Source organism: Danaus plexippus, chromosome 2 (assembly GCF_018135715.1).
Source record: "Danaus plexippus chromosome 2, MEX_DaPlex, whole genome shotgun sequence".
Classification (NCBI taxonomy): Eukaryota; Metazoa; Arthropoda; class Insecta; order Lepidoptera; family Nymphalidae; genus Danaus; species Danaus plexippus.
This window is the reverse complement of record NC_083537.1, coordinates 4,726,703-5,015,060: the sequence shown is the minus strand read 5'-3', so window position 1 is coordinate 5,015,060 and position 288,358 is coordinate 4,726,703. Positions and strand designations below refer to the sequence as shown.

The 288,358-nt window shown below is 32.2% G+C and overlaps 14 protein-coding genes, 1 long non-coding RNA gene and 1 other non-coding gene across 43 annotated transcripts; 8 read left to right on the top strand and 8 right to left on the bottom strand.

Moving 5' to 3' along the window:
* The first annotated feature begins 62,144 nt into the window (after positions 1 to 62,144).
* On the top strand, positions 62,145 to 76,864 carry LOC116779849 (uncharacterized). 3 transcript variants are annotated; one of them, XM_032674350.2, is made up of 6 exons: positions 62,145 to 62,320; positions 73,676 to 73,868; positions 74,028 to 74,266; positions 74,376 to 74,636; positions 74,761 to 74,919; positions 75,167 to 76,864. In XM_032674350.2, the coding sequence occupies exons 2-6, from the start codon at positions 73,703 to 73,705 to the stop codon at positions 75,314 to 75,316; spliced, it is 975 nt and encodes a 324-aa protein (XP_032530241.2). In that variant the 5' UTR covers positions 62,145 to 62,320; positions 73,676 to 73,702; the 3' UTR covers positions 75,317 to 76,864. The 3 variants fall into 3 exon arrangements, with proteins under 3 accessions (XP_032530241.2, XP_032530243.2, XP_032530240.2); XM_032674352.2 differs by lacking the exon at positions 62,145 to 62,320 and adding an exon at positions 62,398 to 62,448; XM_032674349.2 differs by lacking the exon at positions 62,145 to 62,320 and adding an exon at positions 62,398 to 62,480.
* A 1,662-nt stretch (positions 76,865 to 78,526) lies between these two features.
* LOC116765346 (cullin-3) lies at positions 78,527 to 88,321 on the top strand. 7 transcript variants are annotated; one of them, XM_061522823.1, is made up of 16 exons: positions 78,527 to 78,682; positions 78,983 to 79,147; positions 80,554 to 80,751; positions 81,117 to 81,302; positions 81,736 to 81,939; positions 82,122 to 82,301; positions 82,659 to 82,853; positions 83,210 to 83,386; positions 83,695 to 83,865; positions 84,639 to 84,746; positions 84,878 to 85,002; positions 85,545 to 85,770; positions 85,900 to 86,069; positions 86,862 to 87,000; positions 87,080 to 87,232; positions 87,539 to 88,321. In XM_061522823.1, the coding sequence occupies exons 2-15, from the start codon at positions 79,088 to 79,090 to the stop codon at positions 87,230 to 87,232; spliced, it is 2,292 nt and encodes a 763-aa protein (XP_061378807.1). In that variant the 5' UTR covers positions 78,527 to 78,682; positions 78,983 to 79,087; the 3' UTR covers positions 87,539 to 88,321. The 7 variants fall into 7 exon arrangements, 5 of the variants coding, with proteins under 5 accessions (XP_061378807.1, XP_061378813.1, XP_032510692.2 ...); XM_061522829.1 differs by lacking the exon at positions 78,527 to 78,682 and adding an exon at positions 78,775 to 78,913; XR_004353170.2 differs by lacking the exons at positions 78,527 to 78,682; positions 78,983 to 79,147 and adding an exon at positions 80,238 to 80,424 and having other exon boundaries at positions 87,876 to 87,933; positions 88,216 to 88,321.
* On the bottom strand, positions 88,302 to 90,716 carry LOC116765348 (tectonic-1-like). The gene is made up of 5 exons (XM_032654805.2): positions 90,205 to 90,716; positions 89,916 to 90,137; positions 89,702 to 89,840; positions 89,435 to 89,616; positions 88,302 to 89,356 (listed from the first exon to the last, which is right to left on the bottom strand). The coding sequence occupies exons 1-5, from the start codon at positions 90,688 to 90,690 to the stop codon at positions 88,328 to 88,330; spliced, it is 2,058 nt and encodes a 685-aa protein (XP_032510696.2). The 5' UTR covers positions 90,691 to 90,716; the 3' UTR covers positions 88,302 to 88,327.
* On the bottom strand, positions 90,694 to 91,667 carry LOC116765349 (B9 domain-containing protein 2). The gene is made up of 4 exons (XM_032654806.2): positions 91,437 to 91,667; positions 91,203 to 91,328; positions 90,862 to 91,087; positions 90,694 to 90,787 (listed from the first exon to the last, which is right to left on the bottom strand). The coding sequence occupies exons 1-4, from the start codon at positions 91,525 to 91,527 to the stop codon at positions 90,694 to 90,696; spliced, it is 537 nt and encodes a 178-aa protein (XP_032510697.2). The 5' UTR covers positions 91,528 to 91,667.
* Positions 91,668 to 93,433: 1,766 nt separating this feature from the next.
* LOC116779504 (serine-protein kinase ATM) lies at positions 93,434 to 112,641 on the bottom strand. Of its 2 annotated transcripts, XM_061522804.1 has the most exons (36): positions 112,284 to 112,637; positions 110,142 to 110,392; positions 109,804 to 109,900; positions 109,382 to 109,546; positions 109,062 to 109,291; positions 108,886 to 108,984; positions 106,960 to 107,196; positions 106,416 to 106,552; positions 105,885 to 106,109; positions 104,700 to 105,781; positions 104,141 to 104,565; positions 103,625 to 104,074; positions 103,233 to 103,547; positions 102,574 to 103,145; positions 101,750 to 101,921; positions 101,409 to 101,649; positions 101,101 to 101,339; positions 100,521 to 100,789; positions 100,090 to 100,300; positions 99,559 to 99,847; positions 99,026 to 99,490; positions 98,644 to 98,845; positions 98,398 to 98,563; positions 98,185 to 98,291; positions 98,009 to 98,116; positions 97,652 to 97,875; positions 97,117 to 97,329; positions 96,883 to 97,044; positions 96,691 to 96,797; positions 96,499 to 96,615; positions 95,765 to 95,866; positions 95,317 to 95,504; positions 94,918 to 95,024; positions 94,726 to 94,840; positions 94,495 to 94,631; positions 93,434 to 93,878 (listed from the first exon to the last, which is right to left on the bottom strand). In XM_061522804.1, exons 2-36 carry the CDS (start codon positions 110,340 to 110,342, stop codon positions 93,694 to 93,696), a joined length of 8,361 nt encoding a protein of 2,786 aa, XP_061378788.1. In that variant the 5' UTR covers positions 110,343 to 110,392; positions 112,284 to 112,637; the 3' UTR covers positions 93,434 to 93,693. The 2 variants fall into 2 exon arrangements, 1 of the variants encoding a protein (XP_061378788.1); XR_009752901.1 differs by lacking the exons at positions 93,434 to 93,878; positions 94,495 to 94,631; positions 94,726 to 94,840; ... (1 more) ...; positions 95,317 to 95,504; positions 95,765 to 95,866 and having other exon boundaries at positions 96,917 to 97,044; positions 112,284 to 112,641.
* LOC133319221 (uncharacterized) lies at positions 105,416 to 106,844 on the top strand. 2 transcript variants are annotated; one of them, XR_009752906.1, is made up of 3 exons: positions 105,416 to 105,463; positions 105,827 to 105,906; positions 106,501 to 106,844. It is a non-coding gene; the product is annotated as an uncharacterized LOC133319221 (long non-coding RNA). The 2 variants fall into 2 exon arrangements; XR_009752908.1 differs by lacking the exon at positions 105,416 to 105,463 and adding an exon at positions 105,638 to 105,755 and having other exon boundaries at positions 106,501 to 106,657.
* A 369-nt stretch (positions 112,642 to 113,010) lies between the features above and the next one.
* LOC116779728 (pyruvate kinase-like) lies at positions 113,011 to 114,881 on the bottom strand. Its single transcript, XM_032674134.2, has one exon. It carries the CDS (start codon positions 114,768 to 114,770, stop codon positions 113,070 to 113,072), a length of 1,701 nt encoding a protein of 566 aa, XP_032530025.1. The 5' UTR covers positions 114,771 to 114,881; the 3' UTR covers positions 113,011 to 113,069.
* A 386-nt stretch (positions 114,882 to 115,267) lies between these two features.
* LOC116779506 (uncharacterized) lies at positions 115,268 to 152,002 on the top strand. 12 transcript variants are annotated; one of them, XM_061521968.1, is made up of 21 exons: positions 115,268 to 115,636; positions 115,785 to 115,798; positions 120,159 to 120,268; positions 134,659 to 134,781; positions 136,158 to 136,452; positions 136,531 to 136,817; positions 137,490 to 137,650; positions 138,320 to 139,179; positions 139,253 to 139,501; positions 139,680 to 140,008; positions 140,177 to 140,395; positions 140,520 to 140,685; positions 140,769 to 140,891; positions 140,959 to 141,126; positions 141,894 to 142,008; positions 142,101 to 142,174; positions 142,247 to 142,331; positions 143,259 to 143,447; positions 143,919 to 144,116; positions 145,140 to 145,210; positions 146,386 to 152,002. In XM_061521968.1, exons 3-21 carry the CDS (start codon positions 120,240 to 120,242, stop codon positions 146,515 to 146,517), a joined length of 3,873 nt encoding a protein of 1,290 aa, XP_061377952.1. In that variant the 5' UTR covers positions 115,268 to 115,636; positions 115,785 to 115,798; positions 120,159 to 120,239; the 3' UTR covers positions 146,518 to 152,002. The 12 variants fall into 12 exon arrangements, with proteins under 12 accessions (XP_061377952.1, XP_061377948.1, XP_032529709.2 ...); XM_061521964.1 differs by having other exon boundaries at positions 115,785 to 115,964; XM_032673818.2 differs by lacking the exon at positions 115,785 to 115,798.
* Positions 152,003 to 153,387: 1,385 nt separating this feature from the next.
* LOC116779392 (tensin-1) lies at positions 153,388 to 213,416 on the top strand. 7 transcript variants are annotated; one of them, XM_061522908.1, is made up of 23 exons: positions 153,388 to 153,573; positions 170,186 to 170,294; positions 170,837 to 170,874; positions 182,647 to 182,715; positions 189,525 to 189,698; positions 197,356 to 197,412; positions 198,193 to 198,360; positions 198,672 to 198,859; positions 199,183 to 199,332; positions 199,592 to 199,755; positions 200,311 to 200,520; positions 200,890 to 201,069; positions 205,789 to 206,395; positions 209,554 to 209,850; positions 209,930 to 210,055; positions 210,204 to 210,330; positions 210,518 to 210,660; positions 210,938 to 211,113; positions 211,192 to 211,441; positions 211,631 to 211,784; positions 211,960 to 212,132; positions 212,381 to 212,495; positions 212,655 to 213,416. In XM_061522908.1, the coding sequence occupies exons 1-23, from the start codon at positions 153,433 to 153,435 to the stop codon at positions 212,691 to 212,693; spliced, it is 3,855 nt and encodes a 1,284-aa protein (XP_061378892.1). In that variant the 5' UTR covers positions 153,388 to 153,432; the 3' UTR covers positions 212,694 to 213,416. The 7 variants fall into 7 exon arrangements, with proteins under 7 accessions (XP_061378892.1, XP_061378905.1, XP_061378898.1 ...); XM_061522921.1 differs by having other exon boundaries at positions 153,389 to 153,573; positions 200,311 to 200,445; XM_061522914.1 differs by lacking the exon at positions 153,388 to 153,573 and adding an exon at positions 154,825 to 155,095.
* On the bottom strand, positions 165,780 to 165,851 carry Trnam-cau (transfer RNA methionine (anticodon CAU)). Its single transcript has one exon. It is a non-coding gene; the product is annotated as a tRNA-Met (tRNA).
* A 1,596-nt stretch (positions 213,417 to 215,012) lies between the features above and the next one.
* Positions 215,013 to 217,433, top strand: LOC133319348 (uncharacterized). Its single transcript, XM_061523394.1, has 5 exons — positions 215,013 to 215,090; positions 215,376 to 215,582; positions 215,866 to 216,038; positions 216,504 to 216,663; positions 217,079 to 217,433. Exons 1-5 carry the CDS (start codon positions 215,013 to 215,015, stop codon positions 217,430 to 217,432), a joined length of 972 nt encoding a protein of 323 aa, XP_061379378.1. The 3' UTR covers position 217,433.
* A 986-nt stretch (positions 217,434 to 218,419) lies between these two features.
* LOC116779541 (thioester-containing protein 1 allele S3-like) lies at positions 218,420 to 231,192 on the top strand. Its single transcript, XM_061521993.1, is given in 27 exon segments — positions 218,420 to 218,569; positions 219,826 to 219,894; positions 220,602 to 220,785; positions 221,104 to 221,282; positions 221,430 to 221,586; positions 221,848 to 221,984; positions 222,372 to 222,699; positions 222,772 to 222,948; positions 223,042 to 223,087; positions 223,090 to 223,247; positions 223,662 to 223,814; positions 224,016 to 224,189; positions 224,381 to 224,497; positions 224,585 to 224,639; positions 224,722 to 224,872; positions 225,038 to 225,342; positions 225,576 to 225,736; positions 226,676 to 226,918; positions 227,008 to 227,150; positions 227,366 to 227,573; positions 228,076 to 228,256; positions 228,456 to 228,652; positions 229,002 to 229,139; positions 229,229 to 229,401; positions 229,620 to 229,722; positions 230,040 to 230,208; positions 230,494 to 231,192. Coding segments are annotated over 26 exon segments (4,314 nt in total). The 5' UTR covers positions 218,420 to 218,569; positions 219,826 to 219,829; the 3' UTR covers positions 230,706 to 231,192.
* A 4-nt stretch (positions 231,193 to 231,196) lies between these two features.
* Positions 231,197 to 232,528, bottom strand: LOC116779625 (peptidyl-prolyl cis-trans isomerase, rhodopsin-specific isozyme-like). Its single transcript, XM_032674008.2, has 6 exons — positions 232,448 to 232,528; positions 232,155 to 232,359; positions 231,914 to 232,033; positions 231,745 to 231,827; positions 231,527 to 231,666; positions 231,197 to 231,326 (listed from the first exon to the last, which is right to left on the bottom strand). Exons 1-6 carry the CDS (start codon positions 232,496 to 232,498, stop codon positions 231,230 to 231,232), a joined length of 696 nt encoding a protein of 231 aa, XP_032529899.1. The 5' UTR covers positions 232,499 to 232,528; the 3' UTR covers positions 231,197 to 231,229.
* A 724-nt stretch (positions 232,529 to 233,252) lies between these two features.
* On the top strand, positions 233,253 to 234,075 carry LOC116765282 (enhancer of yellow 2 transcription factor-like). The gene is made up of 2 exons (XM_032654720.2): positions 233,253 to 233,422; positions 233,752 to 234,075. The coding sequence occupies exons 1-2, from the start codon at positions 233,364 to 233,366 to the stop codon at positions 233,972 to 233,974; spliced, it is 282 nt and encodes a 93-aa protein (XP_032510611.1). The 5' UTR covers positions 233,253 to 233,363; the 3' UTR covers positions 233,975 to 234,075.
* On the bottom strand, positions 234,064 to 252,325 carry LOC116765243 (multiple epidermal growth factor-like domains protein 8). Its single transcript, XM_061521982.1, is given in 23 exon segments — positions 234,064 to 237,719; positions 238,094 to 238,242; positions 238,725 to 239,380; positions 239,884 to 240,125; positions 240,385 to 240,674; positions 240,801 to 241,049; positions 241,245 to 241,849; positions 242,151 to 242,315; positions 242,559 to 242,993; positions 243,063 to 245,787; positions 245,860 to 246,395; positions 246,479 to 246,701; positions 246,957 to 247,093; positions 248,541 to 248,774; positions 249,109 to 249,245; positions 249,326 to 249,490; positions 249,625 to 249,646; positions 249,649 to 250,069; positions 250,224 to 250,323; positions 250,790 to 250,981; positions 251,331 to 251,557; positions 251,627 to 251,818; positions 251,889 to 252,325. Coding segments are annotated over 23 exon segments (8,382 nt in total). The 5' UTR covers positions 252,060 to 252,325; the 3' UTR covers positions 234,064 to 237,610.
* A 30,264-nt stretch (positions 252,326 to 282,589) lies between these two features.
* LOC116779620 (neural retina-specific leucine zipper protein-like) lies at positions 282,590 to 283,885 on the bottom strand. The gene has a single exon (XM_032674002.2). The coding sequence runs from the start codon at positions 283,853 to 283,855 to the stop codon at positions 282,944 to 282,946; it is 912 nt and encodes a 303-aa protein (XP_032529893.1). The 5' UTR covers positions 283,856 to 283,885; the 3' UTR covers positions 282,590 to 282,943.
* Positions 283,886 to 288,358: the final 4,473 nt, after the last annotated feature.

Here is a 288,358-nt window from a genome sequence, read left to right as displayed (position 1 = left end):
ATCATAACTTACTACGGAGGAGGCATATTGAAAATCTTTTTGGAGGAAAATAAAAAAATGATAGGCTGCATCTTTCAAAAACTGATGTAAAAAGTGTGACATGGTAGTGATTTTCAAAATATATTAACAATAAACTTGCTTTATAATGGTTTTATTTTTTGTATTCTCTGTTAACATAATTTATTTGTAATTTATACAGTCCATGTTAAAAAAAGGTAAAACTTTTTTGGCAAAATATTTCAATATTGTGCGATAATACGTTATTATATAAACTATATCTTTCCCATTAAATAAATAAATAAATAAATTAACGAACGAATGAATGAATGAATGAATGAATAAATAATATTTACCCTGAGTGTAAAATATCGAAATGGTTTCTTACCCTCTCTCTTTTTTTAATTATATTATGTCATTATAGGGGGTGTCCAGCTTTATCCAGAGGGTGTCCTACTAAGTATTTTTCCGATATTTAGCCTTGGGCATACGGGTACGCGACCCCGGATCCTCGAGCCACCACTTTTATACCTCTATCCTCAGTCCATGAAGGTGGTGTCCTGTACCTCCCCTCATTCCCCTTCCTAACCTCTTTTCCCCCTTCTCTCTCTTTTCCTTTCCTGGTTTTACCCGTAAAACGGGGTTTTGGAGGTCAGACGGCAGTCGCTCCGTTAAAACCACTCCCGCCACTCTTATGGTTGCAAAAGATTATGGACTGGGTACGGCTAGGGCGTCGCCGATAAACGACGCGCAGGCACATCGCCCTACACCTGCGATAAGTGTGCAAGGGCTACCGTGTCAAGTACGGGCACGGCTAAAGACGTTAGTACCCCAAAGGAAACTCCGCTTTGCAACGTGGAATATTGGCTCTCTAACCGGACGATGCAGAGAACTCGCAGATGTACTCATGAGACGTCGGGTCCAGTGCGCGTTCCTCCAGGAAACTCGCTGGAAGGGCAATAAGTCTCGGAACATCGGACAGGGTTACCGGCTGATATACACTGGGTCGCCTTCAGGTAAAGCTGGTGTAGCGGTAGTGCTATCTGAAGAGCTTCGGAATGGTCTTCTTGAAGTTGATCGTCGCTGCGACCGCCTGATGCGGGTGCGGGTACTGATCGAGGGAGTGATTACTAACTTGATCAGTGCTTATACTCCTCAGGCTGGATGTAGCGGGTCCGAAAAAGAGTCATTCTGGGAGCAATTTGAAGAGGTTCTACGTGCTATACCAGCTGCTGAAGTAATCATAGTTGGGGGGACTTAAATGGCCACGTAGGTAGGGCTGCGGAAACGTTTGATCGTGTACACGGTGGTTTTGGTTATGGTCGCCGCAATGCAGAGGGAGAAAATATTCTCAGAACCTGTATTGCGTCTGACTTAGCCGTCGTGAACACGTTCTTCCAAAAGACTCCACAGCACCTTATCACGTATAAGAGCGGGTCCCACTCAACCCAAATAGATTATCTGCTGACCAGACGGTGTCATATGGGCAAGGTTACTAACTGTAAAGTCATTCCTGGTGAAAGCCTGACGGCCCAACATCGACTTCTTGTCATGGACTATGTCGTTACCCCGAAAAAGAAAGTGGCCGAGAAACGTAAGCCTCGTATCAGGTGGTGGTTGCTGAATGGAACGATGCAGACCAGCTTTCGGGCAGAGGTTGAGAGTCAAAATCTGTCGACTAATACCGAAACTGCTCAGGAAGTTTGGGATCGAGCCCAGTCAGCAATTATCACAGCAGGTAAACGAGTTCTAGGCCTTTCTAAGGGAGGACGGGTCATTGACAAGGAGACATGGTGGTGGAATGTCGAAGTGCAGGAGGTGATTCGTGAAAAGAAGACTGCCTTTAAGAAGTGGCAGCAATCAAACTCTCCTGAAGACAGACTAGAGTACATAGCAGCAAAACGTGCCAGTAAAAGGGCTGTTGCCAGAGCCCGCAGTGATAGGTTATCACCATTATATGATACACTTGAAACTGCGGAGGGGCAGAAGCTCATTTACAAATTGGCACGAGCTCGGGATAAGGCGACGCAAGATATCGCAAAATGTCTTAGCGTCAGAGATTCCCAAGGCACGTTGCTGTGTAATCATGCCTCTGTGAAGGAGAGATGGAGATGCTACTTCAAGGAGTTGCTAAATACTCAGCACCCGTGCAGTCTTCCAACCGAAATACCTCCTAATCTTGGACTTATTGCCCCGATAACACCTGACGAAACTCGGAATTGTCTTCGACGCATGAAGAATCGGAAAGCGGTGGGACCTGACGATATTCCGATCGAGGCGTGGAAATCATTGGGCTCTCTTGGTGTGCTCATACTGACGGACCTTTTTAACCGCGTCTTGAACACTGGGACTATGCCACATCAGTGGCGTTATAGTTACATTACCCCTATATACAAAGGCAGGGGCAGTGTTCAAGATTGTGGTAGTTATAGGGGCGTTAAGATCATGAGTCACACCATGAAGCTCTTTGAGCGTATGATCGACCTCAGGCTCCGCCGAGAGTGTACTGTCTCGGAATGTCAATATGGATTTCAGCCAGGATCGGGCACCTTGGACGCCATCTTTGCCATCAGAACTCTGATGGAGGCATACAGGGAAAAAAGGAGAGCTCTGCATGTCGCATTCCTAGATCTGCAGAAGGCCTTTGACTGCGTGCCTCGTCAATGTATCTGGTGGGCATTGCGATTCAAAGGGATCCCTGAGGCCTATATTGATATCATCAGAGACATGTACCGCGATTCCGTTTCAATGGTTAGGACTGCTGTTGGCGATACAAAACCCTTTCCGATCTCAGTAGGGGTTCACCAAGGCTCGGCTCTTAGCCCCTTCTTGTTCAATATAGTGCTGGACACTGTCTCGGCTAACATCCAGGACCAGCCTCCATGGCTGATGATGTATGCCGATGACATAGCGCTCATTGATGAGAGCAGGTTGACGCTAGAGCGAAGAGTGAACCTCTGGAAGGGTACGCTTGAGAACGGTGGTCTTAAACTAAATGTGATGAAGACCGAGTACATGGCTTGCGGAAGCCCGGACTCTTGCACTATCCATATAGGTCCTGAACCAGCCGTTAAGTCGGAAAAGTTCAGGTACCTTGGATCTATTCTGCATGAGTCCGGAGGCATCGATCACGATGTCCAAGCCCGTATCAGCGCTGCTTGGGCGAAATGGCGTGAGGTCACAGGTGTGGTCTGCGATCGCAGAATACCTACCAAGCTCAAGGGAATAATATACAAGAGCATAATCCGACCGGTTCTCTTATATGGAAGCGAATGTTGGCCAACACTGTCCAGGCACACTCAAGAGCTTCACGTCACGGAGATGAAGATGCTGAGGTGGATGTGTGGCGTAACGCGGGCTGACCGTATACGTAACACATTTATCCGAGGTAGTCTTGGAGTCCGTGACGTAGCGGATAAGCTTCAAGAGAGTCGCCTGAGATGGTATGGCCACGTTGCACGCCGGCCTGAGAATTACGTCGGAAAAATTTGCCTTGATATGTCGGTCCCTGGAGCAAGACCCCCAGGACGCCCAAGAAAGCGATGGCTGGACACCGTGAAGCAGGATATGAGAGCCAATGGACTTACCACCGCGGATGCTAAAGACCGTGCAAAGTGGAGGAGTTTGAGCAGGAAGGCAGACCCTGGCTAATGCTGGGATAATTGCCAGGAAGAAGAAGAAGAAGAGAATAAGCCGATACTTATCTATTGTAGTGCGATACTATTATAAGTTGCCTTTCGGAAGGAAATTGTATCAGAAGGTTTGGATTCAAATACTTCATACAAATGTCGGTTTCATTTCCTTACTTTTTTGACAAACAGTCACAAAGAGTCATTTTAATTCTATCATAATATTTTTTTCAACATCCATACCATGTAAATATACGAAGATACCGAGAAAAATATGTAAATTTTTATTGGAAAACAATAAAAATATAAAGAGATTTTATATAAAAAAATCGCTTAGTTATTATCCTCTTTATTTAATAAAATTTGAATATTAAGAATAATTAAATAGAAAATATCAAAATATAGCACCGTTCCGCTGCAGCTCAGTGCTAGTAAGATGTCGGAGCTGTATTTTACGCGTCTTGTTCTTGGCTTTTGAAATTAAAAACAACAACATACTTGGATGTCGTGGGAATAAATAAGATCTTATTTTAAATTCCATAATGTAGATGTTGGTGAAAATATCGATTTCTTTTCCTTTAAACTATAATGAAGTAAATGCTATTTATTTATGCATAACTTTAAATTGAAGTAAGTATGTATAAAATTATTCAAAAAAAATCTAATTATGGTAAAAACAGTTTGTTATCTTTAACACGTGAATTAGTTTTGAGAAAGAACCACATACAATTTCCTATTACTATCAAATGTTAAAACATATCGGTTTTTCAGTGTACACAATATTTGAATCGTATAAGTGTACAGAGGTATCTCTATGTTTGTATCTGTATACAGATGTCTGCTTCTGAAGAAAATCTCATAGCTGTCTTTCATACATTATAAATCTCGAATTGCTCAGCATACGACGCGGAGTATCAGAAATATACATCTAGTATTTCTTAATTCTCTTATGTAGGTGAAACAAGTTAATATAAAATATTCCTTTACAAAAAAATCATAAAATATTTCATTAAAGGATAGACGCATAGTTTCTATCTTATTAACATTAATGTTGCCGGCTCTGTTCCCAAAAACTTTTTGACTTAATTTTCTTAATATAAAACTGGGGAAACATTAACACATAAGATGAAATTACATGGTGTAAAAAAGTTTTTTTTAAGGAATATATAAATTTGTATTTCTTACAATAATATCAAATAAATGATTTATTTCATTAAAATAACTTTATAGTCGTATTACAACTCGTCTCATATATCTCGAATTGAACGTCATAAAATTAATAATCATGCAATGTTTATTTATGAAAGGCTTTAATTTCGCCTTGAAAATAAGTATTTTTGAAGTAAAATTAATAAATTAAAATGAACATACTACCCTACTAAAGCACAAATCGACTGATTAAATCGCCTCCATCAAATCCGGTGAACAATATAGTCGAACTGAAATACGCCTCACAAACTAAACTTATAAATCGTTAAAATATTTCTTTATTACCTCTCGTCTTCAACCAGATTAAGTCGAGAAAAAAAATCAAAAGTATTTAATTAAAAAAACTAGAACAGTTTAAGCTAAAGGCCTTAAAAACCTAGTTTGTGCCTAAAATTTAAATTTCAATTCACAAATTTAAACGTTATTATAGTACCTCAGAACTGTAAACAAAGTTACCATTAATGAGAAAATTAATCAAGCTATGTTTAATCACCAAACATATAGTAATAAAATATTAAAGGCTCAATCAATAAACATATTAATTGATATTATAATTTTCTACAACGAAGTATATAATAATATGACATCAGAAGAAGCAATAGTTTCTTTAAACCAGTATAAGTATAAGTATGAATAAGAAAAAAACGGGAAAATTTTTCTTGATATCGGTCTCAGTCTGAAATCGGCCTTTTTGAAGACTTCAAAGATGCAGAACCGAACCAATTTCACATAAGAAAAAAAAAATTATCAAAAGTATCGTCCATAACTCTTAATTTTAAATGTCTGCAATTGTTTTGTTTTTTTTGATACAGTTAGATACAATTATATTTCATCTTATGAGGAGAAAGCATGTTATATGAGAAAAAGTAAACGGAAAACAAATTCTTCAGAAAAGCTGGCTTTCGACAAATCTTGGCCCTGTCTCCAATACTTTATGTGAATGATTTATTATCTATTGGTACATTCATTGTTACGATTATTCACCTTTATTTACCACTAAGGAAATCCTATTCACTGCAATTCCACAGTTTAAAGATACTGGCTTAATCATCTCTAAGAGTTTTTTAAATAAAACTTCTAACTTCAAACTCGGTGGAAAGGAAAAAATATATCCATAGAGACACAAAGATATAAATGTATAGGATTCAGCCGGCGAGAGAATGAGATAGAACACATTAGACGTTCTCGGTCACCTCTTTGCGCGACCCTTCGTAGCATCCTCACTATAGTCTTCTAAAAATTGTTTATATGTATGCTCCTGTGTAGTGGGATAGTCAGTATATCTATATTTATATCTTGCTCTAGGTCCGAGTCTTCTACGTTTATGTTAAAGCTAAAAAGAATCGTGAATACTTGTTGAATAATTATTTCCATTAAAATATTGAATAATTTTTAAGATCGATGAAAAATAAAAAACCTTATATTTATCCTATAACTCCTGATTCTCTATTTTATTAATTGACTATATCTGTCTCAGTCTCTCATAGCCTACCGCTGATTAAAAACACTTATTGAAGAGTATTGAAAATGATAACATTTGAATTGTTTTCAGTAATTCTAATTCTTTTTTATGTACTTATATATATACAGCTTGTTGGGAAGTAGTTACTGTCGCCCATGGACTTCTGCAACATAAAAGGAGTTTAAGATGCGTTGCCAGCCTTGGTTGTTGAAGAAGGAGGAAAAGGTGAGAAAAATGAGATGGCAAGAAAGCGTGGCAACAGAGAGAAGGCTCTCACTTGTCGGACTAAAAGTACCATTAAAGATTACTTCACGCCGAACTTCTATGAGAGGGTAGTACCTCCCCGGTCGTCCTAGCCATTGTTTGGTCTGTAGTAACAGGATCACAGATAGGTTCTACCACATTATGTAGCATTGATTTCCTTCGTATAGAAACCTCCAGCGACATTAAATTCCGGAATGACTTAGCTGACAAAAACAAGTTCTCCTCATTGAATCTTGGAGTGCTGAATACTGCAAGACTGTAGTGCTTCACATGGAGCAAAACATATATAAAAGGCCCATGTCTAGGTGGAATACTGCTCTCACCCTTGGTCTTTTGTATTTGCATGCCATTTTGGACCTGTACCTCAACTGGTATAAAAAATATTATTTGGATTAATTTTATAACCTTCAAACAAACAAAACCTTTTTAAAGCAACACTTCAATAGAAATATAATTTAGCACACATTAAAGTTATAATATTTCAAAAGGAGTAACTCAAGCTCAACTAAAAGTTTTATTTACGAAGTTACTGCATCGAAAAATAACAATAATAAATACATTTAACCAAACTTGTTAACTGTATGGTAATTCTTATGTCATTACCAATATTTCTGTTCTTTTGGCAATTTATAGACCAACCCTTCTAAAAGAAATTCAATTTATATGGCTGTAAATTATTTATATCTTTATTTATTAACAAAAAACCCGAATGGTACATGTTTATATAAGAAAACTTTTGTTAATATTGATCTTTGACGTTGTGATAAGACTAAACCAACATAGCATATAAACAATGCTTACACAACATAACAATACAATATCCGTTAATATGATATGTCAACAACGATTAATTATTCATATCTTTAACCTCCGACTTATATTTTTTTTTCTCAAACAACGACATAAGAAAGGTTTTTTTATCATCTGTTCATTTATTCAACGAAATGCGAAAGTCACGTTTTTATAAACACATTTTCATTACAGGCTTAACGTCGCACACAAAACCTGGACACTTTTCCCTTTTAAGCAATCCATATTAACAGACACATTCAGGTTAAGAGGTTTTTTAAATAGCCATTGCCGGACATGAATCCACAATTCCTTTTAACAAAATTTCTCTTATGTAAGTCGGACCGACCATTCTTTTATCTAATAACAAACCTTTAATAGTATATCATATAATGAAACAAAAACATTTACTGTATGACTTCTTTAATCCCATATGGTTAGAAAATAATAGCATTATATATTACTATATATATATAAATATACTTATTTAACTAAGGCTGTTATCTTATCTCATTTTATCCTTTTTAGTTAAACTAAAATAAGAAATTGGATACCTTACACAAATGAATGTCGATTTATAACCAGGGAGGATTTACGTTCACCAAGTTACTTAATCATCTTATTATTTGCTAACCTTTTCGTCACGTCCGACACATTTATTACTACGTGACAAAAGAAAACTTGTAAACATATTTTATTTCTGTAAATGAATATTTATTCTATATATAATACATATATTTAAAATCTACACATCATATTTTTTTCTCTATTTTTGAAAAAAATATAAATAGACTTTATTAAAAGAAGTCCAAATTTATTTTAATATTATAAAAAGCTAACAATTAAACACCGCGTTACATACAAAAAACAAACAAACAAGAATCTTTCATCAAATATAATATTAGCTATATTTTATCAAAGCTATATAATATATTGGTTAAAAAAACATTCTCATATTTATGAAAAACGCTAAATAATTATATCTTGTTCAACACGGATCTAAGAAAAGGTAAATGACTATTACCCCAAAGTTTCTGATATCCCTAAAAGGTAGGTTAATGGGGTTAGTCCGACGACATGCCTGGAATAACTTTAAGCCCAGGAATATCTTTACTTGTTAAATTCAGTAAATCAATGAAAATATATCAAAAAGCTGTTTAATTTCTCTAAATACTTATTAATTTAACTTCCTTCCTTGAAAATGTAAATCAAATCTCTAAATATTTATGACTTTTGAAGATGTAAGCCAAGAAATTGTTTTCATGAAAGATAATAATTTTACCGTAAACTAAAAGGCCGAGAAATGTTTTCAAAGGCAAGTTTCTGACGCGGTGCAATAAATTAAGCCATGTAAGCTTCATATTTATTTATATATGTAAGCGTTTATTACATAAAATATACATGTTGAAGATCCATATTTCATAATAAGATTTTTTTTTATTTGCACAGTCTTTCAGAACGTCTTTGGAAAAAAAAAACAAAAAGTCTTTAATCAACATAATTTTTATAATAAGGTTATAAAAATTTCGATATAGTGTTTATTAACTACCTACATATAATATCGTTTGAACACGATTATTATAGCACGGAGAAGTTTGGCAGTGTATATCCTATTGATTTGTGTTCCCCAATGCACGACTTAATCAAAAGTTATCCTAAATTTGGAGCTTGAACATTACTGAGATTACAGACAACCTAACTGAATGTTACTCTATAACTATAAATCCACCATCAAAAATATTCAAAAACTATTCAAATAAAATCATTGCTAAGAACGCTTGTGTTGCTAGAATATGTGCTGCTGTGAACTACAGCACCGTTCTCACAATATGAGGTGATTAAAATTTGTTTTATTAATAATAGATCCTAAAAACTTTTTTTAGTAACTCAAATAAGTATATTTCAATTCATATAAAAATACTTTAATGTTTGTAGAAATAATGAAGCGTTTTATACAATATAAGTTTGTATGATATTGAGAATTGATTTTAGAATAAATAAATTTAATATGTCCTTATGTTGGTTTGTAATTGCAGGCAGCTCTAGTAAAACTACAGATCTGATTATTTTATATATATTTTAATTGCTGCAAACGGAGACTTTACGAGTAGGTTACGACATCCGTTTTCAGCTTATATGTGGCTAAGTGAGGCAAATAGTATTGGTAGCCTTACTGTAGTAGCTAACAGTTTTTTTTTAACCTTATAGCTCTAAGAAACCTATTTTCAGTCCCAAAAAGAAAAGTACCAAGACACAACCAGGTAGGTGTCATGAATAATTCTCTATATATTTGTATAATACTAGTTTAAAATATAAATAATAGTAGAATATCATTAAGACAACAAAATACAAATTAACAAAAAGTTATGCAAGCAATCGTCCTCAAAACAGTTAAGTATATCGTATAACGTAATATGGACGTTTCTTCTATTAATTACTATTAATTAAGGAACCTTTGTTACAGGATAGATTTACAAGTTAAAGGAAGCATTAAGATTTAAGAAAGAAGCAGACACTGATGTTATATTTTATACATTAATGGATTTAGGAAAGATAACTAAATAGTAGGTAAGTTGTTCTTTTTAGGATTTGTCATAAATTTGTTATAATATTACCACTATATTATTATGTTTTATTTATTATTTGGATAATTTTCTTTTTATAGTCACAATTCCTTTACTCTCTCTTGCTACATCTTTACTTACTATCAAATGGAATATAGCCAAGGACAATTCAGGTCTTATTAAAAACAAACAACGATACAAAAAAAATAACAAAGGTAAATTAAATTAGTTTAGTAATAAGTAGGTATTAGATTTTTATACGTCTTTAAGTAAATTTAAGTTCTTACTATTTATTTGTGAAAGGAAGATTTTTTGGGTTATAAATAAAAAAGATAATAATGTGAAACTGTAAACAATATCAATATTTAAAAATAAGGAAATTACTCGTTAGTTATCTGAGAAATCTAAAATTAAAATAATTTTATTGCTTCTTGCTAACTCTCCAAACAATTTTTGGCATCGAGATCTAAGATTTTCGCGAGTTTTATTCATTTAAATGAAACTAATATTTTTCGGATAAACTACGCGTGATTTATTTTTGTAAAAAACTACAGATTCCCGACGTTTTGGTTACTTTTCAGCAACCGTGATCACGGGCGGGACATCTCGTCTGCCGCGTAGTTTATTCGAAAAATATTAGTTTCATATAAATGAATTTTTAGTATCATTTTCATTCAGATTTATCTCGTCAAATAGATCTGAAGTCCTAGGACTCTATTTAAAAACCTCTGAATATGATAGCATCAACTATAACAATATGCTTTTGAATTTGGTTAGAAGAAACCGAAATTTTAATTAGTTACAGTTTACATATCCTTTTATTACTTAAGTATTTAGAAATGTCTAACTAATCACGAGAACCAAAACTAAATACTTTATTGCTGGTTAACATAAATATGTAAATGGTTGTTTAAATTTTTTTATATATCCCAAAGTAGACTACGAAAACATTATAGAACTTTACTCCGTAATCTTCACAATTTTATAAAATAATTTTAGTTTTTTAGTTCTGTCAATTTATTATACAGGTTTACTACCTTTGATATATATTTATACATATACATTAAAACTTAAATACTTGCTCATTACTAATATTATACCTATATCTTTCCATGAGAAACTCGAAACTCGAGCCTTAATTCTGGTTAGCAATTTCAGCATAAGAATGTCAATAATACTCGTTTATTACTATCTCATTTATTACTTAAGGTTAAATTCAATCGTTTTTGAAATCTACGTTCTCAAATTATGTACAATAATAAAAATCATTAAATTAACTTATAATTAATAGTTTTAATAGATTAAAAATTACTATTTAAGATCTTAGAAAGAATTTCGTAATAAATTAAAGACAAATGTCATCTTGAAAATCAATTTACAATGTTGATACAACAGCGAAGATTACCTTTTATTTAATTTTCATTAATATTGGAGTACAGCATAACTGACTTAATTTTATTATAGTGGTGTATTTATTTTAAAAAACTATTCCATTTTGAATGAACAAACTCTATGTTTTATAAAAGCAATATTACACATTCCAAACTTAATAATCTGTGTGTTATATCTGTTTAACAATCACATAACTAGTAGATAACAATAAAAATAAAAGTTTTTTTAGCTTAAAAGCAAAGGAAATAAACTGATTGATTATATTCACCATTTATCTCATAATACTTATGAATAAAAAATCTTTTGATTTGTGGGTGGACGACAAGATTAAATGGAATAATATATGAGACAAGATCGTTTATTTTTTACATGTTTTATTTATGTTTGAATAGAACTTAACCATAAGAATGTTATATTTTCGATCTCATTCCGAACCTTTGAAATAAAATGTTTGAGTCAGGACAAACAAAATTAAAAATTTTGATGACAGAAACATTTTATACGTTTGAAAATAAACTGTTTGTTCCAAATCCCTTAGACAAATATTGCCTCCAGGTATATTTTACCACTACCGAACATAAAAGTAATTTATTTAATTACAAGATTATTGTATTAGTCTTACTGTGTGTTTTTGACCTCCTCGTGTTAAAGTGAAATGTGAAAGTAGCAGAACTAAGTAATAAATATAAGGTGGGAGAGCCTAGCTGTATCAAGTTACTATATCTCAAACATGGACCACCGGAGAAGTACCACCCTCTCACAGAACATCGGCATGAAGTAGTCCTTATTCGTAAGATGAGTGCGCGAGCCGGTTGCCCTTTCCTTCTCTCACTTTCCTCTCCCTCTTCTGCATCCGAACTCGGCTATGCATCCGCAACATCTCTTGCAGTGCAAATCTCCATGGGCGACGTTCACTACCTTCTGTCAAATAGGCCGTCTGCTTGTTTGCAACCTTTGATATAAAAAAAATAGGACCCACAGACTAAGCAGCTTCATGTATATAATTACAATATTTCATTATGTATTAAAAATCCCGCGTATAAACAAACCATACAGGACAAAAGTAATTTGCATTTGTAAAGCTTAACATAAGCCACAATATTTTACAATGTCACTTGGATGACAACCTTGTGAGAAGGTTAGTAATAGTATGTATACGTAATCCGTTGGGGCAACTTTATTATAATGTATAACTTAAATCTAGGACAAGTTTATTCTTTGTTTATTACTTATGAGAGTAAAACTATTGTTTATTAAAGATACTTATACAGAATATTATTTTAATATTTTTAATAAACTTTAAAATAATTTAATTAAGCCTTAAGAAATTACGTTATTGCCATTTAACTATCACAAGTCTCTGTGATAATGTGTCAGGCTATTAACTAATATTCTAAAAGTACATTTAGAAATATCTGACTAATTAAAAGTCATATAAATTGAAATATAATATTTACATAAGAATAAAACTGAAATGAACCATTATAACGAAACGTTTTTTATTAAAAGAAATATGATAACTATTCGATATTAATACGTACATTTTTAATGAATACAACCTGAGAAGATAAAGAATATTTAGCGGTAAAAAGTTATTATTTCCATCTGCCTTTATAATTTTTTATATATTTCAATAACCTTACAATATTTTTTTACTAATTCTTTTTTTGTAAATTATCACTTTTTTATATTAAATTAGGCAGTTTGATAATAAAAATTTGTCCTTTTCCATGACATCACATAAAATTGAAAAAAGATATTTCTGTACTCGACTTCAATAAAAAGTTTGATAGTCGAATTACGGCTGGAAGGAATGCTAGGTTTACTTAAAAGGTTAAGTTTGATTGTTTGATGAAAGAAGATTTTTAAAAACGTACTTATGTAGGTTTACGTACAGAATATATTAAAGATTTCCATTTCTATTGCCATTTTACCGTTAGATTGTCATTTTCTTATATAATATTCGCGATTATACGTGGGTAACACTGAAAATGCTTAGAACGGGCCAGTTAGAAACTTTGATTATGAAAATTTTTTTTGGATTTCAATTTTAGAACTCTTTGGTAACCTAATGTAGTAAATTGCATTCGTTTGTAATTTATTTCTGTGGATTGGCGGCAAGTTGAAAACTTTCGTTACAAGTGAAAATGTACCTAACGCGAGAAAGTTTTCGATCAATGATTTATTATGACTTTCATTGAGGCGTTACTCAACAACAAAGCTATGATAGGCTGAAATTAGCATTTCTTAATGAAGCCCCACCTTGTGCCACTATTTACAATAGGTTTAACGAGTTTAAGCGTGGACGTAGCAATCTCAATGATGATCCGCGTGGGGGATGTCCTTTAACAGCGACTACTGAAGATAGCATCAGGAAGCTCTGTACCAGATGGATTCCCCATACTTTAACCGACTACCAGAAACACTTTCGCTTGAAAACGTTAGATAAGGCGGTGACTCAAATGCTGTATTTGAAATCGTCACGGGTGTTGAAAGCTGGATATATTGCTGCAAACCCGAAACCAAAAGACAATGAATAAGGTTTCTATTTATTCCGAATAATTAAAGATAAAATTCAAGGTATTCGCTTTACGAGCCCTGAACATGCGGAGAAAGCGTATGAAAATACCTTAGAAGAGATCTCTAAGAAAGAATGGGTCAACTGCTTTTCACAGTGGTTCCATCGAATGCGACAATATGTTGAGAGAAACGGAAATTACTTACAAAAACAATAAAAGCATTGGCAACTTTCTACATGAAGCCATTTTTCATTATCTCAATATTTTCAGTGTTACCTAGGAATTAAGCAATTAATGTTAATTAACTATTTCTGTTTTTATTTTACTGAATCAAAGAATCTTAAAGATTTTTGTACCACGTTTTTTATAATTAAATGATATGAACAAATAAAATGACCCTATTTTTTTCTTCAAGCGATGGCTTTAATTCTTTAAGGCTTACTTACTTATTAAAAATATTTAGCTGAAGGCATCATATAATATAAAATTTAGCACAATCAACTATACTAATTTCTCACAGGTTCCTGATCCTTAAATATGATTTAATTCCTCGTCTAATGATCTTTAAAACATTTATGTAATGTACGATTTCTTCAACGATATATTTAATTGTTTGAAAATATTAATTTAAAATCACTTAAATGTAAAGTAGGAAAAATAAATATATATTTATTTTATTTTATTTTTTTTACAACCATATTATGAAATTTCGATAACAGTGAGTCTATAAAGCCAGACATGGTTTTCTATACAAAAAATGTTGTTAACTATAAGTATATTCGCAACAAATATGAACAAAAATTTAAAAAAAATGTGAAAAATAACATTTTAAAATCATAAAGAACAAAGTTTTCACTGTAACACAGATTGAAACATTGTTCGTAACTTGTACAAGCCATAAATGTCAAAACGTGTTCTAGATGAACTGTCGGGCTTGCAATAGAAAAATCTATAATTTTTTTTTATTTTCGTTTTCTTTATGATTTATTCTTTCAAGAGTAATTGAAAACTTGGACTAATTTTAACAAATGGACACTTTAAATGCACTTTTAAAATCTTATCAAAGAATTGCTTTAAAATATTCCATCTATTTATATTTTTTATATATTATGCTATAACAATAAAAAAATAGTAGAAAATTATTCAATATAATATGTTAAACTTGTTTGAAAAGAACTCATTAATACAGAGATTTGACAAGAGTTAGATCATTCATAATCGTGATACGAAATTCATTAAAAATAATAAGTAAAAAATATTTGTGCCACCGAATTTTTTTTTTCGGTAAACACCCGCTAACAGACAAGAATTCGCATCGAAACTATAGTACTTGTATAGTATTATTTCGAGCAGTAACTTTGATACAGAAATGAAGGGTGTTTGAAGAGAATTGTGAACCGTAAAACTTATATAGTGACGTATTGTAGTGTATAATTTTTAAATGACTGGTCAATAAATAAAGTTAGAGTTTGGAGTGTCCTAAAGATACAAAAAGCAATCTTCTTATATATTTATCTTTATCAAAACCTGGAATATCAAAACTTTAGTACACGACTCTCCAAAATTTGTAATAACTAACATACGTTGTAGGTCTTTGAAGACTCAAAACCCGGGTTATTACCTTACCCCTCATCGAATCTCAACATGAAATTTGAATATTGTTGATAAAACTTTGATGAATCCGCGCCAGTTAACATAAAAAAAAAATATTATCATAAATAACCACTTACATTTGGCCACTTATAAGTAACAAAATATGCATCATTAGAGTTTTTCATAGAATAATAGGATTATAGTGGTCAAATCTTTATTAAATCTAAGTATCTAATTTTAAGCTAAGTTTAGAATCTTATGTTTCTAATCAAAGAGAAGAAATAAAATAATTATTATTATATATATATTTTTTTTATATATTATAGTATAATATAGCAACAACATTGACATTTGGGTTTATATACCGGTATAGTTAAAAGATTCGTTGCGTAATGTGCTGTTTTATTTTAATGGACCATCGTTTTTGGTGCGTAAGGGCCTTCATGCAAAAATAATTACTGAATAGGAAATGAGATACTGAATAAACATTCCCATAATAACTGAATGTAAGACATATCTTAGTGTAATAGCTTCTAAAAACATTTTAAATATTGCGACCGCAATTTTTTCCTGCTAGAGTTTTGATAAGATATAAATTTAAATTTTATTGCCCTCAGGATATTCGTCAAATATACCAATATTAACTGCAAATGCATTCAATAAATCCTTTCCCTTATAAATCTTTTTATTTATAAGGGAAAGGATTTAAATACATTAAAACATATATGTAGGTATTGCAAGTCGTCACTGTTTGTTGAGTTTTTTAGCAAAATATTTTATTAACGAAAATCCAATTGTTTTGTACAGTATTCTTAATATTGAACACTTTTTCTTTGTATTTATAACATTTAAGGTATCCTGTTTTGAAAGTATATTTTACTCTTGACATTTTGATACCCGTTATAACTTAAATTCACAAAAATATCCTTGAATTATTTGGATAGTTATACCTTTATGTCAAATATAGATTCCAAAATACAAAATCTGCTACTATGAATCAACTACGACACTGAAATAGTCCTGTACTATTTTGAACGCCCTAATAAAAGTAAAAAGAAAAGTTATAAATCCAAAGTAAATTTAATTAATTTTGTTCTATCATAAAAAAATGGTATCACACGACATAGGTCGTTTTCCAAACTGAGACTTCATTCCCAAAAATAAAATAAAAACAACAATATAAAAATCAACAATATTTTTTGTTTATTTAGGGTCGAGATAGGCTTTAATTCAAACATGCTTCCTTTGTTTTTTCGGTAAAAATATACGATTATAAACTAATCACGATATTTAAAAAAAAACGAACTACTCGGGTTTTATTAACAAGTTTTGAGGATTACTTTAAGCCTTATTTGATTTACAAAAATCTTGAAGCGTTCCATAGGACGTATGAATGATGTGCAAACACATTTTCTATGTCATATCAAGATAAATATCTTAACGGATAACATACATCTTTCCTTACTTAAGGAATCTTGTAATATTTGATATAAATATTAATCTTCATGTATTAAACCTTTTCACATTAACCCTAAGAAAATCTAATGCATTATGAGTATAACTGAAATATTTTTAACATCTCTATGTATGAATATTCATAAATCTTAAATTTTTACTGTATGTACATAGCGTACCATATTTTAACTTTTTAATAGTTGAAATTTTTTTATGAGACATGTTTCCCATAGGCCAAAAACTTTATACGCAAGTTCTATTTTGAATTTAACCCAAATCTTTTCAATTTAATGAAGTACCTGATTTAACGATGCTTAACTAAATCAAAATGATTCATCTTTTCTAATAATACTTAAAACTGAAATAATAATTTCTCGGAAATGTTTAAAGAAAGGTCAAGAGCTATAAGGACTTACTACGTAAAATTTATTTTGCTTAAGCAAAAGTCAGAATTGCTTAAAAAATAATAAAAAACTATTTAATTTCAATATCACATTAGAGGTCCATCTCGAGAACATTTCAAGGAAGATCTAGTTCATTAAACCAACGAACCATCAGTTAAATTGAAATATAAAAGTAAGCAATATTTACATCATACAGGATGTTATGCAATGAGGCGATAACGAAACTCCAAGCCCCTTTTTAAATATTGGTTTAGTAGCATATGTTTTCCATGTTCATCCTTGTTGTGCAGAATATGAAATTGCTTTTATTATTGATCAGCATCTTATGGCCCAAAAGATATTTTTTTTAAACATTGAATTATGTATTTGTTTATTTCACGAAAGGGCAAGCGAACAGCCAGCCAACCTGATGAGAAGTAGTCACAGTCGCTCATGGTAGTCTCTGGAAAAACCTTGGATGGAAGATCGTCCTACATTCTGCATGTGCGTGGAAAAAATTACCTCGACGCATGGTCAGTGTTCCAACTGAATACATCTAGGTAATGTGGATGAAATCCTACCCTACACGATGTACTACGATACACATAATAGGCCACATTATTATAATTGTATTTGTAAATTTCTTAAAGTTGTGTTATTCTACGGTTATGATATGTTTAACTTTATTTTTTTAATACGTAATACACACATACATATATATATATATATTTGGTAATGCAAATAATTAAAATATTATTCCATTCAAAATTATCGAAGACTTTAGGTAATCTGGATAGAATCCTTGCCAGGTTGCGGGATCTTTAATGACAAACAGGTTAAAATCAGTCCTAATCAACAGACTGTTGGAAACTTTTCACGACATATGGGCAGTGTGAATATATATTTTATATCAAAACATTTTTAAGACACACAAACACACGTATTCAAACTTAATTATGTATGAAGAATGAGACATAACACAACAGCTATCCTTAGAAACTGAGCATAATTTGATCCAAAAATATAACAGTAAAGCAAGCTTAATAAATTCTAGTAATATTTTATGCAACCCCCGAATTTCTTTGGCCCAGGTAACAACTGTTAACAATAAATAACAATATTAAGTAAAATATTTAGTAACCTTTTTATTAATATAAATATCAATATTAATTTAATAAATAAACCATAAAAGGAAATAAAAAAAAGCTTTCGTAACTCTATCATCATTTCGCACAGGATGTTTTAATATTTTGAGTTTTTCCAAATTAAACTTTGTACATATTTTTTTTATTGTTCATTTTGTTGTTGTAATTATAAATATTATAGTTTTACTTCATTGACTAATGAAAGTGTTCTTTAAACGATTTATATATACATGTTTATATATTATTTTAATACATTGCATCGTCATTGTATTTAATTACAGAAACTTTATTATTTATATGATATATAAGGTCCTGACTACATGAAGAGAATGAGTAATTAATATATGCCATTAACGTTTCCTTTTAGTGTGAACAAGCATTTTCTTCGTTTGAAGAGGGTTGTTATAATTTTCTGTGATAATTTTATTAATTTACGTAAGTATAATGCGTCTGTGCAATATAAAGCAGTTTATATCTCAATATGTACTAAGTATAAAACTATGTCATTTCAACTTTGATATTGAATTCAGAACTGATATTGTTTATCTTTGTAGAGTGGGGTCCGTCAAGAGATTCAGATGTTTGTTACATATAGGCCGAGGATAATACATACACGTGCAACTAGCATTGAATAAGGACATATGTATATGTCACATCCGTAGCGCCTTTAAGATTTCTCTGGCAAATTGTGCAAAAACATGATTGCTATCCACCGTTTCAAGGACTTTTTGGTCGCTCCTACAGACAGCAAAATCGTGAAAATAATATCACTTCACAAGCTGACGTCTCTCTATAACGCGTATCACCTTCAATATATTAAATTTGTATTTCCTTTTGGTGTTAAACTGAAATCATGATTAAAAGTAAAATATTATGCTTATATAAATATTTCTATTTTGTGGTGCTTTAATTAGTATTTATATATTCTTAAAAACAAGGTAAGAATTGACTTTTTAAAAAATAACATTCGATACAATTCCACCGCTAATTTATTAAATTTACACAAAAATAAAAACAATTCTAAATGAATAACTTTCAACTATCTTGATTTAAACTAATCGTTAAATGAAATCCGAATATAACACTATCGAAAGATTTAAACACACTTCTAAAATCTACTAACGACTAAACTATCACACCAACGCGCGTTACGAACGAAAAAGAGCCCTGATGTCCTCTGACAACTGCTTATCTGTCGTTTGAGTCTCTCCTACCCTCTTATATTCCTACACGGCCTTTCCTGACATGAGCACGTCCCCGGGCTCCTTTGTGTTTAACTTTCTTGACGTCCAAAACGTAGTATTAGCACCAAGGGCAGGAAATTCTTTTCATTCGCACTAGACGTATTCAGTTTTGAATGTCTTGACATTCCAGACGGGCTTGGTTGCGGCTCAGTCCCCTCCACAGGCAGGTCAACCTCCGGAGGCAAGTTGGCGTCATGACACAACTCTTCTCCCTCATTGTCTACATCTGAAATTGAGAAATATAACGGCAGAAATCTTTTCGATTTTTGATTTAACTCAACAGTAACATCATGGTTAACGTCAATGTAAAGTGAGCTAAACAAACATAGCCCACACAAAGTGGTTGTAAAACATCCCAATAACCAACCACTTGGGGCGGGACTTGTCGGAAGATCGCCCCCTCACACCTCGTCAGAGACCCACAAGGAATTGCTTGAGGCATGACTTGGTGTGTGTGTGAAGGTTATTATAAAAACATGTTCCAAAACATACCATCTGATACAGGCAATGTTGGCCGACCAACATCCCATAAATAAACTCATGATCTTTTACAACCACAGCTCGATAAACAACTCACTATCAAAGTCAAGCTTCCGAACATACTAAATTAATTCCTAACCAAGAGACTAGATTCTCGGGATAACGTATCCGATGCACTCCAAGATAAACAATTATCCCAACCTAAGCGTCCCCTCCGGGATAACCGGCCCGATGCACTCCAAGGCAATCGGTTATCCCAGACACAACACCACTTCTAGAACAACCGGGCCCGATGCACTCCAAGGCAAACGGTTGTCCCAGGCACAGCGCCACTTCTGGCATAGCCTGTCCGATGCACTCCAAGACAGCTATCCCAGACCCAGAGATCTAACCTCTAATACAGCGTGTCCGATACACTCCAAGACAAACGCTCACATCGTAACAAGTAACTCATGTCTTCTCGCTTTAACCCCAATACATTTAGAGATTTGTGTCAAAACAAAATTAAAATAAAAAACACAATGGGATTAAGTTTCAATAAAATCTCAAAATGAGTTTTAGTCAAAATTTCAGGCAGAATAAGGCAAATACCTCACCATCAAAGAAAGCAGAACACACATCGGGAGTCCATTCTCCCTTCCACGGGACCATATATTCCGCAGCTGCTCGAGTCGATTTGCCGTATGAGCCAGCTAACATCTGCAGCTCATATCGGCAGTGTAATAGTGTCTTCATAACCCGGTGTGGTCCCCGCATACATGAGTCCAGCTTCCTTGTTGACTGAGCCACCTTGCTAACAAAAACTAAGGAATGTAGTTCAAAAAAGTGAGCCGGTTTACGTCTCTAGTTAGCATAGGCATCTTGACGAGCTTAGTTGGCACGAAGGAGTTTAGATGCCCTCTGACGACTCATCTGACGAAGGACTTCTCGATTACCACTTGAGCCTTCAACAGTAACGTCTCGTATCAAACTACGTATGAGCGGTGTGGCAGCTTCAGTACCTATAAGCAGGTTTAAGGCAGAATATTGAGTTGTCTTGCGTTTTGTTATGTTTAGGATCAGCTGTAACCTCAACAAAACAGCTGGCCAAGTCCTTGACCCAATTAAGGAAATCAGTGCTTTGAAACATGCGTCCCCGATCAGTGACAATTAATTTTGGAGTTCCAAAGAGAGACACCATGGTAGTGAAGTGTTGCTTTAGTTCGTCAGTGTCTTGTCGGAACATGGGATACAATAAACAAAATTTTGAAAACGCGTATATAATAATAAGTACATGACGGTGACCGTCAGTTTCTGGTAGGGGGCCCAAGGTGTCCATATGGACTGCCTCAAATGCTACGTCTGGTTTTCTCCCATGAATGAATGAGCCGTGAAAGAGCACGAGCTACCTTTTTATGAGAAAGGCAAACCAAACAGTGGGAAATGTATTTTTTTTTTGCAAATGTTCTCAACCCTGGGAACTAAAAGTGTTTTGTTATCAAGTCTACAGTTTTATCAACCCCTTGATGATCATCTTCGTCGTGAAAAATACACATAAGATAGTCTATGGCCTTTTGGAATATAACAACAAAAATTATGATTTTCACCAATAGGTGAGAGCTTGACTTAAAGGATGTCATAACGACTGGGGTTTAACTGCCCATCCACCAGTTTTTGTTTTAGAGAGTGAGTTTTCTCGTCAGAAGCCTGAGCAACTTGCGCCCAATTTATCGGTCTCTTAATGGTACATAAGTTAACCGGATTGCGGCTAAGATAATCTGCATGGGACAAAAAACAACCTTTTCTATATTCCAGGTTAGAATCGAATTCTTGGAGGTATACCCACCACCGAGCCACCCTTGGCAACAAGTCTTTCTTACGTTGGGTAAGTTTTAACGCGTTACAGTCAGTAACCACGATGAAGTGTGCAACCACAAGATAATGCCTGAAATACTCTAATGCCTTAATCACTGCCAGCGTCTTCAGTTCGTACGAGTGCTACTTCCTCTCAGCCCCCTGAGTGAGTCTACTACAATAAGACAGTACTCGTTTACGATTTCCCTTATGCACTCGCATCATGACGACTCCGTAACCAATCGAGCTCGCACCTGTGTAGTATTTCTATTGGCAGCGTAGGATCCTAAATGGCGAGTACTGGCTCACTTGTAAGACAATCTATAATGTACTCACGAGCGGCTTGTTGTTCAGCTCCCCAATGAAAATTAACTCCCTTTTTAGTAAGTGCCGCTATGCAAGGAACCCTTTGGGCAAACCCAACTATATACCGCCTAAAATAGCTAGCTAACCCCAGAAATTGCCTTACTTGCTTAAGATTTTTTTTGTTTGGCTGAATCAATTAAGGCCCGCACTTTCTGACGACTTGGCCTATCCTGACCTTTACTAATCGTACGACCCAGGTATTCAATAGTGGTAGCTAAAAAAGAGCATTCCTTTATTATTTGCTTTTCAAGCAAATCTGTTATTATGTCACGACCACGGATCGTTTCAGCGTGTGAGAGTTGATATGACCGATTATACACAGGAATGCTGGATTTAAGTTTAATTGACATGCTACCTATGTTTACGGTTGATGTAGCAGTTCCCGTAATCAAGTACCGAGAGAATTCATTAATTATCCTCTTAGTAACCCTCTCTAAATAGTTACCTACCAGAGGTGTATCAATTGTCATCGAAACATCAGACTGAATAATCATCACCATTAATTCATAAAATATGTGCATGATTCGAGCCTAGATAACTTAACGCCCTCACTATTTGATAAACTCCCTGATAACCGTTCGATTTTGGGTCTCTTACTACACAAAGCTTCTTTTTGCCCCAACTGCCCACAGAAAAAGCACCTGATATCACTCAGATTACGTTTACGTGAATACTCCAGAGATCGTCTATCTGTCGTAACGTTTCACAATTCCGAACGCGAGTATAGTTGTCTCGAAACACTAATTGTATTTGGTTTAACATAGATTGAAAAGAATTCGACTAAATCATTCGGAAATAGTTTAGCATTTGTCGCCGTAGCCCTAATATTTGGATCAATGACACTGCGAATAATTATAACCGAAATAAGCTCCTCATCGAGTCCTTGCACTATACGTAAGCAAAGTATCGACCGGCGTACATATTACGCGTACGTTGGATAGTGATCGGAATTCTTAGGCATAACTTCAAACAATATTCCAGCAAAATCTGGTACTTCAGGACATAAAGGTTTGAATTCTTTCTTAGAATTGGTCCAACTACGGTAGCTAGACACCCATTTATTGAGCCAAGATTTCGCATCCCCTAACAAACAATTTCCTATTCGTGAAAGGCATTCTAAATCATTCCAATTGTTTAAAACTTTCGCGCAATCAATTTGTATGCACTAATCGTCAAAATTGTGTAGATTTGGGTCAAAGTTCGAAATATAGTAATACCGAGATTTTTCAGCCGTACTAATTGATCTGATGGCACTAGCAATGCAATCGGTAACACTCGCCTGTACTAATTCCAACGGTATACCCGCGTCGCCTACTTGTCGTGATCGAGCGAGGTCTCGGATCCTGATGATGATAACATTCTGAATGGTAGCTTCACGTCAAGTCACATGCGTCGGAGAAACCAGATGCCCTATCGACGATAATTCACGCATTCTATAGGGTACACGACGATCGGAAACGCAAGATATATCGCGGACGCGCGTTGGTGTCTGCAACTGTCGTGATGACTGCCTATTACAAACGCTACCGGGCGTGAAACCTTTGTAACACAATTCCTCATAGTCGTGTGAATTCACCGACGCGCGGCGCGGCATGGACGAAGCCCTTGATTTCGCCTCTAACGTTTTAAGACGAGACATCATTGCCTCCATATCAAGTCTCAACATGTTATTCTCATCAAAGGATTGCTCACGGGAACTATTACCCTGACTCTAGCTACGATCACGACGAGGATTACTATCAAGACCACTGCGGCTACAATTGCGTTCACGTTCAGACATTTTAGTAACAAAATAAAATAATTAAATAAGTATGATCGCTAGAAATTAACGTATCAACAAACAAACGCAATAAAGGCTTACTCACCGCTTAATCAAAGTAATTAACACAAATTAATATTCTCGATAATAACGTAACACGATATTTAAAATAACTCAGTGTCTAAAAAAAAGTTATAATGAAATATTTAATAAAACACAAAAAAATAATAATGTGTGGGTAAATTGAAATAACAAGGCCTTACCAAACGGGGTTCTCAAGGTACGTATACCACTTCTGATCTTAAAAACAAGGTAAGAATTGACTTTTTAAAAAATAACATTCGATACAATTCCACCGCTAATTTATTAAATTTACACAAAAATAAAAACAATTCTAAATGAATAACTTTCAACTATCTTGATTTAAACTAATCGTTAAATGAAATCCGAATATAACACTATCGAAAGATTTAAACACACTTCTAAAATCTACTAACGACTAAACTATCACACCAACGCGCGTTACGAACGAAAAAGAACCCTGATGTCCTCTGACAACTGCTTATCTGTCGTTTGAGTCTCTCCTACCCTCTTATATTCTTACAATATATATATTAAATTCATATGTTAACTATTATTATTTAAGGCTTGGTTTTACGATTTTGCTGTTTGTTGGAATACTATTAACCTGTTACTTGGTAAATTTATACCATTCATCTTGACATTAAATATAATGTATTGCATATTTTATATATCATGTTTAAATTGCAAATAATAGTGACTTTTATTAAGATACTAGAACTATTCATGTTATGAATATACGAAATTTAAAGATATCTCACAAAAATTTTGATAATTATTAACTTAATGAAATTGCAAATTTAACAGGTTTCTAAAGGTAGGGAGTATATAGTTTTTTTTTTTTAATAATAAAATACGCATAGTAATCCGAAAATATTAGTTTCATCTAACAAAATTATGTTACCAAACCTACTATCACTTTTATGTACCATATTTTTCTAAAGAGATAAGATATACTTAAAAATCAATAATTCACACAGGTCATTACCAACTCTGGACTGGTCATTTGGTGACCCAAACTATGTTTCAGGCTTGAAGAGTAACAAATGTGAATGACAGTTATAAGGTTCTTGATAAACTTCAAAAGTTATACATGAGTACGTTAGCATTAACTTACGAAATACTAAAATCTTCATATCCATCGTACTTAAGAGAACGCTTTAGATTTGATCCGCCCAATTCACATCACTTAAATTTATACTTATTTATTCATAAGCCACATTTTAACAAAAAATTCTGAACACTTCTGAATTCATGGAATTCTCTTTCATTTATGACCTTTATAGACAATACCAGTTTAAAAACTATTAGGTTTAGGCTAAAAACTTATTTACTCTCTAACCATCGTCAATAAACTGAAGAAAATTCTACTTATATGTTAAAAATAGTATGGGAATATGTATGTACATAATTGTATATATGGTCTTTAACAAATTCAACGTCCATTAGTGGCGAAATAATTGTTCCCCGAAAGAGATTTTGATTCCGAAACTGCAGAAAAAAGCAGGAGAAAAATACAAAATTAAAACCTTAAGATAACCTTCTATGCCTACGTTACTCGACATTATGTGAAGTTTTTTTTACATTGACATTTATGGGTTTTTGCTGATCACTTTTCAACACAAGCTATTAATTTCGTCATAATATTAACATATTTGTTTTAAGACAGCCTCGTAGCAGTTAGTTTTGTTATAATAGTAAAAAAAATTAACATGTTCTGTGTTAAAACCACGTCAATATTGAAAACTGTTCGGCTTTTAACGGTTTCATAGGAATACTGGGTCAAATAAATTTAGTTTTCATGCAAAAAGTTACTTTGAACAATAACCTTGTTTAAAGCTTGCAGAAATTATATTAACTGACTGGTATGATGAAAGTGTCATGCAATAAAAACGTCGGGTTTAAATTCCGATGTAAAAAAATACATACGAAAACATAAGTTTAATATGGAATTATATATTTTTCACAAGAACATTATATTATTATTAGTTTTTTTATGTTAATTTAATATTATTTTGTAGTTGCAGCTTTGCCCTTGCGCTTATATATCCAAAAAGGTACATTGAAAAATATATTTTTTTGTTATATTTTGTTGAAACTTATTTATATAACCTTATTGGCTACGTGTTGAATTTTTAATATGCTATTATTTAATTGTAACATATGTAATATTTTTGGCCAGCGAATTCTAATCTTTGGACATCGGAGTTAAGCTTTGACAGAAATGTTCAAACTGTGTAAAAACAAAAGACATGGTAACCCCTGTCCGCGATACCTATATACCTGTAATCTGTGTCACTTGATACATAATACAAATCTTACGATTTGATGACTCAGGAACTACACAGAATTCCGAGTTAAATTCTATTGTATAAGCTATATTATTGTGAAGTTTTGTCAAAATCAATTCAGTGGTTTTTGCGTGAAAGAGCAACAAACATACTTACATACATCGTCACAGACTTACGCATTTATAAAATGAGTGGCATTTTATACTATCAATGTATAAATATCCATAGCATTGTGAGGTATATAACTCGCTATTACTTTATGTATATAAAACCTGAAAATGGACTGTTTGCTGATTAATTTTTGTGCAGACATAAAACCCCTCGGAGGTCCTCCATAAAATATAAATCTCAATTTCAATAGTCTACTCATAAAGATATACATATATAATGTTTTATTAATTCAATTATTTGGTGCAGAAAGTAATTGAATTTTTGTTTCATCTGCTGTTCAATCGAGAAAATACAAAGTGCAAAATTTATATTCTAGACCGAAGCTGACAATCTTTTACATTAAAACATAAGCTGGAACGTAACATGATTTCTACCTTATTAACATTAATGTTGTAGCACTTTACAAAGAAAGTTTTTGATTTAATATTCCCAATATCAGCGCGAGAAATATTAACACGTAGAATATTATTATAATATGAAGGTTATTTTAAAGTACGATAAAATATTTATTCACATATTCACTTATATTACATTTTTTATTTTAATTGTTATTGTAAAGAAACAATAAAAAGCCGGTTAATTATGTGCCATTTAAAGAATTTAAATGAAGCTTGTTAGAATTTTAAATAAATCTTAATAGTTCATTTACTAAGACTTGCTTTAATAAAACACAAGAAAAGACATAAGACAAATTTTAAATAAATATATAATTTATATGGCCCCCAAATATAAGTTTCATTTAATTTCCAGGATTTCTGCTCTATCCCTGTTTATAATTTGATCATTGACTAGATACATATTTCTTTTATTAATTAAGCAAAATTAAAGAGGTGCTAAAAATATTAATGATATACGATTTTGACGTCTTATAATGTTAATGAAAATAGGAACTTCATTACAACAAAGTCCGACATATGTATACTACATCTCTATTTAACAGTCAAAGACAACGAATTGGACGCTTTATTATTATGAAGCTCAAATATTGTAGAACATAGAATACCGTGTATTAGATCAGAATAAGGAAAAATAATGTTTTAATTAAACCGGAGGTTCCAGGAAAACTACGAAACTTACTTATATGTATATTATAATAAAAAATTACATATTAAAACTTATAACCTATACCTAAGACTACATGATTGCCCCGATGTTAGGATAGTAATCCCATTCCATAGCTTGTGTGGTATCAGGAATCTTCTGGTTCACACGGCTTGGTGTTCGTTCTGCGGAGTCAGCGGCGTCACTTGTTATATGATATCTTATCCATACAACGATGTTGCCCTGGCGATGTTCATTTATTTTATAATATGTAGCGCGTACGTAACATGTTTTTAAATATTTATTATAAATTGTATAAAAATAAACAAAGATACGTGTAAAATATTTATTTTCCATTTTTACATGTAATGTCGTATTTGTTACATTGTAGTGTGAGAAAAAAAAAATAAAATCTTATCATTTTTGTTTACAAATCCATGATGGATGAAGTTGATTTGATTGATTTTCTGTAGTTCTCAAGATTTTTTTTTTAGAAAAGGAACAGTACTTATAATTACTACTAGTTATATTAATAACACAATTTTCATTAGTCACGTGTACCATTTCATAGTCAGATTAGTCCTCAAGATTTCAGGTTTATATCATGTTTAAGTTCCTAAGAACAGTAGTAAAGTAAACAACATAGGCTTTAATCGCTTCGAGTTTAATCACAACAACGTTATATATTATAAATCAATAGAGACAAAATCGATAACAGGTTAAATTCTTGCAACAATTTTAAGAATCTGACAATAATAACAAATCGTGGTGAAAGAAAGCAGTCATTCATTCTTCTTTGCATTTATTTATTTACAATTCAAACAAAGTTTTATCAGAATTAGCTGTTTTATGAAATCAAATACAGGAATAATTTATTTTAAAATGGGGAGAAAATGTATATCGTAGAAGTATCGGCTTTTATTTTCTAGCAATATCACTTTCCCCAAATCATTTGTAAGCAACAACAATGTAAAAAAATACAAATAATGCAACATGTAACCAACAAACTATATGGACCATTATTAATTTATATTTTCAGCTTGAAAAAGCAAATAAACTTTAATTTTCGAAGTATTCTTCTACTCACCTAAATCTTCTTACACTTTAATACTTAATCTTTCAATCCAAAAAGTTTTCGTTGCGTCCGATATATTTATTTTATGTTTTTTCGATGCCAAAGCCAGAAAGATAGACTTATGTTGCCAACTTATACCAAACTGAACCTGAAAGGTATATATTTAAAAACATATAAAACATGTCTATACATATTATGTAACAATACATGGTAGTCAAGCGGGTCAATCATCTTTAGTCCTTAACACAAGGCTTGTCTTTGTCTTGAGAACCGAAAATTAAAGAAAGTCTATAACTTGAAAGGCCAAAGTTCAGCTAAAATTTTCATAGCAAATATTATTACTTACAATATTAATACAAAGTTTCTACCTTTACACTTATTAGATCCACATCACAAGTGAAAATATGCCAAAGTCAGTGAAAATATATTTACATAAGAGTAATTTCGTAATGTAACCAAATCTCTAAATATATCACAGGCTAAGTTGAGAAATAGTTGTAATAAAATAGAATAATAACACAGTCTAGTAAGAGACCGAGAAATATAGTCTAAGTTGAATTTCAGGTACACTAGAATAAATCTAGCCACATGAACATAATAACTGTAAATATTGGGTTCAGTTTTGACAATTATTAAAGATAAAATGATTAATTTTGCAAAATAAATTAAATAACGCAACCTATTATTACAAATTTATACCTACAAACACAATAACATAATACATTTATAACTTTTAATCATTTGAGAAACTCATTTCAGAAAACTATTGGATAACGCCTAATTTTATTTTCAAAATTTGAATTTTAAAATTCATAGTAATCTTTTAATAAAACTTCCGATATTAATTTTTTATTTTTAATACATCATATCCAACATACGAGATCATCAATCCTTAGCCCCTATATTTGACATGGTCTGTCTTGTTGACTTGTATTCTCCCATATTCAACTTAATCAAAGCTTATCCTAAATTCGGAGCTTGAACATTACTGAAATTACACTCAACCTTACTGAATACTAAGCTATAGCTGTAAGACCACCAATAGCAATAAACCAAAGTTATTCGACTGAAATAATTGTCTGTAACATTTGCCTGACTAAGTACAGACTGTGCTGTCTATTGAATTAAAAGGATTCCAATACACATTGTTTTTACAAAGAACTAAATACGCCAATCACATTAAACGATGAGATTTATAAATATTTATTGACTTTTAGAAAGTTTTGTCTATAGGTACAATATACCTGTTGAATGTGCTAATTAACTAAACGCCTTCCATACAAAACAGTCTTATTAAGTTGAATGGATTAATAGGAGACGAAATAAATATGTAGTAGAAAAGGAAAATAAATAATACTATTTCCAGTAAAAGAAACAAAAAATAAAGCTGATGAACTATATTCATGATAAATCTTCTAAGACTTATGAATGAAACATCGTATTATGCTTGAGTTTTAGGTTGATAACAAGAGACACTTTCATCTCGTCTGTCTGTGATCACGGCTGCTGTAGAGGAACCGAAACGTTGGGATTATTTTTAGTTTAGTTTCATTTAAATGAGTATACGCGAAAATTTTTGCTGTCATTAAATACATGACGATTTTTTCATTTAATTTTTGGATAATTAATTTAAAATTAAAGTTTTATTTAAATAACAATAAAACCTTTATGCTGTGTATTAAATATCAAGTGTCGGTTGCAGAAAAGTATTTTAGTTATTGCAATATATTAATAAAAACAATATTTTATGTACAATATCCTCAGGATCACACTATATTTTAAACTCCCGATGACAATACAGAAAGTTTAATAAACAATAATATTATTGTATCTAACTATTTAACTGCATGGCATCGTTGTGATAAAGTAAAGGTAAAGTAAATATAATAAAATATTAATGATAAAACTTAACATTTTTACGATCCCAAATTTAAAGTTAAACCGGATATAAAAATATAAAATAAGACAGAAATAACACGAAGGGACAGACGACTAAGAAACCACTTCATAGGATGTATCCTTCTCACTTTATGAACTGTATGCAACAGTTTTATTACAACACAACACTGAAGATTACAATATATTTAGTAATACATATTATGTAGGTATACGTATCCAATTATAACATTGTCAATACCAATCATAACTTAACCAGCTAAAGTTATACCAAAGAGTTACATAGACAGATCATTGTTATTTTGTTTCTTTAGGTACATTTGAAATAGTAAGGATTACAGTGATAACCTGTGTTTTTGTAATTCTTCCGGACACAACCTCTTAGAATGATGCCAACAATGTATGAGTAGTTACACAATTGTTAAGATTAAAAAAATGGTTTGTTTCAATTGTATATAAGAGGCGAATGATATTTGTTAAAGTTAAACTTATGATTAATTTTTCATGTATAAGTTAAAAGTTACAAGTTACTTGTTAAAAGTTTGACGTTCATGTCTGTGTGAGTATGTGTTGTGTGCATGTCTCTATTACTTGATTAAGTGCCTCTCGTTTACCAGTAAACTCATTAAACGGCAATTGCGGTTCATTTAAATTTTAATAAAATTTTGTTTATAATAATTTGATCACCCCATCTATATATTGCATTTTAATATTTTATAGAAATAGTGATTGTTTAAAATTGGCTACAAATAGAGAACTTTTTAAAAAAATATATAAAATAACGTATCAGCACAGATTACAAAGAGAAAAGAAACCTTTTAGGATTCAATAGATTTACCGTGCGGTTGCCGGGTCCATCGCATTGCAAGGAGAGGAGCTACAGCAGTGCCTGGGACTTGCGACCCAGGTGTAGCTTTCTAACCTATCTAAACCGCGTTAAACGCTCACCTCCACCGTCCAAGCCAATTTGAAAAGAACTTACTAGGGCTGCCTTGGAAGTACGTTCCAAGAATGAATTGATATTAGTTCTGGACAGGCCCAGGTCTTTTAGTAGGTTGTAGAGAGATTTATTCGTTATACCTCTCGCTCCCACCTCTACCGCATACAAATCCAAGAAGAATCTTTTTCTAGCGATTTCGTTAGTCAGTTCCTAATATTTATCGACCTTAATGGTATGGTCTTTGGGAATGTTGAAGGAAGGAACAAGGAAGGGTAAGCTCTATTATCACAACGCGCTTTAAAATTCGCAAATACATAAATATGTGTGGTTTGGAGGCCGACGCACAAAAATTCTTTGGGATTTTGTATTGTTTCTCATACGTATACATCATTATAGATCGCTCGTTTGTGGTTATTTCCCTTTGCCCTCTGACTACCGAAAGAATAACCGCTTCACGTATGATCTCCAGAACCCTATTGTGACGATGCAAGTATTAACCAAATCCAGGAATACCTTATATCCCACCAGCAAACGCTTAGCAGTTCCAACGGCCTTCCCACAGTATAGCAAGTTTTTTCGGCACCTTTACCCATCTAACTAAATTAGTATGATCTGGTAGAGTCATTTGGAACGCATTGATATAAAATTTTAATAGTGCTGAAGACCAATCATAATTAAGGTGCGCCATTTTAGTACTAACGGGATGCAAATATCTCCCATGTCTAACCACTCGTTCTGCATCTCGAAACTCTTTGCGTGGTTCTTATATTTAGCATTCTCGTCTTGCCAAATAAAGGACTTTGTGCTCCTATTATAAATAACACATCCTCAAAAACCAAATACTTAACAAATTACTATCCCCTGTTAACTCTGCTATGAATGCTATTGCTCTGAGATATATAATTTTCTGTGTCTGTATATCTAATATAATTATGTCTATTTATTTTGTTACTTCATGACCCCGCTTTACTTAAGTTATTAGTTTGGTTTTTCCCATATTTTAAATTTACTAAAAACAGTTCCCTGCATCTTGATGAAACACCCTTCCTGGTGTTTCAATAAATAATTGGAACAGTTCCAGCCTCCGCGCTTGTTTACATATACAATTGTGAATTTATATATCCAGGAAACGAAAGTGAGAGAGAGAGAGAGAGATCTTCACTGGGATACTGTCTTTACCACCTAAGACTAAATTTCTACGTACCACGACGCGATTTTAAAGTCAAGCACTAACCAGTTACTAAGAAATTATCATTGAGTTGTTTTAATAAATATAGTAAGAAAATTGTTAAATCCTACATAATTATCGCCATCTCCGTAAATACCTCATTCTATTTAAATGAAACCAAAGATCCGAAGCAATAGGTCTTAAAACTGAAAAAAGGTTTTAATTTATATATAATTCACATTAAAAAATTAAGACATTTAAAAAGTATTAGTAATACTGTAAGATGAAAATTAAATGTATAAGATTTCAAAGTACAACTCGATGTCATTTTACTGCCTGATTAACAAACAAAGTACTCGTATTTATGGACGATTATGAAATTATATATCATTGGATATTATCATTCAATCTCCACCTGAATTTACAAATACTTTCATTACAGTATGTAAACATTTATGAATCCATTTTAAAAGTATTTTTGTAAGAAGGGATATAGTAATTTAAACAATATAACCAATACAAACCCACAAAATATTTGTAACATAATTCACTGAAATATTTTTTTAATTCATTTACTTCAACTCTTTAATTTTTTTCTACTTTTTTTTTGGACATATTTAATTTACTGTAACTTATATATAAATTTGTAGGAGTTAATATGCCGTCAAGCGTTTTATGTATAAGGGTAGACGTACTTCATTATCCTTGTTTGTCATAACTCCCAGATAAATAAATATTAATCATGGTTTACACTCTTTAAATCCCCTGACAAAATTCTCATTCCCTGACAAAAAGTATCATATACATTTATTTATTTGGTCAGTATGGCTTCTTTCCTTCAATCCTTTGGGCTTTGTAACATCTTTGGCAATATGTATAATTAACCGATTTTTTAAATAACAAAAATAAAAAAAAAAATTACAACTTAAATTTAAACTAAGAAACAATAGTGATCGAGGTTTTAACATGTATTTAATGTCTCTGAACGATTAGACCTTAATATATATTGTCTACAGCGCTGATATTAATTGAGTATTAATTGGGGTTGCTCGTGCAGCGACGATCTAACAACCTGATGGCTCAGCAAAATCAACGATTGCCCAATGATTAGAGATATAATATTTTAAAACCCTAAAAATTAAAAAACAAAACGGTACCATAACACTTTTAAACATTTTTCTTAACCGGCTGCTGAAACTAAACCTAAACTTTACGACACCTGTCGGGACGGTGCTAGTTTTAAGAAAATTTGGTCTAAATTTTTATTAATAAAAATGAATTTTTATGTTCCAACCTTAACTTAAAAATTAAACTAATCATAAACTTTATAAATTTCGAAAACTTAAAAAAACTATACATAGGAGTCTCTTAAATATTTTATTTGTATGTTATATTTTAATCCAATAGAAAAAAATTCTGCAAAGACTAAATTAATAATAAGTTATAAATGCTTCAGTATAAATTTAACTTTGTATAAATCTCTCAGAACTTTGCTCAGAAACTGTATAGGAGAACAGCACCAAGTAATAAGTAACGGTTGGTTACGTTGATAGGCTCAAACTGGCGTAGGGCCAATATTATCGCTGAACAATGTTCTCTAGATGGTTGGCGTATCGGAGGAGAACAGCTCAACATAGTGCTCTTACACATTACGTTTTCTTTGCAAATATTGTTTTATTTTAAAATTATAGGAAAATATCATTTACATACAGAAATGGGTTATTATAATTCATACGTTGATGACATAAAAACTTTCTAACATAACTGTGAAAAAATTTAAAGCTGCTACGTAAAAAATAATGCCAATGAACGTGAAAAAGGTATATAACACGTGAGTCGAATGATTAATATAAATGAGTCTTAGAAATACCTCAGAAATTCTCTCCCCTTTTGTTTTTATGATACATGAAGTTATTAAATAGTATAATAATATGTATTATAATTCAACGCATGTATGCTAAATAAGCGAACACAAAAGTTGAAATTTGAATTAATATAATAAGCAATCGAAATAATATTTTGTTCGCCTTTTATTTTACTTATTTACATTTGTCTTGTTTCTCGTTTCAACTTTACATTGTAAACCACGTGACAAAGTACATGTTATATGTAATAACATTTTATATAATTGATAAGTTTATGTTAAAAATCTTTTGATTATTTCTTGCATTAACACATGGGAATCGGCAGTAGTTTTTCAGCTTTCAAGTCTGTTTCAGTTTATATTCGTTTACGTTTAATATTAATTTTATGTTTATTTTTTTATCTGGGATGACAACTTCACAATATCAACGGCTGATTTTCAAAGGAACATCCCGGAAGGTTATCTAATGGCATTGTACGTTAAAAACGACCAAGCATGTTTCACTTTTATTACAATTACAATTTTCATGTATTGTTATATTTTTGGTGGACGGATTGATTGCCTTTTAGGTGTATGAAATATACGACATAAAAAAGCGTAACCATTAACAGTGACGCCATTTTACTAACTTTTGAAAATTTTAACCAATTAAAATATAACAAAGACAGAATCATTTTATACATCAACTGAATCCTCATCATCAATATTAAGTATCAATGATTACACAAAAACAGTAACTATTAATATATGGATTAAACTATTAATTTTATATTAGTGGTCATTCATGCAATGATGACAATGATAGACAAATAAATATTAATCTTCTTATTAAAGCTGTAAAAATAATCTTATAATATATAATATATCGTTATGGCTATAGGAAAAAGCTGGATACAGACCAAGAGCTCAGGTGCACATGTATGTGAAAAACCCTATAGAAATAAGATAGTTCTACAGATCATGCCAGAGATAACCTTCGTTTCAAATCGCTCATGCAAAATGTCAATTGTGGCGTCCACGGTGTGGCACCGTCCTGCTGGAACCATAAGTCGTTCAGGTCCATATAGTTTAATTTGAATTTGGTGAACCTCATGTGGGTTTGTTTCGTCCCATATGCGACAATTTTGTTTGTTAACTAAGCCATTCATCCAAAAATGAACCTCGTCGCTAAAGATGATTTTCCGGCCTATATCTGGACCTTCTCCCAAATAATTTAAAGCCCAGTAAGCGAACAAATGGTTTGTCTGTGGTCTTGAACTTAGAGTGCTTGAGTCAGCTGAACTTATACCAGTGTAACTCTAAGTTTCGCCGCAAAATTTGCCAAGTTGGAGGTTGCGAAAGACTAAGTTTTTTTACATGTCGAGGAATTGACTGTCTCGGGTTCTGCTGTACACTTTGACGGACCGCGGCGATATCCCGTGCTGATCTTGCGTTTTTTGAACGTACGGTTGTGGGTAGATCGCTTATCAAACCGGTCCTTTCAAATATGGCTACCAAACGTTGAAGAGTCGACTGTGAAGTGCCACCGCGTCTACTGTAAAAAAAATGCAATGCACGCAACGTTTGCACTAACGAACACTCATTTTGATAATAGTTTTATCATTTGTAAACGCTGTTCAATCGTGTAACCTGCCATGATGATTTCTCATAGGTAACTGAATAATAAACAAAAGATTTAACAAATGTCATCAAGACTAAATGGCCGCTACGGGCCGCCAAAATCTAACCGCCCTTATTGGAAAACACTTTACAAAAAATATAAAAATGCTCGCTTTCCTAAATTTCCACGTCGGAAAATATTGTGTTTTTGTGTTGAAGGGTAGATATATATGTACTTATTAAATTAATTGAAAAAATATGGCTAGCAAATTTTTGTGAAGGGGCGATATTTATTTTAATTAAAATATTTTGATGTTATAAAAAATTAATATAATATTCGGCCTAGTTAATTTAAAAACTTAATAACATTAGAAAGAAGTTATAAAACAGTCAAAATTAGTAAACCAACTCGAGACCGAGAGTGCTTTATGATTAATTTTTAATAAATAAAAAACTTGACTGCTTTGTTGAAAATGTGTATCTTAAATATTTTTTAACTAAATGTATAATATAATAGTTTTTTAACCTGTACGAATGTGAGAATATTGTTAAATTTTGATCGATTAATTAGTTTACGTATATTTATGAATTAAATACAAATTATTTTTCTCTTAACAATATACAATAACAAAAAAAAAAAAATAAAAATTAATAAAAATCTAAGAGAAAAAGGTGATGTAACTGTTCAAATTTTAACAACAGCAGTTCAAAATAATTTTTAAAAATAAGTACAATTAGTGCTTGCTTTTAATATATTTATGACGAAAGTTTTTAAGTCCTCGGTTCATTATTGTAGCTTACAATTGATATGTTTACTTGTTATTACTTCTTTTTGTGACTTAAGCATTTGATTAAAAAAGTAAGGTAAGTAAAGGTATAATGTACTTCAAAATTCTTATACCTACATATACAGCACCCAGGTCCTCGTAGTTTTAGGTTGTTTGTCCTACAACTTGAGTGTAGAGTTAGAAACTTTTTTAGGATTTCATCGAATAATTCCACAAATAATAAACTTAGTTCAACTTATAAGCTTGGTTCTTATACTACATTTTTTCAAAAATTATATGTAATATTTATTAGTAGCACAATAAATGGGAACCATAGAGAACTTCTCTATACGTTAGTTTGATACTTTCCATCTTATAATATATCAACTGAACATCGGACAAAATTTCCTATCAAGATTACTATCTAAAGTAGGGCTTAAGAAACAAAAGACAGCCTTCAAGTATACGATTAAAGTATACGATTAAATCGACTAAGAAAAACTTCAAATAGCAGAAACCTGACAAGTTAATTACTTTTCAATGGAATTCGAAAGAGAAAATATAAGCTTCTATTAATATAAGTCCCTATTCACTGAACAGCTCTATAGATTATCGTAAGGACGTACAAATTTCATTGTGACCTGTATAAAATAAAAGATCCAATTTAAATCGAATTTTTAAATGTTGAAATATACTGATTATTTTTAAATTTTAAAATGGATTTAAGAATCAATTACGAAATAATTTGAAGAAAAAAAAACCTATTTTTAAAAGTAAGAAAGTAGTATTCATTTTAACTTTAAATAAAAAATTTACAAAGAGAGAATATTTAATTATAAAAAAAAATAAAAAAAAATCCAACGTTTAACGTTAACTCAGCAAATTTTAGTATAAATTTAAGAATATACAAATATAAATTGAATTAAAAAGAGATGTTTTACTCCTTCCACAATATCAAAAATGAGAAAAAACTTAATATATAGTTATTGTAAAGTAAATTAAAAACAATTTTTAATTAAATATCCAATAATAATATAGTAACCTAAATACTATCCTTTTCAAAGCTTTGATATACCATTCATAATCGCAACTAAACATTTCTAAGTATTCTCATTACTGATCAAATTCTATCGATTAAAACAAACAGAGAAGAATTTACTATTCAGCCTATTCAAGGTTTATTACTTTCCTTTCTTGTTATCGAAATTAAATTTAATTACAAATTGTCCCTCCATATATTCCAAAAAGTAAATTGAAACGCGATATTCAAATAGTTATTTTATTTTATTAAGTTAACACAAACATTTTTGGAAAACATTATGTAAATTTGAATCTCTAAAAGAGTCAGAAGAAATAAAATTCAATATCCTATTTTAATGTTTATTAAAATCGATATCTCGCAGCTGCCCTTAGAGAAAAAGAGTTTTACACGATAATTGAATTTACCATCGCCATCATTTTTATAATAATCAGATATAAATGGTTTTAAATAATTATTAATGTTCTAAATTTGGAAATTACCAGACAATACTTGACTACCTATCTATAAACATGAGTCTGTGGATCCCGGAAAATACTAAAATAGGATAAATATTACTTTAATAGATGTTTTGAGCTATTTTTAAAAATACGACACTGGAACTCACATTAGGTGTTACAGCCATGATGAGAGAAATCGAACAATTACTTTAAGAAATATATTATTTTTATTATTCATACATTCCATACATTTATGTAAAGAATAAATTTAACATATTTTTACAAATATCTTTCATATCACTGAAGAAGGCTGAAACTACTCTGAAGTGAATTAGTTTTCTCTTAAACGGAAAAGTAATTGATCGCCCAGATCTAATTTATTTTTGGGATAAGATAGAAGCAAAAAAAGATGTACCTGTACCAATTTAATATTTTCCGCCATCGATCTATTTTTGTTGACATAAAAATAATACCTACTACTACTACTGAACAAAATAAAATTTGGTAAAATATCTTATCTGAGCTTCACTTCTTCATTTAAATCCCTAAACATCGAAAATCGGATTTAAATATCAGTTCAAAATTATTAAAACTTTTCAACAAATTTTTATTAAATTATGTAAGGAATAAATTGAGACCATAAAATTATCGTACTATTCCTTTTTATTTTTTCATCAATTTCTTGTTTACTTGCGCTATAGATATATGTTTACTATAAAGAAAAACAATTAGGTACCTTTAAGTGAAATTTAGATCTCAGGAAATTACTTACTTTCGTTACTAAACTTTATATTACTTTAGCAGATTTTAATTTTTATAAATAATTCTAAAGCATTTACTCATACTTAACTTTATATTTTGTATATAAGAAGGAAAAAGTGTTTATAAAAAGTAAACTAGTTTTGGAACATGTTGAAGAAAGAGTCACGCTCGCGAAACATATCCGTATTTTAAAATTTTTTACAAACATCGCCCGGTCATCACCGTTGTATTGATTAAACAAAATATAACGAATAACGCTGCTAATTTCACGCATCACAAACTTAGACGCTTTGAGCAGAAGTTTCCTAATATGACACAAGGGAAGTGATGGCATTTCTGTCCTAAAATCGGAGGACTCATGTAATTTTGGGTGTAAAAACTTTATTATAATATTTGTCCACGTAGTTTTGTAGTTTTCGAGGCTTTCCATACTTTCCAGACTTTTCTGACTGGTAATTGTTAGAGTTTGAATAAAAAAATTATAAACAAAACTTTTTCAAACAAAACAAAAACAAAATGTAAGTACTTAATATCTCGATTATTCTTTTCAGGTCCTAAATCCTAATAATTTCGAGAACAGTGGCTTCATCATTTAAGAAATTTGAAATTCACAGTATGTTAAGCATTTTATTGATATTTAACTTCATATACGTGTTGTGTTTAATAATGAAACAGGATTTCTTGCTTTTTTATAAAATATTTGGATAATTAGGTCAATTTTACTGGAAAAAACATTTAGACAGTATTATCAGTATTAATAGGATTTTATTAATGTCATTTATTTGACAAAGCTATCTCAATGAAAATATGTATAATAAATTTTTATTAAATGCCTTTAATTTATAAGCTCTGGATATTAAGAGTCCTTATCTTTACTTTCAAAGTTGTTCGTGAGCTTCGGCAGTCTTTGTAATATTTGAGAGCGCTGAAAATTATTTTATTAATAGGATTACTAGTTCCAATAACTTATCTTAAGCCTGCAAAAGGGCACAAAGAGGAACTGACAAATAGGAATATAATGTTTTATAGCGATATTTTACATGTAAATCAAAATTTGTTTGTCTTTTCTATATTTACTTGAGTCTTAAATATCTTGTCTTAAAAGAAATAGATAAACACAATATTAAAATAAAACTAGAAAACTCCTTACTTATTCTAAAAAAAAAACATACGACATTTAAATTTTTTCTCATCCTGCTTTCTTTCTTATGCTGAATATTCTGCATCCATAGTTTAATATAAATACGTTGCTTAAAATAGAATTCAAATAGTGAATAGAAATAGAAGTGTTTAGATCAACATTGCTTAAATGTCAAAAACATCCCGCAACTCCTTCCTATCTTCGGACAATCAGACGCACGGTGGGCCTCTATCCTTTCGTTATATGCCTCCTTCTAATCGGAAAGAAGTGATACGTTCCTACTTTGTCCTGCGTACAGCAAAGGATTTGAATAATTTGTCTGTATCTGATTTCTATTCGAATTGGAATTTGAGTATCAACAAGAAAAAGATGAATTGGCTATTATTGAGATACTGTGATCACCAATTAGGGCTTTATTTCAGCCAACCCGCTTGTGGAATGACAGTCAAGCACTATCCAGACAAAATAAAAAATATATAAAATAACTAGAGATAGCATTGCTTGATGTATAGTTATTTTAATTGGATTCATTTAAACTCATTTTATTTTCATTTTTCATCATTATTGAGTGGTTCTTTATTAGTAAAAACAAAAAAACAAATCATGGATTTATCGTAATTATCTAAGAAGAAAACAAAAGATCACCACAATTATATTTTCAATAAAAATATCCTAATGAAGTTAGGGTTAATGTATAAAATACAAGCTTTAAATCGCCCTTTACGTACTATGAGGAAAGCTTAATTGAAACACTGTGATTTTTATATTCATTGCTTGAGTAATCCATAAAACGTTTGTTTTTATTTTCCTATTGAAATATAATTATTTTACTTTATAAGATTACATTATTTTTCTAAGATTATTATTCTCATATATTTAAAGATTTTATCATAGACATTAAAGCAATGAAATCTGCCTAATAAAGGCTAATTTAATTTGGCAAATATTTGTTCCTTTATGTAATAAATTTTATTCAGATTTTTATTGTCTTCATTCAATCTTCAAATTTATCTGAAGATACGAAATTTTGGATATTTTTTAGTCAAAATGAAATAATTTTGAAGAGGCAGTCTCAAAAACTGTTAATCTAGACAGAAATCATATTCGACATATTTATGTTTCACTCCACAATTCACTTTATACTTAGTTAAAGGTAATTCTGTAATCTTTTCCTCTCTTTGAGTCACTCTTGGACACATTATTATATTATAAATAGCTTATAAGCTTCATGTTAACAAACAACTCCTCAATAACTTCCATTGACGGATAGTAAGCATGACGATTTGGTTTAAAAGATAAATTGATTTGGTTCATTGGTTCTTTGGTACGTTAATATAATAAAAAATATTGCTGTCCTGATTTATTGTTATTAACAAAAATTCCATTTCAATCATGGTTTAAAATGGGTACGCTCACATAGATGTAAACAAATCTACTTGGTAAATAAAACCAACAATATTAATCTAAAATCCAATCTTTTTAATTGATTTCGATCTTGTCGATAATTCAAAGCAATCTCTTAGATGTTTTTCTCACAGTTTCGATCGAAATCTTTTCGACTAAATACATCTTACAAATAGGTGCACTTATGAATTTCAATTCAGATTCAAAACTTCCTACGATTTATTTTCAGGCCCATTAATATATAACGCTTTCTCCTTTTGTTCGAGATACTGAAAACCTCTCCATAATTACAATATCCATTCCTTATTTTAAATAAGAAATAGATATTATACGTACTTGTAGTATATCTATGACAGTCTACAGTAATATTATGAATATTATAATCCAAATATAAAAATGTTTTCTAAACACATTTTTCAAATAAGTGGATGTAACTGGTAAGTAAAATTCTTTTATACAAAATCTGTTTTTATCTTAAGAGATAGATGAATTACTTCTACTAGCTTCATAAAAGGTCACCTAAAAATTGTATATTTGACGTCCTTAAATAATATTAATAACTAGGACCAGCCCCGGCTTCGCACGGACTCTTTACAAAAAATATAAAATAGCCTATTTAATTTCGAGAATTATTAAACTTATATTATGATAACTTACAAATGGTACTCTTGATTTAAATGATTTAAAAAGTAATTTACAGATACGCATGTAGGTTATGTAGGCTTGAAAAGGAAGTAATTTATTTTGATAAGACTCAATACCGCATTTATGTAAATAATTTTCCAATAAAAGTGCAGTAGTTTTTCCGTTTATCGCGAACACAGAAACAGACAAACGATGCGGGGCACTTTGTTTTATAATATGTATATTGATAACAACTTGAATTTAAATGATAAGAATTACAATATTAGCACATTAGTTATAATATCAATGAAACAAATTAAAATAATTATAATTATAGCGAAAATCGACACCAACAAATTATACAAGTTGAAATAAAATAATATCCCGAGCATTCAAAATACCGTAAACAAAAGTATAGCGTAATTAATATGTGAAAATTTTATAACAAAAATTAATTAATTTATAATTTTCTATCACAAATTTTTAAGATACTCAAGTGGTTGTAACTGGTAAGTACAATAATTTATTTTTTCCATCAGTTTTGAATGTAAATGTATTCTAATCTTGAGACTACCATGTTCACAACAGAATTTTAAATTACAAAAATGTTACTCGCCTACATTCGTATTACCAAAGACCAATCTGCGAGAGAAAAGAAAACTTCGGAGTTCAAATTACAGACAAAAAAACATTAAGCACACTTTATCAAATATCCATAACTTAAAAATACCCACAAGAAAATCCAAGACTACATACATTTTATTTAAGTCTTTGTATAAAAATTTAGCTACATAAATTAAAAAAAAAAAATTGATAATAATTTTTAAATTGTTATCAAAATTTATATTTCTATTATATGCTCTTCAGTATTCAATAAGGCAGCTCATCTTCTAAATTAACCTCTTCAAATCTTGTTAAAAGTAATTTATTTTCCTGAAATGTTTTGTAAAAGGACGGGGGATGTCAAATTCTATTTAAGGTCGAATTTATAGTCACTTTGTTTTACTTACGGAGACTCGAGTACTCTTTGGTGAGAGTAACAAAAAAAGATGACTTATACAAAGTACGTAAATAATATATTATAGAGCTGTTATACCTATAAATGATTTGTTACACCAAATACGTTTACTTCTATTTTAGAAAACAATAGTATAATTTTCCTTTGTGGCAACATTTAAATAACGCAAAATCGTTATTTAATTGGCGTTATTGTAAACAACCTACTCGAATTCTATAATATGATTTGGGTCAAACTTTTGTCTGAAAATTATATTTCTGTTCCTGCATACACCTAGTATTTATCGTCATATTTTATCAAAACTCTAGTGATACATTTCATATCTGGTTTAATTAATCGTATTTTTTTCGTTTTATTAATACTGTTGTATAAACAAACAGCAATATAATAACAGACACTGATTTAATTTTTATATTGATAAGGTGTTGTAACGTTCTTAGTATAACTTTATATTTCAAACTAAAAAACTATTTAGTTAACAACTTTCTTTAAACTGTTAATTATAAGTGATCAAGAAAAACAGATTCTTGGAATAAAAATCAAAGTCGGATATAACATATTAAAAAAAAAAACAAGCTTAAGTAATAAAATAAATATACTTATTTAACACACAAAAAATAGAAGTTCCCGATGTTTGTCTATGTTGTTTTAAGTTTGTGTTCGTTTGATGTTATTCAAGGCGAATTTTATTACAAATATATAAACATATGTTTATAGACAAATAAATAAACATATGTTTCTCCTACTTTGACTAAAACTTTATATATATATTGTGATTTTTTAAGTCAAAACATTGTACTTATCATTCTTTATCTTCGAAAGAAAATTCCAAGAAGATCTAACAAAGTATAAACCTTAAATGTACTTAAAAAGAAAGGCTGAAACTACTTACATATGTAACGTTAAAATACAATTCTATATTTATTAATAAATTGAGTTTAACTCAATACATATACCTTTTTAGTTACTTATCAATTTTTATTTTTATTTTTTAAAACTTATTTCATTAAAATAAATACCAATACTAACATAGTTGTAAATCACGGATAAAATGTAATCTGCCAGTGAAATAATACACTTATTGATTTACTTTATAAACTAATCAACGTTTAAGATACTTAATACAACAGCCTTCAGCCAAGTGTCTAAGGGTCTTAAAATAGGTATTGTGTTTTTTATGTTGATTCTCATCTTTTTATAATTGTTTGTTTCTGTTTTTTTTTATTTACAAAGCGTTTAATTAAATTTAAAAATATATTAAAAATACAGATTTAAACTAACTGTTTCAATCCGTATCCTGTGACCCATAATTCTGTGATATAGAGCCACTGTTGTGCTTTCTAAACTCACTGAAAATTCCCCTAATCGGCTAAGTCATTGATCCATATAGTAAGATCACTTACTACGCTATTTACTACTTACCTACGCTATTCTCAGTACTACGTGATAACTTTAAGTATCGAGATGCAACGACCTTCGAGCTACGTGAAAACCTCTTATATTTGACCAATATCCTTACCTCCTTCGACTTATAAACCTTTTAAACTCCATGAGATGGACATCAAATATAAATAAAATGCTTCAAAATATCTGTCAATTATTTATGTTAAATACTATCCTACTTGACATATTGTTCATATGCTCTCGATACCCATGTCTTAAAAAATAATAAAAATAATAATAATAATATTACGCAAGCAAACGACTCACTGGATTAATATTCTGGTATAATATCTATATAACTGAAAACTGCTATAAAACGTAGACATGAGGAAATAAATTATTAATTTAACCATTTTTCTAAATATAACTTTGAAAAATATAATGCTTTCTAAAGCACATGTCGACTGATATTTAGATTACTATTGTAACATACGTATATATCAGTTATTTTCATATATTATATTGTGTTATCTTTTATGGGATGGAATAAAAGTTACCTAAGGAAGAGGGCAACTTTACAGTCATCGTCTACTGACAATAATTAGCTCCCCCTCGCTTTGAACAATAAAAATATTTGTAAAATAAATTCACCTTGATTACTTCAGGATAAGTCTAGTTTGATTTTAAATTCAATTAATTATATTTCTTTAGAGTTATTAAACTGATGTGTTGTCAGTAAAATATTAGATGAAGAATTGGAATATAATTCTGAAATATAACAAGCTGATAATTGCTCTTGAAATTCCGACGGTTATTTATCTTTACTAATTGGATTTGCGAACCTCACTCGAAAATTTTATTATTAAAAATATTTTTGACGATTGGATATAATTATATAGATTTTTTTACACGATAAATATATATTTAAACAAATGACTTGAAAGATAACAAAAGAAAAGCAGTTAATTATTTGCCATGTCGTAAATAAAGACGCTTCACGTTTTGTTTCCTTACTCCCTGTTTTATTTCGTTATCTGAAAATTGGAAATAGTGACTGCAAAATTGGTTACCAAATTCAAACTTGCAAAATGACTTGCCAAAATTATCTACACTGTTATAACACTTCCAAACCTAAATCTTTCTGAAATTTAGTGTCCATTATACTTTTTTTTATATTTATTTTTAAGCAGGAGGAAATTTGTAAATAGAGATTAAAAAAATTACATGTTAAAACCTAATATTTTTTTTAAAAAAATGTAATTAATTACATTGTCGAAGTTGTAGCACAGACAAGGTACTTTACACAAAAATATTATCGATTCTACCACCACTGGGCAACAAATTAATGAGTTTCCCTAAAGATTTTGTCTAAAGTGACACACTTCTTTTTTCCTCATGTACACAGCAAAGTTGGAATATTTTGTGGAATTTTTGTCGAGCACTATACATTCAGAAAAAACACTAGTTAATTAGTCAGGTCACTTACAAATAATATATATATATATGATTACAATAAATCACATCATTGAAATCGTTAGAAATATTTCCGTTTATATACAAAATATATATTATGTGGGTTTTCTAACTCTTTTTTAATTATCTACGCTCTGTTGCGAAACGAATTGCTGATAAATATCCACTTTTTATGTTCGCTGAACATCGAAGGAGCATTAGAGCGCTAAGTTCTGGACTTCAGCCAGTTTACAGTTTTAAACCATTATTAATTACTTTTTTCTCCTCACTGTTGCTTAAAAGAAATCACTGGATTTTAAAGAAGTTATAAAATTAAGCTTTTAAAATAACACTTGTAGGAAAATAATTTTGGCAAGGAAATGACGTTGACCAATATTGTAGGTGTTTTAACAAAATAAGACCATCATGACATTTTATTAGCTAATTTGCATTGATAAAGAAAAAGTCGTAAATATTTTTGGAATAACAGCAATTTGTTATTTCGTTTCCAAGACAAAAAAAAAATGTTTTATTCATATTTAGGGATATTAAACAGTTATAACTCAAAATCAGTAACAACTACAATATAATCCAAAATTAATTATTCATAGTATCAAGTATTTTACTAAATGCTAAAGAATAGATTGCAACCATATTGAACAGGCTAGAGAATCGTATGTTATGTTGATTTTTATAAATAAGTGTGCATTACAACGAACCATGATCCATGTGACAGTTTAAGAAATATTTTTTTGCGAGCACGAAGTTGCATACAGAACAAGTCTATTATAAAGAAAGAATTTTTCCAGACCTGCCAATCAAACAGTCCATTTATTGATTCTTAAATTGAGGAAAGAATCCATCTCTTATATTATTATATTTGTATAATATAGATCGGGTATCGGGTAAACGGGTACTTATTCCATCCTAAAATTCCCCTCTTAATAAGTTTCCAAACTGTCAGTCACTGAATAAAAATAAATATAGACATTTCTTCTGTGAAGAAGCTCGCTTAGTCGAATCAACGCATAAAATTGCAATAAAGTAATTACAACTAGGTTCCACGTTTAGATTTTTGATACACGGCCATATGCGGTCCTGAAGACCATGTTAAATATAGTATTGTTAACCAAAAACTAAGTAACAAATTTAATTTCATTTCATAATCTAAACAGCCAGAAAGCTGTCAATGACAATCAGACTCCAAAACAGTCAGGCAGTACGTATATAAGCTACTTTAATATTCCTTTTAAAAGCAGCTGCGAATGAGTTCGAAGTTTCATAATCGTTTTATTTATTACATTCTTATAATCTAAATGATTGAAACAAATTGTTTTTAAACACATTTTTTGTCCGCTTTAGAAAATTTTTTCATAAGTCTAGGTTACTTATATTAAGGTACATTATCTAAAAACGAGTATCCTAATTTATTTTTATGTGAAATAAGTATTTGTCAACTGAGTGATTAAGAAAACCATTCTGACATAATGTTGTAGGATTTCTTGAATAACAATTTGGTAAAAATTTTATCATTAATTATGTTAAACGTGAACAAAATAAATGTTCTCAAGAAATTATATTTATGAATAGAACAACCCTTTAATTTTGTGATAACATATTCATCATCATATTGTATTAGATATATATGAATTATTTTTATATTACTGGATAAATGAAAACTTTTTTTAGATGATAAACTAACAGAAAACTGCATTTAATTTCCTAGTGGAAATTCCAACCTAGTGAAAACCACGACTCCTATCAACCCTCCTCCAACTATCCCAGAAACTTTAAGGATAAAACGAAGCCTTTGTTCGGAGGTCTTACATATGAGAATCCTAAGTTACAGTATTGTATATGACTATATAAATTCTAGGATCAGTGCTCTTAGAACACAACGACTGCAGACAGGAATTTCAAGCTTGAGTACCTCCCCGAAGAAGCGAAATACAATTCGTCAAGCTATTATATTAAGTCAATCAAATTTAGTTTCCCGTTTCTATTCACCATAAGTATACTCTAAGAACATATACAATGCGTATTGAGGTATGTGACTTTATCGTTCCCTGTTTTACTTATTGGTTACGAAATATGTTATTACGGTGAAGCGAAAGTAGATTAAAACATTGATAACATATAACCTTTGATAAACATTGTTACGAAAAATACAAAGAAACTTCGAGAATCCCTTTAGGAAATGTTTCCAGTAATTCAAGTTTAAAACATATTACCTTACTAATACGATCTAAAAATTTGTGGCTACCCTATTGTTTACCTTAAATTCTACGTAGACTAAATTTATTCATGAAACATTATAAACAAATAAAATAGATATGATTTAGGTTGAAGATAACACTGATTAAAAAGTTATAGCAAAATACAAAACTTTTTTTTTCACAAATAAAGAAGCGGCGGCAATATTTCAATATAATTTTCTATAATATATCAAACAAAGATTTGTTTTTAATTTTAATGTAGATATTACACAGATCGCTTGTTTCTTGTACAACAAAAATATTTATAATATAAAAACATTACAAACTCGCCTAATCTTTGATTTGGACTTTCTATTAAGACATTATCTTATCAAATGTGTACGTCTTACAAATATCAGTATCAGCATCACTTATCTTAATTAAGCTTTTGAATACAGCTCCATGGCAATGTTTGTCCCAATAAGGATATACAAAAGAACAAGGATGGTTCAACCATCAAGAACCCCTACAATTTAATTAAATCTTCTAAAAATATAATACCAAATACAAAATTGTAAAGTAAATAATATTTAACAACTGCTTGTAACTAAATTTTATCTATTTTTTAAAATTTAATAATCCGTTTTGCAAGCACGGCTCGCTTTATTCGTAGAATTATTGATATGGTTAAAAAATATTGAAGGACATAATTAATTTCATTTAAAGCAAAAATCTGACAGGACTACAAAAATTAAATGAAAAACGGCAAAGTCCAATTTTTATGTCAAAATTCATTCTGATCCATTTGGGCCAAATGGATCAGAATCACATCCAAACTGTACAAACATTTATTATATTTACTTTTTCTCCTACTCCAGTACTCTTTTCGACACGTGGCTAAAACCTTTGCGCATTCGGTTATCATCAAATCATTACGTTCCCATTACCGTCTCATCTCAATCTAACTACCTATGCCTTTTAAACTGGTCGCCAAAACATTACTAAAATATCTTAATTAATTTCCACAGTTCATAGAGATCTTTGATAACTAAGTGCTGAATTCTGGGACAAAGGTATATTTGGACAAAAGATTTCGATATTAATTGACGGCCTGGGTCATAAATTTATTTCTTTTTCAGTTAAAAATACCGAGTAATTGATGTAAGTACTTAGAAAATTTGTATTTACCTATGTTGTTAAATAATATTATAATATTTTAATCCACAATATTAAATCTAGACCTAATATTTTTTGAACATATTGCGCATACCTTAATATAACGTTGAGGGTATAAACACGTACAGGTGAATTTGGTATAGGTATAATATAAACTTAACCGTAACACATATTAAGTAACCGGTATTATCGGCAAAAATGAGTTATGAAGGAAAAAGCCGTTAAAGCTTAAAAGCTTATTCCGTTCCGAGTATCCTCATAAGTCCTTCATAAGCACGGGCTTTAGGTTTCTATTTCGCAACATTTATCTTTTATTACCAAATGATCAAAATTTCAAATCAATAATTTTCTTCTCAATTTTTTTGTCAATATAAGTATTACGGCATCCGAAACATTTTTAGTTTAACCCTGATGTAGATATTAAGAAGACTTGAGAAATGAAAGTTGTGATTCACTTGTAGACATTCTTGTCTCTTAGTATTGAACAAGGATTTTTAAGTTCCTATATGGAGTTTGAACTTTAAGTAACGAGCTACTTATTGAAAAGACCATGCCTTTTAAACAATTTTATTGATAAAAAGACGAGTTCTTTTTTGTAGGTAGTAGAGCCATGTACCGGGTGGCATAGTAGCATAGTACCGGGTGGTACCACCCTCCCATCGAAAATCGGCCTTGAGTAATAATATCTTGTTCGAGATGCCATTGTGTTTCGTACTGATTGTACATGGGTACCTCCTCGAGTGTTCATGGGTGGCTATGACCAATTACCATCAGGTGGCTAGCCTGCTCGTTTGCGCCCTATAATAAAAAAAAACTTTGTTCCTCCGGGCCGTAGTCGATTAACGGTATTTCTAAATCAAGATAAAATGATCTGAAATAGTCATAGTGACAGGGTAGATACACTCTCCCTTCAACTTCGTCTTTACACATTCAACGTTAGATTAATATTAATAGTGGAACATTGATGTATGTGGATAGCAATATAAGAGATCAAATCATAGTCAGAATTAGTATATTGAAGACCTGTGCTTAAAACTAGCCAGATTCATAGACAGTAGTAATAGTATCCTTGATGTCTCCGAGAGCTGGTTGGTTCAATTATTGAATTATTAGAAAAATTTAAACGTAGGTTCGCTGTCTATCTTTTCTTCTTTTCGCTTCATATTCTCCTCTAAAACTGGCCCATTTACGTATGTTAGCATATATCAAAATTGGTTTTTAATTTTTTATCAGTGACAATGGCACTGAAATTATGAGTAAAATAGGGAAACAATCTATTAAAAATTGAAGTTTTCACGTCTAATAGAATAGTCAAATGATAGGACTACATAGTTCTTCGGCTTATACTCGCAAGGTTAAGTATATGAGCTGTATATTTTAAGATTTAGTCGATGGCTAAGTTATACTAATCACATAAAATATTGCATATGTAGTGTTGCCTGGTTAAAATTTATTATTATCTTCATATAACCAACCCAATTTTAGTATAGATATTTTTATTATTTTATGATTTTTACAGTTTTTGGTGAATATTAGTTTTTTTTTTTGCTTTTCGTTTTAATATAAAAACTTTAAACATTGTAGATAATTTTTTAAACTTGTGCTGATATTTGCGGACTTAGCATATAATACAATCACGTACGTTAAGAATAAACGGGCCGGAACAATTTAAACCTGTAACCAACACGGTGGTTTACTTATGACTGTAATATCTTACTTTTGTCTATTTTCGCGAATACGATAATCGATTTGGTTTTTATAACAATCGAGAATAGATCCATCTAGTTACAAATTCTTGATATTTCATTTAATAATTCTTTATTATTGAATCATTCTGTTTAATATAGGTTGTATTTATTTACTGTAAATGATTTCTGGTAAACATATTTTTATAATAGAAGAATCGCTCACAGAAAAACAGTTATTGTCGAGTAAATGTAGATGATCTTTTAATCGATTCTCAATGTAATAAGGTTTACGTTCAATGCGACTCCATTAACGACGCTGAATGGCAGTCTGTATTTGAATTTGAGCTGAAATTGAGCTAACCGACACGAAATAATCGGTGATGTAATGGAGTGACGTTTTAAATTATTTAACGCCAAATAATATAAGATTCCTCAATTAATGTTGTTTATTGCTATAATGACTTATATAATATGGGCTTTGTGTATAATTATAAGTAATTGTCAATTAAAATTCCAACAGAAAATACTTATACAAAGAAAAATTCATACAAATGAGCTGGATTCGAACTTGCGTCCTCGGGAATGTCGTCGATTTTAATTTATTTTGTCCTAATTTGAGCAGATGATATTTTTTATATCTTACATTAGAATTTTATTTCATGTCAACTTTTCATTTCCTTTATATCACGTTGAAATGATTATAAGGATGGTCCGACCTTGATAGCTTTCACCGTAGATATTACCGCAGGATATCTATCAACTTTTCAATTATCTTCCAAATATTACAGATGAATGAGACAGGCTGCCTGTTTGTTAATACATTTCAATAATTATCTTTATACAACAATTTGACATTTATACAACAAACCCTTTGAAATGTGTTTATATATTATACAGTAAAATATACCATGCATCTCCTTTTCATTAATACAAGATATAAATAAATAAGGAAAATAGAACCTTCTGAACATAGTATTAAAAAATCCTTAATAAAGACAACAAGGTAAATTTACTCGAAATAAATCAGTACGGATGATGATAACGTAGTCTTTTTTATACATTAAATAACTTTCTTCAATGTTTAGTTTAAAATAATATATTAATTTTCTACTGTTTTAAAAAAATCTGTACAAAATCTGTAGGCTTGAAATTATATTATCACTTTTAACCGAGTAATCTATGTTTTAAAAATCTTACAGATTGTTATATATTTTTTACTTGATATTATTGCTTCTTTATGTAAAATATTGTAACGTATTGTTGAATAGTATTTTTAAGGGTATTTAATACTATTGCTTCTTCGCTTAGGTATATAAGGTTAAATACGTCATTACACATTAACTACGTCATGAACCACTCAGACAATCAGCTCTCGGATTATATCGGGGATACTATTACTACTGTCTATCAACATGGCTAGTTTTAAACACAGGCCAACAATATAGTATTTCTGAATATAACTTGATCTCTTTTAATGCTATATCTACATACATTAATGTTGTACTATTAATATTTATCTAACGTGGAACGTGCAAAGTCGAAGAGGGCTTGTATCTACCCTGTCACTATGACTGTGTTAGATCATTTTATCTTGATTTAGAAATTCCGCTAATCTACTACTAGTTTCTCAGGGTCGTGGCCCTGAGGAACTAAGTTCATAGAACTCGTCTTTTTAACATTAAAATTCTTTTAAAGACGCTGTCTTTTAAATCAGTAGCTCGTTACGTAAAGTATATATTACATATAGGGTTGTTAAAAACTAAGATATAAGAATCTCTACAAGTGAATCATCACTTTAATTTCTCAAGTCTTCTTAATATACACGATTTAACCAAAGATGTTTAATATGCTCCAATATTTATATTTACAAGTAGAAATTAAATTTTAAATTAATTATTTGAATTTCCGATCAGGAGACGAAACCTTTCAGCATTCCAAGGATTTACCGTGCGAGTGCCGGGTCCATCGTGTTACAGAGAGAAGAGCTTCAACAGTGTCTGGTACTTGCGACCCAGGTGTAGATTTAAGGGGCCCCTATCTAAGGCACGATAAAAGATCACCACTACTGTCCAAGCTCCTCTCTCTACCTAGCCAAATTTGAAACGAAACTACTAGGGCGTTCCAAGAATGAACTGATGTTAGTTCTTGGCAGGCCCAAGTCTTTTAGCAGGTTGTAAAGAGATTTGACTGTTATACCTCTCACTCCTACTTCTACCGCGTATAAATTCACAACGAACCTAATCTTAGTGATTTCGTTAGTGAGCTCGTAATACTTGTTGACCTTGATGGCATGGTCTTTGGGGATATTAGTTACCGCAAATATTACCGAAAGACTAACCGTGACTATCGTGACGACGCGAGTATTGACCGCTATCCAGGAGCACCCTACATCCCACCAGCAAATGCTTAGCAGTTCCAACTGCCTCCCCGCAGATGTAGCAAGTTTTTTCGGTACCTTTGCCCCATCTTAGTAAATTACTCTGATCTGGGAGAGTCATCTGGAACGCATTAAGGTAAAATTTTAGCAGCGCTGTCGACCAATCATGAATTAAAGTGCGCCATTTTAGTGCTAATGGGATGCAAAAATCTCCTATGTGTAGCCACTCATTCTGCATTTCTAAACCCATTGCATGGATCTTATATTTAGAATTCCCGTCCTGCCGAATAAAGGTCTTTAATATGTCCATAAGGCCTTCCTACTTGATCCCAACCCTACTGTTACTTTGTGCCCCTATCATAAACGGTTTTTGGAATTGAAGTCTTCATTCTAACTCTATGGCATCTTTGTCTTTTGAAAGTGATGTGACGACGTCATCATGGGATTTCCCCAGAATATGTCTCTTGGAAACTCTTAGGAGTTTATAGAGCTCCGATGGCCTTTTTAGATTCATGCCAAAATTATTGCGATCCCTGAATAACGCTGACGAATCAGCGGATATCGCGAGCCCGAGCCACAACTTCGACACCTTTATGATGATTGCATGTCACTTTGACAAATAATTTTTATTAAAATTATAATAAAATTTTAATTTTCTTCTTTTATTAGATTTTCATATTAAAAGATAAAATTTTCATAATTAATTTTAAAAGAATTTGAGGTACTTATTTTTAATTAATTCGAATAACTTTAAAATATTATGTAACAAGTAACTCATTACTTCAATAGAGATAAACTTTAAATTTAATATTAAGAAATGTGTTTATCATCAATTTACTCGTGTGTGTAATCCCCAATAATCCGAACCCTCTCATCTCACGTCCCACAAACAACAGGAAATTATTAACACAAGCATGAAAACTATAAAACATTTGAGAGTTTGAATAGTTAACATTTTAAAGATAAACCTTTTTATAACATTTTAGGTCTAAGAATCCTTAAAAGATAAGAAAAAACAATAATAAATTACGTAGGATAATGAACACGTACACTTTTAGAGAACTCAAGGCCCAGCTTGTGCTTGAAATCCTGAACAAAGCTTTACAGGAAGTGATTAACCTTAAAAAATTAAGCAAATTTTTATTCAAAATACAGAAACTTATATCCCTCCTTTTTAAATATTCGTTAAATGAAGTTAACAGAATATTTACGAGAAAATATTCATTATATTTGAAATGGTGTTTTTTTTTGTTTGGTACAATTTGTGGACGTTAACCTGTATACAGTTAATAGCAAAAAACTTCTAACAAATTCCTATATTATTAAAATATTAAAGCAATGTTGAGTTAAACACCAAAATTCTCACACGAGAATATCACTTAGCTGTGCTAATGTATGTACCGAAATATTATTTTCCACAGGCGAGATTAGGGAAACGTACCAGGTTTAATGGTACCTCTGAACTAAATTAATAATTAGTTAATGGACTTATACTGTAGTAGATCAACTGTAAGTAATTGTGATTGCTTTTGAAAATTATGGTTGTTATGTGTGGCTCAGTTTAACTAGATGGCAGCACTAAACCATTTTAGTTCATCTTACTAAGATTGTCTTTGCTTCTGTATGTGTAATAAAGTATTTATCCAATTAATGAATTTGCTTATATTAATTAATTGCGAACACAATACAAGTTATATATGCCAATGGTGATATTATTTATTATTTTAGTTTATGAATACATGTTATTTAATTATATCTGAAACGGGAAGTAAGTCATATAAATTCTTATGTTATTGTGTTGGTTCAAGCTAAGAAGTTATAAGTAATTAAAAACTAATTTTAGAAACAAACCATTGATGTAAATGAATTATGTTTTGACGTTATTATAAATAATTGATAGTTTTTATGACTGCTTAATATAAAAAATCTATTTATAAAATTACTAAATAGTAAGTGAACTGATCAGATGGTAGGGGCAGAGTAGACGTATTTATACGGGGGAAGGAATTACAACAAAAATAATTAGAAGCCCCCTACGAATATTTATCCCTAGTGATGCATCACAGCTTCAAGCACTCAAAACATTAGCAGCCAAGTCTATTAAGGTAACGCTTAATTAAGTTTGTCACTTACGAAATACTGAGAATGCGGCTGTTTTTGAGTAACATGCTGAGCCGTAAAAATCTTTTAAGAATATCGCAGCTTCCAATGAAACGTTATTCTTAATCGAATACAAATAACCAGAGTAAACAAACATCCTCAATGGATTTTTTTAGTTTACTTATGAAAGACATTAAAATCATGTAAATGTTTAGTAAAAGTTTTGGATCTGAGTATGAGTTTTATCATAAATAAAAGAAGTACCTTAATAATTTCGCAAACAATTTTAATATATATTTCTTTAATAATAAGATTGTTTGCTTGTCCGTTTTTTTAATCAACATAATTACTCGTTAATACAGAATACAATAGAACGTAAAATATAAAATTTTAATGTAAAGAAACTAATTACTTAACTCCAATTTTTCATATAGATTTCCGTCTTTCCCCACCGCATTCAATACAAGAATCCGCTTTTACTAATAATAACATTATTGTATCTCATAAAAGCAGTCGTAGTTTCCTATACCATTTTTTTACCTCAAGTAACTTTATTACATATTCTTATCTTTGACAATTATTTTTACCACAGATAAAAAAAATACACCGCTCATTCAAACCACTCTTGCTGACAAATCCCACATAACACCCTCCATCTATCTATAGACTTAGGGAAAGGTATGAAGCCCTTCCCACTGAGAAAAAACTCGTCAAAGTAAGAAAGACTACAACATTCTTTCATAAATATTCACAAATAGAATAGTAAGTTATTATATTAAGTTTATGAATTAATATGACATTTTTGTTTGAGAAGTAATTGGACATTTGTCTTTATTGAGTTCGTCGTTGTACTCTAATGGTGGGGGTCAGATTCTTGTAACAAAAAAGTTTTAGTAATAAACAAATTTTTCTCTAATATCTTTTTATTAATTATCTATAATACGAACTTATTGCTTAGTTTGAGTACGCGACAACATATTAATGCTCTTATTATTATTTCGGAAGATGTTTAAATATAAGGCAAGATCTATGACACCTTAATGTCATAAAAAAACTGCAAATCAAATTTAAAATTCATCAAACATGTAGAATTTATTCAACTTTATTAACACTTTAAAACTCATTTACTTTAATAGCATTGTAAGCTTTTAAATAAGCCGCACATTAATGTTTCCAAACAGACAATTGTAGAAAAGCAAGCTCTCGTTAATTAAACGTAGAAAGTTTGTTTAGTTTGGGTAATTGAAATATCATTACTAACCTAATTTCGCAAATGTTTGCAAACTTCACCGTACTTGGAGCACGTTGTATAAAATACAGACACATTCCATATTGTCTTTTATTCATTCTTTACTTAAAATTAATTTAAATAAAATATGTCCAATACATAAGAATGAGCTGTCATTTTCTTTTTAGTGAAAGGTGCAAACGAGAAGACGGCTTACTTGGTGGGGAGTAGTTACCGTCGCCCATGGACATTCGGACATTTCTGTGGCGCTTGTTGATACGTTGCCAGCCTTAGTTGTTTAGGAAGAGAGATGGGTGGGAATAAGGAGTTGCCAGAAGAGGGTGAGAACAGGGAAACGGCAACCGGCTCTCACACTCATCGGACGAAACGCAGCCCTTTAAGACTACTTCACGCCGATATTCTGTGAAAAGGTGGTACTTCCCCGGTCGAGCCAGCCCATGTTCGATCTGTAGTTAATTGACGACAGCTAGACTCTACCACCTATAATTGGTGAATTGCTACAGCAGGTCCTAAATCACCCTAAATACGGGCAGGAAGGGAAGCCGGGGAGTTTTAGTGGGTATTCCCAGTGCCAATACCATCAGGCGCTGGGCGACCCCCACACAAAACTCACTGTCCAGCCAGGGCAGTGAGCAGTCTGTAAGAGGATTTCTCCCCGAAAAAAAAAAAAAAAGGCTCTACCACCTATAACATTTATTCAACAGTATTGTCTTATTCGCCGTAGGCTGACCTTCTAACCAATTTTTTCTTCACTCTATTGAAAAATAAATTGAAATTACAAATTTATACATTGCCCAAATACAAAAAAAAACAACAGAAAATCATTTTATAAGATAGAGATCTCTTAATTTTAATTTATAATGTTAAGCTTATACTTATAATAAGTGTTCAAATGACCTTCATAATTAAAAATATACTTGACGAAAAATCTTTACAAAAATTTAATTTCTATTTCTTTTAAAAATATAATAATGTTTAAGTTTTTATGAGAACAGTAAATAAATATTAAATATGATATAATGCACTTATCATCCTAATATTAATATTTCATTTGAATTTATATCTTCCAATATCATCTTATACATATGAATCCTTTAAATTCGCCAGGAATGTACACTTATACATTTACAATAATGTTACGAGCTAGGGTTTGATTAGCAAAATAAACACAGTATTTAACAGAAAACACAAACATTTATTTTATTATGATCGCAGGTAATATAGCTTGTATGTCGCTTCTAAAGTCCAAACCGACCTGGCGGCCCCTTTAGAGACAATAATCCAATTACAAGAACATTCTAAAACATTCTCTTTATATTTCTACTTGTTTATAAACATTAACAATAGGAATGTTTTAGTAAACGCATAGCTAATAGTTTCGTTCACTCGTCACAAGATGGCGTTGCCATTCAATGTTGAGGACAATCTACGTTATGTAAGCGAAAACTACAATAGAAATATCATTATTGTATCTTGGACATCTTTCATATTTCTTATTTGTCTTTTATATTTTATGTTCTTAAACATTTTAATTTCAAAATTAATCATCCTCCAAGAAATTTTTATAATTTAAATAATAAACTCCACCCAGTCTACAATCTACTTCAAATGAAATTGACATTGAAAGACTTTTTATATAAAGTACTTTTGTAATTATGTAATAGTGACGCGCAACATTAACATGCAACCAATCGTTTTAAAAAAGAAGGCAATATTTTTTATTTTAACGCGTTCTTTAGTTTGGAGGGAAGCTTATATGATCTATGAGTTCTCTTGCTGTTAGAGCCGTTTGTCTAAGAGGGTCATTCAATAAAATTAAGTAGTCTTAATTATTTAATAAGTATAGTCAAATTATGTAAACGTTATTATTCCTTGAATATGTTTTTCAATGTTTTTTTTATTTTATATTCGCATAATTTTTTAAATTGTATAGTTTATTTACTTTACAATAAAAATTTGTTGCAAGTCCCAGGCAGTGTTGAAGCTCCTCTCCCTGCAACGCGATGGACCCGGTACCCGCACGGTGAATCCATTGAATGCTAAGAGGTTTCGTCTCATAATAATTCTGATCTAGATATCAGCTCTAGACACATCACGCTTCTTACAAGCCCACCTTTAAGAGATAGCTTTTAAATAGATACTAAGAATACCAGGAAGAGAAATGGCTATCGTAAAATATGACTTCTGCATCTGGCAACATACAACGCTTCCACATTGTGGGCTGACTTAATGGATTTTCTATTAGAAGAAGGAAAGCTCGCTAACCATCAAGTCTTACAACTTTTTTTTCTACAGGGCAGGTGACTAACCGTCCACGGTAAATATTAAATTCAGAGAACATTGATTTTATCTAGTTGCTATTCGTTGAAGGTTGTTCAGGCATAAGACTAAGCTTATATTTTTCTAATCAGTCTTTGTCTAAATATAGACTGACGACGACAACGAGGAAGAGAGTAGGAAGATAAAACACAAGCTCTTCCTTTTAGATTTTGGGAGGTCCCAAACTCAGTTCACTGTTTTTACTGATAATGAGATGAAGTTATGATCAGTTGATGGTGGGAAAATTTGGTATTGGGAAATGGAACCGTAATGGTCACTTACTGTCTGGTTTCATGAAGAAAAAATACTTTTTCTTCCAGAAGCACGAGAACAGAAAATGGACCTGGTTGTTTCCCTAGTAAAATGTTTCTCTCAAATGTTAACCATAAAAACATATATATTGTCAAAACCAATGTCAAGTCACCCAAACTCAGGCGTTTGTACAAATTTAAAAAGACAAATAAAGCAAGAATTGTTCACCTGAAAAAAATTAGACAGTAAAATTAAATCTCATAAATATTGCAATATATGTGATGTCATTTTTAAAGATGATGTGAAAAGCCCTCGGACCACATTTAATTTATAGCTATAGTGTTCTTCGTCTCCCTCTCGAACGTATGGGAAGAAACAAGTAACAATTGAATAGTTACTTGTTCAAATACTATGAAGAATTGAATCAAATGCTTGAAAAGGCGAATTTCAATCTATACATCCTTTAAAAAATTAAAATTTTTAAAGAACGACGTTCTTACTTTATCATAAATTCATCCTTGCATTCAAAATGAGTCTCTTCATCCCCCGAGTAATGTAAAAATATGTGGTTGATTTGTAAATAAAACAAATAAATATGAAAGAAATCTTATTTGACATATTATATAATAATACCTAATACATATTGTACCTGATGCAAAACAAAGAGTCAAGAGTATTTTTCTAAAATTGATGTAGACTTGTAACAATTTCAAACTAATCCGAAAATCATAGAAGACATTTATTCAGTTTCCCAAGATATCAAAAAAAAAGTTATGAAATACCATCAAATTAATAAAGTTCATCTTAAATTCGAAACATTCCTTTGGTTTATAATATAAAGTTAATGGGTATATAAAAAAAATTAACAACGTCGATGGAAACGTAAAATTGGAACTTTAAAATATAACGTTATAATATATAAAATAATTAGCAAAATCTAGTGTCAAATAGTATTTCCAATATTCCATATTTTATTCAAAACATTTAATCTTGCTTAAACTAAATATATATATTAAAATACAGTCATAATTTTATACTAACACTTGAAAAAACACATACACGAAAAATAAACATTTGTATGTACTGAATGATACAGCAATTCTATTATTTTAGTAATATATATATAAAACTGCAAGCTAACATAGATGATTTGCCATTCAAGCATCAGTTTTATATTCAAAATTATTTTTAAGGTCATAGTAGACAAAAAAGTATATTTCCGTTCAAGTTAAAATACACTCGTGGACATAGATAATACAAGTCGACTGTTGCAAGTCTCTAGAGAAGAGCTTGTCAAGAGTGAACAAACAACAGTTGAAAGTTTACTACATTTAATTTAATGAAGAACTGGATTCGTCGCAATTCAATCAATGCTTTGCAATTTCTTTTCAAGGGAAGTAATGATTTCGACTCGATGCTTCATGTTGATATTCTACCCAGTTTTTTTTTTATTTGTGATGTTTACGCGGCTTTTGACGGCTATTTGATGTATACTTGATCAAAACAGTTGTACTGTAAGGATATATTTTGAGAAAAACTTTAAACAGGTACGTAATTAAGTAAAAATAAATGAACAAAATATCGAGATGTAGATAGTTAAAAAAATATATTACATTAAATTTTATTACCTTTTAAATCTCTTAATTAGGAGAAGGGCTCTTCTTTATATATTTTTTTAGTTTAATACATTCATTGGGAAATTATATTTCTTCATTTACATCACATAAAAAAAAACTATAAACTTGCCTTTTAAAAAAATGTTGTAAATAAAGATTTTCCAAAATTTACGCCCGAGCACGTTCAAATGAAACAAAGAGGTTATAAATCCTTCTATTATAAAATTTAACAGAGGAACTCAACAATAGACGACCAGACAACGGAATAATCACATAAACGTATCATTTTGACCACAACGGATCGCTCCCAAATCGGACCATTGAAATCGTTTGACGCAAGCAAAAAATAGATAAAGTAAAAGGTTGTTTTATTATATCATAACAATTTTTTTGTGAGTTTAATGTCTATAGTCTCAGTGCAATAAGTATCAAAGCAAGTATAAAATTAGTGTTTTCGACCCTAACATTTTTCTATTAAATTAATAAAATATATGAAAAATTGGTTTACAATTCGCTTACCTTTTCTTCTAGCATCTTATAAAACAGGACGACAAAATGACAGTTCATTTCTATACATAAGAATACTTTACATGGTCGATTTAGATAGATTGTGTTCTATCACATAAGAGATACTTTATGAGAATATACAAACCAAGAAATTACACAATCAATGATGTTTATGCACATACTCATATTACAATATAGATAATAAAAATAAAATAATTTCAAAGTTCATAATGACTGGAAAATGAATTTAAAATGTAAGTATATAACAGCGTATACCTAATATTATAATTAAAAATCAATATAAATAAATATATTGAAACAATATTTAAATTGATTAGCTAAAAAAACAAGTGAACAGCAATATTGGATCGTATGAAGTAAAATTTAACGTTACAGTAAGAAAAGCAAGTCCATGGCAATCGGCGTTTTTAATGTGTTTAGTTGATAACGGTGTGCGGAGCGTGCCGCTCGTGTCTCCATTCGAAACCCATGTCTTTTTGATCCCGTGACCATCTTTACCGTGTAAATTATCGAAACGATTAAATACCCGCAATTGAATTGAAACCTCTACCTCATACCCGGTCGTATATTTACCGTTCAAGGTATATTTTGTTTTTCTCATTTATTATTAAACTAGTGACAGTTTTATGAAACTATCCTTTTCTGTTCTTGACGCTGTTGTTAGCTCGCCACTTCACAAAACTACCTCTTCAATAAGAAACCAATATAGGTATGCGGATAATAAAAACGAACTTCTTAACTGTGAGTAATCTTAAAATATATACAGACGAAGTTATCAACTCAAATCAGAACGCGCATGCTCTTGCGCATAAACGTCCTTAAATATTATAAAAATGTTCCACATAACAGAAGTTGCTTGTTGTATTCTTTAAAACGTATGTTAAGCTGTCACAATAACTGAAAATTACTAATAATATCATCTAACAACACATTAACTTTTTTGACAGCGTATGTAGCATTGTATGTAACATTTTTTTTTTTAACAAAATCAACATATATTTAATATATAAGCACCAAAGGATTGATCTCCTCGTGTTATTCATAATGTTCAATAAAGAAAATAAGTCAATGAGAAACATTAAACACTTATTAAAGATACCCGTTGTGATAAAATCCTAGTTTTGAATTTTATAGTGAAATTCACTAAGTGATTAAAAATAAAGGGGTTATTTATCGTAAATGTATGATTTATTTCTTTTGCACAGAACTAAAAAATGGTAAATTTGTATATATGAACTATATATACACTGTTCAATGTACGTTTTTGAAAACTTAATAAAGAAGTTTTACCTATATATCTATCAAAAATGAAGTGCAGCTAGAAATTAATACATCATCATTTAAAGAGTAAATCCTTGTTGTACATTTGACGCATTTTTAACACGAAATACCTAATATCTAATAGAAGACTTATATACAAGAATGTGAGTTATTCTTGACCTAAAAAAAATGTTATGGAGCGTGTGAATGGGAGACCACTTAGAGTTAAATAATGTCCGGGACACATATAACATTAAAGGTCAATTGTATTCCACAGTCAATAAACACACTTATATTAAAAGGCTCGCACATCTTACAAGCGCTCTTTAAAATAAACACCATAACAAAATTATTTCTAAATTAGTTAGCATACTCAATTTAATAAAAAATATAAGAATAAGACTAATATAGAAATCAAAATTCATTGAAATATATTTTGTTAAAGTTTTTTATCATTTACTGCAATCTTTTGTCTTATTTGAGAGAAGGTTACCAAAAATGAAACAATGGAACTGCTGATAAGAGTTTTCATAAAAATAATAAGCATATCTTGCAAAGAACACCGTATGGCGTTAAGGTCTAGCTAACTTTTAATTAGTTCGACTGTTTTTCAAATTGCAATTTAGTTAATTGCAAAAAAAAAATGCAATTTATTTCGCAAATATTTTTTTTGTCTCTTCATAATATACATTTAGTTTATAGTAAAGTTATTTTATAAGTAAATGAAAGGTTTGAATGCGATGTGATTTTCGTGTCCTTCGGAATTCGGCCCAAACTCTGAGAAAGATAAATGATTGGGAGTGAATGAACACGACATTTAATCTTAGTCTTAGCGGGAATCGTTTATTAATGTACTATAAATTATGCCAATCTTAATAACAATTTAAAGCAAAGTAAACAATGACTTACAAAACATCAATTACACAATAATTGAACTTTAATAACTAAGTTTCTGTCTTGATAGTTTTGAAACATAATTGGACAAAATAAATGACCACAAATAAGACATTTTCAAAATTAAATTTAACATAGTTAAATTTTTTTTTTATTGCACGTTTCATGAATGCATGTATTTTATTTCCCTATCATGTGAAACAAGGTTCATTAGTGGTCGATCGATCTGCGGTTGTGACGCTGAAATACCTTTTCGCGCTTTTAATTTCTGATTGCACTAAATTCAATAAATAGTTTTATTCGTATATTATTTTCTTCAATATCTAAATTATATATAAATTTAAGGGTTCTAGAAGAATCTTTTAAAAGTTTTTTTTTCAAACAATGTGTTTTTTACTTTTAAATAGCATGTCAAGCTAAATGAAAAGAAAATCTGTTAAATAAAATGGCACATTCCACCACAGAAAACCAATTTCATACTAAATTAACCACAAACGCTTCTGTAAAACTAATCTTTCTCAATGAGTATTTGTTCTTTAATCATTCCATTTATTTATACCGACATTACCGGAACAACTTTTAATAGATGAGCCACAATTATCTGTAATGGCCCAATAACAATTATTTCAGTCATTGCTGCTTTTATTTCTGCATACTTAAGATAAAACTACAGCATATTTATATACATTAAATATACATACTTTTTAATAGACGCATTCACAAAAAAAAAACTGTTTCTTTTTATTCTCACATTGTTAATACATATTATACGTAAATTAGTAACATCGAATTTTTTTTTTAAATACACTACCTTACCTTCAGGCTTAAACGCGTTCGTCTAATGTTACTTGACCCGTATGTAATATATCAAAATAATGATCGCTATGTGACATAACATTTTAATAACTTGTTTTGAATATTCTAAAATTACATGAATAATTTTATAATCATTGTACAAAACAACTTCTGTCTCTATTTTACAATACTGTAAACACAGTGTAATTCATTTCTCACCTTTGAAAACTACGAGATATGTTGTGACCTCGTTTTATAACGACATAAGCAGAGCAATAAAATTTTCTATTTAAACTGAAGAATAAAATTTTAAATAAACATTACAATAAGATGATACAAAACGATTTCATGTAACAAACGTTACAAAACGAGATCAATGCAAATAAAATAAGGGCTTAAATAAATATCATTAAATTTATGAATCAGTTTAATGCAAAGAAGTTATAGTCCGTGCCTTATGCCCTATTGCTTATGATAGGATTATGATCTTTTTGAACCGTTGATCTTCATATACTATGAATTTTATTATTAACAACAATATTCGGTTCTTAAAGGAACATCACCAGCAGAAGCGAAATTCTCTTTAATCGCATTTGAAAATTTCCTGCTTATTTTCTCCTTGGATACAAAAACGTTATATTCGTTCTTCCGGACGCTTAAAGAAGTCTGATTCATAATAATTCGAAAGTATAACTGACGTCGCTTTACTACGAGAAATACTTAAGGATGACAAAATATTTTTCTTCAGCACGACTAAATATATAAGGTTAAGTAACGAGACCATAACGATTTTTTAACACGTATATATAAATAGACGTTATAATCGAAAAAGACTATTTTTTAAATTATAAATTAAAAAACAAAAAAACTTTGAATAAAAATTGTAACTATTCATAAAAAACCATTCAGTAAGAGAATTGCATTAACGTAGTTCAGTGAAAAATATAAAGAGAAATATTATTTTTGTAATGAATATTTGCAAGAAAAAGAAAAAAAATATCATCAAAAACTATAAAAAAAAACGTAAAATCTCCTACTAAATAAGATTTAGCATTACTGAAAACATATTACAGTACATAAAACCTAACATATTTTTGTTACTTTAACAATAGGTTGTTAATATGGCGAGGCTGTAATTAAATTAGAATACATTGTAAATTTCCTTAAAAAAAATATTAATGGAGCAATATAGAGGATAATTGTATTATAATATTTGAATAACATATTTAAATGATCTGGCTCTAATATTATAACAATGCCGGTACTATATTTCTACATATTTTAAACCATACTAATTTGCATTAAGTAATGATAAATCATTAAAATAATTATAAGGGTAGACGGCTTCAAATATAAAAATCATATAGGTAACCGTATAGAAGTGATAAATTCAAATAATATATTCATACATCTTTATCTTTAAAAGAAATATCTCTATCTATAAAAGAAAATCCATTCTTAGAATATTAATCAAATGGGTTTTACACTCTTGATACTTAACAAATCCTTGTCTCCTCGTAATGAAATGTTTGCAAAGCTTTTAACTGATGTACTCGGATCGTTCTAGACATTATCATGCGAGCTGATAAATGTGTATGCACAGCCGATATAAAAAGTTAATATGGCGTAAAATATGTATATATTTTATTTCATATAAGTTTTCCCAAAACATCCTCTAAATGTACTTCTATTGGAATTTTATATTATTTCACCATATACCCTTTTCCTAATTTCATATTATTGGTTCAAAATTTCATTAAGAAATAAACACAAACACACAAATGTTTACATTTAATAAATTTTCATTAAAACATAAATTTTTTTAAGACCAAGTGAAACAAACTTTTAAAGTTGTAGCATATTTTTATGTAATACTTATTGCAAAAAAGTAAGATAATATTGTTATTTAATCGTTAAGCGATATTTAACAACGTCAACAGGTTTCTCATTTAATATTTTATTAATAATGGAAAATCCTAATAACAAATTATTTTACACACTACACAGGCATTGTTTACATAGTATGCTTGTAAAATATTCAATAAACCCGCCTTTATAATAATAACTAAACGGGAAGTATATATTGCTACACTTTAATACGAAATTATGAAGACATTTTTGTTCACAGAAACTTATTGACTAGTTATAAATTTAAACAGGGTTTCTCTTATTTTAATGATTTATCTTTGGGATCATCTTATAAGAGTTAGTGTATCAAAGATGCAAGGTAAATTAGCGACATCACCATTGTAAACTCTCACGTAATTAATTTGTTAACATTTAAACGTTAGCTTAAAACGGTTTTCGTGTGTTGAGATAGGAGTTCCGTTTGTAAACTTCGTTATCTTTGTCCAGATACCGCCGCATCAGTATCCGTTAGCGAGCGACTACTGCTCGCGGAATAAACAATTATCACTATAAACCGAGAACAAAGGAACTCATGTTTTCAATTACGATATTTTAGAATGCAAACGTTAATTTATTTGGATGTGTTTTTTACGTTCATTTTAATGGACTGAACAACGTGAGATCTGAATATTTAGGTTTTTTTTTATCTACTGTTTCGTCATAAAACCTCCATTCATATAGTTAACGAAATAATAATATACGAACTTAATGCCTAAGAACGTTCAGGAGACGGTTATTCTCACAAGTAAATGCAAAAATATTATGGAGGGTCAGGTAGTTGAGGGCATACTAGTTTACATAGATGAGACCTTCGCCAACTGCTGTCAGAATAAATGCATTATCAAGACAGATGCGACCTCAATAAATGAATTTGAATTAATAGAATTTACCGGATTGGGAATATAAATACAAAAGAGCAGCGAATGCAGTTTATACATATATACATATATTTTTATTGATTTTAAAAACCTACGATATTGAATCTTTCTTTTAGATATTTACGATAGGTACCTTTTTCAAATTTACACAACAAGAAAAACTTCTGAGACTATTAAAAATAAATCAATGTATGTTTAATTTTATACTAAGAGCTATCGTTACACGTAAATGCTTCATTAAGGATTCAGTGCATTTTAGAAAATGTTCAAATAAAAACATATCCAGTCAATTTACTGACAGTATCACGACTGTATTGTGCTATAATAAACGTTTACTGAGTTTCACTTAGTACTCGAGAGATTGTTATGCTAAAGTCTAAAGCACTTACAAAACAACATAATTGAACAATAGAGAACGTCTTTGCTCCCGTGAACAATCCGTGTATAAGGCGTTATGGGTGAATATATGAACTTAGAAGATTCTGTTCCAAGTCGCTACTAAGATAATACTTATCTCCAGACGTTAAAGATACATGTAGAAATAGTTCCTGTATGCATTGTCCTGTTAATCTCAAACATCTTCGCTATTGTGTTATTGTTATGTATATTATAAAGATTATTCTCAATTTTATACAATCCCGCTAACTCGTTTGCTTCGAGAGCTTACAGCTTATTTTGGCACACCGATTGCATTTTAGGAATAAGCCAGAAAACCAGAACAATGGCAATGATAAATAATCAAAGATAACAAACGATCCGAATATGCAGATTTCGTTTGAAGGCTACGATAGGTGCACTCCGAATCGCATTGCTGCACACTGACATATACATAGACCGCGTATAGGTCCAACATTCAACGTGTATAATAATGAATAAGTTAATGTGTTTTAACATAAAAAACTTATGGTTTAGATAACCGTTCGGTACAGTCATTAGGAAATAGTCTGTTATCGTGTTAAGACGACAGCGACATCACATAACGGGGCAAACACCGTAAACCATTAATAGTACGAGAGCACCACATTCCATAAGCAGTTCGTGATGTTTATGTTCACCGATCTCAAGGAAATTGGATGTCTAATACAGATAAAATATAATTAGCTCATTTCCATCCGTAGGAATATTGTTGTACAATAATTTGTGTATTATAATCGTATTCTTCTTCTTAGTTTTAATATTTTTTTTATAATTAAAGCAAATCTCATCTTTATTATTTGTAAAGAAACCTAATTGTGTTATTAATTTTAACGAAATGTGAATGACTCTTATTTATTTACATCCCTCCGTTTAGAAATATAAAGTGCCTTTATTCTTAAAATGTTTTTGATTTCTTAACTATTATTTTTATATGAACAGTAATTTTATGCTTTGTATTTATTTGTCTGAAGGTTTGTAATACGAGCACCAGTATTTCAACTCCACTCCACTTTAATATTGTACTTATATACCTTTTCTGGAAATGATTGACATTTGGCAATAACACCGCCCTTATGTGGGTCACTCGCCTATATTGTTTTCGCTACTTCACGACTGTTAATATTACGGCGTTTAGTAAAATTTAAAATAAAATAAATAAATAAATTATTCCACTGATTATTAAATTATCATATGCATCTTATAAATTAAAAGGTAAGAAAATTTAAATTGTTCGGGTTTTTCACAACCTTCACATTCAATTATTCGCATTTAGAAGCTATACGTTTTTGTATACTTCAACCCTAATAATAAATAAAATCATCACACATTTATTATCATATTATAAAATTGTATATATTTTACATAATAAAAATACATTCGATTTAAACTTTTCTTATTAAAATGACCGAATACGATTTTCTTAACCAGACCTATAGCGAAACTTGCACTTTATCCCACGTAGTTTTTTCTACAATTACCTAGTAACTTTTCCAACTCCGTAGTCGACTGTGCCTTGTATATATAACTTGTATTTTCTCAAGTAGTTTCGACCAGTTCTAATCAGAAGTTTCCTTTGATATTATGCAATAAGTGTCACGTTTAATACGCCAATAATATGAAGGAAACAAACACAACGACAACGACACGTTAAAGTAATATAAAAAAATTCGCAATTCTCAAATCTATGTAAATTCAGTTCCTTAATTTATGGCCTTCATAATTTTAACATAATATTTGAACTTTAGGTTTATCTTTTCAAAATAACTTAGAATAAACTGTCTGAGATGTTTAAATACATATATGAATTTATTTTGAACATCAAGATCCAGAACGGACTAATCTTTAATAGGGACATAGGATTATGAAGTGTGACTAAGTACTTATATTTTGTTAAAAAGTAACAGAGCAGTATTGAATTGATAAAAAGCTTTCTTTCTAACTTTGTTTTACATACGTATGTAAGTCGGTGAACAATCGAGATTGAGTACATTAATTATAATAATTAATCGGTTTCGACAAATCGATTTACATTTGATTTAATTTCGTCGCATAAAACGTCATGGGTGATGTTAACATTAATGGAAAATCGATTGAATCGATCGATTTTTTTGAAATAAACAAAATCCATGGAATATTAAAATAAAAAATATTTTAAGTTAAATGAAAAAAAGAATTCATAACTAAACATCATAGTTAAGGCAAATTAAAAGTAACAACACAAATTTCTTATAAGACATAAGATAGCTATTTACTTTTTGTAAAGTCTACTGGACTTGACTTCGTATAGCGCTGAGTTTTGGTGTGATAAATGACTTTTGACCTGATGAGGTTCTGAAATTAGGAATCATACGAAGACATACAAACAAAAAATGTTAAAACACTTCCCATTGTGTTGTATAATAAACTATAATTATATTGCATGATACGTATAAAATTTTTGAGCTAAAAAGTTTAATTCACCTTTATTATGTTAATGCTAAAATTTATGCAAATACTTAATTAAAGAGCACAATATATATTTGATTATTTTTATTAAAAAAAAACTTCATAATAAATCATTATAATTGAACGATATAATTTAATAATTTAAAGATAGCAGACAAACATACACATATTTACATACAATACAACATTCCCGTATGGGTGTTGCTAGAAGAAATTAGTTTGTTACCTATTACACCTTTAGCCACCGTTTTGTTCACATTATATTTTAATCCAGCCCTTTCAAGTCAATATTTCATCATTTTATTTTTTATTATTATTAAAAATTTATTTAATTCTCCGGCTTCTGCCTATTATTTAAGAAATTTTTATGTAATTTTATATTTGTAAATTAAGTTCATACAGCTTTCCAAAAAATATCTCATACGAATAGCAATACAGATATACAAAAAAAGTAGTGCTGTATTTATTTTACTACGATATCAACAAAAAACATTTGTTTTTAATTAACAATATTTGTATATTCAAACCTATTTTATTTATATAAATGACGTCAAATGGTTGGCGAAAAGCAAACAATTCGACTGTAGTACGAGAACGCAATCATTCAAAATAATGCCGTGACAAATCTCGTCTCGCATAGCAATAAATGCAAAGCGAATAACGTGACGTGTGATCTCAGATAACAATAAAGCCAACTCACTCGTAGCTCGCTTATTATTCAAAGCCACAAAAGATGTATTTATCAAACCGTCACTCATAGCCGTTCTCTCATAGAACATCTCAGAATAACGTCTGCATTAACACTCTCAGATTACAATCTAATGGGATTGCTTTCGTCTTTTAATCAAAGTTAATTACGTCAATCAAATGTAACAATAAAGGTTACAAAATTGTTGTAATGTAAGAATAATGTGTATCTTTCGTTGGCACCGCTTGTCCATAAAAAAAAAGAAATATTAGTTTTTTATTTACGTTCCAAAAATAATTCTTTTAAATTTTAGAAAATTTTGTTCAACGTCCGCAAAGGTTTATGGCTCAGATAGTAACTACCGTGCCACAGTAAATTTCTCCCGAAAACTATCAACAAAAACTCGGAAGTTCCTCTCTTATTATTGAACCGAAAACTTTGTTAACGAAGTTATGAACAATAAATTCTAGAATAATAAAAATATTGATTTTTTTATCAATTTAATTATACGACGTTGTCCTCTACAATAATTGTGCGTTATCAGAAGGCCATATCATAGATAGGCTAACAAAAAAGTAAATATGAGAAAAACAAACCAAAAAAATATTGATACGAGGAGGTTCGTTTTGAAATGGTTTTCAAATTGATTTAACGGCTTAAGTTAGCTTTTCTTCTTTAATGCTCTTGAGTTGAGTTGAAAAACGACCCAAAGCCTACTTGAACTTTTCCCCTTACTTAATGCCTAACCACTTCAATACTTTTTATTCATTCGCAATCTCGCTCGAGAAATACTATGATTAATTTCTAAAATCATTATTACGTCTATCACCATTAATAAATTTAGGAACATTACAAATTAGTTATGGGAATAATGTCATTCTTCTAAAATGTAAAAAATCAAAAAAGTTTCATTATTTTTAAACGTAGTTCCAACTTCCGGAAGAAGTTAAGGGATGTGTTGTGAAATGGCTTAAAAAAGCATTAGCATGCTTTTTGCTGTTTATTGCGTTCTTTAAAATAAATATAGCAATAGAAATGAACAATGAAATATATACTCTATATTATATATTATGATTCTGTTAACTTAAATAACTTAGTTGGGGCTTTTAGCGTAGTTAATGAATTTAATATATATTATTCCTATAATTAAAATACGCGACTAACTGACAAGCTTCAAAAATGCATCTCTTTTTAAGAAATAATTTTCGCCTTTAAAACTTAAAAAACTATAATTTAATTATAATGTATCATCTTCATCAACCGTGCTCAACACTCAGTTGGACTTAGTTGCTATCATTCAAATATAATGCTAAGTGAATTTAGAATAACTAGCATTAATTTAACATTACTGCATGTGCTAAACGAAGTTCAAGTGTCTATCAAGCAAATTAAATGTTATATTTTTGGAAAAAACAATAATTCCACTCAAAGATTATCTATTTTCCATTGTTGTCATATTTAATATGATTCACGTGTTATAAAATGCATGTTCTTTTAGTTACTTCCTAATAAACTTTCCTTGTATCGAATGTGATTACGTATTCAGATGGCGTGAACGATATCGGTAACATTGAAATGTTAAATTAACAGTGCAGACGCGAACATCCACGGTCATCATCGACTATCGAGTCAGAGGGTCCTGGATAGCATCGCTAATGTATCGTATCTCTCGATTGACCTAATTTTAAATCAAACCTATCATCCGTATTCACTACACGTGCTAGTATTTATTAAATTTATATATATTTATAAACAGCCTTTAATAAAATACGTTATTATGTCAGACAGATTTAAGTTATTTCCATTCTTATTTTTTTGTATGGTAATTAATATATGCACAAACAAGATTATATTAATTATAATAAATAATTTTGAAGAATGCTCATAATTAATTCAATGTTTTTAAGGATTCTATTTTTGTTATTAATTATTAAAAATTAAAAAAAATATACTAAAAATAATAATATAATTAAAAGGAGTGAGTAGAAAATATTTTGAAACATACGCACTTAACCTTCCCGATTTCAGGTTCGTCATAATCTTTACGACGTTAATTTATAATTGAGCAATTAGTGACCTAATTATTTTGTTTAGTTAATCCTGCCACTGAAAGGATAATAACAGCATTTATTAATTAAAACGGGAAAGCTAAAGTAAGTGTCTGTTAATCTGAGTTTTAGATTACGACAGACAAATTTCAACATTCATTGTTAAGAAAATTGTTTGGAAGAAAAGAAAACGTTGAGAGAAAGATCAGCCGCGTAAAAAAACTAGTTCAAGCAGAAATAATAAACTCACAAATATGTTAAAATTATTAGGAAAATCATAAAATTACTTACATTTTAGATCTCAGGGACTAGTCATTCTTAACTTGGTCGGCAAAATAATTATCAACTGTAATTAAAAAGATTTTTTGTAACCTTTTAAGTCTGTTTAATTCATTTTACGTAACCCTAAAATATACTATTTTTAACTTTTTTAATATATAAGAAACACTACGTTACTATTATAGGCCAAGGAAGTTAGAGGCAACATGGCACAAAATTTATCACCTATGTTATTAGGCATTTATATTGGTTATTACTCCATTTACATGACATCTCTTTTAATAATAGTACTAAAAAGCAAAAATACACTAAACCTTGTTTCAGATAGGGCCAATAACAGAAACAAAATGGATGTCAGATGGAAAGTTAGTTCAAGAGAACAACAACATTTCCATCCATGTGACTCCACCGGATGGAGAAGAAGATGATGAATTTGTACCGCCGCTACGAATGCGGCGGAAACTCAGCACACCGCTAAGTGCTTTACCAGGATCAATAGAAAGACTTAATGCTACAGGTAACGGAAACATTCCTTAAAATATATTAAATTCAACTTATTTTTAATTAAATCTTAAATTAATTTTTCAATCTATCAAAACTTCAATGGAATTTCAAGCATAATTTTTGTATTTATTAGCAGACTTTTAGTAGTTAAAATAAATAAATATCTTTGTAGAACTATTAAGACTATCACCAGTAAGATGTTTATCTCCGTTGGATCGCACAAAGCGTCGCTTCAGCACGATGGTATCAAGCGCTGCGGCAGCTGCAGTGTCACGACGTCTCTCTGCAACTATCGGATGGTGCCTCGCCACTCCCACGCAAGTCAAACCTCAAATAGTCCGCCAGGGTCGTGCACTCTGCCTTCAATACATTAAAACACAAATAAGGCGATCGTCGTCATGCCCAAATAAAGTAAATTTTGTATTGTTTTTAGTATATTTTTACTTGTCTATTGTCTTAAAAGTCAAAGAATACTAAATAATGAAAACATCTAACTAATAATTTTAATTTCCATTTAAAGCAAATAGTATTAAAACGTCTGCAAAGAATGCTGGAAACTGAATGTGGTGAGGAAGCTACGAATAATATAGAAAGCGGTGTTCTGGCCGCATTACGGGCTTTATGTGCTGCTTTAGAGAGAAAAAGACCAGAAGCGTTTAGACATGTAGCGCGGCAGGCTACAAGAGCGCCTTCGGCTATGCTGCGATCGGATACAGCCCTTGCTGAGTTGACGCTTGCATTAGCTCGTCGTATTACCAGAGAAAACATAACATGGTCCAAAGTAACCAAATTCTTTTATAATTTCAAATTAAACTTCTTTTTATTAGAAGAGTTATTTAATGTTGCACCGTAGAGAGATGCAAACCCCTAAAGAATGTATATTTATATATATGTTTTATTTTCAGATCGCTGCTGTGTATTGTATATGTGGAGCTCTGGCAAGGGAGGCGGCAGAGGCAGGAGATGGGGAACCCCCGCTTGAACTAGTGTCGTCACCAGCCGCAGCCATAGCAGACCTTCTCCACGAAGATGCTGGGTCCTGGATAGCATCTCATGGTGGCTGGGTGGGTCATATTAGAACGTTAGCTAATAATTGTGTATCAAAATAAATGTTATGATATATTGCGACACTAATTACAATGAAAAGTAACGAAATTTATTTATTTGATTAACCACTTTTCCTAAAATATTACATAAGTACATTTAAAACATGATAGCCAACGAGATCGAAATTCTGTTCAAAGGCAATGACCTTATTAGGATAATTCAATCATATTTTATATGTATATCATATTATATATATATTTTCAGAACGGACTTATCGAAAGACTACGCATCAGTGAACGCGACCAACGATCCGAGAAAACACTTCGAGTTATGGTGTCTTTCTTTGCATTGGCATGCTGCTTTCTGTTACTACTAAGATGGGTCATCCATACAAATCCAGCCTATGATGAATAATTACATAAGAATACCTAATTTAAAACTAAAGTACCTTTTTTTATCTTAGTCATTTACTCCACGAATTGTTATAATGGAAGGATTATTGAGTCATTAAACCAATCTTTCACTTAATATTATAAACCGATTTATTTTCATTCATTCATTCATTCGTTCAGTTTATTTATATGGAATACGAAAATATTTATTTAATTTAATTTTACTGTAAAAAAGGTCGATTGCTACAAATAGAATATTCTTACAAATCCTCAGTATATGGTAGTCATTTAATTCCATAACAAAGATTTATATTTATACTAATTTATTTAGTAATAATGACTTTACTTGTTATTTTTAATATGCTAAGTTCTACTGTAGCCGCAATTGCAGTTAGTATGGTAATTATAAATAGAGAGAGAGAGAGAGAAATACTTTGGCAGTAATAACTAAATCTTACATAATGTTTATGGAGATAAAACCAAAATTTTTTCCTTCGCGTTACACTTTATAACAAACAATTTTTATGTCCTACGAAAACACACTAAAATGTCTTAACCGTGAAGTATATATGCCTCTATAAATATCCATATTGCAATGATTAATCGAATCCATTAACTTATACTGATATAAAATTTAAGCAAAGCAAAAAATTAATCACAGAAAAGACCTCTGTGGAAGCAACAAGGCAAATAAAACATTATAAAAAATAGATGCTGTTAGGAACTATTTGTAATAAAAAAGACTCATCACCGATCAAATATTGGTCTTTCTTATTGTACTTTTTTACAAATTTATTCATATATTGTGAACAAAATCTATAAGTACGTGATGAAATTTTAAAAATAAAGACTTTATCTTATATATATGAGCAAGAGCATTGAAGTACAAAGCCTTAATGGTTGTGAAGATTGTATTCGTCAAAAAGTAAGTTCGTTATAAAATTAAATATATTTGACAAGTTGCAAATTAAAAATATGTATAGAGATCAAGAATCCTACGTACCTACATATTTTGTTATTTTTAGTTCACTTGAAAATGGTAACTAATACCTAAGCCTTGTTTGAATTCCTACGTAAACATTTTTGTATTTTTTTATTCATAAAAGGAACTTTTTACAATCATAAAAACCGATATGATAGACGTATGAATATTATTAACATTGAACAGTTATCATAAATCATCAAGTGGAAACATCTTTATGTAATTAACCCCATATCACTCTCATTGAATATGTATAGTAACAGTTAAATTACAACGAAAAATACATGATTATCCTTCTTTCACTTAATGTTTTGAATATGTTATTAACATCTAGGTTCGAACCTCTCTAAACCGCTACAAACCTCTTTAGATTTTTCATCAGAATCAAGGTCGACTATTTCTTGCCACAAAAAAAATCTTACTTTTCACATTAGATAGCACTTTTCAGTTTTAATGTCATCTTAAAGCCTTAACGAATAAACATACAGGCTTATCAATTATGTTATTTATGTTATAGAAATTTTGCCTAATAAAGTATTAGAAACATCAAGGCTGAAATTGTTAGTATAATAAAAAAATATATATTAATCTATTCTTTTATTACTTTTCACATCCTCGACTTCAATTACCTCTTCGCTAAAGCAAATTTAGTGTGAGTATTCAAAGGTACTGAAGTTTAAAATTGATATCATTATAAGCGATGCAAGACGTTTTAATATTTTCTGAGATTTACAAGAAAATTTACATAATTTTCATAAGAACGATGTTATACATGTATGTGTTAGAAAATATAACGACAGGGACAAATAGAATATGAAAAGCCAATTTAGGAACACCTTTTCTAACAGTACCTATAAATATTTTAATATAAAAGTTAAGGGGTAGTTTAATGCCTACAAAATATGCAGAAGCGCCATAACATTATGCTTAAATATCTTAGTGTTTGAATATATTTATTTTGAATGGATATCGCAGCAATGATTTTCCCAGTACCACTTTTTCGTTGATACATACTTACCCGGACGGCCTCGAAATACGCGCCGCTACTAATACACAAATATAAACTATATTAAATGACCCATTCCCAGTATTACCTTTAATTAAAAGAAGGGCCATTTTAAATCTTCAATATTAAGAAGATATAAAGTAAGTAAACACAAAGGAAAAATGTTATATTTAATGAGTTACAAAATATTTTATCTACGAAGATTAGAATGTAAAATGTACCGTAGGCTTGGCACAAGCGTACATAGTCAACAGCAAGGTTGGAAAAATGATTATTCCTAAACCATCAGCAGTAACAATATTGGCGAAAATAAAAGAATAATGAACTTAGAGAAGTTCATTTTAAGGTTGGCTCTAAATAAAGGCTTATTATATACTTATTATCTTTTTTCAAAAAAAAATATTTTTATACGTAATGTTTCGTATGATAATAATTAACATATATTAGTAGCTAATTATAAATGCTATTTATATTTGGACTTTGGGCTATTGAGCTTTGGCAAAAACATAACGAGGCAATAAGTATAACCCAAGCTTAAAAGAAAGTGCGCCCTAAAAATTTACACTAAGAAGCGCCTATTGGCCAATAAGAGACTACCAATTCTTTATTTTTTAAACAATTGAGGTATGTTATTCCATCGTAACATTGTGATATTTCATCTCAGTATGAAGTATTCTTCATACCTACTTCAGACTATGAATTGCCTTAAAGAGTTTTTGTTAGACTCCAAGAAACTTAACTGGAATCGACGTTAGCTCGCACAATAAAAGTATTTCCAGGGGTTCACTAAAGATCAAAAATATATATGGTATGTGCAACAAAATAAAAATATGTTGGGTGTTCTTTTATTATCTACAATGTAAATAAAAAATTATAATCTTGAAAAAGGTGGACAAGTCACTTACATTATAGTAAATGTCAAGCTTAAAATTATACTATTACGAAATTTAAAGATTCTAATAAAAAGATTAATCCATTTTTGTTGTGTTTGTTTTTGTAACAAATAGGTTAAAAAATAATATTTTGTCTATAAATAGTGACATCTATTATCTACTTACAACAAAATGGTTTTCCTTAGTTATCACTTTTACCCCTTAAAAATATTTGTTTCTTAAAAATAATTTTATATTAATTTAAACATAAATTGATTAATTATATAAAGAATTAAAATGGTATTTTTTTAAATTATGTTTTATGTAGTTGGAGAAAAATAAATTGTCTTTGGATTTGCTGTTAATAATCTATATATGCTCGACATCTGTGGTTTTAAGAAAGAATAAAAATTAAATAAAACAATCGAGATTCGAGAATTATACTCAAGTAAAAAATACATGTTCTTTAAATGTTAATGTATTGCGAATAATTCTAAAGTTAATAGTGGTAATAAGATACATTTATACGTAAGTTCTAAATCTTTTTAAAATTTGTATGATAATAACAAGTGGCGCTGAGGTAGATTGAAATAAACTTCACAACAGAGAAAGAGACATCTTCATATTTTGTCATAACTATTTAATTTCTATGTATATTTTTTGCATCATTTTAAATACGTTACTAGCTATAATAAATATAAGATTCTTAAAAAGTATCAAATTGATATTTCCTTTATACGTTATAATGGTCAACTAGATGTGAGTGCTGTATTTAATCATGAATGACGTTTGCGTTTGCAAGAAGTAAAACAACATTTTTGATTTCAGATGTGAATGTAAAAGTAACAATGAAGTATTATTGCGACTGCAAATGAAATAACATAGAAGTTCAGAGTTTTATTTAGTGCATTAGTTAACAGATACGTTGCCGCAATGATGAAGAGTACTTTACCTAAAGATAAACCTGGCAAAATGAGGATCCGAGCTTTCCCCGTAAGTGTTTGTTACACGTGAAAATATAATTATTATTACGATATAAACATACGATACCAATATCGTTACAATCAGTAATGTCTATGTATCATTTGTTATTGTAAAACAAATATGACATTGTTGGTACAACCTCTGTATTGAAACAAATTTATGTATATATGTATTACAGATTATCATACAACAATTTACCACACAAATTGTTGAACTAGGAATAGTATTAATTTTATATTTTTCCATAATAAAAAAAATATAGAATATCATTATATTTTATTATTATTAAGTTTTAAAAATGTTCATTGCTATATATGTTTTATCACTAACATTTTATAAATTTTTTGGTCAAACTGAGTCAGATTGCTATGAAAATGTTTTAAATAAACATAAATATGACATTATGTATTCATATTGTAATACACTAAATATTAAGACCGCCTCTAACATAATAGTGGAATGTTAGTTTAGTCTCTTTTAATATTCTTGCCTTTTCATTTGGTGGATTCTTAGTATTACTTAAAAATACATATATTTTTGAGTGAAATCTATGTATGTATATAAATTGTATAGTTAAGCATCTTTTTTCCTTAAAACCTGGCTTAATATTATAAATGAACATACTTTGTGGTATATCTTCATGACATATTTCTTTTACTCAAATATTGTTATACCGTATATATAGTATACTGTATACCTAGCATTAAAAATATCTAGCTACCCCGTAACCGTAGACAGGATTTCGTATTAATTTTTTAAGTTTTATATTAAACTTATGCATAAAAAAAGAAGCCTCTGAAAATATTCCTTATCTGTTCAAATAAAAAACTTGTTACTATATATGATCCTAAATTTAATATAAAATGTCAATATAGTCTTTTTTTCAAATTTTGTATGATATTTATAGATTATATTAAACAAACACAGCTGCCAACTTTTTATTCATGTATTTAGTATATTCCTTCAGATTAGATTTTAATTGTAATAGATATGGCAAGTTTACATTAACCGACACTTGTTTGAAATTAGAAACATTGTTATTTCAGTTTAGAACAAAATTTCAGTTTTCAATATGTCAATATTATTTAATTTGACAAGAATAAAAATTAATTTAAAATAATCATTTGTAACAACTTTGTACAGTATATATATATATTTTTTATTTTTGTTATTGTTTGCTACAATGTTTATTCAATAATTTGCTAGTTTAAATATTAACCATGACACGGAAATTTCAAGTATGGAATTATTCAGAGCCATATTACCAAATGTACCCAGACACATGGGTTCGTATTTATTGTGTTTATTAAAAATAGAACTAATAACTTATAATGATACAATTGTTTTCATACAAAGAGATAGATTTTAATTACTATTGCTTAAATGTGTGTGACATACTGAAATTACTTTTGTAGATGACTATGGATGAGAAATATGTGGAGCGCATATGGAGTTTACTTAAGAATGCAATACAAGAAATACAAAAGAAAAATAACTCGGGGCTTTCATTTGAGGAGCTTTATAGAAATGCATACACCATGGTTCTTCACAAACATGGAGAAAGACTTTATACAGGATTAAAAGAAGTTGTTACACATCACCTTGAGACAAAGGTAGTTATTATTATTTAATCTTTGTTCTAACTTTCTTAATTCATATGTGTACTTATATAAAACTGTTGTCACAATCATTTCTATTACAATTATTGTTTCCATTACATTAAACATTGTGATTAGCAACCTATTATTATGATTATATATTTTGGTGTCAACAAAAAAATAAAATAAAGCAGTTTAAAAAAAAAATACAAAAGAAAAGGTGGACTTATTGGACAACTTTATAAATTATTTGACAAAATGGTGTTTTTTATTAGGCAACCTTATGGTTGGAGGATTTTGTTTGTTGATACAATCTTACATATACATTAAAATTATGTTTATATAGATTGTTGTAAATAAATGGATGTTTTGTTGTAAAGGTTCGTGAAGATGTCCTTCAGGCGCTCCACAATGGGTTTCTCCAGACATTAAACAATGCTTGGACCGATCACCAAACCAGTATGGTCATGATACGCGACATACTCATGTACATGGATAGAGTTTACGTACAGCAGAATGATGTAGATAATGTTTATAACTTGGGACTCATTATATTCAGGGACCAGGTGAGAAATATATTGATACACTCCACTACAACAAATATTAATTTATATAATGTAATTTTAGACATTTCAACTTAATTTCTTCAATTTTTATGAAATATAAGATTAGATGACAAGTACCCTCACCATAAGTATACATAATTAGCTATTGCTATTATTTTATATTTTCTATGTCTTAACATGTAAGTCGTTTGTTTAATTATTTTGAAAATAGAATTTAGTTATAAAAGGAGCCCAATTCAATGTGTATGTTTTTTTCATATACTGCTTTAATGCCACACTTACTTCTGTTCATGCAACATAACTGATAAATGTAATTGAGTGAGAATTCAAACATTTTCAGTCTAATGCATCAGAACTGTTTTTTAAACCAATTTTGGATACAATTCTATATGCTTTTAATATTTGGGTTCATGGTGTGTGTTATGTATGTCAGGTTGCCCGCTACGGTTGCATCCGTGACCACCTGCGCCAGACCCTTCTAGAGCTGGTTGCTCGTGAGCGTCGCGGTGAGGTCGTGGACCGTCTCGCCATAAGGAACGCCTGCCAAATGCTCATGGTGGTCGGCATCAACTCGCGCACCGTCTACGAAGAGGACTTTGAGAAGCCCTTCCTGCATCAGTCCTCTGAATTTTATAGGGTACTCTTTTGACTATTACATCTGAAAGTCAAATAAGGATGTAAACACAATTGTTTAAATTAATATCAATATATTTGCGTTAATGATATCATTAGCACGTATATTTGTTTGCGATTACTCAAAAACTATAATTTGATTTAGTATCATTATATCCTTTTAAATAACTTCATTTCATATCACAGATGGAATCTCAAAAGTTCCTAGCTGAGAACAGCGCGGCGGTGTACATAGCCCGTGTGGAGGCCCGCATCAGTGAGGAGGCGGAGCGTGCGCGGCACTACCTGGACGAGAGCACTGAGCCGCGGATAGTGGCCGTCCTCGAACACGAGCTCATAGAGAGACATATAAAGACCATTGTTGAGGTATAAGGAAACCGTAACCAAAAGCTTCGGATGTGGCTGACGTCATGGTAATGAGTATCTACTTCTCAGAGGAAAAACGTTTAAGGAAAGCTGGTCGCGTATCAAATCACTAGATAGATGTCTATTATAATTGAAAACTTTCTTGTACACTTCTGTTATTTAAAAAAATAAAAGCAAAATTCAGTTTCGTATAAAGTGATTCTAAAGAGTCGCATTTTATGGGCTACCTATTTGAAGAGCTAATCATGTAGGAAAACTACATTAATATAATAAACAAAGCGGTCGGAGTCGCGAATTGCAGCTAGTTTATGATTGTCAATAACAATAATTTAATTTACGCTATGATTGTAACCGCAGATGGAGAACTCTGGTGTTGTTCATATGTTGATGCACACTCGCACAGTGGAGTTGGCCTGTATGTACAAGTTATTGTCCCGTGTGGACGAGGGCCTGCGCACTGTAGCGGACGCCGTGTCAGCACACCTCAGGGAGCAAGGCCGCGCCCTCGTCACTGACACGCATAGCAACACTAATGCCATAGCATACGTGCAGGTAATACGTACGCCATTGAAGTTGAAGCCTTTGAAGTCTGTCTCATATGAGATTATTTATATGATCAGAATAACCAACGCCCTCTATTGATACTGGCAATGAATATTTTAAAGCAAACACTGCTTCAAGGTCTCTATCGATTATTTCGACCGTAAAATCCGACCTTTGCTGTAAAACAGATTTTAATCTGAACATTAAAATAATTATATTTTAAATATTATGATATTATTTGTTATAAGGCTTAGCCTTAAAGGGCTTGTAAGAATATGTTGTCTAAATGGCACGATGGTTTTAACATCACAACATAGGCTTCTATTTCTCAACCCAATACTCAAGTACTTTTTCTCTTGTTCCAGAACCTACTCGACCTTAAAGATAGATTCGACCACTTCCTCCACAACTCGTTTAACAATGATAAGATATTTAAACACATGATTGCTTCAGACTTTGAATACTTCCTCAACCTGAACAACAAATCCCCGGAGTTCCTATCATTATTCATTGATGGTAAACTCAAGAAAGGCGAAAAAGGCGTAAGTACTTTATAATTTTATAATGGACCTTGTAATGTCAAGCAATTTTTCCATTATATATCCCATTGAACATGAAGAGTTTCTATTGAATAAGCAAATAGGTTTTAAGGTAATAATCAAAAGTCGTGACATTTTTAGCTTACATGCATCAAATATTATAACAGTATATGCTTGATAATTTTGAATATCAATAAAAAATCTATAATTTTATCACAGTCTTAAGCTCTTTTAAGCAAAATTTTGTTAATTAATAAAAATACTGCTCTATAAAAGGTTATTAATACTATTTAAAAAAAATGACCACATAGATGAGTGAACAAGAAATAGAGGCAGTCCTGGACAAAACGATGGTGCTTTTCCGTTTCCTTCAAGAGAAAGACGTGTTTGAGCGTTACTACAAACAGCATCTGGCCAAACGTTTGTTGCTCAATAAATCTGTCTCAGATGACAGCGAGAAAAACATGATCTCTAAACTGAAGGTATGCTATTAAAAAAATAAAAATCTACCACGGAGATATAAATATATTATTCTATTTAAAGTACTTAAAATTCTTCAGAATTTTGATCCTTATGGACATGTCACTAAGGATCACAATATTGTAAATTAATATATATTATTTTATAAATAAAAAAATATATTTGTATGTTTATCTTATGTCCAAGTATTTCCAATATTTCATGCTACTTGATTGCCAACATGCTACAAAAAATATCACTGCCGTTGCTGGCACTGAATTAGTTAATAATTTAAAAATAAATTTAAAAAAAAACGACATTGAGTATATTCTGATCTGATACCATTCCCAGAATGAAGGCTTAATTAAAGACGTGGAGCCAAGAGATTTTCACTGTATAATAGGTGATGTCTCACAAATAGATAATCCAATGAGCGATCAGTGAATTCCATACAACCGACCATCCAAACAATCCTGCAAAATTCTTTACCAATTTTCTGGGACATTTTTTGTAAGTGTCCAAAGTTTTACTTTGCAGATTATCATTTTGAAATCTTGCTTAAAGTCGGGATATTTTTTTTTTTTTTTGTTGATACGCCATAAATGTGTAAAGAATTTTGCAGACCGGACTTTAAGCAGGATTTTATAGAATCCCATAGACCCTGCATCGCCACCAGCGTTAGCCGTAACTAATGTAGTCACCTAGAATAATTTACTTCGTCTTCATCTTTTTTGTAACAAATTCTACGTTTTGGTATCCAAATTATTGCTCAAAATATGTGCTATTTGCATTTCAGACTGAGTGCGGATGTCAATTCACATCAAAGCTGGAAGGAATGTTCAAAGACATGACAGTCTCCAATACTATTATGGAAGAGTTCAAAGAGCATGTGCTTCAATCAGGGGTGAATGTGTTTTATTACTTTACAAATTTGTATGTGCCTTGTTCCGCGGCGAAGATGTGACACAAGACTAGTCCGTTAATATCTATGATGATTGTAATAATATACTTGATACTTACTTCCATTCGTCACAGAACAACTTGCACGGCGTGGATCTGTCCGTGCGTGTGTTAACGACTGGTTTCTGGCCGACGCAGAGCGCGACGCCCAAGTGTAACATACCCACGGCGCCGAGGAGTGCATTCGACGTGTTCAGATCGTGAGTTATCGTTATAATATATACTCCATTAGAATATATGAATTAGTGTACTAAATCATTCTATAAGTAAATATTAGGATATTTACTTATAGAGGTACTTTGTAGTCATGATTAAGAAACGAAAAATAGATTGATTTAATTTTTTATCACTTCTTGATGCAATTTATAATGTCATGATAGTTCTCATCTCGTCTGCTCTCGATGACGATTGCTGCAAAGGAACCAAAACGTCGGGATTATGTGTATACGAAAATCTTAATTTTATGTCATGATAATGTTGTCTATAACGAAGCTTCTTAATTATTTTCTTTAATTAAGACAATTTTATAAATTACATTTCCATGTACATGATTTAAATCCATATTTAATGAACTAAGTAGATATCAACATGTGCGAAGATCAATGAAAGAAATAATCTATAGACACTTTGTATTCAGATTGCCACGCAAATTTTTTTATTTTAATAAAGTATATTCTGGCGTGTTGTAGTATAAACTAGTATGTACATATATGAATTACCACTTCGTTATATATTATCGCAGGTTCTATCTCGCAAAGCACTCCGGTCGTCAGTTGTCCCTACAGCCTCAGCTGGGTAGTGCGGACCTCCACGCGACGTTCCGCGCGCCCTCTACCGGCAGTCCGCCCCGCTCCCCGCCCTCCGCCCCCGCCGCCCCCGCCGCCGTCCGCAGGCACATCATACAAGTGTCCACCTTCCAGATGTGCGTGCTGCTACTGTTCAATAAACGCGAACGACTCACCTACGAGGTAATATACTACCATATATTAACATACAGATATGCCAAGTGTATATATTTATAATCTTCGGAGATGTCTCTTTAGGTTGAACTGTGAAATAATTCGCATCTCAAAGTATATAATGCACTTTATTCGCAGGAAATCCTGAACGAGACTGACATCCCTGAAAAAGATTTGGTAAGAGCATTACAGTCACTAGCGATGGGGAAACCGACACAGCGCGTTCTGATCAAACATCCCAAGACCAAGGAGATCGAACCGTCGCACCAGTTCTACGTAAACGATGCCTTCACCTCCAAGTTACATAGGTGAGTAAAATAACGTCATATATATATATTATACGGTTCATCAGAGAAATGCACCTTATGTAAGTTGTAAGGGAAATTGCACTGTCACATTATTACACAAATCTGTATGGCTTGCTTTAATGGATGTCTCGTTAATATTGTTCAGTCCAGTATTCATTTTGGTTATTGAATAATCATATATTGAGAAAGCCTTAATGTTCAAGCAACAAATTGTGGCTGTGCGTTTTCAGTATACACTTTTGGTTTCTTTTTCACGATTAAACTACAGGTCCGAAAGAAAAGATCTGGATAAATAGTAGTCTGACGGCACGAGGTCCGGACTAAATGTCCGTACTGGTCCATGTTTGTGATTTTTAGAAAATACAAATTTATCGAAAGTAACAACGCTGTGTCGTCCATTTAGTGAACGTCTCTTCCACTTCAATTTCCCATATTTTCCTTGCCGCCGCGGCTAAACAATAAACTAGTTTCATAATGATACACTCTGTACTATTTATTATAAAAACGTAATGCGTCCTTAAAAAACAAAGTGAGAACGATTAGAAGAAAGTAAAACAATTGTACTTTTCATAGAATTAGAGACATGAAAATCGACATCACTTATGAAACAAACCAAACCTCTGTATTTTGATAATCGAACAATCTGGGGTTTTTGGAACTAAAAGTAGGAATTGTGGCAAAAAGCCATTTCTATTACGTATATAAAAAAATCTACGTCCTAAATCTACGTCGTCAAGTTTGTAGGACACGTGTCCTAGAAACTTGAGTATTACTGGTATTATATGTCCACAGAGTTAAGATTCAGACAGTAGCAGCGAAAGGTGAATCGGAGCCGGAGCGTCGCGAGACACGCAACAAGGTGGACGAGGACCGGAAACACGAAATAGAGGCAGCCATTGTGAGGATCATGAAGGCCAGGAAGAAAATGGCGGTATGTGTTATACAGGGTGTTACAAATTTTTAATGGACCATAATTATTATACTAAATTTGTTGTTCATGAATTTTCCAGCACACATTACTTGTGGCGGAGGTCACGGAACAGCTCCGCGTGCGGTTCCTCCCGTCTCCCGTCGTGATCAAGAAACGTATTGAGGGTCTCATAGAACGGGAATACCTCGCGCGCACTCCCGACGACCGCAAGGTCTACACATACGTCGCATAGGTATAACATACACACACATTCATAATTATATATAATAACTCGTCTTATAATATTGTCTGCTCAACAATCTCTGTGATAGTTTCTTGTGACCAAAACTTAATGCGTGTGGTGAGGGACGTGACGTAACATTTTTTAACTTGCAGAGGTTAAAAAAGTAATCAGTTGATTATTTTGAAAAAGCCAATGGTAATGACTGATTTTCATATTTTGTATTATCACTGGTGAACTTCCTCTCAGTGCATCACATTTTCGTGTCAGTAATCATTGTATTTACCACAGAATAAGTAGATTCCTTCTATTTTTCAGAGTCTTCTGAGATATTTCACTTCTACCGGCTACTCTCTAGCGACTTCTGTTCCTCCTAATATATATATTTACGTTTGTTCGTCCCTCTTGATGTAACTGTTCGCTTATACGTTCCGACCGTGAATGTGCACCGTTCTAATTTTATCAAAGAAAAGAATGTTACAGATGTTGATGACAGAAAATAGATATCTTACAATGAAAGGAACAGAGTGTAAATTGTTATTAATAATTGGAATATAAATACATTAAATATTACAAATTCTTTTGATAGTCTTATAATGTTTTAAATATAAACAGGCTTCAACAATCATTTGCTGTTTAAATCTTTGTTTTGCAGAACATCTGTAACATACTTGCTTGATGTGGCTGACCCTCAATTATCGAAGTATATAAATGTAAACAAACTTTAATTTGTTGTTTTACTATAGTTAGAACAAATTATTCCTTAAAGATCGAGTACATACAGATTGAATTGTTATCAATGTAAAAATATTGTATATACAAATATTGTGGCTTGAGTTAGATCTGGTTGATGTGTACTATAAGCGATCCTCATAATTCCTTAGAACAGCTATGTTTAAATTAAATTCTCTTTTATATAAACTAGTTTCATTAAACCGCACCTCAATAACTCGGTCTTTGACTTGGTGTAAACATAAAATGGGATTTATTTTCAGGCCACCACAGGTCCAACTCAGAAGGGTGAAAGCCAAGATAAAGTGATAGAAGTAATAAAAGTGTTTAAATTATTGCAAAATAAAAATTATTAGTTATAAAATGAAAGTTATTTTATTTGATTAAACATAACATGAAATTCATACATATTAAAAAGTAATAGCTTTGAAAGTAATTGCTCTTATTTGAAGGAAAATTTATTAAGTCCTTTGGAAAACGAATGTTTAAATGGGAAGCTTCTGGAAAATCCGCCATTGGTGGTACACTTACATCAACGAAGTAGGTGTCTATGCTTAAAACCAATGATAAGTCTTCTACATCAAATGTCACATTCTCAGCACTACCTTCTATTCTAGCATTTAAAATTTGGTTTTCTTGCTTTGTTTGTCCTGTATCAGCAAATGCAAACACAAAAGAAATGCTCTTCACTATATTGAAACAAAGCAACTTTGAACTTTTTGCTCGGTACTCGCCATAAATGACGTCGTTATTAAGAACATCCATACCGAGCCACTTCTCATCACCGATTCCATGAGGATTGCCATAAGGTGAGATAAAAAACTTTTTACTTGCTCCTAAAAATGTATTTATTTGATGCTGGATTCTGAGACATTCATCAGTTCCATTAAATATTTTCGTGCTTCGTTTCAAAAATAGTCTGCATTTCAGTCTTTTATTTTGTCCGAATATTAATATATTTTTAGTTATGTTTGTCAGTAAACAAACACCATTTCTATTAATAGGAACTGTAATGTCTCTTTTCTTTGGAACTGTATTGTTAAAGAAATCTTTTGTATGGTTGTTTATTGAATATGAAGCTATTATGGGCAACCCTTTTATGTAGCCAATGTTACCACTTAATTGAACCACATTATCTATAGAGTCGTTGGTCATGTAGAAGTTAATTTTTATCTCTTGATTCACCACTTGCTGACTCATTGATACTCGAGTAACATGTAATTTGATCACTGCTTTCGTTATTACGGACTCGTTGCAATAAAATAAATAATCCACTTTAACAGCAATATTGGTGCAGTAACTTTCCGAACATGTTGGTTCATGCAAACTCTTATTATATGGTAAGCAGTCGCTGTCATCACAAATTAAAAGTGTCCATTTAACACATTCAAATGAACTACAGTTCTAAAAACGGAGAGTAATTAAAGAAGAGAGTAGTTCTGTTTCATATGCTATATAAAAGAATCAAAGTTAGTGTGTTACCAGAACCGTGCTGTTAATTGCTGTAACTGTAGGACTGATAATATTGGTATCCTCTGAGCTTTTGATGACATTCAACATATGGAGATCTTGTAATTTTACTAAGCATTTAATTTCCTCATTTCTCAAAAATTTTATTGCTTTGGTGCCACCACAATAGTTATTACATTGCATTATAGGAATTTCTGGAATCAAATATTAAGTATATTACCAAAATAAGTTCTAGAAATGTGTTTGTCTGTACAAACTTGATAATTAAAAACCATTTACCTAAAATATTCAACTTTTTATTTGTTATGGTCCAGATCATTTGTCCAGCCACATACAATTGCTTTGAAAAAGTAGGCATCTCTATGTTTTTATCTTTTTTGGGCCACGTGTAAAAATTTCCTGTATCTGTTGAATAAACCTAAAATACAAATAAATTTTTTAGATTATTAATTCAACATAAATAAATTAAAATTTATTGTGTAATCATACATACCACATTTTTATTTTTTGTGGCTTTTTCGGGCAAATTTATTTTGTCAATACAAAATAGACTTTGATATAAGCCACTTGTTTCTTCATCTTTACACATGTAAGTCTGATATTTATCGCAATGAACGCATCTTTCTATATTTCTGTTATTACAATTCTCAAATACTACTTTCTCTTTTTTTGTGCAGTCATCATCACAACAACAGCCTACATCACACACATCATGCTACAAAACCTCAAAATGCTAAAACTTCATTTTAAAATAAAACAAATTTCAACTATAATGTTCTTACCAATAAGTTACAGTCACACTTGTTAGTCTTCATACTTTTCTTTGGTACTTCAGCTGGTTTTGCCGTAGAGGTTTTCTTATCAAACAAAGTAATTTCAGTAACATTATCAAATTCAGTTGAAGAAACAGGAGTTTCACTTGTGAAGTGATCGTCTATTGACGAAACATTATCATCATAGAGCAAATCAAATACTGTGGTACCAATTTCTGTTGAGCTCAGAAATGAAGGCTCAGTAAGAGTAACATTACTATATTTGAAGGGAAAAATTAAATTGGATTTTTCTTGCAATCTAATTTTATCAGTTTGATAATAAAGTGCATGTGGAGTTTGCTTTATTTTGTCAAATATTTCCTCATTTTTTTTATAGGCTAATTTTAAATTATCAAGGGAAATATCATCTTCATCATTTGTAGTTATAAAATCCAAAAGAGAAAATTGGATAAGTATAGATAGTAAAGTGAAGCACAGGTACGCTATAGGCTGCATTTTTCATTTATATTCAACACCAAATTTTGCAAAATTTCTTAAAAGTACATAAATATCTAAGTTTACAGTTCCTTTTGACTGAGTATTCAGTTTAGACCTTAAACAAATATTCATATTAGTAAATTTATTATCATAATTATATATTTTTTTAAATCTGTTTGAAATGCTCACCTATCACTTCCTAAGTAAATAATATCTGTGTCTGTCAACTGATTAGAGCCCCCAATAAAATCCTGTCTCAACTTATCAGTGATAGTAGTAGCAGCAGGAACCCAACATGGAATTTCTATACTATGGAATCCAGGAACAGCTGGGATACTAGAAGAACCATAACCAACTACCCAGGAACGTCCTATTTCATCAAGACAACTCACTTGCACAATTAACTTAGGCCAACCTGTAATTTTTTTATATGCTGAATCTATCTTTGCCTCTCAATATAACTAAAATAATTTTGTAATTTGTAGGAGGTAAAATATTTTTATGGTATATATATATATATATATAATTACCTTGCATTCCTCTGCTTACATAATGTAAATCAATATGTTGGGCCCAAATTACACGTTTTTTGTAATCGGCTTTCCCGCAAGCAGTTTGCCCCTCGGAAAATCCAGATACAAGAGTCCAGTTTGGCCCTGTAGAGTTACGTATGAAATATATTTTTAGCACTTAAGCAAAATAAATTTGTAAATAGTAGTATCCTTTGTGTTTGTAACACATCCAAGAAAATATTCACGATATACCGGCTTGTAACGAATAACGACAAAACAAAGAATGGGTTTCACTAAAATTACTAGCACTTGTAATCTGGCCAAAAAAATGAAATTCTGCCATTAGACCGTATAATATTCTCAGGTAAATTCAATACTATTTCCCTTAAACAATTATTAATAGCCATTTTACATTATACAACACTGTTTGTGGTTTGGTAACCATGGCAACGATTTTGACAGATAGACAAGTCTTATGGTTTTGTCTCGGTATAACTAGTCACTTACTATTTTATAAGTGAATAACAGTTAACTGATTAATTTTATTTGAGTTTACATAATGCTTGTTATAATATTCAAAATTTTAAAAATTTCGACAGAGCTCAGTCAAGTTAGTCTATCGGTACAAATATTCAGAAAACAGTTACAAATAAAGGTATATATAGCTATATTACAAATACAAGGGTAGGTTACAAGGGGCCTTAAATTTTTTTTTTGTTTTCCATGTGAATATAAATTTGTATCTTAAATATAAAAAAAAAACTTGTATCATTGTGTATTTTACCTTTTTTTTTTCGAAAAAATTGATTTTAAATAAAGAAATTTCATCACCACCGTAGCATATACGTATACATAATATATATATAGTAAAAGCGGAATTTGCATTCTTCTTTACATTTACGAAAAACTAAATGTCATTCAGGTATAAGTATTTTTAGAGAAAATTCTTCATAAAAAAAATGTATTAAGGTATCTTCCTCCCATTTTGTGCTTACTGACATCATGGTGATTATAAATATTACCTTGACTATTGATAATAATATAACCAGGACTCCAATGACACGTTTGAAAGTTAAACGGCAAAACATCGAAATCACTCTAATTCATCAGTATTTCATCAATTATAGCCATACCCGACAATCGTTAATTTTGAAAAATTATGCAATATGTAGTATAAAATAATAAAATGCTCATAGTAGTTGCAATATGTTGGACACCTAAAGACCATGATAAAGATGGCCATCTTTGTTGTCGTGAGATAACTGGATACATTTCTAAAATTAAAAGGGACATAAACTTTCTAAACGTGTCATCAGTTACGACTGCAATTTTCTGAGATTCAAAAATGGTTCAGCCCCGTTTCGCATAAAGAGGAGAAAGATTTCATTAAGATTTGAAAGAACTTGAAGTCCGGTATACACATAAGACGGGATACTACCATGATGGCGGACTATTGTTGGTTATTGAAACGCGTCGATTCCTACCAAAAACTTAAGCGGAAGTCGCACAAACGACGCTTCCAAGAAAAAGGACCAGGTTCCACAAACAAAATTTACTTTTAATTTAAACTTCTAATAACTTATTATATTTTAGTAGAGATTTAAGTTAAAAGTAATGTACTTTTTAAATACATATTGTTTGTGACAACTTTTTTTTTAATTTTTCCCTATTAACCTTTTTTGTAAAATCTAGAGGTGATGAAGAACAACTAAGATCATATTCGTAATCGGTAACGCAACAAAACAGACTAGAATCAATAATCTAATTTCCGAGAGGAAGTCGTGACCTTAATTTTACAGGCCTGTGTTATTCTTAAATTATTATTTTTACATGGTTGTAACCATTATTTCAAGTTCCAAAATGACTAAAAAAGAGATAAATTTTTTTGCTTTGATTCTGTTTCTAGTTCTGTCGATTGTTTTTTCTAAAGAAGATTTATGAAAACAATCACAAAGCTCAATGTTAAAGTGCCAACAGTTAGTTAGTTCTCCCTTAGCTTGTTTTAATATTTACTCCTAATTGATAAACGCATTAGCCTTGACAAAACTAAAAAGCATATCCTAATTAACTCACTTCTATTTAAATCTAAATAGCAATTTATATATAAGATCCAATTTTATTTCGACAAAAGCACAAACCCATCTAGCGAAGGACTTTAAAGAACATAATATGTATAACATGGAATTAGCAACCGAAAGTATATATTAACAGTGTAAGTAAAGGGTGGAGTTAGCGATCACAGACCAAAATAACCATAAAACGTATTTATAAATGTTTATATGTAATTAAATTCAATCATTTTACATATAAAGCTTAACATAGAAAATCACAATGAACAATTAGAACATACGAAATTATTACTGACATTACGAACAAAGCAATCCGTTTGGGTTAACTATTACAGCTAGTACATTATCACAGTGTTGTGATGAATCGTTTTGGATTAAAAAGTTTTTAATTTTATTATATATCTTAAACATTATAAAGTTTTTATTTGTTCGTCGCATGTTTATAAGTAGGCTTGCCAGCCGTGGAACATTCGGCATAAGTTGGCGGGGTCGCTGGCATCGCTGATGAGTCTGGCCACGTGACCGGTGACGGACACGCCCCCAGCGCCCCCCACACCCTCCGCCCCGCTCAACTTACTGCGGACGGCCAGCAGAGCCCTGGACGCCAAACCACTGCTCGAAGAACCTTACAGATTACACCTTATTATTAACATTTAATTCATACAGATTATATATATAATACTACCATACTCAAAGGACTAAGCCTTTTTTGACGATTGAAGGTTAATAGTCATTGAGACACTATTTTAATGTGGCAAGCTGTATTGTTATTGTTTTTTTTTTCGTCTCAAGAACTTTGGCACCTTTTATTTCTGGTTCTGATAAATATTTTATAGGTCCAATAACTTCAGTTCAGAAAAACCATAATGCTTTTGAAATTTATTTTCATACAATTTTTTCACTTAAAAAGTCATGTGACTTTAACGTTTTCACTCACTATGTGTAATAATAACCGTACATTTTTGTCAGCAACTGTAAAGATGTATGATCAATTTTCCTGATTTTATAAAAAAAACTACCTTAAGTAATGTGTGTCAGCATACTAATTTGCCCTATACATTACTTCTATTTAGTGAGGTAGAGTCATATAAATCTACAAAGCAGTTTGAACCAAAAATACCACAGAAGTATATGAGTAAAAACTGTCACAATTTTTTTTTGCATTTAAATGTTTACAGCTTCTGGATTACCTCAAACATATCACATTGATTTTTATTATAAATAATATACCAAAATCTTACTTTCCGAATTTGATTCCTCTAATTTAGTATTCTTAGATACTATCCAAAAATACAACGGATCGCACAGAAGCACCTCCAATATAGTTAGCAATGTCTCTTGATGATCCCGGAGCAATTGTAAGGTTTTCTCGCAACACCTGCACAAAACAAAATATATATTATTTGTACCAATTCTGTCACCCCCTACAAAACTGTCTTACTTTTAATTGTTATACAAATTTATAGCAATACCGTCTGAAAATTCCTTCCACTCCGCTACAGCCAAAACCTGCTATGATGTCTTGAGTCAAGCGGAATGGCACGGTTTCTGGAGTATTTAATGCTTTTCCTTGGTCAAATGCTATACCTACGGCATAAAGTCTTAGCATTATATATATACATATATATGATCGATGATTACATCACTTTTAATCTATGATTTACCAAAGTCAATATGTATTAATTCAGCAGTCGTCCCATCGATCAGAATGTTCTGTACGTGTCGATCGCCCAAACCCATAATGTACCCCACCATGGAAGAAGTCGCAACGCTGAAAATAAAATGTTTATATTAATTCAAACACAAATTTCCAATTACGACTAACTCCAAACGTTGAAAACTTTTAATTTTCTATACATTTCCTTATTTATAGTAAAACAACTTGATTGAAAACTGATTGTTCTGATTTAGCTATTATTAGTCGATATTGTCTTTATTCCATTAACAAGAGAAATCACTCTCTCCCTAAAGGCAACTCGCCTTTCTTGTTTTCTTTAACTGTTCAAATCCGTTTTTTAATATATTGGAGGGAGAGAGGGGAGGTTTAATAAATATTTTGTTACCTTCTGGTATATGCATCTCTTCTTTCATACCACGTGACTGGATCGAGATAGTTTTCAGTGAAGAAATAATGAAACACCGGCCTAAACGCCCTCAATATGTCCTTAAAGAGTTCTAATTTGCGTTTATTGGACGCCCGGTTTTCTTGGTAAGTTTTTATCTTACCCCTGGCGGTAGATGGCGGTATATCCTAAAATTTTATTACAATATCTTTTTAAATTAAATAATTTATCTTGCGAATCACAATATCACTGTTATAAATTTAACTGCCGTTAGCAAAATTAGTTATCAAAAAATGTGCTATATTTTTAAGGTTATATACATAAAAAGTTACGAATTAGTTGATGATAATGTGGGAGATTATTGTTCCTGAATGTCAAATAATAATTTAGAATAGAAATGTAAAAAAATATGTACATGAAAAGTCGTATGAAATAATAGTAGTATGACCTGTGGCCTATATCGTTTGTGTGCGTCTAGAAGGTAGGTACCCAAGGTCGAGGTCCCTACACACCACTCCAGAGCACCAGACCGTCGAGACATCGGAGAAACCTGCACACGTACACACATATGTGTACTATTATTCACACACACATATATTATATCATTATATTATTACATTATTATCTCATAAATTTATGTCTTTTTGTAATTTTTAATCAAGGAACCATGTTAGTGAAATCAATAGACCAGTTACGAGGTGTGCCTATAATGAGACATTTTGACTATACATCTATATATAGATTTAATATATCTATGATGTTTCCATTTTTAAGCTCGATTTAAAAACTCACAAGTTTTTCAACGGAAGAATAAAGAACCGTTATTAAAAATTCTTAAACACTGTTTTATAATAAAATAAACATTACAACAAACAGATATGACAGTATCAACAATTTTAATAGACATTATTATTATTTCGATGTAGGAGTTTAGTGATTGATCATTTTCATATATCAGGAGTAAACTAACTGCCATATAAAAATATAAAAAGAGGAAAATAGGGCTCCCAAACCCCAAAAAAGTCCAAAATGTTCTTAAATCAATACCCAAACCGAACGTAATTAAATGCAGAACCTCACACCAAACAGGGTTCGCGGATGCCTCATCGCTAATCTCATCATCACAGATAGTACAGTCCTGCACAAAAGTAATCAAGTGTATATTAAAATCTTTATGTATACCTTATAAGTACGTATTAGGAGTTTACTCCTGTTAGTAATTGGATTCTTTTCAAGGAGCGTGTTAACGATGGTGAAGACCTGTTGCATCACAGCATCTTGGCGGAGATCATCTTCCCCCTGTTAAAGATTCTACATTATTTACCTATATTATTACAGTACCAAGAAAATGGGATTTATTTTAAGTAATTTTACCTTAATTAGCATAATCCTCTTCTTCCCATCGGATCCCAAGCACGATATTTTCTTCGGATAGTTGATACCTCCAACTAGTTCAAAGCTGCTTTCAAATGAAGACAAGGCTGAAATTAAATTTAAACAGAACATAATATATACATGTAGACTCGTCTATAGAAAAAATAAATTAATTTAATTCCGTAAACTTACTAGCTATTTGAGAATAATTACAATCCTTCTTTACCGGTATCGTATCGGTGGGTATCGGAACAGCGTTCAAAGTGTTTAAAGCCGATATTGGCTCCGTTCTCGGAATCGTTTGAGCTTTAAGGTCTTTAGATTGCGGAACGTAGTAAGCGAAGCTTATTATAGCTAAAATGTTAAATATTCACAATAATTATGCATACAATAATTTCAAAACGGACATGTATGGTCTAAAATTACCATTACAGATCTGCTCCATTTGGGATATGGGAAGGGCTATTTCTGTATCAGAAAGCTCCTGTATTATTCTTCCCGCCGCTAAAATACGAGGCTCAACCGAGCTCGGAAGTGAGACTGAAGAACTTGCGTTCAATATGATGCTGTCCTTGTCGGAGTTCTTAAGATTGAAAAGGATGGGGAGAGTGTGGTGGGGATGCTCCAGTGCACACCTCTCTGTACATTATTAAAGTTTTTAGACACAAAGAAATCTGCGTTTAAATGTGGATTATTAATGCCGGGGGTCCGTAGCAAATTATTTTAAAGGGCCTTTGATTTTTGTTATTTCTTAAACATATTTATAAGCGGTCCTTTCGAAAGGAACTAAGTTTATAATTTCATGTATTTGAGACGACACGTGTGTTCAATATAGCATGCTTTACAGATTCTCAAAGAATAAACCATTCTCAGCAAGAAGTTTAAATATTCGGGCAAAAAGCAAATGCTACTCTCACTGTATTGGTGATCCGACAGCGTCTAGTTATAAAAACATACGCACTTATTAGTTTGTTTAATTGTTTAGCGAAAGGCGTATCTTCATTGGAGAGTCTGGGAGCTAGTTGGGGTAGAACGGTGATGAACTTCCACAATGGTACTTCATGGAGAAGTTTATCTAAGTTTTCGTCTTCAAATTCGAAACCCGGGTTATCAAACCACAAAGAAATCACTCGAAATACGGACAGGTTGTTTTCATCAGATATTTTCAATGACAATAGATAATATCTGAAATATTAAAATATGTATGTTTCAGTACATTTACTAGCAACTAAAGTTCAATTTTAATGTATCCACAGGATAATTAGTTTTCTAGTATTCTGTGGGTACGTTTATACATGTTAAAGTAACAAGAACTAACTTCAACGCCATTTTAAGAAAACTCTCCTTTTCTCCCTTCGTATTAACGATGTCTGCCTCATCTAAACGTCTGAAGGTTTGATTAGTCTTCAAAGCTCTGGTTTGATCCCTGGATCAAAAAAATTGATATATTATTTAACGTTAGATATTGTACTCAACTGTAACCTTCGAACTTACTTCGTTAGCCTTTGTTGGGACGAGTTTAATGAAGCCTCTGCGCCTTTCATGTTCTCAACACATTTTACTTTATCTTCATACACAGAAGAATTCATGTAAGATACAACCTAGTAACGAAAAATGTGGTGTAAAGTAACCCCAGCATATTTACAATATTATAATTGTTTAGTGCAAGCCCAGAATTTTAATAGCATATTATGAATTTAGTTACACCTGTTTATACTCAGCATCAGCAAAAGTAGCAATGTCGTAGTACACTTTAAATCTCGTTGTTACATCTTCACGACTGTTCAGAGCGATAAGACTCTTCTCAAGGTATTTATGTATTATATCCCTCGCATTCTCTCTTTTACTCTCTGCCATCCATAGACCGTATTGCCTACAACGCATTTACATATCTTTAAATCTATATATTATACTAATCAATAAGTTGCTAAATGTTATATAACTATAACACACCTTAAAGACATAGCCATAAGGTCGGGATCTTCTTTTTCTTGTATAATTATTCCGTTGAGTAGAGATAGGGCGATGTCCTTATGTCCTTTGGCCCATGAAATTTGACTCTCTAGTAGGGCCACTTTTTTTGATGATTGATGATTTTTTACAGAGGCTACAAGACGCTGAGCCATTTGGATTCTTTTGTTTGATAGGCCCAGTTCTAAAATACATATACCATATGATAAGGCTAATATAACATTCATTAATTCTTGTTTAGAACGGTTGTTTGCCAAATAGGTCAGACAATTCTCTGGATAGTAATTAGTTATAGTCACCCGTGGAGTACAAAACGCATTGTGTATTTGTCTGTATGTCTGTGAAATTTGTTAAATTTAAATACCTGCGTATTGTAACTGTAGATCAGAGATTGTAGAAATGGAATAATTTTGAGCAGCGTGGTCAAGAATTAAACTCCTCTGACATATAAGACCTTCGACATGTTTAAAATCACTGAAAAGAGGTAAATCATCGACCTTCCATCTTCTTATCAGTTCTAATATAGACATCTTTCCACATCTCACCGAAAAGTATTGTTCAATGTCACTAAACAAATGTAAATATGAAACAACCTTATAGACACTTTGACAATTTTCCATGTTAAGGTTCTGGCAGAGTTTGGCTATAGCTAATTTAGCCCTGTTAAACGGTTTCTCAAGTTTCATGTCGAAATCCACAGATAGTTTCATGTTAAGACAATCTTTCAAGCAAGAATACCGCATCGCTTTAATAATCGAATCTTGCTTGATATTATCTATGGTAAGTTTGTTTTCAAGTTCCACGGTATCAACAAAGTGGCTCCAATCACCTAAAAAGAAACTTGTAAGTCGTTATGGTCAATGTCTCTCTCTTTCTAACTTTTGAAGATTAACTTACCAAGATAGGACAAGCAGTCATATTTAATATCATCAAGCTTGTCGCTTTCTGGGTAAGATTTGATATACTGTAGCGCCAAATGATGCATGCCCAACTTGTGCAGTGACGTCACGACCCCATATAATACATTATCATCCTCGTTTCCTCGAGAAAGTGCTATGTCTAGGAAAAGCAACGCATCAGAATATTGGCCGGTATTAATGAGATGCTTCCGTTTCTCCTTTTCGATAGTCAAGTGAGCAGTGCCGCATCCATCTATGGCGTCCATCTCACCTATGGACACATAGCACTGCAAAAAAAATGTAATTAGTGTAAATAACATTACATGTGTGACGGTATCAGTATTTGCCTCCAATATTCTGTAACTCCACTCTTAGATTTATGTCAAATGATTAATTTAATTTTAGTTCATAGTGTTCATGAGTGTATTTAGGTCGCCAGATAGAAGTGTCAGTAGTAGAGTTTTCTTGAATATGATTTGTTTGTTTAAATCATTAGTTAAAAATCGACTTAGAAATCATTAAAACTTACTCTCCTGAATATTCTCTGAACGTGGTCTCCCCCCGGAAGTTGAGTGACGTCACACGGCGCAGCGGGCGGTACGGCACCGTTTGCGGCGGCCGCCCACAGCTCCCCATAGAAAATTGCCAACAGAGGCTGTTCCGAGACAGTCGCGCCCCACGACACTTTGTCGTATTCCAGGTTTAAATAGTTCAAACTTTTCACTTTACGACCTTGTATGCTAGGAATAATTGAACTTTTTGTAGGAAAAAATCTTATTCAATCACTCTTTAACAATTATAATTTATGACATCCGTTTTTTTCAATACAAACCTACTTTAAGAGGGGTTTTTCTCAATTTTACAGATATGAAACCAAAGAACGCTTGATTGAACAGAGCTCACTACTTTCATTCAATTTTTTTTTTCTCATTTTTCTCTTATTATGAGTTTATTACTCACCAAAACTTGCAATGCCCCATCTGTATACGGACAAAGTCTACGATATCCAACAGATAATGTACTATCATTTTATGATCGTGGCTTATATTTCGAGCATTTTTCGGGGTGCCCCCGAATTCACTACTTTCAAAATCGTCATCGAAGCTATTGCTCCAAATGAATCTAAATACTTCGTTTATTTGTCCTCCAAAAACTGCTGCGTGCACATCGGTCGAACAAGAAAGGATCAAACCCATCAACGCTGGCATAATCCTTTTGGATATGCTTGGCTACAAAAGAATTGTAACGCAATAAACTAACATCTGATCAAATAAACTGCTTTTCTTTAAGAAATTTTTGAATAATCTTTACAGATAAAATTTACGGATTATAAAAAGATTGATGAAAATTATCTATTATAGCCCAGTTTCCTTTATAGTTCCGGAAGATCTGAGTGATTTTCTGTTCTATACAAATATACCTATTTGTCCACCTCTGTTCATTTAAAAGCCTTGCAGGTTCCTGGTATGATTAAACATCATCAGGTATCAACTATCACTACTAACCGCCATATAATATAACACTTAGTATTTACAATTACCTTCTTCGCACAAACGGTAATCAATGATCTCAAATAATTCGTGGATGATGAAACCAGATCTAGCAGAGCCAAAGTTATTCTCGTGACCCATTGGTCAAGACTTTCTTCTCTATTTGGTATCCAGTAATCTATAGCGTTGTATAAATCAAACTTTATATTCTCCACTTTGTATACAGCATTTGTTTTACAATTAGACGTCGATAGAGACAACAACATATCTTTTCCATTTTCCACGGCATCTGTTTATATCAATATAAGATATTAACTATTTGATATGTATCATGAAAATCTTTTTTTATGATTCTCACCCAAAGCTAGTTTTCCGTCCCGGTGCATTAAAAGATCGCTAATTGCTATCGCTATAGCGTTACTTAAAGTAGGATCGTCATCAAACAGATGTTCTGCCAGGGATGACAATGCTGACTCGGCAAAGTACTGCTTTGGACTAACATCCACTATTCTGCTTTTATCTGTAGGAGGGACTGTCACGAGTGTTTTTATATCGTAACACCCGATCTCTGCTAAGCACTCACAAGATTTTATGATGACCTGGAAGTATGACAAAAAGTGAATTCTGCTAAAACATAATAATTATTGAAGTATAGGTGATCACACGAATAAAGTAGATATAAATTTAAAGACAGACTACCTTTTCATAAGACGTCGTCTTTATTATATATGATAATTTGGATATTATTTGATGCACCACACTATTTTTACAATCTTCTGAAAATCCCTTGTCACTCGCTTCAATGTAAATATCATTCATAAATTTCTTATTACTCTTAATTAATAAATGTAATTTTTCAAGTGTTCTGTGGCTGCAAAGTTTATAATCAATTTTCGTTTTCTTGTCATTACATAAAAAAATAGTTTTTGTCTTAACAGTATGACGACGAGTATATTGTGCTATATTAAATAAAGTATGTAAGTATTTGGACAGAACTTTGTTACCTTTTGACACAAACTACTAAACGAATTTATTCCAAGTAAAATCTTAGTATTAGATGAAATATAAGAAGAAAATATTTAATAATAAATTTAATCGTTCCCGAGACCAGCATGCGATTATATATTGAGGTAGATGCTAATTCATGGTAAACCTATATTTACATTTTTCATCACAGTACTTTTTTTATATAAAAGAAATAATCAACCTCCTTAAACTTTACTTTTTTAATAGGTTTTTTTATTATATCTTGGTATTTGGATACGAATAGATAAGATTCTTTCATTTAATTAACCAATTTTCTCAATACATCCTTTAATACTTTTACACTCCTTATGCTAAATTAGTTTTCTTGTTCTGAGGCAATTTGCATATAGGTTTCGCGAAAATTCTAAGACGCTTAAGATATTACGTTGAAAGACCCTGCACTATAAAATAGGCATACCGTTCGAATTGTTCGAGACCAGCCAGTGAGTGCAGCTGGGAGGGTCAATTATTGATAGCTAACACACAAAAATAATTACCTTGCATTCGACAAATTGGACGTAAAAGTTTTTAGTTTATCACAAAAGAGTACTTTTGACATCATTGGATGCATCGTCGAGCTACCCTGAGACATAACTTTCATATAATCCACCACATCCTCGTCCTCCGCAAACTCTTTTTTTATATCCTCTGTGATATAACATAATAATCCGTCGCATTCGTCAAAACCCTCTGAGATCTTTAAATCTAAAATTGTTATTATTTTTGACATCATCAACTTTTTAGATTTTTCGTTACACATTGTCCAATTGTCCGTGACTCTTTTGGATATTTTTTGTAAACCATCGACGAAGATTTTTACATCATCATTTGTTTTGGATTCCTTCAAAGCGTTACACATACTGACGCAGGCAAATGTGTAGAGAATCGCATCGGATGGATAGCCGAACGGAATCTTGTCTATGAACACCAAGTAAGCATGAAAGGCCAAAAGTCTGTACGCGAAAATTTTTTCACGTAATACTCTATTCCATAACTTGAATAGGACGTTAAGAAGAACCAGCGGCTGATTTTCACATAAATATTGCATGATACATCCATCGATGAGTTCCTGAAAATATTTTATAACATATTTTAAAGTAAAATCTAATAAATTCCGTTTATTATTATTGTGAATAGTTAATATGTTAATATCTACCCCAAAATATTCCAATATACCGGAAAACACGTGTTTCGAATATGTGTAAGAATCAGTTCTGTTCATCAACTGGAAACCAAACAGCCGAGAGGCATCGTCGTGATCGCTAACACTCTCAGCTGTCAATAACAATAAATCTCCTAAATTCTCAACAAACAAATTACTCCATTTATCGTTTTTCAAAATCTTCCTTGTTGATTGGAACATTTTGCTAGCTTCCGCCGTCCTCGATTCGTTTGATCTTCCGGTTTCTATTTTATATTTTTCTATCACGATATAGGGTATACTCAGCGCTACAATATTGCAGAAGCACATCTAAAATGAAAGTTATAAAACTTTAAACTCCATCCTAAACAATTTGGCTATGAAGGAATTGTTGTAATTATACTAACTTCAATTGTATTTTCAAGTGAATGTCCGGTAACGTATTTTAAAACAGCGCTATTTTCTACCACCCCCTTACTTCGCCACAAGATGTCAGTGGCCACAAGCCATTTGAGATGCGTTTGAATTAACTCGTCTATATTCTCAGAACCGAATAAAAACAACGGGAGATCTTCAAATTGTTTATTATTCTGGAACCAGTATTCTAATATTCTTAAAATATTGTCGTTCATATACACTTCTATACTACTATTTGTTACGGTTGTAGTTAGGATATTGAGGACTTTTTTCACTATAGCTTGGTCCATACACTTCTCGCTTTGAAACTCGATCACTTTAATGACAATTTCATGTATACAAAATCGTTTTGACAATCCCATGACATAGAAACAGTGTAAAACAGCGGTTGTTCGATTCATTAATTCATCTCGTAGCACGGTTTCCTTGTTATCTGAAACCTACATATACAAAATGTGTTACGACATAACCAACAATATAACATCAACTATTTGAATATAACTGACGTTTATAACGAATATATTCTTTAATTTCGCTATCAATTCTTGGAAGTCGTCTTCTGAGAATCCCTCAATCATGAGCCTTAATAAATGACAGCAGTATAACCTGATTTTATGATTGTCTCTATTTATAGCATCTATTAAGACGTCTTTGAACCGTCGGTCTAGATTTCGTTTATTATTCAGTTCAACGATCTTAGCGATACATTCGTATAAAAGAGCGGCAACGTCGGGTGGATAATAAAGGTTTTTGCATCTCTGCGAGAAACTGTCGATCATAATGAAACAATTCTGTTGGAGTATTTCATCGTTGTGATCACTAGACCAAATTTTATCGAGCATCTCTTTTACGATCAAAAGCAAACCTCGTGTTGCTTTTGGCCGTCTAAACAGTTCTCTGCACATGTTTTTAATCAGTCCGAACAATAGTTCTGAAATAACCAAAATAGTATAACAATTTAATGGCACAACCATAGCAAAGTTCGCAGCGTTGTCAACAAAGAACAAAGCTTTGATGAAAGATTATGCAAAATCCAAAATAAATACATAATCACATAAAGATTACCTATCGATGAGTGTTCCATGTTAACTTCGTTAATAATTTGCATGAATTTTAATGCGCCCTCAATCTCCCAGCTGTTTGAAAAGTTATACAGATCAGGATCTGATATGCACTTCATAATGTCTCCTGTGAATTCACTGCGATGTCTACAATATGCCGCAAGTAGGTGAATGCAATTTAGTTTCAAGCCAACTGGTGTAAACTCTATTTCCTCGTCATAGTAATTATCCCCTTCATCGTTGGGCACATCTTGTCTTATGACGTCGTGTATACAATTAAAACAATCCTCCTCTATGTAACTTCTGATGACTTTGTTAAGTAAAGGTTCGTAATGTTTCATGAGTATGCCCTGTACCGCTTTCAGTGTTGCTATCTTATCACGGATTTGTATACCAGATTTAAGAACCTTTGTCAGCGATGTGTACAAATATTCTAAGGCTCTTTGAAGCTTAACGTATATGAGAGTTGATTCAACCTCATTAGGTGTCTTCAATTTGAATTTCAATATGAGATTGATGTACGCGATAACGATTTCCAAGTATTTACAATTTTTTATAAGGTCAACATCATCATTTATAATAATTGTTTTCTCTAGATAATCTTCTACAACGGCATATAATTCAGAGTTCACCTCAAAGTGTTCTTTATCTTGAACGCTTTCTTTTTCTTTATCAGTCACTCGATACTCAAATTCATTGTACAATAGACTTCTGTCCGTATGTTTAAATATGACGTCGTATACATTTTCATTGTCAGCGGACGATTTTGTGTGTATTGATATATTATCATTACTTATAAGCCTCAATATGAAATCTTCTATACAAACCACGTTCAGATTCGTTATATTTCCATTAACTAACCATGCAAAGTATTTCTGTCTCATCTCTGAGTAACAAGTTTTTATATAAAATTTGTGACAAAGTCCGTTTAATGTGGCTACAGTGTGATCATTTACTGGCATACCCTTTTCTATATAAAGTAATAATAAAGGTTTAACAACTTCATACTTCAAGGGCAGAGTCGTTAAAAGTTGTAACAATACAGCATGGATAGCTTTTTGTGGGTTACCCGCTATTGTGGCGTTTCTGGATTATAAAAATAAGAATTAAATAATTATTATTCCATTCCAGGTTCATGTTTTAACATAAATTAAAGACAATGGAAAAGGGTTCAGCTCTTATCTCTTACCTGACACACGCATTCCAGATAGGTAATAAAATATCATAAATATTTTCACTTTGATTTAACAACAAGCTTTTGATAACCAAAGAAGTTAATTCTTCAAATTTATCCCAGTCAAGATATTTTGGATTATGTTGAATAATGTTTTCAAAAGCTCTCGCAAGATTTATGTATTCTGTAAAAGTAATCGAGCTACGAAACATTTCCACATACAAATGTATTATACCGATCCTGGAACAACGAACATTATGAACAGGCTAAAGATATAGAATGTCATCAAATATGTATTTTTAAATAATGGTAAATACATATTTTCAAATAATATTTAATATCCGACGTTTCGCTTCCTTTGTAGCACCAGTGATCACGGGCGAAGAGATGAAAATGTCGGGATTTTGCAGTTTAAAATAATCAAAAAAGCGATAGTAATCCGGAAATATTAGTCTTAATTAAACGTATTCTCGCTATAGTATATGACATCATTATAAGACATTCTGTTACACGCGTTTATGCAATTAGTTTAAAATTAAAACTTACCATGCCGTAGGATTCAGACGTAATTCTTCAATAAGCTCATTAAAAGATTTCCTAGTGTTAAAGTTTTTTCTTATCTTCTTTGCAGAATTACCGACTTCGGAGACATCGTCTATCGCTTTTTCGGGAATATTAAATGTCTGTACATACAGAAAAGATGATAATTTATAATTTCATATTTATATATTATTGTGAATACTTAGTAATTATTAAAACTGTATAACACCATAAATATATTACAGAAATAAGAGAGTTGTCTTAAATAGTCGTGTTCACGGTCTAGTCAAAGAAAATATCTATCGAACCTACTACTAGGATAACTACTAGGATAACAAGTGCAAAAACTGTATGCATTATAAATTTAACAAATTATGCATACAAGTTCTGTATTTTTAACATATATAGGCACCAAACACACAAACAAAATACAAAGTTTCGATTTTATAATATCAGTAACAAGACAATATAGAAAAATAACTATCAATCATTGTGTTTTATTCACAGACTCAAAACGTAGAAGATTTTTGACAAAATTCAGTCAACCCACCTGGTAAAACGCTGAAGCGCCCACGTAACAAAAATAATCGCATTGCATTTGGGATGTATCGGTTAATTTCTTCATCTTCTGCACGTCACTGATTTCTAGACAAACAATTTCTAACATGCTGCCAACATGTTTGTTCCACGTTTCCCAGTTGTATGCCATCGAACTATTACTGGTTCTCAAAGCCCCCAATGGATTGTGAATTTTTATGGTTATTTCGCACAATTTGAATAGCAATGACTAGAAATAAACTTACAGTTAAAGTGCATTACATAACAACATAAAATTTTAAGTGATTCATTATTTTAAAAAAATCAAAAGTTATATTTGTAGGTGATAATAATAAATGAAACTCTGTGGTAATCCTTTCATGGCATAAGTTACAAAATAAAATAATTTTTTAGACATTAATAATTAAACTATGTCTAGGTTAGATTTAAGGAAATGTATACTTCAGAGATAAATTAAATGCTTGTAAAAATTATGTACAAACTTAAACAATATAAGAGAAAACTACATATCGAGATCTTGAAAAGATAAAGAATAAGTATTTTTTTTTTTAAGAAACGAAAATTAAAACAAAAATTGAATCGAGCAATAGTACATATTTCGCAATATTTACTTCAAACAATTCTCTAATGCACTTTCATTCGAAAAAAATACATATCTATCAATTTGCAATGTCCTGATCTTGCAATGCTGAATACATACAATCAAGACTTTGGAAATACTAGAGAGCTGATGAGGGTTATGTTGTTGTTTTCAAGAAAAAACACACCCTTGGAACTTAATTTAAACCGAAATAGCCCCTGAAGCCAACTTCATACATGAGATTTCCTAAATAAATAATATATGACCAGGCTACTAGTACGAGTGCAAGAATATAGGTTTTTTGGACTACCGCCTATCCACGTACCGATATAGCGCAGCTAACTAACCCAAATCGTTTATCATTTTTATCTTAACGTATTCCCAAAGATGCGTACAATAATGGAAATTATAAGTAACAAAACATCATATTCAAATCCTCACAGAATGAAACTTTTATTAGCTACGAACTGTCTTAGCCCGAAAACATCGACCAACATCATTCTGAACGATGAAAGCAACAAAGGACGTGTATGTAGTCTGATTCGCTGTGACAAGTTACAGTGCATCAAGTAAAGACAAATGACACAATGGCAAATATACCTTACAGCAATAGTGATAAAGTCGACTTTCGGAAAGCAATCCGTTTTACATTTTACAATTTAAGTGTTATTATACATATATATTAGAAGTGATATTATAAAATTACCTTTAAATTACATTTACAACAAGCGGGTGTATACAAACTCGATTGTGACTGTGGCTTGTCATACATTGGACAGACGAAGAGGAGCATCGGTACAAGGGTTAAAGAACACATCTCAGACATCAAAAACAGGCGCGCGTTGAAGTCAGCAGTGTGTGAACACACAATGGACAAACCAGGCCACTACATTCGTTTTGATAAACCTCAAATCCTCGCTCGGGAAGACAAGTATATTCCGAGATTAATTCGCGAGGCTATTGAAATTAAAAAACATCCCAATTTCAATAGAGAAGATGGCTGGAATCTATCAAACACCTGGGACCCCGTTCTTAAAAATATAAAATCCCATGTCCGAAACCACACCGCAGGACCTCAAGACACCGTGAGCGCATTCTGCCGGCATCCAGAGCGGTACGCCAGAAAATTAAGAAATCGATGGCGGTAGATGATAAATAACAAGGACCAACTGACAGACATTCACACCTCATCTGCCCGTGATCACGGTTGCTGCAAAGTAACCGAAACGTCGGGATTATGTAGTTTTTAAATAATAAAATCCGCGTAGTAAATCCGAATAATACTAGTTTCATTTAAATGAATACTCGCGAAAATCTTAGATCTCATTATAAAATTACCTTCTTTCTCTGCTCCATACTCTGTTCATAAATCTTGAAAATATACGGCAAAATGCTTTCAATGAATTCACATACTGTTAAACGGCTTTCTGAAGACAACTGAAAGTATTAATTCAATGAAATATTGTATAATAATTTTATATATATTATAAATATGTGATTTAGAAGGTACTTACATTTTCTAGTATCAAAATTACGATTTCCAATGCAAATTCTTGTATTTTTTTATTATTAAAAACCTTCACACAACACTTTTTTATGGCACTCAAAGAATCTCTCAACGGTTTGTTGAACTGACAATAGTAACAGGCATTTTTTAAAACTAGCCACAAAAGTCTTATCTTTAGCAGATCATCCAATGATGAGTTTTGTTTCCCACATGTTGCAATACAAATATCTAATAAATCTACAAACCGGACAGAATTAAGAATTACTACCATTATAATTTATGTTATAAAAAATTATTATTCAATCCTTTAAATCAAACCGCACTCACTTTCCCAGGTTGATGGTGTGATAAAACTTAAATGGTGTTCATTATTTAGGACATGTTTGTAAAGTAAACTTATGTATGCATCCCCTATTGCGTTAGTGAGACGGGTGTTGTTCAATATATCTAAACAAGCTCTTGTTATTTTCTCGCATTTTATATAAGCTTTACCTTAAAATATTAGAGGAAAAGTCATTTAGAATTGTTTTATACAATTATGTATTTAAAAACTGTTTTTTACTATATGTAAAGACTACCATAAACAATAATTCTTTTCATTACTTTCAAATTATTACAATAATAAAAAGACGTACAAACTTTTTCATGTTAAAAGACAATATTGTAATTTATGGAAAAGATTTTTTTTTTTTTATAATAGCTTAATAGAAGTACTTAAAAAAATACATGTACATATTACAAAAAAGTACCTCTGTTAGAGCCAGCTAAACAAAGGTGCAATAAACTGGTGCAAAGGGGGACTGTCGTTGTCTGAAAAGTTTTTGATGATTCAAACTTCTCGGTTTCCTAAAAAAATAAAATCTCATATTAACAAAACTTAATCAACAATATGAAATGCAGTTTGGTTTAAATAATGTATAATTTACATTAACGCAAATATAATGTAAATGATAAAAAAAAAAAAATATTAAACACCTAGACTATACGGTATAAAATCTATTTTTCTTATTTTAATCATCAAAATTTCTGTAGTATATGCACAGATTTCTCAATAACAAGTAAAACTTGATATAAAATTTGTGATAACCTTCATGATGTAGTCATTTATGTCATCAAAAACATTGTTCCAGTTGTATCCTTTTTTGTTTAAAGTATTATTTGTCAATAATGTAGGAACAGCATTTCTTGAAAGGGAGTCTTTTAGTGATTCTGCACTTTTTTTTCTATCTGTAGCTCGAACTGATGTTAAATTTGAACATGTTTCTCGCACTGTTTCTTCTAAAGACATATTTAATTATAATATTCTTCAACTCAAATAAATATCATCACTACAATATTCTAAAAAAAAAACAAAAAAATATTAAAAATATATACCATGTGATTTAGTAAATAATTAATAAAATGTATTGTTTTGTTAAGTGTGATTAAAAATTTTCAGTTGTTAATCAAAAATAATATCAATTATTAATTGCAAGTAACTACTAGAAAGCAAAGGACTGAGAACAAAGCTTTGAGAAAACAATTTCTTGCCAATCTGGCAGATCAATGTTGTAAAACTACATGTGTATGAGAAAATAAATGATTTTTAAAATGACTCCATTAATCATCATCATCATAAAGTCAGCCAGAGCATGAGCAAAATCTGTTATCAGTAAGTTTTCTGGAACCACTTGATAGAAAACAAATCCTTCTTTTTTCAAACTCTACTTTGGTGGATTTTTAGTAAGATGTTCCCTAAAATTGCATATGAAAACTAATGGAATCGTAACGATAGATGGTTAGATAGGTTTTTTGGGACTTGAAAATAGGAAATATAATTAAATATTTTCCAAATTGTGGAGTTTCGAAAATAAAAATTATTAACTAAGGAATAGAGTTTTTCTACAAGGTGCACATTACTATGTGGTCTAAATATTGGACGTCAGTATCGTCAGTGGACACCAAGTTCCGTTAAACGTAAGAAAGATTTGAGAAAGGTAGGGGAAGCCTCCGTTAAACAGGATCAATGATAGGCTGATTTGATTGATATCATCGACTAAAGTATGGCCAAACTGGCCATGCTAAATATAAAAAGGTTCGAACGATTTTTAAGAAAGCTTTTTAAGCCTAATTTATGTGACACAAAATGATTTTAATAATATCAAAGTTTAAAAACAATTTCATAACTACCCTAAAGAAGATCAAAAATAAGTAACAGAGGCAGTGAGAGACCTACATATCGAAACAATAGTTAACTTCAGCTAAAGGGCTTTAAGGTGGATGTAAAAGCTAGAATTTATAAACTATTTCCTAGACATCTGAGAAGATGCAGGCCCCAAAATACAATTTAGAAATAAAATTAAACCTAGAATTTCCTCCATGTAAAAAGCCACAAGTCTGTCTTAATCCAGTTATTGTCACAGATTTATTACTATTATACTTATTGGGGAAGAATTAAAGTAGGAAGCTTAAATGGTAAACAGCATATTTTGGTTATGGAACACTAAGTTTTTGCATTCCATGCAATGTCCGAATGCCAACATTCTGTGTTGGTACATGAGTACCAACACAGAACATTATTTATTGTTGATAAAGTTTGTGAGGTGCAAAAGTAATAGAATAAAAAAGGAGTGTTAGATGAAAAGGAAAAATCATATTTGTGATCCTGAAAGCACCCAGTTTTATAAAAGATAAACAAAGAATAAGCAATATATAAGAAGCAATGAGTTTTAGAAAATAATTTAAGCATTTTATGTGGCATGTTCAAAATAATTTTTCACATTTAGAAACTATATTTGTGAGGTTTATATACTTTACAAGGAACATTCATTTGGCCCATTTACAAGCAACAATTTTAATTTCATTCTTGGCAACATTTTAATTTTTTTTTTATAGCAAGAGGGTCCACTAAAAGGTATTTTAATCAAAAATGGGGGGTCTTTTAAGATAATTAATATAGGAATTTGGAACTTTGTACAGGACGGATATGGATAAAAATTTAAGCAGACAAGAAAGCTTGAGAGAAATTAATAATTCTGTGTTTAGCCATGCAGCTGGATTATGTACATCCTTATCACTACATGTTCGTGGTCAGAGGGCAGTAATCTAATCAGGACCGGATCAGAGGGCAGTAATCTTATCAGGTTCAGGAAGAAAATCTGAGCCATTTCAATGTCGTATTTATGTATTGAAGTACTTAATTACTATATAGACTTATTAAATAAGTAATAAACATAAATATAATACTTACCTGTATGTTTGCTTATAGGAAAAACTAACATTTGTAACTTTATAACACAAACCCAACTTAGGCAAACCTAATAATAATTTGACAACAAATTATGCTTTCAAGGTCAAAACATGCTTTTGACAGATGAGCTACTAAGATGTTTTTTTAACATATTTCCTTTTTAATATTTAATATCGGTTATATTTAACATTAATACTTATAATTTACTGCCAAAAATATAAATTGCTATGACTTTTCTTTACTTCACTGAGTACTAGGACCTTACTTTAATAATAAAATAAATATTTTCGCAGACCATATCCTGCAAAATATACAAAAATATAGGAAAATATATTGCTATCAAACTGACTCCAAATTCAAATTGTTTAATGTCGCTAGAAAATTTAATTTGACAGTTGACAATTATCAGCTGACATTATAAGCAAAGTTAAATAAGAAAACATGCATTGGAATCCAAGCTATTCATTATCCCGTCCCGAAAATTATGAGAGATCGTAAATGATTTAGCTTTATTTACATTATCAAATAGAGTTTAATTAAAAAGAAACCTTTCAAATCGCCATTTTAGAAGACTTACTGAAGAAATCCCTTCTTATTTAATGTATGAAAGAAATATACTTGAAGACAACATACAAATTTTCATTTAAGAATAAATTTTAATTGTTTCTGCCCGGCTATAATTCCATTGCCAAAATCTAATATTTCAAGCTTAAATAAAATTCGAACATATAGATAAAACTTTATTAAAAATTATTTAACAACAAATTAAATATGTAAATTTTAAATTTAATCTACCAATACAGTTTCACGGGCACTCGCATATAAGAGTCGTATAGCATCGCAATACCCCACTCCACGTCTTGAACCGGTTACTATAACATAAGGATCGCCAGCACGAAGTAACCTCTTAGCTTTACAATAATCAAGTGCAGCGTGAATTCGGGCATCAGCCTCAACAAGCCAACTGCTTTTAGCAACTTCAAAGTAATGCATTGCGCGAACACCTCTCCAAAATCTTAATTGCCTTGCTGTATGACACGCCCTCGTTACTGCAACTATGGGACATGTAGGTTTAGCATGTGATAAAATTTTTGCTGTTCGCCCAGAATTTGTTAAGCAAATAATAACAACAGCTTGAGAACGCATGGCCAGTTCTACTGCACTCACACATATTGATTTTGTTGGTTCCTCTAGAGAACTTTGCATTAACTCAATGTTCCCATAAATTTTAGGATGCCAAGTTATTCTTTCTGCTTGCCTACAAATGACTGCTGCTGCAGCTAGACAATGTTCTGCCATTCGTACAGCATCAAATGCAGGAGAAAATTTTTTCAAGGGTGAATCATAGTGTAATTCTAATGAAAGTGTATCAGCCCCATCCAATACCAGATTGGCTATATCGGTTACACACAATGTTGGTATTTGCTCATTTATAACAGCTTTACATATACAAGGTTTTCCTACTTCATTACATTTAGCAAGAATTACTTTTTGAGCAATAAATACTTTTTCTACAGGTAAGTCAGTACTCAAAATGCATCTGTCTAGATATATACCATCACTTTCAAATAATAAATCATCAATATTATCAAGTCCTATAACAGAGTCGATGCAGGCAAAAACAAGAATATGTTTTCCTCTTTCAGACAAGATATCTCTAACATGACGAATGTCTTGAATGGTTTGAGAATTCGGAACAAGCACTGCATCAATGTCTGACGCAACAGCCCAAGCAATTTGATCTTCCATGTATTCAAAGGCTTGTTGCGAAGTATCACTGTAAGCCATAGATTCAATACTCTGCCGTTCTTTTCTATCAAGAGGTGCTATTTCAGTAGGTACTTTCGATATACGAACAGTCATTTTAGAGCCTATTGTTCCGCCGACGGCAATAAAGCATTCGATTGAGTCGTCTCCAACTTCCGAGACAATTAATTTAATTTTTCCGGAGGTGAGACTATCAACGAATAATATATCACCTTGCTGCAACTCAGTGAGGTGATCATACCCAACAAATAAACAGTCAGATGTACCACATTCTCTCCAGCTACCGTCAGTTGTGAGTCTAATATTTTCGTTTTGGAGCAGGTCAACTATTGTACGAGGACCACCTTTCAGATCTCCTGTTATTATATCGGGACCCCTAACATCGACAATTAAAGCTAAGGGGTAAACAAATTCTAGTTCAGCGCTATAATTATATACAGCTTGACGAATGCTTTGAATCAACTGGGCGCAAGCATCAGGCTCTAAATCTCGTAAGTTCAAGCGAGCTACTGTCATTCCAGATGCTATTAGTCGTTGTATAACCGAAGGCTCTCGGTTATTCATTCCAATTTCACACATGAGACCCGTTTGTAGTTCTTCGATGGGGTTTTCGTGAATATTTAAATTACAATAATGCTTGAATTGAGATGTCTCAATTGGACCTTTTTTTTCCTTTAAACTAGGGATGGCTTCTAAAGGAATATGCCAAGGCAAAGCCATTTTCTAAAATACGTAATATAAAGTTCGTAATTAATATGAAAAAAGTGAATATATGGATATTATAAAATTATAGAGAAATATCCCTTTATAATATTTATAAATGTCATTAGATAATTGATGGTTGTCAATATATATTTTTTTATGCTTATTATTACCGAATTATGTAATTTGTGTTTCTGAAATTAAACCATCAACTTTCATTGATGTTAAGAGATATATTTTTAAATTTATAAATGTTTAAAAATTCATTCAAATTTTTTCTTATAGATTCGCGTGGGTATTGATGAGAATTCCGTATTTATTTATACATATACATAAATGTATTAACATTTCCTTAATCATATAAAAAAATCTTACTTTCAGTTGTTATACTGTATAACAATATTAAAACTCAAATATTTCCTTAAAGTATAACATGCGAAACCTTTTTTCAAATACATTCCGATAAACGTTCTGTAATGAAATTTTGTACAAGTATCCGATTGCTGCTGTGAAGATAACACGCCGCGGATTGTGAAAAATTAAAAAATATGAACGAGGTTGCTTGACTGCGTGTCACGTTTGTTCTTTGGCAGAATAATAAAAGTCGCTAGGTAGTTTAATTTGTCAAACACTTGGTGGGTCACCATTGTCATAAGTGCAATTTGTAAATAAAGTGTAAAGTGATATTTTTGTGAAAAGTTGACCATTGTGTTTGAAATAAAATAACTTTCTTGTACCTGCCGTTTGTACCTACCGTGCGACCGTGAAGGTTGAGAATGTTACGTCATTTTACCACTAGTGTCTGATATGAACTTATTTATTTTCCTTTGAACTGTGTTTACGTGAATTTATCGAGAAAAAGGATCATAAAAGTATTAACTGAAGTAAGTGTTTATTTCGTTAGGTATTTATAAGCCCTTTAAGACCGGTTGCGACAAGATGCCGCCATGTTATTTAGTTTTACTGTCAACTACTGATCGCGGTTAGCTTTGATATCCTTGAATTTGTGTTAATGCTTTAAAACGTTTACAGTTGCACATAGCACGGTACGACAAGAGGCATCAGCTGTCCTTTCTTATAAGAAAATCACGTATTGATAGTTCGAAGCCATGGTTTTGTTTACTATGGTTTATTGACTGTCAATGTAATGACGTCATTGTGCGAGTGTCCACTGTAATTGAAAATCCTAAGTACTTACAAGTTACAAAACAGGTTAAAAAGACTGTTATAATCAATTTACAGTTTACGGTCTTGAAATCGATCCTAGATATGACGTTTACCTATATTCCTTAACTCTTAAAAACTTTTTTAACTATATAGTACTAATAGTATAGAAGGTTAATTGTAATTATGTTTATACAAATTAAATTTGCCTTTGTGAATAAAGTTAAAAGAAGGATATTGGAGTACTCATCAAAACATTTAAGTATATTTTATGTATTGCTTAAATACAAATTCAACTGTGTTATAATCTGAATAATGATATAATTATCTATGTACACTTATTTTGTTTTAGTTTGCATGTATTATTATTTACATCAAGTGTGATAAATGAATTAGTGATGAGGTTTTTAACAATACCAAACCATAATCATAATTGTTTTGGTTAAATAATTATTTTATAGATTTGAAATAGCCGTTTTAATTGCCTTGTTTTAATGTTTTGGCTCAAGTAGGGTTACATTAAGAACTACATTTTAATGTCAATCATCACTAATGGTTCCAGATCATAAACTTAAAATATAGATTAAACTTTAGAGAATGATATTTTTGAAATGAATATATAGAATTGAAACAAATTTCAATAAAAGATTGAGATGTTTAGATTTAAGTTTTACCTGAAAATATGTGTCATGAAATTAAAGGTAACTGTCATAATAATTTAGGCTACATTCGTTTTTTATTTAGATCAGAAGTATTTCACACAATACATAAGCAAAAAATACAAAAAATTTAAACGCAAAGCTTAATCGAGAAAGAGTTTTATATATGATGATTTAATTTGTTTCTTTAGCTTGTGCTGCTTTTGAGACACTTTTTAATCATAATAAAGTAATTATGTAATGAAGCTAACACACATGTATTTCCCTTGGATTTTACTTAACATAAATGTTATCATCTAACCATATTCACCATGAAAATCTTACACTCACCAAAATTCTGGTACTTGGAAACAGCAACACAAATATTCACAATATAAAACGGCTTTAATTTCTATAACTTTCTTACTTATATTAATTATTGCAATCTTTTATACATGTTTTATATATAATTTACATATAATAACTATTATTGTATGACAAACAACATTTAAGATATGAAGAAATTCAAATTTTCTAATTAATATACCTAGTTATACATATGAGAAATAAATTTGCTAACACTTGAATATACTCAGGTTAAGATTTCTCATGTAGAAATAAATAGCCTGATCTGATACCTTTCTAACGGGTGATTTGCAATTATCATTAGAATATTTGTTATGCATACGGTTTTGACCATGAGTGTGGAGGACATCTTTGATGTATAGAGAGGTTAATAAATAAAATCATTTTCATTTAATTTTTCAATCAGAAAAAACAGATATTGAAAGGCCATACCCTAGTGCGGAATATTATTTACACACACACACATATATATATATATATATATACACCACCTTTGTAGTAAATTAAGATGAATAATTGTCATTGTAACTTTTAAAGCCTTAATGTTTGTATGATATATTGGATAACCTGATGTTAGTGTGAATGAATTTATAAAATAAACATCCAGGTCATGGTAAAGCTTCTAATATATAATAGGAGTTGAACAACAGTTTTGAATGTGATAATGTTATAATATGTTTTTCAAGTAAATCACTTAAATGTGTCAATGTTTTAAGTAGAGCAGAAGCTAGGATAATCTAGCTTCAGGTTCACTATAATGTGATATATCTACTATAAAGTAGACTTACATATTGGATGTTTTAATAAGAAACATCATGCTGTCAATCAGTATACATAATACATCCAGAATAATTAGAAAAAATGTATTGACACATTACTCATAGGGAAGTAATTCTAGTTTAGACTTCCAAATTTAATTTTATGAAGTAAATAACATTAAAACTATAACAGAATTAATTTAATCCTTGAAATTGAAATATAAATACAGTACTTAATCTAAAAATGAAGGTTTAAATAATCTACAATTTTTGTTTGTCCCAAAGTAATAGTAAGTTCTTAACTTTGATATTTATAATATTTGTAATTCATATATATATGAGTAACACAGGTAATATATGTGTTTGTAACAAAGTAAATCCAATAAGGCCATATATAGTATTTACTTTTACTTTCAATAATATCAGGATTTCAACAAACTAAAAGCAAATGCATCAATATCAGACACATTTTAGTATTAATAGCATGACATGCTTTCAATTAAAATTTTCATAATGTTAGTAGGTGAAATACTTAAAACCGCTATATTTAACTTAATTTTTAAAGTTATTGTAAATTTTAACCATTATGTTTTGGTATATATATTTGTTTGTTGACGTTATGAAAATGTCTGCATTGATGCGTTATTCCTACTCTATATAATGTTAGTCCTATAATGTTTCAATGATTCATAGGTCCAAAAAAGAAAATCTTAGCTCCCTTCACAATACAATATCCATATATTAAATGATACCTCCACATTATACATATATTGAGTCATTTTATATCCTTTAATAAATTTATCTTATATAGTCTTTATATAGTATTCATGATATATCAATAATACTTTTATGTGCAATTAATATTATCATATGTTCATCAAACAACAAAAGTAAGAAATAAAAATTTACAAATAAACATTTTTTTTGTCACAAAGATTAAAAAAACCTATTATATGTAGATTGTTAACAAATTACATGTTGATTTATTACTTCTAATCTATGGATTAGAATTTTAAATAACTTTTTTTAATTGTAAATAATTATCATGAATTTTTTTTTTCTTGAAAAATTTGTAAACCTTACACCTAACTTATCCAATGAAGTGTTGCATATGTAGTAATTTAAATTTTTTAAAGTATTATGTTGGCCTACCATTAAAAAATATATACATGTATTTAATTTCAAACTTCTCTTAGTCATTTGAAGTTGTGGTGGCCTGGAGGTGCCTCTCACACGTGAGGGCGCGGGTTCGAAACCTGGCAAGTACCAATGTGATCTTTTCATATGTACTTTCTAAGAGTAGTTAGACACCATTGACATATGTTGAAGGAAAACATCGTGAGGAAACCTTGTCTTATAATTTCAAATTATAAGATTGAAATTGCCAACCTGTTTTGAGCGAGCGCGGTGATTAATGCTCAAATCTTCTCCATGTGAGAAGAGGCCTTTGCTCAGCAGTGGGCTCCGATAGGCTGATGATGATGATGATGATGATAATGATCTTAATCATTTAATAATTTTGTTTCATTAATAATACCAATATTACATCCAAGACATTTGAGTTTTATCATAGTAATGGAAAATATTATTTATAAAAAGGGCAACAAACATCCTTTCATCTCTATTAAGTTTTGAATTTATATTATTCTCAATTAATTTGTTTTGCTCGTTCTCAGAATACATATCTTTGCAAATATTTCAAATGCAATTAAACACTTATATAAGTGTTTGTTTACAAGTAATGTAAAAGATATTTAATTTTTAAAAGAATTTTAAATGTAGATATTAAAAAAAAGTCTCTAGTAAATGTTTTTTTTTTTAATTAAGATGTCGTAATAATTAAAACAATAGGTTCCATTAATTTTATGTGTGATTTTATTTTAATTTCATATTTGTTCTACTGTAAAAGAAGTCTATTATAAACTATTTGAGCCAAAAAATATAAAACTGCAAATTAGTAAAATAAGTGGCATTAATGATAAGAGTAAATTGTGTACTATGTTAATGTCCTCTTAGACAGTTTCTTTATATGAACAAAAAAATATAAAGAAGAAGGAAAGAGTACTGTAGGTAAAAAAATAAAGCCTTAAATAAAAAAGTTCATACATATTTTTTGATCCAAAAATGTTTCTCTTTTTCGTTCCGACAAAATCGGTTAGTGTATTTGATAAATCAACATCAAGTGAGAATAGAATTACGGTGAATTACAGGCCACGAGAAATAATATCATTTCATAGATCACGAATATTTCAATTAGTCCAAAATTGTGAAATTACTCACAGACGTATTTGAAAAATGTTCGTAACATTTTCACACAGATGCGCCAATAATGCTAGGGTTTCATTTTCTCTGTAATACAATTTTTTTTTTTGTCTTTTCTGAATGAAATATTACGTTTAGATGAAAGATGGCCGATTTTGCTTTTTTTTTGTTCGTTTTCAATGTTTAATAGCTATTTATAATACATATTTTGTTTCCAGGATTTTATTTTCTAATCCCTCATAGCCACGGAGCGTCGTGATACGGCGCTGAATGGCGCCTTCCACATCAATGCCACATTTATGCAAGTCGTGGCCAATGAAAATGCAAGGTATTTTTTTTTAAATATTTTTAGATTTAACCGAAAAATTGTAAAGGGATATTAGTATAGTCGTTCACCATGACATTGCATAAATGTATCACAGTGTCGATATGTTCAATCTTGATAGCTTATCTAATATAGCGATATTTGGTGGTTTTTTTTATATATATAAATAAAAGCCAGGTGTTGCTCGTGATTATTATTATGAGAATTTTAGATATTCGAAATGGATTATCTATCTGTGTGAAAAATATTAAAATGTATACATTTTACACATTTCCACACCATACCGACATAAGCGGGTAACGTAAGTGATCGGTTATGCATACCAACGAATAATTATGTCAATGTTACAAAGAAATTTATTACATATCAATAGTTAGGTGATTTGTCCGTTAATAAAATCATATTAACATACAGTGTGAGCGTTAATTCTACATTATTAAAAGCTTTTATATATTTATTAGATATTTCTGGCTTTTGGTAATTTTATAAAAACAGTTGTATCTCAATTTTTTTCCCTTTTAAACTATGATATGATTTACGTTTATTACAACACGTGAATCAATAACAACAAGCTCAATTTATTATTAAGAGTGCATCGATATATATATATTGCAATTATATTTACGCACACTATTTAAACATTTATAATTATAGTTAATTTGTGCGATAGTTCTGGTTTTCACACAAGTCTTTTAATAATTATAATTTAATATGGAAGTGTTTGCTTTCAAACAAAAAACTGCGGGAGGTATAATTATATCGTACAAAGCGATTTGTTCTGTTAATAGGCAAAATAAAAATAATTAAATATAATTTTTGTCATCAGTGTAATTTACCAATGAAAATGAATATGATATATTATTACTTTATAGTGCATTGTTGTTTGTTCGGTTGCTTCGAAAATATGCTCTTTTTAACCTTTTGATATAAGTGTGCGTTTTAAGACTGTCACAGGGATATTATTTGAGCAATTTCGTTAAATCGTAGTTTATGAGATACATCTTTTTAAGTTTCATAGGGTAAATTAAATTTATATATGTACTGCGGAGTCCGTGCGAGGTGACGTATTAAATTGATTATTTGAACATACTATAATAAATATATAATAAAAAAACTATAATAAATTTTTATAAGTGAAAATTATCGCTAGTAGTATTAGTTCCATACATTTATTATTCTTTCTATTTATTTGTATTATTTATTTACCTTATTTCTATGTTTTCTTCACGATCTAGGTAATATGTAAATCATTTATATATTTTTAGATACTATACTGGAAAGAGGAATTACGTATATATATGTTAGTTTTGAGTATTATAAGTAGTTGATTTGTAATTAATAGAAAAGGATAAAATGTCATCTCTTGGTGGTTAGATGTTTTTTTTAATCGTTAATAGCCAAGTCGTTCCTGTTGACGACTTCTGCGTATTAATAGTAAATTATATTACATGCTAAATGTACACAAATACATAAACGCAACAAACTAATAATAACATAAAACTAAATCTGTATTCTTATGGGTAATTATAAAGTTAATATAGTTTTGTATATATTAAAGCATTTATTTATAAGTTCGTGAGTAATTGCGTCAATAACATCTCAAATAGCTGGTGTATGTTCACCTGTAGTTAGATGTTAATAGACAATTTGTTTATATTCATCAAAGTTGTTGTGATCGTGATATTTTCTCAATTCTCTGAAACGAGCTATTCAATCGTATCAGTTGTCACGGCGTCGCTAGGACGGCAGCCGCGGTTGGCGGTTGCCATGGCGACCCAGCGGCTCGACGTACCCCCAGCCAGAACCGGGTGGAGGGTACCCGATCAATTCTCAGCTGAGGAAACCAGCGACCGTCTCGCTTCTACATAACATCTTCGCGCATTTAAACACTCATTTGTTAAAAAGTATTACGTTACGTGACATTTGTAAACATAACATTCATTTAAAATCATTAAATATATTAAATGTCTGTTTTAAATTGTTTTGATTTTCGTGTTTTTTTTTTACGAATTTAATGAATTTAGAGTTTCTGTGATTCGTATGATTTAATTTCTCTGTGTGATTTCAATTTTCATTCAACCGTTCTTGTAAATAATATGGAGTTGGGAAACAACGTTTAATTTATTTTCTCAAATCAAATTATAAGGTCAGCTTTTTAAAATAGTAGTCATAATTTGAAGTAGTTTATTACACAAAAGATAATTACGAAATAAGAAAATGTTTTAAAACAAAAACTACTCTAAAAAAAATATTTATATTAAATAGGGTGATTCATTCCGTAGATTTGTTTATAATTTTATGAAATAAAATACTGATGAATCAGGTATTACAAGTTTAGTAGGCAAAATAATATCAGATAAATTTTTATTTATCTTTTAAACAATAGACATATCTAATCATAATATATTAAGCACTCACGATTGAATTTCTTTTTCAAATCTTAACATTCTATTCATGAAGAGTGCCGACGGAAAAATATGTAAACAGTAGGCGTCCCAAATGTTCTTAGTAAATCAGCGATAATAAGTCATCGTTTCTGACGGACAGTTACCAAAAACAGAGGTTGTGTAAGTTCGATGGCCGTAAGCCTAAAAATAGGACTCCTCGTGTGCCTACAATTACAGTGGCTTTTCTATCTCGTTTATTCTGAAATTAAATGTTGTACCGAAGATCACAGGAATATAAATAGCGTGTAAATTATATCTTTACAAACATGTAGTTAAACATTTCATTAACAACATAATACTGTCTGTCGCCCACTTAAAAACTTATCATAACAAATTGCTCTAAACTCTATTTTAAGTTTTATTATCAAATCAATATTTAAAAATATAATTGCCTATTTCACCTACACACACTTGGTATCATATATGTTTTTTAAGACGTGCGAGTAATATGATTTAATTTTATTGCAAGTATTAATAATAAAAAACAAACTTTAAAATAATTGTAGCTATCAGAACGTACTTATCTGAGAATAAACTTATCTTCAATCAGTGACGGTAACGCAGAGTATTTTTTAGGCATAATAATCACGTCAAAAAATCAATAACCTAATATTTTGCGACTTTAATTCTAGAAATCATAATTGTAGTTTTAGATTTTTTGTTTGTTTTTCAGTTTTTCGGATTGCTTTAAAAAAAAAATATTAATGTTAAAACAAATAAGAATAGTTATAACAAAAGCTATTAATGCCTTAAGTGTCGAGGCAAAAAAAAAAATCCTTTATAAAAATTACACTTTTATTTATTTACATATTTTAAATCAATCCGCATCTCTTTTTACTTTGCCTTGAAAAGACAATAGAGACAATAATGTGCGTAAATTCTCTAGGCATATATAAGGGGGCGGTTTTTAAGTCGTGTCTTGTTAAGAGAACAAACAAAAAATGTATAACTATGGAATACAATTTTGAAGTAACTAAATATTAACGTGTTTTTACAAAATAAAAATTAAAAGAGCTGAAAAAAAATGATATTTTTAAGGAAATATAAATTTTAGCTTATACAAATCTATTACCACAGCGTTGCTTGTTATTAAAGTAATATAATATTCTTCTTATTAATTTTACCGTTCGTAATTACTATAACAAAATTGGACAAAAAAGGTGTACTATAAAGAGTAGCCAAAAATAATAATTTGCAGAAACGTAAAAGGTAGAAATATAATAGAAAAAAAGGCGAAATCCTCTGCTCTCCCTCCCCTCTGTTATAATTTTTACCACGAGACAGATTTTTTTGGAATTTTATAATTATAATTTATCTAAGTTGATCTTAACTGATTTCCATATCCAATATAATTTACATTTGTACATATATGCTATTTTTGGCAGCAATAACTGGTAACCGTTAATGTAATTTACGCTACGTAACGTAACGTAACGTAGGATACGTTAAGCTTAATTCACGTATATCATAACATCTGCCGAATGATTTTATTCAAACAGATGATTTCATTTAAACTGTTTCATATAAAGATAACTTCAATCCTTAACTATTTTATTGTAATCAATATGGCGAGGGTCTAACAAGTTACAAGAGCGTCATGTTTAATACAGCTAGTGTTACGTAATTATGCTCGCTTACATTAGATACTCTTACAATATCAGCATATTGTTACTGACACGGACCACGTAGAAAAATGTAATGTGATTTATTATCGTCGCTGTCTATATTTTTTAATATAAATTATCGAAACATTTGGATTTGCTTCTTAATTGCGGTTTATATTAATGAATATAGGTTACAAGGACGAATCATTACCTCTATGGAGTTTGTTCTCGATCAAATATAATTCGAGATATAAATCATTCGTTGTAATGAACCATGAATTCGTCTTACCTGATTCCTGACAGACTCTAAATATTTTCTTCGTATTTTCATTTTATATGCAAATTAATAAATAAGTAAAACGCTACCTATCGAATTTTATAACTCAAGGGTGTAATGGACACCAGCCATCAAACGTGCGAACATATGTTATTCTTTGCGATGTTAAAAGTTTTATCTTTACAATAATAATGATTAAGGTAAAAAAAAAAAACGTTTATTTATTCATTATTATAATATATCCATTATAATCAATAGCAAAAGTACATCATTATTATACAATTTATTTAATTAAAGCATGTTTTTTTAACGATACGATGTTATATAATCTGTAGCAATATATAAAAAATTCGTAATAACTTTATTCAGTTCTAAGATTTTATTGAATTATTCGCTTGATATTGGAAATTTATTTTCAAAGGACAACGACCTTACAGTCGATGGGGTTAACAATATTATACGAGTTTTTTTTTTCTATATAAAATATAAATATGGTAGCAATAAGAAATATGTTATATAATATATTCATTTTTATAAACTTTAAGTGAAACAATTTAGTAAATAAATTTATACCATGTGACATTGTAATAACTGACACTCAGATTAAAATACTGGCAATTATATGAATGTGTGGACACGTTTTAGCGGGAACAAAAAAAAACATGACCTTGACCTCGAGCATAGGCCTAACCTGCCCCAAAAGTGTTGGGTGAAAAGTTGCCGGTCGATATATGTGATGTTGGCGCAGGCGCCAGCAGCGTCTCCATACTACGTGACATCGATCGCTTTAAGCACGTGACGCAACGACGCATTTCACAGGATTCCTCTCAGCCACTCCGACTAATGACTGAGTAAACAATACATAGCAGCAAACAATAGAGAATAATACAACAAAGATGCTGCCATATTAATACATCTCATTCATAATCATTGTGTACTATTGTTGGATTTGAGATATATGTATTCCAGTGACTTCAACCACCGAAACTTAACTAAATATTTATAATTAATTATAATTTGTTTTTCGACCGTTCGATGGTATACTGATATTAATTTTATTTTATTTTATAAAATATAACTCGATACATTATTTTATAGAGGCCTTAATAAAATTATAAGGTAAAAATTTATATCGAATGCAATCTTCGTTAAATGTACCACGCGATTTATTTTTATTTGATAAAGTTTGTATAAAAGTTACATTACATAGCACTGGCATCGTTTTCATTTTCTTAGAGGCACGTCCCATGATCGACGCTTATGACCTTGAAGCCGGAAGACAGGTTTCTGCGTCCTTCAGAGCATAACCGAGACTGTAGAGTGCTAGTTTATCTTATCTGAAAACCACGTTTAATGTTCCCATAAAGAATTACTTAATGCACCTTTATTGTGTTTCCTTTTATAATATAACATGTATATTTCATGTGTGATACGTATGAGTCATTAAATTAAGTCTTTATACGCAAACGAAATTATTTGGAATAGAGGAAGCTATAAAAGTATACCTATATATTGAAAAGTAAAACACAGTTTTGCATTTATATAAAATATTAAAGTGATATTATAAATAATAAAACGTTAATTACTTGTTACATACTCGTATGTGGGTATAATAGTGCTTTTCTTCATAATGTATAAAATTTATTTTGTTCAAGAGTTTTAATAATACGTGACGTTTGTGAAAGCTTTATTATGTTATGATAATTGTTGTAAGATATAAACTTATTCTCATCTCTTATTTTGTAAGCCATAAATAACAAACTTACTGAAATATGTTTTTAGTTTTAACACTACCAATTACTTAACTAATATAAGTCACTTAATATTATCAGATATAATTCTCCGAACTTTAATGACGTCACAAAATAACTTTGTACGGTTTGAACTTAATATAGTCAATAATTTTCATCAGACAGAACATCCTTATATTATTTTATGTGGGTCACATTAATTATCATTTAATTCTGCGTACGGTTATTGAAATACCTCTGACTAATGTCACAAAACAGAACAAATCCTTCGCAATTCAAGGAATTTTATAATACGTAATTACTATACAACCAATGATATAAAGTTGTGAAATTCTCATCGACTTAACGGACGACATATCACTACATTAACCGAGTCGTTGAAGGATTTGTACAAGGATTTCCTTGTTCAACCAAACTAGCCTAGTTGTATGGTCTTGTTATATATTTTTTATTTTAACAGCGAACACACAAGGCTATACTAGATATATGAAAGCCAAACATAACATTCTAGATTGCTATTTATAAGAATGATCTGAAAAATGTCACCCGGTCCCACAACAATATGTTACGCCACTTAAGAACTTATTACACGTCCATTTTGTTATTGAGCAGTACTCTCCCCTGAGGGTTCATAGTTATTAATCTGCTGAGGACAGTTATAATAAAATTATTGTCTTGATCATGTTACAAAAATATAAAATGATTCTTATTAACTACACGCACTAGAATGAGGGATAAATATCATTAAGAAATAGTTATCCAGATTTGATTTAATTTTACTAGAATTTTTGATCCTAGATTAGGTGGAATAATAGTAATTATAGACTAGATAGAAATAATATTATAAGTTTGAAATCGCCAATGCGTTTTGAGCAAGCGTGGTGATTAATGCTCTAACCTTCTCCATGTTAGCAGAGTCATTTACTCAGCTTTTTTTTAGCAAAAACTGATGATGAGGAGATAGAAATTAAACTTTATACGAATTTATTTAAGATATTTATTGCGGTAATTTTTGTTCTTAGAATTTAAAGTGTTTTTTTTTTGTTAACATGTTAATCGATCGGAATATCGTATCGTATATATATTAAAGTGAAGTTGTATGACAAGATAATAAGAATATTACTGCTTTATACAAACCTAGTGTCAGTTATATTGTTACCAAAAACTGATAGTGTTCTCGCTTTTTCATTCATAAGCATTGATAAAGGTTGCATAACCGCAAATGAATGGCCCTGAATGAAAGAGCTCTGTAACTATGTCAGTACATTTTCTACTAATGTTAACTAAGGCACGTTGATATAAAGTTTGCATACTGAGCTGTATACGCTCATACAATACATTAAAACATCTTTTATCAATAAATAAAATTCTATTTTACATGAGTTACTGAATTTTAAGTAAAAAAATAATTCAGTTAAACGATTTCAAGTATGACTATCGCATTGAAGGTTACGGTAACGTACATAGAATGTAGTTTAGTAAACTTGCTAGGAATATATAACAGATGTCAGATAGCGGAGGAAGGTTTAAGTTTTCCTCAACTAATACTATGAGTATAATGTGACTTACGGAATATTCTTAGAATTATTTTGTGAATGCTAAAAATATTTATTAAGATATTTAAAAACTCTCTAATACAGTGAATCAGTAAAAGTATAAGGAAGATATACAACATAATAAAAAAATATCAGTTATTAAAGAAACAGCCCACTTGTGATAATAACTACACATCTTTAAAAATATCTCAAGTATCAATCTAGAAATAAAAACAATATTAAGGGTAAATAGAGATTTATTTATAAAAAAAATATTAACCGTCATAAAATATCGATATTTTAATATTATAATGAAAAAAACACTCATTTATTAATTATACTTTATAACATTTTACTGAGAATCAGTTACCATAATAATTCCGTGATATTGTTTTATTTGTACGTCTAATATGAATCGTCATAGAGTGCGTTTCGCTCAGTCGGTCAATGTCATTAGCGTTTCTGTGGCTGCCTGGCTGGTGAGGCCTTTTTTTTTGTAATAGGTCATTATGGACGTATGTGTCAAACGGTTTATAGGTTTGTGAGCGTTTTAGAACATACGTTTGTATCGAAGACACCGGCGAAGCGGAATTAAAATGAAGTGCGCGGCTCGACGGGGCCGTGTGCCACGTCATTGCCGTGACCCAGTGACACACATCGGCGGGGCCGCTTGCACCGATATCTGCACAGGCCGCGCGTGTTCGCTCTTCCTCCGATGATACTTTATTCAACGTACACTAATTATTTGTTTATCATGTGCATGCACAGAGCAACATGTATAGTCTTTTGTTATTATAATAATTTTTTGTTCCTTTTTTTTGCTTGATTGTCGTCATTTTACGTCGCATTGTGCGTATCACGTTTATGGAGCGTGATTTATTTAGAAATCCTTAATGGAGTTTTCTGAGGATTTATATACAGTACAAACATTTTATACCAATTTTATACATTTATTATACATATACAAAACACAATATTTATCCTCTTTATCTTCAAAGATGTATTAATCATTGTTTTTTTTTCTAGTAAAAAAAGTATCTTTGATGTTGTTTATGTGACCTAATGCTGAATTTTAAATCGGTAATATCACTAAAATAAGTTATGCAATACGTTGACCTTGTTATCTAAATTGTGCACTTGACACGAATACTGTTCCATTTCACTTTCATGTCTATGGATACACTTGTGGCCGTCGCTATCCGCTGCTTCAATACTGTGCGATAATATTTGTTAATGAAATGTTACAATATTATTCATTCTACTCAGTTCTTCGTATATATACTAAGCTAAACGGAATCATTCGATTGGGAAAAACAAAACTGTAAATTTCCATATTATCATATACTCATATTAATTACTTTCGTTTTATTTTATAAACAATAATGATTTTAAATCGTCATTTATCATAATTTCAACAATATACATGTATTCGTACTCCGTCGGATCGAATCGACAAAACGTAGTTTGTCATTCGTGCCGTAGAGTGAGAGGGAATGAGATTCACTTGGTCGGTGTGACGTGGGTGCGAATATAACAGCGTTATGGTAGAACCAGTCTGCAGTTACCGCTCCCCCTCCTCCCTCACCGACCGTGTCCCTCTACCAACGTCTCTCACCCCGCGTCGCTCCGCCGCGCGCACCGACCCTGTGTCGTATCGCGCCGCCGCTGTACTGTGTTGATAATTTGTGATGTAGACAAGGATGTACATATATGTATGTCTCGCCTTTCAGTTGACTTTCATCGTCGTTTTGTAGTGAACGTTTCGCACGAGTATCGATAGAAAATTACATTACTTTATTAGCTGCGTAATCGAGTCTGTGTATGGCTCACGATTAATGACTGTATGAATAAAAACTATCACGAAATTGGTTTGTTAGATTAATTGAAACATTAAAATTTATGCGAAAAATTAGCGTCACAGCAAGCGTGGCGCAATGCAGTGTGTGTTGGGATGCAGATATAATTTGTGTTGTTTGAGAGTTATTCATGAAGATTTTAGTTTTGAAAGCGGTGGAAGTGTAAAATATTTGTGTAAACTGTAATCATGTTGCCGATGGTTCAAGCCGAGCCTGTGCTGTTCAATAGCGCGGGTCACTCCGCCGATGGTGCCTCGCCGACGGCTACCTTACCACCCTCGTTGACACCTGACTCCGAGGTTGAGGGACTGGCTGAGTTTTTTTATGATATAGATGTGGCTGTCGTTAACACGTTTTCAAGGTAATTAGTGATACATGATTAATCTCAGTTTCGCCCTTGTTTGATATTGAGACACGAGATAATTCTGCGTCTCGAATACCGGCTGATAAGGGTGTGTTCTTACACTCGGTTAGCTTTTATTCCTTATTTGTTAGTTGTATGAAAGTTGTCGTTTATATATCGAATATTATATATTAAAATAAAATGTAAAATGTTATACGTGAGTGTCAGTTTCTGTAATACCTATGTTAATGAAACTAAATATGTCGATGTAAGGCCGGAACTGAGGCCATGTGCCGTGCTGGAACAACTTGTATAAGTTTTATATTATGTTTACATTTTATAATATAAAAGACTCAATAACATATTATGTAATGTACTTATTAAGCAAGTGTTTTCGCTTATTAAATTAAGATCATATAACAAACGTTTCAAATGTTTATTTTTTCTAGAAAGTATGTCGAAATCAATGTCGTGATTGAATCGTAGGTGACGTGTTTAAATGAAATAGGCTTCGTTTTTTTTTATTGAAAAGTAACAAAATTATAGTTCTAAATAATTTTATGTTCCAATGTATGTAATACCTATTATAACTTCTAAACTGTGTTTTTAGAGAGTACTTTCTCTAACCTTAGCCTATACCCGATACTATTGTTCACTAGGTGATAAAATAGAAAGCGGCACTTGAATATTAAACATTTATAGACCTGGCAGTACAGATTCGTTATTTGAAGGACATGAAGTAGATTATCTCTTAAAAACAAGATTTCTGCTTGAGAGTTGAATTAAGAAATTAGAGTGATGAACTTTTTATCTGTTTGCAGAGTCCTTGTAAGGCAATTAGATCTTATATGACGAACAAACAATCTTTGTTCGTGTAATTAAACACGAAAAATATATTTTTCTAAATGTTCAACAATGGAACTAGTAAGAATTTATTTACCCACTGTAATTTTTACTTTACCACAACAATATTATTCTTTTTAATTTTATTTATTTCGTCACTTTTCATAATTTAAACAAATATAAGTCATCAAACCACTGTAGGTTTTTTTCACACGAATGATCGAATTTTTAATGAATATTAACTCACTGTTTCAAATTGTTGTACATTTTTTTAATATTATGTAATATATTTTTTGTCCTTTATTTTAAAGAGACAGGAATCCGTTTATAAATCGATTGTGATTTTGTTTTTGTCATTTAGAAGTGTAAATTCAATTTACTTTTATAATTGAATTAAAAAACATAGATAAGTTAGTAGTAGCGAGGTTTATTCCTTGTCACTTAATTTTCATACATTTTGCACGGGGTTCCGTACTTGTATTCATAATATTGAAATGAATCCTATTTATGTATAGGTTCCATCGACCACATTAACAAAGTCTCAGTTCATTCGGTTTTCATGTGAAAATGTGACGTACAAATTGAATCACATTCGTATCTTTACTATTTGTAGGGAATATACTTTTTTTGCTTTAAAAAAATATGTTTTATTGCCGTGATCGTTCATTTCATAACAATAATCATCAGTTAGAAATTTATATGTTTACAAATGTCTCATTGTAATATATAACGAAGTGTCTATAGTAATATAAACAAAAAAACATATTTTATGATCATTATATCATAGTAAATAGACTGTGATCAAGATTAAATATACATTACTTAGTAGCGCCTAGCTGTAACTAACTGCAGGTGATTTATGGCTATGATCAAACGGAGTGGTGCCATCTATTCAAACACAATGTACGTGAAACCTTTATTTTTTTTTTTTAGCTATTTCATTCAAGGAGCTAAAAAGGCGGAAGCTTGGAATACAGATTACTAAATCCATTAAATTCGTATTCTTTTGTTTGTTCTTTATATTTTGCCAGTTTTAATATAATATAACAGAATTTGTATGACAGATGTTCGTTCTAATTTAATATCAAAGGTTTTACATTAGAATATACGTATGTTTATATTTGTTCTGTTACGGAATCCGCGTAATTATTATGGTAATTTATTTTTAATTAGAAAACATGTGTTTGTCGGAACTTTGTAGCAAAAAAAAATATATATTAAAAATAATACAAACGGCGTCTATTTTATAAATATATCAATTAATAAGCCAGTTAAATAATATTTATTATTTTATTATAGCGTCACTTATTTAGTATGTTACGATCGAATGGCAATATCATCAGCTTATATTATTATTAGTACCAACTGGTTGAAACTCGACCACAATCAGACAACTTGCCAAGGATTGGAAAGCATTTTGAACACAATGTTCAATGTAGAACTGAAATATCTGTACAAAATAACATTGTATTACTATACAATGGTGAAACTAATTGCCAACGGCTATTAGAAAATACAGTACAAAAATATTTAATTAAATAAATTTGCTCAATAAACTAAATACTTTTAAATCAAGTTCGTTAAGACGAAGAGAGCAAATCCAGGGTATGTTACAAGCTTATTGTGAAAAAGCTACGCTTAATAAATGTTACTTGGCGTTGAACTAATTGATTTTTTCATAATAAGTATTCTTATCGAAATCGAAATATGTGCCAATATACTAAATTAAAAATTTCACTGCATTTTCTTGATTTCGCATTTGCTTATAAAATTAATTTTGTTTAATTGGATTTTTCTCGATTCGTAAGACGATGTGGATTGTAGATTTTATTGATTTTTAGCTGTATGTTGGGCGACGTATCATACGATACGATAATAAAAGTAGATTCAAATAATTTTTCGTTGCCGTCGAAAGATTTAATGAGTTTTATTTAAAATTCAAAACTAAATTTTATTTCATTACTCATTTGACTGTAACTCGCTACAGGCATTTTTATTATCAAGAGATATCATGAAGATGGGTGTTACAATTTTTTTTTTAATTATTGTAGAGTATTCAAATATTTTCGGCGAATCATTCCCTCATCAATATCATCTCAATCAATAATCTCACATTCATCCGTCTCCATATAACTGTGATGACATCAAGTTATTTAATGACGTATACTTTTTTAAGTAGATTACGTCATTGAATTAATTATTTTAAGATATATATACTTTAGATTGTAATAAATGAGTTGTCAAAATATATACGAAAAATAAATAAATTTATATTCGCTCAGTACATTATATTACAGTTTCTATTTAATTTATCATTCATATATTCGTCTCCTTTTACCCTTAAGATAATAACAGTGAAAGTAGATAAACGTTTCTCGCCAATGTTTCATTTGTTACTCAATAGCTATTCGTCATCGCGGGGTAACATAACATTCTGTAAAGCTTTTACCTAACAAAGACTTTCGAACTTGAAATCCTGTTTTCATTAATTACATATATTTTTTACCTGTCACACCGACAGCTTCATGATCAGGGTTTGCACCAGACGGATCTGCCTTTATTTTGTCCAAGTTAGTTCCTTTAAAATACATATTTATATATTGATGTCCCTTGCATCACTTATATTAGTCATTCCTAATATTTATTTTTTTTCGATATTCGACAGTGAAACATCATAATAAATTCATAATAATCGTAGCCCATAACCGTGCATGAGACTCGACGTTGAACAGTCACACGCGAACAAAGTTTCTCTCTTTGGTTATGCAGATAATAAAATCGTTACGTTATATGTATCTGTAACCTTAGTTTTATAACTATTCAATTTCAGATATTCAAGGTTGCATTGTAAGAATTTTCGATATATTTATTGTAGAATTCAAACATTTTTGCGAATTGTTGATATTCTTTTTTTTTTCTTTTAGTGAGTCTCATGGCGCGTTGTTATTCCGAACATTATTATTTCAAGGTTGCGCAGTCGCCCGTCACAGTGAGGTTGCGTTGTGGGGCTCCTCGGTCCTCGGCAGGCGTCGCTTTTGTATGTCCGTCTCACTTTAGCGTTCAACTATGTACTTGGCATTCGCTAAGGGTTATCATTCGCGAACATTTACTATTTGATAAGTGTACCATAACTTTAGATTTAATTGATTACATACAATTCTTTAATCACGTGATTAAGAGCAATGCAAAGGAAGGATTCGACTGAGCTATGCACCTCAATTGTGCAGTAGTATGAATATAAAAATGTCTTTTAATTCATCTCATAAAAGATTTGAACTAAATAAATAAATGTTATTGAAATTAAACTCTACTTTAAGAAGTATTTGTTGTAAGACACTAAGTTATTTGAAATATGTGTTAGTTTTTGTTTGCAGATAAAGAGGGTAACATATTCCTTGTTACGTGTGATCCTTAACGTTTTAATAATACTGTTTTACTAATACCTGGAATTTTAAAACAAAACAGAAACAAAGTTGTTTTATATATTTTTTTTTTCGTGATAATCTTTCGGTTACGTTTACACAAAGAAGGTCAGACATAAGTAGAACAAAGGTTTTTCAAGCGTACCACGAATTTATAAAGATCTTTTTCATCCGTATTTAGATATAATTTAGCCTTTTGTAACTTACGGAGTGATTTATGTCGTTTCTCATATAAATAGTCATTTGTTATATATATGAAGATAGTTTTATAGTCATAGTATAATAATGGTACGTTATGTTTTGCTGCTTCCGTAGAATCGAATCCTGTGACCTCCAACCGGGAGACACATGGAGGGGGATGCAGGGCAAGATGAGCGTGACCGCGCCCGGTAAGAAGATAAGAAAAAAGTCGTCAGACATTAAGCCACAATCTCAACAGTACGTATTAGAGATTTCAATATAAACGATATATCTCAGAGATTGTTACATGTCTACGGGGAAGCGATTTTATTTTTGTTCCAATTTTAATTTTTGCGTTCTAAATATAATTTAAATTTTAGTTGTCACTATTGATGTGTTATCAATCAATGCGTCATATTAAAAGAAAATGTGTCATTTGTACTTTTCGTTCTTAAATATAAACTTGTGTATCTATCTTAAGTTTTGGCCCAAATACGTGAATTTTGATTACATTTTATTTTTGTGGATATCAACGTTGTCACAAATTACTACTAATTCTATAAAGAGTGGACTTGAATCTTTCTAATTAGCTTCAGTTAACATCTTTAGGGCGGACTTAAGAAAAAACAGACATTTTCTTTACATTAATTTTATGATGAAATAAACGAGTTTTATATAATATTAACAGATTATATGAAAATGTTATAAAAACGTATTTCGCGTTACTAATCTAATGACTGACATGGCGGACTGTCGGTACTGTGAAGCAGGAAACGATTTCGTTGATAGGTATACGGTTCTAGATTAATAACTTGTTTTGGCACGCCATAGTCTAAAAATTTATTCCTATATCGGTACCAATTACACGGATATCAGCTAAAAATATACATTAGACTGTGAAAATTTTAAGTGGGAATCTAACGACTTTATGATTTTTTTTTTCATTATTTGAAATATGTATATATAATACCAGAAATTTATGCTCCTTATATATTTTACATCTATTAAAGTTCTATAGTTCGGTTGGACATCTATCTTATACAGTCCTAACATTAATGTCTTAATACTTCACTATTTAATACTTATGCATATTTATTTTTACTTTGGTGTTATACACACAGAGCCGAGGTAAGCGAATATGCTTTAGAGTGAAAGTTTATTTTATTACATAAGATGAAATGCCATTTTACATAACATTATGGATATTATAAGTGTCCATTGTTATGTGAGATTTAATTTAAATTTGCGTTAACGTCTAGTGTAGTAAGAATGGCTCCAGATGCGTGACAAACGCACGTATGTTAAAGATGCCGCAATTATGATTGCATATAACAGTTATCTGAGAGCGATACGCTCTTATATGCAATATTACCAACTAGATGTGCTCCGGAATGGACTTTTTCTTTATATTTAATACGAATACGTAATAATTAAATCATAGTAATAGAAAGCACTTAGAAAATTATACGTAACGCATCCATTTCTGTTCTATCAATTGATATACATTGAACGTCACACTCGCATTAATTAGTGGGTTTTTATTCATCAGATAATGTTTTTATTTCGTTGTTGCTGTCCGTTTTAAATTTACGGTTGTCGATTTCGCACAGTAAAATGACTATGATTAATTACAGGAACAAGTGTCACAACGAGAAGCGTCGCCGTGAACTCGAGAACGAAGTTATAAATCAGCTGGAAGAACTGTTAGGTACATGTCTGGCGGAGGTGAAGCAGCCTGATAAGAACGGTATAGTGAGAGAGGCTACGCGGCAGATAGAGGACGTTTTGCAGCGGCGGCGGGACTGCCCCGGAGACTGCCCCCTCCGCGTCCTCCAATGCCTCTCACCAGTACAGGCTGGAGAAGTCAGCTCCACTCAACACCAACCTTCCTCCGGATTCCAGTATTCCGAGCTAAGCACCCTTATTGAGGTATCCTTTTATATAATAATACTACAATATCATTATATATAAAACAACAAGGTTCTATTATTGGTTCTATGTTTGCAGGCAATCAAACATTACACCGGCGTCCTGGGTTTAATATTAATGGAAATTAACTCGAAAGGCGAAATCGAATGTGTCACGGAAAATATTAAAGATCTTATCCTAGCTGAAAGGACGGAGTTATATAAAAAATCAATATTCTCGCTATTGCATGCCGATGACCATGCTAAAATAAAGCCATTGCTGAGAAATATACAGAACTTCGCCTGGGGCTCCACGGAATCTGATAAGTTTCAATACATTCACGCCCGCCTGCTCATAAAAGACGCCAATGTGACCGATGGTGACAGGTTAGTGCTGGATGTTTCATCAACTGATTAATATGAAATAAATAACGGTATAATATAATATTATCTGTTTCGTGACACACGAGCAATAAAATTACAATGCGTGTTCCGCCTTCAGTTCTTATCAATACTTTGATTAAACTTAACATTACTCAATACCGTACTAAGACAAAAGATTTTCATTTTCGCAATTTTATTTCAAATGTTTTCATAACATATATAGGTCAAATACGATAATATATTGAAATTTGCATTATAAATGATAAAAATCTAGAATTAAGTATCTTTTATAAAGCTGTCTCAGCTTACGCAGTAGTGAAATACACTTCGTACAGGTTTGACTATAACTCAGATAAAGAGTATACAAAAAAATATATATTTTCTCTGAAAAGTGAAATAGTTTGATTCGGAATCGTGCCCCATTGTATAAAATATAAAAAATTTCTGAGGGAGCCATATCCAAAACAAAAAATTGTACGTGAATTATGTCATTCTCAATGACATTACTTACCGCCTCTCTACTTCTGAGGTTACTAGAAGCATCAAAGCTAAGAAAGGCAGCGTATTGTCTAACACGTTGAAGATGTATAATAGCATTGATATGTAGGACTCTCCTGAGTACACATTTAGAGGTTTTTAGTTTGTATGGTGTGTTTCATTAATTGTTGTGTCCAGTTTCGTGGACACCGTGATCCACGCTGCGCCGGTGCGCGGCTCGTCCACGGAGGAGGCCGGCTCCGTCATGTGCGTCATTCGGCGCTGCGAGTCGGCCGCTATCTCCAACGACGCCGTACCCACCATCGTCTTCAGATTGGACTGTAATTTTAATATACTGTGTGAGTTTTATTACATGAACAGGTCTATTAAATTTGAATGGTCTCCAAAGAGTAGGCTTACTCCTGGTACTGCACACATCCATAGCCTAGAAGACGTTTACAAGCGACGTGGTATAAAAATGTATATATATGTATATGAGTAGGATAATTCCGACGTCTACACAAAATCTGACGTCAGAGATCACAGCCCAATTACCATGTAATGTTTTGATGTTTTATTTTTTCATGGCTATATTCGAATTTTTAGAGACATTTACTTTTACATCTATAGATAGAGAAACCCAAGAGACAATAGATAAATTCAAAAATCGCCATTGAAATTCATATATAAGGCTATAATATTTTATATTATCTTTAGTGATAATTATGGTAGAATTTATTTAAGGTGAAAATATTAAGTTTTCGTTTAATCAGAACTTATTTGCAAAGATTTAAAAAGTTCACGAAACCATAATATGATTATAAAAACAAATAATGATTAATCCTATTATGTGCCGATACTCTGGTGCGGAGCCTTGACTGCACCATATTGAGAAAGTTGAGAATATATCTTTTCATTGTCCGCAACAGACTTGTTATTAGTTCATATTAGGTTATCATACTGCTCCGTACATTTTCGTTTGTGAATGTTGTATGTGATGTAGGCTAACAGTATATAAATTGTTTCAGCCTGTGATTTGTCCGGTGTCGAAAACTGTATGAACTCTCCTGTATCTCTTTTGGGAACTCGTTACTTAGATCTCGTTGAGAGTAGTGATCGTGCCCGTGTTTCCGCTCATCTTCAAGAAGTAGTGGCTCGAGCTGGTTTGCTGGTGGTCAGTGAACCTTACCGGTTACGTATCACGTCCGAAACACCTCGAATAAGAGTAAGCGCTCAAGCTCGTCTCTTCCCTACCGTCGGTGAACCTGACTTCATAATGTCAACGAACACTGTACTCACCGATGATGATATCGGCATACTCGAACCTGGAGGCTCGCGGCCTGCCCTTGGCGGTCCTCTAATGACGTCGGTCGCCAACGGAGAAACTTCCTCGTCTGACTCGCGGTACAGGTGTGCCATCAGTCCCGCCGACCCACAGTTCAGTATGAATGACTTCGACCTCGAATCTTGGCCGCAGTCCTTTTCTATGGGCGATATGAGCGGGGAGGACTCGAAGGAGCGCAAAGAAAATAACGAAGAATTGAATCCGCACACCTCGCCGGTAGACGCTCAGGGTGTGTCACACGAGAAGCCGAATCGGCTGCGATCGCTGCTCATCAAGAAGAGCGGTCCCTCCACCGACGCCAATTCTAACAACCAGATCCTAAAGGATCTCCTCAAACAAGAGGATGAAGAAGCGACCAGTAGCGAAACTTCAGCTCCTCACACACCGCACACTCCTCACACGCCGCAAACTCCGCACACGCCGCATACGCCCTTAACGCCCGCGTCCGCGCGCTCCCCTCTGCACTCGGCGCAGGCGCACGCTCGTCCGCCGCCGCACCACGGCACACACCAGCCTGTCATGCACAACAATCAGTTGCTCAAGGTGAGTTTTAAAAGTCTATAGTGTTATACGGTTACAAGTTACCAGGTGTTTTACATCATTATATATATTTTAGATACTAAATGACAAATCAGATGAAGATGGAGACGAAAGCAGAAGAAATTCTACGGACAGTTCTCGTGGCCCGTCCCAGACAAGTGTGCTATCGCAGTTGCTGTCTAACAGCAACGGCCCCTCGAGCAACGGTCGCTCCCAGGAGGGCAGCGACATGTACATGGATAGAATCGCCGGCATGAAAAGGAAGTTTGAGGAATCCAAAGCATCGTCGAGTAATATTAAAAGAGTCACGCCTGAAAATCAGCAGGTACAACTAATAACTAACTTCATTTAAGATATTTAGACGAGAGATTGATAGGTTACCGTTTTTTTAAGTTCTCAGAGTTTAATTAAAGAAAATTCATGATTAAATATATCTGATCAGTTTTTAAACCTTTAAACAAATTTATTGGTCGTCATTACATTTATGGAATTTCCAAATAAAGAAAACCTCCCAGGTATCGTCAAGCGCGACAAACGCCGGTAACGTGACAGTGGTGACGAGCGCGGCGTCCGGGTCCACGAGTCCCGCCACCAGCAGCGCCGGCATGAGCGCCCTCTGTCAGAAGAACCAGATCTTGGTGTCCTTACTGGCACGGCAGCAGACGACTCCGCCCACGCCGCTACCGCTCCCCAATACTATACTACGGTCGTACCCGCCGCGCGCCCGCCCCCCGCCACTGCAGCCCCCGCATACTCAGATGCAACGTCCGCATCATATGCAACAGCAGCAGCGACTCATCCATCCCACCATCTCTACTGTCCTCAACACTAGGTTAGTTCGATCGCAGTGATTTAAAGTATATACAATACTTTATAACATTCTCATAAAATTAGTTTTATTTACAAAATGCTAAATTAAATTCTGGCAGTATTCTTATTTCAATGAAATGTTAGATATTCCCTAATTGGATACGTTATTTAATGATACACATGTTAATAGTAACCGAGGTAGCAGTATGAACGGCGCTGGGCCTGTGTCATCCGCTCCGAGCGCGGAATGTCCTTCCAGTATGAGTCTCCAGACGTCGCAGTCGATGCCTGTCCAGAGTCACCTGCAGATGGTGCTACAGGGTGTGTCGCGGAACTCGTACCAGGCTGGTGTGGCCGCGCAGCCCCACTACGCTGCACCCTCCGCACATCACCCCTATAATAACCAAGGGTATGGTACAACAGATAACACTATTGCGCTATCCTATATAGTAAATAGTTCAACAAAGTTATAAACTTGAATTCAAAAACTCTTATTCCGTCGTTAACTAGAATGTATGTTATGTATATAACAGGTCGCGGTCCCAAAGTGGTTCCGGAGACAGCGAGGTCCCCAGCGACCAAGCGCTGTCTGATATTCTAGACGAGGTGATCGAGAACATGCCGTACAATGACAGGCCCGCGCCAGACGTCGCTATCATGGACATGGATAGTAATCGACAAATTCGTTCAGACTATCAGGTATTGGACGTCCATGAAATATAAACATATTTATATTCACAGTTTATATGAAAGTGGATTTAAATATATACATTTAATTGCAGGGTGTTAAAGAGAAAAACGCCGTCATAAACGCTATAACACAAAGTCTCATGCAGTGCGAGACAGCGACTAAGAGTCCTGTGTCGTCGAGTCCCGTCCCGCCGGTGTACCCGGTACAGAGTCCGGTACGTAAAATGAAGGTGTCATATATCGTGTCTAGTTGACGTATTTTTAAGGAGTACATGGTCGTAGGGCTCCGTGAGCGGACAGTGTACTATGTCGGGAGGCGTGGGCGTCGGCAACGTGTACGGGCTGGTGTCGCGGGACGCGGACGGAGCCCGGGCCCGCGCCCTCGTGGAACAACAGCGGGCAAGACTGCTGCAAATGCAGCGCTCGCAGTCGCTACTTGTGTCGCCTGAGGTACGAATATGCTTATGGCTCCATTTAGAAAGTATTTGTTACTTCTTACAATGTAAATTATACTAAAAATTATTATTCTGTGAAAGTAGTCTCGAGGAGACAGTTCATGTATCCTTTAATAGTACCTAATTACAATTTGAAAATTTCAAAAGTATTAAAATATATTATACGAACATGTGACAGTACAAACCGTTGGCGATTAAGTTAATCGGTACATCGTGTATGAGGAATTAATTCTGTTTCGTAATAATTGTCATTTCAATAAACATACAAAAGTAGTATCAACGGTTTTTCGATAACGTTCTGAGTTTTTAACGAAACCTTGAAACGAATAAGCGACCTTGACTCGCACTTGTAGGCACTATAGATTTTTTGTGCGAACGATTGCCAATAAAATATGATTCACTAGCCTTATTTGAGTTTCCGTTGTGTTGTTTGTAATTCTAAAGATTTTGTAATTTACATTTAAAAATGGAAGATTTCTTAATATCAATTAGAGGTCCCTCTTAAAATAGTTACTACAAGGATAATTCTAATAATTTTTTATCTGTATTTGTTAACATCGTTTGTGAATATTTCAATATCATTGTAGTTAATTTATAATTATCCAAATTAATCTAAACTATCAATACAATGATATTACCGTTATATGAATGTGTTCCTGTTATAAATATTTGGTAGGAAACAAAAAAAGATTGTTGAACTGTATTGGTAGCACAAATAAAGTCGACTATGTCGTGTTTGTTCATTTTGTCATTGTATTCCAGGCCGCCGAGCAGCCGCAGCCCGACCTGGGCTCCACAATTAACGCCTTGGTGTCCGCGACGCCGCCTAACGTAGCCTTAACGCGGAACGACTACCATCACTTATATCACCAGCCCAGTGAGTACTGCCAACCGTAGGCATCGCTACAAACACTAATTTTAATTAACGCATAAAAATAACAACACATTAAAAATGTCTCATATTTTCAGATCAAATGGGGACGAATTACGGTACAAATAAATTAACTTCATCTCAACAAAATCCTATGCTGAGTAGACAGCTCGTGAGTATTAAAGATTTATTTGTTCATACGTAGTGATTTAAAACTTGTTGTAATATGCTGTTTGTTTCTCAGGGAGTTGGCGGAAATTCTTACGCAGCAGCGTTACACACGCCGCAAGCGCCGCAACCTTACCATAGAGCGCCGCGTCCGCATCCTGGTAAGACATAGACACAAACACACACACACACACACACACAGATGTATTATGTGTCATTCATAATAAGACAATAGAAACAATTCAATGATAAATAATATATATTTTTTTAAAACATAGAAGAATATCAAAAATGACATAATCCTAATATAAATTAAACATTTTTATGTATATAATAATTCTGTAAAATATATTGCAACATCTAGAGTTGATATACAGAAAATCTAGCTAAAATATGCATGGGACGAAACACTTATCCCCGTAATGCAAAGTAATATTTAACATTTATTTATTTTCTATTGATCTCAAAGTGTCACCGACAAAGTGTCAACACAAAAATATTGTGTTTTTTTTAATTTGTGACCTTATTCATGTTTCTAAAGTAATATTTATTTACCTAATGCAAGTAATACAAAGTATTTTATAGTTCTCCAATTATTCAGTCTGATCCAAGGTTTTCTGGTACGCTTATGCATATTATATACTAATTTATTTTAAGGTAGTCCTAGTTTCCTCCTTCTTCAGTTTATTTTAAATCGAGCATGATAATAAGCAGACAAACTCTTCAGCATGCCAAGTAGATATAACGTGAGAGCTTAAGATAATTCCGAAGTCGCATAAAATTTTAAATAACTAATTGCATGACATGTTTTTATGCCTTCATAATAAACGACTCGTAATTTTACTCTTATGGGTAGAAGTTAGTCATATAGATAGATAGATAGCTTGAAAGAACGGTCGCATGCCCCGTAGAGGCGGTTGGCCGTATTATCGATAATTCCCAGCGTACCCAGGGGGTCGGGGGCATTATATCGACGCGGGGAAGGTCGCGCCGGTACCAATGACTCGATCCGACCGTTACGGGCACCCAAGTAGGTAGGTTCAGGACGGGTTCTCGGTTAGAGTTACTATATGAGGCGTGTGTGGCAGTGGGCGGCTACTATGAGGAGAGCGAGGCGGGGGCCTACTGCGGGGAGTACGGGCGGCGCGTGGCGCACGGCGCGCACCCTGCGCACGCGCACCCTCACCCGCACGCGCACCCACACGGCCATCACCCCCCGCACACGCCGCACCCTCCGCACACGCCGCACCCGCCGCACGCCGACCACCAGATGTCATGTGAGTAGCACGAGCGACCGCCCCGAGACAGACGTCTACATCCAACGACATTCGACATTTTTCATCTGTCATTGACGTCTCCAAGTTGTTGTTCAGAGTATACTGAGATGTTATATAACCTTTCCGAGTGTCGAGGTCCGTCCGCATCCCCTCCCGTCGACCGAGTCGGTACTCGATATCTCGGGAACTGGACTAAGGTAACGAACTGTAGACATGTAGCGATTCTTCTAACTGTCGTCGTGCATGACTATCGATTTATTTTATGCCAAGAAGTATTTTCGCTTTTCTATATTATAATAAGTAAATATGTATCGCGTCGATTGGAGTAACTCCGTATTGGCAATATTTCTAATAATTTGGATCAGTCTGGCGCTTATCTTTTAGTCGTTTGGAACTGGTGTGGCGGCAACGTTGACCATTCTGTGTTAACCGAAGTCTATTGTAATGATGATGACCCCGGGGTGCGTGCAGGCGGCGGTGTGGGAGGTGTGGGCGGCGTGAGCAGTGTGGGGGCCGTGGGCGTGGGAGGCGCGGCGGGCGGAGGTACGTCGGAGTACGTGCGTAACGAGCTGCGTGCTGTGGTGGGCGCGCGGTCAGCCCGGCCCGAGCTTCACACGCTGCACGCTCCTGACCTCGACCCGCTCCTCAACTTCGACATGCCCGCGCCAGGTTAGTAACTTTACAAATCACCGTCTCCTCTTCAATTCACTCTCTCTTTCTTTCTCCTATTCTCTCTTCTCTCTCTTTCGACGTGGACACGTTCGTTGTTGCGAACCATCTTCGAACGAGCGCTGTGCGTCCTTTATCTACCATAACGATGTGCTTATTAATACATTTATTTGTATATAATTGTATTATTTTTTGTAACAATTAACATATAAGGAACAATAATTTTATTAGAGTAAAATAATGTCGCAGTAAATACACTGGATGATATTCACACGTGTAAATTTATTTGACAGATATGTGTATAGAATAGTGGGTACAAGTACATACACTTTTATTGGGAATTTTCTTTAACTTTTTTACTGACCATTAAAATTTTTTGGTGGCTGTTAAATATCAAATAGAGACAGACAATATGCACATAAAAATTATTTTTTCTCGTAAAAATAATTTCAGTTATTTATTTGCCGCTCCGCTCTTTCTTTATATTGAGAAACCTTTATTAAGTTTCCAGAAAGTAGTTTGCCGTGGGACTTTTTTTTGTTATATAAAACTAACAATAAAAATTAACCATCAAAAAAACTTAAAAAAACTACCACTCTCAGGAGAAATTTTTTTTCAATCTTTAATTTAATTTCCAAAAATTCAAGGAATCTAATCTCATCATCATTCAATACAGTCTTTATTTTAAGAGCAAAGTAAAAATAAATATTGCCTAAAATTTCATAATCATTGCTCTATATTGTTTTGTTATTGTCCTAAAGTCTATGGCCGCCTCAGTTTCTTTGTCTATATCTATATATGTAGCATAATAGTTGTAATATATAATATTTTCTTAATGAAAACTTTTCTGTTAAACAAAGAGACAGTCTGTAGAAAGACCGTCCGGTGTCATAAAACACAGATCAATATCTAGCATCTTAAACAGTTTGTATATTAAATATTGTAGCGAGATCAAATATGCCGACAAAACATTGTCAGTGTGGTAGTTGGTCGCTGGCAATGTATCCGTGTGTACGTATGTAGGTGGCGGCGGTGTGGTGGGGGGCAGAGCGGCGGCGACACCGAACGCCTGGGAATCGCAACAGAGCACAGCGGTAAGCCAGGGACGCGACCAGAACTAAACAGAAACGACAACCAACAAAAAAAAACATTTAGTCACTACACTACTTGTATATCGGTTTTTTTTCCATTATTTTCGTAGACAAACCTATGAATTACGTATTGAGTCTGCTCTGCTGCGTGTTGTCGAAACGATCATCATTATCTTAGACGCTGATTAAGCGAAATGTGCCAACGTTTGTTTTTTATTTATCCTCACTCTCAATGACTGCGTGTATATGTCGCTAACACATAGTTTACGTGATTGTGACGTTAGATATCGGAGCCATTGAGACGTTCTACGTTATATAATTTTAATATACATAATATTAATTGAACGAAGTACTTTCAACGAATTGGTACATTTCCAAATTTATCGACGAGGCTTATGTGATGTGATGTACAATAATATTTCTTATAGAATATTATTTAATAATTATGTAATTTGCATTTTGATATTATATTAGTTTAAGTGATTCATGACAACATGGATAAGTCATCGCTTTATAGGTTTCTCGTTTCTGTGATTTCAGCTTATTACTGAGAAATGGGGTAATTCGCATGCGCAAGTGATAACGAATAAGGTGGTGGTTTATTTTAAAGTGTAGTTTTATTCTAAATTTTTATGATTTTTGCCACTAGACAGCTTCTTGTTTCGCTTCTAAAGTGTTGTAATAGCATACGAATTATTTCGTTGATCCGAGTGCCGTACTTTTTTAAGCCATTAAGATGAATGCATGACGATTCCTTTAATTTCAGCAATAATTGAGGTGCGATTAAAAATTTTATTACTTTAATTAAGTTTATACTTTTAAATATTGTTCTCTGCTTCGGGGATGAGTGTGTGATAGCAGTCATTGCCTAGTTATAAAAAAAAATGTTAACATTGTATTTAAAATATATTCACTGAAATAATAAATACTTTTTTATCGTTCCTCATAATACATATTAAAAACAAACTTTCATTAAAAAAAATAACCAAAAGTACCGTAAAGAGTATCGCAATATATCCAAGTCACTAATGTTTTGATCAATATAAAAATAATTTCAAATATTACAGAATATTCTGATTGGACTAGTCCGATATCAAAATCGTGAATCTAGCAACCGTTCTGAAAACTAACAAAATAGTAGTTGCATCGTTTTGAATGTTAGCAATTCGCTATTTCAGAATACTACGGAGGAGGTCTCGGCGGGGGCGGCGGCGGGGGGGCAGCGGGCGGCGGGCGGTGATGAGGAGCCGGCTGCGGCTGGCAACACGCCCGCTAAGGCATCACTGCTACAGAAACTACTGTCGCAGTGAGAACACATTACACCCCCACCCCCACCACCACAGATACAATACTACCCCCCACTGCATTTATACCTGCGCGGGAGCACGTACGCCGTCTCACGGATAGTGATGTAGTTTAGTAGTGCTAGTGCTGTAACGTTCTATGATCCACTGTCGATATGTATCCCTATATGTTCTATGAGAACTCGTTTTATTGTAAGTCTTTAGATGTATGTAGTGTATGAGGATCGGTCCGACGAATACGACGGTAGCTTCCTGTGAAGGAGTAAAATATGTGATCGGCAATTTGATTGACTCGTACGCCTAGTATACATATACAGCAGACACACCGCGTGCAATATTGTATAGAAATATTAGAACACATATTTTTTTTGGCGTTGTGAACGTTATGTATTATAGTGTGAAAGTCAGATGTTACCTGTTATGACAAAGTTAAGTTGTATTCTTTAGTATTGATGGTACGAATGTTGTTCTCCCGTGTACTATGCTCGCGTGGATTAGACGGAGAGCGATATTTTTTCATGAATTTATTTTGTTTTATAACTGAAAGCTAACGGAAAGCCTTCGTGTATTTTTGTAGCATAGTACACGGGGGACGTATGTAAATATCGTGTTGTTAAATTATAGCAATTGCTTCAGTGTAAATAATTTGTTAAATATTATTGTGTTTCTTATGTTATGGTATATTAATTTTCTTGTAATAATACAAAAACCTTTACTGATTTTATTAGTTTTTTTAAACTACTATATTATTATTATTATTTTTTTTACAAAATTCGTATTTTTTATTTCATTTGCCTTTGTATTGACATGCTTTATTGTATAGAAATTTCGTATTTCAATCATTTACTTTTGGAAAGTAATTGTTTGATGTGAATTTAATTTTTATATCTAGACCGGGATCCTGGATCTCTCTGGTTTAGAAGAGCCTTTTATCTTTCTACCATTCGTTGACTGAAACAGTATATTATATCTTGTTATAAAATTACCAACGTTTCTAATACTCATTACTAATCCGTATAAAACGCAGCAACTGAAATAGCTTTGTTGGAACAAAACTATTTTTATACGTCAATAGTCAATGAATTGATAATTTTTTTATTATTATTTACTAGTTCTTGTGTCGGTACGTCATCGTTGATAATTTGTAGAACGATAAATAGTGCATGGTAACTTTGATGTAAGTATGAAGCGATTTTTGTGCTCAATTAATGTCTTAAATTAACTGTAGTCTTCGTTACCGTTTGCGTTGGCAGCGAACGTGCGTGCATGCGTGCGTGTATGCGTGCGTGCGTACACGAATTAAAAATGAATGATGCATGAGTATCGAATCGCGCTCTGTTTAAGAAAAAAAATAGTATATAATAACAAAACAAAACATTTATCTGCTTTCAATATGTAATGATAGTTCCCTCCAATTATTTTTTTCATTATAAAGCTAATCTCACACTATCAATAACAGATGGTCACCTCATTTGTATGTAAAGTTTTACATATGCACTGACACGGTAACGAAGAGCTTTTGCCATATTTTGCGATGTTTTTAATTTGGTACGCTTGCCGAGGCCTGCTTATAGTGGACTCACCATTCAGTGGAATTCAGCGTCAGATAAACAATTTTGTTAGAGCTGGTAATACGTAACGTTTGTATTCCGTGGTCTCGACATAATCTTATGGATTCACGTAAAATTATATTAAATAAATTAACGTCATTTAAAACTTAGCGCACCAATTTAATGTGAAATGTTAGCTTCTACGACATTAACTCAGTGTTACTTAATATTTACGATAACGGTAATGATAAGAGTTACTGGAAGTACGTTAACACGAAAATCATTGATATAATTGTAAATCGCACAATATGAATACGACGTTTTAAGATAAATTAAACATTTTAAATTAAGAATTAATGTGAGACTGTCGAAGGACGTTGTGTGATCTGGTGAAACGAAACGCTGTTATCCGGTAATGTTCGGGACCACTACCACTACCACTACCACTACCAATACTGAAAGAACCCGTCGCTACTCGACTTCATCGCAATCTGCTTTTTTCTCTATATTAAAAGACGTTGTACGGTAACATCATTATACTATTTTTGTACTGTCGGTTATAACTGTTGAAATGTATGCTAAATTATTTTTTAAGAATTAACAGCGAAAATTAATATCTGTACTAAATTACTATATTCATTGGCTTATGGCAGTTGGCTAGCTAATAGCAGATGTAGGCAGGAAATGTCGTTGCATTATTTGATATTTTTTTATCAAGATGCCGTCTCCCATTGATGTGATTCAGTACTTCTTAAATGTCTCTGAAAAATTGAAATTTCAGTCTGCCGCTAGCACCTAGGAAACAAGTAAACAACGTCTTCTGTACCATAGATATAGAGTTGAATATACATTGTAAATGTATATCGTGGATATTACCTACCTAAAGATGAGAATGTACAAAAAAAAAAATTAGACTATGCATAAAAATAATCACAAAAAAATAAATAATAAAACAAATAGGAATTATATTGATATTTTTATACCGTAAACGTTAATAAATCTGATGTTAAGGGCTACTGACCAAATCTCATTGGTGTTGAAAAAGTTCGATCAACTCGCGAAATCTTTACATTGAATAGTGAGATGAAGCTTTACGAAATCCAACAAATGTAGCAATATGGTGTTGCATTCCAATTAGTCGACGCCGATGAGACTAGCTCGCGCGGTGTCTTAGTTGAACCGATTCCATAGAGTACAAGTGATGGCCTTGCTAGGTACATGACTGAGATACCAATACTTGAACAAATTAGTCAAGTCCTTACTTATAAAAAATATTGGAAGCATATTTATTGGATTGTTTAGATGGAACAGCATTTAATGCCGTCGCATAGTTTTTGACGTCTCGATGTGGACTAGATGTATTCAAAGAAGGTTATATTTTTTACAGTTTTACATAATATAAAAAAAATAATAAATAAATAAATAATAATAATGATAAAAAATAAAATTAAACTCGTATAACAAACAACACGTCCATTGCACGAGTTCATAATCGGTTATCTCGAAAATATTATATAGTTGATAAAAATAAAACAGTTATTAATGCATGCGTGCCTCAATATAAATTGTGAAAATATTTTTCAATACCATCTTTAATATGAATTTATGCCAGTGTATATGATGTAAGATATAGTATAGCTCTTAAATCACTTCCGCAATGAAGGACTGTTAAACTTTCAAACGTTGTTGTCTATAAATAGAAAAAAAATGATAAATAATTTTTTTTATTGTAATTAATTATTCTCACATCGAAATCGAAGCGATCAGGGATATAAGAAATTAAGATTTGGAAATACATATTTTTACATTACTGTACTGATATCCGTTAAATATTGTATCATTTAAATCCGCTGCTAGTTACGATTTCATAAGAGAAAATTAACATTCGAATCCATTTAAATATAGATGTGTTTTAGTCTTCCAAGATACCCTTTTGATTTCCACCTTTATATAAATTTCTATTCGATGTCCTTCATGCCTGTTTCAAAATTTTTATCAATCTATATTTTACTTGTCCTTGTAGCTGTCAGATACAACACATGTTATGTGATCGGCAAATAAAATAACCAACGAAAATGTATTCCTATATGATAAATAAAAAAAATATTTTGATAAATGAAACATTGAACTGTTTAATTGGTTTTATAAAATGTAATTCATACTATATGTATGTAAATAATAGTGTAGACTCAGTCTCAGTCTAATGTTGTATACCTCCTGGTGATGTTTGTAAAATAAATGCCGTGTTTGATATTGAATGAAAAGCTTCTAGTTTGTAATCTTATGTGCGACCGATTTTTCAACATATTTTGTTTTTAAAGTACATAATGTTTAAATATCATTTTATTGTAGGCTGCTATTTTAATGTTGTTGTAAGATTTATTGTCATTTCGGAACTATTAGACGTATCTTGTAGATCATGTATATATCGGCATGATTCGATTTTAAACGATATTTGGTCAAATAATTGGAAATGTTATGTATAATTCGAAATTTTATGTAACTAACTGATTTAATGATAATTATTTTTGCATTGAAATTTTTTTTTTTTGCTCGTCACAGAGTATCGTGTAACTTGCAACAAAATAATAGGGTCCAAATTTTCCATCCAATAAAACAGCAGATTTTATAGCTTGGACTGTGAGAATGTGATATACTGATATTTCAATGTAAACTTATCGTGGTTCATTACTCTGTGACGTTGTGATCGGATACGTGTACTGTAGCAGAGGACGAAACATTGATGTGTACGGGAATCTTTGTTTCAGTGAGAAAACATAATTAGTATATAAAGTTAACGATAATTTTCAATGAAACCGACTAAACAATAGCGTGAGTCGTGTCCAAAACACTGCGCTACGAGTTTTATGTTATCACTCTGTAGATAATAATGTGTGATAAATATTATATTTATAGTTGGATGACAGTCGCTAACACAACGAGGTATCCACACTCCCGTACAATGTTGATTTTATTTTTTGTATAAAATCGTGCCTCTTGTCTTGGCCTGTCGTCTGAGAGCAGGGGTATACTGTATATTTTTAGATATAAATGTCACTATTAGATAATGTTAATAAAGCTAATTATGTTTTTTCTAAAAAACGATCAAACGACTAATGTTTGGGCCAGCTGCAAAAATGATTATCGCCTGTCTATGATCTATAATTATAGTAGGTATGTGTTTGACACAGAGTTACGGGTGGGTTAATGTTTATCAGCTTTATCAACGTATCTAATACCCGAGTCTTGGATGGACTTAAACTTCATTTAATATTATATAGAACTAACTAGTCTTATCGCGAGCCGTAATCTTTTTTGCGGATGGCCTTTAAGTTTGTGTTATTAAGTTCTTGAGATGTTAGTTAGGCTCTTTTGTGTTGCTGTGCATTTCTAAGCAATGTATGTATGTTTATATATTGTAAATAGCTAAACATATATTTTTACGACTAGAATACACAACCAAAGTTGTTATAAATATGTGGTTGATTAAATAATAAAATCGATATAGGTCGTTATGTTTATCATTGTAGAAGTTCAACTATGATCGCGTAGTTGTATCTATACAGAACAATGTCTCGTCGAAGCCTTTTAAGTAACCGCCCTGATATTAGTAAAACGAATTTATTGTTTCCAACTGCATATGAAATTTGATATACATTGAAATAAATAAAATACAAATTCATTGAAGTAATTAAAGTTATAACAGATGTGTAATTTTTTATGAGAAAATTATAGTATCTTTTTTGTTCCTAATAGCTTGCTCCAAACTGTTTTTTATCACTAATTGTCAATTAATAGCTGACATTTCAAATATCTGAAAGTATTTAATCTGTTATATGTTTTTATCCATCGACAAAAGCAGGCGTTAAGAGTACATTACTTTTAAGTTGTATTTTTTTGTACATTTTAGATTCGAAAATATAATTATATCTAAATGATAAGTGGTTTGATTTACTGAACCCAATATATATCAATCTATAAAAATAAGAAATTTGATCACAATTCTTAAGTGCCTGAATAAGTTACTCAGTATGGCATATATGTATTAAGGGCATAGTGTGGGTGTGACTTTTAGTTAATACACGTCACTTCTTCGACTACACAAACAATAAAATAATAATATTAAGTATTTAAATTAATAACATAAGTACCTTTATCGTTATTAAAAAAAATATTTAAAATAATGAAACAAAGATGAAATATATGTTTATATGTTCAGATAACTGTCAAAAAAATGTATGCGAATATTAATTCGGATACTTTTACTGTCTTAATGTCTTACTTGTGAGTACAGTCGGGCAACGTATCCGAAACTTCTATCAAGATAAGCAATTAATCGCTTTAATGCGGATATTTTAATTTTACGATATTATCAACTTTGGTAAAGAACGTGTTAGAGATTTTTTTTTTGTTCTAATTATGTTTCTCATTACAGTGCAATAATTACAATGCCTGTATTTCTTTTTATTAATAACATATTACTTTTTACTAGTAAACGAATGTATGTATTTGATTATAGGGACAGTATAAATTATATTATTGATTTAATTATCAAATAAATATATCATGTACTATGAAGTATGAAATGCTCATGTGCAAAATATCTTAGTAGATTGGTACGCAGTCGGTAACAATTAGTAACAAGGTGGTATTTAAGGTCTTAACGTTTTATGTGTAGCATAGGAACTTACTAAGGAAAATATTTATTAATTACCAGTTATTGCAATGCCAATGCAATGCAAATGCCAATTGGAACAATTTAAGGATGTTTCGTTGAGTTTTAATAAATCTAGTTATAAAATTTTCTTTGATGAATTTGGGACAGAAATATAGAATCCGCTAATGACTTACATTATAATTATTTTAATTAAATAATTAATCGGTGTACAAGTACGATATTTAGAATGTATCTACCAATGTTTACACACGAAATGAATTATCAAACCTCTTCCATAATCCGGTGATAAAATATCATTAAAATTTTGTGGTTTTACTAACGACACACATAAAAATTCAGAATCATTATAACCCAACCAAACCCTTCTCTATTAATACCGCGCAATTGTGGATTACTTCACACATTCGCTACATATCACATCAACCTATTTTCATGATTCGCTTTAAATGATGCCAAGAAGATTAGATCACTGGTGCAACGTTCTATATTACATCTGAATGAATAATTTACTTATAAATGCATTTAATGGTATGAATATTATTTTTACGCATAATTAAAACGCCGCAGTTCAGAGAGGTCAGTCTGCAACCTAATATTTCTTTTGATACCTACTTCATTGTTCAGTCGTGTGTAGGTGGCAAGTACTAAACTACTTCACGATGTGACTTAACACAGAGGTCTGAGTGGTATACAATGGAAAATTCTTTTTACGGAGTCATTATAACGTTATGCCTGTTAATATTGTTTAACTATATAAAATATTATTCAATAAAGTCAATAAAATGTTTGTTTGTTTGGTGGCGCAGTTGGAATAAAATTGACACTGAAAAATGGGTACGTAAATAGTTAACAATTACTTTTTATAAAATTAGTACGTTTAATATATATTTTTTTCCAAAATTTTAATCTTTAACCAAAGTTATCTCAAAATAAAACTTATATACATAACGCACAGTCGGCATATTTTTTCTTAGGGTTGTAATTAATTAATCTTTATAATGTCAAATAATATTTTTGTTAAAATATTCCATCTAGAATGACAAGTGGCTATTACGATATAATTTATTTATTCTGCTCAAAATTTATCCAAAACATTTATCGTGTAAATAGTTCATTCATACATATGTTGCAGTATTATGAGGAATAATATTGATTATTACTTAATTTGACATACTGAAGTTGTCTGTCGTTTATTGCTTAATATAAATATAACGTTTACACTTTTAGTATTTTTAATTAATTCTCTTGTGATAAGAATCATCATCAAATATCCGTTCACAAATTCTATTAGCCAGTAAAATATTCAATTAAATATTTCAAGCGCTTAAAAACTCCTACAAGTCTTACTCATGAAAAAAGAAAAAAATGAAACGTATCTGGTGTCTGTCTTAGTATCTTCTTAATAACCACAAGCACTCCACAAAACAGCTATAGTGAAATCACAAACAGACGCTTCAATTTTAGATACCTAAATGCATAAAATTTATTATATATATCTGTAGCAATGTTTTTGGTAATTTTAACGTATTACTGATTTATTTTAACTAAGGTATTTATTTATATTTTAAGTGTTCATTCGCAACTTATATTAATAATCCACAGTTGACTTCAATTTGGTTTCTTTTGAACATTAACGTATAGCTGTACCGAAATTTACGTTTCCTAAAGCATTTTTGAGCTACATAAAGATAAAACAAGGTCTATATTCGATACTTGCGTAAATGCTAATTGAGTCTAATTAGTGCATATAACGTCAATAGCTAAGGTATATTAATTGACGAGGTCAAATGAAAATGTTCTATAATTACACTAAATACTCGTTACACATTTGAATTTACCACTGTTTGTGTCCAATTATTTAATATTTACATTTGGTACATTCGAATGTATGGCTGTTACGAAATTTGAATCTACCTACATTTTATTGGTATTTTTCAGTGCATATTTAAATGCACGCCTCGAAATAAAGACGAGCAAATTTCACAGAGGCGGGACACCGGGATAAAACGTTCCATTATTATGAATTCAATAAACAGTAGCTTGAGCCGGGTCCCGGTTGCCTAGTTGAGAGTCGTCCGGCTCTTCGTCCGCACGCATGCGTACGGTCCTGTTGCACGCACCCAGTACATCGCCGCGCTCGGTTTATTTAATATTATGATGCATATATAACTTCAAAGCAATGGGCTCTCATTATAATCTTTAAATTTAAAATTTGTAAAGTATATTAATTTTATAATGACTACCAACAAAACACAGTCAGCTGTTTAGCTCTACAATAGAAATGCCCTGGAACTGTCCGTGGTCTCGCGAACGCCAGCGCCCGCCAGTTGATACTCCACTTCAATTGTTACCACAGGTTGGTCAAATGATTTTTATATCGATGTATAACATATGCAAATATTTTCATTTTATTCCAAAAGTAATGTATGTTTGATTATACGAAAACTGTTACATAATCTAATGTTGAAAAAATTTTTTGGAATTTTTAAATTATATTGTAGTTTTCTTGAAAAAGTTACATATAAAGTTTTCTTACCAGAAAATAATGTTAACATCCATAATTCCATAGTCATAAAACATTTTTTAGTTGTGAAGTCTACTTAGCGGGAAAATCCTCAAAGATAATCTTCCTCAAATATAATTCTGTAGATTGTGTTTAATGGATTCGAAGTGTTGTATGCATGTTAATGACAAATCCATAAAATGATGTGGTCACTTATATTGTATTGGGGCGGACACTCGCTCCTTTAAAATATTAAATTTATAGGCTGACAAAAAATATCCATGAGTACCTAGTAAAAATCTATCAATATAAAACGTGTCTTATAACAAGGCATTTAGTGTTTATTTTCTTTGTTATTGTTAATTGTAAAGAAAAAAAATTTAAATCTTTACAATGACACGTTAAAAGGTGCTAATCGGAAAGTTATTAAAATGCCAAGCCATCTTAATTTGGCTGACTTCGTTAAGTTACTTTAAGAGTTTATAAATCTTTTTCATTTCGCCCGGTGAGGTAAAATATAGAGCCTTATTTTTTTCAGTAAGTTATCACTGATGAAAGCGAATCAGCTGGGTACGAGTGTCAGTTATAATATAGACTCGCTCTAGGACGCTCGTGTTTCGACAAACCTGCATTAAAAATTATTAAAAAAAAAATTCCTAAATTATTAAACATGTAAGATGTGCGGTAGTAAATTTAATTTTATTAGCCTTTTAAAATGAAAAATGCCTTGGAACTGTTTTTGGGGATACGAATCTCCGCCGCCTGATTGCCGCGTGAGTGGACCACTACATCTTATATTAAAGGTATTTTTTGTCAATACTTATTTAAAATAATAATAAAAAACCGGTCGTTTTTGCTTTTCCACAATAGTTTTATCTAGAAAAATTTACGTTTGTCATAGCTGCGGGAATAATTATCGGTAATTTAATGGTCGCGTATTTTTATGGTCGTTATGTTTATAATGATATCGTGACTTGACATTAATTTTTTTACATATTTTTTTTTTGTTTTTGATGTAAAATAATACCTACATTTGCTGCTTTAGTGACTTTCAATAAATATTTTCAAACATAACTGGAGTGTATACATGAGAAGAAAAATATATAAATATTATTTTGGATTCCAATTACATTCTACTCGATTCACAAAAAAAAACAATTTTGTCTCTAGATTTTTATTACAGTTAGAAGTCTTTTGTGAGCGGTTCCTATTGTGAAACTGAATAAGGAGGGCACTCTTTATAAATTAAAATAAGTATACTTACTAATTTATTATTTAAAGTATTGGATACATTTTGTCATTAAATGACATATTACTTATATGGCCATATAATAAAAAAAATTGCGGCCATATTGTTAGAAAGTTTATTACCAACATTTTTTATCAAAAAAGAATAGTTTTTCTCCCACGACCGGTCAAATTAAATCATTGGGCTATAATTGACTGTTCGTGGTCCAAATGACCACAGTGAAGGTTCATTTCTTCTATTGGTCGTAAATACGTAGTTCCTTACGCGAACATGATGGCTACTTATGATGAAAATGATGGCGATTAACAATTTATGACGACGACAATAAGCGTTAATTTAAAGTCCTTGGTATAGTATTTGTTTGTCCTTATACCCTCTATTGTAAATGAGTTGAATTAATAAAAAAATAAAATAAATATACATATAAATACGAGAATTACATTTCAAGTTTCAACGCTTGAAATTGGATACTTATAAAACGTTTTTTTCCCTAAAATTGATAAAAAACGTAAATTAGTACCAATGTGAATTTATTAGCATATTAATTAAACGTTATCGCAATTTTAGAACGTAACACAAGTTCAGGATGTTAAAATTCGGGCAGGAACATTAATTAATGAAACAATAAACGTATGAATTTCTTAATTTAATTTTATAAAACGGCGTAGGAAAGGATATTCTATGCAAGTGGATAAACTTGATGCTTATTTAATGTGTTTATAAAACCCGTGCAGTGTGTTCATCATCATGTTCGCATCTACCTATTATTTGAGATTGAAGTAATATTGTCGTAACCTCGAGCACAGGTTATCGTTAGTGCAAGTACCAATATGATAGTTTATTTTTAAAATTATCACCTTGTTTGCGTGCATCAAAATGTTCAATAAATTATTTTGGAAGATATTGAAGGGATTATTGAAACGATAACAGTCGTTTAATGTTCATGTAATACAATCATATATTTAAAAATGAGGAATAAGCCTAAATAATGTTCTGTATCAAGAGGTAATGTTTTTTTTGAAACATCTCCAATATATTTTAAGAGTCGTTAACTATGGATGAGAATTCGATGTTTTGTCACATGCGCACAGGCAGACTTAGTTTCCAAAAAGTTGCGCAAGAACAAGTGCGCCGCCCACGGGCCCGGGGGCCGCCTCAACGTTAAGTTCACTGTCACCCAATACAAACACACCAAATAACCGCTTAACCTTTGTGAAAATTCAAACAATTCAACGGCTTTAGGGCAACGCGCTTGTATTAGTCAGATATACCTCTTGATCTATGCAAATGAACGTTAACTGATGAGGTACACAGAACATTTCCGGGATTTGTTTGTAAGCACTTAATTGAACTATATTTATAATTTGAATATAGTCGTGTTCGTCTGAGCGATAAGCGTTTTGAATGAATGAATAGGTCCATAAAATAGTTCATTGTTTTAGATATTCATCTATATTGTATAGTGTAACTGTGTTGTGTTTATAAGTTAATTAAGAGCATGTGTGAGTATCTATACGTTGCGGACAAAAGCTCTTTCAGCCGGCGGCGCTTTTGTAAGACTCCTTGTAATTAGCCAATATACCAATACCTACCAATAAAACATTACACGTGATTGTTTTGTTCTGCATGATGCATTCTAATTACGGACTAGCTAACTTCGCTCCAATTTGTAGTCTTATTTTTAATTCATATCTCAACGAAGTTGCTTAAAACATCAACCTAGATTCCTGTCCGCTGGTATTTATTTTAATATCCCCAAAGTGAAGTAACCTTTCAGAGAAATAAGGGTAAGGCTTATAAATATATATTATAAAGATACTAAAAGTTAAGTGTTATAATTTATTTTGAACTACATCAAAAGTGAGTGCATTACTGTTTCGTTATGAGCATTGAAACGATAACAATGAGAGGCAAGAGGTATGAGTAGTGATGTAACGAACGAACCGTTCCCATGAAGTCGATCAACTATTTTATAAAGTATCAATAGAAAAATTGGACGATATACGATATAACCGAAAGTTTGTTGTCTGTTTTTATAATTCATTTAGTGTGATGACATGAGTTTTGGCTTTGGAATGTTAATACAAAAACAAACTTTTAAAGAAATATTTAAAATATCTATTTTTTTTATATAATAATGATATTATATTTCATTATCTTTTATCATGGATCTGGCTGTCGTTTGCCACCGCGAATACGAGTAAATATTTCTGTTCAGTTAATCCCTAGTAAGGACGATTATTGCGGCGAGCCTTTGGAATCACAAAATGATTTACGATGCATTCCTTAGTGCAGCGGAGTCCAGATCTAACGCAGCGGCCCCACTCTGGAACGAGATTAAACATTCGTTTGATGATTGACGAACATTGTTGTCACACTCAATATTGTTTGTATTCTCGCCTCGCCTAGACGCATAAGAGACGTGTTAGTCATAGTTTTATTTAAAATGGAACTGTGACTAAATAGTTTATCGAAGATCTATTTGAATTGCATCTTACATTTAAATAAGCTAAACATGTTCTATTGTACTTTTAATAATAAGGAATTTAGAACAAGATTAGCCGAACAATATGTTGTAATGTAACATAGGAAAATTTTATCACGATGCATATAAGTAACAGTAAGCAATAAACACAAATTCAACTAAGTTGTACGTATATGGAAGTAAGTAAGCATTACTATGAATGTATGAAGTGTTTATTACAATAATTGAGAGAGAATTTGTTAGATTTGTTTTCCAAAACAAATTCGTAATTGTTATTGCAACCGGATGTTGCGTAGTACAGGAACCGACTAAAAAGCGTCGAGTGACCGGAAGTCGGGCGAAGGGTCAGCTCGCAGTTACTTGAATATGCCTCTGGTAAACAAAACTTTAGTCCGGCTCTATTATTAGTAATATATCGTCAAATTTTAATGAACTTATAGGTATAATATCATTTAGACAACAAAAACAAAATCAAAAAAGATAAAATATCTGAATATATCTCATTAATCATTATTCAGTGTGATTTAATAAGTTTTTCTATTACTTTTTTTAGTTTGCGAACTACACAATAAGCTCGTGCAGTCATGCTATGTAATTACGTATAGAGTTACGATTCGTATAATATTTCATCGCTGAAATTTTAACTCAAACCGCAGAACATAAGGTCTTTGCAAAAAATATCACGCTTCGCGAAACATGCGCGCCAGTTGCCAATCTGCGCTCGTTTGACAAATAAAAAACGTATCGCTCCAACAGGACATTTCAGAAGACTTCGTTACGTTCAAGTGTCAATAGCGTTTGTTGCTTAAAATGCGGCATACAACTCGAATTGTACAGTCACATTAATCAAATTCACTGAATGGAAGTCATAAAATAAAATTTATTCCCATATTGGTACATAAACAGGACCAAAAATAAGCACGACCACCTGGTACAGCGTTTCCAACTAAGAGTACAGGCACGTTATTTATGAGACTTAAAACTGTACACAATGTAACCGCAAAAGTAACCCTTGACTAGTTTTTCTAGAGAACAAATTGTCCCGCATGTCAAGAGCGCGCTGGGCTACAATGAAGTGTTTTACTTTAAATAGAAAAGAATAATACGCTTGTTGATTCTTTTTAAAAGCATAGAAGGGGAAAAATCAATTAATCTTTATCGAACTTTTAGACGTGACTATATTTTTAAATTTGAAATATACATATGGGATTTTTAAATGAAATATTTAGTATAGTGATATAAAATCAATCCATTAAAATCACAGACTTAATCCTAATGCCATAAAAAGGTGTTTAAGAGCATTTAACTGTTTTATAAATATCCTCCGTGTGGGAGGTCTCTGTGAGATGTGCAACGGATTTTTCATATGAATGAAGGTGATATAAGTTTTCGATAATTTCTCTATACTTATATTACAATATAAAATCTTTATTAAAAGACTATTTTAAAAAGGTTCTAATCTCTATGGTGACATATCATAAATTATGGTCATGTAATAGAATAACTGACAGATATATTTTGTGCGCAAGATATTTACTCTGTGTTCAATATATTATTAATTATTTATCTTTTAATTTCATTTGTAATTATTCCTGTTACCTTAAATACACAATGACAGCGCGTTTTATTCGATTATAAATTGTTAACCCGCATAATACTTTGCATAAATAAAAGGCAAATTGAAACAATTCAGTGAAGTTGATTGCTCGCTGCCAAGCGCCAGTGATTAATTCCCACGGGCTTAATATTTTGTATTTATTGAACCTATTTCTTGATAAACTATAAAAAAAATTTTTTATTTTATTAGATAGAATCTCAATGCTATTAAAAATTAGGAGTAACGAAATTGCTTGAAATGTTTAGAATAGTTTCGGGAGCAAAGTATGTATTATCACTATCCGTAATCTTTATGAATTATTTGAATTTTTATCTGGTGTCTTATATGCTTTACTGGTTTTACTGGTACATCAGCACTCGAAAGATTATAACTCATTGAATGTATTGTGAAGTTTTTCTGCAGCGAGGACTGCTGAGGGCTGGTTGCCACCTCTACAGTCAAGTCGTTGACACCATAAACTATCAACTTGCCATTTCAATACATAACTAAACAACCTTGTTATGTTCGTCTATCGAATATAAGTAAATTCAAATATATTATAATTGTGATAAATTTTATATATTTATTTTAATCAACTATTTAAAATTACTATATGACTTATGAGTTATAAGCACACATAAGTTGACTCTCCATCACCGTTGTTGAATCTTTTTCCTATTCTAAACGCTGTGATTAAATTAACTTCTTAAATAAAACATTCCTGTGATCTACGAAACCTTGCTCACGAACTTGACCTGAAGTATTGATTCATGAACTCAGTTATGTCACGCCTCTTTAAGATGTCTGAAAAAAAAAATCATACTAGTAACTATACAATATCAATACAAGGTTTCTCCTCAGTACACGATTCATTCAATTACATTAATGTGAACGTTGATCTTAATGAAGAGTGATGTAGGGTGTGATTTTATTAAATCAAATCCAAATATATTTCATTAAGACAGACGACCAATTTCATCTAGTTTTTTAAAGTTAAAAGTTATGTGGCAATCTGTATAACATAACCATTTCATTAAGTCAGTTTTGTAAGTACAAAATGTTCTAGCATTGAATTAGAACATGAATTAGGACGAAACACAATGCTGTCTGGCTGGCCGTAATCACATTAACTTCATTAACGACCTTAAGTGTTCGCTGTCGTCTTTTCAACAGTTTGATTTCCATGGGAGATTTTTGTAGAACACAACCGCGTATTGCTTGGAATTAAGTTAATCATTCTTATAGTATAATAATTTCTTATATTTTAGTCACAAAAGATAAGTAAAGCGCTCAATATTGACGACCTTATGTTATATTAAAATGTATACGCGAAGTTTATACCTATAAAACTAAATGGAACAAGACAAAACGACTTATTCAAGGTTCGTTTACAACATTTATGGTTTATCAAAGAATCTTTGTTTTCCGAAGATGGTATAGTACAATAATAAGACGCAAAGCCATGTAAGACAGAATCGGAAGCTTAGAAGATAAATATTTTTATAAATATACCTAGATTTATTTATTCATAGAAGGTTTTTACTTATTATTGTTCTTATAGTGATTACTGATTAAAACTATTTTATCGTTACATATCTATTCTAGTTATAGAGCGCGGGTCTGCCTCCGGCGATGTCAGGTATTATGGCAGTTACGGTTATTGGTCCAGTTGACGCTATTTACACAATATAAAAAAATTATAGCGCATGTGCAAAGGAGTTGTTGAACTATTTTATTAAAGTAAGAGTACCTTATAAGCTAATAAATATAGTTTTTTGGTAAAATTATTTAAAAAAATCAACGTTTCCACACAGCCCCTACTATCCCGTACTCTTAAAAGTTACCTCAGTTTAATTCGCTTGCCACTCAGTGTTGCTTTAAAGCGCATTAGGAATTCCATTGACAAAGTATTTCCCTTCTATGCATTTAGTATACGTACGGCGTTTGAAACACGCAGTGCATCTTTATAGTATCAAATAGTTTTCTCTATAAAGTTGCGCAACACAAATGCTTGTGCCATACACGAACCATATGACGTCATGTGGTTTCATCACTGAATAAACAAAGCGAAGCTATGTGCCATTGTGCTCTCATTTCCAGAGCAAACAATTAATGTAACATATGGTAATTTAAATTACACCGTAACCGCATATCTCATTGAAGTGACCGTCTTCCAAAAAATATCTCCACAATCGACTGTCATTAGGTTGCGGTCGGGTCGTTTTATTTGGCCCGTATGAATAACTAGTAAAGATTTAATTTAATTGAAACATACCATGAAATGCAGCTCGTAACGAAGATAAATAGAATTTTGATTAAAACTTACCGAGTTAACAGATGTTAGTGTATTAATCAAGGAAGTCAGTTACTCGTTTTGAATTAACTGTTATATTTTATTACTTTAAATTTATTATACGTCAGGGCAGCGTGTTTTTAGTATCCAACAAATATAAATGAAACTTATATTCGTATATTATTTTCAATTCAAAAGATTATACAGATATTTGTTTAGTTGTTTTAGCTTGGAAATGTCAATAAAATCGATCTTTTTTTTTTACTTTTAATAAACTATAATATTGATTGGACATGAAACTATCTTTTTCGGATATACTACGACGTTTTGATAATTGTGGGTGTGTAATCGAAACGTCGAGAAAATGTAAAATAAAACCGCCAAGTAAGTTCAAAAACGTACTATGTCGAATTTCTCCTCAAGAAAATATTATATATCGTTAAGAAACAATTATTTTTCTATAATTAATGCCTTCGAATGCACATAAAAAATATATAACTATTGCGGCATACCGCATGAAGTAAACAACTACAGTTATATAAAATACCTCCAGAGTACTAAAGTATTTAAGGCCACTGTCCATGCCATTCAATTTCAGCAGCATTACTATAACAAATATACCGCTATCCTCGATCATAATACACAACATGACAATAACTGCTCTCGTACGGTCCGCTACTTATGTGTTTGTTTCATCAATTACGTTATAGGTTAAGAATTTTTATAGTTACGTAATCGTTATATTAATTTATATGTATTTTTTTCTAATAATTAACCTTATCAAGGTATGAAATGCCTGTATTTTTATGGTATAGTAATAACTTTTTGTTACGACTCCTTCGGCGAGCGCGATCTCATAAAATGTTTAAAAACATTTAGATGAAATCGCGACTTTTACGGCCAGATGACAAAGCCACGACACGGGTGGTCTTAATGTCGGGAGAAATGTGCCAAAGTGTAATTTTTATTGAGAATTTAAATAATGCACAATTTGTAAATTATATGGAGGTCCGTGATGTCGTAACAGAAACAGATGTTCAGTTGTTTTAGCATATCTTCTACTTAAATTAACTCGTGCTTTGAATATCAAATGCAGTCATACTGTAAAGGTAAGGCTTTGAATATATTCCGTTTGACAATCTTTATATATAAGATAAAACGTCCCTTAAGATGGAATTGGTATTATGTAATTCAATCTTTAGATTTTTTAGCAAACAAAATTTTGCTGCGTTTTCAATAGTTTCCTTAAAGTTTTCGCAAATAGCAAATACAATTAAATTTTCGTGAGTGGTTTTGCTTTGTTTGAACAAAACAACATCGGCCCCAAATATCGACTTTGTTGTTCCAATGTGAGTCACATTATGATATTGAGTACCCACTTAAGTCAAAACACTACTCAATATAAAATTTATTATTATTTTTATATCTCATATAGTGTAAGTTACATACCATTCATTTATAATGTTTGCATATAAATTCAATGTGACACGAATCCAACTTTCTCATGACCTTAATAGTTCTATCGTTGCTCGTTTTTAAAGCATCTAGACGGTATACTTCCTCTAGGTCATCCAAATTTTACTATCAATACGATGCATACAAATGAATGCATATTATTAATACATAATCAATAATTTATCTATATATAATGTTATAGAAACGTTGTCTGTGGCATATCGTAATGGCTCCATGACCTCCGTCTTTATTTATTATCTGTGCTTCTTGGAAATATTCTTTCCATTCTTCTATTTAGTTTGTCGATATAAATTGAATATTAATATAAAAGTTTTGTAAAATATAAAAGTTTACAATAAAAAAAAACGAATGTCGTCAGTTAAAATAAATGTCTAATTAGTTTTTATTTATTCTTATTAATAGAAACGTGGGGTTGCAAGCTACAACCCCTGACATGGCTGTACTTACATTAACATGAAATTAAATTTCAAAATCTTAGGTATGATGCACTTTACTTGATTAACTTTTTACGTATTTAACATTTAATCTACAAAATAAGATAATTAATTAATATTGGATGATGCTTTTATGTAACTATAGTATGAATAAAAAATATAAATATATGAAACAAGATCGCAAATTGTATAATATAAGTTATTGTATGTATATTAGACAGATATTTTTTTAGTTGGTCTAGCTTGGAAATGTAAATAAAATCGATATTTTCTTTTCTTTTAATAAACTATAACGTTGATTTGACATGAATATGAAACTATCTTTTTCGAATATACTACGAGGTTTTGATAAGTGTGTGTGCAATTACTATTGAGATAAAAATGAAGTTGAGTTAAAAAAAAAGTGAAATAACTCTGTGTGAAGTATGATATTAACAAAAATTATATTATTATTATTATTATAACTAAATAAAGATTTTTTTATAAAATTTAAATGTTTGAAATTTGTCAACAAACTTCATGGACTAATCAAAGTCACTCAGGAACCTCTTTCACACTTTCATCTCTGCTTCCCATGATCACGGCTGCTGTAAAGTAACTGAAAAGTACGTAGGTTATTTAAGATCCCAGATAACAAATGTATATATTACGATATAAATTGATTAGTCTCTGTCATTTTAGGCAAATTATAAAAATAATCAGGCATAGTCATAAAATTTCTCGATTTTCATTGAGGGCAGGTAAGACCATGTTATTTTCACCTTCGATGCACACGATCATAATTTACCTACCCTTCTTTATGGCCTGGGTAGCCGATAGGGACAGACCCTCACGTTATAAAGTAGGGAGTGCCGGTCACCATCATCAGTCAAATGGCTGGCTAAATGCTTTTCAAATTATAAAAAGAAAAATATTTGTAATGAATGATTCATTACTTTTATTATAAAATAAAAAAAAAAAACTAGAAATACATAGCTTTTTTTATGTCAATAAAAAAGTTTATTAGCAGAGCGTGGTTTCGATCCACGGACCTCTGGGTTATGGGCCCAGCACGCTTCCACTGCGCCACTCTGCTACAATTTGCCCGAGTGAAATAGTTGATAGGTAAATGCAATACGTTCACAGATATTTTTGTTCATATCAAATCAATATTACAGTCAGATTTAATATTTATTGGTAATAAGCAACATACGGTTAATCTCTTAAGGACAACATTAATGTCAAGAACTCGGACATTATATGAAAAATGTAATTTCTTTAAGTTTTTTATGATATTATTTATATTTACCAGTTTCTAGGCATCTCAAAAAGAAATTTAAAAGTCTGTTAAAACTATAAATAATTTGGTAACCAATAGGTAGCGAAATCTATAGTCTATGTTACGCTAACTTTATAAATAATACAACTGTTATACTGCAATCCCGCAGGAACTACAGGGAATTCCGCGATAAATTACATTCCATTCGTCATTCGGATGTCTAAGCCACATTACTATAACGTTTCATCAACTTGTTCTTTAGTAGTATCATTTTTTATGTAACTCTCCTTTCAGAAACACTAATTCAAATATATTTTTTGACACCTTCATTTTTTTAAACCACATAGTCAAGCATTCCTCTCACGGATATATCCATTGTTAAAGAAAGTAGTAAACACATAGAATTCGCAAATAATTATTTATTCTATCAATGTCCGGCTACGCGTGACATTTAACTGTAAAGCAATTTGTTGGCTTTAGAAGGGACACATTTAATTGAAAGTAGCAATTAACATTGCTGAATAGAAATTACTACCCATTGTTCGTGTGTAATGTATTACATATTACTTGAGAGCAGACGGAATCTCAACATGTTTATTGTAACATTATTCAGTTAGATTTATTAATGAATATTTATTATGCATTAAGTCAGATTTTATAAGAAATTAAATAAAAACAGCGAATTCAGCAAATATAAAATCGCAATTTCATTTTGAATTTCAATCACGAACATTTGTAGATTAATTTGTATTGGATATGTTACTAGGAATTGTTCATGTTTACAATGTACCAAGCGATCTGATGCAACTTGTTCGCACGACGTTCGATGCGTGAGACAATTTTTATAACTTGAATCCTAGTCCCTCTAATAAAAATCACGTCACGTCCCTTAAGTAAACACCTTTAGAAATTGCCGCTGGTGGATGAATGAATTATTCCTTAAATTCTCGTGTTTTTTGTGACACCCGCGAGCCTTAAGCCAAGTGATATATCACGTATAAATTATGTACCAAACGCTCTTCTTAACTGAGGATTGCAATTGATAAGAAAATAGAACGTTCAATGGCTTTATAATGTCATCGGTTATTTGAAGGAAGAATTGATTACCGGACAGCTACAAGGATCAAAAATGATTCATGTTCTTAACACACATTTTGTTAATGTCGAAGTTGTTCTTATCATTGTAATAAAATTATAATTATTGTAAGATAATCTAAGTATATATTCTTGACCACGTGAAACAATGGAACACGTGTGTATACCTACTGGTTATAATAAAGAGTATGTATGTAGCAAACAATTCCCGAAGCTCTTCTTTGCATTATATCTCTTATTTCTTAGCACGCCGCCGGCGAAAGCTTGTGATGGATAAATATAAATTGTCAAGTGATAATAGTTGTTATAGTTACGAAACAATGGAGGTTAATATCAAAGCGCGCCGCTTCCGTTGATTTATCGTCTTCCCGACATTGGACTCTTTGTTTTCATTCTCATTCGTTCACTTGTTCCGTGATCCAAGTTCCGTGTCCATATTTGTTCGTATTAGTTATTTGTATCTTATTATATATATATATATATTATTCTATAAGCTAAGTTTGAATACGGCATGTATAATGATGACATTTAAAACAAGTACTATAATAGAAATGGCTTTATTTATTGTCAAACGTAAAACCTATTGTATTTTCCAAAACATTGTACATATATCCCAAATAAGCCGTGCCTAGTTTTATAACGTACGGTGATTGTGAAATAGCAAAATGTGTTTAAGTTATATATCATCATTAAAATTTATCTCTACGTTGAATAGTTTGTTTATATTGAATAAGAAAATGTACATGTGTTTTATGTAAACTATTTTAAGAATTTTTATTATCCAGGTCAACGTGAACGAGTAGCGTTGAAAAGGTTCGGATGAAATTACTTGGTAGATTAAATTGTATAACTTAGTATCTTCATAAATGATTAGGGAAATTTATTATTTCTACTTCCGTCCTGATTTTGGTCCTTCGTCGACAACACTTTGTTATAAGTCACATAACACAATGTTTTGCTTTTGTTAGTTTTTTTTTCTTAACGGAAAGGTAAGTTATTCTAAGAATTTGTTCGATGAAAGATATTTTTTATATCACAAAACACTTCGTTGACGCATTTGTTATCTTAATAAATAACGTGAATGCCAAACGGTTGCCTTTTTATATTCTCGTACCTACATACGTATACTTTTAAGTAATATGAATTAAATTAAATGTTATGTTGACATAATTAGATCTGAGACTGTCGCGAGTATTCATTGAAATGAAACTAATATTTTCGGAGTTAAAACCCGATTCTAATTAATTTAACTACATAAAGACGACGATCATGTTTGCTGAAAAGTAACTGAAACGTCGGGAGAATGTAGTTAAAGTAATTATAATCGCGCCGTAAATCCGAAAATATAAGTTTTATTTCAATGTTATGTTGAATGTATTTCGTTTACAGATTTATGATGACAAGTTTCAAAGTTATTTATGTAAGGTATCTGAGGAGCTTTAATTAAAATTACGGTTCCTATTAATTAACTGGTGTTTACAACGCGACAAGATCATTTGATGAGCTTTGATAGTAGAAATATAAAAGTTAGAAAGTTGGTTATTTGGTTTTCTCGTCATGTTTAATTGTGATAAAATTACATTTAATTATTGTTAAATAAATGAAATATTTGTTTTATTAACTATAAAGGGCATTTGATGGGAAAAACATGTATAGTTTTCGTAGGTAATATATAATCCCGTCGGTTAAAAGTTCTTAATAGATAGATAGGTACTATTTATAAAAGCAATGTATCGAAATTAAATTTATTTACTGTTCGTTAGAAACATTTGGCTTATTGTTAATTCGAACAGCTGTACAGTGAAATTTGATTCACTTGACTGATGGGGCGGCTGCAGGGAGTAACATCTCAATGCGTCTCTACATACTGTGGAGAGAGATTTTTTGCTCGTGGCACGGGCGGCAGATACATGCCTTCTGCGTCAAAGGCAGGTGGTTAGAAACACGTGCGAACAGCACGCTGCTATGGATTTAGTCATCATTAAATCCCTTCCAAACGCATCGATTACTATATTCAGTGTAAAGATTATCATCTTCGTCAATCCATATTTATCAAAGATATTGATTAAGCTCTTCGTTATTAATAACAGAAAGTCAGTTTTAGAACAGTGTGATGGGTTTTTTATTAGTCATATTATATATAACTTCAAATGAGGAATGTTCAACTCACAATCAATATTGCGTATCATCTGGTGTGCAAATGGCGCCATTATCGGCGCCGGCGCTCGTACAGCCACAGACCTGTGACGTCATTGTACTATAATTAGGTACATAAAAGTTCTGGAAGCCCTGACTTAAGAAGCCAGCGTAACTTTCCTCCACACCGAGCGATGATTTAAGAATGAAAACCGATGTAATAATTTATTTCCTTTCACATAAACTAGTATCGTAACGAGATCTGATTTACAGTTGTCAGTTACAATTTGCTAACGAGTGTAAAACATGTCAGGGCTTTAACAAGATAAAGATCATACGAGACTTGTTTTATTGAAACTATTGAATGCAAATGCTACTCGTTTTGTGAGCATATCTCCTGCTAGACTGACAAGCGTTCAATATTTGTGATATGAAATAACTAACGCTATGAGATCTAAAACTTTCTTGAGCATTTGTTTAAATGTAACTAATATTTTAGTTTACTTTGCAGCAACCGTGGTCACGGGCACGAGATCATTCAGACTTCGTCTGCTCGTTATCACGGTTGCTGCAAAGTGACCGAAACGTCGGGAGTATGTAGTTGTTAAAATAATGAAACACGCGAAGAAATCCGAATAACTAGTTTCATTTAAATAACTAACGATGTTACATTACTAAATGGAACTTTGAATTCGGGGATTTGTTAGAATAAAAGGGCTCGCTTATGGCCTCCGACTGCCTGCCTTTATAATTGGAGTAAGGGATAAGGCAGGTAAGGGTGAGATGACCGGTGGTCGGTTCCCAAATAACAAACGCATGCCATCATTTTAACAAAACTTTAGATCTCTCAGCCATTCATAAAGTTTACTTTGCTATTTACCATTGTCACCGTTTTTACTGTAGGTAAATTTTTTTTGCAGAAGGAGGGGTTGGCTCAGGCGCATGCGTTTCGTAATAAAGTTTTTAAGAAACCAAGACCATGTCATTGGTGTCACCAACCAGTGCACAATCAGGGAAGCTGCTGCCGAGGTACCATATTCTCTATAGTCTATACTACATTATCTCTTTTTATTCAAACTGTTACGTATCCGTTAATAAAGTAATATTTTATATGAATATTTAATCAATACTATCTGTATACTATATTGCGCTGTCTAAAATTTTATGTCGATATAAATATCAAGGTAACATAACAGCTTTAGCATATTCAACGACACATGTCACAGACAATATAATATTCGCTAATTTCATAAGACGGCATTTAAAGGTCATTGCCTGCTGGATTAGGTGCTCGAGACTTCTGAGCGGATATTGAGTGTTGATGTTATCAACACATTTCCTACACATTTCTAAGAATATAAGAATAATTAGTCATATGACTATTCGTTTAGAAAAATATATATTGTCGAATCTTATAGGATTGATAATATATTGCTTCGGCCTACAGCCAATAAAATTCTTTTTGAGTTATATATAATGAAGAGAGTTTATTTTTAATGTTTACGTTCTTAAATAAGTTTTTTTTTTATTCAGTCGAATTATAAATATTTAATTCCAATTATTTGTTTCAGTCTGCAAATATGTGTGCCACAGCGGCTGCGAAAGCAAGGTAACAATTTTGTTAATCTTTATACTCTTTGAAAACGAAAATGACTGATAAAACAAATAATCAAGTAACGCCCTCTATGTAAAAGTTACTGAGGTAATTTGAAATGACAATAAATTTTAAACGAACGCTTGCGCAACAACTGTCAAGGTACGTCAAACTTATTTGATAAAGACTTACTAGATGGCGTTAAGATAGTTTTATATTTTGCTATATATATATATATATATATATATATATATATACTTTTTTTTTGGATTCGAACAAATAATCAAAATTTTTGATCTTAGTCAGTTTCAAATACCTTTTTATTACATACTTCTAGTTTAGAGTCCAGTAAGTGATTACTTTTTATTAGTAATAATAATTTTAATTATTATAATATAATAAAAAAAAATCATCCTTATTATATGAGTGAATAAATTAAAACCTTCTCGAGACAAACCTTCTGGAGCTTGTATACAGGAGTAAAATATTATGTAATAAGTAACAGTACTTGCATTACAAAGGTAATAACAAATGCTATGTAATAGTACACTTACTATGAATATTTTATTAAATTATTCATAGTATTCATGGATAACGGAAATGACTGTGGTCCACGTTTAGCCAGCAGCTAAGATGGCAATCATTCGCCTGTAGCCTGTCACGCTTCCATTGTTCAGCAAACACTTCTAAATTGGATATATTATTCAACATGTAATGTGGTGACATTTAAATATTCATTGCAAACATTATAATGTGATGGGCTACCAATTAACTAGAGTTGTGTTGCTTAAGAACAGTTGCAAATTATATAGTTTAAGTCGTTCTAAAATCAGAAAGCAGTGGAGCGAAATTGTTTCAGTACATCGAACAGACGGTGCCGCTAGAAGTTTTGCCGAACTTTGTAACTTTTCTCTCTTAATTTACGTTACAAGAATACAAAGTAGCTGTCACTGTCAGATATGCTACGCTTGTTTGGAATTTGTAAGACAGTTTTGACATCTTCAACAAAGATTTAACAATAGCAATTATATGACCCTGTTTTGTTCGACAAACAATCCGTTGTATAAAAGAAAAATTAAGAAGCAAAATATTGTTAAATTTACTGATTATTAACTTTTAATTAGGTTTATTAAGACAGCAATTGATTTAACGGAACAACTTTAACAAAAATCGTACATAGAAATATATAATAAAAGTATTATCGATCGACGAACATCTCCGATTAGTAGTCCAAAACAATCTTGACTGTGCTTTTAATGTAAATTACATGATAAAATGGTCCTAACTTTTACAATAAGCTTACAGATATCTTATCTTTTTTATAGTATAAGTCTATACTAAGAAAAACGCGTTAAATAATAGGCAAAACAGATTATTCATCTCATTTTCGTCAATTAAGCTACCCGATGTATCTAGTTAAAAATCGCAACCCAAAATGGAATGTTTACGGTTTTTTCTATTTGATTTATGAATGAAGAGACATGAAACGATCTGTTCCACGTAAATGTAAGTCCGTCCTAGCGAACACTGACCACAGTCAGGAATATCTGATGATCAATCACTTGCTTAAACTGCCCATGTTACTTGGATGTACCTGTGCGGGCTTTTGACAGACGGATTAGTCCATCGAATTACGATTTATCAATGTTTAAAAGAGGCAATGAACTTCAATTATAAAGATTGTTTAAATAAAAAATTACAGAATTATGGCGAATATAGAGCTAGAACTATTGAAATCACATGCCAGCAAACTCCTGTTTTCTCCTTTAGTTTACATTTAAATTAGACCTAAAATATATTTCCATATGAAATTTCAACTTGAATTTTGTTTCCATAAATTTTTTTTCTCATAAAAGTCGCCCATGTCCTTTCTCAGGTTTTTGATTATGTGTAAAAAATAAATAATTTATATCGGTTCTGTATTTTTAGTATGAATAGAAAGAGCCTATAATATTTATGTATATATATTATATTTATAAGGGTGGAAAATAAATCAATCAGTAAAGAATCGTGGTAAAGATTCTTTCTATTCCACCGCCAGATCCAACTTTGATTAATGACAAAGATAAAATGTTTGATAAGATACAAATTTATATATACCTACATATTTTATATCCTTAAGTCAATATGGCATAGTTTTCCATAAAGTTTTAATAATATTTGAAATTAATTAACGACATTCACAGAGTAATCTTAAAGACTTTCTCGGAATTTAATTGCCGGAAGCTATTTTGGTAAAACGTTTCAATGAAATACAAACATAATCAGATAATAAAATAGAAAGTTAAATAGAGTTTTGATATCATTTTGCACTAATTTATGTGATCAATGTATGAAAAGTGTAAAAAATAGGAGTAAACAGTTTAAAAGTAACAAGATAGAGTCAGTTATTATTGAATAATAAAATCAATCATAGTTACTAATGAAATAGTTAGTTTAATTAATTGCTAAGTGATAGACTGGCCGCTATAAAATCTTTTTGAAAAGCTTTAGGAAATTTCTGCACGTTAAATTAGTTTTCCTATCCATTCCATGTTTCTCGTCCCGAGGGAAAATTCAATATTCTACGTTGTTTCTTTATACGAGATTATTTCAGCGCAAAGCTGTTGCGATCAATACAAGCGAGGTCCATTCTATAAAACTTTAGGTCGGATTTTTTGTAGTTTGAAAACTCGCTTGAATTTCCTAATGAAGGCCATCAATCAATTTCAGGGTGGGATTGTGCGTGTTCTAACACAATATCACAAATCGTTTTAAGAGGTAATATCAAGGTTCTCTTTAATATGAACATCTAGCGAATTTTGTCGGGTTCACTACTATCGGACGCTTGAAAGTGTTATGCGCAAATAATCATACATAATATATATTTTTTCGTATCTTTTTCTTAGCTTTCAACTATTAAAAAGTTTGAAGGAATACTTAAATGATTTATGTTACGTATATATAAAATACAGGCAAAAGCAAGAGTGGTATCTAAATGATTGTATATATCATGGATATACCATCCAGGAGATCTACCTATCATGGATAGGTGAGTGGTGGTGAGACCCAGGAGGCCGGGAGGCCGGGAGGCCGGGTGACGCTGTGTCAGGTGCAATGCTCGCTCGCGTGTTTAGGCCAGTCTTGCGAATCCACCAGTGGCATCGAGCGCGCCAATCGGTCCACGCGCACGCGAAATATCCGCCACTCTACCTCGCGAATGTGTATTGTAGTGTTACAATACATTTAAGAACTAAATCCAAATACAACTTGCGAAGTTCTATAAATAAAACTGTTTTCTGTGCGGCACAGTTATGGTATAATATATAATTTATTACATAAAATATTCCATGGAACTGACGACGAACATAAATTTCAGCAGCTTGGTGACTATTTAAATTTATGTTGAAACTTGACAGAGTAGATTCTTTTTTTTTTTGTTTTTGTGTACAAAGTAACTTGACTCTTTGAGGATTATTTAATGAAAAAAAAAGTGTTTTGGTCGTTTCTTCTTTGTGATACCTGGAGTCAATGAATTGAATTGTTAGACGAATTGTTGAAAATTCTAAATAATTACTATGAAACAGATGGATTAACATCATCTGTATTTTAAGAAAAGAACTATAAAATAATAAACTTAAATAAATGAACGTAGCTAAGGTTAATTAAGTAAATAAAATGCGATGGAAGTGGCATTACTAATAAATAATTCCTTTCGTCTTGTTAGCTCGTTTTAACACTAATCTTATGTAAATGTATGCAAATAGGTACATATGGTCCGCTTTCAAGGTGATTCTGATATATTATCAAGTAAAATACAATCGATATATTTATAATCACAAATGACGATTGTGTGCGATAAGTGTGTTATGTTTCGGTGTTACAACGATAAACCAATTCCTTGAGTCACGTATACCATTCAACAACTTACAGGTGTATTACGATGTATAAATAAATTATTAAAGAATTTAAATTTTATTCATACTTAATGTTACATATTTTCAGTTACATTTTCCGTAATCGTATTTCCTAATTGCTAAAGAAAGTCGAGCTAGGTTGTAGATGACGCCAAACAACGTCGACTTGTCTGCAGGTGTGTGAAATGAAGTGACTAAGAAAAACTTATGCATTAAAATAGTAAAAGTGAACATACAAACTGTCGGAGTTTTTATTGAGCATGTATCACAATAGAATAGGAAGCAACACATCTACATCTTCCGGGAGTTCGGATTTGAGGGTAACTGATTAAATTATTATTTTATTATATATGATACAAATATTCATTACATATAAGTAACATATTTAATCAATGAAAATGTGTTGAATTAAACGAAACCGTCATTGTTTGTATTGTCACTATATACAATATATTCGCAAAAAATGATCTTGACACTGAAATAATTTTAGCATTCTTTATCGGGCCCGTGCGAAATATTTGATTGTGCGTAAGATGCGGGCCCAAGAATGTAAGAGCTAGGGCTGGCTGCCCGTGGCTAGCAACATGCTCTGTACCGTACCGTTCTCATTTATCTCGTCTTGCTCAGGGCTATCGACTATTGATTGTATCTGCATTTTTGATTACATTATTTATAATGATTCTGCTGTATTTTCACCCAAACAAGATAGAGGGGAAACCAGTTGGACCGTTATATAGAATATTGTTATTTATTATAATCGTCATAGTTGCTCTGTCAGCCCTGGCGGGAACTAAGCGTGCTAAGTTCAATACACTGATACGAGTATAAGCAAAAGCATTTTACCCGACGAACAAATAAAGTTGCGAGAACGAGACTCGGCTTTGAAATACGCGGGTCATATAAAACTGACACCGACGCTGGCAAGTTCTCTCTCTCTTCTCCTGTGGCATGATTCCGTCATATTAAAAATTAACACTGAAAACATAGTTTTCGTATATATTCATACATTGTTGGTATTCAAATCCATAAAAAAAAATTTAAAGAAAATTTTTGATATTTTTTTTTTGACCTCGTGATAAGGTTATGGATATATTCAATGTCGTAATCTAAGAAGTCATACAGTTATCTATACAATATTATATATATGTCTGTACGATTGTTACATACCACTTTCGTTTTATTTAAATTTTTGACTAGAGTGTAGAGGTAATAATTAAGCCAGTTTTTCGTATTTTGTTTTTCTCATTTATATAATATATTCCATTACACGTTTTTGTGATACAACAAACTTCAATAATTCTATGTTAAATGTATTTTTTAATTATCAGGAACAACACTCTCTGATGGAACCACATGCTTTAAAGTACAGACACGTCACTGATACAATATAATATGATCTAAAAATGATTGAATACGCAAATAACTTTTGAATTGTTGGTACTATAAAACTGCCCGTTTTATTTTATTTCACGTTAAGACTACAGAGTCTAGAATAAAGTGTTACGAGAAAATGAAGTTCAGAGAGTTTAAGAATTTACCACAAAATCAACAGAGAGCCAAAGTTGGAAGTGATTCACACAAAGACTATGACCGGAGTAAGGCGAACTGGAATGCGTCTGCGCTTGCTCAATCCCTGAAGGGCCGATCTTATACGCATGATAGAATTCACCGCACAACTAATAAGCGGTTTAACTTGCAATTTGAATATATAATTAACAGCTTTCCAAAATAAACGTACACCTACAATCATAAATTGAGATTACAGTGGACAACAATATTCTTGGTGTAACACTGGCGTGGGTTTTGTAAGGCTTGTTGCTAAATCAAAATATATGTCCTGTTGTATTGTCTCTTGTTTTGTTGTTATCGTTGTCTGCGAATATTTGTTCGAAATTCGGAGTTGTATTTTCTTACTTAGATTTCATTATTTTAAATAAAATAAAGCTGCGTAATTATATGATCTATATGTCACCGAGAATAAGTTACTTTTGGTATATACATATATTCTGGTAAGTAATTTATAAAACGGTTTAAAGTTATGTCAAAGTAACCTCAATATGGGACGATAGCCATTGTCGATTAAACTTATATTAAACAAAATTTTTGAATTATTAAAATTATTATACTGTTTTGGCTGTTATTGGCACACAAGTATATTTGAATGTTCCGCGACCGGATGCATCGCTCTCACTGATCCGGACCTGCCAAACTCATCACTCCGCCATTGCCTTAATCATGTTAGATCTAAATCGACTCTTCCGTTCCTAATGTTTGCGACTATAACACATGCTTTACACATTTATATATATGAATTCGGTATTTGATCAATCATATTATATGAACCCTTAATAGGCAATAATGTTACACACCCTTTGAATCAATACTAAACATACCTATTTCTTAAATGTTTCAAACAGCACGCCGTTAAGAATTTTAATCGACGCTGTCATTAAATATTTAGTTAATTATCCATCGCCTGTAAGTTATATTAACTACTTCCTAGCTGCAATCAACATAGTGAGTGAGCTTGTTAACACCTGACTGACTAGATCAGAGTCACTGGAAATACGCGAGTGCCGGCGACGGTAAATAACATATCATATATTAATGATAGCACATGTATATTTGGTATATTGAGACTTATCATATGCTTATGTTATATATTTTATTAAAATCAAGCACGGGATGACTTATGAACCAAAGATTAAACCCGCTATCAGTTATGCAAAGTATTCTTTACGGCATATACTACGAAAGTAGTGCTTATGTAAAAGCTTATTACCGTCGTCGTAACTTGTGGAGTGCTGTTCAAAATGTTAAATAACTTAGCATAAAGTATAATATAGGAAAAATTATTGTAATTAGCATCCATTTTTGTCATAGATCTTACTTAGTTTATTTAACTTCTTACCCTTTATATGCCCTTACTTTCAACGTAAAGTGATTAAACCGATAAGAGCGCGTGTATTTCTCACAGGTATAGTTTAAGTAATAATCTATAGTAAACCGGATGTTTCAACCAACACCAATTTCCTAATACATTTTAAGTCATTACAAAAATTCTTATTAAACCTTATATTCTAAACATCTTTTGGATTTTGGACGAACCCATAGCTTGCTTTAACATTGATAATATTTTTAGATTAATTGTACGCTACAGTATATAAAGTATAAAAATTTAATTACTTGATTACTTCATTACTAGATGTTGATTTTTGTTTCATAAGTTCATTACGTAAGCTTGTTACGGTTAATTTCTTTAACAGTCCATGCATCTGCGATCTTTTTCATTAAACTTATCTGTGTTACAAACAAAAGCAATTTATGGCACGTAATATTGGTTGAGCCGCTTCTGAGAGTTGCGGCTTTGTTTGCGTTGCAAAGTAAATATAATATGTGAAAACTTCACTCAGCCCCGTTAACTCGGCCACAGCGGACTTCAAACGTTTGACCTGAGATCACGTTGACTTCTGGACAGATATTACCAACAGTTCTGCCACTTATTAGCACCTCTTAAAGTTACAATGTACATGTCATAAATGCTAAGAGCTTTGAAAGACGCTACCTTTCTATAGATTATTTGAGCGTTGTCTTGATGCCTTCCTACTTCAATGACATACCTATTTTATATTTTAAACTATATAATTTACGACAAATTTTATTATAAATTCCGATATTAAAATAATAAACGATTTTTTTGACATAAAACAATAGGTTTCATCACATATTCAAGCCGTGTCCGCTTATTGGGTGTATATGATAACCTTATATTCGTTTTTTATCTTGACCGCTAAGGTCGTCTGAGTAACGAGATGTCTAGATACAGCATTAATAATAATTATATCTTTTGAACAGATAAAGAGCAGCACTAATAAAGAGTAAGGGCAACAAATGCCAGACGTATTTCCTAAGATTAATTCATAGGATCGGGACGGCAGTATTTATTTCTGTCATTTTATTCAAAGAAATCTCTGGCATTCCAGACTCCTTGATGTCGACCGTCCCTTTCCATTCAATAAGAATTATACAATTAAATATAAGCATTTATTACAAATATTACAATAATATTTAATGGATATTGTAGATAAAATTATCATCATTATAATATTAAGTTTATTTTACGATCGCTTTTGCTTGTGCTTGCCGGGAATCGATTTATTTTACATTTAATTCAATCTGTTTTATATTTTCTCTATTCTTAAAACAATCTCATAACAATTATCTTTAAAATGCTTCATATATTTTCATTCGTAATTAACTTACAAGTTCAAATGTCAATCGCGTTTATAAATGAGTATTATATCGAAACTTGAAGATGTCATAAAATTAATTCAGTTGTTATTTAAGTAACAGCTAAATTCTAATTAAGTCACACACGAGTGTAGATTATAAACAGATCAAATGACCCGGAACAGAGAGGCCAATCGTTCCTTGTTAGTTTTGTACAAACATTAATTCATATGTTTATTTGCAGCACGTTTTGAACTGTTGATCGCTGAATGATTAGGATATTTTTTATATAGTTTTAAACCGAACATATTACGATAACTCTTTATATTTAATATATCTTAATTTTTATTATCTTCATATAATTATGAGTGGTTTAGATGATAATTATAAACATTTCCCAGTATATCCAAAATTGTAATAGGACCAATTATTTTCACATCAGTAACACGAATCAGCCAACTAAAGAAACTATATACTTGAATTATATTAGGTACATTTACGGTTATAATTGTCCGAGCGTATTTTACCTTAAATGGTTAAATACCAGCGTGTTTCAAATATTTATAAAATAATTAAACATTGCCTAACTGTAATTTAAAGTTGCTAGCAGTTCAGAATATTTATAAAATAATAAAATAAATTAATAATATAATAAATGGTCCTAAATTGAGTTTGATATGAACATAAGGTTATAAAGGATTTTATATTCTCACACATTAATACGCTACTTCGTCCCGTTACTGTTAATTACGCCCTGATTTTGAACGGTTCTTTTATATTTCACACTTTCAAAAAATATATGTACGTTTTTATTGCATTATAAAGTGTTGTCCAATATATCGAGATCTGTCGACGATGATGTCTCTACCTACACGATGTTGTCATTTCACCTAAAATATTTCGTTTCCCTTCACAATTTATCACAATCGCATTAAAGAGAATGTACTCGTCCGAATTCCTTGCACACGTCGATGTCATCTCGAATGGAGTTGTTAACGACTGCTTTTGAAAAAGTCAAAGGATTTATTTCTCACACTTCCCTGGAAAGAAATCTGTCATGTGTCACATTTTTCTTAAGAGTATTGTTAGGTAGAAGATTCATACTATTTTATTATATTAAACAAGAAGAACCATATTCATAGTAATTCGTGAAGAAAAAATGGCTTACCATCAGTAAATGATTTTCAATTTACAATTAAACTTCGATTATATGAAATTTTATTAAAATGTATAACGTGAAAGCGAATCGTCGAAATAATCGAGACGTAGACAGAGGACCACCGCGTCGTGTGATTAATAAGAACGTGTTTACAAATTGCGGGACCGACTGACAGTTGATAGTCCCCGGAGTATTCCCAGGACATTTTAATAACAGGACCCACTGACGTCCGGAATTGCTTGATTGACGTCCAAAAATTCGGTGATTACGCCTTTTCTGTGAGCAGAAAAGCTTACATCGGGCTTTACATAATATCCGCATTCCAAACTAGATAAACCAAAAGCGAGATGTTTTTATGATAATAAACCATGCTCTGTTAACATTGCGATTTCACGATCGACCCAATAAACAGACGGGCAAGTGGTGGTCTGCACTGGATCAAAACTAAACGAATTAGGGCGATCGTCTTCAGGACGGGGAGTGGTGTGCTGGGTTTTATTTTTACGGCATTGCGGCATATAGAGTGGCCGGCTATCTTAACGAAGCTACCGTAATTCCTTAAACAAAAACAACATATTGTTCACATTTAACTTTTAATTCTGATTTAAATATATCACAATGTCTATAAGTTGTTTGTATGGAAACATAATTATTAATGATATCAAGCCATGTTATTATAGAGCATTAGAGAATCTTATAATCTGTTAGCACTAACGAGGATTACCATCGCTAGATAGAGCACGATTCATCGAATCTGTAATTTCACCGTCTTAGAAGACTGACACTATTAAGACTTCTTAGAAAAGCTCCATATAGGACACAAAAGTCTTTGACGACTGAAAAATGTAATACAAAAAAAATGCTTAACATTTATTTATTGCTGTCAACTAGTTAAGACTATAATTAATATATATTTTTTATATCTAATTGTGATATTTATATGACATTAACATAAAGTCCCATACAAATGGGTCTTTAAAACTGTTGTTAAAGGTATCGCGTGATAAGCTTCTGCTATAATCAATATTAATATTGAATGTCATAAGTTAAATTTCTTAAAAACAGTAAAATTTATGAAGAAGAATTATTTTATAAGTCATTATTATTTTATAAGTCATTAACGTTATGCTCAATGATGTATCTGCGAAAAAAAATCAATTGGACATAATTGAAGAATTTTTATAATAATATATGTTATAGAATTCTTCCTTAATTATTGATTAATATATTTATAGCTATATTATATGTATGTCACAGTTATAGAAGGAAACCAATGACGTCTTCGATCTCGTAGATTTCATGATTCCTATACCTGAGTTTAACTCATTGTTACGTTTCTTATTCTTTGAATGGCCAACGTTGCTTTCACGAAATTAGCATCAATATATAGTACGACTCAGACCATAGAACACAGTGACTGTACTAAGACATGGCGCACAATAACTTAAGATTATGCTGTAATGACTAGAGCCTCACGGCTTCATGCTTAAATCATTAAACCTGTTTAGGAACATCCCATTTACCTTAGAGGTCCCAACTTTGGTAGTTAGGATACCTTTAGTTTACGATTAAATTAAAATAACATCTTTTATATCCTAATAATATTATTATAATAGTCACGCTTAAATATGTATATTTGATAAAGGTTGTATTCTTTACCTAGAGTAAAAGTGTCCCTTTTTTATCTTTTCGTAATGTTAATATAAACGTTAAAAAACGGATATATATTTTGATAGCAAAATTAAGGTTTATAATATCATATATTTATAAATGATTTAGTGAAAGAACAATCTAAGTTTTTTTTTATCAAATAAAATCCTGAAATCGGCGCTCGGTTTAAATGTAGTAAAATAATATTTATACTCTGCTGCTGCTGCTCACTTTACTTTTTCCTCTTATATATGTTTATTTCAGAAAATATTTCTGTACGAATTTAGACGTAAATGTCAAGGTTTAAGGTGCATTCTTCGATTTCAGTTACACACTAGTGAAGTTATTAAATGTAGTACCTATTAAATATATATTGCCCGGAGCTTACCACCGCTCTTGCTTGGCTTGAATCCAGATTCCAGGGTTTGTTTACAATGATATTATAATTTTCATTATAACAAATAACTAGCTTAAATAACTTGAAATGGATAAGCAACTCTGCCTTAAAATTCTGTATGTAATACAATTATGAAAGTTGTAAAGTTCTGTGTTGTCCCGCTGTATGAAGTGGAATTTAGATAATCCTCAGTCACCCTTCTCTCCTGGGTCCTATTGACCTACTTTTGTTATGAGACTGTTCTTTCGTAATAACTTTTATTATATATCTGAATAAGTATTTGTTTATTTGCACGTCTTTAAAGAGGTATTTTAATTATTATTATATTTTTGTTTATTATACAGTCTATATTATAAGGTATTTTTATTTATAATTTAACAGAAGGCAGGAATTTCTTAATATTAAATCACATTTGTCAATGTGTACAAGATCAATAAGTGAGCTTGTTGTTTTAGGTGTCTGGAGCTATCGAGTTGTCGGACCCAGCCAACTCAGCGGAATTACTAGCACGACTCCAGAATTCCGTAAGTTATAAAATATACCACTTTATATAATAACACTCTATAATACTTAATAGTTTTTGAGGAAATAAAAAAAATAACAATGTTTTTTTATTTTTATTTCCAATACTTAAATCTCAACGTTATCGCTAAAACAGTAATAAAAAATCAGCCAGTTACTATTTTTGTGTACACGCTTCTGCAGTTTTACAGTTTCCTATATCTTTGTTATATTTTTATTATAGCTTTCATTTAAAGTTATATTCTTAGAGCATTCTGAGTAATAATTCATGACAAACAACCTTTCGTCGTCACATATAGTAAAAAAGGTGCCAACCCTATTCCATGTCTTTGTATTTATTAACAGTTTACCAGCAATTAAGACAAGTTATTTTTTCAATTATTATAATAAATGTAGAGAATTATATTTATAGTCACCAAAACGTCTCGATAAAAACAATTTTATACGTATCGCTTGTTCTTCTGTGGTTCACAGACGACGTTCTAAAGGCGTTAGTGATGCCGAGAGGCAGTCACACGTTAAAATAATGATAATATTAATTGGATATTCAGTACACGGACCGCATTTTGACACCGCGTCAGAAGTGCCGCTTTCTTGTTCACATCCATGACCATAATCGAAGCGGAGTTGCATGAAACCAGCAATTTTCAACCACGGACGCTTTACATCAGATATCTTGGCTGCGTCCGTTACAATAAACTAAACGAAAATACGAATTTATAAAAATCGCATCAATATTTTACAAGTTTTCATACTTATTGTTAGTATTTAGCTCATAGTTTTATTGTTTCCTAGCAAGAACTATGTGTATCCTAAGTATAAGTTTACATCGTCACCTTAACACAGAAAGTTTCAGTTCATCGTACATAAATCTTCGCATATGATAATAAACGTACATAAATACTAGAAACCGTCTGCGTTAAGTTTGACAATAAGAGTAAGCTTTTTGGTAGACGCGATAGCTATTAAAGTAGTGTATCCATTTGTTTAACCTAAAGGTCTTTCATAAGTTAATTGCCTTGAGTTTCAGAGTATTTTACAGTTGGTAGGAAGTTTGTGCGTAATTCATTGCATTACAGCAGGAAATTACATTGTTGTGTCAGATTCAATGGGAAATTATCGTAAAGAATAAGATGTTAACAGACGGCCCGTATACGGAATTGTGTGTAAAAAAAGTAACTTAATAGATGTAATCATTTATTGCTATGCTTTTATTCCAAATCGACCTGTCTTCTAATCCAATTCCAACATAGATTCACTTGATATATTAAATAACCCGGAAATCAGAGATATTTATATTATATGGACATAACATTCTTAGCCAAACCAAATATCCCAAAGGTAGATTTAACATAAAACATTCCTTTTTATACTAAAGTTAGTATTAAGTCAATGTTAAATGTCAAAATACGTGGAATATTTATAATTTTTGTTTCCCAAAGGAAACAAGCGTCAGGATTTAGACGTGTTAAACATTAAACTAATATTAACGGATCCATTCTGAGGTTGTACTGCATTCCGAGAGCTACACCTCTCTTCCTGTCCAGTTATAAGCTTATACTGACAACTCACGCGAGTATTTAAGGACATTATAATAATGTTTTCGGTTATTTAGTCGTTGTAAAACATATTCAGTTATTCTGAGGTATTATTTTTGATACATACTAAACGTATATCATTATGAACTCACGTTTCGTCTGTCGTACAACAATAGCGTGGAATTACACAAGAAATAATCAAGATATTTTAGATATAGTCACGCTTAGCCCAGATACCTTTATAGCTTTATGAAGTGGTAATTTAATATTTACATTCAGAATATAGATTTCATCTTCACAATATAGAATCTCGGTAAAATTATTGGCGTTAAACAATAAACTATTTGCATATCTATCATAGGATATTGTTGAAAAGTTGGAATGGACAACGTTGTTTTTATTCATCCTGCTCTATCAATATATTTATTAGCACTTAAATCTTTATAGCTTTGAACATTAAATATTTGAATTTAAGAATTTCAATATAAATATCGTAAATCCTTGAACCAAACATTTTTATGTCATTGTTATAGACGTAAAGAGCAATAAGATCCGAAGACGTAATCAATTCCAATTCACTTATAAATGCGACGCGAAGTGATCATTGTAACGAATGCTCCGACCCGACACGAAGCGAGACGAAGCAATCAATAACACTGTATTGGTCGCAATGAAATATTTGCGATGATCCAACAAATGTCATGGCAAGCCTCTCTTGGCTCTCGTATTTTTTTATACACATTCTTACACAAAATCTTCCATACTTATAAGACCATTAAAATCAAAATACATAGATAATTTTTGGATAGTTAACGAATTGAATTTGAAACTGAGTATTAGTATTTGTAGAAAACATTGTTATCACATCAACAGTTAATTCACGTCAAAGACATTTTGAAATATGTTTAAATTTATTACGTAATTTAGTATGAAATATTAATGACTGTTATTGATAGAGACCCGTTCTAGAGGCTTAGTGTATAGCCGCTAATGACTAGATACTACTTGTCTAGAAATTGCCTAAAACGTGCAATGCAATTTATTATACAGTCGTTTAGCCTTAAACGTGTTTCCATTTGTCAGAAAGTAACTTACAAAAGATAAATTGTCTCCTTTCCCTTGTGTATCGCACTTAGCCGAATGAAGGGAACAAAACGTTTTCTTCATACAATAACCACATCATAAGTAAGAAAAGACAAACATAACAATTATGTCTGCTTTCCAAATCACACTCGCATCTGGCAGTTTTACATTAATGTCATAGACAGAGCCGTCAATTACTCTAATTTTGGAACAATGTTTATGATAATAACGGATGTTTATATTCGTATTTACTATTAAAAATTTCACCTTAGACGGCATCTTTATAAAGCAATGTAAAGATAAGATAAAAAAAACATTATAATTTGAGTAGAATTAAATGTGGGTTAAAATACACGTGAAAATGCTCGACACGCTGTTCAGGCGATGTAAAGTGCTTTCAGCATTTAATAAGGGTTAATGATTGTTTGTGTTCATTGATGTGTTAAAATGGGGGGCGGGTGTGGGGCGTCGTGAAGGTGACTGGCGTGAACTCGGCTGCGGTGAGCTCTGAGCAGTGAACAGTGCGAGACGAACGCGCGATCCCGTCGCACTGTACAAGAATGAAACAACGTGACAACGGATAGATGGCGGGAAAAAAGTTTGACGATGTTCTGAGGAAATCGCGGTTTTATTAAGTGATCACAATATATCAATAAATTTTATATATATCAGTAAAGTTATGAGTTACGCTATTTGAATGAAGAGGTAGTGCGCTTCAAAGATGAAGTTGTTCAAGAGGAGGCTGTCCTTTGCCGGAGATAAACACGGACGAGCGTCCCATTCAGATGATCCTTTTGAACATGAGGTACATACCGTCATCTGAGTATAGTTGTTGATTTCTCATACACACCGTTCTAGAATGATAACTAGTTACGTAAGATATCGGCATCGATTAATGTATAATTCATATCTGATAAGGCGAATTACAAAACAAAATATCACAATCGATGTTATCTATTTGAATTACAGCTGATGTAAGAAATTTTTGGTATGTGCTGATTACTCCATACGGTCTTTAGTTCCTGGTGCGGTGTGCGATTTGCAAAATGAATTGGAAGGCAAGGTTATCTTATCAAATGAAGGTCGTGTACTGTGAGTGCGAATCTATTTGTAGTGCTAAATTACATCCGATTCATGGTTAGATTTAAATTCTCTTTTTTTATCTCATTCACAGGCGCTGGAAAACAATTTATATCGTGGCAAAGATTAATTTAACTTATATAATGTTATGAGAAGAATCATAAGTATTATTTTTTAATATTTTATAGCTGTTTAATATTAATGACATTTATTTATAAAAAAACGTCTTTAAGTCGTGTCCTCGAATGGTTTAGAATAAACAATCATACCATTTAAACAGTCAGTATGCTAAGACGTATTTTAAGACGGCCATCGCACGTGTAAAACAAGGTTTATGATCGGACTTATGCAGTGGTACTTAAATAAATAATTATGTGCAAAAATCAACCATTATTGATATTGGATTTCCTTAGATTGGTGTTCTGACGTTCAATACGAAACAAGATTAAAGATAATACAATTAATGTTATAGAATTGTCTGAAACAGTATAAAAAAAGAAGTATTATTTGTATATTAAAACATTAATAGAAACTAGTAGTGTATGTTATTACAATAATTATATTAAAACTGAATTATTGAGTCCTTTATTAAATACAGATTACAATTAATTTCAATTGTTTACACATACAAACCAAATATCAAACTAAATATATATTTAAAAAATATATATTATTGTTACTTACATGAAACGTAATAAGATTAAAACGTGTATTTTTATTTGATACTAAAGACTATAAACCGAATGTGGCAGGCATTAAGCCAGTTAAAATGAGAAATAATTCCTGTTATTATTTTTAGCTCCATTTTTTGTCTTACAAGTATCAAAGATACAATGACAGGCAAAAACAATGGAATCCGGTGCTGACTGTCCTTCTACATTTTTATTAATAGTCTGTATTAAAGAACTTGTATTTTTATTACTCGGATATCGTGACATTCGATTTTCAAAAAAAAATGTGAATTGGATAAACTTCTCGTAACTCACGAGCATGTCCGTGGTCAAATGAATTATGGTGACCTTGATATGTCTGGAAGTTGTGAATTAAAACGCAACAAATCAGTGTTACGTTCAGTATAGTTCCTGATTCTAAATTATTTATAAAATGTATGTTAATTATTTTATTATAATCTCAGACTATGTTTTAGTTACTACAGAACGGGACTTAGTCATTGCAAGATGAACATGTTCCAAGAAATATCTTTGTGTAGAGCTTGATGGATGTGTTATCTGATATGAGTGTTTATAAACACTAGGACCTAGTTGATTGTTCTTCAATGTTATCTATATTATATACTCTGCTTGTTAAAACTATTTTCCATCTAAATAGACTTACATTTGTCTTAATTATATTTTAAGTCTTACTACGGTACTATAGACCAGGGATGTCATATGATGTATCGCTCGTTATATCTGCCTCAATTCCTAATACGTGCTCCAATTGTCCTTGGCCTCTGTTTACACAACTTGTGTACATTGCTTTAAACGCTACACGATAACAGCTATCAGTACTAGACTTGTATATGAAAGAAACGTTCATGAGGCCCTTTATAAAGATAATATAAATAAAACATATTTTAATATTTTAAAATTAAGATAAAGTCAGACGTTTCAACTAAAAGTCAATTTCGGGTAACCAAGCTATATTTCTAATTTGAATAAATTTTAAATTTGACTAACAGTTTTATTATTTCATCTTTGCATATAAAAATTAAGATATTTTTATTTTATTTTCATTATTTATTGACGCTATTTAAAATCCGAAAGTGTTACTAATATCTTATAAATTAAAAAAAATATGAAAATGTAGTGAAAGTTGAATAAGACGAAACCATTAGCTGCAAATATATTTTGTCGTAATATAATATAAAAAAAAAACACTTCTTAGTCTAGCTGGCGAGTTTTAAATTTCTCACTAACACTTTAGACTCTTTGTAGAAAAAAAAAACAAACTTACAAAGGAGGTGTCAAATGTCATGGTGCTTGCACTATTTGTACGCACGAATAGCTTTATTACTTCTCGCCCATACATGTGGAAAGTAATGATGAAATGTGAAATGCGCCCACATTTGACGCTCACGGTGAATTCGGAGCAATTTACGTGGGTTGTTTTCTATATAATCTGTATTTTAATATTAGTCAATCAATCATTTTATAATAACTGTATACAAATCTCAAAACATATAATCTAATAGCATGAAATAGCTGATACTTCGGGTACAGTAAAAAATTGCTTTGTTTTAAAAGTCAATAGGTCAAAATCGTACATATATAACCGACAGGAACATTTAATCTTAAATATACGATTGTAATTTACATAATTATAAGATATGTTTTGGTTAGTTCATGTTTGCTGTGTCTTGTCTCAATACAAGGTTGAGGTCATCTTGAAATAAATGAATTTCTTTAACGTTTCAATTCGTTGATTAAATTAAAAGTAATCTTTGTTCGACATATAAAGTTTATTACGTAATCTTTAGTGGAATTTTGTGGTTTGTGATAATTCGAGGCTGAATAAACTGATTAGTACGCAAACTATACCATTAGGTTAGCTGGCCGCAACGTGCCTAGCGCCTTTTAGGTTTATGCATGGACAGTATCCTGTGTAGAGTATCGCGGCTTGCAATACAAAAAGACCAGCTTAGATGGATGTACGTGATCGGGATGTAAAGATCCTTGAAGTATTGATCGACACCGAGTCTCACCGGAGATATGTTTTTCCCTAAGGTTATTCTAGTAACATTGATAATAAAAATTAAACAGTTTCCTACATGAACTATTCGAAAACGTAAATCGTTTAGTAGGTGGGGCCGAAATAATATTGCGTGTCTAAACTGTAGAGCACAACTGCCAGGAGGTTCATTATCATTTTGACACGGATCTGAAAGTTTTAGTTTGTCTCGCTCCATTCTGAACAGATCGTGACATTGTCCACTTGCTAATGGAATGTCTAATTAAATGCTACTTGATTTTTTCACTAACGCGATCTGGAAATTATCTAAACAACTATATTGTTAAAAGTATTAAGTTGAGTTGAGTTGAGTGTGATTTGATGAAGAAAGCATACATTTATATCTCGTATTGATAAATCTATATATTATTTTTATCTAGGATAAAGCAAGATTTTCGGACACAAGCTGGCAGATTCATCGAACCTGGAGTCGAAATGGTGATCCGCTCCGACTGTCGCCACCACCCATGCGACAAGACACCACAATCTCTTCCGCTGCAACTACCGCCTCACCTTTACGAAACGACCAGAATGGCATCTATGACACCATCACGGTACGTGCAAACATAATTTATACAATATGTAAACACGACACCTCGGTGTTAACCATCATTAAAGATGCCATAGAACTAAATCATACAGATACTACTATAGTAGTAGTTACATTGAATGTAACAGATTGTTATGTTTTCGTAAGATTGTTGAATATAATAAGATTATTTTTGTCACTAACGAGAAACTTTCATATGCTGTCATACCACCTAAGTAGATAACGGGAAAACCCACACACGTACATCTCATTGATACTATTTCTCATTGTACTCACCGTCTAATTAGGGACCATCTGAAAATATGACCATGTTACCCCACTTTATCTATACAAGAAAATTGCTAGTTACATTGATGGATGCGATAATAATTTGAATGTAGTGGGAGGGAAATTGAATCAAATGATCGGGTCCAAACGTCAGTTCCTAACATTAAACACATACCTCCATATAAAATGACGCAGAAGCTCAGTTATGTTGAAGTATATATTTGCATGAGGTGATTATAAATCATAAAGCTCGTTCCGGCAACGGTTTACGTATATTTGTAACTTACCTATTCCTGTTGTTTCGCTATTGCTTCGCTCGACTCGTAAAAGGGTTACTGGCCTGACCACCACGTGTATTCATTAAAATACGGTTGCGAAATATTAGTTGGGCATTATATTTTAATATTCCTGTAATTTATAAGGAGGTGTTCGTTATGGCCATACAATAGTTTTTAAAAACATTCGCCTCTTATGAAAATCGTAAAACTTCATAAAAATTTGTAGTTTCTTAAATAAATATATTAAAATATTTAAATACGTTGGAAGTAATTCAACTTTGTAATATGATAAAGTCTTTAGTTGTAATGAATAAAATTGAGAAGAGATGCTTGGCTAACAGCCCATCAACGTTTAATAAATTTTTAAAGTACATTTACGTCATAGGGAGCAATGAACTTTTGATGAAATTATTATTCGTTTGTTCCCCTATTACACAAAGACAGAACAAATACAATGTTTCAATATTATTTAATAGTAAGACTGAAAATATTTGTAGGTATCAATGGTAACGTTAAGTCTTTTACCAAAGATAGGAAAAAACTAATACATTTATATCAGCTGTTTCCTAAGGACTATCGGTAATTAGAAATGAAAGGCAAAAAGTAATGAATTTACATATTGAACACAATTAGGCGATTCAAAATATATTAATATTAATAGTGACATTTTCATCTCGTCTGCCCGTGATCACGGTTGCTGCAAAGTAACCGAAACGTCGGTATCATGTAGATTGTAGTTCATAAAATAATAAAAACGCATAGTATCAACTGAACAACTTAGTTTCATTTAAATGAGCAATTAATAGTGTTTGTTATTTATTTCCTCTGAACGAATAAATTAATAATATTTAACAGTCATTGCTTCTAACAATAATATACTATACTGCTTCTTATTTTTGGACATTCGTACTTTAGGAGCCCCTTTTCCGGCTGTAATGGAGTAATAGTGTATCAGTCGATGGCATCATGAGTTCCTTGCTAATGCGTCGATTAGCACGCCTATTCAAATCCTACAGACCGGAATCATGAGCTGAGTGAGGGCTGGGGTGACTCATGACAATAACCTTCCTCTATACCGATACCTTCGATATTACAAATTCATAAGGAATTTCCACATTCAAATATCTCCTATACTATTTGTCAAAATAAAAAAACATTAGACCAACAATGGAATTTAACCTTTAAGATATAAAGCCTCATTCAGGTATTGCGTATTAAACAATCTGCGAATGACAGTTTAAGTAGCTTCGGAATAAAGTGAGGTCGCATACATTTAGATTTCTAAGAAATATTTCTATTTATTTATTGATTGTTACTTAAAAACTTGTTTAAGACAGATTCTTATTGTTTTCATGTTCTACTTAAATTAAGGCTTTCACATACATGTACTATATAAAATGAAATATGTTTTTATTGAATCTCAAGAATTCAGTTAGTTAAACGTGTTTAGTAGAAAATATATGTACTTGGCATTTTAGAAGAGAGGGAGAATTATTTGTTTTTATAAGTATGTACCAGTTTTACATTTAAATCAACGTATGTATGGCCCATTTCAAAATAGTGAACGTTTGTGAAAATCTAACTGTGAATATTATATATTTATAGAACGGATGTGATGTAATATGATCCATATTTCACTATATATAGGCGCTACATGATTTTAAAAACTGCGCAATCCGTATTTTCGTATTCCGGGGAACAAGTGTTCGTAATGCGTGGTATGGAATTTAAAAGGTCTTCAAGGTCCTGCAGCCGAGCGAGGAGGAACATGCTGATGTACAGTTTCACAAATAGAAATGATGCAATCAAAATTATATTAAATAATAACGCTAATACGCTAGAACTTTATCCTCAATCTTAAGATCATTAGTGAAGTAGGATGTAACTCTCAAGCGTTACTCACTATGGGTGGTCGCTACTATTTATGATAAGTTATCAAAAACACAATTTTTATATTATTTTATATTGCAAACACAACATAATAAGATCCTCCTTCCTTGTGTAATTAATATTTTATAGATGTACGTAATAAGATATCAGATATTTGGATTTAAGTATTATTGTGGTATTACGTCATTCTTAAATGGCAAAACTTGAGAATCTCGAGGCTGGTTCGTGGAAACACATAAAACGTGGTTTTATAGTTTTGCATGACTTACCGCAGCGATAAGTAGTTAGAGATAAATCGTTCAACAAATTTAGTTACGCATGCGTAACTTAGACTTCATTTGACTAAAATAGTAAAAAATGTATTACTATATAAATTTACTCGTCGTTAATCAGATGTCGTCCATTGTTGCTAAGTATCAGAGATTAGTTCTTTGGAGACCACCCGTTTGATTAAGATAATGATCGCATCAGGTGTCTGTGTCGCTGTCCGTACATAGTTGGTTCGATGTCTTCGTAAATATAAATCGACGTTTAGACAATAGGCATCGCACCGCCCCTTCACTCAGATCTATCGATAAACATGCCGTGTTCACGTTTCTAGTATTTTGATCAACAAACTATGTATAACTCGCGGATACGCTTACATATGTTATTATTAGTTGCATACTTTCTACGTTCATTTATTTTAGATAAAGACTACCATATGCTTATAATGATTTTATAAAGAATATGTCATCAATTCAAATTCATGTTTGAACAATAACTTTTACATCAAGATTTTAAGATTAATTAAAGCATTGGTTACGCGTTGGAGGAGGTGTGATTAAAATAAATCGAGTTTAACTGTAAGTGGCAATCAAAGATACCGCGAGTCTGGTTTAAGTCTTAGATAAGTGTTTGGGATGCTTGGAGCGAATCGCAAACCTTTCTCACGATAGCCCGTGCGATACCCCTGGTGCCGGCGGCCACTGAATGTCTTGCCATTTATGAGAATACACAAAACCGTATATAAAAAAATATACCAAAGAAACATTTTAATTTTTAAGAATATAATTTGCCTAACCGATGTTTATTTTTCTTAACATATTTGCTTTATAAAAACTGCTGAAAATCAACCGATGAACGTGGTTACTAGCATTCTTTCACTTCTAAAATATTTATTGATGATAATCACTTCAAATATGTTAAAAAGAACAGACGTTGTAAAAACGTTTGCGCTCTCTGATGCTAATGTAAATATGACGTCTTTCTACAAATATTAAGTTATACATACATAGTTCTGTTGCCGGTCGTTACGCTTCTGATTTTGTATTTACTTTGAGAAATATTTTTACGAATCTAGTTGACCGTTTCTGTGTAATATTTGACGAAATAACTGTAGTCGATGCTTATTTTATATTACCTCTATCGCTGTAATGATGTCACTTAAAATAAGTCATAATTTCATTTTCTTTTTCTCATAATTTAAATAAAATTGATCGTTTATAATAGTATAAAATAATGTGATCTCTTGTATAAATAAATATTTGTTTAAAATAAACTGAACCGTTGAGATTTTTGATTACAAACTTTAATACTTGATTGATTGATAGCGTACGTTGAAAAGTAAAATGAGAACAGTGAAAGTTTTATAACTTATAGGAGCTGTTTGGAATATTTTTCAGACAAAAGACATTATATGAAATTATTACATTAATTAATTTTTATTTACGAATTATGTAATTGTAAACTTTCAATCTCTTTGGATTTTAAGAACATGCATCTGCTCGAAAAAAATTCCGTTATTTTCATACATTTTCTTATTTGTAAATAAAAAGTTTTTGATCACATTCTTAAGAAACATAAAAATCTACTTTCCACAACTAAATCTTGATGTGTATGGAATTAAAAATATATTGGTTGCGTAATTCAGTAACTATATTTAGAAGTCGTTGTACGTAAAGTTACGTAGCCGATGCGTTTGTTTACGGATGTGCATCGTATCTCACCGCCTTCGCCACCTTCACGGAATTCTATAATCTGAGATATAATTATTCAATCAAACAACAGAATTAGAACAGATCTCGTGGTCACATACATAAGTATGTTGATCTCCACCATTCAATTGAGAACTGACGTTTTCTCGTTTTCGTTCGTAATTTAAATATTGTATTTTATCACAGGCCATCTGAAATAAATTCAGGTATCTATATTTATATCTGTATATTTTATTAAGTTGTTATTCACCAAACGTTTCAAAACTAAGCCATTAATTCCAAACATGTGCAAGTAAATCAGACTGGCGATTAATGAACAAAAATAAAAAGATCGTCTCTCTGCAATCCCGGTGCGGCACAACTCAATTGGATTCATTATATTACGCCAATTACTGATTTTGTACTGAATTATAATGTTAACGTCTGAAAATCAAAAAGCGTGCTTTGGAACTAATAACTTTATAGTGTAAAAAATATTTGCATACACGCTATATCGTGGTTACCTTGATTATCTTGAGAAAAGCGTTATTATTGGACACTTGATATACTTTTAGCTTTACATATCATTTTTGCAACGCTTTTTTTTTATATAAAGTTACAACAATTGTAATTTAAATTTGGAACTATAAAAAATTTGTGATTTGAAAATCATTATAAGTCCTGTAAAACCTGGCGGAGGCTGCAGCAGAGTTAGAAGCGCGTTGCCTAGCAACGCGGCGTCGCGACGGCGGCGAGATGCTGCAGGCGCCAGTTCATCTCCCGTCGTCGAGAGCATCGCGCGATTTAAAACATCCTACTAGAAAACATCTCATAACTAGCGTGACAGTTAAGATGTTTAGTGATCGGTGTTATATTGAAGTGAAATTATACATTATAAACATTTTGCATCGTTATTGAGTGCTTTCGGAAAATTTTTTCATAGATATAAATATTAAGTAATATTAAAAAGATATCGAAAAACACATTTACATATTTTTCATTATTCATCATAAATTTAGTATGAAAATCAAAATAAAAATTATTAAGGCTACGAGAAAATTAAGAGGAGATAATTGCGATTGTTCTAGGATTATGTCATACAAGATAAGATAGAGGAGTTCATGATTGTTCAGTTTATTGTTTCTATATGATCACGTGTAAAGATAATTGTCTAGTTATTATTTACTTGGCAATCAGACAAATGAAATGGGATCATTTCTAGTAGTACCGGTAAAGTTCACAGTTTTACTGATACGAATAAACACAATGCGACACGGAGCAAGGGCGGGGTGAGCAGTCAGATTTAAAAAAAAGTAAAACAAACAAAAACATCTGTAATCAAAATAAAAAAAGGAAACGAGCGGGCGACATTGTGTATGGCCATACATGTGACTTCTTATTTAGACGAGACACCCTCAAGGTTGTTCACCCTAAGCGTTAGGAAGGTCAGGGTTATGGAAGGGCTGTAATTAACCGTTACTTTTAACGCACCCTTTTCACTTCCCAACGCAACGTCAGTACTTCAACGTTTTGTATTCCGTAACATTTAACAAATTAAAATTTTATAAGCATAATGTTGTCAACTTTCATCAATGTGTTAATATTAATGTTAAAGTTTGTACTAGTATGAAATGGGTAATTTGTCAATGCACTGTCGTGTATCGTCAGGGCTGCCGCAATGCAGGAGCGCTAGTCCCGGCACGTGTGTGTGTATCCTCCTCGTACTACGGTCGAATTTATAAACAGCCGTTTCGTCTTTACTTTCTTTAGATTCGCTCTTTTAGAATTTTGAATTGTATTACAAAGAACAATTCACATGAACACTTGTTTACCGAATATTAATTTAAAAATAAAATCTTTCTAAATATTACTCTTTGTATACATTAGGAAGATCAATACTTTTAGACATTAAGTGTTCTATAAAGTATCTTTTACATTCCTTAAAACAAACTTAAGACCAGTAAGAAATCAATGACATACAAAGATATACTACAAAATTAAAATGGAATCTGTTGATAACGTCAATGCGAAGTGATAATTTACTGTAAAATGAGACCACGTGTCAAGAAGGAATCTGAAGCAGCTAGGGCGCTCCATCGACTTGCGTTCGCGTTGTGGCGGGCGGCCTTTTATTTGCAGCGCGGACCCTCACGAGCACATACTTCGAAGCAAGGAACCTTGGTGTGATTAATTATAAAACTTTATAATCATATTATATTAGATTAAAATTTTATATAAGTACATTACAACTCACACAAATCCTTGGAAATGATATCTTAAATATATTATATTACATAATCTTACGTCTATAAAACACAAAAGCAATGTTATATGACCGTTTTTGCCGTCACAAAATATATTCTCATACTTTTTTTTTGTTTTGAGCTCTCCATTTTAGAAGTATTAAATAGAATAATCATATTCTTTGATATGGTATTACCCTAACATATAAGAAATCACAACTCCCCACATGTAATAGAACCGGTATCTTAATTAAGGTATTATAACTGTTAGACAAATTTAAATGCTAATGACGACATATATTACATTATTATGATTTAAATCTGTACTGATTACTCTAATAACCAAGCTAATTTTGTTTTGTTGATATTGTAATTTATTATAAGTTATTAGAAAAAGTTATATTTACAAATGGAAAGGGTACAGAGAAAGTAGAAAATCTCATTCCAATGATCTCAATAGTGATTAGATTATAATTAGATTATCTATTTGAGGAAGTACTACTTTTAATAAAGATAAATCTCAAATGACAAGTCAAAGATAGCGTGTTCGTATGTCGATAGTTAACGCACATGTAGGTAATTGATTTCAATTTAACTGTACATTGATGCAGCGTGAGTAGAAAAGATATTTGACAAGTTTAAACTTTGTAACGTATTAATTGAGGGAATATTATAATTCTTAATGCACATCAATTACGGGATGGGATCGTATCAGAATGCAATCACTTAGCCACACCTAGGTCAGAGTGATCATTTATCACGAATATTGGACAGAATCTTATCGTGAATCTTAAATTTAATTTTATTTTTCATTTTTCTGCCAGGTATCAGTAAAATTTTGTTATTATAATAAATTTACGGTCAACAATGAATACGTGCGCTTTATAATATGTGCATTATATCTTTAAGGTACACTTTATGGATATTATAACCTAAATAATCACACAGTATAAGAATTCCCAACATTTAAGGGTGATCTCATATCACTGAGGAAGATTTTAGTATTCATTGTGACGAATTTGTTTCAGACCCGAGCCGTCAGCGCCCCAGCAACCCCGGCGACTGCTGCTTTTGAAAGGGAACATGTAAGTGTATAAAATATTCTGATGTCCCTTATTACACATTTGATAACTTGGAACAAACACAATGGAGTAAATCGTTTTATAGTCATAGTTTGTATTTGACGGTCACTAATTTCATGTCCTTTTAACTAAAGTATCATTATGTCATGCGCCAAGAGCTTCTATATTTTAGTAATTTAGTTATATTTTCATGACCAATATAATATTTTCTTAAAATAATATAAAGTCATAGTATCTGGCTCTTGGTCTAGCGTCTTTAGAGTTCCAACCGTTCAAAACGTAATACGATTTTAACAGAGCCAGAGATACGAATGAATGATTATAATGTATGGTTCTATATTTCTTCTTTGCCATAAATTAGTTTTAATTAAAGCGACCAGCTTAACTCTCGTACAACCAAATGTTGGAGCAAAAATAATCGGATTAGCTTCGTGATAAAGTTGAGGCAATGCATTTGTTGGGCGCCCACGCATAGGACTGTCGCTTTCGTAGAGTTATGTTTCGCCTACAGTTTTATGTGTTTGATCTTTCATAAACATACTTGGGTTAATCAACGCTTTACTGTTTACCGTTCCGCCTCTAGCTTTCATTTAGGGTTTCGCTCCTGGTGATGTTTTGTTTAAGTGTTATTGTGGAAGATATCGACTTGTGAGAGCAAATAAAGGGGAAATGTTATTAGATCTATAAGTACTTTTAAGATTGATTTGAAATGCGTTTATAGAAAACGTGTAAATGTAGATTTTTTTTATTGATTTGTGTATGATAGATTATTTGTCTTTACAGGAAGGCCTTCGATCTGTCAGTTATCCTGGTCCAGGTGGATCTGGGACCCGGTTAGATCTGTGTTACGTTGCGGAGCGAATGCTGGCTCTACATCTTCCTGATAGAGACGCACATGCAGAGGCACAAGCCGCACACATGCTTAATAATAAACACGGAGAACATTATATGGTTAGCATTCATTTAGATAATGGACAAGTTAAAGTCGAAATGACGGAATCACAGTAAATTTATATAATCAGTGCCATATGTATGTTTGACGTTTTAAATTTTCTATTACCGTTATAAAATATATGCAGCGGTATTAATAAAACTGGATTACCACGGTATCTTGAAATTCTTGTTCATAATTAAAATATATACCTCGATTTTAATGTATGACATCGAAAAGAAATAATAAATCTGACACAACCAAGGTACTAACGTCGAAGAAGTAGAAAAGTCTAAGCTTAACGAAGAGTATATTTTTAAATTAATTCAAGGTATTCGAAGTAAGTGGAAGTGATACGAGCGGCGATGGTCGAGTGGCTCGAGGGGTGTTCGGTCGCGCTCGGTCCCTGGGCTGGCCGGGGGACCTGGCGCCGCCGCTAGAGAGACTCTGCGCCGCCTGCAAACACATCGAGAGCTGGCTCGCGGCTCATCCGAAGAATGTCGCTATATTACTCGCTTGGTATGTCCCTAACACCATCTCTTAACTTCAGTTTCTTAGTGACCGAACGACCGAAAATGTTTTTTTTTTATTACAACATTTTTAGCTCAAAGCTCATCTGTTTAAGATCTTAAATACTTTTTGTATTTATTATTTTAAAGTCTCTTATACAAACAGCACTTTAGGAAAGCTCATATAATGTTTCATGCTATAGTTGAATTAATATTGAATATTTTTTCATTACTTTATTCGTTTTTTTTGCTCAATTATTGAATTTAATATCTCCAATTTTTAATCTGTGGTAATGTTTGTCTCTGTAACTTTATTATTTGTTATAATTTCAGGGGTAACCGCGAACGTCTAGGAGTGCTGGTGGCGGCTTACATGCATTACTCCGCTATCTGTGGGGCGCCGGAGCACGCACTAGATCGATATGCGATGAGGAGATATTTGGACGACAGAGTACCGATATTCCACCTGCCTTCTAACAAACGGTAATTATTCAACGAGTTCTCATAATTAATTCTGAAGTGCTAATGTAATAAAACATATACTACTTTGTGTCGTAACTGTTCCTTTGAAAACTTTCCGAATTCATGTTTCTAAATATTCAGAATATATTTTTTTAAATCGCTTCATATTTTATTTCTTAATTCAATAAATTTACTATTTAGTTTTATATGTAATTTTATTCTGATAACATTACTTTCTGTGGTATCGGTTTTCGAAGTGAATGTTTGTTTTTTTCAACAGATACATAGACACGTTCGCGGGTTTGCTCGCCGGGCAGATTCGCGTCAACGCTGCACCTCTACACCTGACGCACGTGAGCGTCGCGGGTTCCCTGGCAGCACCAACCACTCCGACCATCGCCTTCCTTAAGATCTATGAGAATTACAACTGCGTCTATACATCTGGTACGACCTCACATCTACAACTACATAGCTTCTCGTCGTATAGACTACACTGACACACCTAAGTCGCTTCTTAACGACGTAATATAAATACAAAACTAACGTGTTACTTACTTAGTTAAGGTGCGGGAATTCCAAGCAGTTACGAAATTCTAACAAGCGATGGATAAATCAAGTTCTTAACAACAACGAAAATATTCAAAATAACACACACAAACTCGTCAGACCAACTTCATACAGAAGAAGAATCCGACTAAACGCGATCTGATAAATAACATCGTATTCTTTCTTAAGCCCGCATTTATGTCATGGATGTATGTTATGTATGGGTCTAAAAGAAATATTTTTCGATTGATTGATTGATTGATCAACCGTGATCACGGTCGCTGCAAAGTAACCGAAACGTCGAGCGTATGGTGTTAAAAATAAAGATAAACGCGTAGTAAAAATATATTAGTTTTATTTCAAGAATTCTCTCAAGAATCTGAGATCTCGTTATTATTTGGGTCTGTTTAAAGTTAGTCATAATTAATTTTTAATAGCCGTATCCTCCATCAGGTCTGTACATGGTGAATGGCGGTGGATGGACGGTGGGCGTCGGCCGGCTGGCTCTGCGCGGCGACGTGCTCGTCCGAGCGTACCGCCGGCCGGCTCACACCAACACACACACACAGCGCCACCTGGTGTTCGCCTGTCAGTTCCACACGTGCGCTGTCGCTGACCACACACTATCCTTCACTAAGCAACAACTTGACCACGCTGTGCACGGTAATCTTTGCACTTCTCCTGCATCAGCTGTTTTTTTTTTCATCACATTTCATTTCGTTTTATGAATATTGAACCAATGTCAATGTATCCGCTTCTGAAATCTGTCTTGATACACTCTCCTCTGTAATACAGCATTTTTTGTTACCTTCAACATCGGTCTCCCTTTAATAGATATTGTAACAGCACGAAGAAAAGCACTTCTTATCTGTATACATTTTAGATTAGGTCCTGATTATATAATATTTTGTATGTAACGGTCGGTTGCAATATTGACAATGAGATTTTATATACAAAGCGTCCTTAATATAACTAATTTTAACAGTTACCGGTCTTATAGAACATGTGAACCATATATCGTACATCTCTTAGATCCGTCATTTCCGTCGGACGGTGCTGTGGAGCTAATCTTTGCTCGGGGGGAAGGTTCATCGGGAGCTGCGCCCGCCCCGACCCCCGCCGCTCCCCTCAGAGCTGCTCCTGACGCTCTCGCACGAGCTGACTCTCTGGAGCATCTTCGACCGCTATCCACGATCACAGATGATGACACAGGTAGGGGATTATGTTTTTTATAAATGTTAATATCTGTAACCGTATTTAAAATATAAGTTGTATATTTTGCGGCTAGCTTTTATATATGATAGTGTAAAGCAGAGGTTCAGTAACGAATAGTGAAAATATTGAGTACAGAGACAATCCGTCGTGTCACAGAAAGACCTAATAAAAGACATTTCGAGGCTGATGTCGAATTTGAATATCTCTTCACTCTTACATATATTGAACTTTCCCCTGACACATCGCGCGTGGGTTATGAAGAGATAGAACTTTGCTATCGTTTTATTTGTATGAAATTAAATTGCCTTAAGTTTATACATTTATTTGAACGAAACTGATTATAGTTTAAGCCTAAAGAAAAGTAATTAACAGACACAATCTTCGGATATAATCTCATATTAATATAATATAACCTCAGTTTACTCGGACTTTATAAGGTTATTAAAGAATAAAGTGTTTCTCATAGTGACCACTTCTACAAAACGTAAACTATGTGTTCTGTCTTTAAATAAACAGTCATGATTTTAAATGTCTATCCTTATCTTGTGTAATGTCATTTCAATATTTGCATAATACTTGTATGCAATTAAGATCGTTCACAGTATTCATAGAATAGAATTTATATAAATTAAACTATTGACACATACTCGTATTTGCAACCTCATTGTAACTAAGCTTTCATGAATTGTCATTGAGAGATGGACTATTTTCGAGTGTTAATACATATGATTAGCAGTCGAAATGTTTCAGCTAAACATTTCTGTATTAGCTAAGATGTATTAACTGGTCTAATAATAAATTTATACACTATATTTGTACATATGGTACTGCAGCGACATTTTATTATCCCAACATCCGTTATTTGGTGTTTATTTCGGCGAAGGCGTAAGTCATTAAACCTAGCGCAGCAACTCCACATGTAAGGTAAAATATTTTAATATTAGAAATAACAGCGTAATAATTAATACAAAGGTATGCTTTTATTTATACATATTCTAATAAAGTGACACTACACTATTAAAACTATCCAAACAATAGTATCTGTCGCTATACTTCATTGATGTGTAAAAATCGTATGATTAGATTTTTACATTTTATTTAGACGATATTTTTATTCACTTATCTATGATTCAACTAATAGAGTCGTGCCCTACATTTATTTAGTATAGAGCGGCAATTCATTAGTTGACAAAGCTAGCGGTGCGTTGCAGGTGCAAAGCTATTTTAGTTCGTATGCGCGTCCGAAACGCCGCCCGCCCAGTACCAGAAAGCGAGACGAGCGAGCTTCACGCTTAACATGGTTCTATTAATCGGAATACGTAACTTTATCGTTTAGTTAAAATCAAATGATTATCAAATTGTGAACTTGTTTAGTTATATATCGAGTTTCTATCAAGACTTTAGGGTAAGTGAAATTATCGTGGTGTCTTGACGTCTATTTGCGGGTAATGAAGAAATGTTTAATCTAGAATAACGTACATTCTAGAGATAATATTTTGGTAGCCTTGTAACAACAATGTTATTTCAAATGTCATTAACGTCAAAAATAAACGCTCAAGTGCTTTGAAAGACGTAAGTAATAATTGTATTTGTTCCGCTGTACAATAGTATCTTTCACTCGGACAAGGGCTTTGGTTACGGGTCACGTTATTTGTATGGAATTATAAGAACTGCGCGGGCGCCTAATTGACCACCGAACCGAATCACTGATGGATGTCCTCTCATCCGTCCCATGCCCTTCGTCATTACGAGTTAATATGTCACTCAAACTTAAAACGAAAGATAATATTCTTAAATCATATGAACTAAAATATACATGATATTGTCGAAGACTAAGAACGTATAATTAATGTTAAAAAATTTTTTTTTAACGAAAATTGAGAAAGGAAATCATTTATAATTATATGTTAAAATTTTCAATGAAGTTCTCAACAGGTATTTACTTTTATTCCGGTTATGGGACTTCCTTTAATGGTAGATTAAATGAATTTATTTACGCTTGCATATTTTATTTCATCCGCAAGTAACCTGTTCTCCATTATTCACTTTAAGCATATCGTATCTGGCTCATACTGTAAATGTTTTTATTGTAGGATAAATATTTTTTTTTTGTCTTAATGTCAAAATTTTTTACAATACCAGAACGTTATTTATAGTACTAAAAGAGGCTGTGGATAGTTTATTATCATTAAGGTGTAAAGTGATACGTTAAAAAAACTTGGAAAACTGAGGTCGATCTCATTGAACCTCAAGCAACTTTGATTGCAGTTCTTTTGCCGGCTCAGCTATTTCCACACGCGTTATGTTCACATTTTCTTATATTTTATTAAATAATATTTTAGTGAATGTTAATTAAAAAACATAATTGGGATCAAAAAATATAGAGATCATTTGTTGGGCGCTGAGTTCAGTGACTGATAGGTGCAATGGCTGTTTTCGATGACAGTGGTAAGCGAAAACAATAATCTGATCTACATTTTGCAATTGATAACATAGTTATTGATTGTAGTGATGTATTTTGACTTATATTTGTTTATTTTCTTGAAATTAAATTAAAAATTACCAATATTAAATATGCAATTATTTAAAGTATACGTAATGGAGTTCAGAGAGTAATAAAAAATATAAAAATAAAACAAAAGCCAACAATGACATATAAATGTACTAAAAAATCAAGCATCAATTCCAAAATGTCGTTATAAATTACCGATCGTGAGATGAAAGTCATAAATTTGGGAGATATGCAAAAACCTCGCAAAAATAACGATAAAAACCGGTTACAACCTCAAAGTTTGGCCAACGGATACAAGACTGTGGGATAATATTAAGTAATAAGAGCTTAGAGATTTGTATTTCGTAGAATCACAAGGTGTAGTGGCTCGATGACATCACTGGGAGCCAGCGGCCACGAGTTCACCTTCATACCGCTAACCAAAGAATTTCATACATGTATTTATTGCCAGTTCCAACTTGGAATATAAACTGCCAAATGTTTTAAGAACTCTCAAATGAATTACAAATAAAAAAATCCTGTTCCGAATAACAAATTACGTATAATTTTTAGCAATTTTAAAAGTTTAACATGAAGTGAAAGGAATTCGTGAAAATCTAATTAATTTCACGATGAATTAGATGAGAATGGACAAAACGGTTCGAATGCATTGATCACGCTAATTTGAATTAACTAGTAATTTTAGCGTGTCATGCTGTCTTGGCCCCTGTGATACGTCATTTGTTATACTGACATTAAATTGTATTACTCCGTGTCCCTCATAACTTAGTCTTATACTTTGTATTGTGTACTATCTGTTCGCTGTATTATGCCATAATTTATTCTCCTCGCTTCGCAATTGCTTTAATAATTCTATCGACATATTATAAATGAATTATTCAGAGTGAAATACATAGTGACATTTTAATAACAACACTTAACTATTAGCATATTAAGTATAGAAAAGTATTGTTGTTGTGACTGTTTTTAAGGTATATGAAAAATATTTAAGTCATTAGAGTTAAATATTGCTTAGATGTTAGGAAGAGCGTCTCGTCCGTACATCCTCTTCCTGGGCCAGTATTTCGTAACAGTAGCCTTCTCCGGCGACTGTGTTATTTTTGTTGTCATAACAGAAATAACCGCATCATTTTCAGCTAAGACAGTCGCCGCGTCGTTGATAACTTTACGCTAATTGCGTTATTGATATCACGTTTAGTTGTATTTTGTTACATCAATGACTGCCAGATGCCAAAACGTATACAAATGACCTCAGTTAGAGTAGAAACTAAAATATCTCAGAGCTTTGAAATACTTTGTGGCGATTGGAATACTCATTATGCAAATAAGTTTCGTCTCTCTTCCTCATTTAAATATTGTTTTTTACGTTACGTGTATATTGAAATGTTTAAATACGTTATTTTCTTTTTATTCTGTATAATTTATTATAACAATTTTATCGTCACGTCACCCCGCTATAACTATAATTAATTTGGCTATACTTTAAATAATATAAACATGATAGTGTTTACTTTACTTTTAAAGATAATTTATTGAAATTAATTTGAAGTAGAAACGCAAACATATTGTAATATTATTTGTATTAGATATAGTTTACAATAAACAATTTGCAGTGAATAGATTACACTGAACGTACTTGTAATAAGGACGCTTCCTTGTTGGGCGGCACCGGAGTTACCTTGAACGACAAACCTCTGTATGGTGTCTTCTCAACTGTTTGACAACGAGGTTATCTATGCCAGACATCTTTAAATACAGCTTATGATATACGATGTCTGTATTGACATTTCAATGAGATCGGACATATATGTGATACAGGCTCACATTGTTTCTGGACAAGGAAATATAGATGGTTTAAAAATATATACATATATTTTTAATAGTGCTATTTAATTTTAGTTTCACTTCAAAATTATATACTTTGCTAATAATAACAGCTATATGTGTTCCGTAAGACAACGGTGACGACCGGGATATGGGTAACGGGAAACGAACTTAGCCCTTTTAAGGATGTGTTCTATCTATCCAGCCGGTCCACTATGTAGCTGCGACTCATGTTTGCAGTAAACAGTTAATGAACAGCGCATTAACATGAAAGTCGTGTTTACTTTCCTTTCAAAATCATTAACGTAACTTCTCCTATGTCGATGAAAATCTTATAATTGTTAATTTTTGTATGTTACGACTTTGCTGTTCGTTAATAGGTGATAACAACGGCAGCGCCGAGGGTTCGGGCTCCGGCGGGGAGACGGGTGAGGGGGGTGAGGCAGCCCATACGTTCGGACCTCTCGACGGGTCCATCTACGCGACGGTAGTGCGAGCGAGCGGAGGCCCATCCTCTCCGCTCAGCGCCTCCATGGACTCGGGCATCTCATCAGCGGGCCGCCGCGCTGCCCCCAGTCCACCCGATGAACTGGACGCGTTACTTGGAGATATGTTGAGAACTGTGAGCGCGCTGCCCGATCCGCCGCCAGCGCCGCAGTCGCACGCCGATCGTGCTCCTGATATACCGTATCACGCGCGCGCTGACTCTGCCCCATTCACGTACGGAGCTCCTGGTCTGAGACCCGGCATGCTGCGAGCCTCCAACCGGCTCGCTAGTCCTGAGTTGGTGCGGAGGGCTCTGGGCACCGACCGGAACTACAAGGGGATAGAAGATGATGATGACGACCGCATCCTCACCCCGGAACCTTCACCTCGCAACCCGCTCTCACCACGTACAGTACGGAAATTTAGTCACGAAAATGTCACTACTACTACTACTACTACAACAAGCATTCCTCCACCGACTTCGCCTCTACGTAACGGAAGGTGAGTTACTTATTTACAACTAATATTGACTTATTGCATTTAATTCCAACTAAGATGATATTTATATAGCTTGATTATATGATATTAATGTCGTTAACGCGTTCATATACATTAACTTTTTGTATATATATTTTTTTTCAAATTTAAATAATAATATCCTTCTCTTATATTATAACATGTTTGTCTTGATATCGTTAATCTGAAATAACACGTTTTAAATAATTTATTTATACAACCAGATTTTCATGATCTAACCAAAGAGGACATAAAGAATCATAAAATATACGAAATTTGACATGTTATTGCATTTTTGTGACAAGCAATTACAAACCATAAAAAAACAAGTTCTAAACTAAGAAAGCGACATTATACAATTTGGTCTAAATTAGCTATTAATTCAGCGGATTATATCTGTTATAACTATGACACTGTGGAACGATTTACGTTAAGGAATATAAAAAATCCATTTGCGTTCAGACACAGATTATTAATGACGGTTGTATAATTAAAAGGGCATTTGGTGGGAGTTGTAAACATGTGTTCCTATGTAGTAGGAGTAAAGGCCACGATTCCGCCTCCCACAAAAAACTTCTAATGTTTACATAAAAAAGCTCGTTATATATTTTTAGCAAATCAATAGCACATTAAAACTCAGCTTTTAGCTCAAGGTTTCTCTGTTCCCATTAAACGGCTGTAATGTAAATTGAGTACTCATTTTAGGGTCACAACTAGGTTTCGGAAATTCGAAATCAAATGGTATATTCGTTGACTTTAAAGTTTAAAGTAACATTGGTATTAGTATGTCGTTGACCAAACTTGGACGTTAGAGGCGTGAGAACAAACAAAGGCAGATAATATTTCGTCCAGCAGTTTCGACATTGCATGGAGTCTGACACGCGACGCAATAAAATTGTGGACGCTCGGTTAATTTATTTAGCCGCGTTCCGCTCGACCCACTTCACTGTCAATGAAGAAGAGTAATCAAATATCCCATTACCAATCTGGGATATTATGTTGGCTGCATGTTTTATTAGAATTATATTTGATTGATTCTATTACTTTCATCGTGTAGGAACTTCAAATAAGGGTGATTAGTAAATTGATACAGTAAAAATATTTTTTTTGTGATATAAATGGTTAAGCTTCTAACTTGGTTATGCTTTCACTCAAAGCGTACCTGCGAATTACGATATATCATTAATGTAGGCGATTTAAGATAATGTTTTATCGAGCACATTATCAAGACGTGATTGACAACTTTATCGAACGCTTTATCAAACGAATGAGCTACACCTGTAGGAAGAAATAGGTTAATTTGTGAAGAGTTGAAAGATCCTATAGTATGTACACTTACATAGATAAGAACTTATATGCACAGGTTTTGTTCGCTTAGTTGTTATTAATTCGAATGTTTAGTTATATTTACTCTTTTTGTTTTGAATTAAATAATTAATATTAAATTTCAACAATAGTAGATATTCGGTTTTTTCTTTATATGTCCAAGTCATTAAAACATGGATGCCGAATGTATTTGATTTTATGAACGATAAGCTAAAGATTACTTATTAGGATTTATTGCATTCAAGTCACCAATTGATATTGATTACAAAATTACTGTTGCATGAGACAAAACAAAGATTCAGAGGCCTCATTGCGGTAATTACAGTAATTTGCTGGCGTTGCTGCACTTATTATCAATATATCTTCATGGGCGGTCACTTATTCTCAGTATGACAGTATGTTTATCTTTATCATAATTTATTATTTCACATCAGTCAGCAATTTTCGTTATAATAATACTGTTAAAACATTCACATCCCTATTCCGTTTTTTGGCTTACCTAGTTATAAATATGAATATGATAAAAAAGAAAAATCTTATGAAATGTAGCAATTGTTAGTATCAAATAGAAAAGGGAAATACTTATAGAAGAGCCAAAACTACTGTTATCATGATATGTTCGTTTACAATTTAAACGTTTAGCATCCTTAGACTAAATTGTCGGTTAGTCGAGAAATGGGATGGTCACGGATAAATATCATCTAGTGCAATTTCCACTGGTACATACCCAGTACCAAAAACAATTGTTCTAATCCAGAGACGGCCAATTCCATTTAAAGAATGTACAGTTTTATTGTTATCACAGGTTGTTATTCAATTATCGCCCACGGGACGCTACCCACGCGGTAATCGTACCTCACCGGGGTACTTGTTTTCGATCGAATACCATTAAAGTATTGGAACATTTTCTGGCTAAAATTATATCACGACATAATCAAAAGCAAACAGTTGAGCGGAAATTCTGTTCGTATCTAATTGATGTGTTGGGCGTTGGTCGGTTCCAGTTTTGCGTCAGCTGTTCTGCAATATTGCTCACTCAATTGCTACCATAAACAGCCTATGTGAATTATTTATGTGGCGCCGCACTTAATAGCAACTTAAAACTATACACAGCCGATACTTGTTCCGAGTGTTCTAATGGCATCCTCATTACAGTGCTTCTAAGACATTAATGGCTTAAGAAATATGAAAGCTTGAGATCTCGATGGCTATCATTTGATTCGATGATTGTAGTCATTATATCAATTCCTTATAAAGAATCATTACACAACAGATTATATTGTTACTTCCAAATCTTTAGAATCAAAGTCAGAGGATCGTTACTAACAGACGGCTCTGTAAAATCGCAATTTGGAATCAGTGTGATAATGGAGCGTGATTACGTTGACGCGGGACAAGTTGCTATTTCGAGATAAACGTCGCCATAAACGGAGCCCGTCTCTAAAACCAGCGACGCAGAACTCGTAAACATATATTGTCGCATTTACTTTCTAATAAATGCTTCGTTGTTAGATGCCCCAGAATCATCCTTCGTAATACCATGAACTGACAATGTTTACTCGTCGCTGGATGTTGTTTATACGAATAGACTGTACTCGCATTACAAACAGACGATACAACTAATTCACCGGATATGAAAAAACTAAATATTTTTACTGAAATACACCAGATTACTCCAATGTATAAAGATCTATATAGATATATTTTTATCTTTTATAAATATTTAAACAGTAATTTAATTACTTATTCCTGTACATGTATTAATGAATGATTATTGGTTTACAAGTTAATTGATTTCTTTATAATTACTTCGACAGATGGGCCAATGGTGATACGGAATGGATAGAGCGTCCGCCGAGTAGCGCAAGGAAGACTCCAATTGAGAACGGTACTCTGAGATCAAGCAGTACCTTAGGTTGGTACGAAAACAATCGTTTTAGAGAACCGAGGAAATCTGAGGGTAACAATAATGTTGAAGCAACTTCCGGGCTCACGTGGTTACAAAGGCAACAGCAGAAGTTAAGAGAGAAAAAAGAAGCCAGGGAAAGAGTCGCTCGACTGCCGCTCGAGTGGGACGCACCTTCCCGACACGTGAGGCGATCAGCTAGCCATCGGTAGATATAGCAAAATAAGTAACACATACGTATAACCTTTGCTAGAAGTTTTACGCCTCATTCATCCATTTTATTTTAGTGTGGACGGTTACACTAGCGATACTACAGCGTTTGCCGATGATGACGACGACTTTAGTGTACCCCTGCACGTCAACACACGTACTCTTAACAGGACTGATAGCATCAGCCCTCAGGCTCCAGACAGGTATTATACTAACATTTTTACAACATACTATCCACCAGAAGGTCATTAGTGTAAATAATTCCAATATATACATTAGCCTTATTTGGGTGATAATTTAACATGCGTAATGAGTCCAAGTTTTGAATTTAAATATGTTTGTTGATTTTAGGACCTCATCTAGAAAATTCATGTATGAAAAGATGACGATGCGCGAGTGGAGTACTAACACAACACCGACGAGTACACAAGCGCCTGGTTTACTGTCGCTGGCGGAGCCGAACAACAACGATACCATTGTAAGAAATCTCAGTGATCGTTACAGATGCATCAGTTATCATATCGCCTATAGAACTTTTATTCAATTGATATTAATGTTATTGAGAATACAATCAATTTCCTTTGCAAGACAATGTAAAAACCTTTCAGCGTATAATGTATATATCTGCTGCAGTGTACAAATGTATAAAAACATTACTCCTTCAGAGTCGAGAAAGGACAGAGAGCTGGTCTAGAAGCGAGTCCCGCGCGGGTACGCCGGCTTTTCCAACCCACCCCCGAACACCGTACCCTCCCACACCAACACCCTCGCTATCCGCTAGACCACCAAGATCACCCACCGTTTCCAGGTACCATTTTTTTTTTATCTTTCTTATTATTTCTCCCCTAGTCGGAATCATTTTAACATTGTGATAAATTAATAAACAAAAGATCAGATGTAAATGAATGAAAAAGTCCTTATTTAAAATTTCTCAGCATATATTTCAATCAATGCCGAGATCCTGTAACATAACACAGCAAACGTTTACATTTCGTAACACACTGTTGCTTTGTTATGACTTATATTTGAGGAAAAATACCAATAGTTGAAGCCGCGAATTCTGACCAATTTATGTCTTTTTCCAGAAAAGAACGTGAAGGCAGCCCGGAGTCGGAATATCGTACATACAATGGCAGCGTCGGATCTCGGCGGTCGAGTGTGAGCGGCGGTGCGGAGCCCCAGCATGTGGCGCCTGACCGCGTACGATTCGCGAGAGATACCAGTCACTACTGGTACAAGCCCAATATATCTAGAGATGACGGTAGGTGGTTTTTATGACTTAATGGACTCTAATCGCAAGATGATAGTAACATAACATGAGATATTTTTATCATTTCAGCGGTGACAGCACTCCAACAGCTGGAAGAAGGAGCGTTTATAGTGCGTGATTCCAACTCCTTCCCCGGCGCCTTCGGTCTAGCTGTCCGTGCGGGAACGGGAGTCCGTCACTTCCTCATCGAGCCTACAGCCCGAGGAGTCCGACTGCGAGGGTGTCCCGATGAGCCTGTATTCGGGTCCCTATCAGCGCTCGTGTATCAACACACTGTTACACCCCTCGCCCTGCCTGTGCCACTCAAACTGCCTGACAGGTGAGATAATTATTATCTGCGCTCGAAAGTAATCATAAATATTTGCTTAATAATTATTACTAAATTAAATAAGGGTCTACGAAAGACATAAACACAAAACTTTTACTCGACTTAGGATAGTTATCATAAAAATATAAGAAGGAAGAAGGAAAGTTAATTAATATTCTAATGTTTCATTCCTTATATCAGAGACCCGTGGACGGGCGGCGCGAGTGCAGCGGCGCGTGCGTTATTAGCTACAGGCGCGGCCTGCAACGTATTGCTACTGGGCTCTGAGAACACTGAGGCTCTCACCGGACCGGCCGCTGTCAAGCGAGCTGTACAGAACATATTGCAGAAAAAAGTAACAAAAAATACTACTAAATAACTCCTATTCGAAAAATAAATAACTTCTCTCATTCATTACTATTTTAATAAACGTTTACTGCAACAAACAATAGATTGAATCTTCCATTGAATTTTTATTAACAGTATCTATGTGAGTTGGAGCCATACTTATTTCTATGTATGTCCTACAGTCGCCAGCCCACGTGGTTCACTTCAAAGTATTCGGTGGCGGCATCACATTGACGGACGCGGCTAGGAAATTGTTCTTCAGGCGCCACTATCCGGCTACTGGTGTGTCATACGCCGGCATAGACCCTGACGAGCGTCGGTACAAATACGTGGACAATGGAACCCAGACCGAGAAGTTAGTAGCTAACTATGTACAGATATGGAATCTTGATGGACGAAGATGATCGAAAAATATACGGAATGACACAAAATGTATTAAATAGGCTTTCCGATATGAATTATAAGAGGAGTTTGAATACGAAAAAGTTTTTATTATTATCTTTAATAAAGAATATTGTTACTGGCCATTAAAAAATAAACATTTCGCTGACCTTACATGTCCTGATACATCTTCAGCTGTACCATCACTGATCTTGTTCCCAGACGTATCTTCGCCTTCGTCGCGCGCGCCTCTTCCGGCGCCGACAACCAGTGTCACGTATTCGCTGAGTTGGAACCAGAACAGCCAGCTACCGCTATTGTCAACTTCGTAAACAAGGTAAAACGGCGGATTCCATTAAGGATCATAAATTTAAGTTAAAATGTGGATATTATTTTCTGGTAATATATTAATTCATATCACTTTTTTGCCTCTTAAAATTCTAATGACTCGTATTAAATGATTGTAATAAAACTTCAAATTAATGTTTCTTTTCAGGCACTTCTCGGTAACACTCAGAAACAGGACATTATATAAGAACTTTTAATCCATAACAACACAGTATGCCAGAAACACATTCTTCACGTTATCGCACACCTTTTCTTTATATATATATAAACATAATGTATATCGTATATATTCCACTATCATTTACGAAATCGATTTATTTTGGACATTACATTTAAGATATAGATAAGTTATTTTATTTCAAAGATTAAGTACGCTTCATACTTACCAAGTACAATGTACGTTTATACAACAATTTAATAACACAAATATATATATATATAAATATATATATAATAAAATAAATAATTTAGCGTAGAAAACTAACTAGTCTCATCATTAATTTAATATAGATTAGATGTGCGTGCCTAATTTCAATGTTAAGAAATTAATTATGTTGTAAGATTCATATGATTACATAGATAAGTACAACGAAACACAATCATGAGTACAATACTGTTGTAGAGGAATCAATGTTCTAGAATCACATAGATGCAATTAAATGTACACGCAAATTATTATTTACATAAAAAAAAAGTTAATATATAAGCTTATTGTATGCGTGGTAATTATTTTATATTAAAGCTATAAAAACGCCTTACCAGTGATGTTATAATGTAGGTTTAATTGAAATTCGAAATATTTATCTTTATATCATAATGTGTACCCAGTTAAATGTAGACCATAATTAATTTTACGTCATAAATAACTGTTATATATTTATTGGTTAAAATAAATGAAATAAAATAAAAATTTGTTTTACTTTTTGTTACTAATTCGTTATTTGGTACTAAAGAATGCAATCCAATATTAAAAATTGTGACGATTTTCAGATGAATCATGTCAATAGATATGAATTTAACAAGTTCCTACCAATGACCTTTATTTTGAAATACCAAATTGGAAATTCAACATGAAAAAATGAGAACAAAATACATTTTCATCATATACAAGCAATACTTTTATCTATTAATTTCGTTATTTTTCCACTAATATAAAGAAAAGTATTTGAACTCAAACAAAACAATGGAAAAATTCAATTCTGAAAATGTTTACGTTGTTGTTCCATATTTGAATATTAAGCCTATTTTGACAACAGCTCTGTTTTTCGAGATATCAGGTCGGGTAGGAATCAAATAATAAAGTGATAAAATTCAATCAAACGGTTACGTTTATTTAATTGAATTAGAGCTTTGATACTTTTTGAATGGTAAGTTTAACAAGAAATATCATACCAGCCATAGATATCTCTTAAATCAACTAAATACACATTTGTGGTCTATTTATTTTTTCAATTGTCAGAGCGGCCGAATCTCAAATGTCCGTAGTCGTCGAATTCGTCATAAGCTCGCGATGGGCGTTTTCTTATAAGTCCGAACTCCCGATAGAATCGACGCGGTTGAAACTCATCATCTTCCTCAGTTAGGGACAGACCACGCAACCTCGCACATTCACAATAATGTGTGGTCATTGCGACCGCCAATGTCAGGGCCAACAGCAATATTGTGACAGGGCGCATTTTTTAAATATCTGAAAAACGAAAAAGGTTATATATATAAATTAAACTCGACTTACGAATGCACCGAAGTTGAAAATATATGAATCCTAAGTTAATCTGTACTAAACTTGAGTACCACATTACCGAGCAACGATTGTAATAAGATTTGGTATTAAAATATCGAGACAATTTTATTACTGTTACGTAGCACGATAATCAAAAACATAATTACAATATTTAACATATTTACAACGATTAGAAGTTGATGTATTATAAATATACACATATTTTTATACGATTAATGTTTATTAAAATTATTATTATATAAAAAAATTGCTAAATATAATAAATACTTTTTTTTATTATAGAACGCTACTTACTAGCTGCTTAGCTCCCTTCAAAATGATTTTTTTCAATATCCCCTGGTGTTTTTATACTGAACTCTGTTGATAGAAAACAACGCTCCTTATTAATATTCTCTTCGCAATCTTTGATGGTTATAGTAATTGACATATTTCAATTACATCTACAGTCATAATTTATCTTGTTAAAAATCTTTAAGTTAATATTTTTCCAACTGGATAAAGCAATTTTCTAAATATATAAACGTATTTTCTTTGTAAAGCAATTTTCACAATAATATTATTCATCCATCAAAATGAGCAAAGCATTAGTAGTCACATTCGCCAAGTTATTTTTAAAATAAGAATTTGGCTGAATGATGAAAACCTTAACTCAAATGGCAATAAAAAAATAAATTCGCGCGCATTTATAAAATAAAACCGCCCCATTTTCAGTACATAAAAATATATTGGATTGCAATTGTAAAAATAATTCAATTAACATATACAATGGACGTATCTTTAATGGATTTTGAATGTTTCGAGCAACAATTTACAGACCTAATAAGTGAATTTCAAACTTTGTCAGTGAGTTATATTGTAATATTATATTTGATATCAATTTTATAAAACAATGTTATTTACAAAAGATGTTATTTAAGAAAAAATAACCCCAATGATCAGAAAAATTGGGGATTCGTCACTATCAAACAATTTATTCTAAATAAATTATGCATTTATAAAATCCTTTTAGCCGACATAAGATCGTAAAGTTTTGCCTTAAAAGAATAAAAGAACATTTTTATCTCCCTCGCATCCCCTCATCAAAGTCTCCTTTGAATGTTACTTATTCTTATTTGAATTATATTTAAGACAACTGAGAGTCATTTACGTAATGCTGTTCGAGCTGAAGCTGTTCGGGCGGAAGCAGCTGAGGCAGCTAGGGATGCAGCATTGCGTGCCTCAGCCGAGTCCCAGGCCTCTGCTGCCGCAGCTACCGCTGGCGCTGAACAAACTGCTAGAGCCCTAGCCGCGGTTCAAGACGAACTGGTCACTATTAAAATGCAGTACGACCTTGCTGTACGTCCTACATTTCATCTTCCATAGTTTTGCTATGGGACAAAAAAAAGGATTATCATTTATACACTCATAACGCTAACAATGACTATTAGGTTTAAATTTACGATATTATATATTTTATCATCTTTATATATCATTTTTCATTGAACAATATTCAACCAAAAAAATAAAATCATGAATCTGATTTTACATTCATAGTACGTCACATAATTTGCATTCAGTGCGAAATTTTTTTAAATTATTCGCGGAATAAAAAAAGACAGCACCATTCCCGTTGATACAGGATCGACAACGCACACTTTTCGAAGAAAATTGTATTGAACTGAACAATAAGTTGAACCAAGCAGAGACCGAACTAGAACAATTGAGACCGTTGCAAACAAGTTACAAGACTTTACAGCAACAGTTCGTTGATTTACAGAAACGAATACAGAAAGCGACCGAGGACGCTGACAAGTATATATTAATATTAAAACTTATAAAACGGGTTTCCAGAAAGTTTTCTAAATTCGACTGAAAGGGATGAATTTTTTATATAAATTTTAGATTTAAACAATCATTACAAAGTAAACTAAAAACTAAAAGAAATATACAGATATTGACAATTCTGCCTATATAGACATAATTTATTTGTTTATTTAGAAAAAAAAAACAGTAATGAACGTGCTGTCAAATTTGCATTTTGTAATAAATTTAAAAAACAGTTTTTTTTCTTAGCTCTAAGGTGTGTTTACTGTTACTTTATATCAGTAAGTCGGAATCTTAACAGCGGGTTGTTATCGTCTGTTGCATATATGTGGTTGAGAATTTCCATTTAAGCTCTTATCCTTTGAAAATATTTGTATGTGTGTTTGTTGTCGTACACATACACACACACGCTCAATAGGCGACACACATACAAACAAACGTGTTATATCCAAGTGAGGCTCGTTCACTGGAGAGCGAACTGCGTCGTGTGTCTCGTTGTGCCGGCGGCGGTTCCGAGGTCCGAGAACGAGCTCGTCTCGCCGCCGCTGCACACGCCAGAGACAAGAGACTGGCAGCGGACGAGATGAGACACACTATGAGGGAGTTACAACACGCTAGGGGTGCTATTATTTAATATAATACCTAGAAATTGAGGGACGGCGATAACCCTAGCGAAATTTCTACTAAATATACATATTAGGGCACATTATTATCAATGATAGATTAACCTCCTTAACAAAAAAAACTACAGGACTGTAAAAAATTAATTTAAAATAATTCTATTCATGAATTCTCAAACTGAGTAAGCTTTTAAGTGCATTTTCTTGTTCATTTTAGTTAGAGGATCCATTAATATTGCATGGCTAGGGTTATCGCCTTTCACATTCCATTATTTTTCATTACACTAACCAAATCCATCTTCTTAATTAAGACATAAAATATCTACACGAATTTATAAAAAAAAATGTATTAAAAATTTAAGTTTACCAAAATTTTCTTCATTAAATTATGTATTGACAACCATGAAGATGTCCAAAAATATCACTAATGAGTTTTATAATCTGTCGCAATTGTTTGTAGCCGAAATAGCGCGCTTGACAACTGTTATAGTTGAACTGGAAGGTCAGTTGTGTAAGCAAGAAGAAATAAAAGCTAATAAGGATGATGTCGAAGATGTCATCTCAGAGTTAAAAGCTGCTTTGGAAGCTGAGAGAAATGATACAGCTCGTCTCCAGAAAACATTGGCTAAAGCCTTATCTGATAATGCAACTTTGGCATCAGAGCTCCACAATAATGACAACGATGCACAAGCAAGAATAACATCTCCGAGTAATAGTCCGCACAGCCATGATTGTCCTATAGATTCATTTCTAGCAGAATAAAATTGCATTTTCGTTTTATAGTACATTTTGGCTTTTATTTCGAATATAAAATTTTGACCAAATATTATAAAACCATGAGAAAACATTACCTTTACAATTATAACAATATTTTTTTAATAAACTTACTAAGATACTTGATTGAACATAAACAATAAACTCGTTTAATTGGTTCTTTCTTAAATCCAGCGATATTTTAACAGATGACATTTAAAAATTTTATAATTCAGTTCAACGATATAAAAAAATGCATCTTCTTCTGTATAATTAATTACTATTTTAATTGCTTCCCCTATTAGTGATTTAAATTCTAATTAGAGAAAAAAGTAACAATTCTTACTTAAATGGATTTCGTTTCCATTTCTAAATACAAAAAGGTCAAAACAATTACAAAACAAAATATAAAATTAGGAAACGTTGCGGAGGAGGACCAGTTTTATTATGTTTTTTCAATCTCAAACTGGTTTTCAAATCGACACAAGACTGTTATAATGTTGGCGTCCGTAAAGGACACATTATATTTGCAAATAAAATATATGAATGGAACAAATAAAACATGAACGAGTACCGTTCATAATAATAGCCGCTGATGGTTACCTTTTGTACTGCATCGTGCAGAACTTGTTCTCAGTTACGTGATTTAGAATTTCAAACATTGCAGATAAATACCACTAAGTTTCTAGAAACCCAAGTTACTATTTTATTAAAGTGTAAATACATAAAACTACCATAACTGTTATCAAACAAACATGTTAATTAGAAAGATCATATCTTAATTAATCTTATCGATTTTTCTTTTTTAAAATTTTTGGTGGCTCAATTGAACTTAAATTTTGTGGATTTATTTAAATTTTAGAGCGTGTGCTATAAGTCAGAGAGAGTATCTTCGAAGTTGGATAGTTTCCTGGATGTACGGAGTGGGTGCAGTAAGTGACGCTATGTTTTTGCAAGGCTTCACTGCGCCCCACCGCTGCGTAAGCGCCTCCGCTATACGGTTCACGCAGTCTTTGAAGTAACAGCTGAGGGCTGCGCGCGCAGCTCCGACACGGAATAAAGTTGGTCAAATGACTATCTGTGATATAGTGTTAGTTACAAGCAATAATTGAAAGTGATTTTAAGTGAAGTCCGTTATAAATTTAGGTGAACTATAGTTTATACATTTTTTATACAATATATTTAATACTATAGCACCTTTTTTAAATGTTACGACTGCGATTGCACAGGAAAAACGAAGGATAAACACAAGACCGTACACTTATATAGACACAGGTCTGAATCTTTTAATACAATATTAATATAATATATAACACCTATATCTGAACTTATCTTATGTTTATTTATACAAATTTTATAACATTTAGAGGAGAAAGTTTACAATGGCCAATACACACTTGTTCCACTCTTAACATCTTTACGCTTAGTATATCTACTTTAAAAACATTATTTAATAAAATTTAAATATATGTTGTTCGATAAGAATTAACATCCACATTTAGTTGTCTACCTTAATAGGACAAATAACTATTCCACCAACGCAAACAGATACATCATACACTATACATATAGAGTGAGTCACAATATCGACACAAGGACGGTGAGCTCAACATGAGAAAATATGTGAATTCAATAAATACAATAAGTCACAACACCTAGCATTCATTAACACTTGTATTGTAAATAGTGTTTTAACGAGCTAAGATATTAAAGCGGTACGGTCTCTACTCTTACTAACGGAATGAGCAGCGTGATATGTTTAGATACACATAACACAGTGTATTGTATTATATCGCAATCAAATTAGAAATTTAAGAATATTCAAATAAATAACGTATAATATATGTGTGTGTGTGTGTATATACTTTATTTTTGTTGCATACATAATGTCAATATGAACATTTGTACTGTCACAAGAATTTTTTTTTCTATTTAAGATTCACACAAACATAAATAAAATTTTAGTCAATCATTATGATTATTTTTACCATGTAAACTCCAATATTTTTACATTTATGCCTACCACAAGTTTGCGTCGTCACTGCGTGAGAAGCGTGTTCCGTTCCTCACTCAATAACTTATCTTAATACTATTATTTAAGATTGTAGTACTAGTACAGACAGTCAGACACACAGACAGTTTTTAGTAAAGTAGTAGTTTTGTAATAGACAAAACTAAAAATTAAAGCAGAATAAATAGTTTATTACGCAAATCAAGTAATTAAGTTGGAAATGTTTATTTCTATCGACATAAACAAAGCAACTTAATATCATTTCTATTTTAACTATTAATTATAACATATTAATTATAATTAAACCTTAAGACCTTAAATTGAGAATTTTCCTCTAATATTTAAATGATCTCTCATAAATATATGAAGCCAATTATACAATTTTTTGCAGCAAAATGAGGTACAACGCCGCTGTTTTTACCGTCCTGGCAGTTTTAGTTGCTAAAAACAATATACAATGGTGAGTAATGTTAAGAGAATTAATTAAATTGTCTTACATGTATGTAATATTTATGTTTTGATCTGTGATTTCAAAATAACCATGTTTAGTCAAATGTTTAATTCCATTTATAGGACATGAATCAATTATTATAGATCGGAGTTTGCTTGTCTGTTTGTGTTATGTAACATACATGGTATTGAGATTTTGAACACCCTTTATTTAGCGTGATTAGTGTCACATAATTTTGTTTTCAATAGTATTCAATAAATCGAGAATACAATAAAAAAAATTAAACTCTATATAAATATAATAAATAATTTTTGTCAAAATCGTACACTACTTCACATAAAATTAAGAGCAGAGAAAGTACAAGTTAAGTAATTTTATATTATGATAAAATAGGAGCTGAATGGAATATTCATAATATTTATTTAAAGATATTCTTATGTCAAACTTCTGTTTTCGAAAGCGAGTTGTCATATATATTATACTCTAGATATATTTACGAATAAAGAACCGCAAGTTTGTCTTGCCGGGACTCCCGACCGTTATTTTTATAAAGAGATAATTAAATAATATTTCCCACTCTTGAACATTAGAGAAATGTTTGCCAGCCATTGTGTTAATGTCAATTTGTTTTTTTTGCAATTTTATAGAGTTATAACTTATTCTATTTAAATAGAATGTAGAGATATTTTTTTATACAGAAAATATATCATTTTTAGCGTATCAGTATTAGGACCGAAGGTCTTAAGGCCGTATGGAAATTACAAAGTATCTATCGCTGGAGGTGACAAAGCGCATAATCTATATGTGGCTATAGAGGGCAGGAAGACAACTGGGGAACAGTTCTCACAGGGGCGAGTAGTGCAAGTGGCACCTGCTTCTTCTAGACTTATAGAACTCGATGTAAGTTTTACGTAACTGCTAATGTGAAACAATACCTACCATCTTGATGTAACACGCACTTTTGTTACGTAACTTCGCATACGATCGTGATGCTCTGAAGGCGTGACAAATAATTAATGTTTATTGACGTATGTAAAACTAAACAAAAGAAATTAATAAAATCATAAAAGTGACATTTATTGAGATAACAGTAGTTATATGACATCATGACTGATAAATTATTATAATATATACCTAATGTGTATTTAATAATTTATATTATAATGGGAATATAAAAAATATGTGTATTGCTTAAGCTATAAAGTACTCATTTTATAGATCGGTGATCCAGGGCCTGGGAAATATAAATTAGTTGCCCGGGCAACATCAGGTCCTCTTTTCGCATCTTCAGCCCCTCTCGTTTATGAAGCCAGAAGCTTCTGTATCTTCGTACAGACCGATAAAGGTGTATACCAACCAGGTGACACCATTAACTTCAGAGTAATCGCTTTGGACAAGTAAGTTGTGGATTAAAATTTATAGTTTAAGTCCAATTTTTTAATACCTAATACTTTCACTCGAAGTTTGAATGCTAACTAAAAATCAAGATCACGCATACACTTTCGATTGTAACATGAGTGAAGCAACCCGATCGTTGACCCCAGGTATCTGTTGCCTCTCTCTGGGACGGTGGATGTGAGTGTGTTGGATACCAAGGGCTCACCAGTGAGGCAATGGGCTTCCGTCAACCTCGATAAAGGATTGTTTTCTAATGAGCTTCTGTTAGCTGATGAACCCGCTTTAGGACAGTGGACTATACAAGTAATTTATTGATTAATTTTTATGATTTGCACAAATTTATGTATCCAAATGTTTAAAAAATACCTGTGATAATTTAAATTCTATTTATTCAAAACAACACAAAATATCCGGTGAAAGGCTGGTGAAACCAGATCAATGTTGTATAGCCTCCAAATTATAGGGTACTTACCAAGCGATGACCTTACCAGATATACGCAGTACTTTAATAGGAATTTATAAAATGCTTTTGGTTTATGTATAAAATTTAATAAAATTATATAGGCAGAGGTCAAGGGGCAGAAATATTCGAAACATCTGATGGTGGCAGATTATGTGCTACCTAAGTTCCAGATGCATATGAAAGTACCAAAAGAGGTTCTGTTTAGCGAAGGAAGATTTAATATTAATGTTACAGCCAGGTAAGAATATTCCAATTCAGTAAAGGAACCCATTTTTAAAAATACAAATATCTGAAATAATTTGTTCCTAACAATCTCTATCAAGTATTAAATAATAACCTCCGCCAATGCAAATATAAACAAACTTAAATTGCTGTTTCTAAAGATATATAAGCAACATTCTGTAATATGAAAACGAGATGCGATAATTCGCTTGTCAAACATAATTACCGATTCGATATAAAAGGCTTCATATTTTTCTCGAGCTTTGTTTGATCGTCATAAAGTAATCATTATTTAAACAGACAGTTTTCATTCGTGCTAAGAATTTTCCTGACATTTAATTTTTTTCTTATGAAAACCGTTTAAATACATTTTAAATAAAAACAAACCTAATATCCTTTACAGACATTTTAATGGCCTACCTGTAAAAGGTGAATTAACAATATCCGCATACGCTGTGTTCTTCTCGGGACTACTTCAACCGGTATTTTCATCTCCCGCCCGTAAAGTCATTGAGTTTAACGGCCAAGCGGAAGTTTTGTATGACCTTAAAACAGACTTAGATCTGGCTGAAGATGCAGCCAGACCGTTAGTAGTTGAAGCTGTGATAGAAGAAAAAAATACACTGATACGACAGAATATTACCACTAGAATACTTCTTTTGCGAAGACCCTATAGACTTCAAGTTACTGCTCCTGAGAGGTTTAAACCTAGATTACCTTATATTGTCCAGGTATTTGCCGTTATTTCAATTAAATATAAGAATAAAATTTACTTGTGTATATTAAATCGAAACTAATTGCAGATACAATTAGTTAATTCTACTGGTGATACGTTACCTGTATCTGATGATGTAGTCGTTGAAAGACTTTGGGATGATGGTGCACCTGTTAACAAAACAACTATTAAACTTAACAAAGGTTTTGGAATTTACACCTACACTCCAGATGTTGCGCACACAAATTCTACTCTTAATTTAGTGGTGAGTTATCAAAGTTATAAAATCTGCTACAATAAAGAAAAAAATATAACTTCAAACATAATAATCTTATATAATGTTCTAAATTTAAACTAGATCAAATACAAAGAAGTATCAGAAAGAGTAGTTAACGTCCAGAGAGCTTGGAGACTGGTGATCAATACATGACTCTGGAACTGTTAACACGAAATATGTCTATCGGTGATGAGATGCGTGGGAGAGCCACCTCCACGGAACCTATGGATCTGGTGCATTATGCGGTCATCGGAAGAGGGGACATTCTCGTTGCTAAGACATTAGAAGTATACGAAGATTTCTATTATATTGTTCTCATTACAAAATTATATCTATTTTTGACAAAGAGACTTATCTTCAAAAAAATGTTGCGTGGAGTGACTCCGCGCGGAAGAAGTGAAACTTCGTAATGTGTAAATGAAAATAGAAAGGGATAGAAATTCATTTTTAGTGAACTCATATTGTTTTTTAAGACAAACTTTATAAATATTGCTTACAAATCACAATTGACCCACACATTTGCTCCCGCTCCGTCTTTTTCTATTCCCCTTCCTCAGGAGCGTTGAATGTTTAACGCAACCTCCTTTAAGTAGCATTATAAGTTTCACTTCAAAAATATTATAATATAAATTCCTCCAAAGATATATTCTTGGAGCCACTTCTAATCCAATTATAATATGTTTGTTATCTGACCTTCACAGTTAAGCCCCCCTCGTACCAGCGTGGATATCTCAGTACCGGTAACGAGTGGTATGTCTCCGGGCTGCTCGCTAATAGCTTGGAGCCCCCGATTAACAGGATCTATACTGGCTGCAGCTTTACTGGTTCCGCAAAAAGACTTAATGCAACATAAGGTACATGCATATGTCATTTAATACAGTTCTTAATGGACGTATAAAATTCAAAATAAAATAAAAATTAACAAAATAAATAAACCAAAATAAATACAATTGAAATAATTTGCAGGTACTTGAATTCGGTCTTCTTCATTATATTTTTATATTACTTTACTCCGTAAGTCTGTCTTACTTGTTTGATAACTGTTCATCGAACAGGTGTCAGTAACATCAGTATCGCCAGGGACTTCACTACGTCCTAATGGCCTGGTGGAGTTTCGAGTGCTCGGTGAGGCGGGAGCTCAGGCGGGTCTACTTGGAGGAGATCAACACGCCATTACTAACGGACTCGCTGGAACCAATGGCCTGGGTAACGGGCTGGATTTACACACGGTAGTTATTTTTTTGAAAGGACAAGGCAAGGAATTAATTAACTACATATATACCTGTACATTTATAAACGAAGGCACTATTTAGTAGATTTTTTTAAAGAATTGAATAAAAGAAAAAATGTTCCTTGTAATTCAATTAGGCTTTGACACTATATGTTATTTATTATTAAATAATTATTTGTTTTATTCTAGATCGAACGAGAAGTTGAAAGCTTCATAGGCATAAAACGATCATTTTTCAAAAATGATGACGGCATTCCAATTTTGGGAATAGACTTAGGTGGACGTAACTCTACCGATGTGTTTAGTGTAAGAAAACTGTTTACATGATATGAATATTAACCTTTCATTTAAAACAACAAACCTAAATGTTTATTTATGGATTTTTGGTTCTAGAATGCTGGAATGGTTCTTCTGACAGATGGTGTTGTAGTATCAAACAGTATGAAGGGTAAGGAGTCTCAATATATGATTAAATAATGCCTTCTATTAGCCAAGTTAGTTAGATATCTTATAGACATTTCTATCATCAGACGAAACAGAGAGACACGAGACAGGCACCCGCCCACCAACAGCAGGTCCTTACGCGTTCAGTAGAGTGCCAACGCCGCCATCGCCAAGACAATACTTGACTGAGACACTTTCACCACTTTCCACTTGGATGTTTACTAATATAACTATTGGGTATGAATTTTTATCTTACAATAAAGCCAATACGTTTATAACAATCCTTTTTGGTCCACGGACACGCGTAACTCTTATTATCCGGTTCTGGCATACCGCCTCTAAAGAGCCTCGTATATATTGTTTTCTAACAATTTACATGCTACAGTTATTTCTTCCTTATAGTTCCGACGGCGTTGGTACACGACAGCGTTGGTCCCCAATAACTCCTGGTGAATGGTCGGTCGGAGCATTTGCGATTCATCCAACACTGGGTCTTGGTCTTGCGGCACCTCGCAAGTTTAACACTGCCCTTCCCCTGTCCCTCACAGCCGAACTTCCCGCAAGTCTTCAAAGAGGAGAAACAATAGCTGTGATTGTGACCTTAAAAAGTTCTCTTACAGTTGATACACCAGTAGAAGTGACATTCCACAACTCTGATCAGTACTATGAATTCGAACCTCTAGAAAATAATATTGACTCGACAAAAAGTAAGCATAAACGTATTCAAAAATTTTTTCATACCACAATTAAAAACTTTGAGTCTAATTCAATCTTGGTCTAATTTACTTTTTAAATAATCAATGTACATCTTGTTGACCCTTTAACTTAACGGATTATGTTATCAATCGGAAAAAAAACTATTCTAGTAAAAAAGTACAAGTTACATGTTTATGGAAAGAGTAGACTTATTTTGATTAACATATAACTATCCTTAACTCAGAGATTGAATTGTTCCGTCGAATAAGCGTAACCGTGCCAGCTCGCGGGTCCGTCAGTACGGCGTTCCTCGTGAGCGCTCGTCGCGTCGGTGACTCACCCATCATTGTGGAAGCCAACGGCAATGGAGTCTCCGCTTCACTCTTCCGCACCATTGACGTTCAGGTGACTTAGAGACTTCTAAAAACAGTCAGCATTAAAGTAGACGTAAATTTCTATAAACAAAAACTTATATATTGTTGACGAACTAAAACTGCCCCCATCCCCCGCCACCGATTTCTCCTACCACAAGCAATTCGAGACTACAATAACGGCTGCAAACTGACGAGAGCTGATTCTATTAGTTGTCATTAGTCGGATTAAGATCTACTTTGAAACTTTTGAAAACAATGCAGTGAAAATGTTAAATTACTAGAATAGTGTTTAAAGTGATCAAACGATTATTTTATGCTAAATATGAAATTTTTAATTTTGCAACTATCGAGAAACCTCTGGCATACATAACAATATTAATGTATTTATGTGAGGATAAATAAAAACGTCTGTTAAGAAGGCAGAAACTGGTTGGAGAACATAACTACAATCTTGTTTATTTTCCTTGCAGGAAAGATAATAAATCAATTAAAATATTATCATAACTTATAAATTAAGTATATATGCATGTAGTTATAATAGCCACGATATTTTCTAAATATAGTTTATTTCTTACTTAAATAGAAACTTCGAAAGCAATTCATCTTATTTCTGTATCCATATTTAGAGAAAGGATCTTTTAGTAGATAATTATTTATAAGAAATGTCATTTTACTTAGAGTCCTTTGATCTTAGTAGGTTCCCAGAGAAAAAATGATTTTTCACATTTGCAGACAAATAGAACATATTATAAAAGAAATAGTTAAGCTGAATGGGAAATAAAAATATTCAATGATTTCTACAACTTTTTGAAGTTTATACCCTTATATTCACTTCGATTTATATAGAAAAAGATCAAAATTTACTATAATATTTTAACCCCCAAAATATCTGTATACAAATTTTGATACAGAGAAATTTGTACGTCAATAATGTAATACATACTTAAAAACAATTATTCCTATCCACCAGGACGGATACATTGAAGATGTCTGGTCTTGGGCAATATTAGACGGTCGTCGAGGCGTTGCTCGCGCTAATATCACTCTTGAACCAGCAGCCGGGACTAAGCTCGGAGCAGTTTCTTTGGAAGCTACTGGGGACTTATTGGCAAATGCATTTAGGGCCATTAAAGCGCCGCCTATATCAGCCGCTGACCCTAATTATGCGCTAAGACCATTGGCGAGAGCTTGCGTATTGTTGGACTATTTGCAAGTTAGTATTTTTTTATAGCGTAATAACTTTACTGTTTTAATTTAATTTGAAACTATTTTTGAAGTGTATATCAAATATTTCATGTTAAGGCCACAGATCAAGACGATGAAATCACTATAGTAAAAGAGGCTCGATCACAAGCAGCCACCGGCTACCAACGACTTATGGCATTCAGACGGCCAGACGGGTCGTTCGTTCAGGAAATTGGTGAAGAATCTAAACCAGATGTCTGGTAAGATAATACATTCTAATAATCCCAGTAATATATTTTTAGACGCAAGTAATACAATAAAATGCATTTCAAATTCAAAATCAAACGTGTGAGAACTAAATTTTAATCAAATTATATAATAAGACTTTTATAATAATAAATCAAAGAAAATTGGTGATACGAATGGGACCTCGTCAGGACCATGTGATATTTAAATAGGATTTTATTGATGGCAGGATGACAGCGTTATCAGCTCGATGGCTAAGCCGTTCCTCCCGCTATGTTGAAGTGTCTCCTGAAGCTGCAACATCCGCGGCACGCTGGCTGGTGGCAGCTCAAAGAAGTGACGGTAGCTGGCAACCTTCGGCATCACCTGACGACCCACTGGGTCGGGAAGCCTTGCCACTCACGGCCCAAGCTTTACTAGCACTATTAGAGACAAAGGTAAATTTTAGTTAAATTTTTCCATATTTATCATTCTCTAAATCTAGCATATTCTTAAATTATAATTTTATTATGTAAAATATATTATCTTAATATTGCCGCGCCGGCTCAAAGATCTTAGCAAATATTGTAGAATGACCTCGACATTGACTGGCAGCGCCATCTCGTGGTGATTGAACCAAACTATTAACTATACGTTTACTAGAACGTGTCTATTGTTAATGTTTATAAACAAGTAAAAATATAAACGAGAATGTTTTGAAATGTTCTAGTAGTCGGATTGTTTCTTATAAAAGAGCCGTTACGTCGGTTTTGAGTCTGTCTTACTAGAAGCGACTTACAAGCGATTTTATCTGCTATCGAATAAAGAAAATGTCGGTGTTTTCTGCAAAATTCCGTGTTTAGATTAATAAATAAAACCCTAGCTCATAACAATACAGTTAAAAAATCAAAGCAATAACAATGGAAGTATTCTAGCAACAAAAATTTTCATTTATATCAGGCAAGCGACCCGTTGTATAAAAACGCTATGAATAAAGCTCTGGATTACCTAGCCGATAAAGTCTCTGAGTCACTCGAGGCACCGACACTGGCGTTAGTGGGAGCCGCTCTGGCCGCCGCAAGACATCCTCGTGCTGCGCTAGCTCTGAAAGCCCTGGAAACACATGCACACAGTGACAGAGGTATAAACTATAATAATTTTAAAGGGGTATTCAAAAAGTAATCGCTAATTTTTATTGATATAAATGGTGTTTTTTTAATATAGCTACACTACAGTTTTATGCAATGATAGACTCGAAAGGTATAAAACCGTCAAAGCTAGTGGTAATCTTCTTAAATAACTCTTCTAAATTCGCAGTATTAATTAATTTAAAAACACAGGTACCAATCTCTACTGGCCTCGAAAATTATCAAAATCAGAGTTACGGAACCCCTGGCTGAAGGGTAATTCTCTTGAGGCTTCGACAGCAGCTTGGGGTCTACGCGCTATGTTGGCTTCCAGTCTGATAGATGAATCTGTACCTGTTGCGCGATACCTTATACAAGCACTAGGACCTAGAGACCACGACCCGGATGTGGTACGAATATCACCGATATAGATTTGGCCACTGATTAAATGTTTAATTGATTGATTGATTTCCCACATTATTATTTTTATAATTTTATTTATGATCTAATTGGTCCTTTTGTACTTGAATTAACACTTCATTATGACCGAAGAAACCAAATACTTTATATGTATACTAAAATATTAGCATTAATAATCAACTTTATATGGTATCACGTCAATTTCTTCTAAATATCCACACGTTTCAATTAATCTCATCACATCAAATTTCCTTTTGGACGTATGGAATAGAAAAAGTCCTTTTATTAAGTCTGGTTTTAAAATAGTATTCAATGAAAGAAATGGTTTTTATATTTCAGTTAGATGCTTTGGCTTTGTTTGCGCACATGATTAGAACGACGACCAAACTGAGGGTATCTGTAAATGTCACCGGTTTCGAGGAACCGCGCCAGTTCAACATCGACAGCGACAATTCACTGATCTTACAAACACAACTGGTTAGATTACTTATTACTTGTCATTTGAGCTTTTAAAATGTTTGCAAAAATTTACAATATATATGTACTTCCTCAATAATATGATCTAGGTACGCAATGCTCGTAATGCGAGTGCAGTGACCGAGGGTCGGGGTATGGCCGTGGTGGGTCTAGCGGCTCGTGGCAGTACTAACGTGACGGGTGCCTGGCCTCGTTACACGCTCGACCCACGCGTGGATCAGGTCTCTACCAGAGACCGACTTCAGCTGTCTGTATGCATCGGGTAGGTCTATAATAACTTACTACAAGTGTTACGAGTATAGTCAATTTAGTTTATCCCCAATTGTGACTATCTGAAGTTAAAATTTTCCTTTGGTTTTTTCAGCAAACTACTAACACTAAACTTATTTAGTCACAACAAAAATAAAACAAATATATTCAACAGTCTAATTTTAAAAATATATTGTTTCGTTACATACAAGTGTTTATTTCATTTTAAAGATTTGTTCCTGCTGGCAATGAAACAGAAAGCGGACTGGCTCTTCTAATTGTGCAATTACCGTCGGGATATTTGGCTGACATAAATACTATAACAGAGCTAACGGTAAATATATTATTTAATTGACATCACTTTCTACAAAGGAGTTGAATTTTTTGTTTGATATGGCTCCATCTATATACAATGATAAACAAGTCCATACATAATTAATATCTTAAAGCCCTGAGAGATAGAGATAGGTACATTAATTGCACGGAAATATAAAAAGTGAGCAAAAATTACTTCGTGATTTGTATTTATTTAAACACTTTTCACGATCATCTCATTTGACACTTCACGGTGAGCATCTAATGTTAATGATATCAAAGTGTATCAGATCGAAATAACATTTTTACTTATTTAAAAATCTTTAACTGTCTCAGTCGGCGCGTCATGTTGTGGGTGCTCGAGTGTTGCACGGTGGGTCGCGCGTGGTATCATGGGTGCGACCCTCAGTAGACGAGCGCTGCGCCACCCTCGGAGCTCCACGCGCTCTACCCGTCGCAAGACAGAGGCCTGGATATGTCACCATAGTGGATCTTTATGACTCTAGTAAGTTAAGATACATGTGTTTTCTAAAATAAAATAATATTTATAGTTTTCCCAAATAACGTGAATATGAAGCTTCATAATATTAAGAAAAAAGCAGCTAGTTAAAGATTTTTCACATACTTTGTTACAACTACACAATATATTTCTACAAAACGACGGTTACCGCACTTAATCATAAAATTAAATATCTACTGCTATTATGTAAAGACGTGTACATTTTAATAAACCTGGCCTCAAATCAAATGCCTCAAATTTGCGATGTATAAAATCCATTTAAATCATCAGGTCACCGAGCGCGTGTCTTCTACCAAGCTGTCCCAAGTACCGCGTGCGACATTTGTCGCTCGTGGCCCTCATGTGAACGCGCTTGTGGTTCCGCAGCGGAACAGCGCGCTTCCCCCACCACCCCCGCCGCCACACGCAACCCCAACAGTGCATCTGTCCCGATCGCACAAACTGTGCTCTGTCTCGCTCTAGCATTGTTAGTCAGTTTATAAAGATTTTCATTTTTTTTTTTCTGAGACAATAGTTGTACATGTCAGAAGAGCATCAAAATACGTAATAAATTGTATTGTATTCAAACTAATTTAATTACAATTCTTTACTAATAACTATTAACAAAATGTAATATTTTTAACCACGAAAGTATTGACGCTTATTATTTTATTGTTAAATTCAAAATTATTTAATCATTTTTTAATAGCCTCTAAAATTTTAAATACACAGACGTTTCATGTTTTGTTCTACAAAGAAAGTTAGATGTATTTAATTATAACTTTTTGATAATCAACGATAAAAATAATTCTTTTTTAGCAATAATATATAAGTATAGGATACATCATACAAGTATTTTAACCAAAAAATAGAAAGAAAAAACAATTTATGACATGCATTTAACATGCTTGTTGGTTGTGATAGCATTGATAAGAAAATTAATTGTAAATAGATTTAAAGTAAAATAAATTAAAACAAATTACTCTACTACATCTTGTTTTTTTATAAATAATTTATTTAAGACCTATTAAATCTCCATCTTTTTTATCATCCAATGAAAGAAAGCCAATATGGAGAATGACATTGACAGCGGTGCGGCTGACACCTTGATCCAACCCCAAAGGCTGAAAAGTAAATGACATATACAGATAAGTTATTGATATAAGTGCTATTAGATATTGCTGTTACTAGAAATTAAATTTAATAAAACTTATATCAAAAATTCTTGCTCAGTCAACAGATTATTTTGTAATTTATTCTTATTGTTAGTTTTATTCTTTATATTTTCATGATTTTTTAAATAAATTTAATAATTGTAACTCACTCATAGGGCTCATCAGACACATAAAAAGGTTCAGTGGACAACAGCCCGCAGTCCACGATGTACACGCGCACTGTCGGCCGATCGTTAATATCAGTTGGAGTCTGCTCTAACATGTGAACTATCTTTTGACCTTCCACTACCTGGTTTCAATAAAAAACAATAGCTTTTGTATATGTTATTAGTATAGAAATTAGAAGTCTGCGTAATGTTTAACTTACTTTTCCGACAACCGTATGTAAGTTATCAAGCCAAGGTGTTGGTTTCGTCGTTATTATAAATTGACAACCATTTGTATCCTTACCTATAACAATCATTAATTCACCGACTACTTTTTAGTGATAAGTTTGATCTTAATATATCAACAGAGAGAATAAACATGCAATATACCTTTATTCGCCATTGACACAAAGCCAGCATCTGTGTGTTGGGTTTCTAAGTTTTCATCTTTAAATGTTTTACCGTATATACTTATTGAACCTGTTCCATCGTCTGATACAACATCACCTCCTTTGAAAAATTAGTATATTTTTTTATTATTACGTACGTTATATTTTAGGAATAGTAAATGAAAAATATATAATGGCTATCACGAATAATTGTAGCACAATAAAATCGAGTGAAACCATACCTTGTATCATAAAGCGTTTTATTATACGATTAAAACTTGTTCCTTTATATGATCTTCCTTTAATTCCTTTTGTTGCAAGTACTTTGAAATTCATAACAGCTTTTGGAGCTAGATCGCCGAAAAGTCCTATAACTATTCGACCAACGGGTTTGTCATCACGAATTATGTCTAAATAAACTTGATCCGTGACTCTGAATTGACGAGCCTGTAAGACACATGATGCAATAATTTATAGTTCAATACCGGGGTAATTTTTCAGGACGGTCACAATGAGAAACATTATTTAAACCCACATGTATCACAGGAAACAAGAGCAATAGAATAGAAACGTGTACAAGGTGCATTTTGAAATATAGTTTTTAAATAAGCACTGTACGTTGGCTTCGTTAGAAAAGATATGAAGAAATAAAAGCAAAACACATATTCAGGGATAATTTAATTAACGTTGTGAAAACTTACAAGTGCTGTTTTTATTGACTAAGATTAATCTGGGATTTGTTTACCAGTTAAATAAAAGTTATTAGATCAGTAGATCAATTCATTGGTTTAAAGGATTCTAGAGTAAAGGTAATTTACTTTCTTCTGTATCACTACTTCATAAGCAACGATTTTCTGAAGATTTTCTATGGCTACTAATTAATTAATATTTATCGTTAATAAAGACGTAAGACGTTATGATTTAATATTGTTGTGTATTCTGTTCAAACTAGTGGCATATTTTGTTCCATCGGGTTTTTTACACCCTAATTTTAATTTGATTTTTTTAATTGCATTGAAATACATGTCTTCAATTTATAATTGCTTTTAGATTACCTAATATTATCTTAAACAAATTTAAAAGAAAAACACTAGGTTACTTGGGAATTTTAACTGAACAATTCTCGAGTGTACTTAAACCGTTGATCGAAGAATAAAAATTTGAAGAATTAAGAAATTAAGATATATTGGCTTTAAACGTTCCTAATTTTAATTAAGAACGATTAAAGCCAATATATCTTATAATATGTTAATAAATATTCTTTTGAAACTTCTGTATGTCTGATGTACCATCAACACGAATTGCTTGTACGTAGGTAATTGTCAATTGGCAACTCATATTGACTTATGTCAAAATCATGATCTCCAAGACTCAAGTGACGGCTAAGAGTGTATAAATTTATAACTGTTATTCGTTGTATATTTCGTTGATAAACTTGTTTCCATATAAAAATGACGGTAAATAATACAATAGCTCACCAAAGATTAACCTTAACAGGAGATCGTGAAAGGTAATTTTATAATTTTGAATGAATTTAGGTACCCTTTTTAGTAGATATAAAAAAAAACATTATTTCACTCTATTAAAATGTATATAAATCCTTAAAAAGTTCTTGAATTATATTTGCTTAATTTCTTTATGTAGCTATTTTTACAGTTCAAATATTAAACAATAGAGAAAAGTGCAGGGAACTATCCTAAAACACAGAATAAGGTCCTTTTTGCTTGATTTTTGTTTACTCAACATTATAAATATAATATTTTTTGTTTGTTTTTCATATGAAATAAAAATGTGAGCAATATTCTATTGCATTTTATTCTTCTTATTATAAATTTACAGATTTAAGGAACTTTTAAGACGTCGATTGATTGAGTGTGGATGGAGAGATCAAGTGAGAATGCTATGCCGGGAAATAGTAAAAGAAAATGATGGAAACAATGTAACATTTGACACACTCGTGACGCGAGTTACTCCCAGAGCAAGAGCCCTTGTACCAGACACTGTTAAGAAGGAATTGCTACAGAAAATTAAAACTCATCTATTAACTCAAAAAGAACAATAGTATTAGTATATAACATCAAACACTGACAGTTTATTCTTATTATAAAATCTCAATTATTTATGGACACTGTAAGAGCTTAAATAAATAAATCATGCAACCAACAGTATATTTTATTTATAAACATTTACAGTTAGTTAACTAAAGACATATTGCTTACATATACAATACTGCCTATGACGATCATATTCATCCCATTTCTCTCTATAAGATGTCATGGTCATTGTGATGTTACAATGTTAGATCTCTTCAAGTTTATGTAAAACACAGGCAAAACAATAACATCATAAATGTCATATAATTCAAATCTAATAAACAAGGCAAAGTTTGTGCAATGTAACAAAAATGTTTAAAAAAAAGGGTACATTTGTACAAAGGCGAGCAAACATAATTACATACGTTGGACCCAAAAAAAAGTCAAAAAGCTATAGGCAATAAATACGAAATATTTACAAGTCATATTTTACTAATTTATTGTATGATTATATTTAAAAATAATTTTATTTTATACCACTACATGCCATGAAACAATGAGATTTTAAAGATTTGTCGAGACAATTGTCATACATATTTATACAAAGCATATTTAAAAAAAAACTATACATTCATTACATATAAAAAAAAATAATTTAAAATACAACATTTAAAGATTTCTTACTATCTCATACATTTATTGTATAAGAATTAATTATCATCATGTTGTAATGCATCTCAAATAACTTTAGGCAAATGTTTGAGCAAAAAAACCAACTATACCATTGACGCAATCTCAACTTCAAAGTAATGCCATACAAGATTCATACAACAATATAAATTTCAGACATATTTTTAATTCGCACGTAAAACAACCAATTCATATACACAATACAAAATTGAAAATGATTTCAATACAAAGAAGAATTAATAAATGCATTTAAAATCAATGAATTATTAATATAAAAAAAATGGGAATTTAAATGAAAGAAATTTAAATATTTTTTCTAGAATACCTCCCTTAAAGTCCTATACTAAACATTTTATAATTCATTCATATGTTATATGCTTATAATATATTTGTACAAAGATAATATACAAATGGAATGTATCATGGACTTTTATATACCAATTTTTGGGTACATATTTGATCACATATCTTAAATACAGTATTTATAATAATATCAGTACTCTCTTATATAATTATGGCTTATGTTTTTATAATTTTAGCTTATATTAAAAACAAGATTCTACTCTTAAATAAACCAATTCGTTATAAACACAATACTGCTAATTATATGTGAGCAATTTTTTTTCTTTCACAGATAATATTGATGCACAGATTACATTTTTATTCAGATACATAATATAAAAAATTTAATAAACTTTTTTCAATGTTTGTATTTCATAAAATATATAAAATGATACCAGACATGAATGCTTTATAGTGTTAATAAATAATTTATATTATTTACAATATTTCTTTAAACATGAAATTTTTAATTCCTTTAATATATGAAATAAACATTGATTCAAAAATAAATATGGGATAATAAAAACTATACAAGCCTTGTACAATCTCATTTGTTTTTCAGCAAACATTTTATTATTATATTTATTATACATATATAAATAAAAAAAATATATATCATACTGGACAAAGCTGTATATGATAGGACAGACAATAAATATACATTTTTTTTAATAAAAAATCTAACTAATGACTGTGATAAAAAAAAAAACATGAATCTTAATAAAAATATACGGAAAATTAATTTTAAATAACATCATTATATGTTAAATCATATTATTTATAATTCACATTTAAATTATTACACTGAGTTTATACATTCAAGAAAAGAATAACATTTTAAAGAAATATCAGAAAAAAAAAACACTTTAATGTATGGCGGGTATAAGTCAAGGTTCATAATAACAAGGCTCAAAAGGACTCGTATCCAGAGCCCTAAAAACATTTACAAAAAAAAAAGTTCATAATAACAGCTGAAAGATATAAATAAATTATATATTGTAATTAAAAAAGCTAATAGAATACGTTTGACCATTTAGGACGTTTTCATATAGAATTAAAAATTAAGAACTAGTCATAATAAGATTACTATCAGGCGTATTGGAAATACTGAATGGGTTACTTGTATAAAGTTGGCACTTCCAAAAAAAATTTTATATTAATTTATTGATTTAATTTTTAAATAGTCCTAAATGGATATACATAGATTAACACTTAAAGCAGATATATATATTTCACACAGAGTATATTAGTATTTGTACTTACTATAATTTATTGTATTACTTGTAGCAGAGCTGCCAAATAATTTCAAGAGATTCGGTTATAAGCGTTTTGAATATATTACACGTATATATTTCTGACAAAAAAAAAAAAAACATAGTATAATGCTTTTGTTACAGACTAAGTTTGTAAATAAAATCCACACGGACGACAGCTGCTATATAATTTATAATATATTTATATTCAACAAGCCATAACTTAATAATTTTTTTAACATCACACAATAAAATTTTAGTAATAAACAACAAAACATCCGCAACTATTGGCTAAACTTTTTCACAACCTGCGCTCAAATCACTATAATTTTGATTCCTTTGGCTCTGATAGATATGGCAAAATTACATAAAATAAGTTTTCAATGAAGCGAGTTTCGTTAGTAACGAGAAGATAACGTTTAACTCGATTACATATATTTCACTATTATACACATACAACACCCTAAAGAGTTTCACACTAATTTTATTGTTGCGCGTGTATTTAACGGCTATTTTCAATAACATACCTACGTTAAAATATCAACCAATAAAAACGTTCACAGGTTTAAAAGAAACACAAACGGAATTGTGTTTAATAACGAATCTGTGACGTCACAAAAAAATATCGATTTATTAAATTTAATATAGATGTATATTTAGTACTATATAGTGATCAATAAGACAAAATATAATCTGCTTAACATCTTATACCTCCTACCTTCACCTATCCACACCGACTTAAACATTATGCGACACTTCATTGAGTAACCTACTTCACCTACGACTTAACAAAATATTATACCAAGTTAATGTCAATAGAAATGCATTACTCTCTATATATTTTTATATATAAAAATGTTTTGGAATGTTCGATGCAGTCGGTTGTAAATGATATAATGAGCTACAATACGTTTTGAAGCACGACCTTCATGAGCAAGTCTTGAGCAGTGTAATAGATTGTATTCTATCGATATTTTTATTTAATGATTTCAATTTTTTTTGATGCAAACCAATACTGCCTTCGCCTCCGCCGCTGGTTTCCGCTTCATATTCTAGATTACAGCCTGGAAGTGATATTTATAATGACTCAGTGATGCGAACTTCAACGGTTCTAGTTTAGATTTGAAGACATGCAAGTTGTTATTTGATCATAAGGGTGTTTCTTATGAATGTTATTTTAATAATACTTAGGTTAATCTCTGAATATAATATATGAAGTTTACGCATATTGAATCGATTATTCTAGGACGAAGTAATTTATATTACGTTATTATGTGCTCTAATGTGAGTCGCTTCAAATATAGTACTATAGTACGATTTACCCATGAATATATTGATCGTTTAGAACTTGTAGTATCTTCACATTAATCACTACGGCTGTTAAGTGAGCGGTCGCCTCGTCCGTGGTCTTGCTGCCGGGCCGCGTGACACCAACACCAACGCTGAACCCAAAGCCATACGGACCGGAGCGCGGGAACCACCGGGGAGTCTGGACGAGGAACAAGGACCAAGTTACGTTGGTTATTATTATTTATCAGATATTGTCTTCATAACTATACTGTTACCATATGTACATAGGTACATAGATTTATATGTTCATATACAAAATTCATTACGAAACGTCAAATTTTAAGTCCTCTATCTATAAGGTCATAGAATCTGTACCGATAATAACCAGTGTTCAAGGACTGGTACTAGTCGACTGAATTATATTGCGTTACCTGATAGCAGCTGTATGAGATTCGTAGAAACCTGATAGAACCAATTTTGTTAAAGAATCTTGATTCTCACCAAGTGTTTGCTTGAGGGTATGTCCTTATTGGACCTATATGATACAAATATCCATACGATATCTCTTTATACCTGACTAGTAATGATGTGACAGCAGCTCTTCCGTCAGAGGTCGGCTCTATAGCGACTGGACGCAGTTCCGCTCGTCGCCGCCGACCCCACGCTCCACCCCCCACCACCACACGTACCATGGCGAACGGTCGCTTCGCCATATGCAGCATCTTAACATTAAACTTGCAATTATTACGTATATTCGTTCTTTATTCTTAATAATGTGGTCCTTAGGTAAGCGAAACTGTGAATACTGTTAAGATCCATTATTTGTAATCGAGAATCTAGATAGAGCTATACATTTGGCCATTAATTATAGTACACTAAAAAAATCTCTAAGTGGTTCTTAGTAATTTTTAACGTTTTTGGTATCGTCTGTCGAATTTATATATAACAGAAAAAAATGCTTTGATTAAGGCATAAACAATACAATGTTAAATCCATTCTCTGTTTACCCGTAATATCAATAATTTCGAAGTTTTGGTGTGTATATAACACATAGCAAAAACTACCGATTCGTTACTCATTAAATTTGGCCATTCTTCATATCGTAATTCTCTAAGCGATATTTCTTTGACGGAACTTTCTACTCTATGACCCATGAATCTCGTTAACAAATTTCATAAAACATAATATTAAATGTATATTTTACCTCTACCACATGCCGCCTCCTCGCCCTTCGTACATCTGCAGCTTGTTTGGCTTTCCACGCGACCACGCATGCAGCCAGAAATAGAAAGAAACAAGAGAAGAACACGGAGAAGAACACGAACAAGTCTATATGAAGCTGATCCTGGCGGAAGAAAGTTATACCGAAACTGGCCGAGCCGTCTTCGGTGTGTCTCGCTCTGATGATTATATAGAACTTAGTATGAGTCAGGTCGTGAATGTTCTGAGGCAGAGTCAACACCAGACGATTCCTAAGGTTCTTGACGCGCAGCAGAACGTTACGTTTATCCACCGTGACGTACGTAGCGAGGTCCTTGGCCGTGTAATCAGCTAGGGCGTATTCCGTTTTATCATAGTACCATGTCTTGCCCGGTTTCTCTGGTAAGTGATCATCGAAGGAAGGCACCTTTCTGAACGGATCGTGCTTGTAATATGACGGATCTAATTCGACAGCGTGAGATCCTGTTGACGAATTCACTGATACGACGAATGAGCTGTCGTTGGGACTCATGTAAAGGTCCACGGCCCCCTGAGTGATGTCCACGATGACTCTGATGTCAACGTTCATGTACCTCGGGTTCACAGCCACGAAAACCGTCTGCCCGGGATATAGTGGTCGCGGCTTGATTTTACATTCATCTGGAATAAAATTTCACTTGTTTCATTAACAAAATATGATACAATTGTGTGTTTCAATTAAAACTTCTAAGGCGTGTGCATTTTCAGTTGGTATGTTTAGAAGTTAAAGTTGGTCAACAGCTAACAAGTAAATTCAAGTATAGACAGATATATAACAGCGTGAAAAGTATCAGATACTCAAAAATACATTCTTAATACCTTATTAAAAATCTTTATTTAATTTTTGCTGGTATCTATGTGTTGTATCATAAGCGTACATACAATAGTAAGAGTTTCTTAAATTTTAGTGTATTTTTGTAGAAAATTATTCATAACTTCAACATTTGAATTGCTTCTATCCTAAAGAAGATCTAACTTATATCTACGTGCGACTGAGAGTTATTTTTGTTTTTATAAATATGCCACAGTGTATCAGTTATTACCTGATAGTTATACTGAGATTCTTTCGTGAATTGAAAAATAATGACCCATAACTATTTAAAGCAATTCCTACTAAAACTCACCTATAGACTTCCCATCGAAACACAATTTGTTTTCAATGTTAATGGTCTTATAGCACTGGTGTCCATTTCTAGGGTCCCCCATGTAGAGGTCCCTACACTTGACACACTGATACCTCCAGCACTCCTGCGCTGTGTTCTTGGAGGCCGTCTGACACGACGCATCGCTCTCTGTGTTGTTGCCACAGTTACACTTCTCACCGGTAACCGGATCGCACGTGTCACCGTGGCCGTGACACTCGCAACTGCGGTGTGAAAGCATTATGAGGCAGTTATCTTATATTATAGTGTGATTGATAGTACATGTATGTGGAAACTATTGCCAGGGCAAATAAAATAGATGATAATATAACAAGAATATTTAAAAAAAATTGCTATACAATATATTGAGTATATTCATTCGTTTTCGTGATTCCTTTATATTTAAAATGAATGAAAATGTTTTTACGTTTTAAAACTATACAAAGATATTGTGAATATATATAATTGAACAGTAATACATACGGCCGACATGGGTCACGGAAGTCTTCGGATCCTCTGAAGTATCCTTCGATACATCGCTCACAACGCGCCCCGTCTGTGTTGTTAGCGCACCTCACACATCTTGCTTTGGCGCCGCCCTCGCGATAGTATTCCTCTAAGTCTGCGCTACTTATGTCCCTGATGAGGGCAGCATCGGCTTCGTTCGTACAAACTAAGGTGTGTCCGTGACAGTACACCGAACACGGTATGCACTGACCGTTGTCAGTGGGATCTCCGACGAAGTTAGGCTTACATTTCTCACATTGACTTCCCTAAGAATAACGTAATTAAATAACTTTTTTTTATTTAAAAAATAATAACTTGATTCGTGACATTATAGTACTCAGATGGATCATGCAAACAAATAAAATCGATAATTTAATAAAAGTATAACTTACCATAGTGTTGTTATGGCACTCGGTACAAACGTCAAGCTTGTCGGGTCCCTCACAATGCGAGTGTCCATTACACTGGCACTGTATGGTACAGTTGGCACCCACATAGCCAAAGTCACATCTACACTTGTCCGGCTGCACACACACTCCACGCACACATCCCTGTTGACACACTGGTGCACACACACCACCAACCCGTTTGTGACCGACACCACACTTGCACTCGTAGCCCTCCGGCAAATCGCTGCAGACCTGTACGAACGGTTACAATCTAGTAAATAAAACGTATTGTAATCTGGATAAAATTTCTAATTAACATAGTACGTAAAAAATCTTAGAAATCCCTAAAAATCCTTTAAAAAGTGATAAATTCATATTTTTGATAACATTTAAGTAGAAAATTACAAGATTAAATATAGAATAAACAAAAGCTATTATTTGACTTACTTCAGATTCAGCTTTACATTGATGGTGATTATTTTCACATTCGTTTTCTGGCGGACAGCGCGTGTAATGCCATGAGAAGGTATCATTGGTGCCATTGTTCTGATGGAGGTTGGAGTACACGGCGGCGCAGGTGGTGCGCGTCGAGTAATCCAATGGCGAATCGATGGAACCTTCGGCGCAGACTCCTTCACCGTTCGCACCTTCGAGGGCACACCAGCCGCAGTGTGAATGATGTAGACATTCCGTACACTGCTCGAATGTGCCGCAAGGGGCGGGACATTTATTTTTATCAGCTTTCGTTAAGACCAATCCGCAAACACCGCCCGCGCAATATAGAGGCTGGTATGCGGGAGATATGCATGTACTGAGATAGCTCGCCCAATGACATTCAGAAAACCCTCCCTCGGCTCCGTCAGAACTCAGACAAGACTGGCAATCGTCATGTAGGTGACAGCGACTAGGACACTCTTCTTTTGTAACACCAAAGTATGAATGTCCCGGTTTAAATGAAAATATCCTCAAGGAGATTAGATTCACTTCGTCTATTGTGGCGCAGGTCCAATTATATAGTTCGGCTGGATCATTTGTTACCGTTGATATTTGTGCTGAGAAACAAATGAAAAACTATAGCGAATTACTTAACTTATTCAATAAAAAACTTTAAGTATATGTCATTAAATAGTCATAACTTGCTTCCTTGCGTAACTTATTTATTGCGTTGCGTATAAATAAAAATTGTCATTATTTATACAAATATTAAAATAAAATTAAATTAATTTATATATAAACTGGAGCTATCCAATCAACAAAAACATTAATATTAAATTGATGTACTGAATCAACTTAATATGTCCTATTCTCTGGTTAAAATAGAAAAGTTGTGTAGCATTTTGAATTGGTACATACCTCCTCTATTTTCAACTCTTGTCCAATAGCATTGATTGGACACGCATTTATCACAGTCCGGGGCCACACAGCGCAGTTCTGGACACTGAGCCGAGTCACTGATATATGTTGTTCCAGCGTTACATTTGATACTGGTGCACGACTCATCGGTAGGAACACATTCACCTAACAATCAGAAACATTTTAAACTGAATTTATGTTCTTTTTTTAGTATTTATACTTATAGTATATTAATTGATATCTCCGCAGACTAATTATTCCCAAGTTTGAATGAAAATTACCATGCATCTAAACATGGAAATGCTTCAATAGCAAAAATGTGCTCTTAGAATTACTACTAGTTTCTTATAATCAGGCTCCAAAGAAACAATTTTTTTGTTTTACAAATTAACGAAAAGCTTTTCTTACCAATGCCAGCAGCGCAACTTTCACACCAACGGCAAGCTGGTTTCTCCTCCGGGTATAATGGCCAAGCCGCTAGACATGACGTACACGATGTGAAGTTCTCACAGGGGCGCCTCGCAACCAGATCAGCGTCACAAGCAGCTCCTGCATTAGTTGAGATCCTATCGCTTCCTTCACAACCAGGTTTGTCAACTGAGTAGCATTTCGTATAATCCCCTGTACTACAAAAACTGCAGCCCATATGGCTTCTGCATTCTATTTTGCTTGAACTCCAGAGTGAGCATAAATCGTCTGGCAGAGTGATTCGAGTAACCTGACAGTTGGCACTGCCCGTCCAGCCACCGACTATATAAATATTCCAGTCGTTTTCAGATTCCATATCAATTGCCATAGCATGGGCTATTGTTCTTGGTGGCGGATGATCTAACACGCTAGCGCCTGGAAAGGTTTAGTTATTAATATAACATTTTTATTTATCAAGAAATTAAACACGACATAAAATGATACCTTTCGATAATTTAACCCACTGGTTACAGCTATAGACGTAGGCTAAAAGTGAATTGGATCTCTTATCGGGAACAGTTCGACCTCCAAATACTATCATGTAATCATTTGTCGTTACAGCTGAATGTAAAAATGTAGCACGTGGTAAATTATCATGCATGTTATTGAGAGTTGGGAACACGGGCAGTTCGCTCCAAGTTTTAGTTGGGTAGTGAAAGGAGAACAGTTTGTTCGATATTATAGTACCATTGTAAATATATAATATGCCTCCGAAAATGTACAAACTTTGAGAAGGTGCATGATACACCGTGCTGTGACCAATAAGTCCTACGGGCATCGAGCCACCGCAAGTCAATTTAACCCATTTGTCATGATCTAAATCAAACTCCCACAAATCCGTCATGAAGCCGTCCTTTAACGAGAAACCCCCTATAAGGACGAGACTCTCGTAGTCTTGATATTTTTGTAAAGTCAATGTGTGTCCCGCAAGAGGAGGAGGATGGTCATCTTTACTCTTGATTTGACTCCATCTCTGTTCTTTTAAGCTAAATTGCCAAAAATCACTTAATGTCTTATTTTGGCCACTTTTATCTTGCAAACTTAATCCTCCATAAATATAAATATTTTGCTTTGAATGATAAATTTCAGCTGCATGGAAATACCTTCCTTCAGGCATCTTAGGATCGGGAGTAGCGTCAACCGTTACTTGCATCCAAGTATTGTTTTTAGTGTCATAAAATCTAATATCATTTAAAGGTCCATGAGAAAGTGAATAACCTCCAAACATCCATAACCCTCGTCTATCTGCTACCAAACTATGGCCAAACCTTGGTAACGTTTTTCTTAAATGATCCAAACCATCGGAAAGAAAATCGGAATTAAATAGTTCTGTAAACACGAGTTGGCTTTTGTCCAATTTTAAAGAGCAGTCGTCGCCACCGAAACCTTCATTGCATAAGCATCTTCCGTAGCTGGTGTCACAGACACCACCTTTAAGGTGCATACTACAGTTATTACGACAAATTTCTACGTCACATTCGAAACCTCCAAAACCATCTCTGCATACACAACGTCTATTTTTACATACTTTAGGCCAGGAACAGTGTCCATCACAAGCTAAAATTTCGTACACTCCTTCAAAACCTTGATCGGGCTGGTTCTGTTTATAATGAACTGTTAAATTTCCACTTCGCGCTTCCACTACACCCGAGGACGCGCCATTACAGAACACGCCTAAAAGTTGACTTTGAGGATTGTTGGTCAAATCAGTTACTCCGCCCAATCCATCGTATACATATACGGCATTTTGATCACAGGGCACATTAAAAGTAGATGAATTAACAGTGAATTGTATAACAGCATCTTTAATATCTTCAGCCGTTATAATCCACAGGCACTCTTTAGAAGGTCCTATGCTGTTTATATGTGGATCAATTTTAAAAGAGCCGATGCCCTCTGTTTCTGAGGCATTCAGCATTCCTCTTGGCTCACATTGATAATAGCACCTGCCACCGTGTCGCGGATCTCCATAAAATTTTGGTTTACAGTGTTCACAATTTTGTCCTTCTGTGTTATCTTTACAAATACATTCACCAGTACCCACATCACAAACACCCCGACTTTCATCTCCATGTCCATTACAGTCACATCGGCGACACCCTTGACCGGTGGTTGCGTTGCCATGACTACCTGGTTTACAGGATTCGCAAAATTCACCCTCGGTCCAATCCTGGCATTCGTCACACCTGCCAACTCCCGTTTTACAAGTTGAGTGATTATGGCAACCGCAATTAATAGAACAGTCAGCACCTGTCCAACCCAAATCACATCTACACATATATTGAGGGGCGCCCAAGCAATACCCGTGTATACAAGTGTTGTAACAAGTCCGTATGCAACTTTTCTTGCCGTCACCTATGTATCCTTGCTTGCATTTGCAAGTGTACGAACCATGCGTGTTATTGCACACAGCATGCTCATGACAATCGTGAAGTCCAAGCCCACATTCGTCAACATCCGGACATTGAGCGTAAGCCCAACCGGCGTCATTTGATGTTACATTTAACAGTGAGGCGCAATCTACATGCGACCGGGTGAAATCACCTTCCGTACACATTCCATTTATCGGATTTTCGTGAGAATGGCACCAACCACACCCCATGCTCCGTAAGCACGTCGAACACTGCGTGTTAGCCTGACACGACTTACACTGGCTGGACTTTTTGGTGGCTTCGTCCGCCGTCGTCGACGCGCGATCAAGCCATTCCCGACACAATCCAAACTGATACTCGCTTGTATAGACACTGAAGCTGAAGCACTGGCGCGTGGCTTCGCACCAAACACAACGGCCACGTTCGTCGAGACAGTGCTCGCAGTCAAGGCGCATACGACACGGTGCGGGACATTCACTAGCATCTACCACCGCCCCACTAGCACGACCTCGGCGTGCACACCTTGCCTCGTCCGCCCACCACTCACAGTAGTTTCCGGACACGCACCGCTCACAACTGATGTAGTTCGAACAATTGGGACACGCAGCCGGTTGTAAGGTGAGATACCTCCATTCTCCTTCGGCCGCACACGTCGACTTTTCGTCTATATCTCGTTCCTCACAACGGTTTGTTATCTCGCACCAACCACACGCCGCATCCGACAGGCACAGTAGACAATTGTCGTAGTTCGAACACTGACCGTTCGAGTAGGGCTCTAGGAATTCAAATGTGAACACCTAAATAGAAAGAGATATTGAAATTTAATGATTTAAAATATTAAATGGCAGCTAGTAATATAAATTATATACCTTAGCAGTCTCCTGTGACTTATTGTGCAACAGTTCCATCTTGGCATGATGATGTGAAGGGTAAAGTCCGGTGTGTAATGAGTCGTTAGCGTGCATGTGAACGGCGAGGCGGCCAGGCTGTAACGAAGGCCACGATACGCCGGCACAGGCTGACGGCGCAGCTGAAAGATTAGCCACTGCTTCGCCGTCAGCAAGACTGAGTGAAAGATTTGAATAGCCAGCACAAATGTTCAGCGTCTCGCCAGTCCCGTTCCAGTACTGGGGAATATGAAGCCAGCCTCTAAGTATCGCCTCGCTGGGACCGCTGAAGATGTGATTGCTGCCCCCACCGGTACCCCAGTCAACGGTGGTTGCATTCACAACGGAGACACCGTCTGGATGGTTGAGATCAGCCGGTTGTTGGTACCTTAGAAAAGTAAGACCGGGGCGTTTGTCCAATATTTTACATTCCTCTGGTGATACCACCTCAGTTCCAACGGTGCCCCACCAACCTGGGTTCTCAGAGGGAGTGTCTTCACCACATACACCGTAACTATCTGTAATAAAAAAATCAATACACATAATATAATAGACGAATCCATTATTATTGTTGTTTAATGATAATATTTGGTATACAAACCATCCTTGTGTTGACATCTTGCATTTTGAACGCACCAACTACACTGATATAGGCCAAGTTGCATGCTCACAGACGTCAGTGGAGTTCTAGAGCTGTTCTTTCCCAGGGGCGGTCCGTGTATAAGACAAGAGTGACAGTCGCCGAGAGCCGGGCAGATTCCCAAACATCTTATGGATTGCAAATTCGTTGTACAGTTCGATCCTATAGTTCTTCCATAACAAATCTGTTTGATAAAAAATGTTTCTAAGCATGTAGCAATGAAGAACTAACGTCAAAATAATTTTAAAACTTAACAAAAACCACTTCTACAGCCATTTTCTTTATTTGTTAATCTGTTCACCTTATGTATCGGGAATATTATATAAATGAATAATAACAAACAACAAACATTTTGACAAAAGTCCTAGATACTAGTAAGGGAACATTTGCATACCAATAGCAAATATTCTTTTAGAGGAGGTACTTATTACCGGCATACCTCGTCAGCGGAGCACCAGCCACACTCTGGATCAGCGAGACACTCGGGCTGTGTGCGATGTCTGGGACAGGCTGTTTCGGGATCCTTGCCGCTTATACCGGCATGCCAACTCGGCACCACGTACGCTAACAAATCGCCTAAACAACGACCATATGTTATTTAATTTAGCCTTGAGAAAGACAAACGAGATGACAGTAGGTACATTTGACGGTTTGTATGAAGATGCTTGCAAGTTAGCAGTATTTTGTGTCTTTGGTGAGGTGATACCACAGTTAAAGGCATTTGTTATACTTATTCAGTATACCAAAATAGTAAAGATTTACGGCATAAAGTAAAAAAGTAGCATACAATCAATACGTCTAAAATTTGCACTCGTAACTACTTTATGAGGTCCTTAAACCGAACCTCTGTGAGAGTGATTTAGTCATTCCAATTCCAATTTCTAGTAAAAATATATATTTTTTTAATTTATGTAATAAAATGATGAACGTAGGTATGCTAAATGCAGTGTAATGCTAAATGTTTAAAGGTAAAAACAAAAAAAAAACGATTAAAATTTTACAAACTTAACACAGAATATATCATATATTCTTTTCCACCCTTTTATAAAAGTATCTGAGTATGTATTAAATATTAATAAATTAATATATTTGACAAATCAATGTCTTCTGTGTAGATTCATAATTACATTATCATCATTTCAAAATTCCATCCATTATACGAGCAATGTTTTATATAAAAAAATTGCTACACCTGTGATTTTATTTAAACAAGCACTTAGCGCTTTTGCAACATCCAAGTCTGTGTGGAACAACCTTGAAGTACTGTTGTGTTTTTTAATTATATATTTTTTTTCTTTTCCTCTTTCCGTGTTCTAGACTATACATTGAAACAATACTTAACCTTATATTTTTTTATTTAAGGTTAAATTCTAATTGATATTTCAATATGAATATATTAAAATTTTGAATCTAATTGTAAGTACAGTTAATCTTCCATGCTTGTGTTGTTATCTTTATTCCTTGGTTAGGTTATGAGTTATTAGGAGTTTTGGGTAAAATATTATTTGCTAAATTATTTAACGAAAGCAGTTATGGGTTTATGTACAGTATAAAGAAGAATAACAGATGAATGTATTATATTTCTCTAGATTAAAACGCAAAATGTATGTATACGTGTTTGAGAATAATTATTAAGTATTTACATAGTTGTTTAGCATAAACTTAACTAAGCCTTGTTGTAAGAAACTTGACAATGAAATAATACTGGTTAGTCATTGTTAGTGTTTGATATATATACATACACACACACATATATATATATACGTTTAAAATTTAAAAATAGAATAGCAATCTTAGTAGAGACGTATTGAGTAACTTTCATAATGTTTATATTCATAAATTATTCTTAATACTGTTTTCCTACTAAAAATCTAATAAGCATAAAAAAAAATCAAACTGCTAACGAAATTAAATAAAATAAGAACGCTCATATAGCAGGACTAGCTATGACCTTGACCGCATCGTTACCGGTCTAATAATGTAGTCTGGCGTCGTAGAGAACACATTAATATACAATACTAACCATTGACATTGCCATGATATCCGCCGGCTATGAGTAATGTCGATGGTGGCTTCAAAGCTGCGGCATGAGCGAAAACACCCTGTTTCTTTGGATAAAACTTTCGATTTTTCCCCAAAACGTCCAACGGTATCCAGGAGTGGCAACCCAGGTGATATAAATACATTTGACCATCGTAGCAGATTTCCTCCCTATTATGGCGATGGGAATAACCGCCGAAAATCACCAAATAGTTACCTGGGAGGGAATGTGATTGAAAAATTCAATACTTATCATTGTCTTCAAAAATCTTGGTAGAAACATACTTGTAAAATAACATTTTAATACAACGGAATCCCAACCAAGCCGAATTAGCAGTTATTGACAAAATCAAAGACATTCAAATAAATTAATAAAAATAATAAAACAGAACTTCCTCTTTTCAAATCGGATAAAAGATAATAATTATTTTTATCGAAACTATTTCTAGAATTTTAATTTCTAAATTTATGTCATGGTAAATTGTCTACAGTTGTTTCCATGACACGGCAACATATTTATTGTTTGACGTTATAAACATAAACTTATTCACCGATAATGGTTGCGGTGTGAAATGCTCTCTCACGTGGAACGTAGGTGTCACGTAAATGAGCCCGGGGGTAGTGGATCTCGCTCCAGTGTCTGTAGTCCAAATCGAATGCAAACATACGATCTGACAGTTTAGAAAACCTAAAAATTCAAAATTATAAATAGGATAGATACAATGCTAATTATTCAGGTTTAATTATAATATTTTATTTATTATTAACCTGGCAACACTCGCAACGACCCCTCCATAAACTAAAATTGAATTCGACTGTTTATGGTACACCGATGTATGGGCGACAACTCGTACATCTAATTCCTTGCCGCCTCTAACTTGAACCTTTTCCCATGTCTCACTTGTTACTTCGCCTAATTTAATCTTATAAAAGCTAAAAAAATACAAGTATAATCTATGACTTAGCACGTTATAATTGCTTTTTAATGATAACAAAAAAATATATATACTTAAAAGAATCTATGACTCAAGATGTTAATATCTATTTATTAATAAAAAAAATTATACCTAGAAGAAAATTCTCCATCAACGTGCTTCCACCAAATAAATACAATTCATCCTTAACAGCAGTCAATGTATGCCGAGTCAATCCTGGTGGAGTGAATGTAGCATTAGCAGCTCGTAGGGTCCAAATATTTCTTGTTGCATCATAATACCACAACTCAGAGGATAGACTACCATCAGATAGCTTCCCACCATATAATATAAAGCCATTGTTAAAAGCACACGCTGAATGACCATATCTCGGCTCGGGCTTCGTATTGTTAGTTTTAGAATTGGCACTCAAAAATTCAGGTCGATCGGTAAATTGTAGATAACTCTCAGAATATGGTGTAGATGGGTGGGAATACATAAGAGGTAGTGTCGTCTTATCCTGGTTTGTGAATGATGTTAGAAGCAAATTAAATAATGAACTCCGATTCCCTATCTGCCAGCTACCATCGATATTTCCCTGTAATTACAAACAATGTACAATACTCTTTATTCAAATTCACTATCAGATTGAATGAATGTAAAATCTAGTTACATCCGCAGATCGCGTTACATTATGGGTTGATAGATTACAAAATCTTTTATTTAAATTGCTATAATAGTATAGCACTCACCTTGGTGAACAAAGTCAGTAATGATTTATCAATTTCTTCATTGGTGGGATAACGACGTAGGATTTTACCATTTTCATCATACCATTGACTAGTAGAAAATCTTAAGAAAACAATTGCATTATTAATTTTCTATATAACCAAGATTAGCTTATATTATGATTGAATGCTAATTCTTAATGACATACTATGTGAGATAACACCGACATTGTAAACAAAAACACTTAAAACAATCATAATCACCGTGAAACATTAAAAAATATTTATGGCTTTCTTGAATGTAAAACGCTATTTAAATTTTCTGTCACAATATTTATTTGATTGATGTACCCATTCAAGGTCACAGACTAAAAAACCCTATAACTGATTATTGATAGAGTAACACAATAAACATTATAATTATGAAAGAATTGATCTGTTCTTTATACAATTTATACATATAATCTATTGAGTCAAAGAAAACAAATAGATGTTCAATGAATTGTCATTTTTTATATACATAAATTAAGTATTATATTAGTCAAGGAAAACAAACTAATGATAAAATAACTTAATACACATATACTTACTTGTAAACCTCCAACATTCCCAGTACTCTATTCAGATCATATCCTCCGAAGACATATAAAGCATCCATCTGATCAACATATACTGCTGAGTGAGCTGCTCGTTTTGTCATACCGCTTTCAGTGTGGGAAAGCCAATGCCAGCTATTGCCCTCTTTATCATTACTTTTAAGTGAACAAGACTCCCCAGAAAACCTGCAAAATAATTCTTCTAAAGGACCAGCAAATGCATAGATGTAATTAAGATTATATTTTTATAAGTATAAACTTTGAAACGACAAAACGTAAATTGAGGTTAACAATATTTTATGTATTTCCGCAAGGTTAATGTAATAGAATTGGATGCTTTGCCACATAATAGACAATTGTATTACAGTATAATTGATGTCTTCAAACAATATGTTCATGGTTCATTAAATTTTTAAAACATAAATACACTTTGTTATATCCAAAAAAGAATGTAGGTGAATGAGCAAGAATTCTAGGTTGTTAGAGGTCTGAAGCAATAAATATTTATAATAAATAATAAAAAATATTATCTTACCCTTTCTTGCATATACATTTGTCTCCTTTGCATTGTCCATTTCCTGAACAGCTATTAGGGCAGAGTTCGACACTGCAGTCGGGTCCACCCCATGTACCAACACAGAAACACTTATTTGTCACACATAATCCCCGACCCGTGCAATTATTAGGACAGTTATGTATGGCATATGTTGCTCTAAATCCATCCAATACATAATTAGTATCACTATATAAAAGTATTAACATCTGGAATTAAAATTAGTTATATGTTAACTAATTCGCTAGAAAGTCATGGAAGTGAATCTTGCGACTTACGAATCCACTTGAGGCAGTAACATTTTGAGGCTCTGTCTTCCCACTGAAGCTACCCAATAATGGGGCATCAAATGAATCTCCGTCATAAACAAATACATAATCATATGAACATTCTGTGCCCATCCGAATAAAACTTAGTGTGATGTATTGTGTCTTATTAGATGCCTTAATGAGCCACTCACAGTGTGAATCCTATAACAAGGCTATTATGTAGTTTGCAAGTATTGAGTTTTGATAACATTATAAATTTTGTATAACCAACTTGTGTATAATTAGAGTTGCTGGGTCCATCGGTAATAATTCCACTCGGCTCGGTGAACACTCTACGAGTTTTGTCGCAAGGCGCGGTGGTAGCAGCGCACAGCACCGCCAGGCAAGTCCATCCGAGTATAACTAAACTTGCACCTTTCTCCCGAATGCGTGGATAAAACATGCCTCTTCCAATTTGTCGCAAAACATAAGTCGAACATCAGAGCCATATAATCATGAAATTACGACTAATACCACTAAAATGTTAAATAAACAAGACTCATTTAAATGACATTTACTTCAAGGCTAACCAGTATTAAAAATGGATATTGGCACGGTGAATTAGAAAACTTATAATTTAATGAGAAAAATATTGCTTTTGATTAAAAAATATTTATTACTTTATATTAAATGACATATTAACACTTTCTAACGAGTTTTCCACAAACAAACAATCAAATCCATCACAGTATTTTGACATTTTGAAGACTGTCAACTTTTTTATTTTTTATCTGTGTAGTGCGGCAAAGATTTAGTTATATAATGCCGTATACATCAAACATAATAAGTAATTAAATGAATTGATGGGTAAATTAAATACAATTCAATATATGTACCTATCTCAAGGTTATAAAACAATTGTATCAATATAAATTTATACCTTATGTATATTTATTAATTCGCTTCATGTTAGAGCGACTAATTATACATTTATATTCTTTTTTCTTTTCATCTGGAAAACATTATTCAGTACTTAATACACACGTAACCTTATGATCAAGTACTAAACGTTTTTTAATATTTAATATTGCGATTTATATTTGTTATTACTAAATGTGTCAAGACAGTTGACAAGCAAAAAAATCCGTTTAAAAATATTTTTACTTGTAGGCTTGTAGGATTATCGAAACAATAACCGACTAGATGGATTCTCTTAATGAAGTTAAAAGAAATTGACATAAAGCAAAAGTAGAGACCTTGTCTATTTTGAAAGTACATACGAGTCCGTTTGTATCTTCAAATTAAATGGTGGAAAATAAATTCAAAAGTCTAAATTATTACAATTGCTATGGTCATTAATTTACTTGTAAATTAAAAACTTAGTTTCTGCTTCTCTGAATGTAATATTTCCTTTTTTCAAAAATAAAACTGAACTAAATTTTAATATTAAAGCAATATTTTAAAATAAGGTAGTTTTTTGGAAATTTGTGATTATATTACTGAATATTAAGAGTATATCACTTTTCAATATGAGATTATAAGATTACTTTGTAATTAAAGAATTCATATCCTGTTTCAACATTCGGTGTATGCAGTATGGCATGTAGATAGATTTCACCACAGAGTAAAGTGGGAAGATATGCTGATAATATTTATATTTTATAATTTACATTGTTATACCAGTTAGCTTTTCATGTCAATTACCTACTTCTTTTTTATTTGAATCAAACCTGTTATACCCTTTAAATTCTAAAATAATTGTTTAATCCCGAATTCGTATTGTATACATATTTATATAATAAATTAATCTTTGTATAATTACAATAATAAGATATATGAGCGAAGTTTCTGGAACTCCACAAAATGTGTGAACGCATAATTCTTAATTCCTATATCAAAGTTTTATTTTTTATATATGGTAAAATGTTTTAATATTGCGACAACGATTTTCTATTTATAATAGATTAATAGATGTGTTATCTTTAAAACTACCAATTACGCTAATATCTTTAAACAAATATAGTCTGTGAATAAATTCATCATTATATCTAACATTATGGTGGATGGCAAAATTAAAAAAAATATGATGTCTCCTAAAAGCTTATAATTTGCCAGAACAAAAAGCCGTAGTACAGAGATGAGTATCGATCGCGTTAGTTGCTGACTCGGCAGTCGCCTCGCACTCCAGTCAGGGAGTACGCACAGTGGGATAAAACTGAGAGTTGAATTAATTAATAATCCATGGTTAAAGCATAGCCCGTATAAATTATGTATAAATAAACAATAAAACATACACACAAGTAGTTTCCTAACATATGTAATCTAAAGCTTTGTTTAACTTCATTCCAATAAACTTTTTCAATTCATTTCAAGTTACAAGCATATGTTACAGACGGATCAACAACAGTTTTTTTTGCTTCATTTAATTATAGTTTAAAGATGTAGACATAAAAACTATGCTCGTCCATTATTGCTTAATAGATTTGGGGGGAAAAATTCAGCTTTTACAAGAAAAATTAGAAGTGAATCTTAGGGAAATTAATTAAATTTAATTAATATCTTTTCATGGAAACCAGTTAGTAAAGCCTTAACAAATAGGTAATATTTAGGGAATTGAGGTAGAACATTAAACATAATATAACGATATTTTGGGAGATGAAAATTAATAAATCATTGAAACGCACGTAAGTACTGGGGCTGTTGAAGATTTTTCACGCGGAATGAAGTGATAACCGCTAATGACATGCCCTAACAGCAACTCATGCAACTACACATTAATTTAGTCTATAATTTGAAAGTGTAAAACGTAATAATATATCCATAAACATTTACATACCTACCTATTGATTCATAATAATTTCTTGTAAATTTAGTTATTTTCTATAATTTAATATTAAATCTGTAACATTTATTGAATATTTAATCTTAAGTACATTAACTTCAGCTGTCCCTACTGTGAAACATAAATTGCCGAAATTCGCAATTGTGCTAAGTTATTTCAATTTACCCAAATTTCTTATAATTTTTAATAAAACACAATAAATTTTTGATATACCATAAATATTTAAAACAGACGCCTCGATTTCTCAAAACCTTTCCACAAAACCATTCCACACCTAAATTAGCCTTAACTCTTTATTATGACTAAATAATATAACCCATAAAAATTAATAATTTGGTTTGAATTAAACATATTTAAAAATAAATGTCTACAGCAGGTTCATAACAAGGTTGAATCTTACAGGCGCGCGTGACGATCCATTCTAAACACCGTTTAACATATAAATGAACTGACCGTCACATTTCATATTTTTTTTTGTTCGTATACACGGCAAACATTACATTTAATGTTTACACCTTCATGGGCTTCATGTGAGATGGCTCAAAAATACATATAAATTTTTTCTTTTTTAAATTCTGACGTTTATTAAATGGGAATCAACATAAAACTTTTGCTTTATTGAAATTGCCTAGACATTTATTTAATACCAAGATTATGATGTTGACTTTCGATTGTTTGACAAATAACATTTTGTTTATTGTTAAAAAGTTTTGAGGTTGATGTAATCTGTCACTGGTAATCTCGTAGATAATTAACCAAACTGACAATGTTTTTATTAGAACTTTATAGATTTAAAATCCAAAATAGTGCTATCACAACTTATAAGGCTCTTTGGGAATAGTAATCGGATTATTCTTTTATTTTTATATTGAAATATCGAACGGCTAACCAAAACTTTAAATTTAGGTAATAGAATTATAGTATACAGCTTTCAAATCCTAGCAGTTTGCAATACATATAAAGTTGACCAACAATTTAACGCTTAATAAATACGAGAAAATTATTAAATATTTGTGACTACAAAATTTTATTTCAATATTAAAAATACATTTTCCTTGTGAAAGAAATCTCACAATTTTCTAAACAATTTTTTTATTTATACTTTGGTACTCTAAATTTATACCAGGACTGCATTTAATGTAAGGAGATGTTTAAAAGGCATTTAGCTGCACGGAGTATGGACGTGAAGTGACCCGAGGGACCGGCCATTCTCTACATCATCATACAAATGGCACATTAGCTCCGTAGCCGGACGCACCTTATCTGCCTCTCAACTATATTTGTTCTGCATCGAATTAGCACAGATTTAGAGGACCAACGAAACATTAAAAGGCGATTACTTGTCCTGAACAAAGATGAATTAATTTTAATACCGCTATTACCTTTTTAAACGTGCCTTTATTTCCCATTTATTTATAGGTATACGTTGTTCTAACTTTCATTATCTTTTGTGATGTTTATATTGTAGGAATATGAAAACTAATGACCAATCTCAAATAATGCCTTGAATCTTAAGATAATAAACACATATTATGTCATTACTATTTTTTAAAGAAAAATATTTTTGTGCGGCCTGAAAGTGATCTAATAAATAGTACTGAATAAATGTCCACGTATTTGATAACGCAGCTCCGCTATAAATCAGTGGTCCGTCGATCTAGGGCCGCCCCATTGCAGCTCGCGGCCTGATTTGTCGCGTCCACATTATGCCATTGTATAAACTACTAGTGAGGACCTTATAGTTGTATAGTTATACTGAGAAAATTAAAAAAAATGCTTAATAGGTAATTAATTAACTAAAAACTTACCTAATCTATAAAAAAGTATTCTCAAAGAATATACTAAAATTTTATACTAGGGAACTGTCAAAACTTAAATTATTTATTATGGAATGTTTACCTACATTAGACATAAATTAATAAAATAAATAAATTTTAACATTGGCATAGAATTTTATGGCAATTTCTAACAGTGTAAGGTATAATTTTGATAAATGTGAAAGAACTTAAACAATCTAAAATAAATTATCGATTATCGATATTTAATTTTTGCCAACTCTATGCATTTATAGCCAAGCAATAAAGCGTCGCTCAGTAAAGTTATCCCCACACGGTCAAGAATATCTTTAACTATTATTGAGGTCCACTTGCATAATCACGTCGTTTTGTGACATATAAACATATACTATTATGATTTATTCCATTGGACAAATTTGAGGATACATACATGTACAAATATAGGTATATATTTACTTCAATATCATTGTTATATATACATACATTTCGAATTGATGACAAAAATGTTTTTATGCAATTAAAATCTTTACCTCCTATGAAAAACTCTTCTGGCATTTAAATATCTTCAATTTATCTTGACCATCTAGTCATACACTCATTTGTTCATTTCACTTACGTATATATAATATGTAAATATGTAGTTACAATTTTGTTGAATCATTTTCCTGATTACACCGACATTTCTGAAATATAGAATGATGACTAATAACTAAACTAATAGATAATAATAAAAATCAGAGCAAGACCAAGACTTGAAGTCAAATACTAAAATCAAGGCACTAGAAATACTCTACAATATCAAATTTGACTTCGGACTTATGAATAATTTTTAAATTGTAAGCCAGTGCATAAATTACATATTTTACATTTAAAATTGTTATAATACATTTATTTAAAAAAATCTATGCTTAATAAAAATATTAGAAATCGTTTTCTTAGCGAGGATACACTTTTTATATTTTAAGCTACTACAAAAAATAGTTTTGATCAGTCTTCGTCTTCTGTCTGCTAGCTGTAGGGGAATGAACAAAATTTTCTCTCAATTACAAATTGTTATACTTTTTAACTTATAGGATGCACAAAAGTCTTTTCTTTTCTTTTCTTAGTCTACAAAAACAATTTGCCCTATTCACCAAACAAATTTTACTATGTTCAAAAAATTGCATTTTATTTGAATTCCTTTGATGACACAACATATTACAAACGTTTGTATACCTAATTCGTTCTAAAGTACAAAATTCATTGTTAATTAAAATAATGTAACCTTATTCAATACTAACAAAATTATAAGAAAAACGAGATAAATTAAGAGATAAAATGAGTTCGTGTGATCGTTTTAGATAATGCTCTCCCCAAAATACAATGTTTTTAAAAGAAGTCTTTTGCAAAGACTTTTCTATATACCTCTGACCCTATGCTACATGCTACTGCTATAGATTGATTTAAATTTAAGAGAAAAAAAAATTGTAACTTAAATATCCTATTACTTAATTTACAAGTATCGTATCATATTATACCGTAATAAAAAATATATGTACAAAGCATAAATTAAAAACGAGCCCCGCTCTTGAAAGAAATACAAAACGTCACGGGAGCGTACACTGACCTTTGACGCTAGTGTTAAACTTTGACCTAATTTTAGATTAATACGCTTAAGCTGAAACCTCACTAAGCAGCTTCTAATAGCACGGAAGACCGGCTACGTAATACGGGTGAAAAGTGACTGGAAACGGTCTAATGCTCAACAATAGCTTTACTTTATTTGATTCTTCTTCATTGAATAAGTTTCGCGACTAAGTAAATTTATAGTTTCCTCCCCATTCATTATATATTAGTACGGAGCTTCGCAGGCGGTCGCGTCCAAACGCGTGGCATAAATCTGAATGTAACTAATAAATAGCCTGCCGGGGAAACTTTTCACGACTTCCACAAAACTTTTACAAGTTCACTCTATTGAGTTATGTTTGTTTGAACGTTTTCAGAACGTTAACAATTTGGCTTAAATAAACATTAAAGAAATAATGATCCGAAGTAACAAGCTAGTAATATTTTGTTATATTTATACGTAACAAATCTATTTACCAAGACATTTATAGTACTAAATGTATTGTCCACTGTCGATACCCTTTCGTATAAAAAGAATTATGTATAGCGGAAATCATAACCCATCCCGTCCTCAATTTCCTAATATTGTTTTTTCTCAGTACGCATTTTTGTATTTAGAAAAACAAGGAGGCCATAACTCTTGCCGCTTGATCAGATATAGCTGTAATGGCAATAATGTATCCTGGTCAGCGGCCCGCATGCAAATAAATCTGCGAACCGATGCAATGATGTGTAGAGAATGGGGTCTTATGATATCGCTCTCGCTCCGGCCTCGTCGCCAACCACGCTACTGACCCGCTAGCCGGCTTGTATTGCCACCTGTGTACTACAAAAAAAATTACCGAGTACAAATCTTTCAAAAAAAAATTATTCCGGTATCTCGCCCATCACCTATAGTAAAATACTGGATATAATATAAACTTAACCACTAGCGATTTTAATAAAATTTCCAACCACTATTAGTGTCACCATGAGATTTATTTTCAATAGTAAGGTCATTATAATAGAATTTTGATAGGGTTATTATTTTTATTGCTGTAACAAATGGTAGTATAAATTATATGGTCACTCGTCAGTAGCAGTGTTAGTATTTTGTTATTTGATATAAGAAAAAGTAATTTCGTCGACCATCTTCAGATCCGCTTCTTTACCTGTCCTTGTTTTATCCGGAAAATAGGTAGCGATAAAAGTCAGAGCAAATGGCAGTCAATAAAATAAATAGCAATGGCAGGGTGTTCTGTAAATAAGTCGGTGCGGGGCGCGAGTGCGGGGCGACGATCGCCTTTTTTATTGGCGCCCTGACTGCTCTCGACACTACGAGTGTAAAACGACTGCAGTGCGCTGATGTCGCAGATTATACGCGGAGATTACAAATGAATACCCGCTGTGTCTTATCAACAGTGACGTGCATCTTGAGAGCCGCTGGGAGCTGCTTGTTTATACTTATTTTATAACGGCCTCCTAACGACTCTGTAACTAAGAGTGTAAAAAATTAAATTGTCATTAATCTTGTTACACCAGTTTGCGGACGAAACTTTTTGGTCTCAATATAAATAGTCCTCATGGATATATTAAAATAATAAAACAATTTTTTAACCAAATTTTAAACTTATATATATACTTTATAAGGAAAATTTTCTACTTATATCTGTATTATTGATATTTATTTCAAAATTGTGTATAACGTATAATCCTATACCCTGCAATTATTTGAGACGAAGACCATTTTTATCAATAAATTTTATTATAAACTCAATCTAATAGGAGTCTTATATTAGACATGTAAGTCCTTCAGATAAAACCACTCAATGTCAATGTTTTCTGTATCAGTGAATTGTGTTAAGACAATAATATAGAATTCCGTACGTAACGTTGTGGGTCGCGTGGAGATAGATGTATTAATTTGTAAGAATTTGTCGTCGGACCCTCGCCCTACACTGAACTTGAATTCCAATCACGCACAACAAGTTCCGTAATTGCACCTAATAATTTCTTTAAATAGCAGCAATAGTTGTGGTCACTAAAGACCTAATAAAGCTTTCGATAAACACTGCTAGAATCGATACCTCATAGTTACAAAATCGTTTCTCATTTATTGGACATTTGTATTGGACATGAAGATGAGATATGTTCTCTATTATCTCTATAAATAGTTACCAATTTATATTTAACGGTGAAGAACATCTATAACTTTTTTTAGTTCCGGCATTCGTTTCGACAGTAGTCGCTTAGTGCCGCGGGCTGGTCTCTCGGGGCTCGTCAATGCCGGAAAACCTAATCCAATCACGGCTATTGGGCTCACTCCTACACTGACAATGATTGTAAAAACACTGTCTGTTCACACCTGAACTTGTTTTGTTCCATTCATTCCAGTTTCTGCGTTATCTCTCCAATTTATAACATCATAGAAATATATGTATTTATAAGTGTACAATTTTAAACCGGACCGCTAAATAACATCTACACTCCAGTGCGTACCATTCTTGGAGTAACGTCTTAATTTTCCTAAGCACCTTAACGCTATCAGAGCGGCACCATTATATTAGGATTATGTTAATTGGCAATTGTAAAGCTCTTATCATTCGTCGTGTTTCGCCAATGTAAACCTAAAGTAATGTTATTTGTATCATTTCATATAATTAAATTACAATAAAACGCTCGGTCTCATAAGGAAACGGTCAATTAGTTAGGAAATGAAGGAGAATGGCCGTGATGAGATGTATTAAGGTGGTCAACGTGTCAGATCGCCGTCGGGCAAAGGTAATGGAAGCTAGGAGGGGAACAGCTATAAGTTAGCCGGTCATCTGATAGCATCAAATCAATGACCGCCCCACTATGATATATGGGATTACCCGTCGTTTATAGTTTTAGCTGTGACCACCGAATTAATACTGCGGAAATATCTCGTATAAGTTTTTACGATGTGATCTATATGTTTTGTAAAATTTATAGTTGCTTATATATGGTTTGGATCGACAAAGATGCTACATGTTATGTTAAGTCATAATTAAAAACGTAAATAAGCGCCATGTTTACATATTTTTATATTATTCATTAACCAACATAGTATAAGAAGACATAGTCATACGAAACGAAGTTTCAAACAAAACAGTTTCACTAACACATCTGGACTTAATAATACCTACATATAGAAATTGACAAAAACTTACAAACTGAAGCCAACGTGTGTGGACACCTGTCACGTGCACTTTTGTTAAATCACACGGGTTTTAATGGCTGTCACCGCGGGTCTGTTTCAGAGGGGCGCCTGTTAGAACGTGCCTGCCCAACAAACACGTGGGTAGATAACAATCTATTTGGATTGCCTCTATATTTCATTTTTCCTCGTATGCCCGCGCTAACTAGATAGACGCGCATCAAGCTGGAATACGGGATCGTCTCTTTTAAAAAGAAATTTATCCTGTTTACTCTCGCGGGAAGTGTAAGATGTTTAACGTCTTCCAATTTCATTTATAAAACACAGAGGGTTTGCGTGAACTGTGTTTGCATTCTTTTTAAATGCCTTATTTATTCTTCTTTTTATTCTGTCTCACTTTTTAAATGAATCTGTCATTTGAATCATATTTTAAAAGTTGTCTGTAAAATGTGATAACGTACATAAAATGAAATACACGATAAAATAGTTTGGTTAGTTAGGCAGTGTTTATTCTGACACCGCTGGCTAGTTCAATGATTTGAGCACACTGTTCCTCCAGATGCAATCAGTGACTCTGGACACGTAACCTGCATTCTAAAAAGGTGTTACATATATCTAGTTGGTTATATACGACGAAATCTTATGCAATCACTTCCATCCAAATAATAAGAGGGTACTTTTTATTTATCTCTTATAAAATAAAATAAAATATATTCCTTAAAATGTTTGACAGATAAACTTGGGAGTAACTCCACCTTTAACAGTTATATTTGTCCACAGATTAAAATAATTCTTTATAATTTAGATATTTTTAATGTTCTCATATTTTATTTTAAAGCGAAAAATGTATTAACATCTCTATTATTTTTAAGAAAAAATATGTACTAGCAGTATAAGAAATTGATGAATTTATTGATTCATATGAAAATTATATATTACTGTTGAATAAAATTTTATAGAATTAAAAGTAAAATAAAATTTGTGGAAATATTCAATTAATAAAACTCGTGCCAAAGCCTTATATTCTCAAGGCTGTCCTATTAGGAAAATTATTAGCTGTTTTATAACGAAGCTTCTCAGCAATCCATGGTTTCACTGTGTGGATGCCGGGTCTCGTTGTAGGGAGAGGAGCTTCAACAATGCATGGGACTTGCGACCCAGGTCTAGGTTTAAGGGGCCTAACCTCCATCGTCCAAGCTCCTCTCTATACCCGACCAAATTTGAAACGAACCAACGAGGGCTGCCTTCGGCGCACGTTTTAATAATGAATTGATGTTATTTCTGGACAGGACCAAGTCTATTAGTAGGTGAAAAGATTTAGATTTATACCTGTCGCTCCTGCTAGCCACTATAATATTTGTACGCCTACGTATTTAATATTTGGCATTTCAATATTCACACTTGAGTCAAGGCAGTGGCTATGAACTGTCTTTAAAAGCACAACTTTTACTTGTTTTTTTTATAAACACATAATAATTCACAACAATTTCAGTGCTTAATAAGTTATATAGCAACCCAATCATATTCCGAAATTAGGATAGGGAAAAATTAAAAAAAATAATAAAAAGTACAAAGTCATGTATTTCGATATTTATTCTATTAAAACTTATAAATGTCTCCATCTATTAAAGTTATCCTACTCCCAAATAAAGGGCACCATGGCCCTTGGCCCGGCAAGAAACATTTCGGTTATAAGAAATATTTTTTTGAATTTTTTTGATATGAGATTTTTTACTAATATAACGATGAAATTTTAAGTAGGACTTCAGTCTCATCACTTAAACAATAACCGGAAACACTCAATATTAAAATGAATATCACAGTTTTCATAAAGTCCCCCCACGACCCGCTTTGGGCCCTATTTAGTGAGACAGAAGGGTTTTTATTATTTTTTAAGTATACGCTCGTTTGCAAGCGAATGGGCCACTTAACCACGAAGACAGACTCCCAGTAAACTGAGCATTTCACCCTATACTTACTCTATTAGCCATCTCTATGTAAAACATAATAGTTCGGCCACGCATTTTACATGTAGCGATCGTAATTTTAAAAGAAAAGAAAAATTCATTCAGCGTACGCTATCAAAGTGTTACAGTTTGGAAATATAAGAACTTTGTAATAAATTGGGTGTATTTTACGTGTCAGAGTGATGTCCGAGCGTCCAATCGCGTCAATATCAATAGCGTCCGCTGTGATGATGAGGAGCTGTTAGTCAGGTTGGACGCGGGGTCGAAATAAAGACGTAACGCAAAACGTGACTAGACTTATACATTATGGAGTCAATCTTTACGTACCTACATATATATATGTGCATATCTATAGATTATCTTGAATAAAGTTTTAAGAAGTTGTTAGATGATTTTATTTGATAATAACAAATTAAAAGTCTAGAATATTTCTTATAAACATGTAAGAACATGTAATATATATATATATATATATATATATATATATATATTTGAAATTACAAATTTAGACGATCAAGAACTTACGTGAATTTTTCATTGATATGTTGTGGTGGATATGAATTATAGGAATAAAGACATACTTTAAAAATTAATATATACATGTTATAATATGGAAAATGTTAATAATTGGCAGACAATTTTTTATACCTTTGTTACTATAGATGGAGCCATTGCTAGATATGTTGCACAATTAGCTTAACAAAATACCTCTAGTGGTTTTCTGTAACACATATTAAAATTAAAACAATTTTTTTTTAAATAGAGTACATGTTGCTTTAAATCTATATTCCAGTTGACTTATCAAGATACGGTATATATGATATAAAATATATTATTATTAAAATGTAATATGAAATTAATAATAAAATTTAAAATCTTCAAAAGGCGATTAGAATAAAATCAAACATAAATCACTCCCAACATCACAACAATAACAATCACACTTTAATTTACATTTATCAACCGTGAAAACGCGAATAGGAATAACGGAATCACTAATTCGCAACCCTCCTAGCGGTGTCGGTTCGCAACCAACAATTTGATTCTTATTCATGGCGCAGGGTCTCGACCGCGACCTAACGATTTGATAATGTATTCCGTCTATATCGGATGGTACCCACTTCGCGGAAGCGGCATTAAAAAACCAATTACGCCGTGACTAAACCGCGCCGCTGCTCTCGGCTATTTGTCAGACTCCGTAGGGATAAGTGTATATTTCTAAATTTAATTTCACGCAATTTTAAAAGATGGGGCACAGAGAAATCATATTTTGAATTGAACGCCGTTCGCGAACTTTATTAATCTAACGCTAAAGCTTTCTTGTTAATTATGGAACAGAAATGGTTGCCCATGTTGATGTAGTGTTTATTTTAGGGTACAACAATTTTAATAAAAACTATGAGTTGTAAGACACTTATACTTTACGACCTTTGACATGAACTCAAGTGACTTATGTTGATATAAAGTATATTCAAAATATTTCACTCAATAACAATTGTAAAATGGTTTATTTTGAAAAAAGCAAGTTCAGGGGAGTTTGGTAAGTAACAGACGCCCTAATACAATAACGGCCGGAACAAACTACGCTATAAAATATCACCAGTGAATAAATCAGTTTTGCTGTGATGCGATCCCAACCCTCCACCTCCTGGAACTATCAACGATTTATGGTCATAGAATATAATGTCATAGATAAAATATTAATTGACCAGTCTCCGGAGAAACCTTCGAATAACATATTTTTGTCCAATTAAGAAGAAGCGTGTTCTAAATAATATTAACAATACGCATGAACTCAATATCGTCTAATCAACAATAACTTAGGCTCTTACAATAGTGTCTAAAGTATTAACATTTTTGAGCCATTACAGACAGTATTAGTGTAAAAAATAATACATATCAATTGAGACGAATCTAAGGCGTGATATACGAGGCGTGAGCAGAGAATGCAGCATCAGTATTCGGGGCATTGAGCGTAAAACAACGTACGTGTGGCGCCCTCGCACTGATTGAGCCGCGACAAGTTAAACCATTTGAAACAATTTAATAGAGATCAAAAATTCAGAGCCCCACGACGCCCGTACTAACTTTTGAAGTTTTTTCCCTCGCTAAAGGGATTATCGGTGAGCGGGAAGCTTTAGGGGATATTATGGAATATTGCGGAAATTTTTATACAATTAAGTTTAATATTTGGGAGTTAAGAACAATTATATTATTCCGTTCGAACGAGGGAAAGTAAGAGTAAGCTAAAGTTCCCTAAATATAACATCAAAGTTGTATGAAGCTCGCTTATTAAAAATAATGAAAATAATAATTACATCAAATACTTTTATAGAACTTATTTATGATTTTTGTTACAATATCAGTGAAAATTTATATATGTATATAAAAATATTTTTTATTAAACAAAAAACTTTGACTTTGTTTATATTTATGCTTTGTTTATATAACAAAGTAGCGAGAGAGGAGAATCTACCAGTCAAAAGGGAGGCTGTCATACAATTGCATTATGATAGGATCAGAACTCACGGAGGCATGCCTAGGAAAGTCGTTCAGAACTCATAGTGCATGCTTTAAATCCAACCATACCATTGATTTCATCGAAATATATAGAATCTAAGATTTTTTTTTTTTGTTCCACGACCTCGAAAAAATAAATGTTATTGCAAATTTAACCAAAGACTGAATAACCACTTTCTGGCCACTAAAATTTTGTATTGTAAATAAAACAATTATTAAAAAAAAATCTTGCATCCCATCTATCACACAATATTTAGCCCAACGAGTACAACAATTAGCCTCTTATGGTTGACTATGAAAACCGTAACGGTATAACTCAGAAAAACTATTATATTATTCTGTAATAGAAATACCTGAGCCTCCTTATATTTCACGGGATTATTGCAAAGCATAATGGTGCAGAACTTCCCCAGTACCTCATCCGATAAGGACAACCAACCGGAACGCTGTTCCCCATTCACATCAATGGAGATATTGATTGTCTCAAAACTTATAGCACGTTTAAATCTAAAAAATGCCTGATACCATATATAGATGGTGACGCGATACAGGATTTTTTACGACTGTCATAGATTAAACCAGTTTTATTACCTTCATAAATATGATGTTTTTATATTATTCTCTCTTGACGAACTCGGTGAGTTACAAACGGTATATAAGTACCAGGTGAATCCTGACATCTGCAAGTTGTCATATATGTACATCATGAAAATTATGATCTTAAAACGATTAACACAATTATGATTTTCAAAGGTCCTTTTTTTCCATATAGGCCATGAAAAGAATGATGTATTGACATAATTTATTGAAATTGAAAATTACTTCAAGGAAATAGCATTATGGAAATGATTTTTGCTGATTTTTTTAGAGTTATAGAATTTTAAGGTTTCAAAGCTTTTCCAATATTATTTTGCACTATATTTGTTTAAGCTTAGATACTTTTTCGTTTCTAAGTTAACCTTATCTCAGTCATTCTTTATACATTTGATAATGTTTTATAGTCAAATGAAATACCGCAATAATCTTACTTATACCGTAGTCAAAATATATATATTATATGTATGTACATATACATATACATATTCAAATTAATTTTTGTGTACAATTTTATTGTATTTTTCTAAATGACTTATAACAATTTTGCATTTCCTCAGTGGTATTAAATTTTTTTAATGAGTTTTAGAGATAGAAATTGTAGTTAATGTAACTTAAATTAAAGTTCAACATCATTTTTGGGGATAATTTAATTTTAATACCGAACCCTAAAAATAAATCCTTGATACAATGTCATCTCCGAATTACCAATCTACATTGTATTTTCTAGAGTAACAACGATTTAAATCTGTTTAGAAGTTTCAAAAACTAGTCTGTTTTTGTTGGTGTTTAATTAAAATTATTATATTTTTTTTTGAAGTCACTAACAGTAACATATACATTTTTTATTATAATAGGTAAGTCAAATCAAGGTTAGCTAAAAATATGTTTTTATATTTTAACAAGTTATATAAAAAATATGTAAAAAAGATTTCATTTGTGTTGTTTTTTATAATATATTATACTAGGATGTGAGAAAAGATAAATAATGTAATGACATTGACTCTGCGAATGGTGGTTGTATTGTCTGTCTCATATCCTACAATATTAAATATTTATATATGAATGTATTTGTCTAATAAATTTCTCTTCAATAAGAATCTCTAATAGAAGCCAAAATAGTGCACAAACCATAATTCCATATAGATTCACCGAAGCAAAATAATCCGTAAGATTGATTCCTTGCAAATTCTATCGTCTTTTGATTAAATTTCACGAATATCCTTCAAAGCTTGCATCTGGACCGTTTTTGTAATGACCGCATTCGAATCAATCCTTTCAATAAAATATATCAGTTCGGAATTGAAATGTCCACTTGCGGATGCCGAAAGAGATTATATTTTAAGAAAACACAAACACAATTACGTCTAATCGGATCTCGTCAATCGGCCGGTCATTTGGTGGAACGACCGTCAATCCAAGAAAGTCCCGGTGACTATCTAAAGTATTGAGATAATGGGAGCGGGGCCCAAACCGGGGTCCGGTAGGGGCAGTTACGAATAATGTAAGTGTCCGGGGTGACATTTGCACCGAACTACCGCCGACCTCTGCCTCTTACTTATGCGGTTTTTAATATTTTTATTGTAATGGCTACGGACACTCGAGCACAAAAGTGGCGTGGAAATTCACTTATACTTTGGATTGTGTTTTTAAATTGTTTTACAAGTGCTTTTATTATGTATGACCGAACAATATAATGCCTAAAATTTGTGTTAGTATAACATTTTAACAATTTATATCGTATGGATTTGATACTTTTTATAATTAAGTGGTGCTTTAAGAATTGTTATCGCTTACAAAAATCTATAATATGTAGATTTTTATCTTCTTTTGTAGAAATAGGAAACGACGAAAAAAGGAAATTGGCTCTTAAGTTTTCCTGAACTTCCGTCTTCCGAGATGGACGCCATAACGAAACGTGTAAAAAACAGCTGCGGCATGTCCCCGACACCCTCGCGGTCACTATTATTGGTGGATGGCAGCGACCGCCGTAAAACTACCCATAAACCATCAACTCTTGGCGCCGATACATATCACCGCATTTATTAAAACTAAAGATTCTCTTGTCTACCTGACCTCAGGTCAAAGGACAATCAGATATAATAGAAAAAGAAATGTCCATAAACATTCAATTTCTTTGAATATTGAAAATGTACCAAACGTCTAAAAGGGAATAAACTAAAGGATTACACTGATGAAAGTTCGCATGACCAACTGTGCATAATATATGAGCTGAAATAAAATTTATCATTGGCCGGTCATAGCAGAGGAATCCTGTTATTAAAATGTAGCGAGCATCAAGCGCGGACGGTCAGGGAGCGAGGCGTCTCCGCGCCGGCTGCGACCACGACACCATCTGATTTATTACTCTAACAGCAGTATTTTATTCGACGGGCGCCTCAAGAAAACTATAAGTTTCCGTTCGGCAGGACCAGGGGAGTAGCCCAGTAAATATTGTCTCCTATCGATAGTTACACACAGATACAGATATCGATATTTATTAGACTGTTGTGAGAGATAATTTGGTAATGGATCAGACTTATTAAGCGGATTGCTTTGATAATATACGGAATGAAATATATGCGAAACTAACAGCTAAATCTCAATACCAAAAAAAACTACATTTTAAACCCGTTTCAGTAGAAACAGCATTATAATTTATACTTATATGTATAAATAGTTGATATTATATGATTTTCTTTAACATATATTAATAAATTATTAAGATAATATTTTGAAACATTATTATTGGTCTACTTGTTTCAGTTAAATAATCATTTGTACCTTTTTCACCTATGTGCGTCCTCAAACTACAAAAGGACAGTTACAAATTTTTCATTCATAAATCTACACATAATAGTAACACTGGTTTGAATGAAGACCTGGAAATTCACCGTATATTGTGTGAAAAAGTACACCTGTGGTAAGGCTACCAGATACTGTATTAATCTTCATAAAATTACTAAACAAAAATATTAAAAGTGATATTATACTGTTCGAATAATTATCGATTGAAGACCGGCGAGACACGATTTATATAATAAACATGTTGTTTAACATAAAATCAATTATACATGAACCTGACAATAATATTACATAAAATAATTATATGAAATGAGTGCGTAAATTTCCTTTATATTGCCAAAAATATATTAAGATTTTGTTACATTAAAAATATATATTTTTAAATTTATACGAAGTGAAGAATATATTTAGAAATATGAATATCTTTGAGAATATAAAATATATTGTTAAAAAGGTGCGTGTTAAAATTCCAGTGTAACGGTTATCCTTGTCATTCTGACACTATTCGCTGGCGAGATGTCAGCCTTTCAAAACGAAGCCACTTTACCCGTCAACTTACACTATGCTCTCGGCGTTAGAGGTATTATGGTATGGATTTTATACAAACGATTTTAAAATCTATATATATGTAATATGACCTTTATTTTAACGCTAACATATTTTTTACATAATAGGAAAAACGAATGGATTCTTACTAGATACGATTTTGGATATTACAACATTAGGTATATTTTTTTTGAATTATTCTTAATGTAAAGGTTCATGTCGCTGTTACTCAGTTAATGAATTTAAAACAGGAATGGCTCCCCTAAAGGTATAATTGTATGTCCATTTATTCACAAATTAACAGTCGTCATCCCTTGGCGACAATAATTCCCTAATGAGGCGTCAGTGTCATACTCTCCCGCCCAGCATCACGATAATCAAACGACGAACACCAACGGGGATAACGTATTGACACACCCTTTGTTTCATTACGATGTTTAATATAACGGACATTTAAAACTGTTACTATATGGTTTAATAATTTATAAATTCATATCTAAGACTTTCGCGTGCACACGTATAAATGAAACTAAGTTTTTCGGATACGCGTATTTTTTTTTTTTTTATCCACATGATCCCGTAGTCTCGTTTCGTTTATCCGAAAAATCTTAGTTTCATTTAAATTTATAAAATAAAATCAAATTAGCTTTTCTTTGACAATTCATCACAAGTTTACCGGGTCTTCAGTAAGTTATATTACCGTTTTTCATCCAATCCCCCGAGATGCTTGAGATTTTAAGTAGTTTGTGTTATATAATGCAGCTATACACAGAACTTCATCCCGATCCTTAGTTCTCGCTTCATTGAAAAAAAGGAACACATTTACAAAAACGTACATATAAAAATTTTGGATTATAAGTATAACAAAGAAACAAAGGTACCTTAAATATAGTCCTATATTTTTTTCAAAAAAATAAAATAAATATATGAAATGTTGTATTATAATTAAAGTATGCGTCGTAAGGTAGCCATTGTTAAGCTTGTAAGTGTAATGTTGATCAAATAAGGCTAATACCAATTAAAGGTATTAGACGCCGACGGTGACTTGACTAAGCTTCTAACTAGTGTTGTTGTTAACTAGATAATATATTAATCTCATTTATCCTGTTAAATAGTGTTAAACATTAATTAAGACACTCGCTTCACACCGATATTTATATGTATGTGTAATCAATAGCTAATAGATAGTTCTTGTAATTATGAATTATTTTTTTTTATAATAACACCATTATTTTTGTTATTATATAATAATTTATAACTGTTAAATATGATTTCTACATCCTCTCAATTGACATCGTAATTGAATTTTTAATATGAATTAATTAAAAAATTCTTTAATATTACATATATATATATTTAACATATAAAAACTGTATACAGTAATACAAACAGTTTCATTTGAAATTTTCATACATGTATATATTTATATATATTTTATAAATCGATATAAATCGATTCATCATCATCATCCTATCGGAGCCCACTGCTGAGCAAAGGCCTCTTCTCACATGGAGAAGGTTAGAGCAATAATCACCACGCTTGCTCAAGACGGGTTGGCGATTTCAATCTTATAATTTGAAATTATAAAACCAGGTTTCCTCACGATGTTTTCCTTCACTGTCCGTCATTGGTGTCTAAATACTCTAAGAAAGTACATATGACTCGGAAGAGATCACGTTGGTACTTGCTAGGTTTCTAACCCGCGCCCCCACGTATGAGAGGCGGGCCTTTAACCTCCAGGCCACCACGACTTATAAAATCGATTATAAATCGATTCTTTTAAGTGAAATAATAAAATTAATTTAGAGGTGAATGCCCTCAGAGACATATTAACCTACATAATTTATTTTAATGATTTGTTAACAATTTGAAATTTATTGTTTTTAATAACAACGAAAATGTTTTTAAACGCCTACGTAAGGTTTATTTTATACTAAATTGTCAGCATTACTAAATAATAATTACACAAATATTATTACAATTTTCGTCTTTCGTATTAAGCATGTCATAATAATATAAGCATATTAAGTTTCATTTGTATAATTAGGTTTAAAATTTAAAAAAAATGAGTTTTCGCTGGAATTTCAATTCAAATAGAGACTAGAGAATAAAAAAAAAATAGACACGTGCACGAGTCTATCTTGCTACCTTCGAAGTCAATGGGACTCGATGAGTTTTAACTCAATATTTACACATATTTGGGATTTTAATAAATCACGTCACGGAGAAGCTATCAAAAACTATACATACAATAACCAAAGCTGATTCTAGTAATACAATAACTGTGTTTTATTTTTATGTATAAATTCACGTCTCATAGGAAACATCTAATACCAAAGGCAACAATCACATCTCTAATGACTGTAAATACATTTTCCTCAACATATTCCGCGTCTGTCATTAGAGGGCAATTGTTTTGTTGGAGCGTTTACGAACGCCGATTGAGCCTCCATTAGGTACAGCAACCCTGACCACACCCTGATGAACACTTGTTTTAAGACCATTAATCACCAACTTGTCTATTTGATTTATATTTAGTCTCTCCAATTACGAAACAATTCTTTCCAATTCCAGTTCCAAATACGAAACAAACTTGTCCAGTTAAGTTCATAGAGATATTAATTTAGTTAAAAAACTGGAAACTTAAACAGTTCTATAGTTCTTATATTATAATTTTTTCAAATTCTTTTTTTTTTAACGAGTTTCTGTTGAAAAAAAAAATATGAAAAATTGCTAGACATGACTTACAAAAAGAGACTTCACTCATAAGTTTGTGATGATGAACTGTAATCATAATTATATCTGGTGTAATCTTCTCTTATCCTTGATTATAATTTACTTTATGAAACAAATATTTAAATTATAATACAGAAGCGATTTCATATGAATGTAGGCTTTGTTGTTCTTGTGTTTCATGCCTTCCGCATTTTTTGTAGAGTCACTCAACACCGTCAATTAAAAAAAAATCATATAAATACATCGTCGCTAAAGTTAATATAGTAGATGATTTATGATTAACGATCGTTGAAAATTGATGCTGTAAACGAAATATACTCTCGTTAGATTAAAATCAACTTTTTTAAAACCGTATTTTTGAGTTTGAGATGGAATTAACGAAACAATAAGTTTATTACCATTTCAACTATATTTATTTGACTATTTTTGTCGGATGTAATCTATATATAACAATATTCAATGTTGATTTATTTTATATCACGAGAAAGGAATAATAATACAAAAGCATTTAAATCATAAACTTAGAAATATAATGGTAATGATAAGATGATAAAAAAAAATTAAGAAATACCGACGTGGTTTCTTAATTTGATGGAATCCATACATACTATAATAAGTTTAATAAAAAAAAAGTTGTATTTGCTCCGATGCGATAAAGTAAATGACACATATCGGAAATGACTTTTAATTATCAATATAATTATATAATTATGGTTCTTTTACTCGAGACGTTTTTAACATAGCTTTTAGTTTTTAAGTAAAAAAATATTAAAGAAAAAAGTTAATCGGTGTTTCGAAACTTTTAAAACTAGTTTTTTTTTATGAGGATATTAAGCACATTTTTCTGTATTTTTAATAAAAATATAACTGTTTACATTCAATTAATGTTAAAATCCATTTTTATTATTTTTCGACAACAAATTTTTTTATCTATGGATAATTCGTACAACTGCTTACATGATACCGAATACGGTATAGTGTAGCGACGGGTCAGTAGGTCGTCATGGGAGATTAAAAAGTTTTACAATGTTCTTACTCTATACAAGTATATACTTTTTAAAAACATAGCAATAAAAAAAAACATTATGTTTATTATATTTTAAAATTACAAATGAATTATTTTTAAAATATTCTATTAACTTAAACCAGAGTCATTTTCATTTCTCCTGTTACCGAATACAATGCTTGGAGTATACAAAAACAATGTTGCCGCTTTGAACATATAAACAGCAAATAAAATGACAGTGTTTTATTACATTAGATATTCATAAAAGGATTCCAATGCGTCAATATTATGAAATAATCACCTTGGGTTTGTGCAACCCGATCGCCGACATTGTTTCACGAATACGATCCCACCAGCTACCAACGCCATGAGACAATGTTGCAATATCAAAATATTTTATTGAGTATTTAATGAAAAGAGTTTTTAATAAACTACATGGCCATTATGTAGATTTTGACAAGTTATATTAATACATATAAACGTAACAAGACAACTTTAGAGTTCGTCATAGTAAATCGAACTGCTAGATTTTTGTGTATATACTAATAAAAACTTTGTATTTATTATTAATACATATCATAAAACAAAGTCCATCCCCGCGTCTGTCTGTTCGCAATAAACGGAAAAACTACTGCATAGATTATCAAACAGTTATCACCACTCGATAGCGTGAATTTCGAGAAATTATTAAGGTTTTGTATTTACTTGTGTGTACTTTAACGATATTTATTGAGGATGTCAGGAAAACATGAGCCGTCTGAGAGCTTTTAACGAAAACTCTGCCCAAAGTCTTTGAGATATAACAGATAGTGGAATTGTGTAGATAGTGGAATTGTGTATCTTATATAGGTCTACAGAAAAGTCAGCGGTGGCATATGTCTATACCTTAAGGATAACACTATATCCATTTTACAACTTTTAAAAATTGTCATTCCTAAAGCGTTTATATGAAAGTTATCATAATATAAGTTAAAAAATTCTCAAAATTAAATAGGCTATTTCATATTTTTTGTAAAGTGCCCGTGCGAAACCGCGGCTGGTACCTAGTTATTTTATGTTATAAAAAACTTAGATACAAAATGGAGTATTTATGTCGGTCAACAAAATATTTTAATTACTTGTTTCAATTTGATTTCTATGACGCATTTCATGAATCGAGGCCGCATCGCAGAATGTTCCGGAAGACGAGAAAATGTCACGTTAAATGTATATATGACACTGATTTAACAAACAAATAATTAAGAAGACATTAAAGCGTCACGCACAGAATTGACAGTTGACATTTGCATGTAGAATTGTATTGACTGAAAACGTTACATAAAGATTTAAAACCTAAAGTTAATTTTTTAGTAAATCTTACATTAACGAGCACCATGAAGTCGTAGAAACTAAAATTATTGTAAAATCTTCAAATTATGTAACTTTAATCACTTTTAACTTGTTTAATTTTAACAATTTTATATACTTAATTATATAATAAGGAAATAGCATTGCTTAAAAATCTTCACATAGCTTATGTCATATGAACAAAATTCTAATATTTGAAATAAGGCGAAGAAAACAAATATAAATATGTAAAAAATCATCAATCCTATGCAACATTTAGAACGACCGAAACAAGTCCTATACAAATAATTATAATAAGTAAATTGTAATTATACTTGACCGGATGTCGATGTGTATAGTCAAAACAATCACTCCCAATCTCTTTCCAAGCTACGGCCCAGATTTCTAGGTATTGCTTGCTTTATTATGAATTCTTACACTTGTCAGCTGATAGCCTTAAAAACGAATCATAACAAAACCCTTTTTAACTGAACGTAAAATGAACTTAATATAATTATTGTTAAAATTATATTTTCGATGTTTGTTTGACATTCGCCATTTTTTTTATTTACTGTCCCGTCTTTTCTAAGAAAGGACGCGACAAAATATACACACATACGGTCTACTGTTAAAAGTTACTGTGATAACATTTAGCAAAAGTAATCATGTTGTAGTGAGTAGCTATTCCAAATAATCAAAGGGTTTTGGAACATAATGCAAGCAAAACATAAAGCAGAATAACGTGAAATAAAATATTGTCATTATCGTCGTTATGTTGAAGATTATATTTTTGAAACCTTCATTATTAATAAGTTACGTATATTAATCGGACATTGCAAATAATTCTAGTATCTAATAGCAGTAACACAGAAAACAATACAATCAGTCTATTTAATAATAAAAAGTTAATTATAACACGATCTTTTCACTTAATAATATAGCTTAAATCTATATTTTCTTCTTAAACTATTTATATTATTGTTTAAAGGATTTTTACAAGATATTCAAATAGGAATATATGTTCAAAACACTATGATCTAGATATGCCATTGTAGGCAGGTGGTACGGTAATGGCATGTACCGCTTCGTTTACTCTGAATCGTGTTTGCGGCGACGCTCGACACCCTGCGGCGTGCAGTCATTCACTACGGGGGCTGGTGGCGAACGTCTATAGGATAAGACATAACCAAATTTCTATTCTAATATGAGTTTCTGAATCCTCCAACTAGTTTATATTCGTATAAATTAAAGCTATTATACGGTTATAATTCTTACACATTGCAATATTACCTTTTGAGGAGCTGTATAGAATCTTAAACGAAAAAATTGATTTTAATCACTCAATTTAATTGACATGTATATTTACTCATTAGATAATATAAATAGACTTCGATAATAACTATAAAGTAAAACTCTATGGTAACCATAATCAATTGTGACATACGCAATATAAGCATACAATAAAATTTGGAACAAATCGCTGATAGAATTGTAAGGGCACGAGTATTATCCAAAAATCCCACAAATAAAATTCCAATTATGGAAAAATGAAATGACATATTCCGTTTGCACAAATCCTTAAAACGTCATCCAGATATCCATTACATGTCTATTAAATCTTACGACATATATTCGGGGGCGCAGTCAGCAGGGCTCCCCTAGCAAACATCGCGGCGATTACAAGCTCGGCCGACTGGAGTAAACGAATATAATACACATGCGGGAAGACATGCAAAATGACGAGTTTAGCATAAATAAACACCGACACAACCCTTCACTCATCTTCATCTATCGCATGAAATCGGCAAGCGATTTTGATCCTTACGACATTTTCATTTCTTTGCCGCGTCTTTCTTAGAATATCTTTTTGATTTATAATAATGTGGAACTTACAGCACAACCCGTTGTTATATTTACCTCAACTAAAATTCATTTTATTATTTATTTAATTCATACATTATCTGTTCACCACAGGCAGTGCACTTGTAAACGTTAACCATGTCAATACTGTACAAATAGAGCTTAAGTGTTTGACGAAGTAATTGAACATTAAAAAGGTAAATACTTTCGTAAATCGAGTGTTCAGTTTTAAGCTTTTTAAAATACATTATTTTTATACAAATTCGTCCGTGTATAACTTCATACAAATTAATGGATATTACTGTTTTTCTTGGTAGCGGTAATTAAATTATAAAACTTCTGATCTATAATTTACGAATATATTAAATTTACTCATATTTCTCTAAGATACGAAAATACATATTCGTGGAACGTAACAACTGATCAAATAACAACTTAGCGACATGATTGCTAGGCAAAACAAACAGCATCAAATCCCGCAGGTGGTCTTCAATGACAAACAACACCACGTGGAGCCAAATCCAACGAAACCTGACCTACAGAGCTAATTTGAAGGACATCGAGAAAAGGAGAGTAACCTGACGTAGCGTCTAAAGTGATGAGTCGCGCGTGGCCGGCGCGAGCTCTCTGTTACGACCTATCGATTGGCAATAGTGCCTTGTTAGCGCTCCCTGCCCTGAGTCCCGCCACCCCTCACAGAAGAATGAGACCAAAAGCTACATCACATTATAAACTGGACTAGACTTACATTAGAACAGTCTAGACTAGGCTAATACCAGTCTCATAAAATGTTTATTTTAATTATAAATGGATATTCTCATAAACTAGAAATGCATACGTATATATATATTATAATAGGTTTCCTTTCGATTAACGTTATGAGGGTTTTGTTGTTGAATTGAAATAAAAAAATATAACAAAATAGTCATTAATATTAAAAATGATTCAAGTAGTATAGAAGTGTTCTTTATTTAGTTTACTATTTCTTTTCTGTTCACATCTAACACCTGCACCAGTAACCTTTGCTATGGACCAGCTAGCACATTTGTTTGGATCTAATTTTCATATTGATATGAAAATTATAAATTCTCATATTGCTTACATCAAGCCCTTTTTATTCAGAAAATCTAATGCGATCGTCATCAGTAGTTCTCAGACAGAGCTTTCTAGATAAAATGAATGTAAGGTATTTCATTCTAATACAAACGTTTTATGATTTATTAAGAATAATGTGTGGTTACATTACGTTGAACGTATCCAAGTCGACCCAGTGCGGGAGTATCGACCGGCGACCCTGCTGTCATTCTGCTGGCTCAGCCTAACTCAGGGTAAGCGCTCCGCAGCCACATCAGCCCTTTCTGTTACGCTCGGAGTAAATATTGTGTATTTATGTTGGTATTGTGCTATTTTGATTTCAGAACATTACATAGATTACTAATTTTTGGATAGATTTAAGCAACTTTATTAATGCTGTTACTATTTCAGTGTCAGCTTCTTAAAATATATTATTTTGATTGAAGGATTTGCGATTGCTCTTGTGAAATTCATGAAGGATTTAACCCATCATATGTTTGCATGTATGTTACAGAGTACTTACTGACCTTCATTAATATTGATATCATGTCGAGATATAATTTCAGGTTTTGTTATAAGAAAAATACTCATGATAATAGAAAGTTGTACAACAATTTTATAAAAGATTGGTTTATATAAATGTGTGTGTTGATATTTTTATTATTATGGTAAAACTGAAAGTCGCTACAGTGACGTCAGAGCGACCTTGCCACTATAAAAATGTGCGGCGCAGCGCTGGCTCATCACTCCGGGCATCGCACCCGTCTGCGGTCTCACCACGACCCAAAGACTTACAGCTTTGGATCTTTGCTTTATATAAATAAAAAGCAACCTCGCTGTATCGATCTGTCAAAATAAACATGTTTGTCAATCTAGGAGCCGTGTATATTTATGTAATAACAAATTTTCCATTTTAATCAAAACCCTCTGTATGTAAACAATATACATACATGGTATTCCAACAAATGTTACAATGAAATATGAATATTATTTAAAGATACTTAGCAAATCTTTTTTCACAATTACTATGACACTATATTCGACGTAATATATTGTTGAGAATATAGAGGATTTGATACAGATACAAGATTTAATAAAGATGTGTATTTATATAAAGTGACAAATTCTATTATATTATTAATCATTACTTAACTGTTATTAAAATTAAAGGAATTATGGAGCGTAATATTTTTGATCAAAACATTAAATATGAGCCGGTGACCAATAATATTAAATAATTGTCTCATATATTATTATGATGTATAACAACTAAATGGGCCATTTCGCCGCCGGACCGCAGTAACAATGCCCATAATTCTCCTCGACTTCATTAACAGCCTTCCATTTGCATGACAGCCTCGACTTATGTACAGCTACAGCTTATAATAAGCGAGCTGTAGATAAGAACGGGGAACTGACGTGAGCTACGAAAAAACGTAGAGCCTCGGTACCTGTCACGCGAATATCGACTCTATCGCAGTGACATATGGTTGCGGATGTGGAAGTTCCGCTGAAGGTTATATCGGGCTTCAGAACTGGATAGGCGTCGTAGCACCTCTCGCTCTGAAGGGGCGTGTCGCTACGAGCACACGCCCCTCTCCCACCACAGCCTTCCGTTCCACGAGAAAGCTATGAATAGAGTCGCACAGACTTATGTATGAAAATCGAATATACAGTATAGAGTGTATAGAGCTTGTGTAAATTAATGTATAACAACCAACTTTATACCCCGACTTCGTTTATGACTTATCCAAATATCCCTATAATGATTATGTAAGGCTTTTGACACTAAAGTCAATGTACTATGAAGTACCAAAAACGATTACAATTCATATATATGTCAATAAATTGTGTAAAGAAACAGATATATATAAATAATCACTATAAAAAAATTGGAAGTCATTTATATTAATAACACACAGGCCACTATTAATAGTAGGTTCTATTTAATCGAATTTATGTGTTATACAAAACATATATAAAATTAATGTTATTGCAATTATTATTTATATGGCAACATTAACATTTTATGTCAAATAACAATGATCTGGTGCTTCGAAATTGTATCGCTTTGTCTAACATTTTAAATATGTATGTAGCTTAAGTTAAATCATTTATTTTTTTTCTTAGAGACGAATGAGTATCAACACTTTTTTTAAACATTTACATGAAAAGAATCTATGGACATGCATATGTATGACTGTTAGATGTATTGGTACATAATTAAATTAGTACTTATTAAATTTTCATTGTATATATATATATATATATAAATACAATGAAAATATAATAAGTTGGTTATGACAGGTATATGTTATAATCCAAGTATTATCATTGAACCCGATGCCAGTTAGTTCTAATAACGAGTGATATTGAATTACATTTACTAAGTAACACAAACGATATGAAGAGTCGTGCAACAATGTAGGTTTCCTGTTTATTTTCACATCACACATACACATATATACATACAATATATATTTGAGTGAATAACAAGTGTATTAGATGTAAAAAGACTATTCACATTTGTATAATCACAAGAGAAATTGTTTATAGATTTGAATTGTACGTATATATCGTATGCCAATATTTTGTCGACTGGTAAGGATATTCGTATAATGGATATGTATTTTATTGAATATAGCTTTATTATTTTCATTGTTATTATATAATAAAGTTAGGCGCCATCTTGAAAATAATCAAATCTCTCGTTATGTTGTTGCAATTTATTAATATCCAGATATCAAAGATATCTTGACATTTCAATTATTATAAAGTAAATATAGTATACATTATGGCTATTATAAATTAATGTTTAATTTCAATAATATTTTTTTTATACAAATATAATATTTATTTGCATGTGGCGATGCAAAAGCGACCTCAATATTTCGAATGTTTTGCAATCACATTATTCGCTAAGTTGCGATATTTCACAATCATCAATAAGTCATTGGACTCAATAAAGAAATCTTTAAATATTATTAATAACAAAAACAGCGCGTTTCATAAAAGTTTAAAAGAAAATCGATTCCAAAAGTATCACGAATTGTCTATTTTTTTTTTACTATTCCAATTTCTCGCTTAATATATGTATATATTAAATCGAAAAATTCATTAGTGAAATATAAAATCACATCAATAACATCTATTTATGACAGTTTTCATCTCGCATCTAACTCATTTCTATTATAGATGACATCATCTGTAAAAGTATTTCTCTAGACGGGACAATGAGATATTATCTCTAAGGTCAGTAGCATTATCGTGTACATTAAGTCGATCTGTGATTAAACATTCTTACAAATATATTATATCTGACCTATAAGTGATTTCATATCGTTTGGTTTGCAATTATTTTCATAGTATAAATATTTCAAGTAATAATAACGTACTAACGTGTTTAGGCAAAGAAATGATCGATTTTGATCAATTAAATATTGATTTTTCACTTCATATTATATATTTTATGATGATATCTAAGTAAATAAAACTAATATTTTCTGATTTTAACTGCATATAGACGAGATCTCTCGTCTGCTCGTGATCACAGTTGCTGCAAAGTAACCGAAATGTCGGGTTTACGTATTTAGTTGTAAACGCTTATTCATATATGATTAATTTCTGTTCTTCAAGGTATTTCAGGCACGAATATTTAACTGAGTTAACAGTATTGTTACTCACATTCACATTGTACATTCAAGTTGTAGGTAACTAGGTAGATTTAAAAACAGAAAACTGTTGCCGTTTCAAACTAAACTTTATAATAATTTTAACGTATTTAAGTTATTTATTTTCATGTAAATATAACAAGTTCATAAATACGAGTAGTAATAAAAAGCATTTTTTTAATACATTTTGTTTTGTTCCAAAACGCTTTTTTAAATTTATATACAAGGTAACCCAAAATACCTCTTTAGCTTTGATATGTGTAGAAAAATAATGCATTAGAAAAAAAAATATATATAATAAATTAAAATATATATATATATATATATATATTGTGGCAGAGAACACCTGTGAAGTCTGAAGAGTTAAAACTTTTCAGAAAAACTGTTTTAATGAATCTCCATTACCAGAAAAATATATAGCTGTATATACACAAGTAAAAAACATGTCCGTCATTGTAAATAAGGTACAAACTTTTGTAAATGAATTCAGATAAATCATGTAGAATGAAAACTTAATTTACACAAAAAAAAAATCCAATTTGGATCTTCTGAAATATCGCTTTCCTGTTTTGTTAACCTTTCCACATTAACTCTCTAAATCCTGTTTAAAAAATCTGCTTTTCACAGCAATAGATTCCGGCAACGTTTTTTAAACTGGTACGTCTGTCTGCTTATTATAAGTTTACGTCACATAACGCACGGAAAGCGAACAGATTTCCATTGACAAATCTTCGCACGCTTAGAATAAGCCCAGTGTTTTTTGTCATAAATTCGTCAAACCGAATATGGAGAATTTAAAGTATTTCATCACAAATCTTCCCAGATAATAATATAAATATTGGTTTTTTAGGGAATACTGCCACCGCTGCGTATGTTGTTTGACGTTGCAATTTTTTGTGAAGTGATACAGATCACACTTGACCAAAGTTATATTTAAATTCAAATTCTATTTGATACACAAAAACTATAATATGCAATACTTAATAGAGAATCCTTAATTATTGATAAAATTGAGTCAATAGAAATCTAAAATAAATGCAATTAAGTGTTTTCTAACAGTAAAATAGCAGACGCAATGGACATTTGACTTAACGTCCATCGGTAATTGGTTTTGATTTCCGTTTTTAATAATATAGACGAAGATTTTTACCCAAACAAGGTTGTGGAGGTCACTTATGGTTACATAACAACATTAAAATAATAAAGATTAGGTCTATTAAAAAAATCTTTCTGTTCAGATGTCATATCATTTTTGTAATCTGAATAAAACAAAATAAGACGATACAAGGATAACGTGTTTAATTTTCCCTCTCATAAAGACACAATGAGTAATCAATAATAAACGTTTTCCTAGTTCTAAATATCTTTAAGGGTTTTTTCGTTTATATGAGGAACCTTGATAAGAAAAAAAGGTTTTTGTACGTTGTATAAATTACTTAGATTAAATAAAAGAAAAATTATTTGTTTAAGAATCTTTTATTAGGAAAACAGAAATCCTAAATATTATTATTATTCCTCGTAGATTTATCTATTTACAGTTACTTGAATAATCAGTTGAGTCATTATAACTTATGTATAATTTTTAATAATACATATATTTTAACGAAGCTATGAATATTTTACGACACAACCATACATTTAACACGGTGTTGATCGCCATCACGAGAGATTTCACGGCTACATTGTTCCACCATAAGAAAAACTATAAAACTGGAACTCATGATAATTAATTCTTCAAACTTAACAAAAGCACGAGCAGTCCGTGTTCGCAGGCCCTCAATAGCGCTGCCAGTTGCAGGCGGAGCTGGCGGCGGCGGCGGACCGCGGCGCCGCACCCTGCCGTCACAGCTCTGAGAAGAACTCCGGTGACGAGTGTGGAGTGGGTGGTGCATGACCGGCGTGCTGGGGAACTGCGTGCTCACGACCCACTAACGCCAACCGCTGTTTAAGCACGTCTCTTTCGTGTGTCACACGAGCCACTTGCAGCTGCAGCAGGTGCAGCTCATCCTGCAGCGATCGATTTGCTAATTCCAGTTCCTGCCGCTGCTGCAACCGTTTGCTCCGACAGTTCTGTGCGTAGCCTCGGTTTTTTAGTGTTCGTCTTTTTTGTTTTAGCCGCGTAACGTCGTCTCTAGGAAAGCCGTGTAATCTTTTGTTTAGCTCTCGTACGCTCAGAGTCATTAGTAAGTCGTCACTGAGAAGATCGTCTCCACAAGACGAGGGCTGATAGGATTGATGCGGACCCGTCCTCGGAGACATCGCTGAACACGAACTCTCCGGCCGCATGCCGACTTGTTGTAAATGATGGTCCTGATCTCTCCACTCCCTACGGTCCCACTCCTCAAAACTCCCACACGGTACGGTACGCATGTCGAGAGGTTCACGCATATGAGGCAACCAGAGCACGTCATCAACGGGCGGCGCACGACACGGACTCCGGCCCACTGGCGCTGGTGGAGTCTCCGGGGGTGTGCTGGGATCTACGGCAATGGCCACGTGGGGCTGCGGGTAAGGACCGGCGTCGGGCCACTGGCGACATGCACGGGCACAGGCCGGTAGGGTCTCCACGAGTTCGTGCCAGCCACTTCGTATAGGTTCCCGTTTAACTAGATGATGGTCTTCGAGATGGTCCAACTCGAAATTCTGTACGTATTCGTCGGCGAGCTGGTCGTCGTCGGCATCGCGATGGGGTTGTGGCGTTAGCGTTTGCATAGCACCCGACTGAGAGCAGTCGACCTGCGTGTGTTCAACCATGGAGCCGTACGGGGCGCGCGCCGGCCTGATACGAACTGCCGTCACCACAGGGCGGCGCGAGACTCCGCCCTCCACTCCAATGACGATATACGACGCGCGCAACACTCGCTACAGCCTTTATCGTCGTCTATACATATATTAGATTGTAAAATCTTGTCTGTGTGTTGAATACATTTGAAAAACTAACTGAAAATTGGTAAGCTTAAATGCAATTCATCGACTTAAAGTAAATAAATAACACTGGCATCTTTTCTTTAGTATGAGTACAGAATAATGTAAATATCATAATATACTTAATGCAATTACCACGACACCTGAAGAACCGAATATAAACGTAATAAAAGTCACAATAACAGATGTAGTTAATTTTATAAATTAGCTATTCCTTGAAGTAAATTAAAGAAGCATTAAGCGTTAGTTATCAGATGACAATAATTTTGCAGACATTCTCGTCTATCACGCTGTCTTTATTGTTACACCTACCGGTTGCTTCAAACGGTTCTTGATTATTTTAAGTTTCCCCGAATATTTCAAAGATATTCTATTTTTTATAACATGTTTACAGAAACAGTTGCAAAAGAAATAATAGTCAACAATATAATATTAATTCATTTCCAACACGTAAACAAAAACGTGAGCTAACGCTAGTTATATGACTATACTAACGTAAATACGAACGCACACTTGTATGTTAGTTTACACTAAATTATGTATTTAGTCATTTGATTGTGTGTTGCTCGCATACCGTTACTACAAGATATGTGGTGACTACCAAAATTCATAGACTACAACTATTGAGGTAATAGAATATATATTAATATATTGATATTGAAGTACAGTATTTTATTAGTATTCTTTTAGCTTAGCGCAAGTTTCTATCATAACTATACATACAAAGCTTTTCCCGTTTCTCATTGAATAGTCTAAGACCTACGTTATTACGAAAAAGAGCTTACGCTCTTTATAGTTCTTCATTCACTAATTTATATTAAAGTATTAATTTGTTTAGTTTAAATTTTAAAAATATTCCTTTAAAAAATTAAAAAAAATGTTATACTAAATTATTATCATCGACTGTGCTGTAATGATTATTGAATTAAAAGTAAAAGTAGATATATGTTATACCTACTTTTATATTATCAAATAAAATGCCTCGAAGTAGATACTATAACACTCTAATAAATGTGTGTGTTTCCTTGACTCAATCCATGAATTTTGGTTTCGCATTCATAAAAACGAGAATGTGAAATAAACTTGTGAAATTAAATAATGAATCCTGAATGAAATGTCATTTTTATTCTTGAATTACCAAAGAAAAAATCTCAAATTTCTGTTGTTTTAATTGACAGTCCATTCTTATGTGAGCCAGTATGGTTACATTATTTTTAGTAAACATGACTTAGAAATTGCAAAGTAAGCGGTTATAACCACAAAATACCAAAAAAATCTCTGTAAATCATACCAAGCTATGAATATTCAATACAGTACACATATTTTGAACAAGAGAAGAAAAAACCAAAAAAATCAATTACATCTATTAATTAATATTGAACATAAATTCAAAAAATACTTCAATTAATAATAACCATCATAGTTTTTGTTTTATTAGATATAGCAATTAGTAAAAACACCAGATCAAACAGACATCGCGTCGGGCGTTCTCTACCCGGCGATAGTAATCATGTAATAACATTTGCGATCCACGTTGGCCCGCTAACAATGTTGACCGTGGACAAACAGCGCTGTCAGCTTACGGCCGGTTGCACTCGCGCGCCGCATCACAACCCTGGCTGAATAAAACTAGGTTGCGGATAACCGACGTTTATTGAACTTAAAACTTTTCATTTATATCATTTTACTAAAATGTTTTTATTTTTATTTTATGAAATTATTTTTCTTTTAAAACAACAATATATTGTTATGTTTATTCAACTCAATTAAGTAGTTTTTTTTTTACTCACTTGCTTAATATGTATGTATTATTTTTAAAAGTACATAAAAACAAATATTATAAATGTTTCGAATTATGGTTTATTTTTTTTTTCTTCCATATCTACTCTACTATACGTATGAGTTATGACAATTGACTGGATTACAGTGCATATAATTAAATCTGTAGGTTACGATTAAAAAAAATAAGAATCTAAGTAATAAAAAACAAAAAGCTATCTTCATTTGTTATACAATAGTTTAATTACAATGTATATAAGCCTTTAAATCATAACAATAATAAGAGCATCGTTTCAATTATTCGCAAATAATAAGGAAGGGGTTAAATGTTTAGAGTACGTACGGTGATTAAATGTAATTCGGGAACGCTGACTTGTTAACCCTCCGTGGTATCTGACGCGTGAAATCACTTTGTTCTAATGCTAGCCACCTAACTGTGATTTATTATTATAATTTGCATATCGTTGGCCCGTGACATGATTGGGAAAAATTAACCGAATACCTACTATTAATATTGAAATAAATAACTTAGGGAATTATGGAGAGGTAGGTCTGTTATAGAAGATTGTACTTCATAGCTACGATGGTCATAATATTATAGACCCTATACTAACTTAAACTAAAAAAAATACTTACGCAAGTCTTATATATCATAACGTATACTTACTTTTTTATATGTAATAAACGTTACAATAACTTTATAGAACTTAACACTTTCTTGCAAATAAATAAGCAACTTATTTAAATTATCAATTAGTTTAACAATATCTGATAATTAATATCACTATTCTCAAATAAAATTGATTTTGTAACATCTGTAGTTTTTTTAAATTTTATTGGAATTAATATAATATTTTCCTGTGAGTACTAATTTAGATTTTATTCAAATGTAGAACATCATAGTGTACCTCTTTCAAACTGTGTTTCATCGATCGAACTGTAATCCAATGTTAGACAAGTCCTTTTTTGTTCTTTTTATCTCGGCTGTTATTAAACAATAGGGATGTGACAGGTAGACTGATATCGATGAAAGGCGTGCTCCCGGCGGCGGGACACGTTCTGCCACTATCAAGACCCTTCATCAATTGATCGCACGACCTCTACCTCCGCTTTTCATGCAGCTTGAGAACGTATTCGATCTATTATAGAAAAATCATTATTACTTATAAAAGTTTCAATCTTCAGCTAACAATTTTTTTTTTTAATTTTAGTGTCGTTTTTAATGTTCTTATATCCCAATCACGTTGTGATGTCCTAATAAAAACATAAAAAAAATTACTTAATCAAAAAATAATACATTAAATAATTGTAAGATACTAATTATAGCACATGACCCTGCTAAAACATGAGTTTATCTAGACTCATAGATTTCCTTATAATATTATAATTACGAAATGTTTACCTACATTAATTAGTGCATCGATCACGCTACGGTTGACAATATACTTAAATAATGTTTAATATGTCCGTAAATTGTATTTTTTACATAATACACATGCTTCAAAAACATGATGAGATTCTGAGTGAAAGCCCATTATAATCATGTCATTGTGTTTAGGCATTATTTGATAACTAATGAATGTAAAAACGAAAACTATTCGCCATAATGAATGTTTAAAAATGTTTTTATTACTCTCTGATTACAATTTCCTTAAAACGCTATTACTAGATTATGTATTTATAAAATATAACCTACTGATCAAACTAAAGTATTATGAGAAAAGGTTTAAATAAGTTTCTTTTTATCAAGAAAGGTGAAAGAAAAGGAGCGCATGTTTAACAAGGTACACGTATATGTAAGGCAATGACTTGTATCATATCACAGAAATAGTTAAGAAATAGTTAATCTTACAATGTAAGCTGGGAAATTTACCGACGCTGGCCCTCATTTGATCAGATTAGCGTTCACTGACATTTTCAATGTCTTGCTATCAGGTCATAGGTTGCACGCTTAAGTAATAACTTCGCCAACAAATGCATATCATCCCACGAGGTTAGACTATCACACTACCTACGCTAACAACATTTGAAATCCTAATATCTTGGTGCCAAATAAACTTTTAAGAAACTTAGCGTCTTAATATATATTCCAGGGAGGTTGTAAAAGTGAAGTAAAGCATCTAAACATAAGACAATATTTTTAACAAGATTCTTTGCGCACTAATACCTGATAACATTTTCACGTTCTCAGTTTTAGTACGCCGGAATTATTATTTAATATATATTTAATAATAAGTACCTTAAGAAATTAACCTTGTACCTTTAAATCTGAAATTAAGAATTACATTTTTATAAACTTGAAAATATAATTACTATGACTGTTACTGAGCCAACTTCGATATTTATTCTTTTTTTGTCATAAACTTAATACAGTTCGTTATTATTTAATTTCAATTAATTCTCCTGTATTTTGTTAATTAACTTGTTCGTGTTTGCATTGGCTTGTTTAATGACAAAAAAATTTAATAGAGCTATAAATGTTTGTATTATTTAATACGTAGTATATTCAATAGGCAAAGATTAATAATTTCCCTTACAAAGTCAAATAATTAA

Coding starts and splice junctions, on each gene's coding strand:
- LOC116779392 (XM_061522908.1), top strand. CDS start 153,433: ATGGAAAATTCTTTTTACGGAGTCATTATAACGTTATGCCTGTTAATA. Junction 170,875..182,646: donor ACAGCGGCTGCGAAAGCAAG/GTAACAATTTTG, acceptor TTGTTGTTTTAG/GTGTCTGGAGCTATCGAGTT. Junction 211,114..211,191: donor CAATATATCTAGAGATGACG/GTAGGTGGTTTT, acceptor TTATCATTTCAG/CGGTGACAGCACTCCAACAG.
- LOC116765346 (XM_032654801.2), top strand. CDS start 80,359: ATGACACGGAAATTTCAAGTATGGAATTATTCAGAGCCATATTACCAA. Junction 81,940..82,121: donor AGTCCTCTGAATTTTATAGG/GTACTCTTTTGA, acceptor TTCATATCACAG/ATGGAATCTCAAAAGTTCCT. Junction 83,866..84,638: donor ACATGATCTCTAAACTGAAG/GTATGCTATTAA, acceptor TTTGCATTTCAG/ACTGAGTGCGGATGTCAATT.
- LOC116779620 (XM_032674002.2), bottom strand. CDS start 283,855: ATGGTTGAACACACGCAGGTCGACTGCTCTCAGTCGGGTGCTATGCAA.
- LOC116765348 (XM_032654805.2), bottom strand. CDS start 90,690: ATGCAGCCTATAGCGTACCTGTGCTTCACTTTACTATCTATACTTATC. Junction 89,841..89,915: donor CCACAAAAAATAAAAATGTG/GTATGTATGATT, acceptor TTTGTATTTTAG/GTTTATTCAACAGATACAGG. Junction 89,617..89,701: donor TAAAAAGTTGAATATTTTAG/GTAAATGGTTTT, acceptor ATTTGATTCCAG/AAATTCCTATAATGCAATGT.
- LOC116779728 (XM_032674134.2), bottom strand. CDS start 114,770: ATGGCTTTGCCTTGGCATATTCCTTTAGAAGCCATCCCTAGTTTAAAG.
- LOC116779504 (XM_061522804.1), bottom strand. CDS start 110,342: ATGTCTTTAGAAGAAACAGTGCGAGAAACATGTTCAAATTTAACATCA. Junction 105,782..105,884: donor ATCTGGAATGCGTGTGTCAG/GTAAGAGATAAG, acceptor TTTATAATCCAG/AAACGCCACAATAGCGGGTA. Junction 95,025..95,316: donor AGAGATGCATATACCAGAAG/GTAACAAAATAT, acceptor TTTTATTTTCAG/CGTTGCGACTTCTTCCATGG.
- LOC133319348 (XM_061523394.1), top strand. CDS start 215,013: ATGGACGTATCTTTAATGGATTTTGAATGTTTCGAGCAACAATTTACA. Junction 215,091..215,375: donor GTGAATTTCAAACTTTGTCA/GTGAGTTATATT, acceptor ATTATATTTAAG/ACAACTGAGAGTCATTTACG. Junction 215,583..215,865: donor AAATGCAGTACGACCTTGCT/GTACGTCCTACA, acceptor CCGTTGATACAG/GATCGACAACGCACACTTTT.
- LOC116779849 (XM_032674349.2), top strand. CDS start 62,451: ATGCGGATAATAAAAACGAACTTCTTAACT. Junction 62,481..73,675: donor TAAAAACGAACTTCTTAACT/GTGAGTAATCTT, acceptor ACCTTGTTTCAG/ATAGGGCCAATAACAGAAAC. Junction 74,920..75,166: donor TAGCATCTCATGGTGGCTGG/GTGGGTCATATT, acceptor ATATATTTTCAG/AACGGACTTATCGAAAGACT.
- LOC116779506 (XM_032673814.2), top strand. CDS start 129,924: ATGTTGCCGATGGTTCAAGCCGAGCCTGTGCTGTTCAATAGCGCGGGT. Junction 137,651..138,319: donor CTGTAATTTTAATATACTGT/GTGAGTTTTATT, acceptor AAATTGTTTCAG/CCTGTGATTTGTCCGGTGTC. Junction 141,127..141,893: donor CGCTACTTGTGTCGCCTGAG/GTACGAATATGC, acceptor ATTGTATTCCAG/GCCGCCGAGCAGCCGCAGCC.
- LOC116765282 (XM_032654720.2), top strand. CDS start 233,364: ATGACGGTAAATAATACAATAGCTCACCAAAGATTAACCTTAACAGGA. Junction 233,423..233,751: donor TTAACAGGAGATCGTGAAAG/GTAATTTTATAA, acceptor ATAAATTTACAG/ATTTAAGGAACTTTTAAGAC.
- LOC116765349 (XM_032654806.2), bottom strand. CDS start 91,527: ATGGCAGAATTTCATTTTTTTGGCCAGATTACAAGTGCTAGTAATTTT. Junction 91,329..91,436: donor TCGTTATTCGTTACAAGCCG/GTATATCGTGAA, acceptor GTAACTCTACAG/GGCCAAACTGGACTCTTGTA. Junction 91,088..91,202: donor TGTAAGCAGAGGAATGCAAG/GTAATTATATAT, acceptor AAAAAATTACAG/GTTGGCCTAAGTTAATTGTG.
- LOC116779625 (XM_032674008.2), bottom strand. CDS start 232,498: ATGCACCTTGTACACGTTTCTATTCTATTGCTCTTGTTTCCTGTGATA. Junction 231,667..231,744: donor TACATACGGTTGTCGGAAAA/GTAAGTTAAACA, acceptor TATTGAAACCAG/GTAGTGGAAGGTCAAAAGAT. Junction 231,327..231,526: donor GTGTCTGATGAGCCCTATGA/GTGAGTTACAAT, acceptor TTTACTTTTCAG/CCTTTGGGGTTGGATCAAGG.